This window comes from Salmo salar, chromosome ssa10 (genome assembly GCF_905237065.1).
Source record: "Salmo salar chromosome ssa10, Ssal_v3.1, whole genome shotgun sequence".
NCBI lineage: Eukaryota > Metazoa > Chordata > Actinopteri > Salmoniformes > Salmonidae > Salmo > Salmo salar.
In genome coordinates this window covers 116,030,859-116,318,785 of record NC_059451.1, presented here as the reverse complement: position 1 = coordinate 116,318,785, position 287,927 = coordinate 116,030,859, and the positions used below count along the sequence as shown (strand labels likewise).

The following is a 287,927-nucleotide window of genomic DNA, read 5'->3' as shown; positions in this document are numbered from 1 at the left end:
GAACTCATTCCATTCATGTAGCTAGAACTCATTCCTTTCATGTAGCTAGAACTCATTCATTTCATGTAGCTAGAACTCATTCCTTCCATGTAGCATTCCTTTCTTGTAGCTAGAACTCATTCCTTTCATGTAGCTAGACCTCATTCCTTTCATGCAGCTAGAACTCATTCCTTTCATGCAGCTAGAACTCATTCCTTTCATGTAGCTAGAACTCATTCCTTTCATGCAGCTAGAACTCATTCCATTCATGCACCTAGAACTCATTCCTTTCATGTAGCTAGAACTCATTCCTTTCATGTAGCTAGAACTCATTCCATTCATGTAGCTAGAACTCATTCCTTTCTTGTCGCTAGAACTCATTCCTTTCATGTAGCTAGAACTCATTCCATTCATGTAGCTAGAACTCATTCCTTTCTTGTCGCTAGAACTCATTCCTTTCATGCAGCTAGAACTCATTCCTTTCATGTAGCTAGAACTCATTCCTTTCATGTAGCTAGAACTCATTCCATTCATGTAGCTAGAACTCATTCCTTTCATGTAGCTAGAACTCATTCCTTTCATGTAGCTAGACCTCATTCCATTCATGTAGCTAGAACTCATTCCATTCATGTAGCATTCCTTTCATGTAGCTAGAACTCATTCCTTTCATGTAGCTAGAACTCATTCCATTCATGTAGCTAGAACTCATTCCATTCATGTAGCTAGAACTCATTCCATTCATGTAGCTAGAACTCATTCCATTCATGTATCTAGAACTCATTCCATTCATGTAGCTAGAACTCATTCCATTCATGTAGCTAGAACTCATTCCATTCATGTAGCTAGATCTCATTCCATTCATGTACCTAGAACTCATTCCATTCATGTAGCTAGAACTCATTCCATTCATGTAGCTAGATCTCATTCCATTCATGTACCTAGAACTCATTCCATTCATGTAGCTAGAACTCATTCCATTCATGTAGCTAGAACTCATTCCTTTCATGTAGCTAGAACTCATTCATTTCATGTAGCTAGAACTCATTCCTTCCATGTAGCATTCCTTTCTTGTAGCTAGAACTCATTCCTTTCATGCAGCTAGAACTCATTCCTTTCATGCAGCTAGAACTCATTCCTTCCATGTAGCTAGAACTCATTCCATTCATGTAGCTAGAACTCATTCCTTTCTTGTCGCTAGAACTCATTCCTTTCATGTAGCTAGAACTCATTCCTTTCTTGTCGCTAGAACTCATTCCTTTCATGCAGCTAGAACTCATTCCTTTCATGTAGCTAGAACTCATTCCTTTCATGTAGCTAGAACTCATTCCATTCATGTAGCTAGAACTCATTCCTTTCATGTAGCTAGAACTCATTCCTTTCATGTAGCTAGAACTCATTCCATTCATGTAGCTAGAACTCATTCCTTTCATGTAGCTAGAACTCATTCCTTTTATTCACTCAGTCTTCTTGGTGACGTTAGGTAAATGTAGAAACCTCATGTAGAAACCTGTTTCCCTCATGTGTATTTCAGGGTCCCCCTTGTGGTCAAAGGAGAGGAACGAGCCAATCAGAGTTCAGGAGGGCGAGGCTCTAGTGCTACATTGCCGGCCCCCTGCTGGCCTACCCCCTCCCATCATCTTCTGGATGGACGTCAGTAAGTCTGGTCTTTATAGTCCACTGTCTGTTGTGCTGTAGTTTACTGTAGATGCATAGATACCTGTAGATACCTCGTGTTGACTTCTCTCCTCGTGTTGACTTCTCTCCTCGTGTTGACTTCTCTCCTCGTGTTGACTTCTCTCCTCATGTTGACTTCTCTCCTCATGTTGACTTCTCTCCTCGTGTTGACTTCTCTCCTCGTGTTGACTTCTCTCCTCATGTTGACTTCTCTCCTCGTGTTGACTTCTCTCCTCGTGTTGACTTCTCTCCTCGTGTTGACTTCTTTCCTCGTGTTGACTTCTCTCCTCGTGTTGACTTCTCTCCTCGTGTTGACTTCTCTCCTCGTGTTGACTTCTCTCCTCGTGTTGACTTCTCTCCTCATGTTGACTTCTCTCCTCGTGTTGACTTCTCTCCTCCCCCAGACTTCCAGAGACTGCCTCAGAGCAGCCGTGTGTTCCAGGCGTTGAACGGAGACTTGTACTTCTCCAACGTTCTGAAGGAGGACTCGAGGAACGACTACATCTGTTACGCTCGTTTCCCTCACACTCAGACCATCCAGCAGAAACAACCCATCACCCTCTTAGTGCTCAACCGTAAGTGTATGTGTGTGTGTGTGTGTGTGTGTGTGTGTGTGTGTGTGTGGGAATGTGTGTGTGCGTGAATGTGTGCATGTGCACATTGTGTGTGTGTTCTTGCATGTGTGTGTGTGTGTGTGTGTGTGTGTGTGTGTGTGTGTGTGTGTGTGTGTGTGTGTGTGTGTGTGTGTGTGTGTGTGTGTGTGTGTGTGCGCGTGTGCTCAGTATTGAATGTGTGTGTCAGTTTGCATAGGAGTTTCCCATCAGTGATCCCAACGTCAGCGTCGCCAGTAGTAGTCTAGTAGTCATCATGAAAAGCCTCTCTCAACAACAAAAGGCTTTCTCATACAGTCCAGTTACCACTGACTGATCGTCATGACGATACAGGTTCACAGACACGATTTGACCATCTATTCTTTATCTACAGTATATCTATGATCATCATTCAGCATTTTGTTCAGTTCACACAGTTTGATTTTAGTATTCAGCCATTCATGTTTATTTGTCCAATCACTTTATTGACTTCAACATGTGGCATGTTTGATTATTTTCTGTTGTGTTACAGTGGATGCAGTCAATGAGACTGTTGCTGCTTTATTCAATGAAACTGATTTGTTTAGTGGTGAGTTTTGGCACCCCCTAGTGGCTCTGTCCTCCCATAGCCGTCAACCAATAGAAACCAACCACTAACATCGACCTCTAAACCTTAACCTTACCCTTGTGATTGTCCTCATCTTTAGTAGTAAACCAATACTAGAAATCAATCAGTAGCATTAACCTCCTAAACCTTAACCTAACCCCACTTCCCACCATAACTTGACCAATGAATACATTTTTGTGAAAGACATTATCTTTTCTACAGCAACTATTTATTAACATAATTTCAAATGACTAAAATGAACCACTGCATGATGGTTCCTCCTTTGCCTTGCTCATATTTTATAAATTCAAATGGACAAATTACATCTGTATTACATTCAGTAGGTCTGTATTACATCCAGTAGGTCTGTCTGTATTACATTCAGTAGGTCTGTCTGTATTACATTCAGTAGGTCTGTATTACATTCATTAGGTCTGTATTACATTCAGTAGGTCTGTCTGTATTACATTCATTAGGTCTGTATTACATTCAGTAGGTCTGTATTACATCCAGTAGGTCTGTCTGTATTACATTCAGTAGGTCTGTCTGTATTACATTCAGTAGGTCTGTATTACATTCATTAGGTCTGTATTACATTCAGTAGGTCTGTATTACATCCAGTTGGTCTGTCTGTATTACATTCAGTAGGTCTGTCTGTATTACATTCATTAGGTCTGTATTACATTCAGTAGGTCTGTATTACATTCAGTAGGTCTGTCTGTATTACAATCAGTACGTCTGTATTACATTCAGTAGGTCTGTATTACATTCAGTAGGTCTGTCTGTATTACATTCAGTACGTCTGTCTGTATTACATTCAGTACGTCTGTCTGTATTACATTCAGTAGGTCTGTCTGTATTACATTCAGTAGGTCTGTCTGTAATACATTCAGTAGGTCTGTCTGTATTACATTCAGTAGGTCTGTATTACATTCAGTAGGTCTGTCTGTATTACATTCAGTACGTCTGTCTGTATTACATTCAGTAGGTCTGTATTACATTCAGTAGGTCTGTATTACATTCAGTAGGTCTGTCTGTATTACATTCAGTAGGTCTTTATTACATTCAGTAGGTCTGTCTGTATTACATTCAGTAGGTCTGTCTGTATTACATTCAGTAGGTCTGTCTGTATTACATTCAGTAGGTCTGTCTGTATTACATTCAGTGCGTCTGTCTGTATTACATTCAGTAGGTCTGTATTACATTCAGTAGGTCTGTCTGTATTACATTCAGTAGGTCTGTATTACATTCAGTAGGTCTGTATTACATTCAGTAGGTCTGTCTGTATTACATTCAGTAGGTCTGTATTACATTCAGTAGGTCTGTATTACATTCAGTAGGTCTGTATTACATTCAGTAGGTCTGTATTACATTCAGTAGGCTACTTTTGGAAAGCTTTCTCTCTATTATAGTAATATATTTCATTAGAGCAAAGCAGATTGACAGCCTTACAAACTGTGAATGTTCCAACCACTACCACTCTAGTCTGTTCATCTATTCTCTTCACCCAGCCAACCGAATTCTTTCTTCCCAATCCACTTAAAACCTCTCCACTGTGTCTGACATCTTTCATTTCCTATCAGTTCATTTCTCATTGTTTGCAAAAGCGTCACTTCCTATGCGTCTGTCTGTCGAGTACCCTGAAGCTACATGTCACGCAGGCAAGCAGTCAGCCGTACAACAGATGAGGCTACAGACAGACTGATCTGACAGAAACGCTGTACCTCTCTTTCTGTATGATCATTGCCATCATCACAAGCACCATTTGTTGAACTCTTAATATCATAGAATCATATTCAAAGATGATTCTTTTGAGAAGATTATCCTAATCCTCACATTGGACTGGAAAGTAGTTTACTATCTGGTATCCTTACTATCTGGTACAGGAAAACAACATGTTGTAGATATGCACCACCTCTCAGTACAGTCCTACCGCTCGACCAAAGAACCCCTTCACAGGGATTCATTCCAACACATTTACGACCTGTACACTGCGATCGACTTTTAAAGGCAATTTCCCTTACTCTTCACTATAAACGCTGCTGATGTCAGCTCAAACACAAATCACCTTTTAAAAAGTCAACTGCTGTGTTTGAGTATGTGAGCCCTGACCTGTACCTTCACAGTGGTACAACACCGACCTTGGTAAAACCCCAGGAATAAAATGGACAGAACAGCAGTAGTCTTGTTGTGACTAGCTGTGTCTCTGACCCCTCCATTGTGACTGCAGACGGCTTGGCGGAGGAGAGGAAACCTACTTTCCTCATCCCTTCTGGCTCCAGCAGCTCCAAGATGGTGCTGAGAGGACAGGTCCTGGAGTTGGAGTGCATCACTGAAGGACTGTAAGTACTTGGTGCCAATGAGAAACTGCAAATGTGTTGTACCTGTATTATGTGTTGTGTACGGTATACCTCTATTATTAATAATTATTACCTCTATTATTAATGTGTGCTTATAGATCATAGTGACCTAAACAAGTTCACTGGAAACGTATGCCTCCACACTATTCTCTCTCTCTCTCTCTCTCTCTCTCTCTCTCTCTCTCTCTCTCTCTCTCTCTCTCTCTCTCTGTCTCTGTCTCTGTCTCTGTCTCTCTCTCTCTCTCTCTCTCTCCCTCTGTCTCTCTCTCTCTCTCTCTCTCTCTCTCTCTCTCTCTCTCTCTCTCTCTCTCCCTCCCTCTTCTCCCCCTATTCCCTATCCAGTCCCACTCCAGAGGTCTCGTGGAGTAAGCTGAGCGGGGAGTTCCCTGACAAGCGTACCTCCATCGTGACCTTCCAGAAGATACTGCGTATCGTGAACGTGTCCGACGCCGACGCCGGCGAGTACCGCTGCACTGCCCACAACCGCCTGGCCTCCGTACACCACACCATCCGTGTCACTGTCAAAGGTATGTCATGTGACCTAGCAGTTAGTTCCAATAACTCTAGCACACGTAGTCTATAGCAGGGTCTGCATGGGTCCTGCACCCGCCCTTCTGATGTGGACTCCTCCTGCCTTTCCTGTCTGCCTGTCACTGTCCTACCCATTCAATCAAATCAAATCAAATATTTTATTTGTCACATACACATGGTTAGAAGATGTTAATGCGGGTGTAGCGAAATGCTTGTGCTTATAGTTCCAACCATGCAGTAATATCCAACGAGTAATCTAACCTAACAATTTCACAACAATTACCTTATACACACAAGTGTAAAGGAATGAATAAGAATATGTACCTAAAAAAAATATATGAATGAGCGATGGCCGAACGGCATAGGCAAGATGCAGCGGATGGTATAGAGTACAGTATATACATATGAGATGAGTAATGTAGGATATGTAAACATATAAAAGTGGCATTGTTTAAAGTGGCTAGTGATACATTATATCAAGATGGCAAGATGCAGTAGATGGTATAGAGTACAGTATATATATGAGATGAGTAATGTAGGGTATGTAAACATTATATAAAGTGGCATTGTTTAAAGTGACTAGTGATACATTTATTACATACATTTTTCCATTATTAAAGTGGCTGGAGTAGAGTCAGTATGTTGGCAGCAGCCACTCAATGTTAGTGATGGCTGTTTAACAGTCTGATGGCCTTGAGATAGAAGCTGTTTTTCAGTCTCTCGGTCCCAGCTTTGATGCACCTGTACTGACCTCGCCTTCTGGATGATAGCGGGGTGAACAGGCAGTGGCTCGGGTGGTTGTTGTCCTTGATGATCTTTTTGGCCTTCCTGTGACATCGGGTGGTGTAGGTGTCCTGGAGGGCAGGTAGTTTGCCCCCGGTGATGCGTTCTGCAGACCTCACTACCCTCTGTAATGCCTTCCGGTTATGGGCGGAGCAGTTGCCGTACCAGGCGGTGATACAGCCCGACAGGATGCTCTCGATTGTGCATCTGTAAAAGTTTGTGAGTGTTTTTGGTTGCTGCTGCGCCTTCTTCACCACGCTGTCTGTGTGGTTGGACCATTTCAGTTTGTCCGTGATGTGTACGCCGAGGAACTTAAAACTTTCTACCCTCTCCACTACTGTCCCGTCGATGTGGATAAGGGGGATGCTCCCTCTACTGTTTCCTGAAGTCCACGATCACCTCCTTTGTTTTGTTTTGTTGATGTTGAGTGTGAGGTTATTTTCCTGACACCACACTCCGAGGGCCCTCACCACCTCCCTGTAGGCCGTCTCGTCATTGTTGGTAATTAAGCCTACCACTGTAGTGTCGTCTGCAAACTTGATGATTGAGTTGGAGGGAGTACAGGAGAGGGCTGAGAACACACCCTTGTGGGGCCCCAGTGTTGAGGATCAGCGGGGTGGAGATGTTGTTACCTACCCTCACCACCTGGGGGCGGCCTGTCAGGAAGTCCAGGACCCAGTTGCTCAGGGCGGGGTCGAGACCCAGGGTCCCGAGCTTGATGACGAGTTTGGAGGGTACTATGGTGTTAAATGCTGAGCTGTAGTCGATGAACAGCATTCTCACATAGATATTCCTGTTGTCCAGATGGGTTAGGGCAGTGTGCAGTGTGATTGCGATTGCGTCGTCTGTGGACCTATTGGGGCGGTAAGCAAATTGGAGTGGGTCTAGGGTGTCAGGTAGGGTGGAGGTGATATGGTCCTTGACTAGTCTCTCAAAGCACTTCATGATGACGGAAGTGAGTGCTACGGGGCGATAGTCATTTAGTTCAGTTACCTTAGCTTTCTTGGGAACAGGAACAATGGTGGCCCTCTTGAAGCATGTGGGGACAGCAGACTGGGATAAGGATTGATTGAATATGTCTGTAAACACACCAGCCAGCTGGTCTGCGCATGCTCTGAGGATGCGGCTGGGGATGCCGTCTGGGCCTGCAGCCTTGCGAGGGTTGACACGTTTAATGTTTTGCTCACGTCGGCTGCAGTGAAGGAGAGCCCGCAGGTTTTGGTAGCGGGCCGTGTCAGTAGCACTGTATTGTCCTCAAAGCGAGCAAAGAAGTTGTTTAGTCTGTCTGGGAACAAGACATCCTGGTACGCGTCGGGGCTGGTTTTCCTTTTATAGTCCGTGATTGACTGTAGACCCTGCCACATACCTTTCGTGACTGAGCCGTTGAATTGTGACTCCACTTTGTCTCTATACTGACCCTTAGCTTGTTTGATTGCCTTGCAGAGGGAATAGCTACACTGTTTGTATTCGGTCATGTTTCCAGTCACCTTGCCCTGATTAAAAGCAGTGGTTCGCACTTTCAGTTTTGCGAGGATGCTGCCATCAATCCACGGTTTCTGGTTTGGGAATGTTTTAAAAGACGCAGTGGGTACAACATCGCCGATGCACTTGCTAATAAACCCGCTCACCGAATCAGCGTATTCATCAATGTTGTTGTTCGCCGCAAAGCGCAACATATCCCAGTCCACATGATCGAAGCAATCTTGAAGCGTGGAATCCGATTGGTCGGACCAGCGTTGAACAGACCTCAGCGGGAGTTTCCTGTTTTAGGTTCTGTCTATAGGCTGGAAGCAACAAAATGGAGTCATGGTCAGCTTTTCCGAAAGGAGGGCGGGGAGGGCCTTATATGCGTCGCGGAAGTTAGAATAACAATTATCTAGAGTTTTGCCAGCCCTGGTAGCGCAATCGATATGCTGATAGAATTTAGGGAGCCTTGTTTTCAGATTAGCCTTGTTAAAATCCCCAGCTGCAAGAAATGCAGCCTCAGGATATGTGGTTTCCAGTTTACATAGAGTCAAATGAAGTTCGTTCAGGCCCGTCGATGTGTCTGCTTGGGGGGGAGATATATGTGGCTGTGATTATAATCAAAGAGAATTCTCTAGGTAGATAATGCGGTCGGCATTTGATTGTGAGGAACTCTAAGTCAGGTGAACAGAAGGACTTGAGTTCCTGTCACTGTCCCACCCATTCAATAACATCCCAAAACGGTCACTGTCCTACCCATTCAATAACATCCCAAAACTGTCACTGTCCTAGCCATTCAATAACATCACAAAACGGTCACTGTCCCACCCATTCAATAACATCCCAAAACGGTCACTGTCCTACCCATTCAATAACACCACAAAATGTTCACTGTCCTACCCATTCAATAACACCACAAAACTGTCACTGTCCCACCCATTCAATAGCACCACAAAATGTTCACTGTCCTACCCATTCAATAACACCACAAAACTGTCACTGTCCTACCCATTCAATAACAGCACAAAAAAAGGTCTGTGAAGAGCAGGGCTGAAAGGGGTCAGGAAGGTATGGCTGCCTCCAGGGCTTTTATCCTCTCTTTCAATCTCCCTTATTGATTTTTAAATGGTGGAATCCGGAGCAGAGGGTTCAGGCATTAACCGCTTTCCTGCCTTTCAGTATTGTGTAACCTTTCTGACCATTATTCTCTCCCATCACATTCCTTTTTAGTTTTCCTTGTTAAACCTTGTATTTTGATGCAAATTCTACAGCAACATTGCCTTGTTAAAAAAAAACAAATACAAAAAATGATCCAACCATACAGCCAGCATTCAAGTCCTAATGTGTGGTGACCATCAACTGAACTTCTATATTCTACCTTTAACCAACTGTCTGCTTGCCTTGTGTTCATCTGGCCCTCCCCTCCCAGCGGCACCGTACTGGCTCACTACCCCCAGGAACCTGGTGCTGGCCCCTAAAGAGAAGGGTCAATTGATCTGTAGGGCCAGTGGTACTCCCAAACCCACCATCAACTGGGCCATGAATGGCATCCCCATAGAGAGTGAGTACTCGGTATTGATTGATTGAGTGTATGTCTGTCTCTTAGTGTTCACACTGTGCACAGACACCACAGTCTATTTGGGATTAGGTCATTGCATCTGCCATTGTGAGGTTTAGACACACAGACAATGTTCAAGTTAAACATTTTCTATGTTCATGGTGAGTTTTTTCTATGTTTATGGTGAAACTTTTGACACGTGTTTTGACGCCTTGCTAGATTCACCTGAGGACCCCAATAGGAAGGTGGAAGGTGACACCATCATCTTCGAGGAAGTCCAGACTGGATCCAGTGCAGTCTACCAGTGCAACGCATCCAATGAATATGGATATCTGCTGTCCAATGCCTTCGTCAACGTTCTCTGTGAGTCCACTCCTTTCTCAAACTTACAACTCAGAAGTTTGAAGTTAAAGCTTGAAACTCAGCTTTTCTGTCACTGAAATGCATTGAACTTGCAAACACATTTTTGTGTCTGTTTATAGCTGAAACACCCAGAGTATTGACTCCAGCTAACCAGGTCTACCAGGTGATCAGAAACAACCACGCCTTGCTGGACTGTTCCTCCTTCGGCTCGCCCATCCCCAAAATCACATGGTAAATTCATGACCTTTGAACTTTTTTGTATACTCTACATGCAGTTATGGGTACTAAAAAGATAGGTCACGCCACAGTATTGGCAGCAATGGGTGTGCAACACAGTGCTGTAACACAGTGCTGCAACACAGTGCTGTAACACAGTGCTGTAACACAGTGCTGCAACACAGTGCTGTAACACAGTGCTGTAACACCGTGCTGTAACACAGTGCTGTAACACCGTGCTGCAACACAGTGCTGTAACACCGTGCTGCAACACAGTGCTGTAACACCGTGCTGCAACACAGTGCTGTAACACAGTGCTGTAACACAGTGCTGCAACACAGTGCTGTAACACAGTGCTGTAACACAGTGCTGCAACACAGTGCTGTAACACAGTGCTGCAACACAGTGCTGTAACACAGTGCTGTAACACCGTGCTGCAACACAGTGCTGTAACACAGTGCTGTAACACAGTGCTGTAACACAGTACTGCAACACAGTGCTGTAACACAGTGCTGCAACACCGTGCTGCAACACAGTGCTGTAACACAGTGCTGTAACACAGTGCTGTAACACAGTGCTGTAACACCGTGCTGTAACACAGTGCTGCAACACAGTGCTGTAACACAGTGCTGTAGCATTTTTAATAAGAAACAGGGTTTTAACTTTAGGAAACAAACAGAACTGCATGGTATGTGTGTGTTAAAAAATCTTACCCCAATCCCAGGTTAAAAGTTCAGAGCCTATGGTTCCACTATTCCCTGTCAGGTTTAAGGACAGCCAGTCCAGCACCCTGGAAGGGGACCCCTACTTGCTGCATGAAAATGGGACTCTGGAGATATATGTGGCTCAGGCCCTCAACAGTGGGAAGTATATCTGTGTGGCCAGGAATACTCTGGGCATCGCTGAGAACCACGTCTATCTGGAGGTCAAAGGTGAGATACCACACTATTCTCTCTCTCTCTCTCTCTCTCTCTCTCTCTCTCTCTCTCACACACACTTTCTCATTCTCTCTCTCTCTCTCTCTCTCTCTCTCTCTCTCTCTCTCTCTCTCTCTCACACACACACTTTCTCATTCTCTCTCTCACACACACACTTTCTCATTCTCTCTCTCTCTCTTTCTCTCTCTCTCTCTCTCTCTCACACACTTTCTCATTCTCTCTCTCTCTCTCTCTCTCTCTCTCTCTCTCTCTCTCTCTCACACACACTTTCTCATTCTCTCTCTCTCTCTCTCTCTCTCTCTCTCTCTCTCTCTCTCTCTCTCTCTCTCTCTCTCTCTCTCTCCCCCCTTATCTCTCTCAAATTCAAATTCAAGCTGCTTTACTGGCATGAAAAACATTGTGTTAATATTGCCAAAGCAACAATGTATACAATATACATTGTAATAAAATTATAAACAATAACAAATAATAATATATAATGGCAATAAATAATAATACAAAATTAAATACAAAAATAATAACAATAAAATGGTAACAGTCAATAGTAGAATGTAATGTAATAAATATAAAAATATAAATATGGAAAATGAATCTATAACTAACTTATAACTAAATAACGGTCATCTTCACCATTACATCAGTACTACAACTACTATCATCATTACCACTACTACTACCACCACCATCACTGAACTGTTATCATTACCATTACCACACATACCATTACTATTTGGAATGATAAACAACAATAATAATAGAAATAACAATAACAGTAATAACAATAATAGTAATAATAAGTAAGTTACTGTTTACTATGCAGATGTTATTATTCAGTGTCCCTCAGGCTATGGGAGGCAAATACATATTTGGCTGCAAGAGGAGCCATTGCTCCTTCGCCCATGAGTATTTTTAGTTTTTCCTCTGGGTTTAATAAGTTCAAATTTGGAATAAATGTAGTCATTTCTGTGAATAATGCATCTCTTTGTGAGGAATATTTATCATAGTAAAGGAGAAAGTGCATCTCTGTCTCTACCTCCCCTGTCGTGCAGTGACCACATACACACTCCTCTTTGGGTAGCCATGTCTTTCTATGTCTGCTGGTTTCTATTGCCAATCGGTGGTCACTCAGCCTGTACTTGGTAAGGATCTGTCTCTGCTTCGTATCTCTGACAGAGTAGAGATAATCAGACAATTCATATTCTCTGTTTAGGGTCAGATAGCAATTCTCTCTGTCTCTTTCTGTCTCTCTCTGTCTCTCTCTCTCTCTCTCTCTCTCGCTCTCTCTCTCGCTCTCTCTGTCTCTCTCTCTCGCTCTCTCTCTCTCTCTCTCTCTCTGTCTCTCTCTTTCTCTCTCTCTCTCTCTCTCTCTCTCTCTCTGTCTCTCTCTCGCTCTCTCTCTCTCTGTCTCTCTCTGTCTCTCTCTCTCTCTCTCTCGCTCTCTCTCTCTCTCTGTCTCTCTCTCTCTCTACTGGACATGTTTTTCTGAAGGTTTACCATATCGGAAACATAGGGTCAATACTTTTTCCTGACCATTTGATCTAACTAGGGAAAACTGATGGCCCTGAACACCACTTATTTATCCAACTTTAATTTCTCCAGATTATTGAGATAAACAACGAAGTAGGATATTGCGTTGTGTTGTTTCTGATGTAACTTTCCCCCCCAGAGCCAACTCGTATCCTGAAGCAGCCCAAATACAAGGTGGCCCAGAGAAACAGGAACGTGGTGTTTGAGTGTAAAGTAAAACACGACCCCACCCTCATCCCCATCATGATCTGGCTGAAAGACAACGGAGAGCTGCCCGACGACGAGAGGTACGTGCTGGTACTCAAACACTCATGTTTCAACATAGAGCACGTGTAACGGGTGTCGTAAGGATTGGACCAAGGTGCAGCGGGAACGTGTATACTCATCTTCTTTATTTAATAAAAGAAGGAAAAACAACAAATCACTATACAAAAACAACGAACGACACTAACAGTCCTGTCAGGTGCACAGACACTAAACAGGAAACAACTACCCACAAATCCCATAGACAAAACACCCCTCTTAAATAAGACCTTCAATTAGAAGCAACGAGGAGCAGCTGCTTCCAACTGAAGGTCAACCCCATTAACTAAACATAGACATAGAAAGACTAGAACTAACATAGAAATAAACTAACAAGAACATAGCCCAAAAACCCTGGAACACTCTAAACAAACACCCCTCTTACATAATAACATAACCCAACAAACCCGGAACCACATAAAACAAACACCCCCTGCCACGTCCTGACCAAACTACAATAACAAATAACCCCTTTACTGGTCAGAACGCGACAGCACGTGCCATTATATCCGCAGTAGTAAGTCCTGCTTTTGTATATTCTCCTCTTCTTTAATTCAATTTAGTTTATCCATTAGTCCATCAGGGCTTCCTGAGTGCATACATAAACACACAATTCAACACAAACAAAAGGGTTATACACTTACACAAGAGGACCCTTTAATAACCTCTTAAGGTTCGAACCCTTTTTAATTTAATTTTTTTTGCCTTTGTCTTCCCAGATTTCTGGTGGACTCTGACAGCTTGACCATAACAGATGTGACAGAGAACGACGCTGGAACTTACACCTGCATAATGAATACTACTCTGGACCATGACTCTGCCAGTGCTGAGCTCACTGTCGTCGGTATGTACAGATGTGGGATCTTAATTTGACCTGTATTGACGATTTGAACGTTTAATCCGTGATGTTGCTTGATCGGTGGTTAGCCTATTAGCTGGTCAAAATTAGGCTACATGAAAAGTGGAATACTGTTAATATAACTGTGTGTTAGGACAGGTTTTCAGTGAATTTATGTAAATCACAAGGCTGATCAAATTAAGGTCCTACATCTGTAACTCTCTCTCGTAAACTTACATACCAGAAACATGCTCATGATCCCTCAAATCACACGACAGTAACAATGTTATATCTGTTAGTTTTGTTGGGAAAAATGTACTTAGTCTATTCTATTATACTATATTCTATCCTATTATGTTAAATTACGCCAAGTAAGAGAGAGGGTGTCCTGTTGTCTCTAATCACTAATTAGCTACTTAACCCCTACCTCACTCCCACCTGTTCTCTTACCTGGCAGAGGCAGCTCCTACTCCAGCTACCATCTATGGTAAACCTGCATTAAACACAAATGCTCATCTCTGCTCCCAGTCCCATGGGCTTGTGTGTGTGTGTGTGTGTGTGTGTGTGTGTGTGTGTGTGTGTGTGTGTGTGTGTGTGTGTGTGTGTGTGTGTGTGTGTGTGTGTGTGTGTGTGTGTGTGTGTGTTCGTGTGTGTGTTTCTGTGTGTGTTTCTGTGTGTGGATTATGTGTCTGCATAGTCAAGCATGCTGCGCTGCTCGCAGATGTGATCATTCACAGTGTTTGTGTGTGACATCACCAGCATCCGGACTGACGGACGGACGGAGCAAAAGACAGTTGTTTAATTTAACCACCGTTTTTTAAAGGGCTTTTTGATTTCACCATTTTCTTATATCATTCATTCTTTATTTTAAAAGCAGTTTGACGATTTTTTTTATTCCCTAAATGTGCTTTTGTTATTTTGTTTAGCATGTGTTGTTGAATGAATACATCAGCAATACAGCTCATTAAAAAGGAGTCTGTGAGTGTGGAGTAATTGCTAGTGCCTTTAAAGGGATACTTGGGGATTTTGGCAATAATGCCATTTACCTACTTCCCCAGAGTCAGATGAACTCATGGATACCATTTTATGTCTCTGTGTGCAGTATGAAGAAAGTTAGAGATACTTTTGTGAGCCAACGCTAACTAGTCTTCCAGTGCAATGACTGGAAGACTATGGTATCTACTAGCATGCTAGCAGTTACCATAGACTTCCAGTCAATGTGCTAACGCTTGTTAGCAATTGCGCAAACACTAGTTCGCAAACTTCCTTCAAACTCCACACAAAGGCATAAAAAATGGTATCCACGTGTTCATCTGACTCTGGGGAAGTATAGTAGATAAAGGGCTTCATTGCCTAAATGCTGAAGTATCTATATAATCCACAGATATGTTTGTCACACTGCTTGGTGTCTCTGTCCCTGCTGCAGAGTGGGGTGAAGTGTTCCATTTCCATCCAGCTCATCTGTCTAAAGCTTTCTTGTGGCAATAAAAAGGATCTTCTCTTGCTGTGTTCCATACTTATTTTTTATCAGTCTGTGGTTCCATATGTGGCATGGCATGAAGGAATAATGTTGTTGTGCTGAGAGTTACAGTAAAGTAAGCTGTCTATTGCACTGAGCTAAATGTCCTGTGTTCTCCAGAACAACCAGACCCTCCAACTGACCTGGAGCTGACCGACATGAAACCCAGGAGTGTCCAGCTCACCTGGATACCTGGAGACGAACACAACAGCCCTATTCACAGTACGCACCTGCTGTACCTGTGTGTGTGCGTGTGTGTGTGTGTGCTTCTATGTTGATGTTTCTCTTTGTGTTAGTTTGATCCATGTTGTCCCTCGCGAGGCCTGTATACAGTACAGTCAGTAAACCTGGAGGCTCGTCTGTGTGTGTGTGTGTGTGTGTGTGTGTGTGTGTGTGTGTGTGTGTGTGTGTGTGTGTGTGTGTGTGTGTGTGTGTGTGTGTGTGTGTGTGTGTGTGTGTGTGTGTGTGTGTGTGTGTGTGTGTGTGTGTGTGTGTGTGTGTGTGTGTGTGTGTGTGTGTGTGTGTGTGTGCTGCTAATGACAGACTGCTATTCCCAGAGCCCTATCTAATGGCTGTATCATTATTATCTTGAGACTACAGCCTCAGTGCTATTAGGTTTAGTCAATCTCACTGTTTTTGAATGATGTTAGCACTACTCAGAGTACTTGCTAATTGTTTGTTCAGCACTACCCATATCATATGTATTTAATGGTGGATTTGATGTGTTTCTGATAGTGCCAGGATCTTCCAGGGTAATGTTGTTAGGTATACAGTATATGCCATTCTACATTCCCTGCAATCATTCACAATTTTTTCACCTCGTTCCCCCTCAGAATTTGTGATCCAGTACACAGACTCTCTCCACGATCATGGCCACTGGCACAACCTGACGCATGTCCCGGGCAGCAAGACCACGGCCCACCTCGAACTGTCCCCTTACGTTCACTACTCCTTCAGAGTCCTGGCCCTGAACGCTGTGGGTCTCTCCGATCCCTCCAACCCATCCCACATGTACAAGACCAACCCTGCAGGTACAGATTCTACGATTGACTTGTTAATAATGGAGTTGATTATAAAATTAGTTGACTTATACAGTGTATAGATTTGTGCATACTGTTGATTTGGCATTCTGTTGATTTGTGCTTACAGTTGATTTGTCATTCTGTTGATTTGTGCATTCTGTTGATTTGTGCATACTGTTGATTTGGCATTCTGTTGATTTGTGCATACTGTTGATTTGGCATTCTGTTGATTTGGCATTCTGTTGATTTGTACATTCTGTTGATTTGTGCATTCTGTTGATTTGGCATTCTGTTGATTTGGCATTCTGTTGATTTGTGCATTCTGTTGATTTGTACATTCTGTTGATTTGTGCATTCTGTTGATTTGGCATTCTGTTGATTTGTGCATACTGTTGATTTGTGCATTCTGTTGATTTGGAATTTTGTTGATTTGTGCATACTGCTGATTTGGCATTCTGTTGATTTGTGCATACTGTTGATTTGTGCATTCTGTTGATTTGGCATTCTGTTGATTTGTGCATACTGTTGATTTGGCATTCTGTTGATTTGGCATTCTGTTGATTTGTGCATTCTCTTGACTTGGCATTCTGTTGATTTGTGCGTACTGTTGATTTGGCATTCTGTTGATTTGTGCATTCTGTTGATTTGGCATTCTGTTGATTAGTGCATACTGTTGATTTGGCATTCTGTTGATTTGTGCATACTGTTGATTTGTGCATACTGTTGATTTGTGCATTCTGTTGATTTGTGCATTCTGTTGATTTGGCATTCTGTTGATTTGTGCATTCTGTTGATTTGGCATTCTGTTGATTTGTGCATTCTGTTGATTTGGCATTCTGTTGATTTGTGCATTCTGTTGATTTGTGCATTCTGTTGATTTGTGCATTCTGTTGATTTGGCATTCTGTTGATTTGTGCATTCTGTTGATTTGGCATTCTGTTGATTTGTGCATTCTGTTGATTTGGCATTCTGTTGATTTGTGCATACTGTTGATTTGGCATTCTGTTGATTTGTGCATTCTGTTGATTTGTGCATTCTGTTGATTTGGCATTCTGTTGATTTGTGCATTCTGTTGATTTGTGCATACTGTTGATTTGTGCATTCTGTTGATTTGGCATTCTGTTGATTTGTGCATTCTGTTGATTTGTGCATTCTGTTGATTTGTGCATTCTGTTTTGGCATTCTGTTGATTTGTGCATTCTGTTGATTTGGCATTCTGTTGATTTGTGCATTCTGTTGATTTGGCATTCTGTTGATTTGTGCATACTGTTGATTTGGCATTCTGTTGATTTGTGCATTCTGTTGATTTGGCATTCTGTTGATTTGTGCATACTGTTGATTTGGCATTCTGTGTAATTGACATTTCTTCACCTGCTTCAGCTCCAGATGAGAACCCCAGCGGAGTTAAAGGTTTTGGAACTGAACATGACAATCTTATGATATTGTGGAAGGTAAGCTACAGCTGTAGTATTTTATTTGTAATGAAGATGGTGTCAGCTGTTCATTAATGCAGTACTGTTAGTCAAAGTAATAACAATGTGATTATCTGTCTCTCATAGCCAATGTCAGGCCTCCAGGCTAACGGTCCAGGCCTGCAGTACAAGGTGATGTGGAGAAAGAAGGATGTGGACAAGAACTGGACGTCAGTGACCGTGGCCAACGTCTCCAAGTTCATGGTCTCTGGGACGCCCACCTTCACACCATACGAGGTCAAGGTTCAAGCCATTAACAACAACGGGATTGGCCCTGATCCAGTTGTGGTCACTGGACACTCGGGAGAGGACTGTGAGTCATGCACCGCCATTTTGTTTCTTTAAGGATACACCATGGGCCGGTTTCCTGGACTGTAAAGCATGATTATTGTTTTTAAACACTATTATTTATTTAGCAGGCACTCTTATCCAGAGCAATTAGAATTCAGTGCCTTGCTCAAGGGCACATCGGCAGATTGTTCACCTAGTCAGCTCAGGCATTCAAACCAGCGACCTTTCGGTTACTGTCCCAACACTCTTAACCACTAGGCTATCTGCCGCCCCTAATGGAGAATCTCCATTGAAGTGCTTTTAAGGTGTCAGGTATGAATCTGTGTCCTGAAAACTGACTGATGTGTTGTATGATGTGACAGATACAGAGCTGTTACATGTTCTAGCACTTCTTCATTTGATCTGTTCTTGGGAGTTAGGGTAAAGTAAAGTAAAAAAAAAAGGAAAGCAGGTAAAGCCCCGCCTTATCTCAGCTCACTGGTCACCACAGCTGCACCCACCCGTAGCACGCGCTCCAGCAGGTATATCTCACTGGTCACCACAGCAGCACCCACCCGTAGCACGCGCTCCAGCAGGTATATCTCACTGGTCACCCCCAAAGCCAATTCCTCCTTTGGCTGCCTCTCCTTCCAGTTCTCTGCTGCCAATGACTGGAACGAACTACAAAAATCTCTGAAACTGGAAACACTTGTCTCCCTCACTAGCTTTAAGCACCAGCTGTCAGAGCAGCTCACAGATCACTGCACCTGTACATAGCCCATCTATAAATCGCCCAAACAACTACCTCTTCCCCTACTGTATTTATTTATTTATTTATTTATCTTGCTCCTTTGCACCCCAGGATTTCTACTTTGCACACTCATCTACTGTCAAATCTACCATTCCAGTGTTTTAATTGCTATATTGTATTTACTTCGCCACCATGGCCTATTTAATGCCTTTACCTCCCTTATCTCACCTCATTTGCTCACATTGTATATAGACTTATTTTTCTACTGTATTATTGACTGTATGTTTGTTTTACTCCATGTGTACCTCTGTGTTGTTATATGTGTCGAACTGCTTTGCTTTATCTTGGCCAGGTCGCAGTTGTAAATGAGATCTTGTTCTCAACTTGCCTACCTGGTTAAATAAAGGTGAAATAAAAATAAAGAAATTAAAGGGAACAAAATGGCGCCGACAGAGAGGGCTGTCTTGCTGGCTGTCCTTACAAGCATTTCGCTACACTCGCAATAACATCTGCTAACCATGTGTATGTGGCCAATAAAAATGGATTTGATTTGAACTACAGCAGAAGTTGTAATTCTCTCAAATGAAGGGGTGTTGTTCTGTCCCTTAATGTGAATGATTTCTGTTCTAATTATGTTCCCTCTGACCGTGTTTCCCACAGTGCCGGTGCAGGCTCCAGACAATGTCCAGGTCCTAGTGTTGAACAGCACCCTGGCTGAGGTGCACTGGGAGCCTGTCCCCCCGAAGACAGTACGGGGACATCTCAAGGGATACAAGGTACTGTACAAAACGCTGTCTTCAAAGATGAGAGGATAATGTAATACTGTGATACAAAACAGTAGACGTATAGAAACAGACACACTGACAGTCACATGCACACACACATGCCACTTACCCCCCCCCCCACCATGACACACACACACACCAATTTCATAGCTCTATATTTGTATATCTCAGGTGAGCTACTGGCGTGAGCAAAGCCTCCACAACCTCCCCCCCCAACACCCAACACACACACATCTAACTCCTCTGTATCTGTGTCTCTACCAGGTGTATTACTGGCGTGAGCGGAGCCTCCACAAACACAACCCCCACCGTGTGGAGAAGCAGCTTCTGACCTTCAGTGGGAACAAGAGTCATGGCATGCTCCCAGGCCTGCAGCCCTACAGCCTCTACCTGTTCAACGTCATGGTCTACAACGGCAAGGGGGAGGGCCCCGCCAGCTCCAACCTGCAGTTTGAGACCCCCGAAGGAGGTAGGAGGAGCCAACATTCCTTCATTCTACCTCATAAAATATAGAAACTAGAAGAGACATTCTCAAGTCAACGCTCCGTGTTGGTGGGACGCCATCCATAGTTAGTGTACTGATTCAAGGAAGCTTTTGTGCTCAACTCAACTTACATTACAAAAAAATACAGAAGAAGACTCATTTGTGTGAATATTCCTTTTGTGTCTATCATGCAGTTCCTGGGCGGCCATCTTTCCTGAGGATCACCAACTCTAACCTGAACAATTTGACTCTGGAATGGGGTCCTCCCAACGACCTCAACGGACACCTCACCGGCTACATCCTCAAATACCAGCAAGGTGAGCCTTCACAGGGACGTTTCTACCTATGTTAAGGACAGGTTGCATCAGGGATAAGATAGTAGATCTTTAGAGCTAGAGGATCTGTCAGAGATTTGAGAGATTTGAGAGCCTTTTCTTGATGATTCCAAAACGTCTTTGCTGTCTGTAGTGTTGTCTAGTGTACAGGATGAGTTACTACAGGATGAGCTACTACAGTAGGAGTTATTACAGTAGAAGTTTCTACAGGAGGAGTTACTACAGGATGAGTTACTACAGGATGAGTTACTACAGGATGAGCTACTACAGGATGAGTTACTACAGGAGGAGTTATTACAGTAGAGGTTTCTACAGGATGAGTTACTACAGAAGGATTTTTTACAGGATGAGTTACTACAGGATGAGTTACTACAGGATGAGTTACTACAGAAGGATTTATTACAGTAGAGGTTTCTACAGGATGAGTTACTACAGAAGGATTTATTACAGGATGAGTTACTACAGGATGAGTTACTACAGAAGGATTTATTACAGGATGAGTTACTACAGGATGAGTTACTACAGGATGAGTTACTACAGGAGGAGTTACTACAGGAGGAGTTGCTACAGTAGGGGTTACTACAGGAGTATTTACTACAGTAGGAGTTACTACAGGATGAGTTACTACAGAATGAGTTACTACAGGATGATTTACTACAGGATGATTTACTACAGGATGATTTACTACAGGATGAGTTACTACAGGAGGAGTTACTACAGGAGGAGTTACTACAGGAGGAGTTACTACATGAGGATTTACTATAGGAGGAGTTATTACATTAGGAGTTATTACATTAGGAGTTACTACGGGAGGAGATACTACGGGAGGAGTTACTACAGTAAAAGCTACTACGGGAGCAGTTACTACAAGAATAATTACTACAGGAGTACTTACTACAGGAGGATTTACTACAGAAGGAGTTACTACAGGAGGAGTTACTACAGGAGGATTTACTACAGGAGGATTTACTACAGGAGGATTTACTACAGGAGTACTTACTACAGGAGGATTTACTACAGGAGTACTTACTACAGGAGGATTTACTACAGAAGGAGTTACTACAGGAGGAATTACTACAGGAGTACTTACTACAGGAGGAGTTACTACAGGAGGACTTACTACAGGAGGAGTTACTACAGGAGGAGTTACTACGGGAGGAGTTACTACAGGAGGAGTTACTACAGGAAGAGTTATTACAGGAAGTGTTATTACAGTAGGCGTTATTATAGTAGGCATTGTTACAGTAGGTGTTACTACAGGAGGAGTTACTACAGGAAGAGTTATTACAGGAAGTATTATTACAGTAGGCATTATTACATTAGGGGTTACTACAGGAGGAGTTACTCCTGGAGGAGTTACTACAGTAGGTCCTTCATGTCAGTGTAGTACTATCACCATAGTACTCATTATTATCTGGTGTCATTACAAGAGTTGAGCCTGTGTATGTACTGTGTGTTAGCCATGTATGTACAGTATGTTGTATTGACCAAACCAGAAACATCAACAAACAGCTCTCCACATCTCTCACCTCTACCTCCTCCTCCACCTCTCCCCTCCTCCACCTCTACCTCCTCCTCCACCTCTCCCCTCCTCTACCTCTACCTCCTCCTCCACCTCTCCCCTCCTCCACCTTTACCTTACCCCCTCCTCTACCTCCTCTCCTCTTCTCCACCTCTACCTTACCTTATCCTCCACCTCTCCAATCCTCCACCTCTACCTTACCCCCTCCTCCACCTCTCCAATCCTCCATCTCTACCTTACCCCCTCCTCCACCTCTACAATCCTCCACCTCTACCTTACCCCCTCCTCCACCTCTCCAATCCTCCATCTCTACCTTACCCCTTACCCCCTCCTCCACCTCTCCAATCCTCCATCTCTACCTTACCCCTTACCCCCTCCTCCACCTCTTCAGTCAATAACTCCAACGAGCTGGGTCCGATGGAAGAGCTGGCCCTGCCGGCCAACAAGACCTCCATCACGCTCCCCAACCTCAAGTACAGCACACGCTACAAGTTTTATTTCAATGCCAAAACAGGCCAGGGAGCAGGGCCCGTCATTACAGAGGAAGCCGTCACTATTATGGACGAAGGTAAGTGTGAAAGTACGCTACTGAAGGTCACAAGTAGAAAACAAACTTTGACTGTAGTCAAAGACGGTAGAGGACGTACCCTGTAAATTGATATGGTTATGGTATGGGAGTCCTCTTTAGTTTACATACCATTCCACACATGTACCATGTTGAATGGTTCAAGTCATCACCAAACATCTAGATGGTGTATTGTGTATCTTATAGTCGCTTATGAATCATGGTTGTCTGTTTTATGTTCATAATGTCAGTCTGTTGTCCTTGTAGATCTACTGTTGAATCGTCTTCAGTGTGTCAAACAGTGTACAGCTTTGTCCCAAAGCATGATATAACCTCAGTGTAGTAACGGTTGTAAGAACACTAACTGTGAGTGTGTTTCCCAGCACTTTGACATTAGTTGGTCCAGTTAGTTTTGTATTACAGCATGTTCATGCTTAGTCACTGGTACATTTAGTGAAAGGGACATGCAGGCGTCATATTGACCTTCATATCAACTTTTGTGTCCCCTCTTTTCCCTCAAAGTCCTAATGTATCAGCCTTCAGTAGACGAGGCTGGAGGAGGTACTTGTAGCTCTCAGAGTCTGCATGCTCCTCATACAAACACATCTGGGCCCATATTTACAAAGCATCTCAGAATAAGAGTACTGACCTAGAATCAGTTTTAATGAATAGATCAGCAACCATACTGTACTCTAAGATGTTTTACACATACTGCCTTGGCTTCAAAGACCGGTCCAAGCCTGCGTTCCCCTTTGAAAGACTCTCCTCCTGCTTCCAACAATCCCCTTGACCCCTCGACCCAGCAGGACCTGAATTCAAAGCTGAAACCTTGAAGATAGCTACATACAGATGTAGAATCTTAATTTGACCTATATTGTCACAGCAAGTGTTACAATAAAACATTTACAAAAATAATCCTGCAGCAACAGAATTTGAACGTTTAATCCATAATGTTGCTTAATCGGTGGTTAGGCTATTAGCTGGTCAAAATCAGGTTACAAGTGTTAATATTACCGTGTGCTAGTGCATTTGTTCAGGGAATTTATGTAAATCACAAAGCTCATCTGCGTTTCCTGTTGGCGCAGGGAAATTGTCAGCAACAATAGAGTGATCATATTAAATTCCTACAGCTGTACAGACATAATTATATGATGTGGTGCTTATTTGGCTGCTGTAACACCGTTAACCACATAGCACACTCAAAACTCTTCAGTGTTGCGTCTAACTTTCAAACGGCGTGATGGCGACTCTGTGACTGCTGATCTATGTCTGTATTTCTATGTCTAGCTGGTGCTGTGCTGTCTCATGCATGACATTGTGCGTGTTTGAACCCTGCTCCGACATGCTGACTGTTTACTTGCACTTCCACTGCATGCGTGGTAATGGACCTGTTTGTAGCCAGCTCAATGTCTTACCTATGCCTGTGGTTGAAGCTGCTGTGTCTGTTGAGTGTTGGGTATGGTGTTTCTTATTCTTCTCCGTGTTGTTCCAGGGAACACCCGAACCCAAACCTCACCTCCCATAGCAGGGTCTCCTCCACGCCACCCATTCCACAAGGGTACAGCCGCTCTAGTCAATGTCCACGCACATCTTACAGTCTTAGTGATTTTCTTAATGTATTACAAATGTTCAGGCTTTATTGTCTGAATCCATTTGTAAAGTACTTGTAGGAAAGGAGTAATTGTAGATTTAATAGAAGTAGGCCTAACTGAAAGTGGAATGGAAAATCAACGTGCATCTTGCTTTGATATTGACCTATAGATTCTATAATACAGACAGATGTTCAATATAATGTATGCCTACAAGCAAATGATGTATTATTTGTATGGTATAAACCAGTGGTTCCCAACCTTTTTTAGTTATTGTACCACCAACTAAATTTTGCTCTGCCCGGAGTACCCCTAAAGTACCCCCTGATGTGTATTTTACCAGTAGGCCTATGGTCTCATGAGTCTTCTCCAGTACCCCCTGTGGATAGGCCAAGTACCCCCAGGGGTCCTCGTACCCCTGGTTGGGAACCACTGGTATAAACTGTAGCAAAGTCATCTACGGGCTTTGTCAGTATCTAAGTAAGTTGAGTGTGAGTGCACAGACTTAAAGTCAGACTCAGATTGATATATTTTTACAGAGTATTTTAGGAGTATTTTAGGAGTATTTTCAGCAGGAACAGATTGATTAGAACTGTATTTTTTTTCAATTGACCTTTGACCTACAGTGTGAGCTTTATGGTTGTCTTCTTCTCTTGTTGTGCTCAGTGCATCCAGCGGCTCCGGCATTCAGGAACGTTAGCTCTTCCGTGGGAGAGAACGGAATGCTTATCAACTGGGAGTACTGGGGAGCGGAAAAACATGTTTATGTAGAATATATAGTTAAGAACGACAACAGTAAGACAAACTATTTTATCCACTGTACATCAGTTATACTTAAACATATAGGTACAAGAGACTCCTACTCAGTGATTTGCTAATGCGGGTTTATACAAACATTGGCAGTTACAGTACCAGTCAAAAGTTTGGACACACCTACTCATTCAAGGGCTTTTCTTTATTTTTGCTATTTTCTACATTGTAAAGAAAAACCCTTGAATGAGTAGGTGTGTCAAACTTTTGAGCTGTACTGTATGTCTAGCACAGATAGGATAAATTATCTAGTCTGATTAAAAAATAATCTTTGATATACTGCCTTCAAACTGCCCCGACACAAACCTAATAATACACAGGAAAAAGCAGCAGAAACAGTCTAAAACAAGGATGGACGACTCCAGTCCTCAGGGGCCGGAGTGCTGTCACACTTTGTCCCAATTCCTTGCAAACACAGCTGGTTGAACTAATTACGTACTAAACGGAATATAATGATTCTTAGATTATTGGAGTCAGGTGTGTTAGCTGGGGCAAAACTGTGACACTAATCAGACCCCTGAGGACTGGAGTTGTCCATCCGAGGTCTAAAAGGATATTTTTTATATCCCATATTGATTGAACTCTCAACATGTCTGTAGTTGTTTTGTTGACTTCTACACCGAGGGTGAAAACACACACATAAAGTAATTGTGTTTGTAGTATAAATATTTAGAAAAACTGAATTCAAATACTCAAATGCATTTGTACCATCCCCTTAAATGTAATCCCAATAATGTAGTAAAAGTGCCAGTTGAAATAGCATATTAGAGTCATCTGATTTAGTTGAATAACAATAATTCCTCACTGAGACATCCTCTGATGCGTTTTTATAATCATACTTCATTTGTAGAATTCCATGAAATAGCATATTATGCACGTGGGTCTTTCTATAAATAATGGGGCCAATGGGATCAAAATAAAAAAGATTTTTATGCAGTTCCACATGTGTATTTAGAGGAGTAAAAGTGAATATATGCAAATTGCCCTTAACTCCACCTATACAACAACATACATTGGCTACAATAATTACTTGGACTTTTCAAGCACCAAACTGAGTACATTTTCAAGGGAGGCCTATTCTAATACTTGTATTTCTGAGATCCAAATTCAAGTTGAAGTAGGCTACTTCAAGCCCCTTGTATTGTTTAAAATTGCAGGTGTAACATGGAAAATACTATTTATTTGTCATGTTATTTCATTACCAGATCATAGTGTCAATAAGTCTATAAGCCTATGTAATGTTTTGTCATTATATCCAGAATAATTAATAGGAAGAGCGTTGGGTGTTACGCAATAGTCTATCTTACACATTTGTGCACAGTAGACTTCGGTGTCCAATCCGAGGCACAAAAACATAGGAAAACATGAATACATTAACTTGATGGTTTCTCTGTTAAATCTAAGGAGACCCTGCTGTAAATCAAGCTGACAACAACAGATGATAAAAATCTATTCTCTAGGGTTGTTAGATCCAATGTGGTTCCAGCCACAACTGTCTTCACCAGCGTAACCAATGAGACACCAGAATATTCTGGACATTCCTTTTTTCCAGCACCGTTGTTGTGTCACATTCACTATCACAACAGTTGTTCTTCACTTGACTGTCATTCGGAAAATTCCTTCCTGGATCAGATGATGATGTGTGAAAATACCATGGTGTAATTAATCAGCTGGACATCCAACAAGTATTATGCATAATTACTGAAGAACCACGGTAATGACAGTATCGATGTAGGTTTTAAGTATCAAGGTAAGGTCACTCTTTTGGTTGAAGCATTTGATTTTGCAATCGCATTTATTATTTTGGATTTGTGTGCCCATGAAAACTGTTTTCACACCGTAACATAAGAAGAAACTAAATGTTACCAAGTTACACAGCATTTCTGAGATCTCTATACAAAAAATGGTCAGACAGCTAGATCCAGGATTCTAACAGAGTTCAAGTTCAATGTCTAATTTAACTGATTAATGCTTAATATATGATATAACGCAACTTACACTGCCATAAATGTAAGGACAGAAAAGTAATGTCACATGATTTTGAACAAATTGGTCAAGACACCATCCATGATAAAGGATTTAACAGGTTTTAAATAAACTCGTGAATTATATTGACTATATCTATGATCCCCCTTATATCTTAATGTAATGACATGAAAAAAATTGGCAGATTATTATCAATGACTTATCAATATCTGTAACAAGTTTCCCAGTGTAGAAAAAACTCACTGGTTCCCTAGTTTATAGAAAGACCCATATACACAATTAGTGATATCTAATATTGATATGATAGATGCCAGTTCATGACACAAGATAAAACCATCCCTGCATGAAACTCCATAGCCCATCCCAACGTTGTTACAATGTCAGGTGTACGGTGGACATATTAGGACATCAATAATGTTAGTCTAACTAAGTACAGTAGTCCTAATATGCGCACCGTACATTCTGACTATGATGGATGTCCTAAAATGTGCACCGGACAGACAAACATTTTTCAAAGCGCCTTTCTTCCTGCAGCTCTCGGTGAAGAGGAGTGGCAGAAAGAGTATGTCAATGGATCTCAGGCCTATGTGCTGAAGGGTTTAAAGGAGGGCCTGTCCTATAGGGTACGCATGGTTGCCAAGGGTCACGATGACCAAGCAGTGCTCCACCAATCAGAGGAGCTTTTGGTGACCGTTCCAGGTGAGGCAGCACACGATTGGCTGGTCGTCACCGGCGCCGCCCGGCCTCGCCTTGCCTTGCCCTGTGTTGTTGTAGAGATTGACAAACGTGTTTGGTATGCTAGCTGTGTTATTCTCTACTGCTTAGGCACCTATTCAGTAGGTAAACGATCCAGTTTATTAACAATTAATCTGTTGTTGTGGTCATTCTAATGGAAACGTACGTTAGGCATGTTCAGTAGAGATATAGACGGGGTCATTTTCTGACCTGCTTGATGTCAACCATGTCTGTGTGTTGTTTTCCTGGAGAGACGTCCTGTAAGACCATCTCCTTATAGATCATATCATTCACTTAATGTAGCAGACGGATATAATCCACCTGACTGTGCTTAACTTAACCTGTCTGTCTGTCTGTCTGTCTGTCTGTCTGTCTGTCTGTCTGTCTGTCTGTCTGTCTGTCTGTCTGTCTGTCTGTCTGTCTGTCTGTCTGTCTGTCTGTCTGTCTGTCTGTCTGTCTGTCTGTCTGTCTGTCTGTCTGTCTGTCTGTCTGTGTGTGTGTGTGTGTCTGAGATTGAGAGGAAGAAAGAGTGCTAGAAAACGTGAGAAAGTTGTTTGCCTCATGTACTGATGAAGTCGAGCTGTTAACCATCATAATCACTCTCTGTATTAATGTGCCTTCTTTAACTTCCACAGCTGAGATGTTTAACATAACATCACTATCATAACTACTATCAACAACAACAACAAAAACAACAACATAACATCACTAACATAACATCACAACTGTCTGTTACAGTAACACTATGTAACAATTTCCAAACAATATGTTAATAAATTGTATTGCTCACAAAGTGATCTTTGGAAACCTATGTTCATACTATCATGTACTTATTTCTGGTCCATATCTACTTTAGGAGCTGTGATTACAATAGTGGATGTGTGATAATAATGAGAATTCATTTACTGTCCATTACATTGTCATTATATTACAGTATAGGAACAAGGTTACCTTCCTCAATTAAAGCAAGCAGGTCTGTCATTAACAGTTTTCTAATGTTCTCTTCCTCCCCTCGGTGCCTGACCAGCTATGCCATCCAGACAGGTGGACATCGCTACTCAGGGCTGGTTCATCGGCCTGATGTGTGCCATCGCTCTCCTCATCCTCGTCCTCCTCATCATCTGCTTCATTAAGAGGAACAAGGGAGGCAAATACCCAGGTGGGTGACACACACACACACACACGTATACACAGACACACAAGTGCGCAGACGTTCACACACACACATGTCTACGCAGACACGCATGTGCACAGACACACACACACACAAACACACTCACTTCCGTCTCCACATCCATCACCTAGCTCAGGTCATAGTAACAGACCCATTTGCTCAATCTCTGTCCCTAGTGAAAGAAAAAGAGGATGCTCACACAGACCCAGAGTTCCAGCCTATGAAAGAGGATGACTGTACTTTTGGGGAATACAGGTGAGAAACGTGAATCTGTCCTCTGGAGCCCGTGGGCCAAGATCCTACACCTGCCCCAAGCCAACCACCCCACCAAGGCCCCACTCCCTCCCCTGACCTGGCATCCTCTCAGCTGGGCAGGAGCTCTGCCCCCCCTCCCCTCCTTACAGCTGACCTCCAGCTGCTGGGCCTCAGACCCCCCCTCCAGGACCAGCATCGTTCTTACAAGGATTCTGTCAGTGCAGCTCTTTGGCGCAACACAGTAAAGCACAAACCTGTTCTAAGGGAAGAAGTTGGGATGGGGTCAAAGATAGGGACGGGGTCAGAGATAGGGACAGGGTCAGAGATAGGGATGGGGTCAGAGATAGGGACGGGGTCAGAGATAGGGACGGGTCAGAGATAGGGACGGGGTCAAAGATAGGGACGGGGTCAGAGATAGGGACGGGGTCAGAGATAGGGATGGGGTCAGAGATAGGGATGGGGTCAGAGATAGGGACAGGGTCAGAGATAGTGATGTGGTCAGAGATAGGGATGGGGTCAGAGATAGGGACGGGGTCAGAGATAGGGACGGGTCAGAGATAGGGACGGGGTCAAAGATAGGGACGGGGTCAGAGATAGGGACGGGGTCAGAGATAGGGATGGGGTCAGAGATAGGGACGGGGTCAGAGATAGGGACGGGGTCAGAGATAGGGACGGGGTCAGAGATAGGGATGGGGTCAGAGATAGGGATGGGGTCAGAGATAGGGACGGGGTCAGAGATAGGGACGGGTCAAAGATAGGGACGGGGTCAGAGATAGGGACGGGGTCAGAGATAGGGACAGGGTCTGAGATAGGGACGGGGTCAGAGATAGGGATGGGGTCAGAGATAGGGACGGCGTCAGAGAAAGGGACGGGGTCAGAGATAGGGACAGGGTCTGAGATAGGGACGGGGTCAGAGATAGGGATGGGGTCAGAGATAGGGACAGGGTCTGAGATAGGGATGGGGTCAGAGATAGGGATGGGGTCAGAGATAGGGACGGGTCAGAGATAGGGACGGGGTCAAAGATAGGGACGGGGTCAGAGATAGGGACGGGGTCAGAGATAGGGATGGGGTCAGAGATAGGGACGGGGTCAGAGATAGGGACGGGGTCAGAGATAGGGACGGGGTCAGAGATAGGGACGGGGTCAGAGATAGGGACGGGGTCAGAGATAGGGACAGGGTCTGAGATAGGGACGGGGTCAGAGATAGGGACAGGGTCTGAGATAGGGACGGGGTCAGAGATAGGGACGGGGTCAGAGATAGGGACGGGGTCAGAGATAGGGACAGGGTCTGAGATAGGGACGGGGTCAGAGATAGGGACGGGTCAGAGCTAGGGGGGATGGGGTCAGGGACGGGGTCAGGGTCAGGAGTGGGGTCTGTGACGGGTTCAGGGACAGGGACGGGGACGAGGTCAAGGACAGGGGACGAGGTCAAGGGACGGGGATTGGATTCTCCTCTGCTTAGTGTGTTGGTGGCCTGTGTGCCTCCCACCAGATTGATATTGTAGTGTGTTTGAATGTGTTGCATCGTTCGAGAAGCAGGATATACAATATAATTCAGGTCTAAGTTTTAGGGGATTTTCAAGCTTTTAAAAACTTTCCCAAGGACTGTCAGGATAATTTGTAGTATTCAGTTACAGCATCCCAAACTGGCATGCATAAATACTGTACCTGCCCCACTCATTTCTCATTTCTAACCAAATGAATCCCTTGTAATGAATACATTATGCGTATAAATATAGCTATTGTGTTATATAATATACATGCTTTGTAAATGAATGTTTGCATACATAAGCATACAGTGAGGGTACACATCCCAGTCCCTATTAGCTCTAGCTATCTGCAGTGATCTACATATGCTTGCACTAGCATCCTCTAATCATTTCTCTAGACCGCTTGCTTTTCCAACCACGCATGCTAATATGAAGAACGTTGAAGCACTTTATTTATGTATAGCGTTTTGGAAACATTATTTTGTGCTGGTCCAGCTGTATCCCCAGTTTATATGATGGATTTTGTTTTTATATTTGATATTGTTACTTTTTGTATCATATATTTAAACATAAATATGTTATATAATATACATGATATGCTGTGATACGTACATCTATAGATTATGGATATATAATGTTGTCTGATGTGCGTGATGTAGTGAAGATCTTATATGAAACTCACTGTAGGCAATAATGTATTGGATGAAATCCTAGATATGTACAGTATATGTTATCCAGTATGGAGCTACTGTATCAGCATGTTGGAGGGACATGGCCAGCACTGAGAGTACTGTCAATTCCAGGGCTAAAAGGATGCTATTTAAAGTTTATACAAGGCAAAAAGCTATTGTTATTCTGTCCACATCATACCTCTATCTAGTTTGTGATCCTAACATGAGAGAAATGCTAATCTGTCCATTCAAATAAGACAATAATAGACAATATAACAGAGTTTACATTGTTAAAATAACAAGTATTAGACAGTATAACACAAGGCTAAATGTATGATATAGAGGGCCTTTGTGAAGAGATATCATACTTTCAATCGATGCCATTATTCCAACCAAGGTGGACTGGAGCTTTATGTCAATAAAGACATAACCACCTACCTCTACTGAACTGTTCTGGTGTGACTGCAGGGTTACATCACCACCTAACTCTACTGAACTGTTCTGGTGTGACTGCAGGGTTACATTACCACCTAACTCTACTGAACTGTTCTGGTGTGACTGCAGGGTTACATAACCACCTAACTCTACTGAACTGTTCTGGTGTGACTGCAGGGTTACATTACCACCTAACTCTACTGAACTGTTCTGGTGTGACTGCAGGGTTACATAACTCTACTGAACTGTTCTGGTGTGACTGCAGGGTTACATCACCACCTAACTCTACTGAACTGTTCTGGTGTGACTGCAGGGTTACATAACCACCTAACTCTACTGAACTGTTCTGGTGTGACTGCAAGGTTACATAACCACCTAACTCTACTGAACTGTTCTGGTGTGACTGCAGGGTTACATCACCACCTAACTCTACTGAACTGTTCTGGTGTGACTGCAGGGTTACATAACCACCTAACTCTACTGAACTGTTCTGGTGTGACTGCAGGGTTACATAACCACCTAACTCTACTGAACTGTTCTGGTGTGACTGCAGGGTTACATAACCACCTAACTCTACTGAACTGTTCTGGTGTGACTGCAGGGTTACATAACTCTACTGAACTGTTCTGGTGTGACTGCAGGGTTACATAACCACCTAACTCTACTGAACTGTTCTGGTGTGACTGCAGGGTTACATAACCACCTAACTCTACTGAACTGTTCTGGTGTGACTGCAGGGTTACATAACCACCTAACTCTACTGAACTGTTCTGGTGTGACTGCAGGGTTACATCACCACCTAACTCTACTGAACTGTTCTGGTGTGACTGCAGGGTTACATCACCACCTAACTCTACTGAACTGTTCTGGTGTGACTACAGGGTTACATCACCACCTAACTCTACTGAACTGTTCTGGTGTGACTGCAGGGTTACATAACCACCTAACTCTACTGAACTGTTCTGGTGTGACTGCAGGGTTACATCACCACCTAACTCTACTGAACTGTTCTGGTGTGACTGCAGGGTTACATCACCACCTAACTCTACTGAACTGTTCTGGTGTGACTGCAGGGTTACATAACTCTACTGAACTGTTCTGGTGTGACTGCAGGGTTACATAACCACCTAACTCTACTGAACTGTTCTGGTGTGACTGCAGGGTTACATAACCACCTAACTCTACTGAACTGTTCTGGTGTGACTGCAGTAAGTCCTGTACTATAACTGTGATGTAACTGTTCTGGTGTGAATGAGGTAAGGAAGGGTACTGCTAGGTGTCAGGCAAGGTAAGGAAGGATACTGCTAGGTGTCAGGAAAGGTAAGGAAGGGTACTGCTAGGTGTCAGGAAAGGTAAGGAAGGGTACTGCTAGGTGCCAGGCAAGGTAAGGAAGGGTACTGCTAGGTGCCAGGAAAGGTAAGGAAGGGTACTGCTAGGTGCCAGGAAAGGTAAGGAAGGGTACTGCTAGGTGCCAGGAAAGGTAAGGAAGGGTCCTGCTAGGTTGCAGGCAAGGTAAGGAAGGGTACTGCTAGGTGTCAGGAAAGGTAAGGAAGGGTACTGCTAGGTGCCAGGCAAGGTAAGGAAGGGTACTGCTAGGTGCCAGGAAAGGTAAGGAAGGGTACTGCTAGGTTGCAGGCAAGGTAAGGAAGGATACTGCTAGGTGCCAGGCAAGGTAAGGAAGGATACTGCTAGGTGCCAGGCAAGGTAAGGAAGGATACTGCTAGGTGCCAGGAAAGGTAAGGAAGGGTACTGCTAGGTTGCAGGCAAGGTAAGGAAGGATACTGCTAGGTGCCAGGAAAGGTAAGGAAGGATACTGCTAGGTGCCAGGAAAGGTAAGGAAGGATACTGCTAGGTGCCAGGCAAGGTAAGGAAGGGTACTGCTAGGTGCCAGGAAAGGTAAGGAAGGGTACTGCTAGGTGCCAGGAAAGGTAAGGAAGGGTACTGCTAGGTGTCAGGCAAGGTAAGGAAGGGTACTGCTAGGTGTCAGGCAAGGTAAGGAAGGATACTGCTAGGTGCCAGGCAAGGTAAGGAAGGGTACTGCTAGGTGTCAGGCAAGGTAAGGAAGGGTACTGCTAGGTGCCAGGCAAGGTAAGGAAGGGTACTGCTAGGTGCCAGGAAAGGTAAGGAAGGGTACTGCTAGGTGCCAGGAAAGGTAAGGAAGGGTACTGCTAGGTTGCAGGCAAGGTAAGGAAGGGTACTGCTAGGTGTCAGGAAAGGTAAGGAAGGGTCCTGCTAGGTGTCAGGCAAGGTAAGGAAGGGTACTGCTAGGTGTCAGGAAAGGTAAGGAAGGATACTGCTAGGTGTCAGGCAAGGTAAGGAAGGGTACTGCTAGGTGTCAGGAAAGGTAAGGAAGGATACTGCTAGGTGCCAGGAAAGGTAAGGAAGGGTACTGCTAGGTGCCAGGAAAGGTAAGGAAGGGTACTGCTAGGTGTCAGGCAAGGTAAGGAAGGGTACTGCTAGGTGTCAGGAAAGGTAAGGAAGGGTACTGCTAGGTGCCAGGCAAGGTAAGGAAGGATACTGCTAGGTGTCAGGAAAGGTAAGGAAGGGTACTGCTAGGTTGCAGGCAAGGTAAGGAAGGGTACTGCTAGGTGTCAGGAAAGGTAAGGAAGGATACTGCTAGGTGTCAGGAAAGGTAAGGAAGGGTACTGCTAGACTGGTGTGAGAGGAGGAACCAAAGAGCTGCTATACTGTGATATCTGTTAGATAAACAGTAACTAAAGCCACTTGGAGAAAAAGGCCTGTTGTAAAATCCATCCCAGGATTACACCACTGTCCTTATGTGTCTTCTAAACGGTTATGAGCTGTCATAAAGCCTACATAGTGATGTCATAACATATCATAGGATAATTTTTTTGTGCCATATGCAGTGATTTTGATCAGTTAACTGTAGATTGTATCCTCGTTCCGTTAGTCATTTTTATGCAATGTGATATAAGCTGACATAACCTGTTATGAATGGTAATTACACATGTAGTAAATTATTAATAATCATTATTAAAGCTTTATGAAGGAGCGTTCACCTGCTATTCACTGTCATGAATCATAACCTCAATTCGATTTCAATGTTGTCTAACTAATGCAAAAAAAAAAGAGTTATTTGCCGTTTCTTCATTTGTTTGTAAAATTGTGATAATTTGTATTTTATTTGCTTTGAGTCATTTGGCTGAAAATGTGCTTTTCATATTTGTTTATTTATATCATTGCCTTGGATTTTCTGTTTTTCATTGCAACCTTTGTTGCTGAGAAAAGTTTACGTCTAGCAACACAGCACGTATTAATATTTACCACCTTGTGTTGTGCTTTCATGAGGAATTCAGAACAGCTATGATTTTGCTTGAATTCCCCTGTTGTGTGATGGAACCAACTAATCGATCATGTCTCTCATTTTCTTTGGACTTGGGGCAAAGTCAATTCTGCTACAGAAAATGAATCTGCTGCAGTGGACAGAAATGTTAATGACTATCAGAAGTAGTGCTATTTGAGTAAATATTTCACTATTTATACAATATTATCATAAGTAACTAAAATTGTAGACTGATCGGATCGATCAATGGATCAGGCCTTAGGCTATCCTACTTTCCATATTAATCAGGAAATTACAAAACTACCAAAGGTCATTTGACCTGGGAAATCAAAGTAAAATGAATTTGCGGACTTTCAACGCTCCATCTAAAAAAAAAAAGGCCATGCACTAAACTCCTTGTTTACATTCTCATGTCATCATAACACCTGCATGTCCTTTTCTCCTAGTGACACTGAGGACCATAAGCCGTTAAAAGGGAGCCGCACACCTTCTAACGGGACGGTGCACAGGGACAGCAGTGACGACAGTTTAGTTGACTATGGAGGTGGAGACGGACAGTTCAACGAGGATGGGTCTTTTATTGGGCAGTACAGCGGAAAGAGCTCCATCAGGGAAACTGCTGAGGGCCCCTCCCCGGTTAATACAACCGCTATGAACTCCTTTGTGTAGCCAGTCAACTGGTCCGCCAGGCCACTAGGTGGCGCTACAGTATATTACACTTTTTTGTGTAGCCAGGCCACTAGGCAGCGTTGCAGATACTTATATATTCTTTGCGTAGCTAATTAGATGTTTTTCCTCCCAGCCAATAGGAGACACTGCGGTGACTGTTCCGTCCCCCATATCACAGGGCTGACCAATCACATCATTGTGTGGCTTATCATCATCATCACCATTACATGCCCCACCCATCTGCACCCAGAACCACCAATGAGAACCACCCTGCTGTCACAGACACATAAGATACACATTGGAGATACTAGATACTCCTGGAGGACTACGATTCTTATACAGTGCATGGAAATCCTGAAATGATGTACATCCATATATTAACATATTGAGATTAACACTAATTAGTATATTACACAGAAGATATTATCTATCTTGGACTACTATGTGGTTCACATTTGTATTATTTACCATATTGTTTTTCCAGTCAAAGCGTTACCTTGATATTATTGTGTATGTTAGAGGTACTTTTTGTCCCTCAGGGCCACCATAAAGAGGCATCAATGTCTTTGTGGACCTAGTGGTGAAATGAGTTACTAAATGTATGGCTATTATTCTATGTATTTGTGCAAGATGGGCAGTTTGTACAGTTTATACAGTTGTTGTTGCAGAAAGGTTGAATTTACAGTTACAAAAGTAAAGGTTGAATTTACAGTAACAGATGTAAAGGTTGAATTTATAGTTAGAAAGGTAAAGGTTGAATTTACAGTAACAAAGGTAAAGGTTGAATTTACAGTAACAAAGGTAAAGGTTGAATTTACAGTAACAAAGGTAAAGGTTGAATTTACAGTGCAGGATTTTGTACAGTATGTACTGTATATGCAGACAGAGAGCTCCTAAATGTATTATTATTTTGCTGCGAATGCAAATGCTGAAGCTATACACGCCCTCATGACATCATCCTCATGACCTTTGACCTGCATGTGACCTCATTTCCTGTGGTTGCACCTCACATGATCTCACCTGACGGTGAGCTTATGGCTCTTCTTGTCAGACCCCAAGGGCATGTACTGTCATCCCATGGCAGCTTTTCCTTTTCTTTTCAAAATGTCATGTTCATTTGTGGTGCATCATGGGTGGCCTTCAGCAGTAGTGTGCCTCAGAACTCTGATTCAGTTCAGTCTAGATTCATAAAAAAAAAGACTGTTTTACACAGAGTTCAGTGAGTGGAACGGGCACAAAGCCAGAGGACTGTGGAGTCACACTCTTGGGGGTGATGAGTTCAGTAGGGAGGGATGGAAGGATGGAGGACATCATAAAGGAAGGAATACTTCATATAGTCATATTTTAAAAAGCTTCCCAGTGCTTTTTCTCAGATAGGGCATTTATTTTCCTTCCATCAAGCGGCACAGGGCAGCCATATTGGACAGAGCAAATGCATTTTATGTTTAAAATTCCTTGTTGTTTTCAAAGGTTCTGGTCATCTATGAAGTGTTTGTCATTCTGTGGTGCGTGTGTGCGTGTGCACGTGTGTGTGTGTGCTGTTGTTGAGGGGACAATAGTCATGCTAGGAGAGAGGTGCTCACTCGTATGAAGTACATTTGAGGGCCTTTGAGGTGACATGGGTTCGCAAGCTATTTTCTTTTCTTAACTTGCATCAAGTTTTACGTTGTTGTTGTTTTTTTTGTTTTTTTTACAGAAATGTCTATTATTTGTTGAATTTGTAAATATAGAATTTTGAATGTACAGAGAAACACAGCTAGAAGAGCTTAAAGGGATGGTTCACCTAAATTACAAAATTCGATGACAACCTGAAAGGAAGAACTGTGCATGAAATAGTTTGACTTGTTGAGAGAGCTGTGTTCAATATAGGCTACTATATATATATATATATATATATATATATATATATATATATATATATATATATATAAAAGTGTATTTTTTTGTTTTTATTTCTTTTTTCTTAGCTGTGAACATTGTACATTATTGTAACTAACAGGACAAGATGTTGCCCATGAGTTCAAATTTGAGTTTTTTTCATTTGTCAGCAATAGAGTTGTGTGTTTCTGAAATGTCACTTCTCTGTATTAAATGAAACCATACAGTGCTCAGTAAACATTGAGATTTAATGTACTTTGGAGTGTTAGATAAGTACTATACTGTACTATAACATTGTGGGTTATTTAGCACAAAGTCTACCAAACTCATCCACTTTGTGACAGTATTGCAAATCGGTTGTATTCTTATTCAAAAACAGTTTCAAGGTTTTTACTAACTATGTATGTCTCTTTTCATTTATATTTAAGTTTCTCCACTTAGTGCAAGAATGAAGTGGAAATATAATGAATGAATAAAATATAATTATCTGCTTTGATGTCAGTTCTATCTTTTACTGTAAAGCTTCATTCTGACTGTTCTTATGTCCTGCAAGCAAACGGAGCATTGAGAATTCTCTAATAGGACCAAGGTAACGTATCTGATGAAGGCAATTATACAGCAAGAGCTACAAAATGGTCCCCTAAATATTATATTATACTGTACTAACCCAATGAGTCCCATTTTGGACGGTGAGTTACAGACTTCTGTGTTGTACCTTTGTATTAGTCTTCTGTTTCCACAGATACCAATCATTAGTCTGTGTGATTAACGGGGGCTGAGCTAGAACGGAGACAAGGGCAGATCCCGAAGGTGGCCAGGGCTGGGTCTTTTATACAGAAACGTCTGTAGAGTCGAAGGTGACCAGGGCTGGGTCTTTTATACAGAAACGTCTGTAGAGTCGAAGGTGACCAGGGCTGGGTCTTTTATACAGAAACGTCTGTAGAGTCGAAGGTGACCAGGGCTGGGTCTTTTATACAGAAACGTCTGTAGAGTCGAAGGTGACCAGGGCTGGGTCTTTTATACAGAAACGTCTGTAGAGTCGAAGGTGACCAGGGCTGGGTCTTTTATACAGAAACGTCTGTAGAGTCGAAGGTGGCCAGGGCTGGGTCTTTTATACAGAAACGTCTGTAGAGTCGAAGGTGACCAGGGCTGGGTCTTTTATACAGAAACGTCTGTAGAGTCGAAGGTGACCAGGGCTGGGTCTTTTATACAGAAACGTCTGTAGAGTCGAAGGTGACCAGGGCTGGGTCTTTTATACAGAAACGTCTGTAGAGTCGAAGGTGACCAGGGCTGGGTCTTTTATACAGAAACGTCTGTAGAGTCGAAGGTGACCAGGGCTGGGTCTTTTATACAGAAACGTCTGTAGAGTCGAAGGTGGCCAGGGCTGGGTCTTTTATACAGAAACGTCTGTAGAGTCGAAGGTGACCAGGGCTGGGTCTTTTATACAGAAACGTCTGTAGAGTCGAAGGTGGCCAGGGCTGGGTCTTTTATACAGAAACGTCTGTAGAGTCGAAGGTGACCAGGGCTGGGTCTTTTATACAGAAACGTCTGTAGAGTCGAATGGTTTGAGCTACAAACTATTAAAAGCTATGAAAAACTGAGTCTTTTTATCTATGATACTCACAGGCCACACTGCAGTCATTAGAAGGTACAGGGTTCTTCAACAGAACATCATAGGAAATCCCAGGACATAGTGTCTATAATACTGTAAGGGGTTCTTCAACAGAAAATCATAGGAAATCCCAGGACATAGTGTCTATAATACTGTAAGGGGTTCTTCTACATAGACCATAGTAAATCCCAGGACATAGTGTCTATAATACTGTAAGGGGTTCTTCTACATAGACCATAGTAAATCCCAGGACATAGTGTCTATAATACTGTAAGGGGTTCTTCAACAGAAAATCATAGGAAATCCCAGGACATAGTGTCTATAATACTGTAAGGGGTTCTTCTACATAGACCATAGTAAATCCCAGGACATAGTGTCTATAATACTGTAAGGGGTTCTTCTACATAGACCATAGTAAATCCCAGGACATAGTGTCTATAATACTGTAAGGGGTTCTTCAACAGAACAACATAGTAAATCCCAGGACATAGTATCTATAATACTGTAAGGGGTTCTTCTACATAGACCATAGTAAATCCCAGGACATAGTGTCTATAATACTGTAAGGGGTTCTTCTACAAGAACACCATAGTAAATCCCAGGACATAGTGTCTATAATACTGTAAGGGGTTCTTCTACATAGAAACCATAGTAAATCCCAGGACATAGTGTCTATAATACTGTAAGGGGTTCTTCTACATAGAAGACCATAGTAAATCCCAGGACATAGTGTCTATAATACTGTAAGGGGTTCTTCTACATAGAAGACCATAGTAAATCCCAGGACATAGTGTCTATAATACTGTAAGGGGTTCTTCTACATAGAAGACCATAGTAAATCCCAGGACATAGTGTCTATAATACTGTAAGGGGTTCTTCTACATAGACCATAGTAAATCCCAGGACATAGTGTCTATAATACTGTAAGGGGTTCTTCTACATAGACCATAGTAAATCCCAGGACATAGTGTCTATAATACTGTAAGGGGTTATTCTACATAGACCACAGTAAATCCCAGGACATAGTGTCTATAATACTGTAAGGGGTTCTTCTACATAGACCATAGTAAATCCCAGGACATAGTGTCTATAATACTGTAAGGGGTTATTCTACATAGACCATAGTAAATCCCAGGACATAGTGTCTATAATACTGTAAGGGTTTCTTCTACATAGACCATAGTAAATCCCAGGACATAGTGTCTATAATACTGTAAGGGGTTCTTCTACATAGACCATAGTAAATCCCAGGACATAGTGTCTATAATACTGTAAGGGGTTCTTCTACATAGACTATAGTAAATCCCAGGACATAGTGTCTATAATACTGTAAGGGGTTCTTCTACATAGACCATAGTAAATCCCAGGACATAGTGTCTATAATACTGTAAGGGGTTCTTCTACATAGTAAATCCCAGGACATAGTGTCTATAATACTGTAAGGGGTTCTTCTACATAGACTATAGGAAATCCCAGGACATAGTGTCTATAATACTGTAAGGGGTTCTTCTACATAGACCATAGGAAATCCCAGGACATAGTATCTATAATACTGTAATAAGCTCACATAGTTACTGTCACAAACTCCACACAGTTATCATTGACTAGTTGGATATTCATTTCCCACTGAGCAAACCATTTCTGTACGTACAGCATTCATATCCATTCATTTTGATCAGGTTTTTGCTGTGGTGGACCTTATTTTTTTTATTGACATTTGTCAAAACTCATGAAAAACTCATGTTTATGTCAAATTGTTTTGTGTTCTGCTTGTTTTGTGTTCTGCTTGTTTTGTGTTCTGCTTGTTTTGTGTTCTAATTGTTTTGTGTTCTAATTCTTTTGTGTTCTAATTGTTTTGTGTTGTAATTGTTTTGTGTTCTAATTGTTTTGTGTTCTAATTGTTTTGTGTTCTGCTTGTTTTGTGTTCTAATTGTTTTGTGTTCTAATTCTTTTGTGTTCTAATTCTTTTGTGTTCTAATTGTTTTGTGTTCTAATTGTTTTGTGTTCTAATTGTTTTGGGTTGTAATTGTTTTGTGTTCTAATTGTTTTGTGTTCTAATTGTTTTGTGTTCTAATTGTTTTGTGTTCTAATTGTTTTGTGTTCTAATTGTTTTGGGTTCTAATTGTTTTGTGTTGTAATTGTTTTGGGTTCTAATTGTTTTGTGTTCTAATTGTTTTGTGTTGTAATTGTTTTGTGTTCTAATTGTTTTGGGTTGTAATTGTTTTGTGTTCTAATTGTTTTGGGTTGTAATTGTTTTGTGTTCTAATTGTTTTGGGTTGTAATTGTTTTGTGTTCTAATTGTTTTGGGTTCTAATTGTTTTGGGTTGTAATTGTTTTGTGTTCTAATTGTTTTGGGTTGTAATTGTTTTGTGTTCTAATTGTTTTGGGTTCTAATTGTTTTGTGTTCTAATTGTTTTGGGTTGTAATTGTTTTGTGTTCTAATTGTTTTGGGTTGTAATTGTTTTGTCTTCTAATTGTTTTGGGTTCTAATTGTTTTGTGTTCTACTTGCAGCCATGGTTGGCCTGAATGGTAAACATTTTCATTGTGACTCTAAATATAAGGGCTGGACATGCCAGATAAATGAAAGTCAGATAACAGAAAGTCAGATAAATGGAAAGCCGATTTTTGCTGGCATCTCATGATTGATTTAACCATGATAATGTCTCATAGCAGCAGTGTGGTTTGCTCCACTACAGACCAAGTCATTGGCAATGGGAATAAGCATCAATGAAGAGGACGATGTTTTCACACATTCACAGAGCAGGGGGGTAAGGTGTGTGTGAGTGTGTTGGTGAGTGGCTATATTTTGTCATGAGAAGAATGCTAAACACATTGGGGTGCTTATACCTGGGATATTTTTAGCGATGAAGGACTTCCCGAGGGAACTTGGGTGAAATGAAAACACCCGTCAGTTTACAAGGCCCCCCAGGGCCCAGAACCAGACTCTCCCTGACAGGAAAAGGTAAGAGGAGGAGTCCCTCCTAAAACACACCAATAACATGCTGTGAGTCAGGCAAGGCAGTAAAAGTATTAAGTCGGCTGGCTGAGTCTTAAGAAGTCTGCTGCTTGCCTCACTGTAAACTGGAGGGAAATAGAGAGATGGATAGAGAGTCACACAGAGACAGAGAGAGATAGATAGATAGAGAGTCACACACAGAGAGAGAGAGAGAGATAGATAGAGAGTCACACAGAGACAGAGAGATAGATAGATAGAGAGTCACACAGAGAGAGAGAGAGATAGATAGAGAGTCACACAGAGAGAGAGAGAGAGAGAGATAGAGAGTCACACACAGAGAGAGAGAGAGAGAGATAGAGAGTCACACACAGAGAGAGAGAGATAGATAGATAGAGAGTCACACAGAGAGAGAGATAGATAGATAGAGAGTCACACAGAGAGAGAGAGAGATAGATAGAGAGTCACACACAGAGAGAGAGAGAGAGATAGAGAGTCACACACACAGAGAGAGAGAGAGAGATAGAGAGTCACACACAGAGAGAGAGAGATGGATAGAGAGTCACACAGAGAGCGAGAGAGATAGATAGAGAGTCACACACAGACAGGGAGTGAGAGAGATAGAGTCACACAGAGAGAGAGAGAGTCAAAGACAGACACACACAGAGAGAGAGAGAGAGAGTCACAGACAGACAGAGAGGGAGAGATAGAGTCACAGACAGACAGACAGACAGAGAGAGATAGAGTCACAGACAGACAGAGATAGATAGAGAGTCACAGACAGACGGAGAGGGAGATAGACAGTCACAGACAGACAGACAGACAGACAGACAGAGAGTGAGAGATAGAGAGTCACAGACAGAGAGGGAGAGACAGGGATAGAGTCACAGACAGACAGAAAGGGAGAGATAGATACATAGTTACAGAGAGAGAGAATGAGATAGAGTCACAGACAGAGAGAGATAGAGTCACAGACAAACAGAGAGAGATATAGAGAGTCACAAACAGACAAAGAGAGAGATAAAGAGTCACACACAGACAGAGAGATTTGGAGTCACACAGAGAGAGATATAGAGTCACACAGACAGAGATAGAGAGTCACACACAGAGACAGAGAGAGATAGAGAGTCACACACAGAGAGAGAGAGATAGAGTCACAGACAGACCGGGAGATACAGAGAGTCACAAACAGACAGAGAGGGAGAGATAGAGAGTCACAGACAGAGAGGGAGAGATAGAGAGTCACAAACAGACAGAGAGGGAGAGATAGAGAGTCACAGACAGAGAAAGAGAGAGAGATAGAGTGACACACAAACAGAGAGAGACAGAGTCACACACAGACAGACAGAGAGAGAGATAGAGAGTCACAGACAGAGAGGGATAGATAGAGAGTCACAGACAGAGAGGGAGAGATAGAGAGTCACAGACAGAGAGGGAGAGATAGAGAGTCACAAACAGACAGAGAGGGAGAGATAGAGAGTCACAGACAGAGAGGGAGAGATAGAGAGTCACAGACAGAGAGGGAGAGCTAGAGAGTCACAGACAGAGAGGGAGAGCTAGAGAGTGAAAGTCCTGATGAAACATGACAGTCCAGCTGTCTGTTGGCGATCCCTTGTTGACACGTCCGTCCCCATTATGGGCATGTATATGGATGTAATTGGGAGGGAACACACACACCGTCTGGTATATGCTGTCACACAAACACACTCACTCACGCAAGTACACACACAACACAGCACTATACACTGGAGTGTGGACGTCAGGTGGACGTCTGAAGGACGTCTGGTGGACGTCTGGTGGACGTCTGAAGGACGTCTGGTGGACGTCTGAAGGACGTCTGGTGGACGTCTGAAGGACGTCTGGTGGACGTCTGGTGGACGTCTGGTGGACGTCTGGTGGACGTCTGATGGACGTCTGGTGGACGTCTGGTGGACGTCTGAAGGACGTCTGGTGGACGTCTGGTGGACGTCTGGTGGACAGACGTCTGGTGGACGTCTGGTGGACGTCTGGTGGACGTCTGGTGGATGTCTGGTGGACGTCTGATGGGTGGCTCTTGGACCACTTCTCTGTTTGGCAGGGATACTTTACCTTCTGTTCACTTAAATCGATGGGTCTTCTCTTTCCACTGGGAAATGTATTGAGCATAATTATTTCACAGGTGTGTTCACAGTATTTATAGCAGTACATAGAACAGCAATTCAAATCTTCCTGAATTTACAGAGAACCAAATGAAAGGTCTAAAAAAATAAGGTTTTAAAATATGAATAAAAAAACAAGCTCTATAATGACTCATCAATACATACAAATGTCATTTCTGCTGTCCTCTCACAGGTACCAAGCTAGATGGTATTTGTCATTTGTAGACTGTGATATCATCTCCCAACATTACAGATTAGTTTTCTAGCCTTTACTGCCACCTAGTGATTAACAGGCAATCATACTAATGAGAAGAAAAATCAGTCTCATTATATTCACACTGGAAATGTACAAGCTTGCCAAGTAGAATGGTATACATTCCAAACTTGTATACTATTACCAAAACGCATAAAAATATTCATTTATGAGACAATATTTTCATAATAACAATTTATATTTACTTTGGATCCCATATAGTTCCTGCCTAGACAGCAGCTACTCTTCCTGGGGTCCAGCAACATTACAAGGACTTCCAGCCAACTTGACACAACTGTGGGAAGCATTGAAGTAAACATGGACCAGCATCCCTGTGGAACGCTATCGACAACTTGTAGAATCCATGCTTCGAAGGCTCTTCTCAATACTAGGAAGGTGTCCTTGATGTTTTGTACACTCAGTGTACAATTAAAAACATGACATTACATTTCAGCCCACATACTGCATCTACAACACAACGTCTATCTGTATGTGGGTGTATTGTGCGTATGTTATCATGTGTGTGTATATGCGTCTGTGTCTGTGTGTGTGTCTCTTCACAGTCCCTGCTGTTCCATAAGGTGTATTTGTATCTGTTTTTTACATCTGATTCTATTGCTTGAGTGAGTTACTTGATGTGGAATAGAGTTCCATGTAGTCATGGCTCTCTGTTCTGGACTTGGGGACTGTGAAGAGACCTCTGGTGGCATGTCTTGTGGGGTATGCATGGGTGTCCGAGTTGTGTGCTAGTCGTTTAAATAGACAGCTCGGTGCATTCAACATGTCAATACTTAAGTAGTGATGAAGTCAATCTCTCCTCTACTTTGAGCCAGGAGAGATTGACATGCATATTATTAATATTAGCTCTCTGTGTACATCCAAGGGCCAGCCGTGCTGCCCTGTTCTGGGCCAGTTGTAATTTTTCTAAGTTCCTCTTTGTGGCACCTGACCACACTACTGAACAGTAGTCCAGGTGTGACAAAACTAGGGCCTTGTTGATAGTGTTGTTAAAAAGGTAGAGCAGCGCTTTATTATGGACAGACTTCTCCCCATCTTAGCTACTGTTGTATCATTATGTTTTGACCATGACAGTTTACAATCCAGGGTTACTCCAAGCAATTTAGTCACCTCAACTTTCTTATTCATTACAATATTTAGTTGAGGTTTAGGTTTTAGTCAATGATTTGTCCCAAATACAGTGATTTTAGTTTTTGAAATGAAAATGTTCTGGGCCAACTGTCATTTTCCTAACAGTGCTACCAGTGAATGAACTATTGGGAGCACCAAAATCATTCATTTTCATGGCAACAGAATCATATTATGTTTGTGTTCATTTGTGATCATTACCACCGAAACAGCAGCTGCCCTCTTCAACCCTACAACCCCACCCCCATCCCTTCCCTCTATTTTCCTTCATCCCTTTCCCAAGCCACTAATATCGACTGTACAATCCCAACCCTCCCGTCCTACCTCTCACCATTCCCCTCTCCATCTCTTCCCTATCCTTCCCCTCTTCTACCCCCCCTATCTTCCCTCTCTTCCCCACCCTCTCGCCCACCCCCTCAACACCTTCCTACCCCATCTCCTCTCTCCTCCCCCATCTTCACTCTCTTCCCCATCCTCTCTCCCACTCCTCAACACCTTCCTACCCCATCTCCTCTCTCCTCCCCCCTATCTTCACTCTCTTCCCCATCCTCTCTCCCACCCCCTCAACACCTTCCTACCCCATCTCCTCTCTCCTCCCCCTATCTTCACTTTCTTCCCCATCCTCTCGCCCATCCCCTCAACACCTTCCTACCCCATCTCCTCTCTCCTCCCCTATCTTCACTCTCTTCCCCATCCTCTCTCCTCCCCCTATCTTCACTCTCTTCCCCATCCTCTCTCCCACCCCCTCAACACCTTCCTACCCCATCTCCTCTCTCCTCCCCCTATCCTCCCAATCCTCTGAGGACTGATCAGAGCCCGTGTGTCGACAGTAGGTCTGCCACTACACCCATTAGCCATTCATTCCCTGCTGTTGCCGCCTCCTCCCTGTCTATCCAGCAGATTTACATGGTTTCTGATCAACGGAGAACCTGTGATATATGTTTCATGACAGGCTGTGCATCCCCTGTTTTTAACAGGAAGAAAAAGAAGAAGACACGGCAACTTTCCACATGATTTTCTCTCTCTCTCTCTCCTTCTGTAGTGTGATTCAGAGGAGCGTCTGTTCCTGACGTGAAGAGTCTGGTCCTTTGTGTCCATATGTAAATGTGCCCTTTTCCACCACAGGTTTGAGAGATGGAGATGATAATTGATTATGATTGCTCTGTGACATTTCCATATGGCTGTTGAATGGTGACCCAAGACAGTCACATCTGTCCAGACCCAACCGTCTGAACCCTCAGAGTATACAGTACATTCGGAAAATATTCAGACCATTTGACTTTTTCCACATTTTGTTACGTTCCAGCCTTATTCTAAAATTGCTTAAATAGTTTTTTTTACACACAATACCCCATAATGACAAAGCGAAAACAGGTTTTTAGACATTTTTGCTACTGAAATACCTTATTTACATAAGTATTCAGACACTTTGCTATGAGACTCAAAATTGAGCTCAGGTGCATCCTGTTTCCATTGGTCATCCTTGAGATGTTTCTACAACTTGATTGGAGTCCACCTGTGGTAAATTCAATTGATTGGACATGATTTGGAAAGGCACACACCTGTCTATATAAGGTCCCACAGTTAACAGTGCATGTCAGAGCAAAACCAAGCCATGAGGTCGAAGGAATTGTTCATAGAGTTCCGAGACAGGATTGTGTTGAGGCACAGACCTGGGGAAGAGTACCAAAACATGTCTGCAGCATTGAAGGTCCCCAAGAACACAGTGGCCTCCATCATTCTTAAATGGAAGAAGTTTGGAACCACCAAGACTCTTCCTAGAGCTGGCCGCCCGGCCAAACTGAGCAATCGGAAGAGAAGGGCCTTGGTCAGGGAGGTGACCAAGAACCCAATTGTCACTATGACAGAGCTCCAGAGTTCCTCTGTGGAGATGGGAGAACCTTCCAGAAGGACAACCATCTCTGCATCACGCCACAAATCAGGCATTTATGGCAGAGTTGCCAGACGAAAGCCACTCATCAGTAAAATGCACAGGACAGCCCGCTTGGAGTTTGCCAAAAGGCACCTAAAGACTCTCAGACCATGAGAAACAGGATTCTCTGCTCTGATGAACAAGTCTCTGAATGTCCTTGTGTGGCCCAGCCAGAGCCCGGACTTGAACCCGATCAAACATCTCTAAGAGGATCTGCAGAGAAGAATGGGAGAAATTCCCCAAATACAGGTGTGGTAAGCTTGTAGCGTCATACCCAAGAAGACTATTGTCACATATACTCCCTCTCCAGCCTCTAGGTCATCAGGCTGCTGATTATCCTGCACACCTGTCAACATCGTCTCGCGCACCAGCGCCTCATGACACTCACCTGGACTCCATCACCTCCTTGATTATCTTCCCTATATCTGTCACTCCCCTTGGTTCTTTCCTCAGGTGTTATTGCCTCTGTTTTCAGTGCATTGTTTTCGATGCGTTGTTTGTGTTATGTGTTTATTGTTTCATTTCTTTATTAAAACACTCACTCCCTGAATTTGCTTCCTGACTCTTTACAACTAGAGGCTGTAATCGCTGCCAAAGGTGCTTCAACAAGTACTGAGTAAAGGCTCTGAATACTTATGTAAATGTGATATTTCAGTTTTTGAATTTTAATACATTTGCTAACATTTCTAAAAACCTGTTTTTGCTTTGTCATTCAAATCAAATGTATTTATATAGCCCTTCTTACATCAGCTGATATCTCAAAGTGCTGTACAGAAACCCAGCCTAAAACCCCAAACAGCAAGCAATGCAGGTGTAGAAGCATGGTGGCTAGGAAAAACTCCCTAGAAAGGCCAAAACCTAGGAAGAAACCTAGAGAGGAACCAGGCTATGAGGGGTGGCCAGTCCTCTTCTGGCTGTGCCGGGTGGAGATTATAACAGCCAAGATGTTCAAATGTTCATAAATGACCAGCATGGTCAAATAATAATATTCACAGTTGTCGAGGGTGTAACAAGTCAGAACCTCAAGAGTAAATGTCAGTTGGCTTTTCATAGCCGATCATTGAGAGTATCTCTACCGATCCTGCTGTCTCTAGAGAGTTGAAAACAGCAGGTCTGGGACAGGTAGCACGTCCGGTGAACAGGTCAGGGTTCCAGGGTGCTGTGGTAGCCATGTTGGTTAAGCGTACCTTGAATTCTAAATAAATCACAGACAATGTCACCAGCAAAACACCATCATACCTCCTCCATGCTTCACGATGGGAACCACACATGCAGAGATCATCCGTTCACCTACTCTGCAATTCATCAGACAAAAGGACAGATTTCCACCGGTCTAATGTCCGTTGCTCGTGTTTCTTGGCCCAAGCAAGTCTCTTCTTATTATTTGTGTCCTTCAGTAGTGGTTTCTTTGCAGCAATTCGACCATGAAGGCCTGATTCACGCAGCCTGCTCTGAACAGTTGATGTTGAGATGTGTCTGTTACTTGAACTCTGTGAAGCATTTATTTGGGCTGCAATCTGAGGTGTAGTTAACTCGAATGAGCTTATCCCCTGCAGCGGAGGTAACTCTTGGTCTTCCTTTCCTGTGGTGGTCCTCATTATGGGGTATTGTGTGTTGATTGATGCAGGCAATAAAAAATCTATTTTAGAATAAGTCTGTAAAGTAACAAAATGTGGAAAAAGTCAAGGGGTCTGAATACTTTCTGAATGCAGTATTTACAGTACGAGTCAAAAGTTTGGACACACCTACTCATTCAAGGGTTTTTCTTTATTTTTACTATTTCTACATTGTAGAATAATAGTGAAGACATCAATACTATGAAACAACACATGGAATCATGTAGTAACCAAAAAAGTGTCAAACAAATCTAAATATATTTTTGATTCTAGATTCTTCAAAGTAGCCACCGTTTGCCTTAATGACAGCTTATCACACCCTTGGCATTCTCTCAACCAGCTTCATGAGGTAGTCACCTGGAACGCATATCAATTAACATGTGTGCCTTGTTCAAAGTTAATTTGTGGAATTTATTTTCTTCTTAATGCGTTTGAGCCAATCAGTTGTGTCAACAACTACAGACCAGTATCCCTTCTTTCTTTTCTCTCCAAAACTCTTGAACGTGCCGTCCTTGGCCAGCTCTCCTGCTATCTCTCTCAGAATGACCTTCCTGATCCAAATCAGTCAGGTTTCAAGACTGGTCATTCAACTGAGACTGCTCTTCTCTGTGTCACGGAGGCTCTCCGCACTGCTAAAGCTAACTCTCTCTCCTCTGCTCTCATCCTTCTTGACCTATCTGCTGCCTTTGATACTGTGAACCATCAGATCCTCCTCTCCACCCTCTCTGAGTTGGGCATCTCCGGCGCGGCCCACGCTTGGATTGCGTCCTACCTGACAGGTCGCTCCTACCAGGTGGCGTGGCGAGAATCTGTCTCCGCACCACGTGCTCTCACCACTGGTGTCCCCCAGGGCTCTGTTCTAGGCCCTCTCCTATTCTCGCTATACACCAAGTCACTTGGCTCTGTCATATCCTCACATGGTCTCTCATATCATTGCTATGCAGATGACACACAATTAATCTTCTCCTTTCCCCCTTCTGACAACCAGGTGGCGAATCGCATCTCTGCATGTCTGGCAGACATATCAGTGTGGATGACGGATCACCACCTCAAGCTGAACCTCAGCAAGATGGAGCTGCTCTTCCTCCCAGGGAAGGACTGCCCGTTCCATGATCTCGCCATCACGGTTGACAACTCCATTGTGTCCTCCTCCCAGAGTGCTAAGAACCTTGGCGTGACCCTGGACAACACCCTGTTGTTCTCCACTAACATCAAGGCGGTGACCCGATCCTGTAGGTTCATGCTCTACAACATTCTCAGAGTACGACCCTGCCTCACACAGGAAGCGGCGCAGGTCCTAATCCAGGCACTTGTCATCTCCCGTCTGGATTACTGCAACTCGCTGTTGGCTGGGCTCCCTGCCTGTGCCATTAAACCCCTACAACTCATCCAGAACGCTGCAGCCCGTCTGGTGTTCAACCTTCCCAAGTTCTCTCACGTCACCCCGCTCCTCCGCTCTCTCCACTGGCTTCCAGTTGAAGCTCGCATCCGCTACAAGACCATGGTGCTTGCCTACGGAGCTGTGAGGGGAACGGCACCTCCGTACCTTCAGGCTCTGATCATGCCCTACACCCAAACAAGGGCACTGTGTTCATCCACCTCTGGCCTGCTCGCCTCCCTACCTCTGAGGAAGCACAGTTCCCGCTCAGCCCAGTCAAAACTGTTCGCTGCTCTGGCACCCCAATGGTGGAACAAGCTCCCTCACGACGCCAGGACAGCGGAGTCAATCACCACCTTCCGGAGACACCTGAAACCCCACCTCTTTAAGGAATACCTAGGATAGCATAAAGTAATCCTTCTAACCCCCTCCCCCCCTTAAAAGATTTAGATGCACTATTGTAAAGTGGTTGTTCCACTGGATATCATAAGGTGAATGCACCAATTTGTAAGTCGCTCTGGATAAGAGCGTCTGCTAAATGACTTAAATGTAAATGTAAATGTATACAGAAGATAGACCTATTTAGTAAAAGACCAAGTCCATATTATGGCAAGAACAGCTCAAATAAGAAAAGACAAATGACAGTCCATCATTATTTTAAGACATGAAGGTCAGTCAATGCGGACATGAAGGCAGTCAAAGTTTCTTCAAGTACAGTCGCAGAAACCATCAAGTGCTATGATGAAACTGGCTCTCATGAGGACCGCCACAGGAAAGGAAGACCAAGAGTTACCTCCGCTGCAGGGGATAAGCTCATTAGAGTTAACTACATCTCAGATTGCAGCCCAAATAAATGCTTCACAGAGTTCAAGTAACAGACACATCTCAGCATCAACTGTTCAGAGGAGACTGCATGAATCAGGCCTTCGTGGTCAAATTGCTGCAAAGAAACCACTACTGAAGGACACAAATAATAAGAAGAGACTTGCTTGGGCTAAGAAACACGAGCAACGGACATTAGACCGGTGGAAATCGGTCCTTTTGTCTGATGAATTGCAGAGTAGGTGAACGGATGATCTCTGCATGTGTGGTTCCCATCGTGAAGCATGGAGGAGGTATGATGGTGTTTTGCTGGTGACATTGTCTGTGATTTATTTAGAATTCAAGGCACACTTAACCAGCATGGCTACCACAGCATTCTGCAGTGATACGCCATCCCATCTGGTTTGAGCTTAGTGGGACTATCATTTGTTTTTCAACAGGACAATGACCCAAAACACACCACCAGTCTATGTGAGGGCTATTTGACCAAGGAGAGTGATGAATGTCGTGGGAATATTGTTTCAAATATTTCTCAGATACCGGAACTTGTGAATTCAAATAGACTTCATTACAAAAGTAACAAAGCCGAGCAATTCCATGGAAGAACTGATCTCTCCAGTCTCAGCACTCTCCATTTAAACAGTTTTACCCTTACATAACATAGTCACTCATGTCATGCCATGGCCCTTTCCGGGTATAGATCATGGCTTCCCACTCTCTCCTACACCCAGGTTCTGTTATCTCAGGTTGTAAATTCCTGGCGGAGACTCTCTCTCCCAGGCCATGCAGAAAGAGAGACACGTGGCGATTTCACATGGCGAACCGCCTAAATCCCCAAATTGGGAATTTGAAACAAAATGTCCACTTGTGAGAAGGTGGGAATGGTCCTTGGACACTTAAGGGATGGGTATGATAAGTGTGTTTCATTTGGTGACAGGAAACACACATAACTATATCTCTGAATGTGTACATTTCTCAATTATGAGGTTTGCATCTAATTATTGTATAAAATGAATTAGTAAAGATTAAACTATTTGTGAAATGATGTAATGTGAGAGAATTGTATTCCCATTAAAGTTTAACTAAGTCATTGGCCCGCCCCCGTGAGAACAGACATGATCTGGCATCATGGAACAGCCCTTTCCTATTGTTACAAATAAAACCCCCTCCTGAGGAAATCCTCTTCAGACCGCGCATACCTCGTTGTCAGCTGGGGTTGCACAGGTTTGAGTACCAAGACTAAGCAAACCCACAGCGTGAGCTGCGATTGCGAATAGTTATTGAATTCTTAACCATACCACGTGGCGTATTGGCTACACGGCTGGAAATGATTCAAGTTTGAGACTATCGATCCCTACAGAATAAGAGCAAATCTTGGATACTAATTACTAGTCCTCAGCTAGAAATTATGTAAACCTGGGATACGATTACCGACAACCGCTGAAACATCTTTTCTATGAGAACATTTCTGAATGGTACTCTGAAGTATTCATTCTAACCACGAAACACTTTGACCTTCAGGGAAACAGAAAGAGACTCGGATGAACTCTCCAGCAGACGGACTGGCGATTCGAACAGAGATGATGACGACACACGGGCGTAAATATATATTGATTGTGATTATTCCCGAATGAGTGAGAGTTCATGTGCAAAGGATTAGCATTTCAATTAATATAATTATCAACTGTGTAGTGATCCCTTTTGTCTTTCCCGCACACCCACTTCCCTTCGTCCACCAAGCCGTCATATCGGCTTAGCCCACTAGGGACTCTTCCCTATCCTTGTTAGTAAAATATATCTGTTTGTTTATGCATTTCTGTGATTATTTAGTTAGTTAGTAAATAAATGATTAAGACAATTGGTGTATGGATGATTCATAGTAAAGGCTGGATTTGTGCAATTGTCCAACAATTTCCCACATTTGGAATGAGACTAACGTGAAATAAAGAATAATTAATTAATTAGAAGGCTAATGATCAGATATTAAAATATCTGAAGAGTTATATTAGGAAAATTATAACTTTGTAATCTGAAGATTTTCCTTGGTGCCCCGACTTCCTAGTTAATTACATTTACATGATTAGTTTAATCACGTAATAATAATTACAGAGAATTGATTTGATAAAATAACAGTCTTCACTTGTAATGACGCCAAAGACACAACACTCCACTTTATGTAAATTATTAATACCCTTTGGCCTTGGCCACCCTTATCTTGTTGCCTTGCTTAGCTTCCTTTCTCTTATTGGCTCAGATATTAGGGCATAGATTATATTGGTGGCGTGACATTGCAATGACACAAAAATGAAAAGACATAAACACTCCTGCTGCAGGTGCATGTCTTAATGTCCTGAGTTAGTTGTTTCTCAGAGGTTTTTTTTGTGAAATATTTTGTAGCGGTCCTGTGGAGGTGTGTTTATGTCCAAAGGACTGTTTTGATTATTGAACTTGGTTGTACTTTTCTGTTTCATTTGTTCCCAGGGGGGAAGGGGAAGGCACCTAGGGAGTGCTTAGGCAAGAGGCCTGCGGGCATACATAACTCGTAGTATTTACTGTCTATACATACTAGGTAAGACCTGGGCGGACGACCCCCTGTATTTTGGTTGGTGGTGCTAAGTTAGGTAAGTAGTGGGTAGGCAGGTAAGGTAGGAGAGGGGGCTTTGATATTTACTTTCTTTGCTTTGGTTCTGTCCAGACTCTTTTCCCCAAAAATACCGTGTGACGGAATAAATTCCCAATAAACGGTAAATTCTCTGCCTTTTGTCATCCTTACTCGCACCTACACTCCCATACCTCTTTCACTCCACCTACACTCCCATACCTCTTTCACTCCACCTACAGTCCCATACCTCTTTCACTCCACGGGGAGTTGAGTTGTAGCAGGGTGTTGCGTTCCCTCTTTCTAGAGGCGTATGTAACACGGATTAACTAATGTTCCTGTCCAAAGGTCTTCACAAGTTCAGGCAGATGTTGTCTATGTATGATTAACCCATGTGCATGTTCGATAGTTTTCACAAGATCAGATATGGCCCAGAACAGTCAAGTCTGCGTTGGTCTAGCTTGCCACATCCACATGGATTCTGCTTACATTCTGTTTTTACATGTCTAATGGTTAACTCTATGTTGATCCAGCTTTGTACATTCATATGGGCTCAGACTTCATTCTGCCTACACGTCTATGTCACGGGTGTCGTAATGTAAAGACCAAGGCGCAGCGGGTTGCGTGCTCATCACAATTGATTTATATGAAAACACGGGAAAAAAACAAGAAAACAAAGAACGACAGGAACAGTTTTGCAGGCTAACTAAAAGCAGTGCAAAAACAACTACCAACAAACAGACAGGTGAAAACAAGCTCCCTAAGTATGACTCCCAATCAGGAACAACGATGTACAGCTGTTCCTGATTGAGAGCCACACCAGGCCAACAAAGAAATACAAAACCTAGAAAACCTAGAAACCCAAAACCAGAACATACACCAAAAACCCCGGAACACATAAATACAATTCCCCTCTACATACACATAACCCCCCGAACCATATAAAACAAATACCCTCTGCCACGTCCTGACCAAACTACCATAACCAATAACCCCTATACTGGTCAGGACGTGACAGTCTAATAATTCATCCCATATTGATTCTGTTTCACTACTTCTGGGAAAACAGTATTGATACTGGAAAATCACCAAATCACTGGAAGTTATCCTACATGGAGTGCTGCATCAGATGACCTGGCCTCCACAATCACCCGACCTCAACCCAATTGAGATGGTTTGGGATGACTTGGACCGCAGGGTGAAGGTAAAGCAGCCAACAAGCATATGTGGGAACTCCTTCAAGACTGTTGGTTAAGTATTCCTCATGAAGCTGGTTGAGAGAATGCCAAGAGTGTGCAAAGCTGTCATCAAGGCAAAGAGTGGCTACTTTGAAGAATCTAAAATCTATTTTGATTTTACACTTTTTTGGTTACTACGTGATTCCATATGTGTTATTTCATAGTTTTGATTTCTTCACTATAATTCTACAATGTAGAAAATAGTAAAAATAAAGAAAAACCCTTGAATGAGTAGGTGTGTGCAAACCTTTGACTGGTCCTTTATACACTGCTCAAAAAAATTAAGGGAAAACTTAAAACAACACAATGTAACTCCAAGTTAATCACACTTCTGTGAAATCAAACTGTCCACTTAGGAAGCAACACTGATTGACAATACATTTCACATGCTGTTGTGCAAATGGAATAGACAACAGGTGGAAATTATAGGCAATTAGCAAGACACCCCCAATAAAGGAGTGGTTCTGCAGGTGGGGACCACAGACCACTTCTCAGTTCCTATGCTTCCTGGCTGATGTTTTGGTCACTTTTGAATGCTGGCGGTGCTTTCACTCTAGTGGTAGCATGAGACGGAGTCTACAACCCACACAAGTGGCTCAGGTAGTGCAGCTCATCCAGGATGGCACATCAATGCGAGCTGTGTCAAGAAGGTTTGCTGTGTCTGTCAGCGTAGTGTCCAGAGCATGGAGGCGCTACCAGGAGACAGGCCAGTACATCAGGAGATGTGGAGGAGGCCATAGGAGGGCAACAACCCAGCAGCAGGACCGCTACCTCCGCCTTTGTGCAAGGAGGAGCAGGAGGAGCACTGCCAGAGCCCTGCAAAATGACCTCCAGCAGGCCACAAATGTGCATGTGTCTGCTCAAACGGTCAGAAACAGACTCCATGAGGGTGGTATGAGGACCCGACGTCCACAGGTGGGGGTTGTGCTTACAGCCCAACACCGTGCAGGACGTTTGGCATTTGCCAGAGAACACCAAGATTGGCAAATTTGCCACTGGCGCCCTGTGCTCTTCACAGATGAAAGCAGGTTCACACTGAGCACGTGATAGACGTGACAGAGTCTGGAGACGCCGTGGAGAACGTTCTGCTGCCTGCAACATCCTCCAGCATGACCGATTTGGCGGTGGGTCAGTCATGGTGTGGGGTGGCATTTCTTTGGGGGGCCTCCATGTGCTCGCCAGAGGTAGCCTGACTGCCATTAGGTACCGAGATGAGATCCTCAGACCCCTTGTGAGACCATATGCTGGTGCGGTTGGCCCTGGGTTCCTCCTAATGCAAGACAATGTTATACCTCATGTGGCTGGAGTGTGTCAGCAATTCCTGCAAGAGGAAGGCATTGATGCTATGGACTGGCCCGCCCGTTCCCCAGACCTGAATCCAATTGAGCACATCTGGGACATCATGTCTCGCTCCATCCACCAACGTCACGTTGCACCACAGACTGTCCAGGAGTTGGCGGATGCTTTAGTCCAGGTCTGGGAGGAGATCCCTCAGGAGACCATCCGCCACCTCATCAGGAGCATGCCCAGGCGTTGTAGGGAGGTCATACAGGCACGTGGAGGCCACACACACTACTGAGCCTCATTTTGACTTGTTTTAAGGACATTACATCAAAGTTGGATCAGCCTGTAGTGTGGTTTTCCACTTTAATTTTGAGTGTGACTCCAAATCCAGACCTCCATGGGTTGATAAATTGGATTTCCATTGATTATTTTTGTGTGATTTTGTTGTCAGCACATTCAACTATGTAAAGAAAAAGGTATTTAATAAGATTATTTATTTCATTCAGATCTAGGATGTGTTGTTTAAGTGTTCCCTTTATTTTTTTTAAACAAAATATGTTTAAAACCTATCAAATATGCTTCTTTAGAGCTTCCTACACAAGTACATATTTTTTATTGTCAAGTTATCTCTATTTAAAAAAATTATCTTACCCTTCACTCACAGCATGCGCTCAGGTCGCTCTGCTTCCTGAAAGATAATATGGGGTGGGGGAGTGAGGGGCAAAACATTTTCTGTTGCCTGGGGCAAGGGTTTGCAGTAGGTTAAAGGGTAATTTTCCTCAAAAAAATCATTTTTCACATCCACTGTTTATATGGCCTCAGAATATAATATTTTTCAAGTAATCCTCATAGCTATCCTGCTAGCAAGCCTCTGTTAACTTCCAGGTAAAATATCAACATAAAGGAACAAGATAATACAATCATGGTTTCTCTCATAATCACTGTTTGTGCGTGTGTGTTTCTCTCACATACGGAACACACATCCCATGTGGATTGGGATTTGGAAACGGGAGGGAGATACCTTCACAACATCCCCCCTCCCCTGGTCACACAATCCTTCTCTTCTCCTTCTTCGCTCTGTCTCTCTGTCACGTCCTGACCATAGAAAGCTTTTATTTTCTATGGTAGAGTAGGTCAGGGCGTGACGGGGGTTTTGTCTAGTTTATTTATGTCTATGTTAGTTCTAGTTTCTTTTTTCTATGTTGGGGTTTTTGTCTAGTTTATGTATTTCTATGTTTTGGGGTTCTAGTTTCTGTATTTCTATGTTTTTTGGGGGAGGGGATGATCTCCAATTAGAGGCAGCTGGTCATCGTTGTCTCTAATTGGGGATCATATTTAAGTTGTTGTTTTTCCCACTAGGTTTTGTGGGAGATTATTTTGAGTAAGTGTATGTTCCACGCTTCGTCACGGTTTGTTGTTTTGTTTATGAGTTTATTTGTATGTCTTGCATAGTTTCACAGTTTAAATAAAATGTGGAACGATACACATATGTATAATGTATCCTGTATTCTGTTCTATACTATCTATTGCATCTTAGCCTATGCTCTAAATTGCTCATCCACACACACACACACACACACACACACACACACACACACACACACACACACACACACACACACACACATACATATATATATATATATGTGTTTTTTTATTCCATTCCTTTACTTAGATTTGTGTGTATTAGGTATTTGTTGTAAAACTGTTAGACAGTACTTGTTAGATATTGCTGCACTGTCGGGAACTAGAAGGACAAGCATTTCGCTACACTTGCAATAACATCTGCTAAACACCTGTATGTGTTTAGCAGATGCTATTGCATCAAATATCATTTGATTAGCCTACATAACACTTTCTCATTGAAGTGTTGCTATCATCTAAACTAGACTACAGCTAATGCTGCTGAAACTAAGAGATACGATTATCACAGCGCAGAATAACTAAAACAACACTCAGCTATGAGTTCGCCACGTCGTTTGTTCTGAAACGAACACATTTTGGACTGGACGGCTTCTCCGGTCGCCCAATGAAATAGCGCCCCCCCCCATGTCCTAATGTCACAGCCCTCCATCCAATCGAAGAGGACGCGGCAGAGACTCGGCTGCCTGACCGTTTCTTCCCGGCTCTAAGCTCCTGAGCGCCCAGCGATGCTGTGCTGTTGATCCAGGTGTGAGTCTTGAAGGTTAATCGGACGGACCGATCGTCTGCTATTGCAGGTAAGAAGATGAACAGCTTCATTGATTCTATGTATTATTTTATTATTTCTAGAAAATCCGGGTCTATGCAGCAATGGGCAAAAGCGAGGGAATCAGTGTTGTTTACAATGATTGAGATGGGAATGTAGTGATGGAACCTACCGCAATGCAGAATCGTATACAATTTTGACAGGTTTGTGCAACATGCATTCTCGTTCTATTTTTCCCAACTGCAAAACTGAGATTTTAGAGATGATCTTGAAGGGGTGCTGTTTTCACGTTGATGGAAAACGTTATTCTGGGTGAAATTAGAGGCATGCATTTTTTCTTCAACAGACAGACAGAGCGCTGGCTGCATGGTCTTTGAGGGGAGGGATAGTGTGATTGTATTTGATCCACATTACGGATGATTAAACACCTGTGTGCTTAATTAATTATGTCATTCATAAAACCTTGAACATATAAAATTGCCTACCGGTGGCATAATATCGATACCGTTAGGTGTGGTTATAGGTGGTTATTCTAGGGGCTTGTCCTTTCCTGATCATTTATTAAGCTAAAAAAAACAGCCGGCTACTCACTTCCAACACTCCGATCCCTGCAAGATGAATATGCTTTTTCATTATTATTCATTGCGTACGGCAGGAGATATAGGTCGCTGGGTTCATTGTAATTTCACAACGTCAGGAAACCAGCTCATTCCGCTATAATGTCAGACAGGTTGTCAGCAAAGGGGCGCGTCCTGCCTGGCTTTTCTCCGTTTTCTAGCTACTGGAGGTGTACTGTATGCGCTATGAACGATACATTATCACTGGACACTCTGGACTATAACATAATTAGAATTCTGAATTCCTGCTTTAGTTAATTGCAGCTAGAATTTCTTTCTGCATGACGTGTACAGGTGCATCCAAGATCAAAGTCATTACTGCAACCCATAGCAACACTGTTACACAGTAGCTGTAGTGAAGCTTTCTCCAGTCAACAGTGGCAGTGCTTAGCTGTCTATTAGCTAACTTAGCGTTCGTACAGCATTTGTTACATCTGAGATAACTGAAAGACTGACATCTGAGATGACTGACAACTGAAGGACCTGTGCAGGGTGTCAATATTGAACCTGTAGCAGATACATTGGCTTGTTCTGTATGGGCTGAATTGTATAAACTGGACTACTAATGCATCTCCAGCTGTCATGTGACCTGCGAAGTAAGGCTCCTCCGGGCTCATGCTGCTGTTGTATACCATAGCAGACCTGGGTTGAAATAGTATTTGTTTTCTTTCAGATAATTCAGCTACTTGATTGAGCGTTCTTGGCACGATGAAACCAATGTAATAGTTCCACAAGTACAAACCAAGCCCATCCAGCGCTCCAGGCAGTCTCAATAAAATTCTCGAAGCGTTTGAAATAAATCACTTACTCCTTGAACCCAGCCCAGGTCTGCGTCTTGGGCTTTACATTTCCAGGCAGAGCTGGATGGAGATGAAGTTTGGATATTTCACATAAGTTCTTCCCTCAGTGCTTTGGAACAGGGTCAGCCCGAGCAGTCTGTCAGCCAGGCTAGATGAGGAACACTTTAACAGTCACTGGCCCTCCAAGACATGGCTGGCTTGGCCCAGGCAGCGCTGTGTGTCCTATCATGCATTTCAAATTGGCAACCTCAGTGGGATTGGAGCGGTCATTGGGTTTGAGGTGTCCTCTGTCAGTGTTACTGTGATTCAACTGAACCCAGAGAAAGGGTCAGATAGGACATCCCTTGAGAAAGGCTCAGCAACCCGAAATGCCAGGGCTGGCTAATTTTGAATTCAATAAATGAAAAAGTTGGCAAGGAAGAAAAAAAACAAATCCTGTGTGCATCAGCACCCTATCCGTTTTCACAGAGATAGGACTCAACAGAAACACCTCTCTCTTTCATTGGCAGAAGGGTCTGATTTTCATGATGAATTATAGGGATGAAACCCACGCAGAAGCAGAAGTGATTGGTGTTTGGTACGTGCAGAAGCAGAGGTGATTGGTGTTTGGTACGTGCAGAAGCAGAGGTGATTGGTGTTTGGTACGTGCAGAAGCAGAAGTGTTTGGTGTTTGGTACGTGCAGAAGCAGAGGTGTTTGGTGTTTGGTACGTGCAGAAGCAGAAGTGATTGGTGTTTGGTACGTGCAGAAGCAGAAGTGATTGGTGTTTGGTACGTGCAGAAGCAGAAGTGATTGGTGTTTGGTACGTGCAGAAGCAGAAGTGATTGGTGTTTGGTACGTGCAGAAGCAGAGGTGATTGGTGTTTGGTACGTGCAGAAGCAGAAGTGTTTGGTACGTGCAGAAGCAGAAGTGTTTGGTGTTTGGTACGTGCAGAAGCAGAGGTGATTGGTGTTTGGTACGTGCAGAAGCAGAAGTGTTTGGTACGTGCAGAAGCAGAAGTGATTGGTGTTTGGTACGTGCAGAAGCAGAGGTGATTGGTGTTTGGTACGTGCAGAAGCAGAAGTGTTTGGTACGTGCAGAAGCAGAAGTGTTTGGTGTTTGGTACGTGCAGAAGCAGAGGTGTTTGGTGTTTGGTACGTGCAGAAGCAGAAGTGATTGGTGTTTGGTACGTGCAGAAGCAGAGGTGATTGGTGTTTGGTACGTGCAGAAGCAGAAGTGTTTGGTACGTGCAGAAGCAGAAGTGTTTGGTGTTTGGTACGTGCAGAAGCAGAGGTGATTGGTGTTTGGTACGTGCAGAAGCAGAAGTGTTTGGTACGTGCAGAAGCAGAAGTGTTTGGTGTTTGGTACATGCAGAAGCAGAAGTGTTTGGTATGTGCAGAAGCAGAAGTGTTTGGTGTTTGGTACGTGCAGAAGCAGAAGTGTTTGGTACGTCACATCTATGCCTGTGACATGGTGTCTGTCAACCTGTTGAGTAGAAGAGACCACACTCATTGGCTACGAAGAGACCACACTCATTGGCTACACCATAGATCTTGGCCCTGCTACATGGTCCAGCCAACCACACAATGGCAAAGTCATCAAAACATGGACCGTATGTGTATTTTCAGACTGATATAGTTGGAGTGTTGCTGTTTTTTTGTTGGACTACTTCAGATACACAGCCCAGCACAGTTGACTTTATGTAATGATACTCACTAGAGACATGTTGTTGGTGTAATATTACTGAATTGGTACAGATTCCTAACTAACTGACTAACACTCTTAGTCCTTAATCAGGGATTTCCAAAGCAGGAAAGTTGAGGTCCTGGACGGCTGACATTTAAGATCAAGGTACTTTCTAAGGACTTTCTGTGAGATGAGATTTGTCCCAAGATGTTCCTTCCCAAATCCAAACTTTCTAAAAGCTCTTTGGCAGAGAGTCAATGCATTAGCTGAGAGAGAGCTAAGATAGCCAGTCTGAAGATTTGGGTTTGATAATGAAGGTACTCTGGGACTCCAAGTGGCTGGCAAGCCTGGCATTTGGCATCAGAGGAGGTAGATTGTTAGGCAATGTTTGTTTGGTCACATGAAAGGCAATAGAAGAAAGACACCTCCAGATTTGTTGTTATTGAAAATGAACACAGTTACTCAAGGGAGGTCTCTAAAACACAGCATGCTGAACCTTGCGGCAGACGAACGCTTTATCCACATTCAGTGCGATGTGTAAGAGCCTTAAGGCTACATCCATGGTGGTGGAGTGAACTCCCCTTTCCCCCGATCTAGCTGACAAACATGTGATGCTTTTGTCTTAATGGTCTCTTTTAGATTGATGCTCTTGTCTCAATGATCTCTTTAGATTGTCCAGCTATTGTCCAGCTATTTTACCAAAGTCTCGAATAGAGAGACGATCACTAATGGTACGGCTAGCTGTCTAGCTGTGAGACACACAGGGACATGACGTCTTCTTCTTCTTCTCTGTTTGCTCAGACACAGACCCCTTCTCTGTTCGATTCAGAGCAAGAGAAAGACCCTCAGTCTCTACTGCCATCTCTGTGCTCTGTGCTCTGGCTTATCTCTGAATGTGTATAGTCCCTCCCCCTGCCAATATCTGTCTGTGCTGCAGGCCTGTCGTTATCTCTGTTTGTGGGTTATTCTTCACTCTCCTGTCTCAGAAGGGTTGGTCCCACTGGGCCATTGGGCCTCTGTTCAACCCTAGAGGGGTTGAAAAGGGACCCTCAGTCAGTTCCCAGTGCCTTATCTGTATAGACCCTACTGCCAATATCTGTATCTATATACCCTACTGCCAATATCTGTATCTATATACCCTACTGCCAATATCTGTATCTATATACCCTACTGCCAATATCTGTATCTATATACCCTACTGCCAATATCTGTATCTATATACTCTACTGCCAATATCTGTATCTATATACCCTACTGCCAATATCTGTAACTATATACCCTACTGCCAATATCTGTATCTATATACTCTACTGCCAATATCTGTATCTATATACCCTACTGCCAATATCTGTATCTATATACCCTACTGCCAATATCTGTATCTATATACTCTACTGCCAATATCTGTATCTATATACCCTACTGCCAATATCTGTATCTATTTACCCTACTGCCAATATCTGTATCTATATACTATACTGCCAATATCTGTATCTATATACTCTACTGCCAATATCTGTATCTATATACCCTACTGCCAATATCTTTATCTATATACCCTACTGCCAATATCTGTATCTATATACCCTACTGCCAATATCTGTATTTATATAGTCTACTGCCAATATCTGTATCTATATACTATACTGCCAATATCTGTATCTATATACCCTACTGCCAATATCTGTATCTATATACCCTACTGCCAATATCTGTATCTATATACCCTACTGCCAATATCTGTATCTATATACCCTACTGCCAATATCTGTATCTATTTACCCTACTGCCAATATCTGTATCTATATACTATACTGCCAATATCTGTATCTATATACTCTACTGCCAATATCTGTATCTATATACCCTACTGCCAATATCTGTATCTATATACTATACTGCCAATATCTGTATCTATATACCCTACTGCCAATATATGTATGTGCCACAGGCTTGTCATTCTCTGTGTCTCAGGGTTCTCCTCAACCCTCTGTCTCTCCGGGTTCTCCTCCACCTTCTGTCTCTCACGGTTCTCCTCCACCCTCTCTCTGACGGTTCTCCTCCACCCTCTGTCTCCCCGGGTTCTCCTCCACCCTCTGTCTCCACGGGTTCTCCTCCACCTTCTGTCTCTCACGGTTCTCCTCCACCCTCGGTCTCTAAGCGTTCTCCTCCACCCTCTGACTCTCATGGTTCTCCTCCACCCTCTGTCTCTCACGGTTCTCCTCCACCCTCTGTCTCTCCGGGTTCTCCTCCACCCTCTGTCTCTCAGGGTTCTCCTCAACCCTCTCTCTCTCACGGTTCTCCTCAACCCTCTTGTCTCTCACGGTTCTCCTCCACCCTCTGTCTCTTAGGGTTCTCCTCCACCCTCTGTCTCTCAGGGTTCTCCTCCACCCTCTGTCTCTCACGGTTCTCCTCCACCCTCTGTCTCTCACGGTTCTCCTCCACCCTCTGTCTCTCCGGGTTCTCCTCCACCCTCTGTCTCTCCGGGTTCTCCTCCACCCTCTGTCTCTCAGGGTTCTCCTCAACCCTCTCTCTCTCACGGTTCTCCTCAACCCTCTTGTCTCTCACGGTTCTCCTCCACCCTCTGTCTCTTAGGGTTCTCCTCCACCCTCTGTCTCTCAGGGTTCTCCTCCACCCTCTGTCTCTTAGGGTTCTCCTCCACCCTCTGTCTCTCAGGGTTCTCCTCCACCCTCTGTCTCTCAGGGTTCTCCTCCACCCTCTGTCTCTCCGGGTTCTCCTCCACCCTCTGTCTCTCAGGGTTCTCCTCCACCCTCTGTCTCTCAGGGTTCTCCTCCACCCTCTGTCTCTCAGGGTTCTCCTCCACCCTCTGTCTCTCAGGATTCTCCTCCACCCTCTGTCTCTCAGGGTTCTCCTCCACCCTCCACCTGGTTTGCGGCTCGAATTCAGATTCTATTTCTGGTGCCATTGTTGTGTTGCCTAGTGCCTACCAGTTTCCAATGACTTCAAATGCATTAGTTTGTTGCTAGGGCTTAGAGGGGCTAGTTATTTTTGCACATCTTTAAAGGTCCAATGTAACTGTTTTTATCTCAATATCGAATCATTTCTGGGTAACAATTGAGTGCCATACTGTGATTGTTTTCAATTAAAATTGTTTTAAAAAAATTGCGTTTTAGCAAAGAGCAATTTCTCAAGCAAGAATTTAGCTAAATCAGTGGGGAGGGGAAAACTGAAAACTATCTGTTATTGGCAGAGAGGTTTGGAACTCTCTTTCTTATTGGTCTATTAACTAATTTACCGCCTGGTGATGTCACCAAGCAGTGCAAAACTTTCAGTTTCAGGAGGACTGTTCAAACAGCTCTTACACTAAAAGGGCATTATCATAATTGTCTCAATTTTACAGTATTATTGCAATCTCATAGTGTGAAAATATATATAAAATACAGGGAAATCTAGTTTTTGACTGCACTGGACCTTTAAGGACTGTTATCAAGGCACTCAACTTGAAGAGATGAACGGATGTATTTAGTGTGTTTTTCTGTAGTGTGTACTTCAGTATGATGTGTGTGCACGTGCGTACGTGCATGTGCATGTCAAGTGTTTGTGTGTGTGTGTGTAGTGCATGTGTGACTCATCGAGCCGTGAAGCCTTGCATTCCATAATTTGTGTCCACACCATCTGTATCTACACTATCATACAGGCTACCATACCCCTGCAGAGGCCTTTACACTATGATACAGGCTACCATACCCCTGCAGAGGCCTTTACACTATGATACAGGCTACCATACCCCTGCAGAGGCCTTTACACTATGATACAGGCTACCATACCCCTGCAGAGGCCTTTACACGATGATACAGGCTACCATACCCCTGCAGAGGCCTTTACACTGTGATACAGGCTACCATACCCCTGCAGAGGCCTTTACACTATGATACAGGCTACCATACCCCTGCAGAGGCCTTTACACTATGATACAGGCTACCATACCCCTGCAGAGGCCTTTACACTATCATACAGGCTACCATACCCCTGCAGAGGCCTTTACACTATGATACAGGCTACCATACCCCTGCAGAGGCCTTTACACTATGATACAGGCTACCATACCCCTGCAGAGGCCTTTACACTATCATACAGGCTACCATATCCCTGCAGAGGCCTTTACACTGTGATACAGGCTACCATACCCCTGCAGAGGCCTTTACACTATGATACAGGCTACCATACCCCTGCAGAGGCCTTTACACTATGATACAGGCTACCATACCCCTGCAGAGGCCTTTACACTATGATACAGGCTACCATACCCCTGCAGAGGCCTTTACACTGTGATACAGGCTACCATACCCCTGCAGAGGCCTTTACACTGTGATACAGGCTACCATACCCCTGCAGAGGCCTTTACACTGTGATACAGGCTACCATACCCCTGCAGAGGCCTTTACACTGTGATACAGGCTACCATACCCCTGCAGAGGCCTTTACACTATGATACAGGCTACCATACCCCTGCAGAGGCCTTTACACTGTGATACAGGCTACCATACCCCTGCAGAGGCCTTTACACTATGATACAGGCTACCATACCCCTGCAGAGGCCTTTACACTATGATACAGGCTACCATACCCCTGCAGAGGCCTTTACACTATGATACAGGCTACCATACCCCTGCAGAGGCCTTTACACTATGATACAGGCTACCATACCCCTGCAGAGGCCTTTACACGATGATACAGGCTACCATACCCCTGCAGAGGCCTTTACACTGTGATACAGGCTACCATACCCCTGCAGAGGCCTTTACACTATGATACAGGCTACCATACCCCTGCAGAGGCCTTTACACTATGATACAGGCTACCATACCCCTGCAGAGGCCTTTACACTATGATACAGGCTACCATACCCCTGCAGAGGCCTTTACACTGTGATACAGGCTACCATACCCCTGCAGAGGCCTTTACACTATGATACAGGCTACCATACCCCTGCAGAGGCCTTTACACTGTGATACAGGCTACCATACCCCTGCAGAGGCCTTTACACTATGATACAGGCTACCATACCCCTGCAGAGGCCTTTACACTGTGATACAGGCTACCATACCCCTGCAGAGGCCTTTACACTGTGCTACAGGCTACCATACCCCTGCAGAGGCCTTTACACTATGATACAGGCTACCATACCCCTGCAGAGGCCTTTACACTATGATACAGGCTACCATACCCCTGCAGAGGCCTTTACACTATGATACAGGCTACCATACCCCTGCAGAGGCCTTTACACTATGATACAGGCTACCATACCCCTGCAGAGGCCTTTACACTGTGATACAGGCTACCATACCCCTGCAGAGGCCTTTACACTATGATACAGGCTACCATACCCCTGCAGAGGCCTTTACACTATGATACAGGCTACCATACCCCTGCAGAGGCCTTTACACTATGATACAGGCTACCATACCCCTGCAGAGGCCTTTACACTATGATACAGGCTACCATACCCCTGCAGAGGCCTTTACACTATGATACAGGCTACCATACCCCTGCAGAGGCCTTTACACTATGATACAGGCTACCATACCCCTGCAGAGGCCTTTACACTATGATACAGGCTACCATACCCCTGCAGAGGCCTTTACACTAGTGATACAGGCTACCATACCCCTGCAGAGGCCTTTACACTATGATACAGGCTACCATACCCCCTGCAGAGGCCTTTACACTATGATACAGGCTACCATACCCCTGCAGAGGCCTTTACACTGTGATACAGGCTACCATACCCCTGCAGAGGCCTTTACACTGTGATACAGGCTACCATACCCCTGCAGAGGCCTTTACACTATGATACAGGCTACCATACCCCTGCAGAGGCCTTTACACTATGATACAGGCTACCATACCCCTGCAGAGGCCTTTACACTATGATACAGGCTACCATACCCCTGCAGAGGCCTTTACACTATGATACAGGCTACCATATCCCTGCAGAGGCCTTTACACTATGATACAGGCTACCATATCCCTGCAGAGGCCTTTACACTATCATACAGGCTACCATACCCCTGCAGAGGCCTTTACACTATGATACAGGCTACCATACCCCTGCAGAGGCCTTTACACTATGATACAGGCTACCATACCCCTGCAGAGGCCTTTACACTATGATACAGGCTACCATACCCCTGCAGAGGCCTTTACACGGTGATACAGGCTACCATACCCCTGCAGAGGCCTTTACACTATGATACAGGCTACCATACCCCTGCAGAGGCCTTTACACTATGATACAGGCTACCATACCCCTGCAGAGGTGTGGGACATAAAACACTGAATATCTTCCTCCAGTCGTGTAGATTTTTATTTAGATCAGCAATTTTTACGACATCAAAGTCCCATTGCAATTTAGATCCTTAGTTCTCAATATCACAACAAGGCTGTTTGAAAGTGATATTTGCAATTTACTGGTAAAAGACTGATGACTTAATGGATAACCATTTTGCTGTTGTTGATGAAACGGCTTAATAGAGGAATATGCAGCATAATCAGAATACCTAAGGAAGATTTGTTGCTAAGTCATGTAATGTTATTCATGTGTGTGTGCGTATGGTGCATTCCCCAATCTTATCAGTGTGATTCTGTTTTCTGTGACTTCCTCAGTCATATGGAGTTAGTCTTTCTGCCAACGAGACGTCTATTTCTAATAAAGTGATAATGCCAGAGAAGCCGGTGTTTGGAGGATATCGTAGAGGGCCGTCAAACCGTGCCAATACAGTATAACCTCCAAACACCGGCCTTGGGGCATTATCACTTTTATACAACGAGTTACCAACATATTCAAATAATGATTGACATATTTTCATTAAAAACGTTATTTTGCTTCATTTATTCATACTATTTCATCCTTCCACAAGATATAGTTCCGACACATAGGGTTGCTCCCCAACCTGGCTGGTCGTTCGTTCTATCGGTTCGGTTACCAGAGACGCGACCCAGTCATTCAGTCTTTATGTTCTGTACCCAGTCGTTCAGTCTTTATGTTCTGTACCCAGTCATTCAGTCTTTATGTTCTGTACCCAGTCATTCAGTCTTTGTGTTCTGTACCCAGTCGTTCAGTCTTTATGTTCTGTACCCAGTCATTCAGTCTTTCTGCTCTGTACCCAGTCATTCAGTCTTTATGTTCTGTACCCAGTCATTCAGTCTTTCTGCTCTGTACCCAGTCATTCAGTCTTTGTGTTCTGTACCCAGTCATTCAGTCTTTATGTTCTGTACCCAGTCGTTCAGTCTTTACTAAAATAGCCTTGCTTTCCATAACACTTGATGCAAACATCATCAGATTTGGACTGTTGGTTAGTACATTACTTTCTATGGGTTTGTTACTGGGTTAAATTTGACAGAGGCTTGAACCTTTCTATGGTTTGTCTCTTGACTTCCAATCTGCCTCTGAGATATTTTTAGTTTTTACAATACAAAGTACATCTTTGGGGAGATGTGCACCTAATTTAGAAGTAGATTACAAAGGGTGGTCCTTCCACTGTTAATTTAAGTTTTAGAGATTGCTCCCTCTCTCTCTCTCTCCCTCTCTCTCTCTCTCTCTCACTCTCTGTCTCTCTTTTTTTCTCTGTGTCCTCTCTCTCTCTCTCTCTCTCTCTCTCTCTCTCTCTCTCTCTCTCTCTCTCTCTCTCTCTCTCTCTCTCTCTCTCTCTCTCTCTCTCTCTCTCTCTCTCTCTCTCTCTTTTTTTCTCTGTGTCCCTCTCTCTCTCTCTCTCTCTCTCTCTCTCTCACTCTCTGTCTCTCTTTTTTTCTCTGTGTCCTCTCTCTCTCTCTCTCTCTCTCTCTCTCTCTCACTCTCTGTCTCTCTTTTTTTCTCTGTGTCCTCTCTCTCTCTCTCTCTCTCTCTCTCTCACTCTCTGTCTCTCTTTTTTCTCTGTGTCCTCTCTCTCTCTCTCTCTTCTTTGTCTCTCTTTTTCTCTGTGTCCTCTCTCTCTCTCTCTCTCTCTCTCTCTCGCTCTCTCTCACTCTGTCTCTCTTTTTTTCTCTGTGTCCTCTCTCTCTCTCTCTCTCGCTCTCTCTCACTCTGTCTCTCTTTTTTTCTCTGTGTCCTCTCTCTCTCTCTCTCTCTCTCGCTCTCTCTCACTCTCTCTCTCTCTAACCTGTTATATATTCTCTCTCTCTCTCTCTCTCTCTCTCTCTCTCTCTCTCTCTCTCTCTCTCTCTCCTAACATGTTATGTTCTGTACTCTTTCTCTCTCTCTTTCCCTTCTCTCTCTCTCTCTCATAATATTGGTCTGTGACCGCTAAATCCACGTCAATGACAGCGTGATTGCCAACTATTTTGGTGGCTCAGCATCTTACCCTTATCAGTCTTGGCTCCAATATTTTCAATTTCGTTCCCTGACAATATCAAAACCAATTTTGTTCCTTCTAATAGCTAATTCTATTTTGGTGGCTACATACTGGATGCTAAAGAGGTTACTCCATAACGATGATAAGAAGGAAACTCTGACCAAGTCAAAAAGGGAAAGGGGAGTTGTGACTAATTAGTAAGTCAATTTTAAGTCTCTTAATGTGGATGGTGTGGACATGTTAATTAACGTGGGTGCTTAAAGTGTCAAGTTTACCCATGTGTACCAGCTTAGTAGCAGAAAGATAATTTTACATTACTCATTGTGTGGGCTGTATTCTCACTGTGGAGGCCAGAACCATCTGTTTAGCTGGATATTATAGGCCTAGATTTTGTCCAATACATTGTCCAAACAGAATTTATTTGGAAAATGCACATATAGGTTATGTATATCAAGGTAGAGAAACTATATTCCTATGTCGTTTCCCCCCAAAACAAGTGTACCTTTATGGATAAAAACACATGAATTTCACATGCTAACATATAAAGTGTCCCAAAAAACATGTTTTCATGTGATCACATGTGATCTTATGTGAAGTTAATGTGATAGCATGTGATCTTATGTGAAGTTAATGTGATAGCATGTGATCTTATGTGAAGTTAATGTGATAGCATGTGATCTTATGTGAAGTTAATGTGATAGCATGTGATCTTATGTGAAGTTAATGTGATCACATGTGATCTTATGTGAAGTTAATGTGATAGCATGTGATCTTATGTGAAGTTAATGTGATAGCATGTGATCTTATGTGAAGTTAATGTGATAGCATGTGATCTTATGTGAAGTTAATGTGATAGCATGTGATCTTATGTGAAGTTAATGTGATAGCATGTGATCTTATGTGAAGTTAATGTGATAGCATGTGATCTTATGTGAAGTTAATGTGATAGCATGTGATCTTATGTGAAGTTAATGTGATAGCATGTGATCTTATGTGAAGTTAATGTGATAGCATGTGAACTTATGTGAAGTTAATGTGATAGCATGTGATCTTATGTGAAGTTAATGTGATAGCATGTGATCTTATGTGAAGTTAATGTGATAGCATGTGAACTTATGTGAAGTTAATGTGATAGCATGTGATCTTATGTGAAGTTAATGTGATAGCATGTGAACTTATGTGAAGTTAATGTGATAGCATGTGATCTTATGTGAAGTTAATGTGATAGCATGTGACAACATGAAACTACACGTTGAAGTGTTCCAAAAACACATTTTCACATGTGAACTTTCATGTGAAATAATGAGATTTTCCACATGTGAAAGGATAGGGGTAAGACACTGTAGAGAGCTTTTCTTACTCGAGAAAGAGCAAGCATGGATTGTTGACTGAGGTATAGTGCACAAAAAGCGAGATACAGTGAGCTCCAAAAGTATTGGGACAGTGACACATTTGTTGTTGTTTTGGCTCTGTACTCCAGCACTTTGGATGTGAAATGATTCAATGACTATGAGGTTAATGTTCAGACTGTCAGCTGTAATTGGAGGGTATTTTCATCCATATTGGGTGAACCGTTTAGAACATGCGTCAAACTCATTCCACAGAGGGCTGAGTGTCTGCTCCAACCTTGTACATGATGGATGAATTAAGGTCAGTAATTAGTAAGAAACTCCCCTCAACTAGTTGTCTTGCTTTTAATTGAAAGGAAAAACCAAAAACCAGCAGACACTCTGCCCTCCAGGCAGTGGCGGTTCTAGACCATTTCAACTGGGGGGGCCAAGCTGGGGCCAGTTGTACTGTTAGAGGGGCCAGTTACATTAGACGTTATTGTTGTCATATTGTTTTCTTCACTGGATTGCAGGCATTAGCAGGTAAAAGACCATGTTCATAATCATTAGTGTTCCGCGTTGCCACTGTCTAATAACGGATGTTAAAAAAGAACGATAGCAAAAATGAGTTATGTAAAAAAATGATTTCATACTCCACATTTAGGGGGGCCACAAGGGGGTCCAAAATTGTTGTCACAGGGGCACTGCCCCCCCCCCAGAACTGCTAGTGCCTCCAGGAGAATGAGTTTGACACCCCTGATTTAGAAATTACAGCACTTATTTTTACATAGTCCCTCCGTTTTAGGGCACCAAAAGACAAATTCACTTATATGTGTTTTAAAATAGTACAATTTTACTATTTGGTTCCATATTCCTAGCACACAATGATTACATCAAGCTTGTGACTCTACACACTTGTTGAATGCATTTGCTGTTTGTTTTGGTTATGCTTCAGATGAATTTGTGCCCAATAGAAATGAATGGTAAATCATGTATTTTCATTATGGAGTCACTTTTAATGTAAATAAGAATAAAATATGTTTCTAAACACTTCTACATTAATGTTGATGCTACCATGATTACAAATAGTCCTAAATGAATTGTGGATAATGATGAGTGAGAAAATTACAAAGGCATAAATATCATACCCACCAAAAATTGCTAACCTCCCCTGTTATCGCAATGGTGAGAGGTTAGCATGTCTTGGGGGCATGATATTTGTGCGTCTGTAACTTTTTTTTGGAGCTCACTGTAAATGCTAATGAGTCGTGGACCTCTTATCTAGTCAAACTGTTTATATTCTCACTTTGGCAGTCACAGCGTAACAAAACAACAAGCAGATAAACTGTTGAATGTTGATTCCTTGTCCAAATATTATGTGGCTAACCTAGAAGCCACACATTTGAAGGATTCCCTTTCTCACGCCCGAACAGAGAAGATTTTGTCTGATTAGTGGTTTGTGGGTTTCTGTTTGCTATTGCCTTCTCTATTCAAACAGCCACATCCCTCATCTCTGCTGTTGAGATATGATAAGGATTCAGACACCCTATACCATCAGAACCATGGTTTCTGAGCTCAGACTGGCTCCCTCTGAGAGGCTTTCTGAATACAGGCCCGGATGTGTTGCTGTGCATTTGATGAAGCTGTTAGTTAAATACTCATTCTTAGCAATGTTTAATCCTATTTAGATAAACCCTAATCCTTCTTTACTAATCTGTCCTCATTGTCATGATATCTGTACATGTATACGCACATGCTTATTCAGCTGTAGTTTATATTCCCTTATTCAGCGGTAGTTTATATTCCCTTATTCAGCGGTAGTTTATATTCCCTTATTCAGAGGTAGTTTATATTCCCTTATTCAGCGGTAGTTTATATTCCCTTATTCAGCGGTAGTTTATATTCCCTTATTCAGCGGTAGTTTATATTCCCTTATTCAGCGGTAGTTTATATTCCCTTATTCAGCTGTAGTTTATATTCCCTTATTCAGCGGTAGTTTATATTCCCTTATTCAGAGGTAGTTTATATTCCCTTATTCAGCGGTAGTTTATATTCCCTTATTCAGAGGTAGTTTATATTCCCTTATTCAGCGGTAGTTTATATTCCCTTATTCAGAGGTAGTTTATATTCCCTTATTCAGAGGTAGTTTATATTCCCTTATTCAGCGGTAGTTTATATTCTCTTATTCAGAGGTAGTTTATATTCCCTTATTCAGAGATGGAACAGCTGTAGAGATCCATTAAGAACACAAGTCATCATCATGATATCTGTACATATACGTTTAGTACATTTCCTGGAATCCTCTTGAATGCTCTAGAATCACTGTGATTCCAATTAAGAAAACAGCACTATTCCTACCTTGGTTCTGAGCTATTCCTGGGGCCTCTGCCTCTCTCTCTGTTGCCTGTTGCTATGGCGCCTGGAGGGAGCAGGACAGGGACATGACTAAGTCCCCCTCAACACCTCCACCACTTCGTCCATCATTTTCACATCTAGCCTACCTATGTGTTTTGAATCATTTCAGTCGTGTAAATCGTCTGAAACCAGTGTTAGAAACGTGCTGTGCCGTTAATGATAAGTGATGTTGCTCACAGGCGTGAGTGATCGGCTAGGTCGGGGGCAGATTGCAGAGCCGTGAGGCTGGAGTGCATTTGATTGAATGGTGAATGTGTGTTTGTTGAACGAGGCAGACATATGGGCTATATTGGATAACCCCAACCCCTCCTGCATGACAGATGACAGGCCCTGCTGCATTTTAACTAGATGGTAATAAAGTCTGTAGTAGTTGTCTTGGTGAGGAGTTGAATAACTGACGGACTGGAAGGCTGCTCTAACTGTAATCAGGAATGCCCTTGGTGTGAAGGAGAAGTTAGTTGCTTCTTAAAGCCACCCTTCCACCTATATACTGCATTACTTTTGACCAGCGTCCATAGTGCCCATAGGCTATAGAGTGGCATTTGGGATGTATCCGTTGACTAGCTGTATTGCTGTGTGGCCTCTAGCCTCTTGTGGGGGAGGGTCTGTGAGTTTGAAAGCTTCTGCAGATGAAAGGCTAATAGCAGTACCAGCCCTGCAGCCAACAGGCAAAGGTGTGTGTGTGTGTGTGTGTGTGTGTGTGTGTGTGGAACACAGAGATGGACAGAATACTGCTCTTGGAGGAAGCCTCATTATACATTTAAAACATCCTGTGTTCCCTTTCTTGTTTAAGGATCAATGGTTTACCTTCCTACTGGCTCCAGGCAGACTGAAGTGCATTTAAAACCCAGAAATCCCAATATCCCTGGCAAGGATGGGAAGCATAGCCCTAACACCACTCACTCTCAGACAGAGAGATGGGCCTCACTCAGAAACAGTCATGGGTTCAAATACTATTTAAAACCTCTAGGAGACTGAACGCGTCTCCTTCCTGAGCGGTATGACGGCTGCGTGGTCCCATGGTGTTTATACTTGCATACTATTGTTTGTACATATGAACGTGGTACCTTCAGGCGTTTGGATATTGCTCCCAAGGATGAACCAGACTTGTGGAGGTCTACAATTTTTTTCTGAGGTCTTGGCTGATTTCTTTTGATTTTCCCATGATGTCAAGCAAAGAGACACTGAGTTTGAAGGTAGGTCTTGAAACACATCAACAAGTACAACTCCAATTGACTCAAATGATGTCAATTAGCCTATCAGAAGCTTCTAAAGCCATGACATCATTTTCTGGAATTTTCCAAGCTGTTTAAAGGCACAGTCAACTTAGTGTATGTAAACTTCTGACCCACTGGAATTTTGATACAGTAAATTATAAGTGAAATAATCTGTCTGTAAACAATTGTTGGAAAAATGACTTGTGTCATGCACAAAGTAGATGTCCTAACCGAATTGCCAATACTATAGTTTGTTAACAAGACATTTGTGGAGTGGCTGAAAAAAGAGTTTTAATAAGTGTATGTAAACTTCCGACTTCATCTGTATATGAAATAATGTTGAAATAGTATTTGAACTCAGGTTCTGCCCTGCGAGTCCCTCTGCTATCCCCATTATTCATAAAAGCCTGTGTATTGTTCTACCATGGTAATTTGCTCTCTTCATCTGGAGCCAGCTGTGCATTATTAGATTCCCCATCTTAACAAGATTACCTCCATAAATATTCATATTACTCCTGTATTTCTATTGTTTATGAAAGGTTTGGATCATTTGGAGAGGTGTTTCTACACTGTGCTATTTGATCATTCTGAAAACGTTCAGCATTCAATCACATTGTTCTTCAGTGAGAGGTTGTTGTGGTGCTCAGTTGAATCGATGTGATGGAGGTTGTGATCACATTGTGTACTACAAAGGACCAGGCCAGGGCTAATGTTTATTACTGTCATTTTGAATTGCGAAAGTCACGACCAACATTGGGTCGTTATTGATTTAACACTTATTTAGAATTCACCTGTGTTCCTTTAAATGAGCTATGATGTTGTACAAATGCTTGGTTGAGAAGAATCAGACAGGGAGAGAAAGAACAGAGCAGCAGAGAGAGAGATTGAGTTGGCAAAAGATGATCAGGGCCAGAGAGAGAGAGGGAGGAGTAGGATAAGGGCCAGAGAGAAAGAGAGAGAGAGAGAGAGAGAAAAGGAGCGAGAAAGGAAGTGAGTGAGTAGAGAGAGAGAGAGGGGGGCTTGAGAAAGAGAGAGCGAGTGGGAGATTGAAAGAGGGAATGAGGAAAAGAGGGAGAGCAAGAGAATGAGAGAGAGAGAGAGGGGATGAGGGCCAGAAAGAGTGTTAATGACTAAGGTAGAAGAACACTTGAGTTCTCACTCTTCATTTCTTTACCTTCCAACAGCTTAACCATGAGTAAAACCACCGATCAACAGCTTAACCATGAGTAAGACCACCGATCAACAGCTTAACCATGAGTAAAACCACCGATCAACAGCTTAACCATGAGTAAAACCACCGATCAACAGCTTAACCGTGAGTAAAACCACCGATCAACAGCTTAACCATGAGTAAAACCACCGATCAACAGCTTAACCATGAGTAAAACCACCGATCAACAGCTTAACCATGAGTAAAACCACCGATCAACAGCTTAACCATGAGTAAAACCACCGATCAACAGCTTAACCATGAGTAAGACCACCGATCAACAGCTTAACCGTGAGTAAAACCACCGATCAACAGCTTAACCATGAGTAAGACCACCGATCAACAGCTTAACCATGAGTAAAACCACCGATCAACAGCTTAACCATGAGTAAAACCACCGATCAACAGCTTAACCATGAGTAAGACCACCGATCAACAGCTTAACCATGAATAAAACCACCGATCAACAGCTTAACCATGAGTAAAACCACCGATCAACAGCTTAACCGTGAGTAAGACCACCGATCAACAGCTTAACTGTGAATAAAACCACCGATCAACAGCTTAACCGTGAGTAAAACCACCGATCAACAGCTTAACCGTGAGTAAAACCACCGATCAACAGCTTAACCGTGAGTAAAACCACCGATCAACAGCTTAACCGGGAGTAAAACCACCGATCAACAGCTTAACCGTGAGTAAGACCACCGATCAACAGCTTAACCATGAGTAAAACCACCGATCAACAGCTTAACCATGAGTAAGACCACCGATCAACAGCTTAACCATGAGTAAAACCACCGATCAACAGCTTAACCATGAGTAAAACCACCGATCAACAGCTTAACCATGAGTAAGACCACCGATCAACAGCTTAACCATGAGTAAGACCACCGATCAACAGCTTAACCGTGAGTAAAACCACCGATCAACAGCTTAACCATGAGTAAAACCACCGATCAACAGCTTAACCATGAGTAAGATCACCGATCAACAGCTTAACCATGAGTAAAACCACCGATCAACAGCTTAACCATGAGTAAAACCACCGATCAACAGCTTAACCATGAGTAAAACTACCGATCAACAGCTTAACCACGAACCATGAGTAAAACCACCGATCAACTGCTTAACCACGAACCATGAGTAAAACCACCGATCAACAGCTTAACCGTGAGTAAATCCCCGATCAACAGCTTAACCACGAACCATGAGTAAAACCACCGATCAACAGCTTAACCGTGAGTAAAACCACCGATCAACAGCTTAACCATGAGTAAAACCACCGATCAACAGCTTAACCGTGAGTAAGACCACCGATCAACAGCTTAACCGTGAGTAAAACCACCGATCAACAGCTTAACCGTGAGTAAGACCACCGATCAACAGCTTAACCGTGAATAAAACCACCGATCAACAGCTTAACCGTGAGTAAAACCACCGATCAACAGCTTAACCGTGAGTAAGACCACCGATCAACAGCTTAACCGTGAGTAAAACCACCGATCAACAGCTTAACCGGGAGTAAAACCACCGATCAACAGCTTAACCGTGAGTAAGACCACCGATCAACAGCTTAACCATGAGAAAAACCACCGATCAACAGCTTAACAATGAGTAAAACCACCGATCAACAGCTTAACCATGAGTAAGACCACCGATCAACAGCTTAACCATGAGTAAAACCACCGATCAACAGCTTAACCGTGAGTAAAACCACCGATCAACAGCTTAACCGTGAGTAAGACCACCGATCAACAGCTTAACCGTGAGTAAAACCACCGATCAACAGCTTAACCGGGAGTAAAACCACCGATCAACAGCTTAACCGTGAGTAAGACCACCGATCAACAGCTTAACCGTGAGTAAAACCACCGATCAACAGCTTAACCATGAGTAAAACCACCGATCAACAGCTTAACCATGAGTAAAACCACCGATCAACAGCTTAACCATGAGTAAGACCACCGATCAACAGCTTAACCATGAGTAAAACCACCGATCAACAGCTTAACCGTGAGTAAAACCACCGATCAACAGCTTAACCGTGAGTAAGACCACCGATCAACAGCTTAACCATGAGTAAAACCACCGATCAACAGCTTAACCATGAGTAAAACCACCGATCAACAGCTTAACCATGAGTAAGACCACCGATCAACAGCTTAACCATGAGTAAGACCACCGATCAACAGCTTAACCATGAGTAAAACCACCGATCAACAGCTTAACCATGAGTAAAACCCCCGATCAACAGCTTAACCACGAACCATGAGTAAAACCACCGATCAACTGCTTAACCATGAACCATGAGTAAAACCACCGATCAACTGCTTAACCATGAGTAAGACCACCGATCAACAGCTTAACTGTGAATAAAACCACCGATCAACAGCTTAACCGTGAGTAAAACCACCGATCAACAGCTTAACCGTGAGTAAGACCACCGATCAACAGCTTAACTGTGAATAAAACCACCGATCAACAGCTTAACCGTGAGTAAAACCACCGATCAACAGCTTAACCGTGAGTAAAACCACCGATCAACAGCTTAACCGTGAGTAAGACCACCGATCAACAGCTTAACCGTGAGTAAAACCACCGATCAACAGCTTAACCGGGAGTAAAACCACCGATCAACAGCTTAACCGGGAGTAAAACCACCGATCAACAGCTTAACCGTGAGTAAGACCACCGATCAACAGCTTAACCGTGAGTAAAACCACCGATCAACAGCTTAACCATGAGTAAGACCACCGATCAACAGCTTAACCATGAGTAAAACCACCGATCAACAGCTTAACCATGAGTAAGATCACCGATCAACAGCTTAACCACGAACCATGAGTAAAACCACCGATCAACTGCTTAACCATGAACCATGAGTAAAACCACCGATCAACTGCTTAACCGTGAGTAAAACCACCGATCAACAGCTTAACCGTGAGTAAGACCACCGATCAACAGCTTAACTGTGAATAAAACCACCGATCAACAGCTTAACCATGAGTAAAACCACCGATCAACAGCTTAACCATGAGTAAAACCACCGATCAACTGCTTAACCGTGAGTAAAACCACCGATCAACAGCTTAACCGTGAGTAAAACCACCGATCAACAGCTTAACCGTGAGTAAAACCACCGATCAACAGCTTAACCGTGAGTAAAACCATCGATCCAGCTCCTGTCCTGTGGCTGCTGTCCCAGTGCTGAAGGGCTGTGCACTGTGTTGTGCTGCTGCTATGTGTTTGTGAAGTGCTTGTTGCTGGCTGCTACTTGGTATCTCGGACCCGGCCGTGGGCTGTGTGGACCTGCACTGTGTTGCTGCTGCTTTGTGTTTGTGTAGAGCTTGTCTCTCTGCTGGCTGCTTCTTGATGTCCCTGGCCCGCGGGGCCCCCTGGCAGAATTGGGCCTTAGAAGAGCCCATTGATGTGTGCCGCATTAGCATTCGATGTAGGCGAGCCTCCGCAAACAGTTTGGGTTCCAGTTTCACGCTACCTACCCTAAGAGTTTCCCACTGGATCCACTCTCAAGGGTCTGAAACGCCACCACCAGCCTCTCACTGCATACGCAATGAGAGTGGATAAAGGAAGGTAAAGAAATGTTTGTCCTTGACTCAATAGCAGAGCCATTTGGATTGATGTGGCCCCCTGGCTGCAGTCAGGCCGGGTCACAACAGAACAACAGGACATTAGCTAGAGTGATGGAGTCAGGCCGGGTCACAACAGAACAACAGGACATTAGCTAGAGTGATGGAGTCAGGCCGGGTCACAACAGAACAACAGGACATTAGCTAGAGTGATGGAGTCAGGCCGGGTCACAACAGAACAACAGGACATTAGCTACAATGATGGAGTCAGGCCGGGTCACAACAACAGGACATTAGCTAGAATGATGAGTCAGGACGGGTCACAACAGAACAACAGGACATTAGCTAGAATGATGAGTCAGGCCGGGTCACAACAACAGGACATTAGCTAGAATGATGAGTCAGGCCGGGTCACAACAACAGAACATTAGCTAGAGTGATGGAGTCAGGCCGGGTCACAAGAGAACAACAGGACATTAGCTAGAGTGATGGAGTCAGGCCGGGTCACAACAATAGGACATTAGCTAGAGTGATGGAGTCAGGCCGGGTCACAACAGAACAACAGGACATTAGCTAGAGTGATGGAGTCAGGCCGGGTCACAAAAACAGAACATTAGCTAGAGTGATGGAGTCAGGCCGGGTCACAACAGAACAACAGGACATTAGCTACAATGATGGAGTCAGGCCGGGTCACAACAACAGGACATTAGCTAGAATGATGAGTCAGGACGGGTCACAACAGAACAACAGGACATTAGCTAGAATGATGAGTCAGGCCGGGTCACAACAACAGGACATTAGCTAGAATGATGAATCAGGCCGGGTCACAACAACAGGACATTAGCTAGAATGATGAGTCAGGCCGGGTCACAACAGAACAACAGGACATTAGCTAGAATGATGAGTCAGGCCGGGTCACAACAGAACAACAGAACATTAGCTAGAATGATGAGTCAGGCCGGGTCGCAACAGAACAACAGGACATTAGCTAGAGTGATGGAGTCAGGCCGGGTCACAACAGAACAACAGGACATTAGCTAGAGTGATGGAGTCAGGCCGGGTCACAACAACAGAACATTAGCTAGAATGATGAGTCAGGACGGGTCACAACAGAACAACAGGACATTAGCTAGAGTGATGGAGTCAGGCCGGGTCACAACAACAGAACATTAGCTAGAATGATGAGTCAGGCCGGGTCACAACAGAACAACAGGACATTAGCTAGAATGATGGAGTCCGGCCGGGTCACAAGAGAACAACAGGACATTAGCTAGAGTGATGGAGTCAGGACGGGTCACAACAGAACAACAGGACATTAGCTAGAGTGATGGAGTCAGGCTGGGTCACAACAGAACAACAGGACATTAGCTAGAGTGATGGAGTCAGGCTGGGTCACAACAACAGAACATTAGCTAGAGTGATGAAGTCAGGCCGGGTCACAACAGAACAACAGGACATTAGCTAGAATGATGAGTCAGGCCGGGTCACAACAACAGAACATTAGCTAGAGTGATGGAGTCAGGACGGGTCACAACAGAACAACAGGACATTAGCTAGAATGATGAGTCAGGCCGGGTCACAACAGAACAACAGGACATTAGCTAGAGTGATGGAGTCAGGCCGGGTCACAACAACAGGACATTAGCTAGAATGATGAGTCAGGCCGGGTCACAACAGAACAACAGGACATTAGCTAGAGTGATGGAGTCACATCTGGGCCAGGATTGGTTGGCCGTCTGTGACGTAATCTTACTGTGTCATAATGCCATAGCACATCTTCACAAATCCCTACTGAAACACTACAGCACATGAATGCCCCTGCCACAGAGAGACATTTGATATTTTTCTCTCTCCATCTAACTATATCACCATACAGTTCATCTGTGCCGCCCACATCGTTCAAAGTGAGTTATTCTGACATTACTACAATGCAGTGCTCAAAAACCTATTCATTACTGCCTGAAGACATTTCCTTTCTTCCGTTTTGGAGTCGGAAAAATTGTCTTTTGAATTCTGCAAATGCATGCTGCTGTTCATATTAATTGCATATTTAGTTAGCAACGGCAAGTTGCCTGGAGATGAATTTCTAACATTACAGCCATGCAACATCAAACATCCTTGTCTGCTATGAGCCCCTTACAATAATGATGAGTCAGACTTATAGTTGAGTGAAACATCATACTCACATTCAGAGATGATTATGTTTGAGGAAGTGTGTGTGTTTGCACATATTAACGTGTGTGTGTGTGTGTGTGTTTGTGTGTGTGTCTGTGTGATGCAGTACTCTTTGCTGTGTCCGTCCAACTTGCTGTAAGGACCTGTGTGACTGTGTGTATGCTACAGTGTGACTGTGTGTATGCTACAGTGTGACTGTGTGTATGCTACAGTGTGACTGTGTGTATGCTACAGTGTGACTGTGTATATGCTACAGTGTGACTGTGTGTATGCTACAGTGTGACTGTGTGTATGCTACAGTGTGACTGTGTATATGCTACAGTGTGACTGTGTGTATGCTACAGTGTGACTGTGGAGATGTGTGTAGGAGTTAACAGCCAGCGTGGATTCACCCATCTCCTCCCCCCGTCTCTACCAATCTACCTCCCCGTCTCCTCCCCCGTCTCCTCCCCCCGTCTCTACCAATCTACCTCCCCGTCTCCTCCCCCATCTCCTCCCCCGTCTCTACCAATCTACCTCCCCGTCTCCTCCCCCATCTCCTCCCCCGTCTCTACCAATCTACCTCCCGTCCATCTCCTCCCCCGTCTCTACCAATCTACCTCCCTAGTCTCCTCCTCCGTCTCCTCCCCCATCTCCTCCCCCCGTCTCTACAAGTCTCCTCCTCCGACTCCTCCCCAGTCTCCTCCCCCCGTCTCTACAAGTCTCCTCCTCCGACTCCTCCCCATTCTCCTCCCCCCGTCTCTACAAGTCTCCTCCTCCGACTCCTCCCCAGTCTCCTCCCCCCGTCTCTACAAGTCTCCTCCTCCGTCTCCTCCCCCCGTCTCTACAAGTCTCCTCCTCCGACTCCTCCCCAGTCTCCTCCCCCCGTCTCTACAAGTCTCCTCCTCCGACTCCTCCCCAGTCTCCTCCTCCGACTCCTCCCCAGTCTCCTCCCCCCGTCTCTACCAATCTACCTCCCCAGTCTCCTCCTCCGTCTCCTCCCGTCTCCCTCCCCCGACTCTACCAATCTCCTTCACCGTATCCTCCACCCATCTCTACCTGTCTCTTCCCCCGTCTCCTCCTCCCGTCTCCCCCCGTCTCTACCCCACCTGCCTCACCTCTCTGTGCCCTCTCCTCCATTCACTGTCATTACTGGTCTTATAGTTAGAAATAACCAAGCCAGTCTGTCATACAGCCTGAACGCCTTCACTACAGATTCTGTGTGCTTCACCATCCTGTGGGGGGCATCCAACTCTCTGCCCACCCGTTTCACCTTCCCTCACAAATTGGAATCAAATATGTATCACTATGTAGACTACAGTATGTACTGACTCGATATGTATCACTATGTAGATTACAGTATGTACTGACTCAATATGTAGACTAACAGTATGTACTGACTCACTGTGTATCACTATGTAGACTACAGTATGTACTGACTCGATATGTATCATTATGTAGATTACAGTATGTACTGACTCAATATGTAGACTAACAGTATGTACTGACTCACTGTGTATCACTATGTAGACTACAGTATGTACTGACTCGATATGTATCACTATGTAGATTACAGTATGTACTGACTCAATATGTAGACTAACAGTATGTACTGACTCACTGTGTATCACTATGTAGACTACAGTATGTACTGACTCACTGTGTATCACTATGTAGACTACAGTATGTACTGACTCACTGTGTATCACTATGTAGACTACAGTATGTACTGACTCAATATGTAGACTACAGTATGTACTGACTCACTGTGTATCACTATGTAGACTACAGTGTGTACTGACTCACTGTGTATCACTATGTAGACTACAGTATGTACTGAGTCACTGTGTATCACTATGTAGACTACAGTATGTACTGAGTCACTGTGTATCACTATGTAGACTACAGTATGTACTGACTCTCTGTGTATCACTATGTAGACTACAGTATGTACTGAGTCACTGTGTATCACTATGTAGACTACAGTATGTACTGAGTCACTCTGTATTACTATGTAGACTACAGTATGTACTGAGTCACTGTGTGTCACTATGTAGACAACAGTATGTGCTGACTCACTGTGTATCACTATGTAGACTACAATATGTACTGACTCCTGGGGAATCACTATGTAGACTACAGTATGTACTGACTCACTGTGTGTCACTATGTAGACTACAGTATGTGCTGACTCACTGTGTATCACTATGTAGACTACAATATGTACCGAGTCACTGTGTGTCACTATGTAGACAACAGTATGTACTGACTCACTGTGTATCACTATGTAGACAACAGTATGTACTGACTCACTGTGTATCACTATGTAGACTACAATATGTACTTACTCACTATGTAGACTACGGTGTGTACTGACTCACTGTGTATCACTATTTAGACTACAATTTGTACTGACTCCTGGGGAATCACTATGTAGACTACAGTATGTACTGACTCACTGTACTGTAAGCGGTATAAGGATGTTGAATGATGGCGCCGGAGGGGATGGCTGCCGTCTTATCGGGGGTGCGTGCTCAGTCCCCTCCTGTACTCCCTGTTCACTCATGACTGCACTGCCAGGCACAACTCCAACACAATCATTAAGTTTGCTGATGACACAACAGTGGTATGACTGACAACGATGAGACAGCCTATAGTGGGAGGTCAGAGACCTGACCGTGTGGTGCAAGGACAACAACCTCTCCATCAACGTGATCAAGAGTAAGGAGATGATTGTGGACTACAGGAAAAGGAGGACCGAGCACGCCCCCATTCTCATCGACAGGGCTGTAGTGGAGCAGGTTGAGAGCTTCAAGTTCCTTGGTGTCCACATTACCAACAAACTAACATGGTCCAAGCACACCAAGACAGTTGTGAAGTGGGCACGACAAAACCTATTCCCCCTCAGGAGACTGAAAAGATTTGGCATGGATCCTCAGATCCTCAAAAGGTTTTACAGCGTCACCATCGAGAGCATCCTGACGGGTTGCATCACTACCTGGTACGGCAACTGCTCGGCCTCCGACTGCAAGGCACTACAGAGTAGAGGTCGACCGATTATGATTTTTCAACGCTGATACCGATACCGATTATTGGAGGACCAAAAAAGCCGATACCGATTAATCGGGCGATTATATATATATATATATTTGTAATAATCACAATTACAATAATAATGAATGAACACTTTTATTTTAACTTAATAAACCGTAAATTCCGGACTATAAGCCGCTACTTTTTTCCCACGCTTTGAACCCCGCGGCTTAAACAATGACGCAGCTAATATATGGATTTTTCCCGCTTTCAATTTTTTTTTTCCAAAAAAAAACACATTCTGTGACGTGCTCAGTTTTTTGGCGGCATGAAGCTTTCATTAGACCAATGAAATTGCCGAACGGGTTAAGGTCAAACAACTTTTTTGTTTACTGTTTAGATTAAATCGACCGCTCTCAAACTTCCCATCATACTGATTATGGTAGTCATTTTGTCACCCTCATCATGGCAAAGACATGGAGAAATGCATATGATGCAGCTTTCAAGTTGAAGGCGATTGATCTGGCTGTTGGAAAAGGAAATAGAGCTGCTGCACGGGAGCTTGGTCTTAATGAGTCGATGATAAGACGTTGGAAACAGCAGCGTGAGGAATTGACTCAGTGCAAAAAGACAACTAAAGCTTACTGCTAATTTTTTAATTTTTTGCTACAAGCCGTGTTTTGTTAAAGCCTATTTATTTTTGTTACAAGCCGTGTTTCGTTAAAGCCTGTGTAAAGTTCATTTGTTTCAATGTACCGGTAGGCACCTGCGGCTTATAGACATGTGCGGCTTATTTATGTTCAAAATAATATTTTTTTTGAAATTCAGTGGGTACGGCTTATATTCAGGCGCGCTTAATAGTCCGGAAATTACAGTAATACATGAATAAAATCAATTTAGTCTCAAATAAATAATGAAACATGTTCAATTTGGTTTAAATAATGCAAAAACACGGAAGAAAGAAAGTAAAAGTGCAATATGTTAAGTTCCTTGCTCAGAACATGGTTCCTTTTAACATGAGTCTTCAATATTCCCAGTGAAGAAGTTTTAGGTTGTAGTTATTATAGGAATTATGACACGCCGACTATTTCTCTCTATACCATTTGTATTTCATAGACTTTTGACTATTGGATGTTCTTATAGGCACTTTAGTATTGCCAGCCTAATCTCTGGAGTTGATAGGCTTGAAGTCATAAACAGCGCTGTGATTCAAACATTGCTAAGAGCTGCTGTCGAACGCAGTAAGTGCTGTTTGAATGAATGCTTACGAGCCTGCTGCTGCCTACCACCGCTCAGTCAGATCACTCTATCAAATATTAAATCATAGACTTAATTATAGTAAACACACAGAAATACGAGACTTTGGTCATTAATATGGTCAAATCCGGAAGCTATCATTTTGAAAACAAAACGTTTATTCTTTCAGTGAAATACGGACCCGTTCCGTATTTTATCGAATGGGTGCCAACCCTAAGTCTAAATATTGCTGTTACATTGCACAACCTTCAATGTTATGTCATAATTGTGTACAATTCTGGCAAATTAATTACGGTCTTTGCTAGGAAGAAATCCTGTCTTCATACAGTTCGCAACGAGCTAGGCGGCCCAAACTGTTGCATATACCCTGACTCTGCTTGCACTGAACACAAGAGAAGTGACACAATTTCCCTAGCTAATATTGCCTGCTAACATGCATTTCTTTTAACTAAATATGCAGGTTTAAAAATATATACTTCTGTGTATTGATTTTAAGAAAGGCATTGATGTTTATGGTTAGGTCAATTTGTGCAACGAATGTGCATTTTTCGCGAATGTGCTTTTGTTAAATCATCATTCGTTTTGCGAAGTTGAAGTAGGCTGTGATTCGATGATAAATTAACAGGCACCGCTTTGATTATATTATATATATTATATACAAGCTAGTTAACCTAGTAATATCATCAACCATGTGTAGTTAATTAGTTATTATGTGAAGATTGATTGTTTTTATAAGATAAGTTTAATGCTAGCTAGCAACTTACCTTGGCTCCTTGCAGCCACAAGGTCCTTTTTATGCTGCATTCGTGTAACAGGTGGTCAGCCTGCCACACAGTCTCCTCGTGGATTGCAATGTAATCGACCATAATTGGCATCCAAAAAGGCAGATTACCAATTGTTATGAAAACTTGAAATCGGTCCTAATTAATCAGCCATGCCGATTAATTGGTCGACCTCTACTACAGAGGGTAGTGCGTACGGCCCAGTACATCACAGAGGCTGAGCTTCCTGCCATCCAGGACCTCTATACCAGGCGGTGTCAGAGGAAGGCCCTAAAAATGTTCAGACTCCAGCCACCCTAGTCATAGACTGTTCTCTCTGCTACCTCCAAGTCTAGGTCCAAGAGGCTTCTAAACAGCTTCTACCCTCAAGCCATAAGACTCCTGAACAGCTAATCAAATAACTACCCAGTCTATTTGCATTGCCCCCCCCCCTTCTACGCTGCTGCGATGCTGCTACTCTCTGTTATTATCTATGCATAGTCACTTTAATAACTCTACCTACATGTACATATTACCTCAATTACCTCTACACCGGTGCCCCGCACATTGACTCTGTACCGGTACCCCTGTATATAGCCTCCACATTGACTCTGTACTGGTACCCCCTGTATATAACCTCCACATTGACTCTGTACTGGTACCCCCTGTATATAGCCTCCACATTGACTCTGTACCGGTACCCTCTGTATATAACCTCCACATTGACTCTGTACTGGTACCCCCTGTATATAGCCTCCACATTGACTCTGTACTGGTACCCCTGTATATAGCCTCCACATTGACTCTGTACCGGTACCCCTGTATATAGCCTCCACATTGACTCTGTACCGGTACCCCCTGTATATGGCCTCCACATTGACTCTGTACCGGTACCCCCTTCTACCCTCAAGCCATAAGACTCCTGAACAGCTAATCAAATAACTACCCAGTCTATTTGCATTGCCCCCCCCTTCTACGCTGCTGCGATGCTGCTACTCTCTGTTATTATCTATGCATAGTCACTTTAATAACTCTACCTACATGTACATATTACCTCAATTACCTCGACACCGGTGCCCCGCACATTGACTCTGTACCGGTACCCCTGTATATAGCCTCCACATTGACTCTGTACCGGTACCCCCTGTATATAACCTCCACATTGACTCTGTACCGGTACCCCCTGTATATAACCTCCACATTGACTCTGTACCGGTACCCCCTGTATATAGCCTCCACATTGACTCTGTACTGGTACCCCCTGTATATAGCCTCCACATTGACTCTGTACCGGTACCCCTGTATATAGCCTCCACATTGACTCTGTACCGGTACCCCTGTATATAGCCTCCACATTGACTCTGTACCGGTACCCCCTGTATATAGCCTCCACATTGACTCTGTACCGGTACCCCCTGTATATGGCCTCGCTATTGTTATTTACTGCTGCCGATGCTGGATTTTTCTGGTGGAGACGTGTGTGTGTGTGTGTGTGTGTGTGTGTGTGTGTGTGTGTGTGTGTGTGTGTGTGTGTGTGTGTGTGTGTGTGTGTGTGTGTGTGTGTGTGTGTGTGGTGGAGACTAGACTGTTGGTAGTGAGATGGGTATCTCCTCTGACATCATTATCTGTTCACTTCCTGATGATGCCTCTCTCTAATATCACAGAGCATGGGGACAGGAGGACAATCCTAGTGGCAATATGGGGATCTGCACTATTGGAGAGAGAGAGCGAGAGAGAGAACGAGAGAGAGAGCGAGAGAGTGAGAGATAGATAGATAGATAGATAGATAGATAGATAGATAGATAGATAGATAGATAGATAGATAGATAGATAGATAGATAGATAGATAGATAGATAGATAGATAGATAGATAGATAGATGTGAGAGTGTAGCAGTGTGTCTGATTGGAACCCATGCTGCAGCAGTATACAGTATGTGTCTCAGAGGAAATGTCCTAGACACTCAACAAAACCCCATCTGTCTCTAGTGAAGCAGAATAGTGTGTAAAACATCCCTTAACCTACTTTAGTTTGGTTCTATTTAAACTGCAAGAATCAGAAGGATGGTGATTTGACACAGTTTGTGCATCCCAAATGGCTCTTTATTCCCTATATAGTGCACTACCTTCGACCAGAGCCCTGTATAGTGCACTACCTTCGACCAGAGCCCTGTATAGTGCACTACCTTCGACCAGAGCCCTGTATAGTGCACTACCTTCGACCAGAGCCCTGTATAGGGTGCCATTTTGGACGCAGGCAGTGTACAGCATGGTTGGTGCAACTCAGGCTGCGTAGGTTTTATTTTAGAAATAGACCCATACTGTTTCCTGTTGGAAGATTACACTGTTATATAAAATAGTAATCTGCTAATCAGGATGTTCAACTCCCACATTTCTGTTTATCTTCAATATGGTGCAAGGGAGGTGTTTTTCATATTTTTCATGTGTTACAATACCTGCGCCCAAGATATATTTCATATCAGCTTTTCAGCTTTCCAAGTTTTCCATATGATGTAGGTGATTAAATTGATATTATATCACCATGCATACATACACACTGTGGTGTTGGATAACCCTGACAGGATGTCATCTATTTTCACGGTACTCTTTTAACATCTACCTTTGCACATACTGTATTCCTGTGTGAGTCAGACTAGTGCTGTAGTGGAAGGTGTTCTAACAATACACCTACACAGTATGGTGAGCTGTGGGTCCAACACACTCTGACTGTGACTGGGCCAGAAACAGCTAGTGGACGGATGTTGACTCAGGTCTCATAGGCCTGGGCCCAGCCAGAGCTAATTGCTCATTGCTATTCTGAACACACACTGTTTTTAAAGGGGGGGGGGGGCACTGAGGCCATGTGTCAGCAGTGAATAGAGACAGCCTAAGAACAGGGCTCTGTCTCTATTGCTTAAAAACCTGTCCTTTCCTCGTCTCCTTCCCTTAATCTGTCTTCTCCTCATTCCCTTAATCTGCCCTTTCCTCATCTCCTTCCCTTAATCTGCATTGATTAGGAAAGACATGACAGTTGAAAACAATCTGGTGGACACTCATGATGGAAACCAAGCCTAGCTATCAATGACTAGCCTAAAATTGGAATTCGACTTGGAATTTCAGTTGACTTCCTGTCTGAATTGCTTGAGTTGAAATTGAACTGACCTCGACCCTGGTGCTTAACTGAGGAGGATTTGTGGTTCAATATCTCAAAGAGACTGTACAGGATGAGAGGAAGGTCATCATGGGGATGGATCCACATGAATATACATGTTGCCACTTCAGAGGGTTTTGGTCAGGCACTCAGTAGTTAATACAAACACAAGGCAGTCTTTGTCTTGTTCACTTCAGAGGGTTTTGGTCAGGCACTCAGTAGTCAATACAAACACAAGGCAGTCTTTGTCTTGTTCACTTCAGAGGGTTTTGGTCAGGCACTCAGTAGTCAACACAGGCAGTCTTTGTCTTGTTCACTTCAGAGGGTTTTGGTCAGGCACTCAGTAGTCAATACAAACACAAGGCAGTCTTTGTTTTGTTCACTTCAGAGGGTTTTGGTCAGGCACTCAGTAGTCAATACAAACACAAGGCAGTCTTTGTTTTGTTCACTTCAGAGGGTTTTGGTCAGGCACTCAGTAGTTAATACAAACACAAGGCAGTCTTTGTCTTGTTCACTTCAGAGGGTTTTGGTCAGGCACTCAGTAGTCAATACAAACACAAGGCAGTCTTTGTCTTGTTCACTTCAGAGGGTTTTGGTCAGGTACTCAGTAGTCATACAAACACAAGGCAGTCTTTGTCTTGTTCACTTCAGAGCCTTGGGAAGGAAGACAGTTGCTCTTTTACCATTTTGTCACAAACTAAAATACTGTAATAACAATGTCAGACACAGGTCTTAAATGTAATAAAAACTAGGCCAGATAAGAACCTAAGTCCACAAAGTGGATCCTCTTAGGAGGTCTACTAATCTGATCTGAAGAGCTTGTTAGAACTTGTTTTTGTTATTATTTATTTATTGGTGTAATTTTTCTCCATATTTAACCCATTATGGGAGTAACACTGACTGTGATTTATTGAGTTGGAGTTGGTTTAATTAATAGTTAAAGAGGTTCAGATGTAAACTGAGATTTAATAGAGAGAAAACTCAGCTTGATGCCCGTTTTAGAGATGCCCATTATAATATCTATCACCATTTTAGAGATGTCCATTAGAATATCTATCACCGTTTTAGAGATGCCCATTATAATATCTATCACCGTTTTAGAGATGTCCATTATAATATCTATCACCATTTTAGAGATGTCCATTAGAATATCTATCACCGTTTTAGAGATGTCCATTAGAATATCTATCACCGTTTTAGAGATGCCCATTAGAATATCTATCACCGTTTTAGAGATGCCCATTATAATATCTATCACCGTTTTAGAGATGCCCATTATAATATCTATCACCGTTTTAGAGATGTCCATTATAATATCTGTCACGTAGAGTAGGCCAGAAGGCTAAACTGGAAAACCTAACCTCTATAAAAAATAAAAAGATGGCGGAGCCGCAAAAGTTCTTCTGTGCAACGGTGTTTATTTACATAGTGATTCCGGAACAAAACAACAGTACTGCCATCAAACGTATACCTTATGGGACAGCTTAAAAACAAAGCTGCCCCACCCACAGCTCAATCCAAAATGCCTCTCTATGAACTGAAAGAGAGGCTCCTTTTGTAGGGGTAGCCCCTCCCCTCAGAACAATTAACACTAATTAATTAAGCAATTACCTATTCAACATACAGTTTCCATTTATCTAAACATACCAAAATATATACATTGCAACACGTTTATGAAACAACATCACAATATAACATTTACATAATTACATCACTACTGACAGTGTCTTCCAATATGCCCGTTTACATTAATGAGCCATTCCGGACAGGCACTACAAAGTAAGCCCAATTCCCTTAGCTCGGGTCCTTATCCAGCATACCTGGAAGCTACAGAGATGGAGAGAGAGAGGAACAGAACAAACAACCGTGCTTATCCATAACATCGATAAGTATACTAAATATTGCTTATATTAAATATGAACACCTGTCTTTATTTCTTTATACCCTAACTGGTTACTGAAGTAAGTGTGAAATGTATGTACTAAGATAGAGACGTTAACTTGTGTGTCGACCCACATTGTTAACTTATCCGATAACGGAGCAGGTGAGGAGTGATGAATGTGTGCGTGCGTTAAAGTACCAAATGCTGCCCGCGGCCAGTGACGGACTTCTACGTCACAATATCTATCACCGTTTTAGAGATGTCCATTAGAATATCTATTACCCTCCCTGCCGGTGGTCCAGTGGTATTCTAGACAGACCCACCACCCCCTCCCATCGTACTGTCTGATCTAATTCTACTGATCAAAGAAGATCATGATTCCTCCCTTATGGTTAGAGATCAGTTTATTTCCCCTTAGACTTGTCAAAGAATAATCTGCAACACAGCTGATGTGGTGTCTGTTTGTTGTGTTGCTGCTGCTGTGTGGCTGGGTTGTGGAAAATCACCATATCACTTTAGCTATGCAGGCTTTGGGAGACCAGTCCCTGTTTGGTTCCTCCTATAGTTTCTAAGAATCATCTGAGATCCAGCTGCTTGAAAAATGTAGGATAAATACAACGTTAAAAGTGGTTCCAGTGGTTCCTTCAAAGCTGCTGTTCCTCAACCCTCCAGTGGTTCCTTCAAACTTGCTGTTCCTCAACTCTCCAGTGGTTCCTTCCATCCCGTGTTCCTCAAGCCTCCAGTGGTTCCTTCCATCCTGCTGTTCCTCAAATCTCCAGTGGTTCCTCCCATCCCGTGTTCCTCAAGCCTCCAGTGGGCCTTTCAACCCTGCTGTTCCTCAAGCCTCCAGTGGTTCCTTCCATCCCGTGTTCCTCAAGCCTCCAGTGGGCCTTTCAACCCTGCTGTTCCTCAAGCCTCCAGTAGTTCCTCAAGCCTCCAGTGGTTCCTTCCATCCCGTGTTTCTCAAGCCTCCAGTGGTTCCTTCATTCCTGCTGTTCCTCAAGCCTCCAGTGGTTCCGTCAACCCTGCTGTTCCTCAAGCCTCCAGTGGCTCCTTCATTCCTGCTGTTCCTCAAGCCTCCAGTGGTTCCTTCCATCCCGTGTTTCTCAAGCCTCCAGTGGTTCCTTCATTCCTGCTGTTCCTGAAGCCTCCAGTGGTTCCTTCAATCCTGCTGTTCCTCAAGTCTCCAGTGGTTCCTTCAACCCTGCTGTTCCTCAAGCCTCCAGTAGTTCCTCAAGCCTCCAGTGGTTCCTTCATCCTGCTGTTCCTCAAGCCTCCAGTGGTTCCTTCAAACCTGCTGTTCCTCAAGCCTCCAGTGGTTCCTTCAATTCTGCTAAAAGTGGCCTTGTCTGGCCTATCTGTGAGTGACTGTGTGTGCTGTGACAGGACAACCAGATGAGACCAACCCAATCGGAGCTAAAAGTGGTTCCAGTGGTTCCTTCATCCTGCTGTTCCTCAAACCTCCAGTGGTTCCTTCCATCCCATGTTCCTCAAGCCTCCAGTGGGCCCTCAACCCTGCTGTTCCTCATGCCTCCAGTAGTTCCTCAAGCCTCCAGTGGTTCCTTCAAACCTGCTGTTCCTCAAGCCTCCATTGGTTCCTTCATTCCTGCTGTTCCTCAAGCCTCCAGTGGTTCCTTCAACCCTGCTGTTCCTCAAGCCTCCAGTGGATCCTTCATTCCTGCTGTTCCTCAAGCCTCCATTGGTTCCTTCATTCCTGCTGTTCCTTTCTTTTTCTCCTCCTTTCCCATTATCCTGTTGCTGCCTTCTGTCTGCCTGCTCCTGGCCTAGCCGGGTCTGTGTGTGTGTGTGTGTGTGTGTGTGTGTGTGTGTGTGTGTGTGTGGTTGTGTTTGGTTCCGTGTGTCTCCCGGCCTTGTCTGGCCTATCTGTGAGTGACTGTGTGTGCTGTGACAGGACAACCAGATGAGACCAGCCCAATCGGAGCGTCAACAGGTTCACCCAGGGATGGCAAACTGGCACGGTATCTGTCACGGTATCTGTCACGGTGTCTGTCACGGTATCTGTCACGGTGTCTGTCACGGTATCTGTCACGGTGTCTGTCACGGTATCTGTCACGGTGTCTGTCACGGTGTCTGTCACGGTATCTGTCACGGTGTCTGTCACGTTATCTGTCACGGTGTCTGTCACGGTATCTGTCACGGTGTCTGTCACGGTGTCTGTCACGGTGTCTGTCGCGGTGTCTGTCACGGTATCTGTCACGGTGTCTGTCACGGTGTCTGTCACGGTATCTGTCACGGTGTCTGTCACGGTGTCTGTCACGGTGTCTGTCACGGTATCTGTCACGGTGTCTGTCACGGTCTTGAATTTCTAATAAATAGTGGTTTTGAGATGGCCATCGGTCATGTCACAAAGCCGTCTCTGTCCCCACCGACTGTATTGTTTTGCCTGGGCCGTGCCAGTCACAGAGTTAGGTCTTCTGGTTAGCCTGCTGGCTGCTGCAGTCATACAGCCATGTGCCTCTTCTCGTCACTATCTCACCTGCTGACATATTCAAGTAGCGTCCTTCTGGCAGATTACGAGTAAAAGTTTAAGGAGAGATGCCGCTTGTTTTAAGAGAGAATGGAAAGCATTTTGTAGGGAAGAAAGCCTCTTCCAGTTTTATAGTTCTGAACATAATGGTCAGTGTAGGTATCATTATTTTCTGTTTTCTCTCCCTGTGTGTGCGGCTGTGTGTTTGGCACACGTGTGTTCCTGTATGTGCGTGTGCGTGCGTCCACGCCTGCGTATGTCTCTCTCTCTCTCTCTCTCTCTCTCTCTCTCTCTCTCTCTCTCTCTCTCTCTCTCTCTCTCTCTCTCTCTCTCTCTCTCTCTCTCTCTCTCTCTCTCTCTCTCTCTCTCTCTCTCTCTCTCTCTCTCTCTCTCTCTCTCTCTCTCTCTCTCTCTCTCTCTCTCTCTCTCTTTCTCTTTCTCTCTCTCTCAGATCTGATGTTATTATGTGGAGCAGTAGAAGAGACACACAGGGTAACTGGGTCCAGGCCCTGTGTGTGTTAGGAGACGTGTCCAGACTCTGACCTTGTTTGCTAATTAAGTGTCAGACCTATTTTTCCACTTGAGAAAAAAAAACATATCTTAGAGATCGCCAGAAGGCTCTCGTTACTCAACCCTCTCAGCCTGACTGTGTGTGTGTGTGTGTGTGCGTGCACTCATATCATTAAGTAAATATGACCATATGAAGGTTATTCCACGTACACCATTCCTCTAAAACAACACATTGGCTATTTCATATCACAGTACAGTACATAGCTTCTCAAAGTTATTTCAATTCTTCTTTAGCCATATTTACAGTTGTTGCATTGCATTTAGCAGAAGGCTTTACATTGTAAGGGTGTTGTTCACCCAGCATGAACATTGCCCTATTTAACCACTAGCCTCCCATGCGGTTAACCATACACAACACGGCCCAGTGTTTTTCCAAAGACCTATTCTACTGTACACTCTATAAAAGGTATCACAGTAAATAAAGAAATGAACTGTCAATTCTTCAGCCATTGGCTCATTTCTGTGAGTTTCCCCCCCAGACGTGTTATGTGTAGGCTATGACATAGATCTGTCAGTCTAATGTCAACTGTGACCTATATATGGGGACCTCGGTCAGAGGAGAGGCAGACCCCACAACACACTGTAGATACCCTCAGTAATGACCTCAGAGTAGGACATACAGCACGTATACCACAGACAACAGAGAGTTCAGGGCCAGTGGGAACGAATGATGCCAGTGGGAACCAATGATGTAGTATAGTGTATTGCTAGACTCTATGGTGGAAACCATTGGGGATGGGATTTCTAGGTTAGTGGGATGCTGAGGAGAACCTCTGGGGTTAAATGTTGTCACTATAGTAGTGTAGTGACAGACTGGCAGCAGGACTCACTATAGTAGTGTAGTGACAGACTGGCAGCAGGACTCACTATAGTAGTGACAGACTGGCAGCAGGACTCACTATAGTAGTGTAGTGACAGACTGGCAGCAGGACTCACTATAGTAGTGTAGTGACAGACTGGCAGCAGGACTCACTATAGTAGTGTAGTGACAGACTGGCAGCAGGACTCACTATAGTAGTGTAGTGACAGACTGGCAGCAGGACTCACTATAGTAGTGTAGTGACAGACTGGCAGCAGGACTCACTATAGTAGTGTAGTGACAGACTGGCAGCAGGACTCACTATAGTAGTGTAGTGACAGACTGGCAGCAGGACTCACTATAGTAGTGTAGTGACAGACTGGCAGCAGGACTCACTATAGTAGTGTAGTGACAGACTGGCAGCAGGACTCACTATAGTAGTGTAGTGACAGACTGGCAGCAGGACTCACTATAGTAGTGTAGTGACAGACTGGCAGCAGGACTCACTATAGTAGTGTAGTGACAGACTGGCAGCAGGACTCACTATAGTAGTGTAGTGACAGACTGGCAGCAGGACTCACTATAGTAGTGTAGTGACAGACTGGCAGCAGGACTCACTATAGTAGTGTAGTGACAGACTGGCAGCAGGACTCACTATAGTAGTGTAGTGACAGACTGGCAGCAGGACTCACTATAGTAGTGTAGTGACAGACTGGCAGCAGGACTCACTATAGTAGTGTAGTGACAGACTGGCAGCAGGACTCACTATAGTAGTGTAGTGACAGACTGGCAGCAGGACTCACTATAGTAGTGTAGTGACAGACTGGCAGCAGGACTCACTATAGTAGTGTAGTGACAGACTGGCAGCAGGACTCACTATAGTAGTGTAGTGACAGACTGGCAGCAGGACTCACTATAGTAGTGTAGTGACAGACTGGCAGCAGGACTCACTATAGTAGTGTAGTGACAGACTGGCAGCAGGACTCACTATAGTAGTGTAGTGACAGACTGGCAGCAGGACTCACTATAGTAGTGTAGTGACAGACTGGCAGCAGGACTCACTATAGTAGTGTAGTGACAGACTGGCAGCAGGACTCACTATAGTAGTGTAGTGACAGACTGGCAGCAGGACTCACTATAGTAGTGTAGTGACAGACTGGCAGCAGGACTCACTATAGTAGTGTAGTGACAGACTGGCAGCAGGACTCACTATAGTAGTGTAGTGACAGACTGGCAGCAGGACTCACTATAGTAGTGTAGTGACAGACTGGCAGCAGGACTCACTATAGTAGTGTAGTGACAGACTGGCAGCAGGACTCACTATAGTAGTGTAGTGACAGACTGGCAGCAGGACTCACTATAGTAGTGTAGTGACAGACTGGCAGCAGGACTCACTATAGTAGTGTAGTGACAGTCTGGCAGCAGGACTCACTATAGTAGTGTAGTGACAGACTGGCAGCAGGACTCACTATAGTAGTGTAGTGACAGACTGGCAGCAGGACTCACTATAGTAGTGTAGTGACAGACTGGCAGCAGGACTCACTATAGTAGTGTAGTGACAGACTGGCAGCAGGACTCACTATAGTAGTGTAGTGACAGTCTGGCAGCAGGACTCACTATAGTAGTGTAGTGACAGACTGGCAGCAGGACTCACTATAGTAGTGTAGTGACAGACTGGCAGCAGGACTCACTATAGTAGTGTAGTGACAGTCTGGCAGCAGGACTCACTATAGTAGTGTAATGACAGACTGGCAGCAGGACTCACTATAGTAGTGTAGTGACAGTCTGGCAGCAGGACTCACTATAGTAGTGTAGTGACAGACTGGCAGCAGGACTCACTATAGTAGTGTAGTGACAGACTGGCAGCAGGACTCACTATAGTAGTGTAGTGACAGACTGGCAGCAGGACTCACTATAGTAGTGTAGTGACTGACTGGCAGCAGGACTCACTATAGTAGTGTAGTGACAGACTGGCAGCAGGACTCACTATAGTAGTGTAGTGACAGTCTGGCAGCAGGACTCACTATAGTAGTGTAATGACAGACTGGCAGCAGGACTCACTATAGTAGTGTAGTGACAGTCTGGCAGCAGGACTCACTATAGTAGTGTAGTGACAGACTGGCAGCAGGACTCACTATAGTAGTGTAGTGACAGACTGGCAGCAGGACTCACTATAGTAGTGTAGTGACAGACTGGCAGCAGGACTCACTATAGTAGTGTAGTGACTGACTGGCAGCAGGACTCACTATAGTAGTGTAGTGACAGTCTGGCAGCAGGACTCACTATAGTAGTGTAGTGACAGACTGGCAGCAGGACTCACTATAGTAGTGTAGTGACAGACTGGCAGCAGGACTCACTATAGTAGTGTAGTGACAGACTGGCAGCAGGACTCACTATAGTAGTGTAGTGACAGACTGGCAGCAGGACTCACTATAGTAGTGTAGTGACAGTCTGGCAGCAGGACTCACTATAGTAGTGTAGTGACAGACTGGCAGCAGGACTCACTATAGTAGTGTAGTGACAGACTGGCAGCAGGACTCACTATAGTAGTGTAGTGACAGACTGGCAGCAGGACTCACTATAGTAGTGTAGTGACAGACTGGCAGCAGGACTCACTATAGTAGTGTAGTGACAGACTGGCAGCAGGACTCACTATAGTAGTGTAGTGACTGACTGGCAGCAGGACTCACTATAGTAGTGTAGTGACAGACTGGCAGCAGGACTCACTATAGTAGTGTAGTGACAGACTGGCAGCAGGACTCACTATAGTAGTGTAGTGACAGACTGGCAGCTGCTCTGGCTGGTTATGCTGTTTTAACATCAGAGATGAAATGGAGCCTCCTCCATGAGACAGTCTTGTCGGTACAGTCTTGTCTATATCTCCATCACCTCTCACTCTCTTTATTGCTGTCTGTTTTCCTCCTCTGATCTCTCCATTCCTCTGATATCTCCATTCCTCTGATCTCTCAATTCCTCTCACTGCTTCCTTCTTGAGCTATCTCTCCCCACCTTTCTTGTCAACCCCCTACCCCCAGTTACCCCCTCTCTGACAGTGAACCGTCTCCCTCTTTCCCTCTCTCTCTCTCTCTCTCTCTCTCTCTCTCTCTCTCTCTCTCTCTCTCTCTCTCTCTCTCTCTCTCTCTCTCTCTCTCGCTCTCTCTCTGAGAGCTCTGTGATTTGTTGACTGCTGCTCTGTGTGTGTGTGTGTGTGTGTGTGTGTGTGTGTGTGTGTGTGTGTGTGTGTGGTGGTGATGGACTCCACATTGAGAGGGGGGAAATTGTTCCTGGCAGCTCTCCACCGGGTCTAGTAAGTAGAGGGATATTGTCCTGGCCACACAGACGGGACCGGCTCCCATTCTGAGAGACAGAGGAGCTGTCGGGGGTGTCGGTGTGAGGCCTCGGGGGGGGGGGGGAGATGGCTGGCTGTGTGTGTGTCTGGTGAGGTAGGATGATATGAAAGAGGGCTAGTGGAGGGTATGGTAGGTGAGATGGCTGGCTGGATGCCTCTCTCTCTGTTTGGGATTAAGGTTGGCTCTGTTGTGAAGATAAACCATAAATGATCGACACTATACCGATGACTTATCAAAGGCATTTTGCTGATATGGTTCATTAGGATAAGTAGCCTATACTAGAGAAATGTGAAGTTTTCATTGAAATAAGTTTGCTAATATAGGTGATTGTTAATGGGACAATTGATGGTAGTACAACCCTCAAACTAGTAGTAGTAGATTAAACGATAATAAAATAACTGTGGTGCACATTAATATTATAAAAGAATCGTTCTGTTTATCGTTATCGCATCAATTCCGGTCGTTTCTTGCAGTATGGATTTATATCCATATGGTCCAGTTCTTGTTTGTGTGCTTCAGCCTACTGGCTTCAGCCTACTGGCTCCAGCCTACTGGCTTCAGTCTACTGGCTTCAGTACAGCTCCAGCCTACTGGCTTCAGTCTACTGACTTCAGTCTACTGGCTTCAGTACAGCTCCAGCCTACTGGCTTCAGCCTATTGGCTCCAGCATACTGGCTTCAGTATACTGGCTTCAGTACAGCTCCAGCCTACTGGCTTCAGCCTACTGGCTTCAGTACAGCTCCAGCCTACTGGCTTCAGTCTACTGGCTTCAGTACAGCTCCAGCCTACTGGCTTCTGTCTACTGGCTTCTGTCTACTGGCTTAAATCTACTGGCTTCAGTACAGCTCCAGCCTACTGGCTTCAGCCTATTGGCTCCAGCCTACTGGCTTCAGTCTACTGGCTTCAGTACAGCTCCAGCCTACTGGCTTCAGTCTACTGACTTCAATCTACTGGCTTCAGTACAGCTCCAGCCTACTGGCTTCAGCCTATTGGCTCCAGCCTACTGGCTTCAGTCTACTGGCTTCAGTACAGCTCCAGCCTACTAGCTTCAGCCTACTGGCTTCAGTACAGCTCCAGCCTACTGACTTCAGCCTACTGGCTCCAGTCTACTGGCTTCAGCCTACTGGCTTCAGTCTACTGGCTTCAGTCTACTGGCTTCAGTACAGCTCCAGCCTACTGGCTTCAGTCTACTGGCTTCAGTCTACTGGCTTCAGTCTACTGGTTTCAGTACAGCTCCAGCCTACTGGCTTCAGTCTACTGGCTTCAGTACAGCTCCAGCCTACTGGCTTCAGTCTACTGGCTTCAGTCTACTGGCTTCAGTACAGCTCCAGCCTACTGGCTTCAGTCTACTGGCTTCAGTCTACTGGCTTCAGTCTACTGGCTTCAAGTACAGCTCCAGCCTACTGGCTTCAGTCTACTGGCTTCAGTCTACTGGCTTCAGTCTACTGGTTTCAGTACAGCTCCAGCCTACTGGCTTCAGTCTACTGGCTTCAGTACAGCTCCAGCCTACTGGCTTCAGTACCGCTCCAGCCTACTGGCTTCAGTCTACTGGCTTCAGTACAGCTCCAGCCTACTGGCTTCAGTCTACTGGTTTCAGTACAGCTCCAGCCTACTGGCTTCAGTCTACTGGCTTCAGTACAGCTCCAGCCTACTGGTTTCAGTCTACTGGCTTCAAGTACAGCTCCAGCCTACTGGCTTCAGTCTACTGGCTTCAGTCTACTGGTTTCAGTACAGCTCCAGCCTACTGGCTTCAGTCTACTGGCTTCAGTACAGCTCCAGCCTACTGGCTTCAGTACAGCTCCAGCCTACTGGCTTCAGTCTACTGGCTTCAGTACAGCTCCAGCCTACTGGCTTCAGTCTACTGGCTTCAGTACAGCTCCAGCCTACTGGTTTCAGTACAGCTCCAGCATACTGGCTTCAGTACAGCTCCAGCCTACTGGCTTCAGTCTACTGGCTTCAGTCTACTGGTTTCAGTACAGCTCCAGCCTACTGGCTTCAGTCTACTGGCTTCAGTACAGCTCCAGCCTACTGGCTTCAGTACAGCTCCAGCCTACTGGCTTCAGTCTACTGGCTTCAGTACAGCTCCAGCCTACTGGCTTCACTGCTTTTTGTACAGCCCTTGTAGGGATCCTGTTAGCCCATTACTCCTGTTTATTATGGCCTTATCTTTAGTCTACTGGCTTCGGTACAGCTCCAGCCTACTGGCTTCAGTCGACTGGCTTCAGTCTACTGGCTTCAGTCAACTGGCTTCAGTACAGCTCCAGACTACTGGCTTCAGTCTACTGGCTTCAGTACAGCTCCAGCCTACTGGCTCCAGCCTACTGGCTTCAGTCGACTGGCTTCAGTCTACTGGCTTCAGTCAACTGGCTTCAGTACAGCTCCAGCCTACTGGCTTCAGTCTACTAGCTTCAGTACAGCTCCAGCCTACTGGCTTCAGTCTACTGGCTTCAGTACAGCTCCAGCCTACTGGCTTCAGTCTACTGGTTTCAGTACAGCTCCAGCATGCTGGCTTCAGTACAGCTCCAGCCTACTGGTTTCAGTACAGCTTCAGTCTACTGGTTTCAGTACAGCTCCAGCATACTGGCTTCAGTACAGCTCCAGCCTACTGGCTTCAGTCTACTGGCTTCAGTACAGCTCCAGCCTACTGGCTTCACTGCTGTGTGTCTTTTCTTCTGCAAATGCGCTGTCTCATTACCAGACAGACAGATTGGACCGGCTTGCCTCTACTGTATACTGTAGGGATGAACCTGTTTTTTTTTTGTGTGTGTGTGTGTGTGTGTGTGTATTTATGTGAAGCCCATTACTCACCTGTTTACATTATATTTGCTCTTGAGGCATTGATTACATGTTTGACTTATTTAGGGGATACCTCAGTAACTATTCATATTCAGTGTTTTGTCTTCACATATTAGTCTGCCACATATAGCACTATGTATTATTAATGTAGAGTAAACCAATGAAGCCAGTGGGAACCAATGAAGCCAGTGGGAACCAATGAAGCCAGTGGGAACCAATGACGCCAGTGGGAACCAATGAAGCCAGTGGGAACCAATGACGCCAGTGGGAACCAATGACGCCAGTGGGAACCAATGAAGCCAGTGGGAACCAATGACGCCAGTGGGAACCAATGAAGCCAGTGGGAACCAATGAAGCCAGTGGGAACCAATGAAGCCAGTGGGAACCAATGAAGCCAGTGGGAACCAATGACGCCAGTGGGAACCAATGACGCCAGTGGGAACCAATGACGTAGTGTACCGCATTGCTAGACTCTATGGTGGAAACCAATGGGGATGGGATTTCTAGGTTAGTGGGATGCTGAGGAGAACCCCTGGGGTTAAATGTTGTTGTTTATGTTTTGTGTGCAGAGTAAACACATGGCCTGTGTCCTATATGCCTAATAGCCCAGTATAGACTAGTTTGCTTAAGGGGTGCATCCTTGTTCATTATCATATTTATTTATTTGATTTATTTTACCTTTATTTAACTAGGCAAGTCAGTTAAGAACAAATTCTTATTTTCAATGACGCCCTAGGAATAGGGTTAACTGCCTTGTTCAGGGGCAGAACGGCAGGGTCCAGGTTGTGTGTAAGTCTTCCCTATATGTACTCAATGTTCATCCATGTGCTGTAACTATTAACAGTTAGAGGGTTGAATGTATTTCCTGCTAAGGGTGATGTATTTTCAATCCAGGTTTAAAATGTCAACTGTAGAAAGGATTTTTCCACCTCAGAGTGTCCAGAGGCACTGCCACAGAAGCACCGTATCGGAAGCACTGTATGGGTTACGTCCCAAATGGCACCCTATTCCCTATTTAGTGCACTCCTTTGGACCACTGCCCATAGGGCTCTGGTACAATGTAGTGCACTATATATGGAATAGGGTGCCATTTGGGATGGAGACATGATGTGTTGTACTGTAGTGACATTTTATAATGAGTCTGTATGCATGAATCAAGCGCTGTTATTTGATTAGCCATGTATGAATAGCAGCTGGCAGGGAAATGCTTCTCCTTTGGGACCCTTGGGTTAGGCAGGTTCTTCTATTCCATTCTCTCTCTGCTGCTTGAGAAACCCATGAAAAAACAGCCACGTGTTACTAGGTCATATTAATGTTCCTATAGAAGGACATACCTCTATTCAAGTAAAGAACTGTGAATATTATTCATTGTTGATGAGAATAATAAACATTAATGTACGACCCTGAATGTTCTAGTCTGGATTTCACAGGTTGTCTTTTGTATACCAGCGTGGGTTTATTTTGGTTTTTAATATTATTCAGAATATTATGAATGGGTGTTTGTTCGGTCTCTCCGAGCAGCCACTAATCCAATTATAACATAATCTGTTACCTCTAGCATCAAAAGACACATTTAAATAATGCACACAGATGGCACTTCATTATCCCACCAGACAAACTGGTTATGGCAGCAAAAGATCCCAGTGGTCAAATCTTGGCAATCATGGACAACGTTCCTGCTTTTGGCTTAAGCTAAATTCAAGGCTCTTGTCTAAGAGCTGAGGCCCAATGTTTTATTATCCATAAACAGGTACTCAATTATCCAGGTTGAATTAGAGTACCTGCATGTAAGTACCTGCATGTATACACTGATTAATTGGCCTGATTGTCTTAATGGTTGGAGGGAAGTGTTTTGGTCAATGTGGTTTCTGACTTGATATAGATGTCGGATCTTAATTTGATCACCCTGTTGCAGGAGAACTTTCCTGCAATGCAGGCAATTTTAAACTTGTAGTGTATTTGAGGTTTAAAAAGGGTTCTGAAGTTCAGACTTGATTTTCCCTTACGAAAAATGTATCAACCCCTACAAAAATGTCAATGAAAACCTCTTAAATTGAACTACATGTAATCTAAAATGTAATCTACTTAATCCCTGAAAGTAATTATCTATCATGAGAGGACTGTAAACAAAAACTAGTAATACTCTAAGGAAGGTTAAAATCTAACCTTTTTGGTAAAACATTTTTATAAATTGCTTATGTGTAGCCACTTCTGAGGACACAAGGTCAGGTACACAGTGCAAATATTATGACAAAACTGTATGAATAAGGCTTATTAAAATGACTTATATGCTTTCTATATATTCTATAATCAATTTATAAGATTTCATCTTCCTTATAACTGTAAAATACATCTTTGTATGTTTTGTTAATATTTTCTAAAGGTTTGTCTTGATCAAACCATATGTCCCGACCGCTGTGAACATCACACAGAGTTCTAGCTTGGCTTCCTGAACTTGTTAGGAACTCGCCCTTTCATCTCATTTCAATATTGTCCATCTATGATAAACAGAAAGTGTTTTTGGTTTAACATCTATGAATTATTTATATTAATGGCTATAAATCTATCTGAATGTGCTATAGTGCTGAAACCACTCTCTCACGTTGCGCTACGATGTAAGGATTGCAGGCATGTGCTTTGTCATCGGCTGTGATTTATGGTTCAGCCAGGAGTTAATGGAGTCAGAAGAGCGAATGAAATGGTAGGAGGTACATCCCAGCTTCAAGTGGTTTCAGATTTCACTTCCTACGTCACACAGGCACAAGATAGTACTGTTTCTGTGGGAACCGGGGCTATTGCTCAATGCAAGCCATACAGATACATTTATCAGCGAAAATGTCAATCGGAACCGGTACCAGAACCACGCAGGTCCCGTTAAACAGGGGAATTTACATCTAAAGCTTTTCATTATAATCCACAAAATAATTCACATTTCCTGTTGCTGTAGGATTATTCCCCTGCTGTAGAAAACTGTCTCAAATGAACCTTTTACTGCAGTGGGCTAAATCAAGGCCACAGAGTGATTATTGGCAGTCTTATTGTCACGTCTACTCCCGCTCCTCTCTGGTGGTCGTTGTCACCAGTTGTCTCATCATTACGCACACCTGTCACCATCGTTACGCGCACCTGCGCCTCATGAGACTCACCTAGACTCCATCACCTTCCTGATTACTTCCCTTATATCTGTCCCTCCCTTTGGTTCTTTCCCCAGGCGTTATTGACTTTCTGTTCCTAGGTTTTGTCTGTAAACTATGTGTGTTTCTTGTCTTGTTTCATTTATTATTAAATTCGCTACCTGTACTTGCTTTCCGACTCCTAGTGTTACACTTAAACAGATCTACTTTGGAACAAAAGTCTACACCTCACACACATGGTTATGGGCTTAAAAACAGAAGACACCTGTACCATGGCAGATATAGAGTAGAAATGTATTACATTTTAAGTTCGCATCCCAATATTACACTTTATATACATCACAGAAGACGGAAATATAACAAAACTGTTTGAAACATCAGATTTTTATCTGTAATTTATTTTTTTGATCTTAATGAAATTATGAAAAATATTAATCACATTCCACCCATGAGTCCAATTTGTTTGGATTTGTTAAGTCTACTTTAGAAAGAGACATTCAAGGGAATATAATCAAGTGTACAGTAAGATGAAGAGACAGAAGATGCTGTGCACACTCTGTGTTGACATCCCCAGTGGAGAGCCTCCAGCCCCTCTGTAGTTCTGTGTTGACATCCCCAGTGGAGAATATCCAGCCCCTCTGTAGTTCTGTGTTGACATCCCCAGTGGAGAGCCTCCAGCCCCTCTGTAGTTCTGTGTTGACATCCCCAGTGGAGAGCCTCCAGCCCCTCTGTAGTTCTGTGTTGACATCCCCAGTGGAGAGCTCCAGCCCCTCTGTAGTTCTGTGTTGACATCCCCAGTGGAGAGCTCCAGCCCCTCTGTAGTTCTGTGTTGACATCCCCAGTGGAGAGTCTCCAGCCCCTCTGTAGTTCTGTGTTGACATCCCCAGTGGAGAGCCTCCAGCCCCTCTGTAGTTCTGTGTTGACATCCCCTGTGGAGAGCCTCCAGCCCCTCTGTAGTTCTGTGTTGACATCCCCAGTGGAGAGCCTCCAGCCCCTCTGTAGTTCTGTGTTGACATCCCCAGTGGAGAGCCTCCAGCCCCTCTGTAGTTCTGTGTTGACATCCCCAGTGGAGAGCCTCCAGCCCCTCTGTAGTTCTGTGTTGACATCCCCAGTGGAGAGCCTCCAGCCCCTCTGTAGTTCTGTGTTGACATCCCCAGTGGAGAGTCTCCAGCCCCTCTGTAGTTCTGTGTTGACATCCCCAGTGGAGAGCCTCCAGCCCCTCTGTAGTTCTGTGTTGACATCCCCAGTGGAGAGTCTCCAGCCCCTCTGTAGTTCTGTGTTGACATCCCCAGTGGAGAGCCTCCAGCCCCTCTCTAGTTCTGTGTTGACATCCCCAGTGGAGGGCCTCCAGCCCCTCTGTAGTTCTGTGTTGACATCCCCTGTGGAGAGCCTCCAGCCCCTCTCTAGTTCTGTGTTGACATCCCCAGTGGAGGGCCTCCAGCCCCTCTGTAGTTCTGTGTTGACCTTGTTGTTTAAAGCTCTTATCGTGTCCAATAGTGTTACTAAAGAGACACAAAAGGATGTGGAATGTTAACCTTAGCATATTTTGGCAATCTAAAATGCAGCCAGGTCACCTGTGATACAAGTCAGTATTCGACGACGTCGGGAGATGAAGTGGAAACCAGCCACTAGGGGCAACAGTGAGCACTGTTACCTTCAAGTTGGTTTCAGTTTTGCTTGGGTGTTGCATAGCATCTCCCTCTGATTCCAAAAGCTGCATGTTCGAATTCAGCGCTACATTTAAAAAATAAATAAAAAAATAGTTTCAAGCCTTTCCCAAACCTTAACCGTTACCTTAACTATTCGGAGATAATGCTTAAGCTTAAGAATTTGGAGATAATGCTTACACTTAACATTAACCTTAAAAATGTGGAGATAATGCCTAAACTTAACCTTAAACATTTAGAAATTTGACATTTGGAACAACTGCGAAAATTGACATTTTCAGAAACATGGATGAACGTCTAATTCTGACATAAGACTGAGAGATCTGGTTGCTAAAATGTACTGTAATTTTATTCACGTCTGTTTGATCAGCTGTGTGTCTGTGTGTGTGTGTGTGTGTGTGTGCCTCTGTGTGTGCGTGTGCATGTGTGCATGCATGTGTGTGTATGCACGTGCCTGCGTCCGTGCGTGTGTGTCTCTCTGTGTGTGTGTGTGTGTGTGTGTGTGTGTGTGTGTGTGTGTGTGTGTGTGTGTGTGTGTGTGTGTGTGTGTGTGTGTGGAGTACAGGGAAAGGATCCTCTTGTATTCCTGTCAGTGTAACGACTACATGGTACTGAGTCAGAAGACTGGAGTAAAGCACCTCCGAGCAGTGTGTGTGTGTGTGTGTGTGTGTGTGTGTAGAGTACAGGGAAAGGATCCTCTTGTATTCCTGTCAGTGTAACGACTACATGGTACTGAGTCAGAAGACTGGAGTAAAGCACCTCACAGCAGTGTGCAGCGTACTCAACACAAACACAAACCCTATGCTCAGCTATTATACATTACTACTACACTATGTGCTCTGCGTAGAGAGCGGATGTGTTGGAGGATTTCTAACTTTGATTAGCTGGCATGGCAGCCTTGGTTTGTCGATGGGGCACCGCAAAGTTAGAAACATAATGAGTCTCAGAATGTTTACATGGCCACTCGTTGGAACTCACTATGTAGTCTCAGAATGTTTACATGGCCACTCATTGGAAGTCACTATGTAGTCTCAGAATGTTTACATGGCCACTCATTGGAAGTCACTATGTAGTCTCAGAATGTTTACATGGCCACTCATTGGAACTCACTATGTAGTCTCAGAATGTTTACATGGCCACTCATTGGAAGTCACTATGTAGTCTCAGAATGTTTACATGGCCACTCATTGGAAGTCACTATGTAGTCTCAGAATGTTTACATGGCCACTCATTGGAACTCACTATGTAGTCTCAGGGAACATGTTAGATTCTGTTGACCATCATGCTCGTGAGGTTTTCAATTATGATATTTAGTGGACTAGGTGTAAGATGTTAGATATTACAGTTGGTGGCTTTGACTGATGCGCTTTTACTGAGGTGCATTTTCCTGTGAGAAAGAGACCGGTGACATAACTGGTGATGACTGGGGAGGATGATTGATGACAACCCTGTGGCAGATTGGCATACTTAGATAATACAACATGAATAATAACCAATGATTTCTTCCTGAGTCTGTTTTCAAAATAGTTACCATCCTGTTGTTAACAGACATAGATAACTAGAATAACAATGATTATATCTTCCTGCCCTGTAGGATAGTCTGTGTCAATGTAATTCCTTCCAGACATGTTTTAAGGATTCTGGAATGAGCTTAGACCAATTAAGGTCCATTTCCTCATCTCACAGCATAAATTGCCTTGTTAAGATGGATGGTTGTGTGTGTGTGTGTGTTCAGTTAAGATGGATGATGATGGGACACACAGTCAGAGAGAACAACAAGGCTGGGAGCTAAAGGAATTATGCATGATTACGCAGACCATGACCAATAAGTCCAATCATGTGTGTGTGTCGACTCAGAACACAAGGTGAGTTTTATCTTTAGACTGATTGCGTTATTTATCACCATGTCAGAGTAATCTGGCGAGGTCTTACGTCTGAAAAGACCAAATGAATTCCAAGGAATAATGCTTTCAATACTGTAGTGAGGGAATAGTCTACAGCCTGTACTGTAGTAATGGTAGTGAGGGAATAGCCCACAGCCTGTACTGTAGTAATGGTAGTGAGGGAATAGCCTACAGCCTGTACTGTAGTAATGGTAGTGAGGGAATAGTCTACAGCCTGTACTGTAGTAATGGTAGTGAGGGAATAGTCTACAGCCTGTACTGTAGTAATGGTAGTGAGGGAATAGCCTACAGCCTGTACTGTAGTAATGGTAGTGAGAGAATAGTCTACAGCCTGTACTGTAGTAATGGTAGTGAGGGAATAGTCTACAGCCTGTACTGTAGTAATGGTAGTGAGGGAATAGTCTACAGCCTGTACTGTAGTAATGGTAGTGAGGGAATAGCCTACAGCCTGTACTGTAGTAATGGTAGTGAGGGAATAGCCTACAGCCTGTACTGTAGTAATGGTAGTGAGGGAATAGTCTACAGCCTGTACTGTAGTAATGGTAGTGAGGGAATAGTCTACAGCCTGTACTGTAGTAATGGTAGTGAGGGAATAGCCTACAGCCTGTACTGTAGTAATGGTAGTGAGGGAATAGTCTACAGCCTGTACTGTAGTAATGTTAGTGAGGGAATAGTCTACAGCCTGTACTGTAGTAATGGTAGTGAGGGAATAGCCTACAGCCTGTACTGTAGTAATGGTAGTGCGGGAATAGTCTACAGCCTGTACTGTAGTAATGGTAGTGAGGGAATAGCGTACAGCCTGTACTATAGTAATGGTAGTGAGGGAATAGCCTACAGCCTGTACTATAGTAATGGTAGTGAGGGAATAGTCTACAGCCTGTACTGTAGTAATGGTAGTGAGGGAATAGTCTACAGCCTGTACTGTAGTAATGGTAGTGAGGGAATAGCCTACAGCCTGTACTGTAGTAATGGTAGTGAGGGAATAGCCTACAGCCTGTACTGTAGTAATGGTAGTGAGGGAATAGTCTACAGCCTGTACTGTAGTAATGGTAGTGAGGGAATAGCCTACAGCCTGTACTGTAGTAATGGTAGTGAGTTATCTCGTCATGGACAACTTGAATCTATAATACAGTTATTTTTGGATACAAATCTCCTTTGCTGAAACATGTTGTATCTCATAGGAGACAAGAGCACATGATTTTAAAGAAGAATACTGACAAACTGAATTTAGCGTTCAGTTTTAAGATTGATGGGTTTGATTATGTATTCTACGCTTCTACTGAATCAATGAAATGCTTTGGGTGTGGAAGAGAGGGGCATTTGGTGCGTAATTGACCAGAGAACGAGCGTGCAGAGCCGGGTAGCAGCTCTCTAGCGCTGGTGCAGCTAAAGCACCACTGAGAAGGAACAACAGGCTAAGGGTTCAGGAGAAGGGAGAAGGTGGGCAGATGTGGTGGGAAAAATAGGAAAGGAGAGCAATGTGGCTATGGGGGCAGTTGTGGTAGAGCAGGGCAAAGAGGGGGGGGGCAATTGGTGAGACTGCGATTGAAGTCGCTGAGGGGGTGCTGGAGAATGAAATGGGAGTGTAAGAGGAGAGTGAAACAATGGGAAATGAAGCAGCTGTTTTCAAAGTACAGAGGAGTAGGAGGAAGAATTTAAGGGGTGGTGAAGGTTCTAATTCTAAGAGGAAGGTAGAGATGATAAATCAGTTGAGGATAAACAGGAAGTTGAGATGATAAGTCAGTTGAGGATAAACAGGTTGTAGAGATGATAAATCAGTTGAGGATAAACAGGTTGTAGAGATGATAAATCAGTTGAGGATAAACAGGTTGTAGAGATGATAAATCAGTTGAGCATAAACAGGAAGTAGAGATGATAAATCAGTTGAGGATAAACAGGTTGTAGAGATGATAAATCAGTTGAGGATAAACAGGAAGTTGAGATGATAAATCAGTTGAGGATAAACAGGTTGTAGAGATGATAAATCAGTTGAGGATAAACAGGTTGTAGAGATGATAAATCAGTTGAGGATAAACAGGTTGTAGAGATGATAAATCAGTTGAGGATAAACAGGTTGTAGAGATGATAAATCAGTTGAGGATAAACAGGTTGTAGAGATGATAAATCAGTTGAGCATAAACAGGAAGTAGAGATGATAAGTCAGTTGAGGATAAACAGGTTGTAGAGATGATAAATCAGTTGAGGATAAACAGGTTGTAGAGATGATAAGTCAGTTGAGGATAAACAGGTTGTAGAGATGATAAATCAGTTGAGGATAAACAGGTTGTAGAGATGATAAATCAGTTGAGGATAAACAGGAAGTTGAGATGATAAATCAGTTGAGGATAAACAGGTTGTAGAGATGATAAATCAGTTGAGGATAAACAGGTTGTAGAGATGATAAATCAGTTGAGGATAAACAGGTTGTAGAGATGATAAATCAGTTGAGGATAAACAGGTTGTAGAGATGATAAATCAGTTGAGCATAAACAGGAAGTAGAGATGATAAATCAGTTGAGGATAAACAGGAAGTTGAGATGATAAATCAGTTGAGGATAAACAGGTTGTAGAGATGATAAATCAGTTGAGGATAAACAGGTTGTAGAGATGATAAATCAGTTGAGCATAAACAGGAAGTAGAGATGATAAATCAGTTGAGGATAAACAGGAAGTTGAGATGATAAATCAGTTGAGGATAAACAGGTTGTAGAGATGATAAATCAGTTGAGGATAAACAGGTTGTAGAGATGATAAATCAGTTGAGGATAAACAGGTTGTAGAGATGATAAATCAGTTGAGGATAAACAGGTTGTAGAGATGATAAATCAGTTGAGGATAAACAGGTTGTAGAGATGATAAATCAGTTGAGGATAAACAGGAAGTAGAGATGATAAATCAGTTGAGGATAAACAGGTTGTAGAGATGATAAATCAGTTGAGGATAAACAGGTTGTAGAGATGATAAATCAGTTGAGGATAAACAGGTTGTAGAGATGATAAATCAGTTGAGGATAAACAGGAAGTAGAGATGATAAATCAGTTGAGGATAAACAGGAAGTAGAGATGATAAATCAGTCGAGGATAAACAGGTTGTAGAGATGATAAATCAGTTGAGGATAAACAGGAAGTAGAGATGATAAATCAGTTGAGGATAAACAGGTTGTAGAGATGATAAATCAGTTGAGGATAAACAGGTTGTAGAGATGATAAATCAGTTGAGGATAAACAGGAAGTAGAGATGATAAATCAGTTGAGGATAAACAGGAAGTAGAGATGATAAATCAGTCGAGGATAAACAGGTAGTAGAGATGATAAATCAGTCGAGGATAAACAGGTTGTAGAGATGATAAATCAGTTGAGGATAAACATGTTGTAGAGATGATAAATCAGTTGAGGATAAACAGGTTGTAGAGAAGATAAATCAGTTGAGGATAAACAGGTTGTAGAGATGATAAATCAGTTGAGGATAAACATGTTGTAGAGATGATAAATCAGTTGAGGATAAACAGGTTGTAGAGATGATAAATCAGTTGAGGATAAACAGGAAGTAGAGATGATAAATCAGTTTAGGATAAACAGGAAGTAGAGATGATAAATCAGTTGAGGATAAACAGGTTGTAGAGATGATAAATCAGTTGAGGATAAACAGGTTGTAGAGATGATAAATCAGTTGAGGATAAACAGGTTGTAGAGATGGAGTGTTCTTCTGGGGATGATAGTGAGGCATCTGATGCATCACAACAAAATAGCGAGAGAAATGGGGTGGAAGGGAGGTATGGGATTGAAAAGGTACGTCATTTTCTGAATTTGACAAAAGGTAAGAAATATATGCAGGATTATAATATAACTGATTTTTTCCCTGAAAGTGAATTGTTTATTGAGTCAGCAAAGTTTCTGATGTCAAAAATAACGGATGGAGGTTTGACAAGCCCAGAAATTGCTAGACTAAAGAAAGTGGTCACGAGAGTGACAAGTGAGGTAAATTCTAAAGGAAATGAAAGAGTTCAGTCTCAGCCTTAACTCTGAAAAGAGATGTGTTTTCTGTTTCTTACTCTGTATTTTTTTCAGCCATGAGCAGTTAAGATTTCTTCTTTAAACGTAAATGGTGTAAGGGACTGGAAAAAAGAGCTGTAGTGTATGAGTTAATAAAGGGAAAGGGAAGTGACATAAATGTTGTACAAGAAACGCCTAGTAATATGGAAAATGAAGTTACGTGGCAACACGAGTGTCGGTGGGGTTGGGGGTGGGGTGGGGGTGGGGGGGACAGTGGTGTGTTGTCATAAAAACTCAAAAAGTGGGGGTGTGGCCATCCTGTTCTCTGACGGTTTTTTGCCTTTGTCATATGAGGTTGAAGAGGTAGTTGAGGGGCGGTTATTAAAGTTAGAGTGAGATACGAAAACATCACTATGTGTTTAATAAATGTCTATGCCCCAGTAGTGGCAGATGATAGGGTATGTTTTTTTTAGAGACATTATCAAATAACATTGAGAAATATAATACTGAGGATTATTTATTTATTGCTGGGGATTTTAACTGCACAGTCAGTGATTTAGGTATACATCACAAATAACCTCATATAGCCTCAAGGACTTTTTAAAAACGCATGAACTATGTGATATTTGGCGGAGTCAAAATGGAGGCACGAGACAGTACACATAGGCTAATGTGAGAGAGAACACCATCTCTCTGACCAGGTTAGATAGGTTTTATTGTAACACTGTGTGATGTTTGGAGCCAACATGGAGGTAGGAGACAGAACACATGGTCTAATGTGAGAGAGAACACCATCTCTCTGGTCAGGTTAGATAGGTTTTATTGTAACACTGTGTGATGTTTGGAGCCAACATGGAGGTAGGAGACAGAACACATGGTCTAATGTGAGAGAGAACACCATCTCTCTGGCCAGGTTAGATAGGTTTTATTGTAACACTGTGTGATGTTTGGAGCCAACATGGAGGTAGGAGACAGAACACATGGTCTAATGTGAGAGAGAACACCATCTCTCTGACCAGGTTAGATAGGTTTTATTGTAACACTGTGTGATGTTTGGAGCCAACATGGAGGTAGGAGACAGAACACATGGTCTAATGTGAGAGAGAACACCATCTCTCTGGTCAGGTTAGATAGGTTTTATTGTAACACTGTGTGATGTTTGGAGCCAACATGGAGGTAGGAGACAGTACACATGGTCTAATGTGAGAGAGAACACCATCTCTCTGGCCAGGTTAGATAGGTTTTATTGTAACACTGTGTGATGTTTGGAGCCAACATGGAGGTAGGAGACAGAACACATGGTCTAATGTGAGAGAGAACACCATCTCTCTGGCCAGGTTAGATAGGTTTTATTGTAACACTGTGTGATGTTTGGAGCCAACATGGAGGTAGGAGACAGAACACATGGTCTAATGTGAGAGAGAACACCATCTCTCTGGACAGGTTAGATAGGTTTTATTGTTTTGAGCATCATTCTCAGGGATGTAAATCAAGTGTGATAACTCCAGTGGGATTTTCTGATCATTGTTTAACAACAGAGGTGGTGTTCATTAACGCTGTAAAACCCACAAGTGCATACTGGCATTTTAATATAACTTTATTGAGTGATGCTAACTTCAGGAAATGTTTTTTTTCTTTTCTGGGAGAGGTGGAGGTCTGAAAAGGTCAGTTTTGTATCCCTTCAACAGTGGTGGGATATAGGGAAAATCTAGATTCAACAATTCAGTAATAAATACACAATGAATGTCACCAGAGATATCACCAGATCAATGAACGCCCTAGAGTCTGAAATAGTGGAATGCCTGACGTTACTTGAGACCACAGGAGATCGATGCCATACTCAGGCACTCGAAAGAAAAAAAGCCTAATTGGCAGACCTGCTGGGTATCAGAGCACAGGGGGCAATGGTGAGAAGTAAGTTTCAGGGAATCTCTGAAATGGATGCCTCATCCAAATGTTTCTTTGGTTTAGAGAAAAAGAATGGACAAAGAAGAATTATTCATTGCCTCAAATCAGCTGTTGGACAGGAGCTCACTAGCCATAGTGGAATTAGAAAGAGGACAGTAGAGTTCTATGCTGAGCTCTACAAGAGGAATTAGAAAGAGGACAGTAGAGTTCTATGCTGAGCTCTACAAGAGGAATTAGAAAGAGGACAGTAGAGTTCTATGCTGAGCTCTACAAGAGGAATTAGAAAGAGGACAGTAGAGTTCTATGCTGAGCTCTACAAGAGGAATTAGAAAGAGGACAGTAGAGTTCTATGCTGAGCTCTACAAGAGGAATTAGAAAGAGGACAGTAGAGTTCTATGCTGAGCTCTACAAGAGGAATTAGAAAGAGGACAGTAGAGTTCTATGCTGAGCTCTACAAGAGGAATTAGAAAGAGGACAGTAGAGTTCTATGCTGAGCTCTACAAGAGGAATTAGAAAGAGGACAGTAGAGTTCTATGCTGAGCTCTACAAGAGGAATTAGAAAGAGGACAGTAGAGTTCTATGCTGAGCTCTACAAGAGGAATTAGAAAGAGGACAGTAGAGTTCTATGCTGAGCTCTACAAGAGGAATTAGAAAGAGGACAGTAGAGTTCTATGCTGAGCTCTACAAGAGGAATTAGAAAGAGGACAGTAGAGTTCTATGCTGAGCTCTACAAGAGGAATTAGAAAGAGGACAGTAGAGTTCTATGCTGAGCTCTACAAGAGGAATTAGAAAGAGGACAGTAGAGTTCTATGCTGAGCTCTACAAGAGGGATTAGAAAGAGGACAGTAGAGTTCTATGCTGAGCTCTACAAGAGGAATTAGAAAGAGGACAGTAGAGTTCTATGCTGAGCTCTACAAGAGGAATTAGAAAGAGGACAGTAGAGTTCTATGCTGAGCTCTACAAGAGGGATTAGAAAGAGGACAGTAGAGTTCTATGCTGAGCTCTACAAGAGGAATTAGAAAGAGGACAGTAGAGTTCTATGCTGAGCTCTACAAGAGGAATTAGAAAGAGGACAGTAGAGTTCTATGCTGAGCTCTACAAGTGGAATTAGAAAGAGGACAGTAGAGTTCTATGCTGAGCTCTACAAGAGGAATTAGAAAGAGGACAGTAGAGTTCTATGCTGAGCTCTACAAATGTGAGTATAAAGAGGATATAACAGTGACACAACAGTTCCTTGGTGGGCTCCCACAGGTGGCTGCAGAAGCTCAGGTTGAGCTAGAGCAACCATTGTCTTTGCAGGAGCTATACACTGCATTAAAAGGCATGGAAAATGGAAAGGCACTGGGTATTGATGGGCTTCCCGTTGACTTTCTTAAGTCTTTTTGGGCTATGTTGGGAGAGGATTGGCTAGCAGTTGTTAACGATAGTTTGACCGGAGGGTAAATACCAATAAGCTGCAGAAGGGCTCTCCTCACTCTACTGCCAAAAAAGGGTGACCCTATGGAGGTGAAGAACTGGAGGCCGGTGGCCTTAATGTGCACTGATTATAAGATCCTGTCTAAGGCTTTGTCCAACAGGCTGAGGGAGGTGATGGGGCAAATCATACATACGGACCAGTCCTACTGTGTTCCCGGCAGGCAGATAGGGGATAACATTTCCCTGATTCTGGATGTTCTGGACGTCTCTAGGGCTATTGGGTTGGATGCTGGTCTAATTTCAATTGATCAGGAAAAGGCATTTGAACGAGTTGAACATCAATACCGATGGCACACTTTGGAGGCTTTTGGTTTCAGCTTTGGTTTTATTGCCATGATCACAGTGATATATGGTGACATTAAAAGTGTATTGAAAGTTAACGGTGGCTTGAGTGCTCCTTTTAAAGTGTGTAGAGGAATTAGACATGGGTGTTCGTTGTCTGTAATGTTGTATGCCATCGCTATAGAGCCACTACTAAATAACATTAGAAGTTGCATTGAAGGGGTGTACCTTTCAGAGGATATTCCTCCTATTGGTCTCTCAGCTTATGCAGATGATGTAGTGAAAAATCAAGTGGAGGTGGATAGTTTGAGTCTCATGGTTGATCTATTTAAGGGAATAACCTCTGCAACGGTAAATTGGGAAAATGTGCTTTACAGATTGAGAAATGGTCTGGAGGGATCATGGCTTGGCCAGGGGGGCTGGAATGGTGTAAGAGAGGTTTTAAGTATCTTCGAGTGTAGCTAGGGGATGAGGAGACAATGGAAAAACATTGGAATGGGGCGGTTGAAATGGTGGAAGGAGGATGAGGAGATGGTGGTGGTGGTTATCTAGAAGGTCAAATAGGGGCCACTATTATTGTTAACAATGTGGTTGATATGGTGGAAGGAGGATGAGGAGGTGGCGTTGGTGGTTATCTAGAATGTCATATAGGGGGCCACTATTATTGTTAACAATGTGGTTTCTTCTGCACTGTGGCATCGGTTGTTATGTTTAGAGCCACCGTCTGGCCTTCTGGCCAAGATACACGCAATTATTGTAGATTGTTTTTGAGATAAATATCATTGGGTTCCACAAAGTGTTTTGTATTTGTCAAAAGAGGAGGGGATACAAGGTCTTGTACGTCTGGCTAGTAGGGCTGCTGCTTTCCGGTTTCAGTTTATTCAAAGGTTTCTTTATGGACCGAAAAATGTGGTGTGGAGAGGGGTGGCAGGCCTGGTATTACAGAAGGTAGGGGGATTAGGTTTAAATAAGGCTTTATTTTTGGTTGATAGTAGCCAGATTTCTAGGGATGGAGTACCTCCGTTTTACAGAGGCCTTCTTAGAGTTTGGAGTATAATGAAGGTGTCCAGACACACTAAGGCGGAGTCAGTGCATTGGCTGCTGGAGGAACCACTGGTGTATGGGGCAAGACTGGACTGTACAACTGAAGCTGTTCCACATTTCTCCAAGATGTTGGAGAAGGACAAAATCATCACCCTAAGGGAGTTAATGGACATAGCTGGGCCCACATTAATGGATGGAGGACGGGTGGCTGAACATTTGAGGGTGAGGTCGGAAAGGATTGTCAGACAACTGCTGGGAAGTTTCTGGAAGGCTCTGTCAGCAGAAGAGTGGATTATGCTCAAGAGTTACAAGAAAAATGGACAAGATGAAGACGCCCCATTTCACAGACTAGGGATGACACCCATTATCCCAGTAAGACAGAAAGGCTTTATTACTGGATTTGAGAGGGTTGGAAGAGGTGGGTTTGGATGAGGTGAATGGGAAGGACTTATATAGGGGGTGTGTCAAGGTTTTAAATAAAGATACATAGAAAATATACTACTTGGAGGGTAAAACTGGACCTTGATGACAAGGTAAAGCCAGCATGGAGAGCACTATACAAGCCACCGGTACAAAAGGGTACTGGTGATATGCAGTGGAGGGTTTTGCATGGCATCATTGCAGTTAATGCTTTTGTATCTGTTATTAATTTAGATGTTGGAGATGGATGTCATTTTTGTAACATAAGATAAACTATTTTTCACTGTTTTATGAAGTGTGAGAGGATAAAGCCTCTTTTTGAAATATTCAAGTTTTTGTTTACAGCTGTAGGGGAGATTTTCAATAACACAGTTTTTATTTTTGGGGTTTCAATACATTTTATTTTAGGACAAGCTAGGATGTCAATTTTTCAATTTTTCTGAGTAGGAAAAATAATAGACAAGAGATATGGGCAGGATGTAAAATGTGTTTTTAAAGGATTAGTTAAAGCGAGAATAAAAGTGGATTTTGAGTTCTTGGCTGTAAAAAATCTCCCATTGTTTGATGAGAAGTGGACTTATGAAGGAGCGGTATGTTTTGTGGAGGAGGGGAAATCATTTTTTGTTGATGAAATTAGTTGAATGTAACTAATGTTTGATTTTATTGATTTGTTACTTTTATGTTTATTTAAGAATGACACATTTGTTGTGTAATTTCTGAAAAGGCAGTGTGCCAATATTTGTGTTAATACTTGAGTATAAAATAAAGGTCTCATAAAAACTCTATCTCTCTTTTTTCTTCCTCTTTTCCCTATACAGTCCCACTCCAGAGGTCTCGTGGAGTAAGCTGAGCGGGGAGTTCCCTAACAAGCATACCTCCATTGTGCACTTCCAGAAGATACTGTGTATCGTCAACCCTACCCATTATCTACTAAACTATTCTCTCGCAAATCTTTACAGCTCTTGCTCAGCATTTTTATCATAAATGGTGACTGGATTATATCCCCAATGGAGAGCAAAGCGTCTATTTAGTTTGGGATTCCGGGCTGCAACATCTTCTATTCTATTTCAATGAAGTATTTTTTCTCCATTTAATGCTTGCTTCTGCTTTTCCTTTCCCCTTAAGTATCATGTCACTGAGACTTGTTAGAGCAACTCAGAATATGACCTTCAAATCAGGGCAACACTCCCCAGACAGATAACTGATCTGGGATGAAGGGAATACTTTTCCACTGTGTGTGAGTGAGTGAAAATATGGCACCACTGAATGTGTTTGACAGACTAACTATCTAGAGGAGGTATCGAATTAGAACAACCCAGGGAGTAATGCTTAATGGCAGTGGTTTAGTGACATACCCATATTAATTACATTGTCTTTCACATCCTGTCCCCTCACATTTAATGCTTGAAGGATGTTTACAAGTTGCTGTGTCTTGTTCTCTTGCTCATGTTTTTCATTCTCCAGGCCTTTATACTCTTGGACTTATAGTCAAATATCATCTTCAGTCAAAACATGTCCTCATGGGCTTGTGTCACAGCGAGCATGATGATGGTGATGGTGACGATGACGATGATGGTGATGATGATGATGATTATTTGACCCTGCTGGTCATCTATGAACATCTTGGCCATGTTCTGTTATAATCTCCACCCAGCACAGCCAGAAGAGGACTGGCCACCCCTCATAGCCTGGTTCCTCTCTAGGTTTCTTCCTAGGTTCTGGCCTTTCTAGGGAGTTTTTCCTAGCCACTGTGCTTCTACACCTGCATTGCTTGCTGTTTGGGGTTTTAGGCTGGGTTTCTCTGCAGCACTTTGTGACATCAGCTGATGTAAGAAGGGCTTTAAAAATAAATTTGGTTGAATGAAATACATTTGATTGATGGTGATGATGATAATGATGGTGGTGATGATGGTGGTGATGATGATGGTGATGATGGTGGTGATGATGATAATGATGGTGGTGATGATGTGATGATGGTGGTGGTGATGATGGTGGTGGTGATGATGGTGGCGATGATGATGGTGATGGTGGTGGTGGTGATGGTGGTGGTGATGATGGTGGTGGTGATGATGGTGGTGGTGATGATGGTGGTGATGGTGGTGATGATGATGGTGGTGGTGATGATGGTGGTGATGATGGTGGTGGTGGTGATGATGGTGGTGATGATGGTGGTGGTGGTGATGGTGGTGGCGGTGATGATGGTGGTGATGGTGGTGGTGATGATGGTGGTGGTGATGGTGGTGGTGATGGTGGTGATGATGATGATGGTGGTGGTGATGATGGTGGTGATGATGGTGGTGGTGGTGATGGTGGTGGTGGTGATGATGGTGGCGGTGATGATGGTGGTGGTGATGATGGTGGTGGTGATGATGATAATGAGAAAGAGTAAGAGGAAACGGATTCATTCAGAAGGTGTTTCTGCACTTGAGGCATCAAGGTCTGGCCCTCAGCCAGGGGTATGACAATAGAGATAGAGTGTGTGTGTGTGCACTGTTGTTCATGTTTGAGTGTGTGTCTGTCTAAGAGTCTATGAGACAGGAGTGGGGGTTTAAGAGATTAGACCTTCCCCTGTCCGCTGTGTGTGTGTGTGTGTGGGTGTCGCCGATCTCTCGGCAATGCAACTCTGTACGGCGGGGAGGCGTCTTCAATGGCAGGGTATTGGCATCGCTCCTGTCCTGCTCCCCTCCTCCACCTCCCTGACTGAGCGCTCCTCTCCTCCGCCTCTCTGACTGAGTGCTCCTCTCCTCCACCTCTCTGACTGAGCGCTCCTCTCCTCTGCCTCTCTGACTGAGTGCTCCTCTCCTCCACCTCTCTGGCTGAGTGACCCTCTCCTCCACCTCTCTGACTGAGTGCTCCTCTCCACCTCTCTGACTGAGTGCTCCTCTCCTCCGCCTCTCTGACTGAGCGCTCCTCTCCTCCGCCTCTCTGACTGAGCGCTCCTCTCCTTCACCTCTCTGACTGAGCGCTCCTCTCCTCCACCTCTCTGACTGAGTGCTCCTCTCCTCCGTCTCTCTGACTGAGCGCTCCTCTCCTCCACCTCTCTGACTGAGTGCTCCTCCACCTCTCTGACTGAGCGCTCCTCTCCTCCACCTCTCTGACTGAGCGCTCCTCTCCTCCACCTCTCTGACTGAGTGCTCCTCTCCTCCGTCTCTCTGACTGAGCGCTCCTCTCCTCCGCCTCTCTGACTGAGCGCTCCTCTCCTCCACCTCTCTGACTGAGTGCTCCTCTCTTCCGCCTCTCTGACTGAGCGCTCCTCTCCTCCACCTCTCTGACTGAGTGCTCCTCCACCTCTCTGACTGAGCGCTCCTCTCCTCCACCTCTCTGACTGAGTGCTCCTCTCCTCCACCTTTCTGACTGAGCGCTCCTCTCCTCCACCTCTCTGACTGAGTGCTCCTCTCCTCCACCTCTCTGACTGAGCGCTCCTCTCCTCTGCCTCTCTGACTGAGCGCTCCTCCGCCTCTCTGACTGAGCGTTCCTCTCCTCCGCATCTCTGACTGAGCGCTCCTCTCCTCCGCCTCTCTGACTGAGTGCTCCTCTCCTCCACCTCTCTGACTGAGTGCTCCTCTCCTCCACCTCTCTGACTGAGCGCTCCTCTCCTCCACCTCTCTGACTGAGTGCTCCTCTCCTCCACCTCTCTGACTGAGCGCTCCTCCGCCTCTCTGACTGAGTGCTCCTCTCCTCCACCTCTCTGACTGAGCGCTCCTCTCCTCCACCTCTCTGACTGAGTGCTCCTCTCCTCCACCTCTCTGACTGAGCGCTCCTCCGCCTCTCTGACTGAGTGCTCCTCTCCTCCACCTCTCTGACTGAGTGCTCCTCTCCTCCGCCTCTCTGACTGAGCGCTCCTCTCCTCCGCCTCTCTGACTGAGCGCTCCTCTCCTCCGCCTCTCTGACTGAGCGCTCCTCCGCCTCTCTGACTGAGTGCTCCTCTCCTCCACCTCTCTGACTGAGTGCTCCTCTCCTCCACCTCTCTGACTGAGTGCTCCTCTCCTCCACCTCTCTGCTGAGTGCTCCTCTCCTCCACCTCTCTGACTGAGCGCTCCTCTCCTCCACCTCTCTGACTGAGCGCTCCTCTCCTCCACCTCTCTGACTGAGTGCTCCTCCGCCTCTCTGACTGAGCGCTCCTCTCCTCTACCTCTCTGACTGAGTGCTCCTCTCCTCCGTCTCTCTGACTGAGCGCTCCTCTCCTCCACCTCTCTGACTGAGCGCTCCTCTCCTCCACCTCTCTGACTGAGCGCTCCTCTCCTCCGTCTCTCTGACTGAGCTCTCCTCTCCTCCACCTCTCTGACTGAGCGCTCCTCTCCTCCACCTCTCTGACTGAGTGCTCCTCTCCTCCGCCTCTCTGACTGAGCGCTCCTCTCCTCCACCTCTCTGACTGAGCGCTCCTCTCCTCCACCTCTCTGACTGAGCGCTCCTCTCCTCCACCTCTCTGACTGAGTGCTCATCTCCTCCACCTTTCTGACTGAGCGCTCCTCTCCTCCACCTCTCTGACTGAGTGCTCCTCTCCTCCACCTCTAGGACTGAGCGCTCCTCTCCTCCGCCTCTCTGACTGAGCGCTCCTCCGCCTCTCTGACTGAGCGTTCCTCTCCTCCGCATCTCTGACTGAGCGCTCCTCTCCTCCGCCTCTCTGACTGAGTGCTCCTCTCCTCCACCTCTCTGACTGAGTGCTCCTCTCCTCCACCTCTCTGACTGAGTGCTCCTCTCCTCCACCTCTCTGACTGAGTGCTCTTCTCCTCCACCTCTCTGACTGAGCGCTCCTCCGCCTCTCTGACTGAGTGCTCCTCTCCTCCACCTCTCTGACTGAGTGCTCCTCTCCTCCGCCTCTCTGACTGAGCGCTCCTCTCCTCCGCCTCTCTGACTGAGCGCTCCTCTCCTCCGCCTCTCTGACTGAGCGCTCCTCCGCCTCTCTGACTGAGTGCTCCTCTCCTCCACCTCTCTGACTGAGTGCTCCTCTCCTCCACCTCTCTGACTGAGTGCTCCTCTCCTCCACCTCTCTGACTGAGTGCTCCTCTCCTCCACCTCTCTGACTGAGCGCTCCTCTCCTCCACCTCTCTGACTGAGCGCTCCTCTCCTCCACCTCTCTGACTGAGTGCTCCTCTCCTCCGCCTCTCTGACTGAGTGCTCCTCTCCTCCACCTCTCTGACTGAGCGCTCCTCTCCTCCGCCTCTCTGACTGAGCGCTCCTCTCCTCCACCTCTCTGACTGAGCGCTCCTCTCCTCTACCTCTCTGACTGAGTGCTCCTCTCCTCCACCTCTCTGACTGAGTGCTCCTCTCCTCCACCTCTCTGACTGAGCGCTCCTCCGCCTCTCTGACTGAGCGCTCCTCTCCTCTACCTCTCTGACTGAGTGCTCCTCTCCTCCGCCTCTCTGACTGAGTGCTCCTCTCCTCCACCTCTCTGACTGAGTGCTCCTCTCCTCCACCTCTCTGACTGAGTGTTCCTCTCCTCCACCTCTCTGACTGAGCGCTCCTCTCCTCCACCTCTCTGACTGAGCGCTCCTCGCCTCCACCTCTCTGACTGAGTGCTCCTCTCCTCCGCCTCTCTGACTGAGCGCTCCTCTCCTCCACCTCTCTGACTGAGCGCTCCTCTCCTCCACCTCTCTGACTGAGCGCTCCTCTCCTCCACCTCTCTGACTGAGCGCTCCTCTCCTCTGCCTCTCTGACTGAGCGCTCCTCTCCTCCACCTCTCTGACTGAGTGCTCCTCTCCTCCGCCTCTGCAGCAGCAGTAGCAGGCAGCAGCAGTAGCAGGCAGCAGCAGTAGCAGGCAGCAGCAGTAGCAGGCAGCAGCAGCAGTAGCAGGCAGCAGCAGTAGCAGGCAGCAGCAGTAGCAGGAGGCAGCAGTAGCAGGAGCAGGCAGCAGCAGGAGCAGGCAGCAGCAGTAGTAGCAGGCAGCAGCAGTAGCAGGCAGTAGCAGGCCGCAGCAGCAGTAGCAGGCCGCAGCAGGAGCAGGCCGCAGCAGGAGCAGGCAGCAGCAGTAGCAGGCAGTATCAGGCAGTAGCAGTATCAGGCAGCAGCAGTAGCAGGCAGTAGCAGGCAGAAGCAGGAGCAGGCAGCAGCAGGAGCAGGCAGCAGCAGTAGTAGCAGGCAGCAGCAGTAGCAGGCAGCAGCAGTAGTAGCAGGCAGCAGCAGTAGCAGGCAGCAGCAGTAGCAGGCAGCAGCAGTTGCAGGCAGTAGCAGACAGCAGCATTAGCAAGCAGCGGCAGCAGCAGTAGCAGGAGGCAGCAGTAGCAGTCAGCGGCAGCAGCAGTAGCAGTCGGCAGCAGTAGCAGGCAGCAGTAGCAGTCAGCGGCAGCAGCAGTAGCAGGCAGCAGCAGTAGTAGCAGGCAGCAGCAGTAGCAGGCAGCAGCAGTAGTAGCAGGCAGCAGCAGTAGTAGCAGGCAGCAGCAGTAGTAGCAGGCAGCAGCAGTTGCAGGCAGTAGCAGGCAGCAGCAGTAGCAAGCAGGAGCAGGAGCAGTAGCAGTCAGCGGCAGCAGCAGTAGCAGGAGGCAGCAGTAGCAGTCAGCGGCAGCAGCAGTAGCAGGAGGCAGCAGTAGCAGGCAGCAGCTGCAGTAGCAGGCAGTAGCAGGCAGCATGAGTAGCAGGCAGCAACAGTAGCAGGCAGCAGCAGGAGCAGGCAGCAGTAGTAGCAACACACAGTGTTCTGCTCTATTTTCTATCTTGTTATGTTCAATGTCAGCCAATGAATCATTAATAATATATGATATGGCAGGTTGTGGTTATGGATATTCATTGCACCAATGAATGTAAGCCCTCTGAAAGACAAAATACAATTCATCTCTATGGTTTGTGGCTCATTTTATCAAATCAAAATCAAATCAAATGTTATTGGTCACATACACATGGTTAGCAGATGTTATTGCGGGTGTAGCGAAATGCTTGTGCTTCTAGCTCTGATAGTGCAGTAATACCTAACAATTTCACAACAATACACACAATACACTCACATCTAAGTAAAGGAATGGAATTAAGAATATATAAATATTTGGACGAGCAATGTCAGAGCAGCATAGACAAAGATACAGTAGAATAGTATAGAATACATTATATACATATGAGATGAGTAATGCAAAATATTAAATATTATTAAAGTGACCAGTGATTTCAAGTCTATATATATAGGCAGCAGCCTCTAATGTGTTAGTGATGGCTGTTTAACAGTCTGATGGCCTTGAGATAGAAGCTGTTTTTCAGTCTCTCGGTCCCAGCTTTGATGCACCTGTACTGACCTCGCCTTCTGGATGATAGCGGACGAACAGGCAGAGGCTCGGGTGGTTGTTGTTCTTGATGATCTTTTGGGCCTTCCTGTGACATCAGGTGGTGTAGGTGTCCTGGAGGGCAGGTAGTTTGCCCCCGGTGATGCTTTGGGCAGACCGCACTACCCTCTGAAGAGCCGTGCGGTTGTGGGCGGTGCAGTTGCCGTACCAGGCGGTTATACAGTCCGACAGGATGCTCTCAGTTGTGCATTTGTAAAAGTTTGTGAGGGTTTCAGGTGCCAAGCCAAATTTCTTCAGCTTCCTGAGGAAGATTAATCTGTTTCTTCACCAAACTGTCTGTGTGGGTGAACCATTTCAGTCTGTGATGTGTACACCAAGGAACTTAAAACTTTCCACCTTCTTCACTGCTGTCCCGTCGATGTGGATAAGGGTGTACTCCCTCTGCTGTTTCCTGAAGTCCACGATCATCTCCTTTGTTTTGTTGACGTTGAGTTGGCTGTTTTCCTGACACCACATTCATGTGATGAATGAGTGCCGTCACCTCACCTCATGTCTCGTCGTTGTTGGTGATTAAGCCTACTACTGTTGTGTCGTCTGCAAACTTGATGATTGAGTTGGAGGCGTGCATGGCCATGCAGTCATGGGTGAACAGTGAGTACAGAGGGGGCTGAGTACACACCCTTCTGGGTTATGTTCAAGTGTTTTTTCTTTCTCTGTGGTTTAGGCTAAGGGAATCTGTGGCCTAATTTTGGATTCATTTCCTTTAATCCAATAATGTGATGAATGTGGCTAGGTACTTGGAAGCCTTGACTTAGATTCATCTGTTTTATTGTTTGTCTCATAGGGCTCACTGGCTAATGTAGAATAAATGGTATTGACGCCTCTGTAGGATTCATTACTCTGGTAATTTGCTTTGTTTTCACAGCACACTGATGTTCCCTCTTGGAAAATGATTTTCTATTGCATTCTATGCTATTCTATTCTATACATGCATTAGACTACATTTTTGTAACTTTTCTTTGCTTAGTCTTTAACATACTCTTCCTGATCTTGGTCGGGGAGTAAGCACTTACAGTTTAGCTGTCTTGAAGGACCAATCATGCTGTTGATGTGACTTGTGTTGCAGAAGCCTACAGATACTAGTTAGTGAGTGGGGGTTGAGATGTGTATTGTGTATATGGTCTGATGCTTGTCACTGTGCCTGTTATCCTATGGAGACGAGCTGCTGTCTTCTCAGACCAGATGTGTCATATTGTAATAGGACGGTGTGATTTTCTTGCTTTCAGGGGTTCAGTCCTTCTTTGACCTTTGACCAGAAGCCCATTGATCATGACAGTCTTTCCATACCTCGACTCCATGGCTAGATACACACGAGTGTCTGATGTGGCGTGTTTGGGTAGTAAACAGTACAGAGAGTAATGTGTGTGTGTGTGTGTGTGTGTGTGTGTGTGTGTGTGTGTGTGTGTGTGTGTGTGTGTGTGTGTGTGTGTGTGTGTGTGTGTGTGTGTGTGTGTGTGTGTGTGTGTGTGTGTGTGTGTGTGACTATTGGATTGAAAGGTTATCCCAGTTATCAGTGATTACTCCTTTCGAAAAATGTACCTCACGGCCATTTACCCCCTGCCATTTACCCACAGCCATTTACCCTCTGCCATTTACCCCCTGCCATTTACCCCCTGCCATTTACCCCCTGCCATTTACCCCCTGCCATTTACCCCCTGCCATGTACCCTCTGCCATTTACCCCCAGCCATTTAGCCCCTGCCATTTACCCCCTGCCATTTACCCTCTGCCATTTACCCCCTGCCATTTACCCCCTGCCATTTACCCCCAGCCATTTACCCCCCGCCATTTACCCCCAGTTATTTACTCCCTGTCGTTTATCCCCAGCCAGTTACACCCTGACCGACATTTCAACATTTCATAGTCATGGTTCTGAAGCTGTGTGTGAGAGGGGACAGTTAGAAACAATGGGAGCATTATGAAAAGAGAAAGGTCAAGTGAATAAAGAACTGTGTCTCCATGGTGATGTGACAGTTAGTACACTATAATGGAGATGGACTGTGAATTGACCGTACCAGTGAAAAAGCTTCACAGGCCTACAAAAAGAAACATGTTATCACATGCCAGTAGCTCAGATTCCTGTTTACTGGAAATACTTTCATGGAATATAAACTATTGTAAATACACTAACATGATATTATACACTTCAAGTATGACTCCCTGATAAAATAAAGGTTAAATAAAAAATAATTAAAAAATCATATTCTCACTGATAGATACAGTATCTGACCTTCTCAATCTATTTGTAAATAGCATAGCTTAGTGAGACAAGACTGTAGTGGAGTCCACGTAATAAACTGGCAGTCTTGATGCTTCCTAACAGAGCAGTCCACAGCCATGTGTCACTGGCAATCTTGATGCTTCCTAACAGAGCAGTCTACAGCCATGTGTCACTGGCAGTCTTGATGCTTCCTAACAGAGCAGTCTACAGCCATGTGTCACTGGCAGTCTTGATGCTTCCTAACAGAGCAGTCCACAGCCATGTGTCACTGGCAGTCTTGATGCTTCCTAACAGAGCAGTCTACAGCCATGTGTCACTGGCAGTCTTGATGCTTCCTAACAGAGCAGTCTACAGCCATGTGTCACTGGCAGTCTTGATGCTTCCTAACAGAGCAGTCTACAGCCATGTGTCACTGGCAGTCTTGATGCTTCCTAACAGAGCAGTCTACAGCCATGTGTCACTGGCAGTCTTGATGCTTCCTAACAGAGCAGTCCACAGCCATGTGTCACTGGCAGTCTTGATGCTTCCTAACAGAGCAGTCTACAGCCATGTATCAGGGCAGAGCTACTGTAAGTGATGACTACAGAGCATGAATAGGCCTATGTGATTAATGCATAGCCTAGACCAGCCTGAAGCTTAAATGCATGGCATGAATTGAATGAATGACTGCGCTGGCGTTATTGATATATTGGTCAGCTGGTGTGCGAAGCCTTTGTGACCCTAAAGGCATTATGTTGACTGGAAGAGCAGGATAAGCAGCTTACATTACATTAGTGTGACAAGTAGTGGAGACTAGAGAGAGTGAGCGGCACAGAGAAGGGAACATGACTGGGCCAGTCGACGATAGGATTACATCCCAACACTATGCCTGCTGTGTGGGGCATTCTTTGCAGTAGTCTAGTCACTAGTACGTGTACCGGGCCGTACCATAAGCTAGACCTACACAGAGGACAAAGCAAAACAGTTATTGCCATGAACGTCCCAATCAAATCAATAATCAATTCAGTTGATTGTCTTGACGGGTTGAAATGATAGGGTTATTACTCTAGCATTATGGGTCTTTGTCTTCTCTATCCGCTGACAGTCTTCTGCTTAATAGATTGGCTAGTCATTTTTATAAGTGGTAAGTAGGATTGCAGGTAGCTAGAATTGATCTGCTAAGTCTCGGTCGTCTTCATTGGGGCACAGCGTAGCAAAACGTTAGCAACAGAACCAGCTTTTACAGAGAACCAAATGGGCACGGCATCTATTTCCTCATCCAACAAATAGACCGTGTTGTCAGAGCAACAAGGGTTCTCAGCAGACCGTGTAGGCCAGGGTGTAGCTCTATCTGCAGGTACTGTGCTCTGTGCTGTTCTACCTCCCGTCTAATAGGGTTGGATGGGCTATGTCTGTACCTCCTCTACTCTTTTAATAGAATCCACCTGTCAGTGGGTCTATTGGGAGATGCTTCCCTGTGCTACAGGATGGTGTATGTAAAGAGATGGAAGCAGTGGAAACCAGAAAATAAATATAAAGCCTCTATCGAGGATTCATTGGGGAGACGTAGTGTAAGGAGGCCACATTTTCGTCTGTTGGCCATTCTATATTTACAAGTCAATTATCTTTGATAAATAATTCATAGGGGAAGGCTATGATAGGTAACACTGCTAGTGGGTTGAGGAATAACAGTGATTCAGCATTAAAACACTGTTGGCAGGTGCTGTACTGCAGTCTTGTAATACTCCAGTCCAGTCTCAAGCTTTTTTAATTGTCTGGGTCTCGCCATGGTCTTTCTCTACATATTTTTACACATGTTTTACACTGCTAGTGGATAGTTGAATAGCACTGACTCAGCATTTAAACACTGTTGGCAGGTGGTAAACGCAGTGGGGAAAGAGAGACAGCCCTATCAGATCAAAATCAGACTACTGGTTAATGAGACCCCCAAGTCAGCTACGTCACACGCGTCATCATCAGCATCGTGTCAATGGCAAGGTGACTGGGAACATGGATGGATATAAACAGACCATGGCAAGGTGACTGGGAACATGGATGTGTACAAACGGACCATGGCAAGGTGACTGGAAACATGGATGGATACAAACAGACCATGGCAAGGTGACTGGGAACATGGATGTGTACAAACAGACCATGGCAAGGTGACTGGGAACATGGATGGATATAAACAGACCATGGCAAGGTGACTGGGAACATGGATGTGTACAAACAGACCATGGCAAGGTGACTGGGAACATGGACGTGTACAAATAGACCATGCAAGATGACTGGGAACATGGATGTGTACAAACAGACCATGGCAAGGTGACTGGGAACATGGATGGATACAAACAGACCATGGCAAGGTGACTGGGAACATGGATGGATACAAACAGACCATGGCAAGGTGACTGGAAACATGGATGTGTACAAACAGACCATGGCAAGGTGACTGGGAACATGGATGTGTACAAACAGACCATGGCAAGGTGACTGGGAACATGCATGTGTACAAACCGACCATGCAAGGTGACTGGGAACATGGATGTGTACAAACAGACCATGGCAAGGTGACTGGGAACATGGATGTGTACAAACAGACCATGGCAAGGTGACTGGGAACATGGACGTGTACAAACAGACCATGGCAAGGTGACTGGGAACATGGATGTGTACAAACAGACCATGCAAGGTGACTGGGAACATGGATGTGTACAAACAGACCATGGTAAGGTGACTGGGAACATGGATGTGTACAAACAGACCGTGGCAAGGTGACTGGGAACATGGATGTGTACGAACAGACCATGGCAAGGTGACTGGAAACATGGATGGATACAAACAGACCATGGCAAGGTGACTGGGAACATGGATGTGTACAAACAGACCATGGCAAGGTGACTGGGAACATGGACGTGTACAAACAGACCATGCAAGGTGACTGGAAACATGGACGTGTACAAACAGACCATGGCAAGGTGACTCGGAACATGGACGTGTACAAACAGACCATGGCAAGGTGACTCGGAACATGGATGTGTACAAACAGACCATGGCAAGATGACTGGGAACATGGATGTGTACAAACAGACCATGCAAGATGACTGGGAACATGGATGTGTACAAACAGACCATGGCAAGGTGACTGGGAACATGGATGGATACAAACAGACCATGGCAAGGTGACTGGGAACATGGATGGATACAAACAGACCATGGCAAGGTGACTGGAAACATGGATGTGTACAAACAGACCATGGCAAGGTGACTGGGAACATGGATGTGTACAAACAGACCATGGCAAGGTGACTGGGAACATGGATGTGTACAAACAGACCATGCAAGGTGACTGGGAACATGGATGTGTACAAACAGACCATGGCAAGGTGACTGGGAACATGGATGTGTACAAACAGACCATGGCAAGGTGACTGGGAACATGGATGTGTACAAACAGACCATGCAAGGTGACTGGGAACATGGACGTGTACAAACAGACCATGCAAGGTGACTGGGAACATGGACGTGTACAAACAGACCATGGCAAGGTGACTGGAAACATGGACGTGTACAAACAGACCATAGCAAGGTGACTCGGAACATGGACGTGTACAAACAGACCATGGCAAGGTGACTCGGAACATGGATGTGTACAAACAGACCATGGCAAGGTGACTGGGAACATGGATGTGTACAAACAGACCATGGCAAGATGACTGGGAACATGGATGTGTACAAACAGACCATGCAAGATGACTGGGAACATGGATGTGTACAAACAGACCATGGCAAGGTGACTGGGAACATGGATGGATACAAACAGACCATGGCAAGGTGACTGGGAACATGGATGGATACAAACAGACCATGGCAAGGTGACTGGAAACATGGATGTGTACAAACAGACCATGGCAAGGTGACTGGGAACATGGATGTGTACAAACAGACCATGCAAGGTGACTGGGAACATGGATGTGTACAAACAGACCATGGCAAGGTGACTGGGAACATGGATGTGTACAAACAGACCATGGCAAGGTGACTGGGAACATGGATGTGTACAAACAGACCATGGCAAGGTGACTGGGAACATGGATGTGTACAAACAGACCATGGCAAGGTGACTGGGAACATGGACGTGTACAAACAGACCATGGCAAGGTGACTGGGAACATGGATGTGTACAAACAGACCATGGCAAGATGACTGGGAACATGGATGTGTACAAACAGACCATGCAAGATGACTGGGAACATGGATGTGTACAAACAGACCATGGCAAGGTGACTGGGAACATGGATGGATACAAACTGACCATGGCAAGGTGACTGGGAACATGGATGGATACAAACAGACCATGGCAAGGTGACTGGAAACATGGATGTGTACAAACAGACCATGGCAAGGTGACTGGGAACATGGATGTGTACAAACAGACCATGCAAGGTGACTGGGAACATGGATGTGTACAAACAGACCATGGCAAGGTGACTGGGAACATGGATGTGTACAAACAGACCATGGCAAGGTGACTGGGAACATGGATGGATACAAACAGACCATGGCAAGGTGACTGGGAACATGGATGTGTACAAACAGACCATGGCAAGGTGACTGGGAACATGGACGTGTACAAACAGACCATGGCAAGGTGACTGGGAACATGGACGTGTACAAACAGACCATGGCAAGGTGACTGGGAACATGGACGTGTACAAACAGACCATGGCAAGGTGACTGGGAACATGGATGTGTACAAACAGACCATGGCAAGGTGACTGGGAACATGGATGTGTACAAACAGACCATGGCAAGGTGACTGGGAACATGGATGTGTACAAACAGACCATGCAAGATGACTGGGAACATGGATGTGTACAAACAGACCATGGCAAGGTGACTGGGAACATGGATGGATACAAACAGACCATGGCAAGGTGACTGGGAACATGGATGGATACAAACAGACCATGGCAAGGTGACTGGAAACATGGATGTGTACAAACAGACCATGGCAAGGTGACTGGGAACATGGATGTGTACAAACAGACCATGCAAGGTGACTGGGAACATGGATGTGTACAAACAGACCATGGCAAGGTGACTGGGAACATGGATGTGTACAAACAGACCATGGTAAGATGACTGGGAACATGGATGTGTACAAACAGACCATGGCAAGGTGACTGGGAACATGGATGTGTACGAACAGACCATGGCAAGGTGACTGGGAACATGGATGGATACAAACAGACCATGGCAAGGTGACTGGGAACATGGATGTGTACAAACAGACCATGGCAAGGTGACTGGGAACATGGACGTGTACAAACAGACCATGCAAGGTGACTGGAAACATGGACGTGTACAAACAGACCATGGCAAGGTGACTGGGAACATGGATGTGTACAAACAGACCATGGCAAGGTGACTGGGAACATGGACGTGTACAAACAGACCATGGCAAGGTGACTGGGAACATGGATGTGTACAAACAGACCATGCAAGGTGACTGAGAACATGGACGTGTACAAACAGACCATGGTAAGGTGACTGGGAACATGGATGTGCACAAACAGACCATGGCAAGATGACTGGGAACATGGATGTGTACAAACAGACCATGCAAGATGACTGGGAACATGGATGTGTACAAACAGACCATGGCAAGGTGACTGGGAACATGGATGGATACAAACTGACCATGGCAAGGTGACTGGGAACATGGATGGATACAAACAGACCATGGCAAGGTGACTGGAAACATGGATGTGTACAAACAGACCATGGCAAGGTGACTGGGAACATGGATGTGTACAAACAGACCATGCAAGGTGACTGGGAACATGGATGTGTACAAACAGACCATGGCAAGGTGACTGGGAACATGGATGTGTACAAACAGACCATGGCAAGGTGACTGGGAACATGGATGTGTACAAACAGACCATGCAAGGTGACTGGGAACATGGATGTGTACAAACAGACCATGGCAAGGTGACTGGGAACATGGACGTGTACAAACAGACCATGCAAGGTGACTGGAAACATGGACGTGTACAAACAGACCATGGCAAGGTGACTCGGAACATGGACGTGTACAAACAGACCATGGCAAGGTGACTCGGAACATGGATGTGTACAAACAGACCATGGCAAGGTGACTGGGAACATGGATGTGTACAAACAGACCATGGCAAGGTGACTGGGAACATGGATGTGTACAAACAGACCATGCAAGATGACTGGGAACATGGATGTGTACAAACAGACCATGGCAAGGTGACTGGGAACATGGATGGATACAAACAGACCATGGCAAGGTGACTGGGAACATGGATGGATACAAACAGACCATGGCAAGGTGACTGGAAACATGGATGTGTACAAACAGACCATGGCAAGGTGACTGGGAACATGGATGTGTACAAACAGACCATGGCAAGGTGACTGGGAACATGGATGTGTACAAACAGACCATGCAAGGTGACTGAGAACATGGATGTGTACAAACAGACCATGGTAAGGTGACTGGGAACATGGATGTGTACAAACAGACCATGGCAAGGTGACTGGGAACATGGATGTGTACGAACAGACCATGGCAAGGTGACTGGAAACATGGATGGATACAAACAGACCATGGCAAGGTGACTGGGAACATGGATGTGTACAAACAGACCATGGCAAGGTGACTGGGAACATGGACGTGTACAAACAGACCATGCAAGGTGACTGGAAACATGGACGTGTACAAACAGACCATGGCAAGATGACTGGGAACATGGATGTGTACAAACAGACCATGGCAAGATGACTGGGAACATGGATGTGTACAAACAGACCATGGCAAGGTGACTGGGAACATGGATGTGTACAAACAGACCAGCTACGACCTGCGTAATGCAGAGGCAAAACAACAGTACAGAGACAAAGTGGAGTCGCAGTTCAACGGCTCAGACATGAGACGTATGTGGCAGGGACTCCAGACAATCACAGAGATTATAAAGGGAAAGCCAGCCACGTCACGGACACCGACGCCTCGCTCCCGGACAAGCTTAAGACCTTTTTTGCCTGCTTCGAGGAAAACAATGCTGGTCTTCTAGGCAGAGTTGCAAAGAAAAAGCCATATCTCAGACTGGCCAATAAAAAGGAAATATTAAGATGGGCAAAAGAACACAGACACTGGACAGGGGAACTCTGCCTAGAAGGCCAGCATCCTGGAGTCGCCTCTTCACTGTTGACGTTGAGACTGGTGTTTTGCGGGTACTATTTAATGGAGCTGCCAGTTGAGGACTTGTGAGGCATCTGTTTCTCAAACTAGACACTCTAATATACTTGTCCTCTTGCTCAATTGTGCACCAGGGCCTCTCACTTCTCTTCCTATTCTGGTTAGAGCCAATTTGCGCTGTTCTGTGAAGGGAGTAGTACACAACGTTGTACGAGATCTTCAGTTTCTTGGCAATTTCTCGCATGGAATAGCCTTCATTTCTCAGAACAAGAATAGACTGACGAGTTTCAGAAGAAAGTGCTTCGTGTCTGGCCATTTTGAGCCTGTAATTGAACCGACAAATGCTGATGCTCCAGATACTCAACTAGTCTAAAGAAGGCCAGTTTTACGATTTTCAGCTGTGCAAAAGGGTTTTCTAATGATCAGTTAGTCTTTTAAAATGATAAACTTGGATTAGCTAACACAACTTGCCATTGGAACACAGGAGTGATGGTTCTGATAATGGGCCTCTGTACGCCCATGTAGATATTCCATAAAGAATCTGCCGTTTCCAGCTACAATAGTCATTTACAACATTAACAATGTCTACACTGTATTTCTGATCAATTTGATGCTATTTTAGTGGACAGAAAATGTGCTTTTCTTTCAAAAACAAGGACATTTCTAAAGTGACCCCAAACTTTTGAACAGTAGTGTATATATTAAATGTATATAATATACACTGCTCAAAAAAATTAAGGGAAAACTTAAACAACACAATGTAACTCTAAGTCAATCACACTTCTGTGAAATCCATCTGTCCACTTAGGAAGCAACACTGATTGACAATAAATTTCACATGCTGTTGTGCAAATGGAATAGACAACAGGTGGAAATTATAGGCAATTAGCAAGACACCCCCAATAAAGGAGTGGCTCTGCAGGTGGGGACCACAGACCACTTCTCAGTTCCTATGCTTCCTGGCTGATGTTTTGGTCACTTTTGAATGCTGGCGGTGATTTCACTCTAGTGGTAGCATAAGACGGAGTCTACAACCCACACACGTGGCTCAGGTAGTGCAGCTCATCCAGGATGGCACATCAATGCAAGTTGTGGCAAGAAGGTTTGCTGTGTCTGTCAGCGTAGTGTCCAGAGCATGGAGGCGCTACCAGGAGACAGGCCAGTACATCAGGAGACGTGGAGGAGGCCGTAGGAGGGCAACAACCCAGCAGCAGGACCGCTACCTCCGCCTTTGTGCAAGGAGGAGCAAAATGCAAAATGCAAAATGACCTCCAGCAGGCCACAAATGTGCATGTGTCTGCTGAAACGGTCAGAAACAGACTCCATGAGGGTGGTATGAGGGCCCGACGTCCACAGGTGGGGGTTGTGCTTACAGCCCAACACCGTGCAGGACGTTTGGCATTTGCCAGAGGACACCAAGATTGGCAAATTCGCCACTGGCGCCCTGTGCTCTTCACAGATGAAAGCAGGTTCACACTGAGCACGTGACAGACGTGACAGAGTCTGGAGACGCCGTGGAGAACGTTCTGCTGCCTGCAACATCCTCCAGCATGAGCGGTTTGGCGGTGGGTCAGTCATGGTGTGGGGTGGCATTTCTTTGGGGGGCCACACAGCCCTCCATGTGCTCGCCAGAGGTAGCCTGACTGCCATTAGGTACCGAGATGAGATCCTCAGACCCCTTGTGAGACCATATGCTGGTGCGGTTGGCCCTGGGTTCCTCCTAATGCAAGACAATGCTAGACCTCATGTGGCTGGAGTGTGTCAGCAGTTCCTGCAAGAGAAGGCATTGATGCTATGGACTGGCCCGCCCGTTCCCCAGACCTGAATCCAATTGAGCACATCTGGGACATCATGTCTCGCTCCATCCACCAACGCCACGTTGCACCACAGACTGTCCAGGAGTTGGCGGATGCTTTAGTCCAGGTCTGGGAGGAGATCCCTCAGGAGACCATCCGCCACCTCATCAGCAGCATGCCCAGGCATTGTAGGGAGGTCATACAGGCACGTGGAGGCCACACACACTACTGAGCCTAATTTTGACTTGTTTTAAGGACATTACATCAAAGTTGGATCAGCCTGTAGTGTGGTTTTCCACTTTAATTTTGAGTGTGACTCCAAATCCAGACCTCCATGGGTTGATAAATTGGATTTCCATTGATTATTTTTGTGTGATTTTGTTGTTAGCACATTCAACTATGTAAAGAAAAAAATATTTAATAAGATTATTATCTCGGATGTGTTGTTTAAGTGTTCCCTTTATTTTTTTGAGCAGTATATATGTCTCTGACTGCTCGTTCTAATACTTCTTCATTTCAAATTATGACATTTTTTATTTATTTATATTGCTAGATATTACTGCACTGTTGGAGCTAGAAACACAAACATTTAGCTTGGTATTACTGCATTGTTGGAGCTAGAAACACAAGCATTTCACTGCACCTGTGATAACATCTGCAAATGTGTGTATTCGACCAATAAACTTTGATTTGATTTTGATTTGACGCAACACGGACAGTATAGCAGCTTTCATTGATTGCAAAGAAAGCGTTTCCTCAATGGCAGATGGCAATGTCGGACGCCCGATGGCTTTAGTGCAGCAGGGCCATTAGTATGCACAGCTTGACAGCGTTTGTCTCCTTTCTATTCAGTCCAATCAATATTTGTCTCCTTCAGCCTTTATTTACCACAGCATTTAGAGTTGGGAGATGATACGAAATGTTCTCAGAATGACCACGGTATAAGTCCTTGTCCCTGGTCACTAGTCCCTGGTCCCTGGTCGCTAGTCCCTGGTCACTAGTCCCTGGTCACTAGTCCCTGGTCCCTGGTCACTAGTCCCTGGTCGCTAGTCCCTGGTCGCTAGTCCCTGGTCGCTAGTCCCTGGTCACTGGTCCCTGGTCACTGGTTCCTGGTCCCTGTTCACTAGTCCCTGGTTCCTGGTCCCTGTTCACTGGTCCCTGGTCGCTAGTCCCTGGTCACTAGTCCCTGGTCACTAGTCCCTGGTCACTAGTCCCTGGTCACTAGTCCCTGGTTCCTAGTCCCTGGTCCCTGGTCCCTGGTCACTAGTCCCTGGTCACTGGTCCCTGGTTCCTGGTCCCTGGTCGCTAGTCCCTGGTCACTAGTCCCTGGTTCCTGGTCCCTGGTCGCTAGTCCCTGGTTCCTGGTCCCTGGTCGCTAGTCCCTGGTCCCTGGTCCCTGGCTGGTGATTTAGTGTGATAAGTGAGCTTCCCTCATCAGGTGCATTCAGAATGGTGCAATAGAGGAACCAGGAGCCTGAGGTGACCAGACCATATTAATAATGATTATTAGATTCACTACCCTGTCTGCTGTTATTCTGCTCTTCCTCTGCTGTCTCTCTGCTGTCTCTTTGATTCTACAGTACATTCCCCAGGACACCTTTCATAGAAAGAGAAAGGTAGAAGCCAGCCCATAGATGTCTGTTTAGATCTTGAAATGTATTTGAGGCTGTAATAGGTACAGGATACTGTATATGTGAAAGATATATTTGATCGATATACTGTATTCTACAAGATGCACTACATATCCTCTCCTACAGATGTGCTATCTTAATTTGACCAGTTTCTCACAGCAGGATATTAATCCTGCAGCAACAGGAAATGTGAATGATTATATTGATTATAACTAAGGGATATTTTTATAGGGGTTGACACATTTTTAGTTAGGATAAATCAAGTCTGAAATTTGAAAGCCTTTTTAAACCTCAAATACACTATAATTATCATTTCCTGCTGCGTAGGAAAATTCTCTGTGACAACAGAGTGATCAAATTAAGATAACTGTATGTGCACTTCTTAATATGCGTTCATGATTCATACCTTAATAATGTTGTAAAAATGAGGATCCCAGCTGTTTGCAGTGTATGAGAGTCTCTGGGTTGTTGTACTAGCTGTTGAGAGCCTTTTACTGTATCATCATGTTTTGTAGTGGGCCTGGAATTAATGACCTGGGGCTGTAGGATCAGTTTAGTCTTTCAGATCATAATACATCAGATGACATGGACATGGGGACCTGATCATAGATCAGCACTGCTACTCTGATATGCTTTATGAATACAGGCCCAGGTCTCCACCAATGGTGTTCCGGTCTTAAATTAGTGTTTGCATAGTTTTTATTCACAGTCACAAAAGGTCCCTGCAAACACACAACTGCTCCCTTTGAAATGTGTTGCTAGGATACGAGTGCAGTGAAGATGAAATCCCCTCTTTGTTTCATTTCTCCAGCTGTAAAGAAATTATGTCATCATCTCAATGGAGAGAGAGTGTGTGTGTGTGTGTGTGTGTGTGTGTGTGTGTGTGTGTGTGTGTGTGTGTGTGTGTGTGTGTGTGTGTGTGTGTGTGTGCAAAATATTCATTTAAATCATGGCTCCAATTCCCCCAAAAATAAAAATACGATTTGATTTGAAAAAATAATATACACTGCTCAAAAAAATAAAGGGAACACTAAAATAACACATCCTAGATCTGAATGAATGAAATAATCTTATTAAATACTTTTTTCTTTACATAGTTGAATGTGCTGACAACAAAATCATACAACAATAATCAATGGAAATCCAATTTATCAACCCATGGAGGTCTGGATTTGGAGTCACACTCAAAATTAAAGTGGAAAACCACACTACAGGCTGATCCAACTTTGATGTAATGTCCTTAAAACAAGTCAAAATGAGGCTCAGTAGTGTGTGTGGCCTCCAAGTGCCTGTATGACCTCCCTACAACGCCTGGGTATGCTCCTGATGAGGTGGCGGATGGTCTCCTGAGGGATCTCCTCCCAGACCTGGACTAAAGCATCCACCAACTCCTGGACAGTCTGTGGTGCAACGTGGCGTTGGTGGATGGAGCGAGACATGATGTCCCAGATGTGCTCAATTGGATTCAGGTCTGGGGAATGGGCGGGCCAGTCCATAGCATCAATGCCTTCCTCTTGCAGGAACTGCTGACACACTCCAGCCACATGAGGTCTAGAATTGTCTTGCATTAGGAGGAACCCAGGATCTCATCTCGGTACCTAATGGCAGTCAGGCTACCTCTGGCGAGCACATGGAGGGCTGTGCGGCCCCCCAAAGAAATGCCACCCCACACCATGACTGACCCACCGCCAAACTGGTCATGCTGGAGGATGTTGCAGGCAGCAGAACGTTCTCCACGGCGTCTCCAGACTCTGTCACGTCTGTCACATGTGCTCAGTGTGAACCTGCTTTCATCTGTGAAGAGCACAGGGCGCCAGTGCTGAATTTGCCAATCTTGGTGTCCTCTGGCAAATGCCAAACGTCCTGCATGGTGTTGGGCTGTAAGCACAACCCCCACCTGTGGACGTCGGGCCCTCATACCACCCTCATGGAGTCTGTTTCTGACCGTTTGAGCAGACACATGCACATTTGTGGCCTGCTGGAGGTCATTTTGCAGGGCTCTGGCAGTGCTCCTCCTGCTCCTCCTTGCACAAAGGCGGAGGTAGCGGTCCTGCTGCTGGGTTGTTGCCCTCCTACAGCCTCCTCCACATCTCCTGATGTACTGGCCTGTCTCCTGGTAGCGCCTCCATGCTCTGGACACTACGCTGACAGACACAGCAAACCTTCTTGCCACAGCTCGCATTCATGTGCCATCCTGGATGAGCTGCACTACCTGAGCCACTTGTGTGGGTTGTAGACTCCGTCTCATGCTACCACTAGAGTGAAATCACCGCCAGCATTCAAAAGTGACCAAAACATCAGCCAGGAAGCATAGGAACTGAGAAGTGGTCTGTGGTCACCACCTGCTGAACCACTCCTTTATTGGGGGTGTCTTGCTAATTGCCTATCATTTCCACCTGTTGTCTATTCCATTTGCACAACAGCATGTGAAATTTATTGTCAATCAGTGTTGCTTCCTAAGTGGACAGTTTGATTTCACAGAAGTGTGATTGACTTGGAGTTACATTGTGTTGTTTAAGTGTTCCCTTAATTTTTTGGAGCTGTGTATATAAAAAATATATATCTAAACTCAGCAAAAAAGGAAACGTCTTCTCACTATCAACTGCGTTTATTTTCAGGAAACTTAACATGTGTAAATATTTGTATGAACATAACAAGATTCAACAACTGAGACATAAACTGAACAAGTTCCACAGACATGTGACTAACAGAAATGGAATAATGTGTCACTGAACAAAGGGGGGGTCAAAATCAAAAGTAACAGTCAGTATCTGGTGTGGCCACCAGCTGCATTAAGTACTGCAGTGCGTCTCCTCCTCATGGACTGCACCAGATTTGCCTGTTCATGCTGTGAGATGTTACCCCACTCTTCCACCAAGGCACCTGCAAGTTCCCGGACATTTCTGGGGGGAATGTCCCTGGCCCTAGCCCTCACCCTCCGATCCAACAGGTCCCAGACGTGCTCAATGGGATTGAGATCCGAGCTCTTCGCTGGCCATGGCAGAACACTGACATTCCAGTCTTGCAGGAAATCACACACAGAACGAGCAGTATGGCTGGTGGCATTGTCATGCTGGAGGGTCATGTCAGGATGAGCTTGCAGGAAGGATACCACACGAGGGAGGAGGATGTCTTCCCTGTAATGCACAGCGTTGAGATTGCCTGCAATGACAACAAGCTCAGTCCGATGATGCTGTGACACACCGCCCCAGACCATGATGGACCCTCCACCTCCAAATCGATTCCGCTCCGGAGTACAGGCCTCGGTGTAACGCTCATTCCTTCGACGATAAACGCGAATCCGACCATCACCCCTGGTGAGACAAAACCGCGACTCGTCAATGAAGAGCACTTTTTGCCAGTCCTGTCTGGTCCAGCGACGGTGGGTTTGTTCCCATAGGCGACGTTGTTGCCGGTGATGTCTGGTGAGGACCTGCCTTACAACAGGCCTACAAGCCCTCAGTCCAGCCCCTCTCAGCCTATTGCAGACAGTGTGAGCACTGATGGAGGGTTTGTGCGTTCCTGGTGTAACTCACGCAGTTGTTGTTGCCATCCTGTACCTGTCCCGCAGGTGTGATGTTTGGATGTACCGATCCTGTGCAGGTGTTGTTACACGTGGTCTGCCACTGCGAGGACGATCAGCTGTCCGTCCTGTCTCCCCGTAGCGCTGTCTTAGGCGTCTCACAGTACAGACATTGCAATTTATTGCCCTGGCAACATCTACAGTCATCATGCCTCCTTGCAGCATGCCTAAGGCACGTTCACGCAGATGAGCAGGGACCCTGGGTATCTTTCTTTTGGTGTTTTTCAGAGTCAGTAGAAAGGCCTCTTTTTAGTGTCATAAGTTTTCATAACTGTGACCTTAATTGCCTACCGTCTGTAAGCTGTTAGTGTCTTAATGACCGTTCCACAGGTGCATGTTCATTAATTGTTTATGGTTCATTGAACAAGCATGGGAAACAGTGTTTCAACCCTTTACAATGAAGATCTGTGAAGTTATCTCTCCCCCTCTAACATTTATGATCACGCCCATTGACAATACCCCTCCCCCCACGCTGTCTCCTTGCCACCGCTGCTGAACGCAATCCTAGGGGTAACACTTTTATCCTCTGCATCTGTGTGATTCATAGCCTGTCATATCAGACCCGTTAATCCCATTTAGTCCTGGTCAGGGTTAGATGAGGGATAGAGAGAGTGTTTCAGGATTATTATGTTACCTCTCCATTCCTCCAACTCATGTCAGCAGGTTGACGGTTATTGTCATGAGTTTTGTCCTGAAGATAGAACTGAGTAATTTCCCTTTAGATAGGCCGGCTGCAAAGTCAAAATTGGCTATATTGTAAAATTTCATGAAAACAGAAATGTGTTTTTTGGTCTTAATTTAAGGTTAGGGTTAGGCATTAGGGTTAGCACTGTGGTTAATGTTAGGGTTGGGTTTGAAATCAGATTTTATGACTGAGCATATTAAATATTCTGGGAACCTATATCTTGTCATATCCCCAAAATGTTCCCACAACCTAAAGAAATGTTCTGGAAACCTTTTAAAGTACATACAACGTGTTCTGGGAACATTCTTGTAACATCAGGTGAATGTTTTTTGCACTGAAAAGAAACATTATAGAATCATCCACACAGCTGGACAGTTTTTGTGTTTTGGGAACATATCTTTTGTGACGTCCCCGCAATGTTCTCACCAGACTGTTCCCACAACCTAATGAAACATTCTGGGAACTTTTAAAGAACATATTAAATGTGTTCTAGGAACGTTCTTGTAACATCAGGCAAATGTTTTTTGCAAACATTCTATATTCAACAGTTTTTGTGTTATGAGATTTGCCGCAACCTTACAAATGTTCTGGGAACTTTCCCAGAACCAATTTTGGTTTGCTGGGTAGTTGTGAACATCATTACCTGGAGCCTATCTGTCGCTATGGCAGACGTCTCCAGGGATACGCAGCATCAGGAAGATGCCGTTCCGCTGTTCTATTCCTCTGTTCCGCTGCCTCCGAGGTCCACCATTCTAGAGTGTTGCTGAAACAGCTGTTGCTTGTCGTATTGTGTTTCCTTGACGATGGGTTGATACGAGTGCAGTGAAGATGAAATCCCCTCCAGTTCGTCTCTGTTGTTGGTCTGGGGGGCAGTGTCTTGAGTGCCCACTCAGCTAAAACAGCGCTCAGGGAGGGTTGTTGCTTGTGACAACGGTCGCCCTTTCAATCATGATGTTGTCAACCTGTTGGTGGAGCTGCCCCCCTGCTGGGGTGTGTAGGAGGCTGACATGGTCATTACCGTTGTTCAGGGCCAATGACGTGAATAATGGAAACGGTACTAGTACTGTACTGTGCCTGTGTTTTATTATATGGGCAATGCTGGAGTATGGAACGTAGTCAATGAATTCACTCATATCATCCCTAAATTGGAGGCTAGATATACCTCATGTGTTCGTACCTAACTTCATCTTCTTCGTCCCCATTGGGCTCTCTTCTTCTTTCTATCCTTGGCCTTCCAGTGTGACAAGGTAGCACCTAGCAGGTCTATTGAGCCAGCCAAGTGACATCTAGTGTTTTGTTCTCATACCCTGTTCAACTGTTTATTGTGTCACCTGAAATAGCTATTTCGACCTGATGCCAACAAGGCCAAGCGTATTCAGCTTGATGCACTGGAATATTCCTTTAAGCTTATCCTTCATGTCCATGCTCAGTAGTTTGGTTTTGGCGGACCAATGAGAATGTCATCACTCTGTCTGGTGGATTAAACTGCTAAATTAGAGAAATGTCACTGCTTTAAGTTTGTACTGCTCGGTCACTACACAATCACAGCACTACTAAAAAGGGGTCAAAATGTACTGCTCATTATGTTTAGACTTTAGAAGTTTATTATGAGGATGGCTGCCCAATGTTTTTTAATACCTTCTTGACCTTACTTACGGCAATTAAAATCAAGTTGATGACGTCTCTTTGAAGACTAATTATATTACATCACAGAACGCTCCCAGTAATAGAAACACATATGTACTGTTATGTCACATTATAGTGGTATTATGTGTTGTACCATGACTCACTATGCCTCTCCACTCTCTGTCTGCCTTGCAGGAAAAACATCCTGCTAATGTTCCATCACCAGCTTGGTTCTAATCATCACCTCCAGGGGGTTCTACACAGACCAACATGCTGCACTTCACTGTGCTCCTCCTCTGCCTCCTCTCCCTGACTCTCACTTCCTCTGGTGAGTATCATATGGTAATCACACTCAGGGCTTTTCCCACTACTGGACTGTACCCGAGCCGAGCCAAACCAAGCTGTACTGGGCGGGCCTGGTTATGCCTACACCGTGGTTGCTGGAACTTCACTGAAAATAAAATATCATGTCAGAGTTAGCACAGTTTGGTTTATGCCGGCACGATGATGTGAAAAAGGCTACTACGGGTGTAGTATCTTAAATTGACCAATTCTTACAGCTGGAAAATAAACCTGTCTGAAAAGATAGAAAAGAGGACTGAAAATGACCTGTCTGAAAAGATAGAAAAGAGGGATGACATTTACCTGTGTGCGTGTCTGTGTCTGTGTCTGTGTGTGTGTGTGTGTGTGTGCGTGCGTGAGTGCGTGAGTGCGTGCGTGCGTGTGTGTGTGTGCGTGTGTGTGTGTGGGCATCCTGCCTCTTCCAAAGCACAGCAACAGAGGATCAACAACGAGGAAGTTGTGACATCCAACTCGAGCCTGACGAAGACCTTCGGCTAGAAACGTTACACTATAAAACTGCAGGGTTGATCAACAGTGTGCAGATTTCTATCTTTTGTTCATCACATCAAAGCTAAGACGAGCGTGTTGAGGATGACAGAGATGCCTCTCATCTCATTGTGTCATTGTTCGAATGGCCCCAGTCTGTTGCCTTCAGTACAAGGCTGCGGTCAATGTCCAATCCCTATGACTACCACATACTCTATGTTGCAACAGGGACAGACATGAAGGGAGCGGCATCATCGAATGAACTCAACGCTCACTGAAGCTAATGTTTAGAAATGTCACCTTTAATTAACCCCTTGGTGTAACTTGATAGATTGATTAATTGATGCACGCAGAAAGAGAACGAGAGAAAGATTGAGAAATAGAGAGAAAGACAAAGTTAGCAACAGAAGTTGAACTCACTGCAGTATTAACCTTGCTGCTAGATTAATGAGGGATTGTGATCGTTGAATATGGGGAATCGAGGGGAAACTCCAGCACACTGATACTCCTGATGCTTCCAACAATGTAATGGATCTTCTAAATGAATATGGTCCCGTGTAGCTCAGTTGGTAGAGCATGGTGTTTGCAGCGCCAGGGTTGTGGGTTCGATTCCCACGGGGGACCAGTACGGAGATTTTTCTTTTAATGAAATGTATGCATTCACTACTGTAAGTCGCTCTGGATAAGAGTGTCTGCTAAATGACTAAAATGTAAATGTAATGTTGTAACAGCTCTTCTCCTCCTGTCTCTCCTCCCTCTCTAAATGAATATGTTGTTACAGCTCTTCTCCTCCTGTCACTCCTCCCTCTCTAAATGAATATGTTGTTACAGCTCTTCTTCTCCTGTTGCTCCTCCCTCTCTAAATGAATATGTTGTTACAGCTCTTCTTCTCCTGTTGCTCCTCCCTCTCTAAATGAATATGTTGTTACAGCTCTTCTTCTTCTCTTGCTCCTCCCTCTCGAAATGAATATGTTGTTACAGCTCTTCTTCTCCTGTTGCTCCTCCCTCTCTAAATGAATATGTTGTTACAGCTCTTCTTCTTCTCTTGCTCCTCCCTCTCGAAATGAATATGTTGACACAGCTCTTCTTCTTCTCTTGCTCCTCCCTCTCTAAATGAATATGTTGACACAGCTCTTCTTCTTCTCTTGCTCCTCCCTCTCTAAATGAATATGTTGACACAGCTCTTCTTCTCTTGCTCCTCCCTCTCTAAATGAATATGTTGACACAGCTCTTCTTCTTCTCTTGCTCCTCCCTCTCCTCCAGATGCATCAGTGTTCGGAGGGGAACCTGGCTTCTACTCAGGTAACGCTATGGATCATCTCAATGGAGTGTGTGTGTGTGTGTGATCAGTTTGGACTAATGAGGACATGTTGCAATGTCACCATAACCAGAATCCTGTAACATACAGCAATATGCAGATTGACTGTTCAAATGGGGTTCAGTATATACTTCAGAAGAGACTTGATATGTTTACAAGTGTATTTCCCCACCAGCTGGTTGGGAACAGCATGCGTGCCATGAACATTAGACTCCAGACCACAAGATGTTTTGTGAATCTGTGAGACATGAGTGAATGGACGAGTATTTAAGTCAGTATTTCATGTGAAAGACAGAACTGGAAGAGTAATTTAACACAACAGATGTTTTAGGTGGCAGACTGTTGCTCCTCACCATCCTGACTGCTTATCATACCACATCAGTTCATGACTGTTATGGCATCAATTCAAGGAGCCTTCTGAGATACACTGGGTCAGAACAAAACACAGCCCTTCCTTTGCCTGACAGCTGCATCCGGGTCCTGTTTAGTAAGGCGTGAAACGTTTTGAAACAGAAAAGGAAAATCTGTGTTCTTATTGGTCAAGTTCAGGTAGTAAAATATTCTGTCAAAGAGCATTTTGTTAGACACTTAGCCCAAAAAGACCAAGAAGTCAAGACCAGGAAGTCCAAGATCAGAGACGTTCCATTGGATTGATCTTTGCGGAATGGTATTTTGTAGTTGTAGTTGACTTGTAATTTAGTTGTCCTGCAATTGACATTACCCTCTGTTTTGGGATGTTTTTAGACAGCAATGGAAGACACACCATAGCCTGTGTGTCCCTCACTCCAGACCTTGTTAATAGATAGTTACTAGATTAGAACATAGCTGGGGACAGTTGTATTTTTAGAGAGATCTTGTGCTTGTTTTAGGAAACTTCGATCATTGCCAGTGTGGCCAAACGCCATCCATATCAGGAAGTCGTCAGTTTTCAGGCAAAACTCATTTCAGTTTGCCTGAAATCTGGTGACATCCTAATATGGATGCGGTCACATCTGCAGCCAATGAGACGTGAAAGTCCCATGTGGCTCAGTTGGTAGAGTGTGGTGTTTGCAATGCCAGGGTTGTGGGTTTGATTCCCACGGGGGACCAGTAGGGGAAAAAAAAAAGAAAAAGAAATGTATGCATTCACTACTTTAACTCGCTTTCCAGATAAGAGAGTCTGCTAAATGACTGTAAATGTAAAGTGTAGCTGGCAGATGTGAAGACAGGGAATGAACAAACAGTTGTAAGAGCTAACTAGGTTGTAAACATGGTATGGACTTCCTACTGCATCTATCTTCACTGACCTGGAAATATTCTTGTCCCTACTTCATTTTGAAATTCGTTTTTTGTGAGTCTCTGCTCTGACAAACAATGATAAAACTGATGTAGTACAAAATCAATCAGGCCCTCCAAAATATTGCAATGCTTTTTGTGATACTCTGCACTTGGGACAAAAAAATACAAATCTCTCTCATATAATGTAGCCCACAAACGATGTAGTGTGTACGGCGCAGTACATCACTGGTGCCAAGCTTCCTGCCATACAGGACATCCAGGACCTATATACTAGGCTGTGTGAGAGGAAGGCCCAAAAAATTGTCAAAGACTCCAGTCACCCAAGTCAAAGACTGTTCTCTCTGCTACCGCATGGCAAGCGGTACCGGAGTGCCAAGTCTAGGTCCAAAAGGCTCCTTAACAGCTTCTACCCCCAAGACATAAGTCTGCTGAACAATTAATCAAATGGCCACCGGACTATTTACATTGACACCCTCCTTTTGTTTTACACTGCTGCTACTCACTGTTTATTATCTATGCATAGTCACTTTAACCCTACCTACATGTACAAATTACCTCTAACCTGTACCCCAGCACATTGACTTGGTACCGGTACCCCCTGTATATAGCCTCATTACTAACCTGTACCCCAGCACATTGACTTGGTACCGGTACCCCCTGTATATAGCCTCATTACTATCCTGTACCCCCGCACATTGACTCGGTACCGGTACCCCCTGTATATAGCCTCATTACTAACCTGTACCCCAGCACATTGACTTGGTACCGGTACCCCCTGTATATAGCCTCATTACTAACCTGTACCCCAGCACATTGACTTGGTACCGGTACCCCCTGTATATAGCCTCATTACTAACCTGTACCCCAGCACATTGACTCGGTACCGGTACCCCCTGTATATAGCCTCATTACTAACCTGTACCCCAGCACATTGACTCGGTACCGGTACCCCCTGTATATAGCCTCATTACTAACCTGTACCCCAGCACATTGACTCGGTACCGGTACCCCCTGTATATAGCCTCATTACTAACCTGTACCCCAGCACATTGACTTGGTACCGGTACCCCCTGTATATAGCCTCATTACTAGCCTGTACCCCGCACATTGACTCGGTACCGGTACCCCCTGTATATAGCCTCATTACTAACCTGTACCCCAGCACATTGACTCGGTACCGGTACCCCCTGTATATAACCTCATTACTAACCTGTACCCCAGCACATTGACTTGGTACCGGTACCCCCTGTATATAGCCTCATTACTAACCTGTACCCCAGCACATTGACTTGGTACCGGTACCCCCTGTATATAGCCTCATTACTAGCCTGTACCCCCGCACATTGACTCGGTACCGGTACCCCCCTGTATATAGCCTCATTACTAACCTGTACCCCAGCACATTGACTCGGTACCGGTACCCCCTGTATATAGCCTCATTACTAGCCTGTACCCCAGCACATTGACTCGGTACCGGTACCCCCTGTATATAGCCTCATTACTAACCTGTACCCCAGCACATTGACTCGGTACCGGTACCCCCTGTATATAGCCTCATTACTAGCCTGTACCCCCGCACATTGACTCGGTACCGGTACCCCCTGTATATAGCCTCATTACTAGCCTGTACCCCAGCACATTGACTCGGTACCGGTACCCCCTGTATATAGCCTCATTACTAACCTGTACCCCAGCACATTGACTCGGTACCGGTACCCCCTGTATATAGCCTCATTACTAACCTGTACCCCAGCACATTGACTTGGTACCGGTACCCCCTGTATATAGCCTCATTACTAGCCTGTACCCCAGCACATTGACTCGGTACCGGTACCCCCTGTATATAGCCTCATTACTAGCCTGTACCCCAGCACATTGACTCGGTACCGGTACCCCCTGTATATAGCCTCATTACTATCCTGTACCCCAGCACATTGACTTGGTACCGGTACCCCCTGTATATAGCCTCATTACTAGCCTGTACCCCAGCACATTGACTTGGTACCGGTACCCCCTGTATATAGCCTCATTACTATCCTGTACCCCAGCACATTGACTTGGTACCGGTACCCCCTGTATATAGCCTCATTACTAGCCTGTACCCCAGCACATTGACTCGGTACCGGTACCCCCCTGTATATAGCCTCATTACTAACCTGTACCCCAGCACATTGACTTGGTACCGGTACCCCCTGTATATAGCCTCGTTATTGTTATTTTATTGTTACTTTTTATTAAATGTTTTACTTTAGTGAATATTTTATCGACTCTATTTCTTGAACTGCATGGTTAGTTAAGGGCTTGTAATAAACATTTCACCTGTTGTATTCGGCGCATGTGACAAATAACATTTGATTTGATTTTGAAATATGTCAAGACCATTGGGCCCCAATCAGTCCTCTTCAGTCCCAAGTGCTGCATGGCCCTAAGGGTGGTGGTTATTGAAACAGTAAGATGATATCTGCCTGTCAGGATGGGATAACAGACTGGCACTGACTGGGACCTGTGTCCCCCTATTCTCCAAAGGGCTTTGGTCAACAGAAGTGCACTACGTAGGGGATATGGGACTATTTAGGACTGAATGTTCTCTAGTCGTCATTGACTGGAAAGGACAAAGTGTATTGCAACGTCGTCAGGGGGTCATGTTAATGTTTAACCGTAGCGGTTTCTGTAGCCGCTGGTAATCCATGTGCATCTACAACAACACATGATGATCTGCTTCAAATACATTACGATAATGATGGGGACTTTAATTTAGGGTCAGGGTTCAGAAAGTATTTTACTGTCAGACATTATGTTGCCATTGTGTATGCAGGTCTACTCTGTAGCAAAGGGAATGGTAATAATGAAGCTTCCTGGATGCATTGGCTATGCTATTGTAGATGGAATGAGTGTATTATGTTTGGAAGTCCTGCAGTCCATCAAGTTGTAGTTGAGGAAATGAAAGTTGAGCAGAGCTTGGCCATGAAGAGAGAGTATCTTTCCTGATTAAGATTTTCTGCTAAAAAAGAGACGTTTGTCCATTGTACAGAGAAAAAAAAGGTGATTCACTGGACATTACCAGAATATGTTGTTTTCACAGCTTCTGGTTGAATAATAAGAACACAGAGAAATAACAGCCCTTGTTGAGCGTTATTAACATTCATTTATACTCCGGTCACCTTTGTTGTGCATTTGTAAAGTTTCACGCACACTAAGATTACTTCCTGTCACGGAAACACAAGACGCTTCCTAATTATCTATAGACGGGGTCAGAGACCTGCATTTCTTCATTTATTATGTGCTGTCAATGTACACTACAATAAATATAGTAGACGGCATGTGTCTGAAAGAGATTGATTGACCTATTTTATGTGTCACGTGGTTATGCCCATTTACGTACATCCTGTCCGGTCAGTTCTCACGCTATCGAGTGAGTGCTCATGTAACCTGATAGTACAGCTGTTTTGGGTAAAGCATGTGTTTACAATAAATACATGTTTTCTGTCGTTTTCTGTGGTTTATCTGTGTCAGATTTGTCATAGGACACTCACTAAACCCTAAACCTCAACTAAATCTTGTAATAAAGAATGTGGAAATTGAGTAAGTTGAGGTGACTAAACTGCTTGGAGTAACCCTGGATTGTAAACTGTCATGGTCAAAACATAATGATACAACAGTAGCTAAGATGGGGAGAAGTCTGTCTATAATAAAGCACTGCTCTACCTTTCTAACAACACTATCAACAAGGCAGGTCCTACAGGCCCTAGTTTTGTTGCACCTGGACTACTGTTCAGTCGTGTGGTGAGGTGCCACAAAAAAGGACTTAGGAAAATTGCAATTGGCTCAGAACAGGGCAGCACGGCTGGCCCTTGGATGTACACAGAGAGCTAATATTAATAATATGCATGTCAATCTCTCCTGGCTGAAGGTGGAGGAGAGATTGACTTCATCACTACTTTTATTTATGAGAGGTATTGACATGTTGAATGCACCGAGTTGTAGCTGTCTGTCTAAACTACTGTCACACAGCTCGGACACCCATGCATACCCCACAAGACATGCCACCGGAGGTCTCTTCACAGTCCGCAAGTCCAGAACAGACTATGGGAGGCAGACAGTACTACATAGAGCCATGACTACATGGAACTCTATTCCACACCAAGTAACTGGCGCAAGCCAAAAAACAGATAAAAAAACACCTTATGGAACAGCGGGGACTGTGAAGCAACACAAACATTGGCACACACACACACACACACACACACACACACACACACACACACACACACACACACACACACACACACCGATAACATTCGCACTATACATACACAGGGAATTAGTACTGTAGATATGTGGTAGTGGTGGAGTATGGGCCTGAGGGCACACAGTGTATTGTGAAATCTGTGAATGTATTGTAATGTTTTAAAATTGTATAAACTGCCTTAATTTTGCTGGACCCCAGGAAGAGTATGGGGATACAAATAGGACAAGTCTATCAGTTACTTAACTATACTCAGGCAGACCTACCTGGAAAATACTTTTTCATTTCACAAGCTCCCTAAACAGCAGCTCCATAAGTTCACTACATAAATTCCCAAATGTTTCAAATGTTCAAACTCAGGCCTTGTCACGTCCTGGCCAGTATAAGGTTAATTGTTTTTGTAGTTTGGTCAGGACGTGGCAGAGGGTATTTGTTTTATGTGGTTTGGGGTGGTGTGTTTGTGTAAAGGGTGTTTGATTTAGTATTTCCGGGTTTTTGGTTGATGGTCTATGTGTTTGTATTCTATGGTTAGTCTGGTGTGTGTGTTTCTATGTTTGGTTAATTGGGGTTGGGACTCTCAGTTGAAGGCAGGTGTTGTCTATCTGCCTTTGATTGAGAGTCCCATATATTAGGGTGTGTTTGTGTGTGTGATTTGTGGGTGATTGTTCTGTGTTGAGCCTATGCTTTGCAGACTGTCAGTTTATCGTTCGTTTTGTTGTTTTTGTATTCGTGTTGATTTCATTAAATGTTCAAAATGAACAACTGCACACCTGCTGCGTATTGGTCTACCTTTTCTGATGACGATTTCGCATTATCGTCAGAAGACGAAGATACTTGTGACAGGCCTCCCCAATTCACAACAGAAATTGCCAAATTTCGCAACTGTTTCACATCTTCTTTCAGTTCAACAAGGTCACTACACATCAATCACCAGGACAGCTTTATTGTAAACACATGCTTTACCCAAAACAGCTGCACTATCAGGTTACATAAGCACTCACTCGATAGCATGAGAACTGACCGGACAGGATGTACATAAATGGGCATAACCACGTGACACATAAAATAAGTCAATCAATCACTTTCAGACACATGCTGTCTACTATATTTCTACTTACACTGAATCCCTGGGTTCAAATAGTATTTGAAATCTTTCTTTAAAAATCTGAGCATTTGATTTTGTCTGCCTGGAATGCCAGATACAGGATTTGCACTTTTGGGATTGTTCCATTGGTTCCATTGTACCAGGCAAATATAGAAAATTCAGTTTGATCCCTGGTCTGATGGACACTATTTATATATTCCCCACCACATTCCCTCACTAACCAACCAGTGACAGTCAGTCAGAAGGGTGACTGGGAATAGATGTCATTTTGTTAAAGGAGAGGCTGTTGTGACACTGCATGGAAGGTGTTGTTTATTCTCTCCTCAATATAATCTCTCTACCTGTGTCTCTCTACCTCTCTCTGTCTGTTTTCACGAGCTCTCATGTTCTCTCTCTCCTGGATGAGAGGTGTCATTTCGACCATGGGTAATCAGTTTGGGTGGCAGCAGGCATCCATGTATACCCTAGGACATGGATCATCAACTTCTTCTTAAGCGGATGGTCGGGGGGCCAGAACATAACTACAACTCATTTCTATAAAAAATACAAAAGAGGGATGACATTTACCTGTCTGAAAATATACAAAAGGGGGATGACGTGGTGTTTTTACAGTTTTATGTCCAACAATGAAGAATAATAAAATAAAATACAATAATACTAATTTGTAGACTGCAAATTGACCGCAAGAAGCCCAAACAGATATAATATTTGATTAAAACAATCATTTCAAACTTTGCTTTTTATTTGTATACCATCTGCCCAAGGACACCTTTTTTTTTTTTTACCCCGATGTCGTGATATCCAATTGGTAGTTAGTCTTGTCCCATCACTGCAACTGATTGCACCCGGCATTGCATCCGGCCCACCACAGGAGTCACTAGTGCGTGATGGGACAAGGACATCCCTGCCGGCCAAACCCTCCCCTAACCCGGACGACACTGGGCCAATTGTGCGGCGCCCCATGGGTCTCCCGGTTGCGGCCGGCTGCGACAGAACCAGGATCTCTAGTGGCACAGCTAACGCTGCTCTAGTGCCTTAGACCACTGCACCACTCTAGTGCCTTAGACCACTGCACCACTCTAGTGCCTTAGACCACTGCACCACTCTAGTACCTTAGACCACTGCACCACTCTAGTGCCTTAGACCACTGCACCACTCTAGTACCTTAGACCACTGCACCACTCTAGTGCCTTAGACCACTGCACCACTCTAGTGCCTTAGACCACTGCACCACTCTAGTACCTTAGACCACTGCACCACTCTAGTGCCTTAGACCACTGCACCACTCTAGTGCCTTAGACCACTGCACCACTCTAGTACCTTAGACCACTGCACCACTCTAGTACCTTAGACCACTGCACCACTCTAGTGCCTTAGACCACTGCACCACTCTAGTGCCTTAGACCACTGCACCACTCTAGTACCTTAGACCACTGCACCACTCTAGTGCCTTAGACCACTGCACCACTCTAGTGCCTTAGACCACTGCACCACTCTAGTATCTTAGACCACTGCACCACTCTAGTGCCTTAGACCACTGCACCACTCTAGTGCCTTAGACCACTGCACCACTCTAGTGCCTTAGACCACTGCACCACTCTAGTGCCTTAGCCCACTGCACCACTCTAGTGCCTTAGACCACTGCACCACTCTAGTGCCTTAGACCACTGCACCACTCTAGTGCCTTAGCCCACTGCACCACTCTAGTATCTTAGACCACTGCACCACTCTAGTGCCTTAGACCACTGCACCACTCTAGTACCTTAGACCACTGCACCACTCTAGTGCCTTAGACCACTGCACCACTCTAGTGCCTTAGACCACTGCACCACTCTAGTGCCTTAGACCACTGCACCACTCTAGTGCCTTAGACCACTGCACCACTCTAGTGTCTTAGACCACTGCACCACTCTAGTGCCTTAGACCACTGCACCACTCTAGTGCCTTAGACCACTGCACCACTCTAGTGCCTTAGACCACTGCACCACTCTAGTGCCTTAGACCACTGCACCACTCTAGTGCCTTAGACCACTGCACCACTCTAGTACCTTAGACCACTGCACCACTCTAGTGCCTTAGACCACTGCACCACTCTAGTGCCTTAGACCACTGCACCACTCGGGAGGCCCTAGGACATCTTCATGTTATTTACACCCCTACCTCTTTTGTGTTGTGCTGTGTGAGTGTTGTATTGTGTTAAGTGAGTGTTGTGTTAAGTCAGTGTTGTGTTGTGTGAGTGTTGTGTAGTCTACAGCCACAGCCATTACAATGACCCTGTCCTTACCGTTCCTCTAGTCTACAGCCACAGCCATTACAATGACCCTGTCCTTACCGTTCCTCTAGTCTACAGCCACAGCCATTACGATGACCCTGTCCTTACCGTTCCTCTAGCCTACAGCCACAGCCATTATAATGAGCCTGTCCTTACCGTTCCTCTAGCCTACAGCCACAGCAATTACAATGAGCCTGTCCTTACCGTTCCTCTAGCCTACAGCCACAGCAATTACAATTACCCTGTCCTTACCGTTCCTCTAGCCTACAGCCACAGCCATTATAATGACCCTGTCCTTACCGTTCCTCTAGTCTACAGCCACAGCCATTATAATGAGCCTGTCCTTACCGTTCCTCTAGCCTACAGCCACAGCCATTACAATGACCCTGTCCTTACCGTTCCTCTAGCCTACAGCCACAGCCATTACAATTACCCTGTCCTTACCGTTCCTCTAGTCTACAGCCACAGCAATTACAATGAGCCTGTCCTTACCGTTCCTCTAGCCTACAGCCACAGCCATTACAATTACCCTGTCCTTACCGTTCCTCTAGCCTACAGCCACAGCCATTATAATGAGCCTGTCCTTACCGTTCCTCTAGCCTACAGCCACAGCCATTACAATTACCCTGTCCTTACCGTTCCTCTAGCCTACAGCCACAGCAATTACAATGACCCTGTCCTTACCGTGCCTCTAGCCTACAGCCACAGCAATTACAATTACCCTGTCCTTACCGTTCCTCTAGCCTACAGCCACAGCCATTATAATGACCCTGTCCTTACCGTTCCTCTAGTCTACAGCCACAGCCATTATAATGAGCCTGTCCTTACCGTTCCTCTAGTCTACAGCCACAGCCATTACAATGACCCTGTCCTTACCATTCCTCTAGTCTACAGCCACAGCCATTATAATAAGCCTGTCCTTACCGTTCCTCTAGTCTACAGCCACAGCCATTACAATGACCCTGTCCTTACCATTCCTCTAGTCTACAGCCACAGCAATTACAATGAGCCTGTCCTTACCGTTCCTCTAGCCTACAGCCACAGCAATTACAATGAGCCTGTCCTTACCGTTCCTCTAGCCTACAGCCACAGCCATTATAATGAGCCTGTCCTTACCGTTCCTCTAGCCTACAGCCACAGCCATTACAATGACCCTGTCCTTACCATTCCTCTAGTCTACAGCCACAGCCATTACAATGACCCTGTCCTTACCATTCCTCTAGTCTACAGCCACAGCCATTACAATGACCCTGTCCTTACCATTCCTCTAGTCTACAGCCACAGCCATTACAATGAGATTACATCCAGAACCACCTGAATGACACTTCATTGGTGTGTGATGGTGACTGATCTCTCTCTCTCTCTCTCTCTCTCTCTCACTCTCTCTCTCCATCTCTCCCTCTCTCTCTCTCCATCTCGCCATCTCTCTCTCCATCTCTTTCTCTCCATCTCTCTCTCTCCATCTCTCTCTCTCTCTCTCTCTCTCTCTCTCTCTCTCTCTCTCTCTCTCCAAATTCAAATTCAAATTCAAGCTGCTTTATTGGCATGAAAAACATGTGTCAATATTGCCGAAGAAACAATGTATATAATATACATTGTAATACAATTATAAACAATAACAAATAATAATATAAAATGGCAGTAAATAATAATACAAAATTAAATATAAAAATAATAACAATAAAATAGTAGTAAAATAATAGTAAAATAGTAGAATGTAATAAATATAAAAATCTAAATATGGAATATGAATCTATAACTAACTTATAACTAAATAACGGTCATCTTCACATTTACATCTTCACCATTACATCAGTACTACAACTACTATCATCATTACCACTACAACTACTATCATCATTACCACTACTACTACCACCACCATCACTGAACTGTTATCATTACCATTACCACCCATACCACTACTATTTGGAATGATAAACAACAATAATAATAGAAATAACAATAACAGTAATAACAATAATAGTAATAATAAGTAAGTTACTGTTTACTATGCAGATGTTATTATTCAGTGTCCCTCAGGCTATGGGAGGCAAATACATATTTGGCTGCAAGAGGAGCCATTGCTCCTTCGCCCATGAGTATTTTTAGTTTTTCCTCTGGGTTTAATAAGTTCAAATTTGGAATAAATGTAGTCATTTCTGTGAATAATCTATCTCTTTGTGAGGAATATTTATCACAGTAAAGGAGAAAGTGCATCTCTGTCTCTACCTCCCCTGTCATGCAGTGACCACATACACACTCCTCTTTGGGTAGCCATGTCTTTCTATGTCTGCTGGTTTCTATTGCCAATCGGTGGTCACTCAGCCTCACTCTCCATCTCTCTCTCTCTCTCTCAAGAGAGAGAAATGAAATGAGCCCCAACAGCTTTGTGCTGGTATTGTTCCAGCAGGACAGACAGACAGACAGACAGTGTTGTTGAATACTGTAGGTCCTGTTGTTTGGTAATGAAGTGGATCTTCTCTTCATAGCTGGACCCGAGAGAGAAGAGTCTCTCTCTGTGTGTGTGCGTGTGTGTGTCCATCGACTGCTCTGATTGCCTACCCCATAAAGCTTCACCCTCCTTTAACAGAGCCAAGTCGTGCCAGAAGATGAGACAAAAAGAGGGATTGAGATACAGAGGGAGTGACTTCACCAGATAGGCTTACAGAATAATGTGGAGAGAGGAAAACAGAGAACGATTGATGTCTTTGGAGAGGGAGGTAGAGATATACAGGAGTGAGAGAGATGGAGACAGAGAGAAACAATCTGTGTGCATTAGCAAGAGAAAGAGAGAGACAGAAAGACATAAAGCTAGAGAGAGAGAGAAAGAGAGAGAGAAAGATGGTGCATCAAGACAGCAGAGAGATAGAGAGGAGGAGGAGAGAGAGAGAGAAAGGAGAGAAAGAGAAAGAGAGCAATCAACACAGAGGAGGGAGAGAGAGAGATAGATAGAGACAGACTTCAACTATTTGCACATTGTTACAACACTCTACATAGCCATAATATAACATTTGAAATGTCTCTATTCTTTTGAAACTTTTGTTTCAAAAAGTGTAACATTTACTGTTCATTTCGTATTGTTTTTTCCACTTTTTTATACTATCTATTTCACTTGCTTTGGCAATGTAAACATACACTATATGACTAAAAGTATGTGGACACCTGCTTGTCAAACATCTCATTCCAAAATCATTGGCCTTAATATGGAGTTGGTCCCCCCTTTGCTGCTATAACAGCCTCCACTCTTCTGGGAAGGCTTTCCACTAGATGTTAGAACATTGCCATGGGGACTTCCTTCCATTCAGCCACAATAGCATTAGTGAGGTCGTGCACTGATTTTGGGGGATTAGGCCAGTCAAGCTTTCACACCAATTTCGACAAACCATTTCTGTATGGACCTCGCTTTGTGCATGGGGGCATTGTCATGCTGAAACAGGAAAGGGCCTTCCCCAAACTGTTACCACAAAGTTGGAAGCACAGAATCATCTAGAATGTCATTGTATGCTGTAGCGTTAATATTTCCCTCCACTGGAACTAAGGGGCCCAAACCATGATAAACAGCCCCAGACCATTATTCCTTCACTATGTAGCGATCTCCTGGCATCCGCCAAACCCAGATGAATTTGTCTGACTGCCAGATGGTGAAGCGTGAGTCATCACTCCACAGAACGTGTTTCCACTGCTCCAGAGTCCAATGGTGGTGAGCTTTACGCCACTCCAGCCGATGCTTGGCATTGTGGATTGGGACCTTAGGCTTGTGTGCGGCTGCTCGGGCCATGGAAACACATTTCTTGAAGCTCCTGATGAACAGTTCTTGTGCTGATGCTGCTTCGAGGCAGTTTGGAACTCGATAGTGAGTGTCTGTATTTGTATTTATTATGGAGCTGCTGTTTAGGGAGCTTGTGAAATGAAAAAGTATTTTCCGGGTAGGTCTGCCTGAGTATAAGTAACTGTTAGACTTGTCCTATTTGTATTTGTATTTATTGTGGATCCCCATTAGCTGCTGCCAAAGCAGAAGCTACTCTTCCTGGGGTCCAGCAAAATTAAGGCAGTTTATACAATTTTAAAACATTACAATACATTCACAGATTTCACAACACACTGTGTGCCCTCAGGCCCCTACTCCACCACTACCACATATCTACAGTACTAATTCTCTGTGTATGTATAGTGTGTGTGTGTGTGTGTGTGTGTGTGTGTGTGTGTGTGTGTGTGTGTGTGTGTGTGTGTGCATGTGTCTGTGCCAATGTTTGTGTTGCTTCACAGTCCCCGCTGTTCCATGAGGTGTTTTTTTATCGTTTTTTTAAATCTAATTTTACTGCTTGCGTCATTTACTTAATGTGAAATAGAGTTCCATGTAGTCATGGCTCTATGTAGTACTGTGTGCCTCCCATAGTCTGTTCTGGACTTGGGGACTATGAAGAGACCTCCGGTGGCATGTCTTGTGGGGTATGCATGGGTATCCGAGCTGTGTGACAGTAGTTTAGACAGACAGCTTGGTGCATTCAACATGTCAATACCTCTCATAAATAAAAGTAGTGATGAAGTCAATCTCTCCTCCACCTTCAGCCAGGAGAGATTGACATGCATATTATTAATATTAGCTCTCTGTGTACATCCAAGGGCCAGCCGTGCTGCCCTGTTCTGAGCCAATTGCAATTTTCCTAAGTCCTTTTTTGTGGCACCTCACCACACGACTGAACAGTAGTCCAGGTGCAACAAAACTAGGGTCTGTAGTACCTGCCTTGTTGATAGTGTTGTTAAGAAAGCAGGGCATCACTTTATTATAGACAGACTTCTCCCCATCTTAGCTACTGTTGCATCAATATGTTTTGACCATGACAGTTTACAATTTATTACAAGATTTAGTTGAGGTTTAGGGTTTAATGAGTGTTTTGTTCCAAATACAATGCTTTTAGTTTTAGAAATATTTAGGGCTAACTTATTCCTTGCCACCCACTCTGCAGCTCTTTGTTGAGTGTTGCAGTCATTTCAGTCGCTGTAGTAGCTGTCGTGTATAGCATACATAGAAACTCTGGCTTTACTCAAAGTCAGTGGCATGTCGTTAGTAAAAATTGAAAAAGCAAGGGGCCTAAACAGCAACCCTGGGGAATTCCTGATTCTAACTGGATTATATTTGAGAGGCTTCCATTAAAGAACACCCTCTGTGTTATGTTAGACAAGTAACTCTTTATTCACATAATAGCAGGGGGTATAAAGCCATAACACATATGTTTTTCCAGCAGCAGACTATGATCGATAATGTCAAAAGCTGCACTGAAGTCTAACAAGACAGCCCCCACAATCATTTTATCATCAATTTCTCTCAGCCAATCACCACTCATTTGTGTAAGTGCTGTGCTTGTTGATTGTCCTTCCCTATAAGCATGCTGAAATTATGTTGTCAGTTTGTTTACTGTGAAATAGCATTTTATCTGGTCAAACACCATTTTTCCCAGAAGTTTACTATGGGTTGGTAACAGGCTGATTGGTCAGCTATTTGAGCCAGTAAAAGGGGGCTTTACTATTCTTAGGTAGCGGAATGACTTTAGCTTCCCTCCAGGCCTGAGGGCACACGCTCTCTAGTAGGGAAAAATTGAAGATGTGGCAATATCGTCTGCTATTATCCTCAGTAATTTTCCATCCAGATTGTCAGACCCCGGTGGCTTGTCATTATTGATAGACAACAATCATTTTATCTCCTCTTCCGCACTCACTTTTCGGAATTCAAAAGTACAGTTCTTGTCTCCATAATTTGGGCCGATATACTTGGATGTGTAGTGTCAGCGTTTGTTGCTGGCATGTCATCCCTGAGTTTGCTTATCTTGCCAATGAAAAAGTAACCGAGGACAGACAAATTTTACGCGCTACGCGCTTCAGCGCTCGGATGTCCCGCTCTCCTAGACATTTCCACTTCACGATAACAGCACTTACAGTTAACCGGGGCAGCTATAGCAGGGCAGACATTTGATGTACTGACTTGTTGGACAGGTGGCATCATATGACGGTGCCACGTTGAAAGTCACTGAGCTCTTCTGTAAGACCAGTGTTTGTCTATGGAGATTGCATGGCGGTGTACTTGATTTTATACACCTGTTAGCAATGGGTCTGGATGAAATAGCCAAATCCACAAATTTGAAGGGGGGGTCCAGATACTTTTGTATATATAGTGTATGTTTCCCATGCCAATAAAGCCCATTGATGAGAGAGAGAGAGAGAGAGAGAGAGAGAGAGAGAGAGAGAGAGAGAGAGAGAGAGAGAGAGAGAGAGAGAGAGAGAGAGAGAGAGAGAGAGAGAGAGAGAGAGAGAGAGAGAGAGAGAGAGAGAGAGAGAGAGAGAGAGAGAGAGAGAGAGAGAGAGAGAGAGAGAGAGAGAGAGAGAGAGAGAGAGAGAGAGAGAGAGAGAGTAATGTTACACAGAGGAGGGAGCATCAATGTCCCTGGTTCCTGCAGGCTGTGGGCCTTATGTGGTCTGTTTAACACTCCTCCTCACCATCTGTCACTTCACAGTCAGGGAACACTTTAATACTAAACCAATAGCATTCATTTCACCAGACAGATACTGTTACTGCTCTTTTATCCTGCCTCTTCTCTCCCAGAACATGGTTTCTCACTTAACGTGCCTCCATTGCCCCATGTATAGCAGAGCATGTGTAATTCTCTCTGTCCAGCAGCAGTAATGTCTAGTGGTTGGGGTTTTGCAACCAGGCCAACAGGCTACGACAGTGTTAGGCACTCACACGTTCTTGTGTTGGAGTGTGTGTGAGGTTCCTTTCGTCTCTCAACCTCGCCATTGTTGTCTTTCGGTTTTATGAAGTGTCCGATAAAATCATATTTTTTACAGTCCAAGGCTTTATCTCGGTCTCTCAATGTGGAGTATTTTTTACAGTCCAAGGCTTTATCTCGGTCTCTCAATGTGGAGTATTTTTTACAGTTAAGTCCCTCCCTCCCTCCCTCCCTCCCTCCCTCCCTCCCTCCCTCCCTCCCTCCCTCCCTCCCTCCCTCCCTCCCTCCCTCCCTCCCTCCCTCCCTCCCTCCCTCTCTCTCTGTCTCTCTCTCTGTCTCTCTCCCTCTCTCTCCGTCTCTCTCTCTGTCTCTCTCTCTGTCTCTCAATGTGAATGAAGTCTTAGGACATAACAGCTATTTTCCAGGCAGGATATTGAGAGACTATGAATCCTTTGTCCTGGGTTTTAAAGGTGGCAGCTAGTGTGTCAATCTGACATCTTTTGGGAATCTTTCAGAGGCATCGCTCGCCTATTTAGACAGACATGAGAAGAGCAGGATATCACCGTCTGAGAGAGTAGCAATCCTTGGTATTGAGGTGACAGCTGTGGTTCCTGAGAGATCACACAAACGCACATGTGCTCACGCACGCGCACACACACACACACACACACACACACACACACACACACACACACACACACACACACACACACACACACACACACACACACACACACACACACACACACACAGGCAGGATCAGGGTAAATAATCAGCGTCTCAGGAACATTTTGCCTGATTGGTTATTCATGACCTCGTCTTGCATTGTTTTTCTGACTCATGGAGCTCTGTGATGCCTGTCTTTTTAATGACTAATTGAGGCTAATAATCTGTGTGTGTGTGTGTGTGTGTGTGTGTGTGTGTGTGTGTGTGTGTGTGTGTGTGTGTGTGTGTGTGTGTGTGTGTGTGTGTGTGTGTGTGTGTGTGTGTGTGTGTGTGTGTGTGTGTGTGCAAGGCATTTCCATCAAAGACATCTCTCTGGGTTTAGCTCGCTAACTGCTTGTCTTGTTCTCTGGCTGATAATGATGACATCTGAAAGGGTTTTGGGTAAAATGTTCATTTCCAATTTAATATTTAGCTTCTGAAAATAATGCAACCAATGGGAGATGCTGCTGCATATACAGTGCCTTCGGAAGTATTCAGACCCCTTGACTTTTTCCACATTTTGTTACGTTACAACCTTATTGTAATATTCATTGAATTGTTTTTTCCCCCTCATCAATCTACACACGATACCCCATAATGGCAGAGCAAAAACAGGTTTTTACCATTTTTTTTAAATAAAAAATCTGAAAAATCATATTTGCGTAAGTATTCAGACCCTTTACTCAGTACTTTGTTGAAGAACCTTTTGGCAGCGATTACAGCCTCGAGTCTTCTTGGGTATGACGCTACAAGCTTGGCACACCTGTATTTGGGGAATTTCTCCCATTCTTCTCTGCAGATCCTCTCAAACTCTGTCAGGTTGGATGGGGAGCATTGCTGCACAGCTATTTTCAGTTCTCCCTCGGGTTCAAGTCTGGGCTCTAGCTGGGCCACTCAAGGACATTCAAAGACTTGTCCCCGAGGCATCCCCAAGCCATTCCTGTGCTGTCTTTGTTTAGGGTCATTGTCCTGTTGAAAGGTGAACCTTCAACCCAGTCTGAGGTCATGAGCGCTCTGGAGCAGGTTTTCATCAAGGATCTCTCTGTACTTTGCTCCGTTCATCTTTCCCTTGATCCTGACTAGTCTCCCAGTCCCTGCCACTGAAAAACATCCCAACAGCATGATGCTGCCAGCATCATGCTTCACCGTAGGGATGGTGCCAGTTTTCCTCCAGATGTAACGCTTGGCATTCAGGCCAAAGAGTTCAATCTTGGTTTCATCAGACCAGATAATCTTGTTTCTCATGGTCTGAGAGTCCTTTAGGTGCCTTTTGACAAACTCCAAGCGGGCTGTCATGTGCCTTTTACTGAGGAGTGGCTTCTGTCTGGCCACTCTACCATAACGGCCTGATTGGTGGAATGCTGCAGAGATGGTTGTCCTTCTGGAAGGTTCTCCCATCTCCACAGAGGAACTCTAGAGCTCTGTCAGAGTGACCATTGGGTTCTTGGTTGCTCAGTTTGGCCTGGCGGCCAGCTCTAGGAAGAGACTTGGTGGTTCAAACTTCTTCCATTTAAGAATGGTTGAGGCCACTGTGTTCTTGGGGACCTTCAATGCTGCAGACATTTCTGGTACCCTTCCCCAGATCTGTGCCTCAACACAATCCTGTCTCTGAACTCTACGTACAATTCCTTCAACCTCATGGCTTAGTTTTTGCTCTGACATGCACTGTTAACTGTGGGACCTTATATAGACAGGTGTGTGACTTTCCAAATCATGTCCAATCAATTGAATTTACTACATGTGGAAACCAATCAAGTTGTACAAACATTTCAAGGATGATCAATGGAAACAGGATGCACCTGAGCTCAATTTCGAGTCTCATAGCAAACGGTCTGCATACTTTTTATATATTTTTTTATACATTTGCTAAAATTTCTACAAATCTGTTTTCACTTTGTCATTATGGGGTATTGGCTGTAGATTGCTGAGGCTTTAAAAAAAAAGTAACCCATTTTAGAATAATGCTGTAACGTAGGGGTCTGACTACTTTCCTAAGGCACCGTCTACTAGGTTATTTATGCACCTGAGACTCTAACTCTCTGTCAGAAGACATTACAGTACTAAGAAACACCAAGGGGTTCTGGGAAAATACTGACATTTCATCATGTTGTTCTTCTACTGCCAGAATATAATTTGTCCATAACAAATGTTTTTCTTCGTGAAAGAAAATAATCTCAACTTTATATCGCTTTCTCACGTCTTATCCCGAGACCTGTGTCTTATTCATTAGGTACAAAGTGAAAGACAACAGACTGAAACAGGGTGGGACTATCCTGTCTGTCTGTCTGTCTGTCTGTCTGTCTGTCTGTCTGTCTGTCTGTCTGTCTGTCTGTCTGTCTGTCTGTCTGTCTGTCTGTCTGTCTGACCTAGTAGGTCCTGATTCATTCACCCTGTCTGTCTGTCTGTCTGTCTGTCTGTCTGTCTGTCTGTCTGTCTGTCTGTCTGTCTGTCTGTCTGTCTGTCTGTCTGTCTGTCTGTCTGTCTGTCTGTCTGTCTGTCTGTCTGTCTGTCTGACCTAGTAGGTCCTGAGTCATTCACCCTGTCTGTCTGTCTCCTCAGACGATGCTACAGGAAATGTGCCAGTGTGTGTGTTACGATGATGTCATATACTGTTTGTCTAAACCGTTAGGTGCTAAGTCGTTAACAATGTCTTTGTCTGTCTGTGTGTCTCTCTCCTCTCAGACGATGCTACAGGTTACGGGCCGGTGTTTGAGGATCAGCCGGTCGACACCATCTACCCCGAGGAGTCACCTGAGGCCAAAATCACCCTGAGTTGTCGAGCACGAGCCAACCCACCTGCCACATACACGTAACAGTCCTCCTCTCACCCCTAAACCCCACCTGCTGTGCTGTGTTGTACTGTATGTCCCTCGTCTCTCACCGTCTCTCACCCCCCCAACACTCCCTAAACCCCACCTGCTGTGCTGTGTTGTACTGTATGTCCCTCGTCTCTCACCGTCTCTCACCCCCCCCAACACTCCCTAAACCCCACCTGCTGTTCTGTGTTGTACTGTATGTCCCTCGTCTCTCACCGTCTCTCACCCCCCCAACACTCCCTAAACCCCACCTGCTGTTCTGTGTTGTACTGTATGCCCCTCGTCTCTCACCGTCTCTCACCCCCCCAACACTCCCTAAACCCCACCTGCTGTGCTGTGTTGTACTGTATGTCCCTCGTCTCTCACCGTCTCTCACCCCCCCAACACTCCCTAAACCCCACCTGCTGTGCTGTGTTGTACTGTATGTCCCTCGTCTCTCACCCCCCAACACTCCCTAAACCCCACCTGCTGTGCTGTGTTGTACTGTATGTCCCTCATCTCTCACCGTCTCTCACCCCCCAACACTCCCTAAACCCCACCTGCTGTGCTGTGTTGTACTGTATGTCCCTCGTCTCTCACCGTCTCTCACCCCCCCCCAACACTCCCTAAACCCCACCTGCTGTGCTGTGTGTACTGTATGTCAATCTGTACTCAGCATGCAGCGGTAGGAAAAGTACCCAATTGTCATACTTGAGTAGAAGTACAAATACCTTAATAATAGAAAATTATTAAAGTAAAAGTGAAAGTCACCCTGTAAATTACTACTTGAATAAAAGTCCCAAAGTATTTGGTTTAAAATATACTTAAGTATGAAACGTAAAAATATGAATAATTTCAAATTCCTTATATTAAGCAAACCGGACGACACCATTATTTACAGATAGCCAGGGGCACACTCCCACACTCAGACATCATTTACAAACAAAGCATGTGTGTTTAGAGGCAGTAGGGATGACCAGGGATGTTCTCTTGATAAGTGTGTGAATTGAGCCTTTTTCCAGTCCTGATAAGCATTCAAAATGCAACGAGTAGTTTTGGGTGTCAGGGAAAATGTATGGAGTAAATAGTACATTATTTTCTTTAGGAATGTAGTAAAGTAAAAGTAAAAGTTGTTTTGAACTGTAATCTGGCCATTTAGGGAACCTCTTTTGGCTCAAGAGCACATGTTCGTGTCCCCTCCTCTCTCCTCAGGTGGAGATTAAACAGCAGGAATATAGACCAGGATGAAGACAACCACTACACTTTGGTGGGAGGCAACCTGGTCATCTCTAACCCCATCAAGAACAAACACGTTGGGAAGTACACCTGTAAGGCCACCAACGACTATGGCGCTGTGGTCAGCAGAGAGGCCGCTGTCCAGTTTGGATGTGAGTGGAGTGGATTGGACGTTATTGGATGGGATCCCCGTCCCCATTGTTATGTAACACATTATCATTGGCAGGATGGATGAAATGACTTTTTTCGAGCTGGCCCTTAGGCTAGGCTAAGCTTAGGCTAGGCTAAGCTGTCATGCCTATGTGAGTGGAGCTGTGATTGAGAGGCAGCAGTGGCACGTCATAACAGCTGTGGAAGTGGAATTTGAATGGTCAAACTTTGTAGAGCGTAGCAGGACACGGAATCACTTCTGCTGAATCGATAGTAAGTTCACTTTGAAAGATGACAGTTGCAAATTACAAGCCTGCCAACTAGTTAAACACAGGTCCTGGTTTTGAAGTGGTTTTGAGAGAGAGGTTACAGGGTTTAAGAGTATTTGGAGGATCAGTGTTCTTACATAAATGAGGCGAGGGAGAGTGTGACAGTGGATTATCCAGGCTTGTTAATGAATCTGAACTTTCTCTGTCTTCCTCTCCCCACTCTCCCCCATCACTCTCTCCCTCGCCTTCTCTCTGTCCCCCCCTCTCTTTCTCCAAGACCTGGACTTCTTCTCCTCTGAGGAGAGAGAGGCGGTGCATGTGAAGGAGGGCCAAGGGGCAGTGCTGCTCTGCGCTCCTCCCCCACACTACCCAGGTAAGTGCTAGGCTAAGCTAACGGCTAATTATATGATGCTACGTCATTGTTATGGCTAATGCTAATGCTAGACACAGATGGTGTCAAATGTATCTTAAGATGTCTTGAATAGTGTGTATGTCATGTCTCAAAGTGTCTCAACACATCTCAACTGAAGTCTGAAGATGTGTGTGACATGGCTGGGTATAGTGTAGGATAGGATGAACTTTAATGTCCCAAACGATACATTACACATTCAACATAATACACACATTGCACGTTACCCATCATACACATTGCGCACTTTTCATATAGCCACATAGATAATACATATTGCAGGTTTCCCTTACATTCAGTGAGTGGCCTGCTAACCCAGCTCAGCATTACTGTTGAGATATTTGATGGACATGGGAATGAAGGAGTGCTTAAACCTGTTTAGGGGACCCTATAGTGTCTGAGGGGAGGAGGGACTCTATAGTGTCTGTCTGAGGGGAGGAGGGACTCTATAGTGTCTGTCTGAGGGGAGGAGGGACTCTATAGTGTCTGAGGGGAGGAGGGACCCTATAGTGTCTGTCTGAGGGGAGGAGGGACCCTATAGTGTCTGAGGGGAGGAGGGACCCTATAGTGTCTGAGGGGAGAAGGGACCCTATAGTGTCTGAGGGGAGGAGGGACTCTATAGTGTCTGAGGAGAGGAGGGACCCTATAGTGTCTGAGGGGAGGAGGGACCCTATAGTGTCTGTCTGAGGGGAGGAGGGACTCTATAGTGTCTGAGGGGAGGAGGGACTCTATAGTGTCTGAGGGGAGGAGGGACCCTATAGTGTCTGAGGAGAGGAGGGACCCTATAGTGTCTGAGGGGAGGAGGGACTCTATAGTGTCTGAGGGGAGGAGGGAATCTATAGTGTCTGTCTGAGGGGAGGAGGGACCCTATAGTGTCTGAGCCTATAGTGGCTGAGGGGAGGAGGGACCCTATAGTGTCTGAGGGGAGGAGGGACCCTATAGTGTCTGAGGGGAGGAGGGACTCTATAGTGTCTGAGGGGAGGAGGGACTCTATAGTGTCTGAGGGGAGGAGGGACCCTATAGTGTCTGAGGGGAGGAGGGACTCTATAGTGTCTGAGGAGAGGAGGGACCCTATAGTGTCTGTCTGAGGGGAGGAGGGACCCTATAGTGTCTGAGCCTATAGTGTCTGAGGGGAGGAGGGACCCTATAGTGTCTGAGGGGAGGAGGGACCCTATAGTGTCTGAGGGGAGGAGGGACCCTATAGTGTCTGAGGGGAGGAGGGACTCTATAGTGTCTGAGGGGAGGAGGGACCCTATAGTGTCTGAGGGGAGGAGGGACCCTATAGTGTCTGTCTGAGGGGAGGAGGGACCCTATAGTGTCTGTCTGAGGGGAGGAGGGACTCTATAGTGTCTGAGGGGAGGAGGGACTCTATAGTGTCTGAGGGGAGGAGGGACTCTATAGTGTCTGAGGGGAGGAGGGACCCTATAGTGTCTGAGGGGAGGAGGGACCCTATAGTGTCTGTCTGAGGGGAGGAGGGACCCTATAGTGTCTTTCTGAGGGGAGGAGGGACCCTATAGTGTCTGAGGGGAGGAGGGACTCTATAGTGTCTGAGGGGAGGAGGGACCCTATAGTGTCTGTCTGAGGGGAGGAGGGACCCTATAGTGTCTGAGGGGAGGAGGGACCCTATAGTGTCTGAGGGGAGGAGGGACTCTATAGTGTCTGGGGAGAGGAGGGACCCTATAGTGTCTGAGGGGAGGAGGGACCCTATAGTGTCTGAGGGGAGGAGGGACTCTATAGTGTCTGCGGGGAGGAGGGACTCTATAGTGTCTGAGGGGAGGAGGGACCCTATAGTGTCTGTCTGAGGGTAGGAGGGACCCTATAGTGTCTGAGGAGAGGAGGGACCCTATAGTGTCTGAGGGGAGGAGGGACCCTATAGTGTCTGAGGGGAGGAGGGAACCTATAGTGTCTGTCTGAGGGGAGGAGGGACCCTATAGTGTCTGTCTGAGGGGAGGAGGGACTCTATAGTGTCTGAGGGGAGGAGGGACCCTATAGTGTCTGAGGGGAGGAGGGAACCTATAGTGTCTGTCTGAGGAGAGGAGGGACCCTATAGTGTCTGTCTGAGGGGAGGAGGGACTCTATAGTGTCTGAGGGGAGGAGGGACCCTATAGTGTCTGAGGGGAGGAGGGAACCTATAGTGTCTGTCTGAGGGGAGGAGGGACCCTATAGTGTCTGTCTGAGGGGAGGAGGGACCCTATAGTGTCTGAGGGGAGGAGGGACTCTATAGTGTCTGAGGGGAGGAGGGACTCTATTGTGTCTGAGGGGAGAAGGGACTCTATAGTGTCTGAGGGGAGGAGGGACCCTATAGTGTCTGTCTGAGGGGAGGAGGGACCCTATAGTGTCTGTCTGGAGGGAGGAGGGACCCTATAGTGTCTGTCTGAGGGGAGGAGGGACCCTATAGTGTCTGAGGGGAGGAGGGACTCTATTGTGTCTGAGGGGAGGAGGGACTCTATAGTGTCTGAGGGGAGGAGGGACCCTATAGTGTCTGTCTGAGGGGAGGAGGGACCCTATAGTGTCTGTCTGGAGGGAGGAGGGACCCTATAGTGTCTGAGGGGAGGAGGGACTCTATAGTGTCTGAGGAGAGGAGGGACCCTATAGTGTCTGAGGAGAGGAGGGACCCTATAGTGTCTGAGGAGAGGAGGGACCCTATAGTGTCTGAGGGGAGGCGAGACTCTATAGTGTCTGAGGGGAGGAGGGACCCTATAGTGTCTGAGGGGAGGAGGGACCCTATAGTGTCTGAGGGGAGGAGGGACTCTATAGTGTCTGAGGGGAGGAGGGACCCTATAGTGTCTGAGGAGAGGAGGGACCCTATAGCGTCTGAGGGGAGGAGGGACCCTATACTGTCTGAGGGGAGGAGGGACTCTATAGTGTCTGAGGGGAGGAGGGACCCTATAGTGTCTGAGGAGAGGAGGGACCCTATAGTGTCTGAGGAGAGGAGGGACCCTATAGTGTCTGAGGGGAGGAGGGACTCTATAGTGTCTGTCTGAGGGGAGGAGGGACCCTATAGTGTCTGTCTGAGGGGAGGAGGGACCCTATAGTGTCTGAGGGGAGGAGGGACCCTATAGTGTCTGAGGGGAGGAGGGACCCTATAGTGTCTGTCTGAGGGGAGGAGGGACCCTATAGTGTCTGTCTGAGGGGAGGAAGGACCCTATAGTGTCTGAGGGGAGGAGGGACCCTATAGTGTCTGTCTGAGGGGAGGAGGGACCCTATAGTGTCTGTCTGAGGGGAGGAGGGACCCTATAGTGTCTGTCTGAGGGGAGGAGGGACCCTATAGTGTCTGAGGGGAGGAGGGACCCTATAGTGTCTGAGGGGAGGAGGGACCCTATAGTGTCTGAGGGGAGGAGGGACCCTATAGTGTCTGAGGGGTGGAGGGACTCTATAGTGTCTGAGGGGAGGAGGGACCCTATAGTGTCTGAGGGGAGGAGGGACCCTATAGTGTCTGAGGGGAGGAGGGACCCTATAGTGTCTGAGGGGAGGAGGGACTCTATAGTGTATGAGGGGAGGAGGGACCCTATAGTGTCTGAGGAGAGGAGGGACCCTATAGTGTCTGTCTGAGGGGAGGAGGGACCCTATAGTGTCTGAGGGGAGGAGGGACCCTATAGTGTCTGTCTGAGGGGAGGAGGGACCCTATAGTGTCTGTCTGAGGGGAGGAGGGACTCTATAGTGTCTGAGGGGAGGAGGGACTCTATAGTGTCTGAGGGGAGGAGGGACCCTATAGTGTCTGAGGGGAGGAGGGACCCTATAGTGTCTGAGGGGAGGAGGGACCCTATAGTGTCTGAGGGGAGGAGGGACCCTATAGTGTCTGAGCTGAGGAGGGACTCTATAGTGTCTGAGGGGAGGAGGGACCCTATAGTGTCTGTCTGAGGGGAGGAGGGACCCTATAGTGTCTGAGGGGAGGAGGGACCCTATAGTGTCTGAGGGGAGGAGGGACCCTATAGTGTCTGAGGGAGGAGGGACCCTATAGTGTCTGAGGGGAGGAGGGACCCTATAGTGTCTGAGGGGAGGAGGGACCCTATAGTGTCTGAGGGGAGGAGGGACCCTATAGTGTCTGAGGAGAGGAGGGACCCTATAGTGTCTGAGGGGAGGAGGGACCCTATAGTGTCTGAGGAGAGGAGGGACCCTATAGTGTCTGTCTGAGGGGAGGAGGGACCCTATAGTGTCTGTCTGAGGGGAGGAGGGACCCTATAGTGTCTGAGGGGAGGAGGGACCCTATAGTGTTTGAGGGGAAGAGGGACCCTATAGTGTCTGAGGGGAGGAGGGACTCTATAGTGTCTGAGGGGAGGAGGGACCCTATAGTGTCTGAGCCTATAGTGTCTGAGGGGAGGAGGGTCCCTATAGTGTCTGAGGGGAGGAGGGACCCGATAGTGTCTGTCTAAGGGGAGGAGGGACTCTATAGTGTCTGAGGGGAGGAGGGACCCTATAGTGTCTGAGGGGAGGAGGGACCCTATAGTGTCTTTCTGAGGGGAGGAGGGACCCTATAGTGTCTGAGGGGAGGAGGGACTCTATAGTGTCTGAGGGGAGGAGGGACCCTGTAGTGTCTGTCTGAGGGGAGGTGGGACCCTATAGTGTCTGAGGGGAGGAGGGACCCTATAGTGTCTGAGGGGAGGAGGGACTCTATAGTGTCTGAGGGGAGGAGGGACCCTATAGTTTCTGTCTGAGGGGAGGAGGGACCCTATAGTGTCTGAGGGGAGGAGGGACTCTATAGTGTCTGAGGGGAGGAGGGACCCTATAGTGTCTGAGGAGAGGAGGGACCCTATAGTGTCTGTTTGAGGGGAGGAGGGACCCTATAGTGTCTGTTTGAGGGGAGGAGGGACCCTATAGTGTCTGAGGGGAGGAGGGACCCTATAGTGTCTGTCTGAGGGGAGGAGGGACCCTATAGTGTCTGTCTGAGGGGAGGAGGGACCCTATAGTGTCTGAGGGGAGGAGGGACCCTATAGTGTCTGAGGGGAGGAGGGACCCTATAGTGTCTGAGGAGAGGAGGGACTCTATAGTGTCTGAGGGGAGGAGGGACTCTATAGTGTCTGAGGGGAGGAGGGACTCTATAGTGTCTGAGGGGAGGAGGGACCCTATAGTGTCTAAGGGAGGGACCCTATAGTGTCTGTCTGAGGGGAGGAGGGACCCTATAGTGTCTGAGGGGAGGAGGGACCCTATAGTGTCTGAGGGGAGGAGGGACTCTATAGTGTCTGAGGGGAGGAGGGACCCTATAGTGTCTGAGGGGAGGAGGGACCCTATAGTGTCTGTCTGAGGGGAGGAGGGACCCTATAGTGTCTGAGGGGAGGAGGGACCCTATAGTGTCTGTCTGAGGGGAGGAGGGACTCTATAGTGTCTGAGGGGAGGAGGGACCCTATAGTGTCTGAGGGGAGGAGGGACCCTATAGTGTCTGAGGGGAGGAGGGACCCTATAGTGTCTGAGGGGAGGAGGGACCCTATAGTGTCTGAGGAGAGGAGGGACCCTATAGTGTCTGAGGGGAGGAGGGACCCTATAGTGTCTGTCTGAGGGGAGGAGGGACCCTATAGTGTCTGTTTGAGGGGAGGAGGGACCCTATAGTGTCTGAGGGGAGGAGGGACCCTATAGTGTCTGAGGGGAGGAGGGACCCTATAGTGTCTGTCTGAGGGGAGGAGGGACCCTATAGTGTCTGAGGGGAGGAGGGACCCTATAGTGTCTGAGGGGAGGAGGGACCCTATAGTGTCTGTCTGAGGAGAGGAGGGACTCTATAGTGTCTGAGGGGAGGAGGGACCCTATAGTGTCTGTCTGAGGGGAGGAGGGACCCTATAGTGTCTGTCTGAGGGGAGGAGGGACCCTATAGTGTCTGAGGGGAGGAGGGACCCTATAGTGTCTGAGGGGAGGAGGGACCCTATAGTGTCTGAGGGGAGGAGGGACCCTATAGTGTCTGAGGGGAGGAGGGACTCTATAGTGTCTGTCTGAGGGGAGGAGGGATCCTATAGTGTCTGAGGGGAGGAGGGACCCTATAGTGTCTGTCTGAGGGGAGGAGGGACCCTATAGTGTCTGAGGGGAGGAGGGACCCTATAGTGTCTGAGGGGAGGAGGGACCCTATAGTGTCTGAGGGGAGGAGGGACCCTATAGTGTCTGAGGGGAGGAGGGACCCTATAGTGTCTGTCTGAGTGGAGGAGGGACCCTATAGTGTCTGTCTGAGGGGAGGAGGGACTCTATAGTGTCTGAGGGAAGGAGGGACTCTATAGTGTCTGAGGGGAGGAGGAGCCCTATAGTGTCTGAGGTTAGGAGTTAATCCTCAGAGTGGAGTACATGGGTGGGGTCTGAAATAATTTTCTGTGCTTATCTGTTCCACGGTCTGTTTTAAAAATAATCAGTGAGTCTTGTGTCTGTAGGAATGCATCTATTACATGTGTTTCTATGGTAGTATCATATCCAAACCTAACAGTATGTTAACACTCAGGCCATCGTCCCAGATAGTCATAGCTGTGAAAATCAGTGAACGTCTGCCCCCTGCTGGTACATGGCTGTACTACTCCTCGGTGCTATAGCCTCTGAGGCTGCCTCTGACACATCGTGTTGCATACTATTTTCTCACACCGTCAGCCCAGAGCTGAGTTTGGAACCTCTAGTCTCAGTGTAGGGCTGTATAAGACAAAATAAGCTGTTTATAGTGCTGTTTTATGTATTTTTATAGTGTCGCTCTGTATTTTTTGTCAATGGTACTTTACACTGATCCGTTCAGGTTTTCCTCTCTGAGTCGTGTCTTAGCCATATTTGGGTCTCCTTTGGAACTGTCTATTTCTTCCTCTTTGATCATTGTTAAACAAACCTATTTGGTATCAAACGGGAGCTCCACCAGAATACTCTACAGCAGAAATTCATATTCATGTTATGCAAATTCATCCAGCCAAACCAATCTGTGAAACCATGGTAACGTCTTTCAGCTGCCTCCGTGGGTACAGAATTACAGTTCCTGAGTGAGATTTGTCCTTTTCAGCTCCTTTCACAGCATCATGACGACAGTTAGATATTAGAGCATCGAGAGAGAGAGCATAGAGAGAGAGAGAGAGAGAGAGACAGAGAGAGAGAGAGAGAGAGAGAGAGAGAGAGAGAGAGAGAGAGAGAGAGAGAGAGAGAGAGAGAGAGAGAGAGCTTTACATACTACTGTTCTGAGTCAACCCCAGCCAAACACAGCTGTACTGATGGCCTGGTTATATATATAAAATATATATGCTATGGTTAGAATTTAAAGATGTGTACTGTAGGCTAATATCCTTGGTCAGGATGATAGTGTGAAACCAGTGTAAGAGCCAGCTCCTCAGCCTTCCTCCTGGCTCCACCTCATATTGACTCACTACCCGCTTCCTCCATGACTGATCGTTTGAGGGTTGTATATCTTCTCTCTGTAGACGAGCTGTCATTCCGCTGGATTCTGAATGAGTTCCCCGTCTTCATCCCTCTGGATAAACGTCGCTTCATCTCTCAGACTACGGGGAACCTCTTCATCTCGAAGGTAGACTTCTAACATTGTCTTTGGCTGTGTCCCAAATCACATCCTATCCCCTATCTGCAATGTCATGGGGCATTTTCAAAAAGTACATTTCTATTTTCCAACCGGGTTATACATTATACAAATCAAACCATCTAGTGTTCAGCGAAATAACAACACAATGTCAAATACAGGTAGCCTAGTCAAATAATTAACATCCAATCACATTAACCGTTACTCTCTCGCAGGAAATCTTCACTCTTGCGCAGACATTTAGAAACGAAACATGACAATTTGAAAAATAACCCACAGCAGTTTTTGAGCGAGATTAAAGACAACTTTCGAGTAGTAAGACATGTATAAAAGCAACAGATACCATTAATAAGAAGGAGCTAGAAACGTCTTATATGGTGAGCTACCAAGTGGCTAGGACAGGCAAGCCCATACTATTGTGGAGGACTTAATTCCTCCTGCTGCCGCGGATATGGCCAAAAAAACTATACAGTCAATTTCTTCATCAAACAACACTGTTTCATGAAGCATCGGTGACATGGCAGGAGATGTTTTGAGACAATTACTGCTTCGCACACAAGGCAGTGAATTCTATGTGTTACAACTGGATGAGACATCAGATGGGACGGGCCTGGCACAGCTCCTGGTATATGTCCGTTACGTTAATGGGGGGTCAACTAAGGAAGACATCCTCTTCTGCAAACCACTGGAAACCAGGACAACATTAGAGGATATTTTTTAAGTACTGGACAGCTTTGTGACATCAAATGGATTTTGGTGGTCAAGATGTGTTTGTATCTGTACTGATGGCGCAAAAGCCATGACAGGGAGACATAGTGGAGTGGTAACGCGTGTGCAAGCAGTTGCTCCCGGCACAACTTTGGTACACTGCATCATCCACCGAGAGGCTCTTGCTGCCAAGGGAATGCCTGACAGCTTGAAAAATGTTTTGAACACAACTGTGAAAATGGTTAACCTTGTGAAGGTAAGGCCCCTGAACTCTCGTGTATTTTCTGCCTTATGCAATGATATGGTCAGCGACCATGTAACGCTTTTACAACATACAGAAGTGCGCTGGTTATCAAGGGGCAAAGTATTGACACATTTTTTTAATTGAGAGACGAGCTTCAAGTTTTCTTTACTGACCATAATTTTCACTTGTCTGACCGCTTGCATGATGACGAGTTTCTCACACGACTGGCCTATCTGGGTGATGTTTTTTCTCGCCTGAATGATCTGAATCTAGGATTACAGGGACTCTCCGCAACTATGTTCAATGTGCGGGACAAAACTGAGGCTATGATTAAAAAGTTGGAGCTCTTCTCTGTCTGCATTAACAAGGACAACATACAGGTTTTTCCATCCATTGTATGATTTTTTGTGTGCAAATGAACTCAAGCTTACAGACAATGTCAAATGTGATATAGCGAAGCACCTGAGTGAGCTGGGTGCGCAATTACACAGGTACTTTCCCGAAATGGACGACACAAACAACTGGATTCGTTATCTCTTTCATGCCTTGCCTCCAGTCCACTTACTGATATCTGAACAAGAGAGCCTCATCGAAGTTGCAACAAGCAGTTCTGTGAAAATTGAATTTAATCAGAAGCCTCTGCCAGATTTCTGGATAGGGCTGCGCTCAGAATTTCTTGCCTTGGAAAATCGCGCTGTTAAGACACTGATGCCCTTTGCAACCACGTACCTATGTGAGAGTGGATTCTCGGCTCTCATTAGTATGAAAACTAAATACAGGCACAGACTGTGTGTGGAAAATGATTTAAGACTGAGACTCTCTCCAACACAACCCAACACCGCAGAGTTATATGCATCCTTTCAAGCACACCCTTCTCATTAACCTGTGGTGAGTTATTCACATTTTCTATGGACAAATAAGGTTTTATATGTAAGATGGCTAAATAAAGAGCAAAATTATTGATTATTATTATATTATTATTTCTGTCCTGGTCCTATAAGAGCTCTTTGTCACTTCCCACGAGCCGGGTTGTGACAAAAACAAAAATCAATAAATGTATTGTATAATGTGTGTGTGGCAGGCTTACAATGATGGCAAAAAACAACATTTGAGAGTGTGCTGACCCTGGTGCTAGAGGGGGTACTCAGCTGGAGGTTGAATGTTTGAAGGGGTACGGGACTATAAAACGTTTGGGAACCACTGCCCTATATAGTGCACTACTTGTGTTTTCATGAATTGTTGATGTCTGTCACCAGGTGGACTCGTCTGACAGCGGCAACTACTCCTGCTTTGTCTCCAGTGCCTCCATCTCCAAAAGCGTCTTCAGCAAGTTCATCCCCCTCGTCCCCCTGGCAGAACGTTAGTTTCTGGTTTCCTCTACGTTGAGATAGAAACCTGTTGCGTAATGGCTACCATAACATCCACCAGTCTGCACATACCTTTTGTCCCCCTGGCTGAACGTTAGTTTCTGGTTTCCTCTACGTTGAGATAGAAACCTGTTGCGTAATGGCTACCATAACATCCACCAGTCTGCACATACCTTTTGTCCCCCTGGCTGAACGTTAGTTTCTGGTTTCCTCTACGTTGAGATAGAAACCTGTTGCGTAATGGCTACCACAACATCCACCAGTCTGCACATACCTTTTGTCCCCCTGGCAGAACGTTAGTTTCTGGTTTCCTCTACGTTGAGATAGAAACCTGTTGCGTAATGGCTACCACAACATCCACCAGTCTGCACATACCTTTTGTCCCCCTGGCTGAACGTTAGTTGCTGGTTTTGTTACCTATTAAAAAATAGGAATCAGTAAAGATAGTCCTCCCATTATTCAGCATCATGCATATACCCTACAACTTATAAGATCACCTTGATCACTATCTAAGTTTTAGTCGTCACACAATTACCTGTCTGTAGTTTGCTTTGTTTTGCTAGGACAGAGTTGGTCCAAAGAGTTGGTCCATCTTAAGACCAGAGAACCACACATGAACCTAAGAGAGGATGAATCTCAGGAACAAGAGAGATAGGGTTAGTCGGGCGGACTCCATCTCTGGAGTCAGAGACCACAGCTGAAGTGTGGAGAGAGAGAGCCTTTTGTTGTATGTTTTTCTGAATATGGAAAAAGCTTGAAAAGAGAAAAAGATTAAGAGAAACCTAGAGTTCACCTAGAGTTCACCTAGAGTTCACCTGGAGCTCACCTGGAGTTTCCCTTAGAGTTCACCTAGAGCTCACCTGGAGCTCACCTGGAGTTTCCCTTAGAGTTCACCTAGAGCTCACCTGGAGCTCACCTGGAGTTTCCCTTAGAGTTCACCTAGAGCTCACCTGGAGCTCACCTGGAGCTCACCTGGAGTTTCCCTTAGAGTTCACCTAGAGCTCACCTGGAGCTCACCTGGAGTTTCCCTTAGAGTTCACCTAGAGTTCACCTAGAGTTAAGTTTTGGTTCATTTTTTATGTATATTTTTTACTCAATCTGTGTGACACAAACTAGCATGTTCTTAGACTGGTCCCAGATCTCTTTGTGCTGTCTTGCCAACTCCTATGGTCATGTGATTTTAGGTATGGGAATTACCCAAGGAGTTGGCTAGAGCACAAACAGTATAGGGATAAGTCTAGCATGTTGTGTTGTAGTTGAGAAGGTTGTAGGGGAGAACAGTAGTTTACTCAACCACACTTCAGGAGCTCTATGCTCTGTCATGCATATGTTTTACTATGACTACATCACCACACTATAACAGGGGCCTCTGGCTGTGTCGTGGCCCATATCTAGCACTGCACTGTTACAACTCATCATGAAGGGCAAACTGAGCTGGAAGCAGTGTGTGTGTGTGTGTGTGTGTGTGTGTGTGTGTGTGTGTGTGTGTGTGTGTGTGTGTGTGTGTGTGTGTGTGTGTGTGTGTGTGTGTGTGTGTGTGTGTGTGTGTGTGTGTGTGTGTGTGTGTGTGTGTGTGTGTGTGTGTGATGCAGCGCAGCTAACCTATCCTACCGGAGACAACCATTTACAATGAAGTGCCTCCAACCAAATGCATCACCTTGTCACCACACAGAATGAACTAACGTATTGTTGCTGATCTAAGTTGTGTTATGAATAAACAGGTGACTCAGGTCCATTTGTTTCTATTTCCTGTTTCTCCACCAACCAGGCCCAATAAGGAAGTACCCTGCTGATATCAAAGTCAAGTTCCCAGACACCTTTGCACTGGTGGGCCAGAACATCACACTGGAATGCTTCGCCCTGGGAAAGTAAGTCTCGATATAACCAGTGCATTGTTACAAGTACATTTTGAAGTAGACAGAGATTCAGTGATATTATGTATGCAAACTATTACGGACTACAAAGGGAAACCCAGCCGCGAGCTGCCCAGTGACGTGAGTCTACCAGACAAGCTAAATGCCTTTTATGCTCGCTTCGAGGCAAGCAACACTGAAGCATGCATGAGAGCACCAGCTGTTCCGGATGACTGTGTAATCATGCTCTCCGTAGCCAATGTGAGCAAGACCTATAAACAGGTCAACATTCACAAGGCCGCGGGGCCAGAGGGATTACCATGACGTGTAGTCAGAGTATACGCAGACCAACTGGCAAGTGTCTTCACTAACATTTTCAAACTTTCCTTGACCGAGTCTGTAATACCCACATGTTTCAAGCAGACCACCATAGTCCCTGTGCCCAAGAAAGCGAAGGTAACCTGGCTAAATGACTACCGCTCCGTAGCACTCACGTTGGTAGTCATGAAGTGCTTTGAAAGGCTGATCATGGCTGACATCAACACCATCATCCCGGAAACCCTAGACCCACTCCAATTCGCATACCGCCCCAACAGATCCACAGATGACGCAATCTCAATTGCACTTCAAACTGCCTTTCCCACCTGGACAAAAGGAACACCTATGTGAGAATGTTGTTCATTGACTACAGCTCAGCGTTCAACACCATAGTGCCCACGAAGCTCATCACTAAACTAAGGACTCTGGGACTAAACACCTCCCTCTGCAACTGGATCCTGGACTTCCTGACGGGCCACCTCCAGGTGGTAAGGGTAGGTAACAACACATCTGCCACGCTGATCCTCAACACAGGGGCCCCTCAGGGGTGCGTGCTTAGTCCCCTCCTGTACTCCCTGTTCACCCACGACTGCATGGCCAAGCACAACTCCAACACCATCATTACATTTGCTGATGACACAACAGTGGTCGGCCTGATCCCCGACAATGATGAGACAGCCTATAAGGAGGAGGTTAGAGACCTGGCTGTGTGCGGCAGGACAACAACCTTTCCCTCAATGTGAGCAAGACAAAGAAGATTATTGTGGATTACAGGAAAAGGAGGGCCGAACATTCCCCCATCCACATCGAGGCTGGAGCTGGAGTGGAGCGGGTTGAGAATTTCAAGTTCCTTGGTGTCCACATCACCAACAAACTATCATGGTCCAAACACACCAAGACAGTCGTGAAGAGATTATGACAACATATTTTCCCCCTCAGGAGACTGAAAAGATTTGGCATGGGTCCTCAGAGCCTCAAAAGGTTCTACATCTGCACCATCGACAGCATCCTCACTGGTTGCATCACCGCCTGGTATGGCAACTGCTCGGCATCCAACCATAAGGCGCTACAATTTACTGGGGCCAAGCTTCCTGCCATCCAGGACCTACAGTACCAGTCAAAAGTTTGGACACACCTACTCATACAAAGGTTTTTCTTTATTTGTACTATTTTCTACATTGTAGAATAATAGTGAAGACATCAAAACTATGAAATAACACATAGTGAATCATGTAGTAACCAAAAAAGTGTTAAACAAATAAAAAAATATTTTTGATTTTTCAAAATAGCTACCCTTTGTCTTGATGACAGTTTAGCACACTCTTGGCATTCTCTCAACCAGCTTCATGAGGAATTATTTTCCAACAGTCTTTAAAACATTTTTTTTCCTTTATTTAACTAGGCAAGTCAGTTAAGAACAAATTCTTATTTACAATGACGGCTTACACCGGCCAAACCCAGATGGCGCTGGGCCAATTGTGCACCACCCTGTGGGACTCCCAATCACAGCCAGTTGTGATACTGCCTGGATTTGAACCAGGGGTTTCTGTAGTGATGCCTCTAGCACTAGAGACACAGTGCCTTAGACCGCTGCGCCCCTCGGGAGCCCCAGTTTTGAAGGAGTCTTGAAGGAGTTCTCACATATGCTGAGCATTTGTTGGCTGCTTTTCCTTCACTCTGCGGTCCAACTCATTCCAAACCATCTCAATTGGGTTGAGGTCTGGTGATTGGGGAGGCCAGATCATCTGATGCAGCACTCCATCACTCTCCTTCTTGGTCAAATAGCCCTTACACAGCCTGGAGGTGTGTTGGGTCATTGTCCTGTTGAAAAACAAATGATAGTCCCACTAAGCGCAAAGCAGATGGGATGGCGTATTGCTGCAGAATGCAGTGGTAGCCATGCTGGTTAAATGTGCCTTGAATACTAAATAAATCACAGACAGTGTCACCAGCAAAGCACCCCCACACCATCACACCTCCTCCTCCATGCTTCACGGTGGGAACCACACCTGGTGAGATCATCTGTTCACCTACTCTGCATCTCACAAAGACATGGCAGTTGGAAACAAAAATCTCACATTTTGACTCATCAGACCAAAGGACAGATTTCCACCGGTCTAATGTCCATTGATCGTGTTTCTTGGCCTAAGCAAGTCTCTTCTTATTATTTGTGTCCATTAGTTGTGGTTTCTTTGCAGCAATTCAACCATGAAGGCCTGATTCACGCAGTCTCCTCTGAACAGTTGATGTTGAGATGGGTCTGTTACTTGAACTATGTAAAGCATTTAATTGGGCTACAATTTCTTAGGCAGTTAACTCTAATGAACTTATCTTCTGCAGCGGAGGTAACTCTGGGTCTTCATTTCCTGTGGTGGTCCTCATGAGAGCCAGTTTTATCATAGCGCTGGATGGTTTTGCAACTGCACTGCTCTTTGCTTATTTGAGCTGTTCTTGTCATAATATGGACTTGGTCTTTTACCAAATAGAGCTATCTTCTGTATACCACCCCTACCTTGTCACAACACAACTGATTGGTTCAAATGCATTAAGAAGGAAAGAAATTCAAAAATTAACACACAACTGTTAACTGAAATGCATTCCAGGTGACTACCTCATGAAGCTGGTTGAGAGAATGGGAAGAGTGTGCAAAGCTGTCATCAATGCAAAGTGTGGCTACTTTGTTTAACACTTTTTTTGGTTACTATGTGATTCCATATGTGTTATTTAATGTAGAAAATAGTAAAAAATAAAGAAAAACCCTGGAATGAGTAGGTGTGTCCAAACTTTTGACTGATACTATATACTAAGCGGTGTCAGAGGAAAGCCCAAAAAATGGTCAAACACTCCAGTCCCCCAAGTCATAGACTGTTCCCTCTGCTACTGCACAGCAAGTGGTACCGGAGCACCAAGTCTAGGTTCAAAAGGCTCCTTAACAGCTTCTAGCCCCAAGCCATAAGACTGCTGAACAATTCATAAAATGGCCACCCGGACTATTTACATTGACACCCCCGCCCTCCCTTTGATTTTGCACTGCTGCTACTCGCTGGTTATATCTATGCATAGTGACTTTACCACTTACTACATGCACTTTAGTTTATTTAGTAAATATTTTCTTAACTCGATTTCTTAAACTGCATCTTTGGTTAAGGGCTTGTAATAAGCATTTTCGGCGCATGTGACAAATAACATTTGATTTGATTTTGATTTGATCCTTGCTCAGACCTAGAGTATGACGTGGTTTATTGTAATACACTGTGTGTAAATATTCATATGACAAAGCTATGTGTTTACAGTGGCTTGCGAAAGTATTCACCCCCTTGGCATTTTTCCTATTTTGTTGCCTTACAACTTGGAATTAAAATAGATTTTTTGGGGGGGGGTTTGTATCATTTCATTAACACACTATGCCTACCACTTTGAATATGCTAAATATTTTTTTATTGGGAAACAAACAAGAAATAAGACAAAAAAAATGAAAACTTGAGCGTGCATAACTATTCACCCCCCCCAAAGTCAATACTTTGTAGAGACACCTTTTGCAGCAGTTACAGCTGCAAGTCTTTTGGGGTATGTCTCTATAAGCTTGGCACATCAAGCCACTGGGATTTTTGCCCATTTTTCAAGGCAAAACTGCTCCAGCTCCTTCAAGTTGGATGGGTTCCGCTGGTGTACAGCAATCTATACGTCATACCACAGATTCTCAATTGGATTGAGGTCTGGGCTTTGACTAGGCCATTCCAAGACATTTAGATGTTTTCCCTTAAACCACTCGAGTGTTGTTTCAGCAGTATGCTTAGGGTCATTGTCCTGCTGGTAGGTGAACCTCCGTCCCAGTCTCAAATCTCTGGAAGACTGAAATAGGTTTCCCTCAAGAATTTCCCTGTATTTAGCTCCATCCATCATTCCTTCAGTTCTAACCAGTTTCCCAGTCCCTGCAGATGAAATACATCCCCACAGCATGATGCTGCCACCACCATGCTTCACTGTGGGGATGGTGTTCTCGGGGTGATTAGAGATGTTGGGTTTGCGCCAGACATAGCGTTTCATTGATGGCCAAAAAGCTACATTTTAGTCTCATCTGACCAGAGTACCTTCTTCCATATGTTTGGGGAGTCTCCCACATGCCTTTTGGCGAACAACAAACGTGTTTGCTTATTTTCTTCTTTAAGCAATGGCTTTTTTCTGGCCACTCTTCCATAAATCCTAGCTCTGTGGAGTGTACGGCTTAAAGTGGTCCTATGGACAGATGCTCCAATCTCTGCTGTGGAGCTTTGATGCTTCTTCAGGGTTAACGTTGGTCTCTTTGTTGCCTCTGATTAATGCCCTCCTTGCCCGGTCCGTGAGTTTTGGTGGGTTGCCCTGTCTTGGCAGGTTTGTTGTGGTGCCATATTCTTTCCAGTTTAAAAAAATATATATTTAATGGTGCTCCGTGGGATGTTCAAAGTTTCTGATATTGTTTTATAACCCAACCCTGATCTGTACTTCTCCACAACTTTGTCCCTGACCTGTTTGGAGAGCTTCTTGGTCTTCATGGTGCCACTTGCTTGGTGGTGCCCCTTGCTTAGTGGTGTTGCAGACTCTGGGGCCTTTCAGAACAGGTGTATATATACTGAGATCATGTGACAGATCATGTGACACTTAGATTGCACACAGGTAGACTTTATTTAACTAATTATGTTACTTCTGAAGGTAATTGATTGCACCAGATCTTATTTAGGGGCTTCATAGCAAAGAGGGTGAATACATACAGTTGAAGTCGGAAGTTTAAATACACCTTAGCCAAATACATTTAAACTCAGTTTTTCACAATTCCTAACATTTAATCCTAGTAAAAATCCCCTGTTTTAGGTCAGTTAGGATCACCACTTTATTTTAAGAATGTGAAATGTCAGAATAATAGTAGAGAGAGTGATTTATTTTATTTCTTTCATCACATTCCCAGTGGGTCAGAAGTTTACATACACTCAATTAGTATTTGGTAGCATTGCCTTTAAATTGTTTAACTTGGGTCAAACATTTCGGGTAGCCTTCCACAAGCTTCCCACAATAAGTTGGGTGAGTCAGGTTTGTAGGCCTCCTTGCTTGCACACGCTTTTTCAGTTCTGCCCACAAAGTTTCTATAGGATTGAGGTCAGGGCTTTGTGATGGCCACTCCAATACCTTGCCTTTGTTGTCCTTAAGCCATTTTGCCACAACTTTGGAAGTATGCTTGGGGTCATTGTCCATTTGGAAGACCCATTTGCGACCAAGCTTTAACTTCCTGACTGATGTCTTGAGATGTTGCTTCAATATATCCACATCATTTTCCTTTCCTCACGATGCCATCTATTTTGTGAACTGCACCAGTCCCTCCTGCAGCGAGCACCCCCACAACATGATGCTGCCACCCCGCTGCTTCACGGTTGGGATGGTGTTCTTCGGCTTACAAGCCTCCCCCTTTTTCCTCCAAACATAATGATGATCATTATGGCCAAACAGTTCTATTTTTGTTTCATCAGACCAGAGGACATTTCTCTGAAAGTATGATCTTTGTCCCCATGTGCAGTTGCAAACCGTAGTCTGGCTTTTTTATGGCGGTTTTGGAGCAGTGTCTTCCTTGCTGAGCGGCCTTTCAGGTTATGTCGATATAGGAATTGTTTTACTGTGGATATAGATACTTTTGTACCTGTTTCCTCCAGCATCTTCAAAAGGTCCTTTGCTGTTGTTCTGGGATTGATTTTCACTTTTCGCACCAAAGTACGTTGATCTCTAGGAGACAGAATGCATCTCCTTCCTGAGCGGTATGACGGTTGCGTGGTCCAATGGTGTTTATACTTGCATACTATTGTTTGTACAGATGAATGTGGCACCTTCAGGCGTTTGGAAATTGCTCCCAAGGATGAACCAGACTTGTGGAGGTCTACCATTTTTTCTCTGAGGTCTTGGCTGATTTCGTTTGATTTTCGTTGTGAATTAGCCTATCAGAAGCTTCTAAAGCCATGACATCATTTTCTGGAATTTTCCAAGCTGTTTAAAGGCACAGTCAACTTGGTGTATGTAAACTTCTGACGCACTGGAATTGTGATACATTGAATTATAAGTGAAGTGATCTGTCTGTAAACAATTGTTGGAAAGATTACTTGTGTCATGCACAAAGTAGATACCCTAACCGACTTGCCAAAACTATAGTTTGTTGACAAGAAATTTGTGGAGTGGTTGAAAAACGAGTTTTAATGACTCCAACCTTAGTGTATGTAAACTTCCCACTACAACTGTATGCACGCACCACTTTTCCGTTTTACTTTTTTAATTTTTTTTTAAACAAGTTATTTTTTACATTTCACTTCACCAATTTTGACTATTTTGTGTATGTCCATTACATGGAATCCAAATAAAAATCAATTTAAATTACAGGTTGTAATGCAACAAAATAGGAAAAAAGCTAAAGTGAATGAATACTTCTGCAAGGCACAGTATACTGTATGTCTTAACTCCTCCCCTCTCCACAGCCCCATCCCTCAGATCCGCTGGAGGAAGATGGACGGAGAGCTGCCGGCCAATCATGAAGTCAGCATGGCAGGGGCCCACCTCCAACTGTACCACGTGCAGTATGAGGACGAGGGGACGTACGAGTGTGAGGCCCTCAACTCCAAAGGGAAGGACTGGCACCGGGCTCGGGTCTCTGTAGAAGGTAGGGCCCTGTCTCTAGTTTACTAATTAAGCAATAAGGCCAGAGGGGGTGTGGTCTATGGACAAAATACCACGGCTAAGGGCTGTTCTTATGCACAACGCAACGCGGAGTGCCTGGATACAGCCCTTAGCCGTGATATATTGGCAACCCCCCGAGGTGCCTTATTGCTATTATAAACTGGTTACCAATGTAATTAGAGCAGTAAAAATAAGTGTTTTGTTATACCTGTGGTATACAGTTTGATATACAATGGCTTTCAGCCAATCAGCATTCAGGGCTCGAATTTATAATTAAGCAATAAGGCCCGAGGAGGTGTGGTATATGGCCAATATACCACGGCTAAAGGCTGTTCTTAAGCACAACAAAACAAACCACCCAGTTTATAATCCAGTATATACTCTCCAGCTTTGAAGTTGCAAGTCATTGACTTGCAAATTGTTGTTTTTCAACACCTCTTCTCTCAAGGCCTAGTCCTAATTTGAGTCATTCACTCTTAACAAAGATTTTTACATGAATCATGTATTGATTACATTTTTACATTTTAGTCATTTAGCAGATGCTCTTATCCAGAGCGACTTACATTAGTGAATGCATACATTTCATTTCATGCATTTAAAAAAAAAAAAAATTAATTATTATTTTTTGTTGTATTGATGTTGTGCGCTGATCTCAAGTTAGGACTCAGGCCTCGTACACATGATCTCAAGTTAGGACTCAGGCCTCGTACACGTGATCTCAAGTTAGGACTCAGGCCTCGTACACATGATCTCAAGTTAGTACTCAGGCCTCGTACACGTGATCTCAAGTTAGGACTCAGGCCTCGTACACATGATCTCAAGTTAGGACTCAGGCCTCGTACACATGATCTCAAGTTAGGACTCAGGCCTCGTACACGTACTGTACAGTCTCCTTTCCTCATCTCCATTCCAGCCTTCCCAGAGTGGACAGAGTCCATCAGCAGTACAGAGCGGGACATCAGCAGTGACTTCACCATGTCCTGTGAGGCCAGCGGCAAGCCCAAGCCCCACGTCCACTGGCTCAAGAACGGCTACTCGGTAAGTCCTTTCACATACCCTTTTAACACTGCTAGGCTGAGCTGAACAGAGCCGAGCCGAGCAGAGCTGTGCTGAGCAGAACAGAGCAGAACAGAGCCGAGCAGAGCTGTGCTGAGCAGAAAAGAGCTGAGCAGAGCTGGGTGGAGCTGAACAGAGCCAACCAGAGCAGAGTTGGGCTGAGCTGAACAGAGACAAGCAGAGCTGTGCTGAGCTGAACAGAGACAAGCAGAGCTGTGCTGAGCTGAACAGAGACAAGCAGAGCTGTGCTGAGCTGAACAGAGCCAACCAGAGCAGAGTTGGGCTGAGCTGAACAGAGACAAGCAGAGTTGGGCTGAGCTGAACAGAGACAAGCAGAGCTGTGCTGAGCTGAACAGAGCCGAACAGAGCAGTGCTGAGCTGAACAGCGCCTAGCAGAGCTGTGCTGAGATGAACAGAGCCGAACAGAGCAGTGCTGAGCTGAACAGGGCCGAGCAGAGCTGGGCTGAACTGAGACAAGCAGAGCTTCACTGAGCTGGCCTGGTTAAGCACCCACCATAGCTTTTGGAACCGTACTGGAAAATACTATATGAAAGCAAAATACTATATGTTGACAAAATACTATATGTTGACAAAATACTGTATGTTGACAAAATACTATATGAAGACAAAATACTGTATGTTGACAAAATACAATATGTTGACAAAATACTATATGTTGACAAATATGTATGTTGACAAGATACTGATACTATATGTTCACAAAATACTATATGAAGACAAAATACTATATGAAGACAAAATACTATATGAAGTGTGGTTTGGGTTAGCAGGCAATAGTGTTCCAGCAACTATGATAGATGTGTCACGCTTGTCGTCGGTTAAAGAGGACCAAAACGCAGCAGGTATGTGAATGCTCATCTCGACGTTTTAATAAGAACCAAATGAACACCAAAATAACAAACAGGAATACGATCGACAAAAACAGTCTGACAAAGCATAAGGCTAAACGCAGAACAATCTCCCACAAATGATAAAACAAACACACCCTAATATATGGGACTCTCAATCAAAGGCAAATAGACAACACCTGCCTTCAACTGAGAGTCCCAACCCCAATTAACCAAACATAGAAACAGACACACTAGACTAAACATAGAATACATGAAAACCAAACAGTGCCCAAAAACCCTGGAATACTTAAATCAAATGCCCCTTCAACAAACACACCACCCCGAACCACATAAAACGAATACCCTCTGCCACGTCCTGACCAAACTACAATACCAATTAACCTTATACTGGCCAGGACGTGACAAGATGGGTAACCAGGCCAGCTTGGTTTGGCTTGGCTCGGTTCGGCTCAGTAGTGTGAAAAGCCAGGTCCCTTAGATAGAAAAGCACGACCCTCTCTACCAAGGTCAGCAGCCAGCATCAGGGTGGCACAGTTGTGACAGGCTGCTGGCAGGGGTACTCCTCAGAGTCTGAATTGTCTGAACACAGGGCACCGTTTTAAGACTCAGGAGAAGGTAGCTCTGGTTGTTTCTCAGAGAATGCCAGAGAGGAAAGGAAAGGAGTGGAGAGGAGGAGAGGAGGAGAAGAAGAGGATAGGAGGAGAAGAAGAGGAGAGGAGGAGAAGAAGAGGAGAGGAGAGGAGAGGAGAAGAAGAGGAGAAGAGGAGAAGAGGAGAGGAGAGGAGAGGAGAGGAGAGGAGAGGAGAGGAGAGGAGAGGAGAGGAGAGGAGAGGAGAGGAGAGGAGAGGAAAAAGTACCTCTTGTATTTTCTGAGTGTGCCAGCCCAGAGGTTGCATAACTCACTGCCATAGTAACTGTCACACCAACCCTCCTCCTGAAAGAGTCCCAGGAGAGAAGGCAAGCAGGCAGGCAGGCAGTGGCAGCACAGAGTGGGAGGGAGGACTTTGATGTCAATGTAACTTGATACTTCATTATGTATTAATTATGTTTTCATCAAGTCAGATAAACCCAATGAAATGCTGAGGGATGCTAGTTAATTAAATGTTGCATGCATTTAGTATTCCTACATTTCAAAAGCATTTTGATGTTTCAATTTCAACATTGTCAACATTACACTTACTGTCATTGAGACATCAACATGCCCTATTATAAAATCTACTAATACCAATGAAAAAAATATGTTATTGTAATTTTGAAATGCGTATTATAATTGTTTCATATTTATTTATTCCGTTTCCACAGTACGATAAGCATGATCTGAAGTTCAGGGGGCTGACGTTTGAGGACTCTGGGATGTACCAGTGTAGAGCGGAGAATCGGCATGGAGTCGTCTATGCTGACGCAGAGCTGCGTGTGATTGGTGAGTCAAATAGTCTGTCTGATTGTGCGTGGCTGCGTCCAATGCAGCGGTGCATGTGTTAAAGCCTCAGACGGATTGTGTTATACATGTTGAAGAACAATCAAACAAACAACATATTCCAGTAAACTGACAGCTTGCCCTTTTCAGCGGTGACTTGATCCCAAACTGTTTCTAATTATGGTAATGAAGCATAAACCGAAGTAAACACACACTCACACACATACCGTACACTATGTATACAAAAGTATGTGGACCCCCCTTCAAATTAGTGGATTCGGCTATTTCTGCCACACCCGTTGCTGAAAGGTGTATAAAATCGAGCACACAGCCATGCAATCTCCATAGACAAACATTGGCAATAGAATGGCCTTACTGAAGAGCTCAGTGACTTTCAATGTGGCACCGTCATAGGATGCCACCTTTCCAACAAGTCAGTTCATCAAGTTTCTGCCCTGCTAGAGCTGGTCAACTGTAAGTGCTGTTATTATGAAGTGGAAACATCAAGGAGCAACAATGGCTCAGTCGCGAAGTGGTAGGCCACACAAGCTCACAGAACGGGACCACCGAGTGCTGAAGTGCGTAGCGCGTAAAAATCGTCTGTCCTCGGTGCAACACTCACTACCGAGTTCCAAACTGCCTCTGGAAGCAACATCAGCACAAGAACTGTTTGTTGGGAGCTTCATGAAATGGGTTTCCATGGCCGAGCAGCCGCATACGAACCTAAGATCACCATGCGCAATGCCAAGCGGAGTGGTGTTAAGCTCACCGCCATTGGACTCTGGAGCAGTGGAAACGCTTTTTCTCGAGTGATGAATCTGGGTTTGGTGGATGCCAGGAGAACCTGCCCCAATGCATAGTGCCAACTGAAAAGTTTGGTGGAGGATGGATAATGGTCTGGGGCTGTTTATCATGGCTCGGGCTAGGCCTCTTAGTTCCATTGAAGGGAATTCTTAACACTACAGCATACAATGACATTCTAGACAATTCTGTGCTTCCAACTTTGTGGCAACAGTTTGGAGAAGGACCATACCTGTTTCAGCATGACAATGTCCCCATGCACAAAGCGAGGTCCATACAGAAATGGTTGGTTGAGATCGGTGTGGAAGAACTTGACTGGCCTGCACAAAGCCCTGACCTCAACCCCATCGAAAATGTTTGGGATGAATTGGAACGCCGACTGCAAGCCAGGCCTAATCGCCCAACATCAGTGCTCGACCTCACTAATGCTCTTGTGGCTGAATGGAAGCAAGTTCCCACAGCAATGTTCCAACATGTAGTGGAAAGCCTTCCCAGAAGAGTGGAGGCTGTTATAGCAGCAAAAGGGGAATCAACTTTATATTAATGCCCATGATTTTGGAATGAGATGTTCGACGAGCAGGTGTCCACATACTTTTGGTCATGTAGTGTACCAACATGCTTCTGTCTGATATCTTTTTCAAGACGTGAATAAACAGATGAATAAATGATATTTTTTATATATATATATATAATATATTTTTTTAAATTGTGCCTGCATTATTGTTTGCCACATGGCCTTAAATGTGTTTTTCTCAGTCGCCCATGTTTTTTCAATGTTAAAATTCTCTTTCTGACTCTCCCCAGCGTGCGCCCCTACGTTTGAGCATAACCCAGTAAAGAGGAGGATCCTGGGGGCTAAGAACGGCCGGGTGGTCCTAGAGTGTAGACCTAAAGCTGCTCCCAAAGCCTCCTTGTCCTGGACCAAGGGCTCTGAACTACTCTTCAACTCCAGCAGGTCAGCACTGGGTTGGGATAGATCTGGGTTTATTTACTGAGGCCCGTTCACTATTCATGGCCAATAGGCCATTGACAACTCCCCTCTGTTGACAACTCCCCTCTGTTGACAACTCCCCTCTGTGCTCATAAGGTTTTGTATTTGTTTTTAAGATAATGTGTTGACATTTTGTCTTGATTAGACTCTAGTAGGAAGTTTTCTATTTTTTTATGAGACACATTTAGGTCATTATAGTGTAGCGTATATTACGTGTGTCTGTGTGTGTGTGTGTGTGTGTGTGTGTGTGTGTGTGTCTGTCTGTCTGTCTGTCTGTCTGTCTGTCTGTCTGTCTGTCTGTCTGTCTGTCTGTCTGTCTGTCTTGTCTTGTCTTGTCTTGTCTTGTCTTGTCTGTCTGTCTGTCTGTCTGTCTGTCTGTCTGTCTGTCTGTCTGTCTGTCTGTCTGTCTGTCTGTCTGTCTGTCTGTCTGTCTGTCTGTCTGTCTGTCTGTCTGTCTGTCTGTCTGTCTGTCTGTCTGTCTGTCTGTCTGTCTGTCTGTCTGTCTGTCTGTCTGTCTGTCTGTCTGTCTGTCTGTCTGTCTGTCTGTCTGTCTGTCTGTCTGTCTGTCTGTCTGTCTGTCTGTCCCTTTAGCTTGGTAATGGAGATGATTGTTTTTGTCAGTGAGGGCTGTTCTCTGCTCTGCTTCCCACTTCCCTCCGTCAGCAGCTGACATTAAGCCTGGCCTGAAGCTCATCAGACAGGACAGAGAGAGTCTGGCTGTGTCAGCCCCTCCACTCCTCCGCTCCTCAACCACTAAACACGGATAATCTGCCTTCACTAAGAACCACCTCTCAGCCATCTCCCCTTCTCCAACTACCCACATCGCTCTCAGCCATCTCCCCTTCTCCAACTACCCACACCGCTCTCAGCCATCTCCCCTTCTCCAACTACCCACATCGCTCTCAGCCATCTCCTCTTCTCCAACTACCCACATCACTCTCAGCCACCTCCCCTTCTCCAACGACCCACGTCGCTCTCAGCCATCTCCTCTTCTCCAACTACCCACATCACTCTCAGCCACCTCCCCTTCTCCAACTACCCACATCGCTCTCAGCCATCTCCCCTTCTCCAACTACCCACATCGCTCTCAGCCATCTCCTCTTCTCCAACTACCCACATCACTCTCAGCCACCTCCCCTTCTCCAACGACCCACGTCGCTCTCAGCCATCTCCTCTTCTCCAACTACCCACATCACTCTCAGCCACCTCCCCTTCTCCAACTACCCACGTCACTCTCAGCCACCTCCTCTTCTCCAACTACCCACATCACTCTCAGCCATCTCCCCTTCTCCAACTACCCACATCACACTCAGCCATCTCCCCTCTCCAACTACCCACATCACTCTCAGCCATCTCCCTTCTCCAACTACCTACATCACTCTCAGCCATCTCTCCTCTCCAACTACCCACATTACTCTCAGCCATCTCCCCTTCTCCAACTACCCACATCACACTCAGCCATCTCCCCTCTCCAACTACCCACATCACTCTCAGCCATCTCTCCTTCTCCAACTACCCACATCACACTCAGCCATGTCCCCTCTCCAACTACCCACATCACTCTCAGCCATCTCCCTTCTCCAACTACCTACATCACTCTCAGCCATCTCTCCTCTCCAACTACCCACATCACCCTCAGCCATCTCCCCTCCTCCAACTACCCACATCACTCTCAGCCATCTCCCTTCTCCAACTACCCACATCACACTCAGCCATCTCCCACCATAGCTAAAATAACTTTCTGAGAAATGAGAATAGAGAAGAGGAATAAATAATTGCCTCATTCTGTGAGAGATGTCCACATACAGGAGCTGTTCATTCAGGCTGTTGTGAATAAGTGTGTTGCCATTCAATCATGTCTAACGGGATTTGCTCTCTGTGTGTATTTTGGACACTGACATTATGTTTTGTTACCTTCATCAGGATGTTAATCTGGGAGGATGGTAGTCTGGAGATCCTGAATGTGACCAGGGCAGACGAGGGGCGCTATACCTGCTTTGCTGAGAACGACCGGGGCAAGGCCAACAGCACAGGCTTCCTCTCTATCACAGGCAAGCTGCATGCACACACACACACACACACACACACACACACACACACACACACACACACACACACACACACACACACACACACACTCACTCACTCACTCACTCACTCACTCACTCACTCACTCACTCACTCACTCACTCACTCACTCACTCACTCACTCACTCACTCACTCACTCACTCACTCACTCACTCACTCACTCACTCACTCACTCACTCACTCACTCACTCACTCACTCACTCACTCACTCACTCACTCACTCACTCACTCACTCACTCACTCACTCACTCACTCACTCACTCACTCACCACTCACTCACTCACTCACTCACTCACTCACTCACTCACTCACTCACTCACTCACTCACTCACTCACTCACTCACCACTCACTCACTCACTCACTCACTCACTCACCACTCACTCACTCACTCACTCACTCACTCACTCACTCACCACTCACTCACTCACTCACTCACTCACCACCACTCACTCACTCACTCACCACTCACTCACTCACTCACTCACTCACTCACTCACTCACTCACTCACTCACTCACTCACTCACACACACACCACAGGGTAGCTGCCCTCCCCTTCTCTGAACCAGACTCAGAAACGTATTATTCACACATAGAAACACCCATCTGACCTCCAGCCCATCAGCCTCCTCTGACTGAGTTATGGACCTCAGGGGACTGAGCCGCCTTGAGGCTACCGCCACTCCACCATCATCACACACAGAACGCCTATCTGGCCTTCATCAGTCTTATGAGTTATGGAGTCTCAGAGGGCTGGGTCTCAGAGAGCTGGGTCTCAGAGGGCTGGGTCTCAGAGAGCTGGGTCTCAGAGGGCTGGGTCTCAGAGAGCTGGGTCTCAGAGGGCTGGGTCTCAGAGGGCTGGGTCTCAGAGGGCTGGGTCTCAGAGGGCTGGGTCTCAGAGAGCTGGGTCTCAGAGGGCTGGGTCTCAGAGGGCTGGGTCTCAGAGGGCTGGGTCTCAGAGGGCTGGGTCTCAGAGGGCTGGGTCTCAGAGGGCTGGGTCTCAGAGGGCTGGGTCTCAGAGACCTGGGTCTCAGAGAGCTGGGTCTCAGAGGGCTGGGTCTCAGAGGGCGGGGTCTCAGAGGGCTGGGTCTCAGAGGGCTGGGTCTCAGAGTGCTGGGCCTCAGAGGGCGGGGTCTCAGAGGGCTGGGTCTCAGGGGCGGGGTCTCAGGGGCGGGGTCTCAGGGGCGGGGTCTCAGGGGCGGGGTCTCAGAGGGCTGGGTCTCAGGGGGCTGGGTTTCAGGGGCGGGGTCTCAGGGGGCGGGGTTTCAGAGGGCTGGGTCTCAGGGGGCGGAGTTTCAGGGGGCGGGGTTTCAGAGGGCTGGGTCTCAGAGGGCTGGGTCTCAGGGGGCGGGGTTTCAGGAAGCGGGGTCTCAGGGGGCGGGGTCTCAGGAGGCGGGGTCTCAGGGGCGGGGTTTCAGGGGCGGGATCTCAGGGGCGGGGTCTCAGGGGCGGGGTCTCAGGGGCTGGGTCTCAGGGGGCGGGGTTTCAGGAAGCGGGGTCTCAGGGGGCGGGGTCTCAGGAAGCGGGGTCTCAGGGGCGGGGTCTCAGGAGGCGGGGTCTCAGGGGGCGGGGTTTCAGGGGCGGGGTCTCAGGGGGCGGGGTCTCAGAGGGCTGGGTCTCAGAGGGCGGAGTTTCAGAGGGCTGGGTCTCAGAGGGCTGGGTCTCAGAGGGCTGGGTCTCAGGGGGCGGGGTTTCAGGAAGCGGGGTCTCAGGGGGGCGGGGTTTCAGGAAGCGGGGTCTCAGGGGGCGGGGTCTCAGGGGCGGGGTCTCAGGGGGCGGGGTCTCAGGGGGCCAGTAGTGATACATGCTATCACTCTATTACTCACCCCTCATAGCCAACACCTCAGATGACATCTGACATGTTTTTTTATAGGATGTACAATTTTGAACTAAATGCACTGTAGACAGAGCCCCTGTTGTGATAAATACCTTACCCTTCACCCCCCTCTACTGGTCAGATATGATCACTGCCACCGCTCACTGCTCCACCCCTGATTCACATCAATACATTCTTACACAGACTCTCTCACTCATAGGAGGTTGGTGGCACCTTAATGACTGGAGCATTAGTGGAATGGTATCAAATACATCAAACACATGGTCTCCAGGTGTTTGATGCCATTCCAGGTGCTCCGTTCCGGCCATTATTATGAGCCGTTCAACCCAAGCCTCCACTGTTCTCACGCTATACAAACTACATATATTTCCCTACGTTTTAGGCCTGAAAGACCTGGCTGGTATTAGTGGAGAACTCTTTATCACGGTACATTAAATGCTGATTTTTGCACATTGTTCTTCTTATCGGCAAGAACACACATATTGCTGTTAAGGCTGACCACCCTTTTTTCTCACCAGAGGCCACTAAGATCACCTTGGCTCCGTCCAATGTGGACGTGACGGCGGGCGAGAGCGCCAGCATGCAGTGTGCTGCATCACATGACTCAACGCTGGACATCACGTTCGTCTGGACCATGGACGGCCGCTCCATCGACTTCGACCGGGACGGATCCCACTATGAACGTAACCCAGTAAGAGATAAAAAATGCAGGCCAGAAATCTTAGTGTTGACGGTTCAAATCCCGGGCATGGCTGAAATATTACTTTGGTGTAGTGCTGTACTACTTATAATGCCACTATAACTCACTGATACCCATTTAGCATCAGTTACTAAAAGACCCATGGACTGCTGACTGCTGGTGCCCTGTATACTATATCAGTTTAACTGCAGTTTCCTTTCTCATACATTATGAATGACGTGACCCACTCTCTGCCAGAACTGTCTCAGCACTAAGCAGCAGCTAGCATTCATCATCTGTCATTCCACAGACTGGAGGCGTCCACAGCTCTCTATAATGGTTCTGATTGATGACCTTGCATAGCTGTGTACAAGGCTTATTTTTCCCTCTCATAAAATGACCTCCTTCTTCAGTTGATGTTATTTATGTAGCATCATAATAGTAGAACTCATTAGACTAAGTGAGTTAATATGATGCTTCTATTATATTCTCAATGGGAGGATTTCATACATGGGAAATAATGGCTGTTATTGTAAATAAGAATTTGTTCCTTACTTAAAGCTGGAATCCGTAGTGGTGAGACTGCCACGTCTGTTTGGGATATTACAAGTTACCGCAAACATCCAACACAGTTTTCTCCCTTAGACCTAGCGCTAGTCATGCTCCAAAACGCAGGCTCCAAAACGCAGGTATTTTTCAATCTGTAGCTTGTTCTCCATCTTCTTTTTAAATAGGGAGCCAACATGTTTTCAGCACTTTTATTTCCATGACTGATCAGAACTCTCTCTTCTCTCTCTGCAGCAGACATACAGTATAGTGAAACAATATGTTTGGAACATCAAATCTGAATAAAATCGTAGTATTGAACATATTTCATCACGAGAATCGCAATACATATTGGCACCTAAGTGACAGTGATAATATTGTATCGTGAGGACCATGGCAATTCCCTAGCCCTAACAAACAGTGAAAGGCTACTGCAGATATTCTGCATTCCACTGTGGTCAAATATTCTGTCTATGAAATCTTCCCATTGAGAATACTACAGATCCTCTATGTTATATTCTTCAAACGAAGGGCAGGAGGGTTGACGGCCCCACGGTAAAGCTCTCTGTAGTTCTCCTGATCTGGATGTTCAGATCGCTGTATCCCTCCTATATGTAGTACCATGAGTCTGGCAAACAAGACTATATCCCTCAGGACTCAGGAAGTTGCAGTCTTGGTACAGTAGCTCCCATGCTAGCCCTCAGGACTCAGGAAGTTGCAGTCTTGGTACAGTAGCTCCCATGCTAGCCCTCAGGACTCAGGAAGTTGCAGTCTTGGTACAGTAGCTCCCATGCTAGCCCTCAGGACTCAGGAAGTTGCAGTCTTGGTACAGTAGCTCCCATGCTAGCCCTCAGGACTCAGGAAGTTGCAGTCTTGGTACAGTAGCTCCCATGCTAGCCCTCAGGACTCCGGAAGTTGCAGTCTTGGTACAGTAGCTCCCATGCTAGCCCTCAGGACTCCGGAAGTTGCAGTCTTGATACAGTAGCTCCCATACTAGTGGGCTAATTAAAAGTGCAGGGGGGCACAGCTGTCATAGCTGGAGTTCATGCTACTGTTTCCAATGGCCATAGTGTTACTATTATCAAAAACCTATAGATTGTACCAATAGACCATGTGACACCGTGCTACACTTGCAATAACATCTGCTAACCATGTGTATGTGACCTATAAAATGTGATTTGATTTGACATAAAGAGTGTTGTAGAAGAGTAGGTGTCTGCAACAATTCATTTAAATTCAGTCAATTCAGGAAGTAAAATGAAATACAAACCTTGGCTTGCACTAACTGAAATGGTTGTACTAATTGAAGATGGTGCTGTCCCTGTTCAGAATGGTGGTTCAAGTGGAGAGCTGATCATCAAGAACACCCAGCTGAAGCACTCTGGACGTTACACCTGCACCGCCCAGACCCCTGTGGACAACGTCTCCGCATCCGCTGACCTGGTCGTCAGAGGTATGTCTCACACACACACACACACACACACACACACACACACACACACACACACACACACACACACACACACACACACACACACACACACACACACACACACACAGAGAACTAGAGTTGACAAGGTGGGAGGTAGGTGAGTGCTAGACAGAGAGTAGGAGATGATTGATGCACATTTTCTCACTCTCTCATTCCACCCTGTGTTTTGTCTCATTTGTGCTCCGTATATTGGTTTATTAAACAGACATCTCATTTATGCTTCCTATATTAAGGTAAGATGAGCTGCCCTCTGAAGGACACAGTAGCACCTTTAAACTAAACTCTTAGCACAGAGGGGGTGTCATAAAATAGCCTGGAAAAATTGTATTTTTACTACTTTATTGGGCACGAATAATTTTATGAAGTGTGTGTGTGCATGCGTGTGTGTGTAAGGGGTTATAAGTCTATCCAGAGTAACCAGACCATGGCTGCTTTACTGGCTGATCTGTTAGCTCCGTGGCTCCATCACAGTGGTGGAAATACCACTGTAGGAGTAAATGTCTTCTGTCCTGGAGCCTGGTCAGCCACTGGGGAGGAGGCACATGTTAGAGGCTCACGCCATGGCATTTTTAAACACACTGCTGTAGATATCTGAAAAAGGTCTCCCGGAAGGTTAGGTTTTTTTATGTCGCCTCCTCAAAGAGCTTGAGAATGAATTCTCCGGTGTTTGTGTTCTTTGGTAGCCAGAGAACTGTCTCTCCTTAGTCATTTCTGCTTGGCATTCTATTTCCCTTGAAGCTAACATGTGTGAACTAAACTCCTACAGTACGTTTCCAAGGTGATGTCTGTCATACTGTACTCCGTAATGCTGCCATGATGATTCATGTTTTCACCTCCACTATACCTGCTGAGTGAAGCCTTGTCTTACAGCCCCTATACTACTCCTATAGGCCCCTAAATATAACATTTCTCTCAGTGGAAAAAGTCTCTTTAGAATGAGGCTAAGAGCTCTAGCAGAGAAAGCAGTGATCCGGTTTGTGTCCCAAATGGCACCCTATTCCCTATATAGTGCACTACTTTTGACCAGAGTCCTGGTTAAAAGTAGTGCACTATAAAGGGAATAGGGTGCTATTTGGAACGTAGAGTCTGTGTGCGTTGATCCTCATCGTGCCCTCGTGGTTGTTCTTTTGAAGCAGGGGCTGACAAATGGGCAGGTAAATGGGCTCAGGCTACGACGACGATCCCAGAGTGCAGTCGAATCAAAAAAAGGCAGAGACCCTGGCTTGCAGGCATGCTTAAATGGAGTGTCAACACACAGACAGGATGGAGATGAAAGATGACCATTTATCAATTCTGACAACCAGGAAGTAGATTTAGGTTACACCAGAGAAACAGCGCACAGCACCTGTATTTTACTATCACCATCTCATTATTATTATTATCTTATTATATCTCTATGATAATAATATGAGCTGTATCTGAATATGTCTGTGTATTACAACAACGCATTGTTGTCTTTCAATGGGGGAAAAACAGGAAAACGCAGTGGCTTAGAATTTTGTATTTGACTGTTAAATTATGCTTTTCTCCCATATGCCATTCATAATAAACTAGTCTGTCTCTGGAGCTTGTCCCATTGCACAGACCCTGGCCTGCACCGAGACATGGATTCAGAGCTTGCTCTATTCACCCGTCCGCTTCCACACAACAATACAACAAGCCTGAAAATTGACTCATTTGTGTAAAAGATGTCACTAATATGTTCCAGTAAAACGACTCTGGGCTTCTTCACACACACACACACACACACACACACACACACACACACACACACACACACACACACACACACACACACACACACACACACACACACACACACACACACACACACACATCCCTCTCTCTCTCTCTGGCAGTCTATAGTCTAATCACCTTAGTTCTCTGGGTGGATTCTGTGGCAAACATGAAAGAGCAAATCCTGCTTGATTTCTGGGGCCGTCTGAGGCTAAGGCTGTGGGTTGAGAGAGAGGGAGACAGGCAGAGAGGGAGTGACTCACCCCAATAGTCTGGATTTTCTATTAGACAGTCTTTCTAGTCCTCTCTCTCTCCTCCAGGAAGGGCAGAACTACCAAGAAAAACAGTAGATTAAAAATGTCTCTCTCTCTGGCTTTTAGGCTTGGTTGATATGTCAATTGCCCTAAGTAATGTGTTAATCCACCAATCTAAGACTGAACGATCTGGTAAAAGTGTAACTTCAGTGGAAATGCCTGGTTTTGACCTCCTGTTTTACATACCTGGTTTTGATGTGCTGTTTTACAGCCTGGTTTTGATGTGCTGTTTTTGATGTGCTGTTTTACAGCCTGGTTTTAACATGCTGTTTTTGACGTGCTGTTTTACATGCCTGGTATTGATGTGCTGTTTTTGACGTGCTGTTTTACAGCCTAGTTTTGATGTGCTGTTTTTGATGTACTGTTTTACAGCCTAGTTTTGATGTGCTGTTTTACATGCCTGGTATTAATGTGCTGTTTTTATGCATCAAACAGATTCCATTATTGTAGTCTTAACAGGCAAGACATCTTGCCAAGTCTTCTTCCATTAGCAGGATATTGAAACATTGGTTAATCTTGTTGGTTTTGTTTTGGATTATGCGACGTGTGTATGCCTATTTGCTGTGTATTTTTGTAACAATTATCACCCATCAAACCTCTCAACCCTCTCCTCCCCCCTCCGTTCCCCCTCCTCCCCCCTCCGTTCCCCCTCTTCCCCCCTCCAGGTCCCCCTGGGCCTCCAGGTGGGGTACGTGTAGAGGAGATCAGGAACAAGAGTGTCCGTCTGATCTGGAGCAGGGGAGCAGACAACCACAGCCCCATCTCTAAATACACCGTCCAATGCCGGGACTCGTTCTCTCAGGAAGACTGGAGAGATGCCACCACATGTGAGTTAAATAAATAGCACCATCCATATTGTAGACTGGTCAAATAAATACCCTAAATGTGTAGGTCTGATCTTGCAGTTTGTGCCGCCACTTTTAGAAACCATACTAGTGTCTCCTCTCCAAGCTTTTCTGTCTCTAATCCTACTGTCTATCTATCCAACAAAATACATCAAATAAACCCCATGAACAAAAACGACTGGCCAAATAAACCGGAGCGTCGAACAGAGCCGGGGCTGGTGCCAGCTCTGGCTAAGAGCTAGGTACATAGATAGACACATGGTGGATCTCCTAAAGAAGCAAACAGAGACTGAAACCACACATCAGTTCCTCACAGGCACAAGTCCTAGGTCAGCATTTACACAGAATGCAAAACAAAGTTCTGTGCGTTAGTCTTTAGGTGCTGTACTGTAGCACCGAAGTAATCCAACTTGTATGAAAAAGACGTCCACGTGCTGGTAGCATTTTAACACACGTTATGCTGATTTCTCTGATACTTCTCTGAGGTGATACTATGGGTTTCTGTGTACAGTGCATTTGGAAATTATTCTATTCTAAACTTGATAAAATGTTGTTGTTTTTTTATCCTCACAATCTACACACAATACCCCATAATTCAAAACAATTCAACGTTTTTTTTACATTTTTGCTAATTTATTCAAAATAAAAAACTGTATTCAGTATTCAGACCCTTTACTCAGTACTTTGTTGAAGCACCTTTGGCAGCGATTACAGCCTCGATTCTTCTTGGGTATGACGCTACAAGTTTGATACACCTATATTTGGGGAGTTTCTCCCATTCTTCTCTGCAGATCCTCTTAAGCTCTGTCAGGTTGGATGGGGAGTGTCGATACACAGCTTTTTTCAGGTCTCTTAAGAGATGTTCGATGGGGTTCAAGTGCGGGCTCTGGCTGGGCTACTCAAGGACATTCAGAGGCTTGTCCCGAAGCCATTCCTGTGTTGTCTTGGCTGTGTGCTAGGGTTGTAGTCCTGTTGGAATGTGAATCTTTGCCCCAGTCTGAGGTCCTGAGTGATCTGGAGCTGGTTTTCATCAAGGATCTCTCTGTACTTTAATCCGTTAATCTTTCCCTCAGTCCTGACTAGTCTCCCAGTCCCTGCCACTGAAAAACATCCCCACAGCATGTTGCTGCCACCACCATGCTTTACCGTAGGTATGGTGCCAGGTTTCCTCCAGACGTGACGCTTGACATTCAGGCCAAAGAGTTTCATCTGACCAGAGAATCTTGTTTCCGTTAGGTGCTTTTTGGCAAACTCCAAGTGGGCTGTCATGTGCCTTTTACTGAGGAGTGGCTTCCATCTGGCCGCTCTACCATACAGGCCTGATTGGTGGAGTGCTGCATAGATGGTTGTCCTTCTGGAAGGTTCTTCCATCTCCACAGAGGAACTCTGGAGCTCTGTCAGAGTGACCATCAGGTTCTTGGTCACCTCCCTAACCAAGGCCCTTCTCCCCCGATTGCTCAGTTTGGCCGGGCAGCCAGCTCTAGGAAGAGTCTTGGTGGTTGCAAACTTATTCTATTTAAGAATGATGGAGGTCACTGTGTTCTTGGGGACCTTCAATGCTGCAGAAATATTTTGGTACCCTTCCCCAGATCTGTGCCTAGACACAATCCTGTCTCAGAGCTCTACAGACAACTCCTTTGATCTCATGGCTTGGTTTTTGCTCTGACATGCATTGCCAACTGTGGGACCTTATATAGACAGGTGTGTGCCTTTCCAAATAATGTCCAATCAATTGAATTTACCACAGGTGGACTCCAATGAAGTTGTAGAAACAAGGTTGATCAATGGAAACAGGATGTACCTGAGCTCAATTTCGAGTCTCAAATCAAATCAAACTTTATTTGCCACATGCGCCGAATACAACAAGTGTAGACTTTACCGTGAAATGCTTACTTACAAGCCCTTAACCAACAGTGCAGTTCAAGAAGAATGCAAATTGTCAATGTGAATTGTCCGGTGGCGATTTTTATGAGTTGTTCAGCAGTCTAATGGCTTGGGGGTAGAAGCTGTTGAGGAGCATTTTGGTCCTAGACTTGACGCTCCGGTACTGCTTGCCATGCGGTAGCAGAGAAAACAGTCCATAACTTGGGTGACTGGAGTCTCTGAAAATGTTATGGGCTTTCGTCTTACACAGCCTATTATATAGGTCCTGGATGGCAGGAAGCTTGGCCCAGTGATGTACTGCGCCGTTCGCACTACCCTCTGTAGCGTCTTACGGTCAGATGCCGAGCAGTTGCCATACCAGGTGGGGATGCAACTGGCCAGGATGCTCTCGATGGTGCAGCTGTAGAACCTTTTGAAATTCTGGGGGCCCATGCCAAATCTTTTCAGTCTCCTGAGGTGGAAAAGATTTTGTCGTGCCCTCTTCACGACTGTCTTGGTATGTTTGGACCATGATAGTTCGTTGGTGATGTGGACACCAAGGAACTTGAAACTCTCGACCCGCTCCACTACAGCCCTGTCGATGTTAATGGGGGCTTGTTCGGCCCGCCTTTTCCTGTAGTCCACGATCAGCTCCTTTGTCTTGCTCACATTAAGGGAAAGGTTGTTGTCCTGGCACCAAACTGACAGTTCTCTAACCTCCCCCTATAGGCCGTCTTATCGTTGTCGGTGATCAGGCCTACCACTGTTGTGTCGTCAGCAAACTTAATAATGGTGTTTGAGTTGTGTTTTGCCACACAGTCGTGGGTGAACAGGGCCCCAGTGTTAAGGATCAGCGTGGCAGACGTGTTGTTGTCTACTCTTACCACCTGGGGGCGGCCCGTCAGGAAGCAGGATCCAGTTGAAGAGGGAGGTGTTTAGTCCCAGAGTCCTTAGCTTAGTGATGAGCTTCGTGGGCACTATGGTGTTGAACGCTGAGCTGTAGTCGATGAACAGCATTCACATATAGGTGTTCCTTTTGTCCAGGTGAGAAAGGGTGGTGTGGAGTGCAATTGAGATTGCGTCGTCTGTGGATCTGTTGGGGCGGTATGCGAATTGGAGTGGGTCTAGGTTGTCCGGGAGGATGCTGTTGATGTGAGCCATGACCAGCCTTTCAAGCACTTCATGGCTTCCGACGTGAGTGCCACGGGGCAGTAATCATTTAGGCAGGTTACCTTCGCTTCCTTGGGCACAGGGACTATGGTGGTCTGCTTGAAACATGTAGGTATTACAGACTCGGTCAGGGTGAGGTTGAAAATGTCAGTGAAGACACTTGCCAGTTGGTCTGCGCATGCTTTGAGTACACGTCCTGGTAATCTGTCTGGCCCAGCGGCTTTGTGAATGTTGACCTGTTTAAAGGTTTTGTTCACATCGGCTACCGAGAGCATTATCACACAGTCATCCAGAACAGCTGGTGCTCTCGTGCATGCTCTAGTGTTGCTTGCCTCGAAGCGAGCATAAAAGGCATTTAGCTCGTCTGTAGGCTCACGTCATTGGGCAGCTCACGTCTGGGTATCCCTTTGTAGTCCGTAACATCCGACGAGCGTCAGAGCCGGTATAGTATGATTCAATCTTAATCCTGTATTAACACTTTGCTTGTTTGATGGTTTGTCTGAGGGCATAGCGGGATTTCTTATAAGCGTCCGGATTAATCTCCCGCTCTTTGAAAGCGGCAGCTCTAGCCTTTAGCTCGATGTGGATGTTGCCTGTAATCCATGGCTTCTGGTTGGGATATATACGTACAGTCACTGTTGGGATGACGTCATTGATGCACTTATTGATGAGGCCGATGACTGAGGTGGTATATTCCTCAACGCCATTGGATGAATCCCGGAACATATTCCAGTCTGTGCTAGCAAAACAGTCCTGTAGTGTAGCATCCGTGTCATCTGACCACTTCCGTATTGAGCTAGTTACTGGTACTTCCTGCTTTAGTTTTTGCTTGTAAGCAGGAATCAGGAGGACAGAATTGGGGTCAGAGTTGCTGAATGGACAGCGGGGGAGAGCTTTGTATGCATCTCTGTGTGTGAAGTAAAGGTGTTCTAGGATTTTCTTTTCCCTTGTTGCACAAGTCCCCGGCCACTAGGAGCGCCGCTTCTGGGTGGGCATTTTCTTCTTTGCTTATGGCCTTTTAGAGTTGGTTGAGAGCAGTCTTAGTGCCAGCTTCGCTGTGTGGTGGTAAATAGACGGCTGCGAATAATACAGATGAGATCTCTCTTGGTAGATAGTGTGGTCGACAGCTTATCATGAGGTATTCTACCTCAGGTGAGCTATACCTCGAGACTTCTTTAATATTAGACATTGCGCACCAGCTGTTATTGACAAAAAGACACTCCCCCACCCCTCGTCTTACCAGAGGTAGCGTCTCTGTTCTGCCGGTGCATGGAAAATCCCGCCAGCTCTTTTTTTGTCAGTTTCTTTGTTCAGCCACGTCTCGGTGAAACATTAGATGTTACAGTTTTGGTAGGATAATCTAAATAGTAGGTCATCAATTTTATTTTCTAACGATTGCACAATTGCAAGGAGAATGGAAGGCATTGGGAGTTTACTCACTCGCCTCCGGCTTCTCAGAAGGATCCCCGATCTGCGTCCCCTTTTCCGGCTGTCACGCCCTGACCTTAGAGAGCCGTGTTTTTTCTCTATTTGGTTAGGTCGGGGTGTGGGGTGGGCATTCTATGCATTCTATTTCTTTGTTTTGGCCGAGTATGGTTTCCAATCAGAGGCAGCTGTCTCTCGTTGTCTCTGATTGTGAATCATACTTAGGCAGCCTTTTCCCACCTGTGTTTGTGGGTAGTTGTTTTCTGTTTTGTATTTTGTACCTGACGGAACTGTTGGCTTTTCGTTTTGTTATTTTTGTTAGAGTGTTGCTTTGTTTAATAAATCATGAGCACTTACCACGCTGCGCTTTGGTCCCCTTCTTCCGACGAACGCCGTTACGCCGACGTCTTTTCTTCACGCAAAATGCGTGGATCTGGGCCTGTTCCAGTGAAAGCAGGATATCCTTCTCGTCGGACTCGTTAAAGGAAAAAGTTTCTTCCAGTCCGCGGTGATTAATCGCTTTTCCAGAAGTTATTTTCGGTCATAGGAGACGGTAGCAGCAACATTATGTACACAATAAGTAAAAAAAGAAGTTTACACAAAATGCTAAAAAAATTACAAAATTGCACAATCGGTTGGGAGAATGTAAAACATCAGCCATGTTCTTCGGCGCCATCTTTAAGTCTCATAGCAAAGGGTATGAATACTTATGTAAATACGGTATTTCAGTTTTTTATTTTCAATACATTTGCAAAAATTACTTAACCTGTTTTTGCTTTGTCATTATGGGGTATTATATGTAGATTGATGAGGATTTTTTTTAATCCATTTCAGAAGAAGGCTGTAACTTAACAAAATGTGGAAAAATGCAAGAGGTCTGAATTTTTTCCGAATGCACTGTATCTCTGTCTTTGTAGCTCCTCCGGATGTGGAAGGCAATGCAGAGACAGCCATGGTGGTGGACCTGTTTCCCTGGACAGAGTATGAGTTTAGGGTGATAGCTACCAACACCCTGGGGACAGGAGACCCCAGCAGCCCCTCTCCCAAAGTCACCACGTTGGAGGCAGGTAAGGGTAATGGACCTGGTGCTGAACCATCATGGCATCCTGAGTCACCTTGCCTTAGTTCTGAAGTCTTCGCTACCCCAGCTAATGCCTAGGCTTTAGCTCAGCAGACGAACACAGGGAATCTGGTTTTAAGTTTAACATTGAAAATGTAGGCCTAAAGTAACAATTCTAAAAACAATAATATTTGCTAGAACACGTCTTACTAAACCAGTGGTGGAAAAAGTACCCAATTGTCATACTTGAGTAAAAGTAAAGATACCTTAATAGAAAATGACTAAAGTAAAAGTGAAAGTCACCCAGTAAAATCCTACTTGAGTAAAAGTCTAAAATATACTTAAGTATCAAAAGTATAAATAATTTCAAATTCCTTATAATAAGCAAACCAGACAAAAAACTGCTTAAGTAGTACGTTCAAGTATTTTTACTTAAGTACTATACACCGCTGTACTAAAACCATGACAGATGAGATAACAGAACATATCTTACTAAACCATGACAGATGAGATAACAGAACATATCTTACTAAACCATGACAGATGAGATAACAGAACATATCTTACTAAACCATGACAGATGAGATTAGAAGATCGAAAGCCAGTGTGACATCGGTCCCATAGGAACGTTTAAGGTGTTGAAATTGGCAGCACTAGTGATATTGATGTGATATTTATAAAGCCGATGCTGCATCAGTGCTAGTGCCAACTGAAGGGTACAGTCTATGTTTTTTGGCATTGTGCTGTGTGGACAATGGCCAGTGTTCACAAAGAGTCTCAGAATAGGACTAGGATCAGTTTGACCTTTTTTGATCGTAATGAATAGGATTATATCGACAGGCAGGACCTGATCCTAGATCAGCACTCTGTGATCAACTATCCTAGCTCAACACTCAGATGTGCTTTGTGAATACTGGCCTGTGAATGTGAACTCAGAGCTTGGCATCTCCTGTCTCGTTGTAGTTCCCGTGGTGGCGCCCTCAGACATTGGCGGCGGTGGCGGGACCAGCAAGGAGCTGACCATCACTTGGACGGTAGGTCTAGCCAATGCGCCATCTTTATTTCTGTCTCTGCCAGTGGACTGTGGCCACAAACTCAGCTTTTCTCCTAAATCTGATCTGACAGCAGCCAGGAGCAAGCCAATATAGACAAGCAAGAGCAGAAGTTTGATTTCAATTCAAATTAAACTGCAGCGTGTGCAAAATACATGTCGTTTTTGCTATGTCCTTCTTGCAAGGCAGTGCAGAATAGCTATGTTAGCTATTTTTACATTTTAGCAGATGCTCTTATCCAGAGCGATTAGGGTTGAGTACCTTGCTTAAGGGCCCATTGGCCGATTTTTCACCTAGGGATTTGAACCAGCGATCTTGCGGTTATTGGCCCAATGCTCTTAACCGCTAGGCTACCTGCCACCTGTTCCTAGAGGAAGCTATGTTCCTGTAAGAAGAGGCGAGAATAGACGTCAGACCACAGCACATCCATAACAGTACGGTTTGAAGGAATGACTGTCAACCAGAAGTGCTTTTGTATCTGCCTTTACTCTCTCACTTGTTCAGACTCACAACACAATCACCAGCAAAACAATAAATGATTGATATCAACCATTAGCTAGCCTCCATTTCTGTGTTTCCCTCTGACAAATTCCTATAGGTGTCTTGGGCAGATTGCCTGGCAGCATCAATCTTACAGCAGTTGGTTGATGTGATGAAGCTTGTGTTTAAAGGTCAGGTGTGTGTGTGTGTGTGTGTGTGTGTGTGTGTGTGTGTGTGTGTGTGTGTGTGTGTGTGTGTGTGTGTGTGTGTGTGTGTGTGTAATGTGTAGTGCCTGATGCATGTACATCATGCAGGACATTTGGTTTGATGGGGCCTGAGCCAAACTAGGAGATGAGGGTGGACAGGCTGGTCTAATAAATCAAGGAAGTGAGGCACGGGAGAGGCTGGACAGGCTGGTCTAATAAATTAAGGAAGTGAGGCACGGGAGAGGCTGGACAGGCTGGTCTAATAAATCAAGGAAGTGAGGCAAGGGAGAGGCTGGACAGGCTGGTCTAATAATAAGGGTGTCATAACTTTGGAATAAACAGTCTCTTAGAGACACAGTCGTCATGATAACTAGAATAATATTATATATTATATAAACCCATTTTAGAGAGATTATAACTCCTTATTTTGATCCTGGACATTTTCTTTTCACTTGGCATAACTCTGTCAGCAAGGATGGACCATGAAGAGGTGACACCGCCTGTCGATAGACAACAAGGTCCTGTGTGGATCGTTCTCTTATTGTTAACTGTTCAACTCTATTTCCCGTTCCCTCTACCTCCAGCCGGTGCAGCCGCAGTACTACTACGGCCGTAACTTTGGCTACATCATCGCCTTCAAGCCTCACGATGTCTACGACTGGATGAAGGTGACTGTGGTAGACCCCGAGGCTAAACACTACGTCCACAAAGACTCATCCATCCCCGCCTCCACAGAGTTCCAGGTCAAAGTCAAGGCTTTCAACATTAAAGGAGAAGGACCCTATAGTCTCACGGCTGTCATCTACTCTGCACAGGACGGTAAGCACAGATCTAAGATCAGCTTACTCCTCATGGAAAGCCCAACCTTAATTCTACGTGGGAAAACAGAAAAACGGACCACAGATCATTGTATTCTGTCCGCAACGTAAAGAGACGGGGGTCTCTTCAGAAACCCACACCTTCCTATCGCTCAGCTGTTTCAATCTGTCAGTGTCAATTACTTATCAGCACAGTGAATTTTTAATTGAGTGGGAAATACTTAATAACTAATGATGAATGTGGAGAATTGTAATAGCTTTAGAATGCAAACCTTTCCTACCCAAACCTCCCTCCCACCCTCAACTCCCTCCCACCCTCACCTCCCTCCCTCCCCCTCACCTCCCACCCTCATCTCCCTCCCTCCTACCCTCCCTCACCTCCCTCCCACCCTCACCTCCCACCCTCATCTCCCTCCTACCCTCCCTCACTCCTTCCAAACCTCCCTCCCTCCCTCCCTCCCTCACCTCCCTCCCACCCTCCCACCCCTATCTCCCTCCCACCCTCACCTCCCTTCCTCCCACCCTCACCTCCCTCTCACCCTTACCCCCCTCCCTCACCTCCCACCTTCAGCTCCCTCCTACCCTCTATCACCTCCCTCCAAACCTCCCTCCCTCCCACCCTCAACTCCCTTCCACCCCTGTCTCCCTCCCACCCTCACCTCCCTCCCACCCTCACCTCCCTCCTACCCTCACCTCCCTCCAACCCTCACCTCCCACCCTCACCTCCCTCCAACCCTCCCTCTCTCCATCTCAACCCTCCCTCCCTCCCTCACCTCACATCCCTCCCTCCCTCCCTACCCTCCCTCCTACCTTCACCTCCATCCTACCCTCATCTCCCTTCTACCCTCACCTCCCTCCTACCCTACCCTCACATCCCTCCCTCCAATTCTCCCTCATCTCCCTCCTACTCTCCCTCCCTCACCTCCCTCCCTCCTCCATCCCTCATCAGAGTGGGATTATCATGATCTCTGTAGCAGCATGAACCAGAAAGCTGATAATTCGCCCCCAGGGATGTCAAGCATTCAGCCTACTTATTAACTTCAGCTGACAGACAATCAAGATAACCATGGGCAACCCGGGGTTACGGAGAGATGCTCAGTTGCCGTGGTAACGCTGTTTGGGAGTGTAAAAGAGGGTAGAAGTGTTAGGTATGAGCCGAGCCTGATGACGTGTGGACCTCTCTCTCTCTCTCTCCTGGAGCGGATACACTGGGAGTGTGTCATGGGTCGTAACTCAGAGGAAAGTGTTGGACAACAGAAAGAATATGAGGAAAGATATTTCTGTCGCTGAGCTTGTTCTAGGCAATGATTAATGCCTCTTAACAGATGCCTCCTTACCAAGACTGAGAGAGGACTGAATGGGCAGGGTCAGACTGGGTACCAACATGAAATAAAGGGCAGATTACATTCATAAAAAATCAACAGTTACTGTAGGTGGGTATATGGAGGGAATACTTTGACAGGGTCTCACTCTCTCTCAATTCAATTTCAATTTAAGGGGCTTTACTCTGCATGGGAAACATATGTTTACATTGCCAAAGCAAGTCAAATAGATAATAAACAGTCTCTCTCTGTCTCTCTCTCTGTCTCATACTGTCTTAAATAATATCTCTGTGTGTGCCACCAGTGCCATCCGAAGCCCCTACCAGTGTGGAGGCCAGGGCGCTGTCTGCCACTGAGGCCATTGTGTGGTGGCTCCCTGTCACCCAGCACACTGTTGAAGGATACCAGGTCAGTAGTACTGTGTCTAGGAGGAGTAACATGACTGTATATTAGATAGGAGAAGAAGAAGCAACCTGTATGCATCAACCCAGAGACCTCAAAACACTGAACTAACTCTTAGTTATGTCGATGGAGTACTCCGTTGTATTTGCACCTGCACGGTGAGGTGCATCATAGGGCCAGGACATTTTCTTGACCCTTTTTATCTTACCAGGACATTTCCTTGACCCTTTTTATCTTACCGGGACATTTTCTTGACCCTTTTTATCTTACCAGGACATTTTCTTGAACATTGTTATGTTACCGGGACATTTTCTTGACCCTTTTTATCTTACCAGGACATTTTCTTGAACATTGTTATGTTACCAGGACATTTTCTTGAACATTGTTATGTTACCAGGACATTTTCTTGACCCTTTTTATCTTACCAGGACATTTCCTTGACCCTTTTTATCTTACCAGGACATTTTCTTGAACATTGTTATCTTACCCGGACATTTTCTTGAACATTGTTATCTTACCAGGACAAATTTTAGGCTCTGTAATTGTGTACACAGTATATTGACTTTCTGTGACCCTCTTCCCCCTCTCTGCTGCTCTCCTCCCTCTCGCCCCTCTCTCCTCTTCTCCCCCGCTCCTCCTCTCTTCCTCTCTCCTCCCCCCTCTCACCCTCCCCTCCTCTCTCCTCTTCTCACCTTCTCCCCTTCACCCCCTCTCCCCCCTCCTGCCAAGGTGCGGTACTGGAGGAAAGTGGAGGACAGAGAGGCATCCAGTCAGAGGGTAGTGGTGTCCAGCAGAGAGAACCAGACAAGGTTGGAGAACATGAGGCCAAACTCCCCCTACCTCATAGAGGTCAGGGCCTACAATGCAGCCGGATATGGACCTCCCAGCCATCACTTCCAGATCTACACCAAAAAAGCCCGTATGTACATCGCTCTCAGGGCCGGTTCACTGGACACAGATGAAGCCTAGTCTAAAAACATTATCAATGGAGTTTCTCTATTGCAAAGGGTGTCTTAGTGGAAGACTAGGCTTTATCTATGTCTGGGAAACTGTCCCTCAGCTCAGTAATCTTCAGCATATTCTGAGAGGGATTTGGTGATATACCATATACCGGGGTGTTTCAAAATACTGACGTAGGATTTTCAATACTGTTTAAACAAAACACATTATTATTTGTATTTCAGTTTTTGAGGTTTGGGGCACGCCTGCCCCCCGCAGCAGGGGCTGTGGGGGTGCGAGTTACGCCTTATAACTAGAAGAATAATAATATATTTATTTATTTATTTTTTGGGGGGGGGGAGAGTGCCCTGTGTGTGCACTTCTGGTACCCCAATATGGTACAGAAACGGTATGACGGTCTGAAACCCTAATTCTGAGTTTCTGATTTTCACATGATCTTTACACTGTAGAACTATTTGGCTTCTGTTTTTCTCCAGCGCCAAGCCGGCCTCCTAAAATAATCAGTAAAAAGCTGAAAGGAACGTCAGTAAACATCGCCTGGGAACATGTCGAACCTTTGGCCAACGAGTCAACAATAGATGGATACAAGGTGTGTGCATTTTACCAAATGCATGGGAGCTTGTAGTGCATTTCAAGCTGAAAGTCTGTACTTAACTGATGTGTTTCTCTGGAGCATTCGTCACATACTGTACGTACATTTGACGTAACAGGTTTCTTAAAGCCGCAGCATTCAATACACAACTGAGCTAAAAAGTACATCTTACTGAACACAACATACAGTTTACTCAAGTACCTGCCTTGAGGTCACAACTCCTTAGAATGACCATATGAACAGATATCTAATGCTGTCTGTCTCTGTCTGTATATCTGTCTGTCTCTCTCTGTCTGTTGGTCTCCATACAGGTCTTGTACAGGAAGGCTGGCCTCTCCACAGGTATACTGTATACCACAGGGAAGCGGTCCATAGACTTGCCCATGCCCAGGGACGGGGACTGCGTAGTGGAGGTCAGGGCGCATAGCGAGGGAGGAGATGGGGCTGTGGCCCAAGTACGCATCTCAGGTAAACATCAATCAAAACCCCTCCACCCATTTTATATGACTGTAGACTCCACTAAAACCCCTCCACCCATTTTATATGACTGTAGACTTCAGTAAAGACCCTCCACCCATCTTATATGACTGTAGACTTCACTAAAACCCCTCCACCCATCTTATATGACTGTAGACTTCAGTAAAGACCCCCCACCCATCTTATATGACTGTAGACTCCACTAAAACCCCTCCACCCATCTTATATCAAATCAAATCAAATCAAATTTATTTTTATATAGCCCTTCGTACATCAGCTGATATTCTCAAAGTGCTGTACAGAAACCCAGCCTAAAACCCCAAACAGCAAGCAAAGCATGTGAAAGAAGCACGGTGGCTAGGAAAAACTCCCTAGGAAAAACTCCCTAGAAAGGCCAAAAACCTAGGAAGAAACCTAGAGAGGAACCAGGCTATGAGGGGTGGCCAGTCCTCTTCTGGCTGTGCAGGGTGGATATTATAACAGAACATGGTCAAGATGTTAAAATGTTCATAAATGACCAGCATGGTCAAATAATAATAATCATAGTAGTTGTCGAGGGTGCAACAAGCACGTCCGGTGAACAGGTCAGGGTTCCATAGCCGCAGGCAGAACAGTTGAAACTGGAGCAGCAGCACGGCCAGGTGGACTGGGGACAGCAAGGAGTCATCATACCAGGTAGTCCTGAGGCATGGTCCTAGGGCTCAGGTCCTCCGAGAGAAAGAGAGAATTAGAGAGAGCATATTTAAATACACACAGGACACCGGATAAGACAAGAGAAATACTCCAGATGTAACAGACTGACCCTAGCCCCCGACACATAAACTACTGCAGCATAAATACTGGAGGCTGAGACAGGAGGGATCAGAAGACACTGTGGCCCCATCCGATGATACCCCGGACAGGGCCAAACAGGCAGGATATAACCCCACCCACTTTGCCAAAGCACAGCCCCCACACCACTAGAGGGATGTCTCCAACCACCAACTTACCGTCCTAAGACAAGGCCGAGTATAGCCCACAACGATCTCCGCCATGGCACAACCCAAGGGGGGCGCCAACCCAGACAGGAAGACCACGTCAGTGACTCAACCCACTCAAGTGACGCACCCCTCCCATGGACGGCATGGAAGAACACCAGTAGGCCAGTGACTCAGCCCCTGTAAAAGGGTTAGAGGCAGAGAATCCCAGTGGAAAGAGGGGAACCGGCAAGGCAGAGACAGCAAGGGCGGTTCGTTGCTCCAGCCTTTCCGTTCACCTTCACACTCCTGGGCCAGACTATACTTAATCATAGGACCTACTGAAGAGATAAGTCTTCAGTAAAGACTTAAAGGTTGAGACTGAGTCTGCGTCTCTCACATTGGTAGGCAGACCATTCCATAAAAATGGAGCTCTATAGGAGAAAGCCCTACCTCCAGCCGTTTGCTTAGAAATTCTAGGGACAATTAGGAGGCCTGCGTCTTGTGACCGTAGCGTACGTGTAGGTATGTACGGCAGGACCAAATCGGAAAGATAGGTAGGAGCAAGCCCATGTAATGCTTTGTAGGTTAGCAGTAAAACCTTGAAATCAGCCCTTGCCTTAACAGGAAGCCAGTGTAGGGAGGCTAGCACTGGAGTAATATGATCACATTTTTTGGTTCTAGTCTAGATTCTAGCAGCCGTATTTAGCACTAACTGAAGTTTATTTAGTGCTTTATCCGGGTAGCCGGAAAGTAGAGCATTGCAGTAGTCCAGCCTAGAAGTAACAAAAGCATGGATTAATTGTTCTGCATCATTTTTGGACAGAAAATTTCTGATTTTTGCAATGTTACGTAGATGGAAAAAAGCTGTCCTTGAAACAGTCTTGATATGTTCTTCAAAAGAGAGATCAGGGTCCAGAGTAACGCCAAGGTCCTTCACAGTTTTATTTGAGACGACTGTACAACCATCCAGATGAATTGTCAGATTCAACAGAAGATCTCTTTGTTTCTTGGGACCTAGAACAAGCATCTCTGTTTTGTCCGAGTTTAAAAGTAGAAAGTTTGCAGCCATCCACTTCTTTATGTCTGAAACACAGGCCTCTAGCGAGGGCAATTTTGGGGCTTCACCATGTTTCATTGAAATGTACAGCTGTGTGTCGTCCGCATAGCAGTGAAATTAACATTATGTTTTCGAATGACATCCCCAAGAGGTAAAATATATAGTGAAAACAATAGTGGTCCTAAAACGGAACCTTGAGGAACACCGAAATTTACAATTGATTTGTCAGAGGACAAACCATTCACAGAGACAAACTGATATCTTTCCGACAGATAAGATCTAAACCAGGCCAGAACTTGTCCATGTAGACCAATTTGGGTTTCCAATCTCTCCAAAAGAATGTGGTGATCGATGGTATCAAAAGCGGCACTAAGATCTAGGAGCACGAGGACAGATGCAGAGCCTCGGTCTGACGTCATTAAAAGGTCATTTACCACCTTCACAAGTGCAGTCTCAGTGCTATGATGGGGTCTAAAACCAGACTGAAGCGTTTCGTATACATTGTTTGTCTTCAGGAAGGCAGTGAGTTGCTGTGCAACAGCTTTTTCTAAAATTTTTGAGAGGAATGGAAGATTCGATATAGGCCGATAGTTTTTTATAATTTCTGGATCAAGATTCGGCTTTTTCAAGAGAGGCTTTATTACTGCCACTTTTAGTGAGCTTGGTACACATCCGGTGGATAGAGAGCCGTTTATTATGTTCAACATAGGAGGGCCAAGCACAGGAAGCAGCTCTTTCAGTAGTTTAGTTGGAATAGGGTCCAGTATGCAGCTTGAGGGTTTGGAGGCCATGATTATTTTCATCATTGCGTCAAGAGATATAGTACTAAAACACTTTAGTATCTCCCTTGATCCTAGGTCCTGGCAGAGTTGTGTAGACTCAGGACAATGGAGCTTTGGAGGAATACCCAGATTTAAAGAGGAGTCTGTAATTTGCTTTCTAATGATCATGATCTTTTCCTCAAAGAAGTTCATAAATTTATTACTGCTGAAGTGAAAGCCATCCTCCATTTGCGAAGGCTGCTTTTTAGTTAGCTTTGCGACAGTATCAAAAAGAAATTTGGGATTGTTCTTATTTTCCTCAATTAAGTTGGAAAAATAGGATGATCGAGCAGCAGTGAGGGCTCTTCGATACTGCACGGTACTGTCTTTCCAAGCTAGTCGGAAGACTTCCAGTTTGGTGTGGCGCCATTTCCGTTCCAATTTTCTGGAAGCTTGCTTCAGAGCTCGTGTATTTTCTGTATACCAGGGAGCTAGTTTCTTATGACAGATGTTTTTAGTTTTTAGGGGTGCAACTGCATCTAGGGTATTGCGCAAGGTTAAATTGAGTTCCTCGGTTAGGTGGTTAACTGATTTTTGTCCTCTGACGTCCTTGGGTAGGCAGAGGCAGTCTGGAAGGGCATCAAGGAATCTTTGGGTTGTCTGAGAATTTATAGCACGACTTTTAATGCTCCTTGGTTGGGGTCTGAGCAGATTATTTGTTGCAATTGCAAACGTAATAAAATGGTGGTCCGATAGTCCAGGATTATGAGGAAAAACATTTAGATCCACAACATTTATTCCATGGGACAAAACTAGGTCCAGAGTATGACTGTGGCAGTGAGTAGGTCCAGAGACATGTTGGACAAAACCCACTGAGTCGATGATGGCTCCGAAAGCCTTTTGGAGTGGGTCTGTGGACTTTTCCATGTGAATGTTAAAGTCACCAAAAATTAGAATATTATCTGCTATGACTACAAGATCCGATAGGAATTCAGGGAACTCGGTGAGGAACACTGCATATGGCCCAGGAGGCCTGTAAACAGTAGCTATAAAAAGTGAGTGAGTAGGCTGCATAGATTTCATGACTAGAAGCTCAAAAGACGAAAACGTCATTGTTTTTTTTTTGTAAATTGAAATTTGCTATCGTAAATGTTAGCAACACCTCCGCCTTTGCCGGATGAACGGGGGGGTATGGTCACTAGTGTAACCAGGGGGTGAGGCCTCATTTAACACAGTAAATTCATCAGGCTTAAGCCATGTTTCAGTCAGGCCAATCACATCAAGATTATTATCAGTGATTAGTTCATTGACTATAACTGCCTTGGAAGTGAGGGATCTAACATTAAGTAACCCAATTTTGAGATGTGAGGTATCACAATCTCTTTCAATAATGGCAGGAATGGAGGAGGTCTTTATACTAGTGAGATTGCTAAAGCGAACACCGCCATTTTTAATTTTGCCCAACCTAGATCGAGGCACAGACACGGTCTCAATGGGGAAAGCTGAGCTGACTACGCTGACTGTGCTAGTGGCAGACTCCACTAAGCTGGCAGGCTGGCTAACAGCCTGCTGCCTGGCCTGCACCCTATTTCATTGTGGAGCTAGAGGAGTTAGAGCCCTGTCTATGTTCGTAGATAAGATGAGAGCACCCCTCCAGCTAGGATGGAGTCCGTCACTCCTCAACAGGCCAGGCTTGGTCCTGTTTGTGGGTGAGTCCCAGAAAGAGGGCCAATTATCTACAAATTCTATCTTTTGGGAGGGGCAGAAAACAGTTTTCAACCAGCGATTGAGTTGTGAGACTCTGCTGTAGAGCTCATCACTCCCCCTAACTGGGAGGGGGCCAGAGACAATTAATCGATGCCGACACATCTTTCTAGCTGATTTACACGCTGAAGCTATGTTGCGCTTGGTGACCTCTGACTGTTTCATCCTAACATCGTTGGTGCCGACGTGGATAACAATATCTCTATACTCTCTACACTCGCCAGTTTTAGCTTTAGCCAGCACCGTCTTTAGATTAGCCTTAACGTCGGTAGCCCTGCCCCCTGGTAAACAGTGTATGATCGCTGGATGATTAGTTTTAAGTCTAATACTGCGGGTAATGGAGTCGCCAATGTCTAGGGTTTTCAATTTGTCAGAGCTAATGGTGGGAGCCGTCGGCGTCTCAGACCCCACAACGGGAGGAGTAGAGACCAGAGAAGTCTCGGCCTCCGACTCCGACTCGCTTAATGGGGAGAACCGGTTGAAAGTTTCTGTCGGCTGAATAAGCGACACCGGTTGAGCATTCCTACAGCGTTTCCCTCCAGAAGCCATGAGAAAGATGTCCGGCTGCGGGGACCGTGCGAGGGGGTTTATACTAACGTTACTATCTGTACTTACTGGTGGCACAGACGCTGTTTCATCCTTTCCTACACTGAAATTACCCTTGCCTAACGATCGCGTCTGAAGCTGGGCTTGCAGCACAGCTATCCTTGCCGTAAGGCGATCGTTCTCCTGTATATTATAAGTACAACGACTGCAATTAGAAGGCATCATGTTAATGTTACTTAGCTTCGGCTGTTTGAAGTCCTGACGAACCATGTCCAGATAAAACCTCCGGGGTGAAAAAGTTGAATGAAAAAAGTTGAGTGAGGGAAAAAGTAAAAATATACGGTAATGAAAAAATAAAAACCCATCAGGTAGCAAAGTAAGATCGGCAACAAAACGCACAGCAGCGTAAACAAGTCTGCAAGTTATATGACTGTAGACTTCAGTAAAGACCCTCCACCCATCTTATATGACTGTAGACTCCACTAAAACCCCTCCATCCATCTTATATGACTGTAGACTTCAGTAAAGACCCTCCACCCATCTTATATGACTGTAGACTTCACTAAAACCCCTCCACCCATCTTATATGACTGTAGACTTCACTAAAACCCCTCCACCCATCTTATATGACTGTAGACTTCAGTAAAGACCCTCCACCCATCTTATGACTGTAGACTTCAGTAAAGACCCTCCACCCATCTTATATGACTGTAGACTTCAGTAAAGACCCTCCACCCATCTTATATGACTGTAGACTCCACTAAAACCCCTCCACCCATCTTATATGACTGTAGACTTCAGTAAAGACCCTCCACCCATCTTATATGACTGTAGACTCCACTAAAACCCCTCCACCCATCTTATATGACTGTAGACTTCACTAAAACCCCTCCACCCATCTTATATGACTGTAGACTCCACTAAAACCCCTCCACCCATCTTATATGACTGTAGACTTCAGTAAAGACCCTCCACCCATCTTATATGACTGTAGACTTCAGTAAAGACCATCCACCCATCTTATATGACTGTAGACTTCAGTAAAGACCCTCCACCCATCTTATATGACTGTAGACTTCACTAAAACCCCTCCACCCATCTTATATGACTGTAGACTTTAGTAAAGACCCTCCACCCATCTTATATGACTGTAGACTTCAGTAAAGACCCTCCACCCATCTTATATGACTGTAGACTCCACTAAAACCCCTCCACCCATCTTATATGACTGTAGACTTCAGTAAAGACCCTCCACCCATCTTATTATGACTGTAGACTTCAGTAAAGACCCTCCACCCATCTTATATGACTGTAGACTTCAGTAAAGACCCTCCACCCATGTTATTCGTCTACTACAGTAATATAAACTATGACAACATTAGTGACAGCCCCTGTCTATAGGCCCCCTGGTTTACAGTGACAAATGACTTTTATGACAAATGATATTTTATGACTGACAGGACAGGGAAATAATCCTGCTATTTTATGACTGACAGGACAGCCAAGGAATGAATAATAGGCTACACAACGCACCTCTCTGACCAGGCAGCTCACAAATGCCTTTTCAATGGAGTGGTATTGATATAAAAACAAGCCTTTATGAATGTAGTATTTGTGAATTGAGCAGAGACAAAATTCCCTTAAAAAATAAAGGCAGTGTCAGCCACAAGCATCAGCCAGTAATTTACATGTCATCGAAACGGTCCATTGTCAGACAACTTCCAAATCCAATCTTTGGTTTATTGAGAACATGTCACACCATATCACACCATATCACACCATATCACACCATATCACACCATATCACACCATATCACACACACACACACACACACACACACACACACACACACACACACACACACACACACACACACACACACACACACACACACACACACACACACACACACACACACACACACACACACACACACACACAGAGAGAGCTCTCAGAGTGGTACATAGGATGATATGAAGACCTACACAAAGTGGTTGAAACATTGTCTCCACTAAACCACATAGGAGCATAGATTGCAGTATGTTCTCTTTTTACCATTTGCTGTAAAGTTACTGTAAAGCACTTTGTGACAAATGTCTCCCCACAATATCTCTAAAACGTCTCCAACATGCTTTGTGTCTCTGTACAAATGTACACATCATTGAAACATCACAATATTGGCTCTGTGTCTGTAAAACTGTAATTAAATGAAATTAAATCCTAATCGAAACGTGTGTCTTTGTGTCTCTGTCTATCTTCATCCAGGAGGAGCCGTCATGGTCACCCAGTCCCTCAGCCTGGCCTCTCTGCTCCTGGTGGCTATGTTTTGCCTGCTGGCCCTCTGAATGTAGTGCATCTTTCTCTGTCTACACTGCCCAGTCCAGTGAAGGAGACTCTGTGAGGTTGACGCCTATGATGACTTTGGTTCCCACAATCTTTGGTTTCACCCTGAAGGCCAAAGGCTCATATTCCCACCTCGAGGAATAGGGCTTTGTTTGTGGAAGAAAAAAAACACAATAAGAAATTTGTATAAAGGACAAAGAATGACATCTGGAATATCTCTTAAATCATACCTACAATATCTTTGAAGGAGGAGCGTCAAAAGGAAGTCTTTCAACTTTTTCAATATGCCTTATATGTAAACAGTTACACTTATCTTTCACAATGCCATGACTTGCTCCTAACTGGGTGAGGTGTGAGTGCTGAAGTACTGCACAACGTTTGTAAGTAACTGTTTTCAAATATATTGTGATAAGGGCCTTTCTTGTTCATTCATGAAGGTGCAGTAGCTTGGAAGTGTGTGTTTCATTTGATGTAGGACATTATGGATCATTAATACAATGTTTACGTTCCTTATATAAAGCATGAGCTAAGCAGGTGATATAGTTGTGAAGGATAAGTCTACAAGTTTACCAAATTGTCTTTATATTTCAATTGCATTTCATTGGCTTTTTCTTAGTACTTTTTAATCATTTTTTCCAAGGTAAATCACACCCTCCACTTACAGAGATACAGTCAAATCAAATCTCTACTCAAGGTCCTTGGCATACATCAGAGTTTTATTATCAAACATCATCAGACAAAAGAGGAATTTATGTCATGCTAATATAATATATGCAATAATGTTTATGGTTTTGCCATCTCACAAGTACATATAGCCTACTATTAACGCTGTAACGTCGTTGTTCTGAGAAACATCAAGTACATATAGCCTACTATTAACGCTGTAACGTCGTTGTTCTGAGAAACATAGATTTTATCTCCCAAAAAAACATGCTTCTTTCCAACTCATAACTTTCTCTAAATTAATGGGAGACCAGTTTGGAAGTGTTTGCATGTATCTGAAAGAGTTTACTGACAAAACAAGATAAACTTCTTAGCCAGAGTGATGCCTGCATTTTTAGCACATGTACATCTGTGTTTGTAAAGTTGAATGTATTGAATAACTGTGGAAATGAGCTTTAAAACATATCAGACCTGCAGTTTCTAACATGATATAAACAATATGTGACAGTGGTGCATTTGGTTTGGTTGTCAGGACACTCAACTGTCCTGTGACCGTCGTGTGTCCAATGTTGTTAAAGTGTCCAATTGGAGGAACCATAATTAAACTGAGTTTGCAATCATAAATAGAATTCTAGAATGGGTATTTGCCATTCTTTTTGTCCTGTTCTTAGGATTCTATTGCTATGGTTGGAGTATCCCATGAAAGAGTACATTGAGCACAAAAAGTTGTTTGTTTTGACTGTATCGTTAAGACTTCAGTGGTAGACTATAAATGCTGGTGTTTTGTAAAGAATGTTGCCATCTTTTTTATGTCTTAACTCTTTTATATGTTTTCATATCTTTATTAGTCAATGTCTCAGTGTGAATCGCAGTGCTAACAGTTCTGCAGTAATACACACTCGGTCCAGTAACATTACAATGTCTGTCTGAATCTTCAATCGTCCTTTCTATTTTATTAACTATAACACAACCTGCCTAGCGCCTAAAACAGTTATGCTATTATCGTGTATCATTGTCCATAAACTGGTGCAAAGCACAAGAGAAACAAAATAAACGATCAAAATCAATATCTGAGAATAACCATCTGAAGCTCATACATTTGTCCTACTATTTTTGCAACATTGTTTTGTATTTTTATCAATAACATGAGTGTGATCAGAGTTATACTGTATACAGGATGCATTATCAATTGGTGTTGTTGTTTTTGTTTATGTTTGTGATTAATATATTTCATCCTGATGACCCACCACTGGTTCAACAGTAGAGGTTTATTATGATCATGTACCACTGAAAATTATGTGTTTTTGATTGCTCTGCGAATACATGTTCAGTGTGACTGAGTGATGCTAGCCATTCTTCTACCAGCTCTGGTCCACGGAGATACGTGTGGCTTGGTAACGCAAGGTTAAGGTAGCTCCCTGGACCAGAAGCCATGCTTCTTCTATATACATTGTGACTATATCAACAAAACATCCACCACAAAGTGCTTTTCCCAGTTTCCACTCATGCAACAAATCATCGAAAGAGTTGCCAAATGCATGAATGCCTTGAACTTATTTGTTATTTCGAAGGAAACGGTTGCTAAGAAAATGAACGCTATGGAAACGGTTGCTATTACTACATCCTCTAACATGCATGACATTGGAAACGAGAGGTATAGGCCTGTACGGTAAAAAAAAACTCCATCCATACATTGCAATGAGTCAACGTACAGTCATACATTCAGGCAACTTCCTATCAGCTTCATATGAACTCAACTGCCTTTGTGGTAAACAATAATAAACATTAATTCCGTCATGAGTGAAATCCCTTTATGTCAGAGACTGTATAATGTATGCATACTGTACTTTCTCTAGATAAGCCTAACATGTGCATTAGTTGCCTCAAGCCAGTCATCTCAAGGGGAAGTCTATGTAGGGCAGTTTGTTGTAGTTGTAAAATTAGGAAACCTTTCAATAAATTCCCTGATTTTTCCAGAAATCCTCAAACCAGAATTTCTGGGAATTTGGGGAAAGTTTCTGGAATTTTTCCATCGTAATGGGGGTTAAGGTTTTCGAGAGAAAAACCTTAACTGGCTAAAGGAATCTCACTCATTCAGTAGGTTCAGTACGGGTCAGTCCTGCAGTCTCATTCCTTACTGTAAGATTGGTTGGGGTTTGATGACATTACCACTGTGGTTGATGATGCAGGGTTTGGCTGTACAATGTTCAGTGCTTTGCTCATACTGTAATGAATAGGAATCACACATGTTGAGAAGGAGGGGTGAAACTGGACTCTCTCGTTGTCTGGACTTAAAAAGAACAATAAAATAATAGTTACTGTAACTATTCATTTAGGTGAATTGTTTCTTTTTTATATATTGAATGTATGTAGCTACTGAAACTGTTCATGATTTATGAGAAAACTAAGATTATGACCTCAAGCTACAAGACTTTAAGTTATCAGTATTGAAAGATTTTGTAGCTTGAAGTCTCAAGTCCAATACATAACGAACTTGTAAAGAGGTTTGGAACTCTTGGTGTAACAGTTAAGGTGGACCTGGGTTTGAGTCCCAGTTGGGTCTACCCACTGAATTTGCTACATTGGTGTTAGAATTGGGATGGTGCCTGTTAGGCCATAGGAGATGGGTGTAGTTTACACTTAAACATATTTTTTTTAATTGAACCTTTATTTAACTAGGCAAGTCAGTTAAGAACAAATTCTTATTTACAATGACGGCCTACCCAGGCCAAACCCAGACGACGCTGGACCAATTGTGCGCCGCCTAATGGGACTCCCAATCACGGCCGGTTGTGATACAGCCTGGATTCGAACCAGGGTGTCTGTAGTGATGGCTCAAGCACTGAGATGCAGTGCCTTAGACCGCTGCACCCTCAGGAGCTCCACTTGAGGGACTAAGTATAGAGAAGCGTGAGGACACACTCTCCTGACGGAAGTGGGTAGAAGCAACCTTAACACAACACCTAGCAAGCTTGTCAAGAGGTTTAGAGCTCTTGGCTTAACATTTAAGGTCTTGGCTGGACCCAGGTTTGAGTCCTGATCAGGGCTACCCCCTGAATTCTTCTTCACATCCCACAAAACATTGTTTCCTGGATATCCCCATCTGGTCCAATATTAGGTCAAATTGACTTTCCCAATAGTGTCACAGCAAACAATAACTGTGCGCACCTCTGGCCAAGGACGCCTTTTGGGAGAGCGCAGGAAAACAGCTGATCAGAACCAGGAAGTAAAAATGAGTTTAACATGATTGTTAGACTGAGTCAAACAAACTTGTAAATTACAATCGTATTTCCCAATAAATGTAGATGTCTCTGTTTCCTACTGAGTTGCAGAATGTGTTAGAAAAAGCTATTTAGAAAAAGCTATTTAGAAAAGCTATTTAGAAAAGCAATTGAATTCCTGGATCTTAACCGCTGAGGGCGCGGGGTTGTCGGCTCTAGAACTGCTGATGTGCAGGCCTTGTACAGCCCTCTTGGTATGCATTAGGTTTTACTCAATTGGAAAGCTCCATTGAGAAAGCAGTTTTTCCCCAGTAATACATTTACATTGTGGCAGACCTCTTACTTTTGTAATCAGGCTTTTATCCCCCATTGCAGGTTTGGGATTCAGGACATTTTCATGGAACAAATCAAATTTAATAAAATTGTATTTGTCACATGCTTGGTAAACAACAGGTGTAGATTGAGTGAAATGCTTACTTACGAGTCCTTCCCAACAATACAGAGAAAAACAAAGAGAAAAAGTAGAAAAAATAATAACACAAGGAATAAATACACAATGACTAACGATAACTTGGCTATATACACATGTACCAGTACTGAGTTGATGTGCAGGTGTAGGAGGTAATTGAGGTAGATATGTACATACAGGTAGGGATAAAGTGACTATGTGATGAGTCAAAAGAGAGAGTGCAAAAAGGGTCAATGCAGAGAGTCTGGGTAGCTATTGGTTAACTATTTAGCAGTCTTAAGTCTTAAGATTTTTAGGGCCTTCCTTTGACACCGCCTGGTATAGAGGTCCTGGATGGCAGAAAGCTTGGCCCCAGTGATGTACTGGGACGTACGCCCTACCCCCTGTAACGCCTTGCGGTCGGATGCCAAGCAGTTGCCATACCAAGCGGTGATGCAGCCAGTGAAGATGCTATTAATGGTGCATCTGTATAACTTGTTGAGGATCTGAGGGCTCCCGCTGAATCTTTTCAGCCTCCTGAGGGGTAACAGGCATTGCCGTGCCCTCTTCATGACTGTGTTGGTGTGTTTGGACTATGATAATTCCTTAGTGAAGCTGTCAACTTGCTCCACTACAGCCCATGGTCGATGTGGATGGGTCATCGTCATCGGTGATCAGGCCTACCACTGTCGTGTCATCTGCAAACTTAATGATGGTGTTGGAGTCGTGCGTGGCCGCCCAGTCGTGGGTGAACAGGGAGTACAGGAGGGGACTGAGCACGCACCCCTGAGGGGCCCCTGTGTTGATGGTCAGTGTGGAAGATGTGTTGTTGCCTATCCTCATCACCTGGGGACAGCCCGTCAGGAAGTCCAGGATCCAGTTGCAGAGAGAGCCATTTAATCCCAGGGTCCTTAGTTTACTGATGAGCTTGAAGGACACTATGGTGTTGAACGCTGAGCTGTAGTCAATGAACAGCATTCTCATGTAGGTGTTCATTTTGTCCAGGTGGGAGAGGGCAGTGTGGAGTGCAATAGAGATTGCCTCATCTGTGGATCTGTTAGGGCGGTATGCGAATTGGAGTGGGTCCTGGGTGTCTGGGATAATGGTGTTGATATGAGCCCTGACCAGCCTTTTAAAGCATTTCATGGCTACAGATGTGAGTGCAATGAGGCGATAGTCATTTAGACAAGTTAGCTTGGCGTTCTTGGTAACACGGACTATGGTTGTCTGCTTGAAACATGTTGGTATTACAGCCCGGGTCAGGGAGAGGTTGAAAATGTCAGTGTAGTCACTTGCCAGCTGGTCAGCACATGCTCTGAGTACGCGTCCTGGTAATACGAATTTGTTCTAGACTTGCCTAGTTAAATAAAGGTTAAATAAAAAATGTATTTCAAAAATTGCGTCTGGCACTGCGGCCATGTGAATGTTAACCTCTTACATCGGCTATGGAGAGCATGATCACACATTCCTACGGAACGGCTGGTGCTCTCATGCATGGTTCAGTTCTGCTAGCCTCAAATCGAGCATAGAAGGTATTTAGCTCGTCTGGAAGGCTTGCGTCACTGGACAGCTCGCGGCTGGGTTTTCATTTGTAATCCATGATAGTTTGCAAGCCCTACCACATCCGACAAGAGTCAGAGCCGGTGTAGTAGGATTCGATCTTGGTCCTGTCTTGACGCTTTGCCTGTTTGATGGTTCGTCAAAGGACTTAGCAGGATTTCTTATAATCGTCTGGATTAGTGTCCCGCACCTTGAAGCGGCAGCTCCAGCATTTAGCTCAGTGTGGATGTTGCCTGTAATCGATGGCTTTTGGTTGGGATATATACCTACCGTCACTGTGGGGACGATGTCGTCGATACACTTATTAATGAATCCGGTGACTGATGTGGTAAACTCCTCAATGCTATCCGATGAATCACAAAACATATTCCAGTCTGTGCTAGCGAAACAGTCCTGCAGCTTAGCATCCGTTTCATTGAACTACTTCCGTATTGAGCGTGTCACTAGTACTTCCTGTTTGAGTTTTTGCTTGTAGGCCGGAATCAGGAGGATAGAGTTATGGTCAGATTTGCCAAATGGAGGGCGAAGGAGAGATTTGTATGAGTCTCTGTGTGTGGAGTAAAGATGATCTAGAGGTTTTTTTCCGCTTCTCGTTGTACAGGTGACATGCTGGTAGAAATGAGGTAAAATGGATTTCAGTTTTCCTGCAATAAAGTCACCAGCCACTAGCTTATCAAGAGGTATTCTAAGTCAGGCGAGCAGAACTTCGAGATTTCCTTAATATTAGATATCGCACCCCGCATGCTATAAACAAAGAGGGCTAACATGTGATTGTGAAAACATACTCAATATTTTCACTAAAATATTCTGCTAAAAAAAATAAAGGGAACACTTAAACAACACATCCTAGATCTGAATGAAATAAATAATCTTATTAAAATACTTTTTTCCTTACATAGTTGAATGTGCTGACATCAAAATCACACAAAAATAATCAATGGAAATCCAATTTATCAACCCATGGAGGTCTGGATTTGGAGTCACACTCAAAATTAAAGTGGAAAACCACACTACAGGCTGATCCAACTTTGATGTAATGTCCTTAAAACAAGTCAAAATGAGGCTCAGTAGTGTGTGTGGCCTCCACATGCCTGTATGACCTCCCTACAATGCCTGGGCATGCTCCTGATGAGGTGGCAGATGGTCTCCTGAGGGATCTCCTCCCAGACCTGGACTAAAGCATCCGCCAACTCCTGGACAGTCTGTGGTGCAACGTGGCGTTGGTGGATGGAGCGAGACATGATGTCCCAGATGTGCTCAATTGGATTCAGGTCTGGGGAACGGGCGGGCCAGTCCATAGCATCAATGCATTCCTCTTGCAGGAACTGCTGACACACTCCAGCCACATGAGGTCTAGCATTGTCTTGCATTAGGAGGAACCCAGGGCCAACCGCACCAGCATATGGTCTCACAAGGGGTCTGAGGATCTCATCTCTGTACCTAATGGCAGTCAGGCTACCTCTGGCGAGCACATGGAGGGCTGTGCAGGCCCCCAAAGAAATGCCACCCCACACCATGACTGACCCACCGCCAAACCGGTCATGCTGGAGGATGTTGCAGGCAGCAGAACGTTCTCCACGGCGTCTCCAGACTCTGTCACGTCTGTCACATGTGCTCAGTGTGAACCTGCTTTCATCTGTGAAGAGCACAGGGCGCCAGTGGCGAATTTGCCAATCTTGGTGTTCTCTGGCAAATGCCAAACGTCCTGCACGGTGTTGGGCTGTAAGCACAACCCCCACCTGTGGACGTCGGGCCCTCATACCACCCTCATGGAGTCTGTTTCTGACCGTTTGAGCAGACACATGCACATTTGTGGCCTGCTGGAGGTCATTTTGCAGGGCTCTGGCAGTGCTTCTCCTGCTCCTCCTTGCACAAAGGCGGAGGTAGCGGTCCTGCTGCTGGGTTGTTGCCCTCCTACGGCCTCCTCCACGTCTCCTGATGTACTGGCCTGTCTCCTGGCAGCGCCTCCATGCTCTGGACACTACGCTGACAGACACAGCAAACCTTCTTGCAACAGCTCGCATTGATGTGCCATCCTGGATGAGCTGCACTACCTGAGCCACTTGTGTGGGTTGTAGTCTCCGTCTCATGCTACCACTAGAGTGAAAGCACCGCCAGCATTCAAAAGTGACCAAAACATCAGCCAGGAAGCATAGGAACTGAGAAGTGGTCTGTGGTCCCCACCTGCAGAACCACTCCTTTATTGGGGGTGTCTTGCTAATTGCCTATAATTTCCACCTGTTGTCTATTCCATTTGCACAACAGCATGTGAAATGTATTGTCAATCAGTGTTGCTTCCTAAGTGGACAGTTTGATTTCACAGAAGTGTGATTGACTTGGAGTTACATTGTGTTGTTTAAGTGTTCCCTTTATTTTTTTGAGCAGTGTATTAATTTAAAATGTTTTAATTCTGAACTCTTGCTTCTATATACATACTTTTTTAATGGTACTGTATCTAATGATGGACTGTTTTTGTGGTAATTTCTCTATTTGAAATAACACTTTCTTCAACATCTCTAAAGAAAGCTGCCACTTTTTACTACCAGAGGGTAGAGCTGATGAGAGATCAGAGATATTGTTGCAACTCTGTGTTCCATTATAGATAACACAAGTTATCTCAAGATAGTAGCCTATTTATGTTATGCCAGAACCTGAAACAGCAGTCAACATTTTTTTGCTTCCCAACTTGTATCCAATAATGATTTCAGATCAAAATGATTGATGTCATTTCCCTTTTGTTAAATAGCCTATCTATTGGTTAGATTTAGATTCATATTAAGACAAGGAAAATTCCTGCAAGTCAAAAGGGCTTCAATATTTCTTAGTTCTGCACACACATGAACATACACAGGAGGATTATGGGAAAAGGAAGGAGATGAACAGCCTTTCCTTGAATGTGTATCACATCAATTGGCTTATCACCTTGAACATATGGCCTCTCTGTGATATGTCAAATCCCAGGTGGTTTTCTGGCAATTGCACTGTTTTGTTGTTGTTGTTGTTGACATCATAAGGGAAATCAGATTGTCAGATTTACAGATACATCCTACTGAGTTTAATCTGAAAGAATCTGCAAGAACCAGAGTTCAAGTAGTACACTTCAATTGTGATGTACAACAAACTTTGATTGTCTTACAAGGAAGTTAATCTGACTGCCTTGGTTAGATTTATTGACAAGGAGGATTTGTATCATTGTTTTACTTTTTCCTCAAATGTATGAGGAGGACCATGGGCAGCGTGGTGTGGAATCACTAGCAGTGTTTGACTTGGACTGAAATAGGTGGCAGTACTAAATTTGGTTGCCGGTAGTGTGTTTATATTTAGATGCAGGAGCTCCGACGTACTTTAAGTTTCTATAAGAGGTGCAGGAACTCAAGCAGTAGAAAATGTGAGGTGCCGGTATTCAGTTCCGGTGAGCTCCTGCCCAAGTCAAGCACCAGGCAGACAGGGACACTCAGACCAGTGGCAGCAGTAAACACTATGGTATATCAGAGACATACGGCCTAGATTAGGATATGTATTTCTTCAGACAGTTGGAAACATCCCAGGTCTGAGAATATTGTCTTTGGAAATCTATACCTGCCAGAGTCTCTCTCTCTCTCTCTCTCTCTCTCTCGACAACACAACACAACAGACACCCAGAGTGATGTCACCAGGTGTATATTTACTCCAGACTCAGATTGAGGTGCCTGTACTCTGTCATGCTGAGTTTGACAGTTAGACGGTGGGTAGACAGAAGGCTATAGGCTAGTAAGTCATGGGTTCAGGCTCACTGTTCAGATATTATATTACAGAGATTTGGTGTAAAGTAGGGGGTCCCAAAATACCATCTGTGATGATTAGTCATCATAGTGTCACATGCTACAGTACAACCTATTTTGTAGTTGTGGTAATTCATGAATCCAATAGTCTGCAAACCATGGTATCTGAAGGCTTGGGCGACCTCTGGTGGTTCTATTGAAAATAATAAATGACTGGAAATCACTGTATTGTAGCTCACGATGTCTAAAATGTATTCAGTGCTAGGCATATACTAGCGTACCACCAATTATTTTCGTTATTATGGATATGGAAATGCATCCATGACGCAGTTTTTCGTGCTCTCTTCATATTGAAAATAGACAAGGACAAGCAAGGATGAGTAGACTAGCCTACAACTCCAGCAACAAGTGGGAGGTGAAAAGTGATCCAGTCCATGTATAGTTAGCAAGTGACGTCGACTTGAAGCGCATTTATTTCTATTGCCTGCGTTAATATAGGCTGCTTTCAGATTTTGATTTTACGCACGTTCAGTATAGCAACGGTCTGCATCTTCATCAGTTTGTTCATCTACACGTGACCAAACTTCTGACAACTTTTTTTTTTACGTTGCAACTGCAGAGGCTGTTTCCAACACCCTTCAACGCGACTCCAGACCCCCGACGAGAATTTATCATGTGCGCCGACTGCGCAAATCCATGCAAGGACAGAGAAAGTTGCAGAAAGGTTTTGAACTCAGGCGAGATGGACAATGAGCCGCGTATGATGAAAGAAGAAGAATCCGACTTTGACCACAGAGATGTTGGTATCTGTCAGAAAGGATGCGGGCTTCTCTTGTCCCATACAGACATTGTCCAGGGAGACCATTGCTGTTTGGATGCGCTTCGTATGCTGAATGATGGGCTCCAGGAGAGAAGCGCCACCTTGGAGCACGAAGGCCGAATGCAGAGGCTCAGGTCGGGTAGGAGAGAGCAATCCCTCCTCGCCCAGGTGTCCTCCATTCAGAGCGAAGCACAGCTGACTGCTTTGAAGTACAAGCGAAAGTTACACCAATACATGTTGAATATCAACAACATAACCGAACAGGTTATTGGACATTACATGCAGGTGAGGAATGTTAAACAGTTGCAAGTATTGATGTTGATGTTGATGTAACATGTTTCATAATGCTTAGGTAAGCTACTGTACTGTATTTGAGATGGTGACATAAATACTTGATATTTCATTCATTATCGAGCAAAATGATTAGCTATTTTTAATAAGAAATAGAAGCCATTAATTGAAGAGTATACTGTTTTGACACCAAGCCTCCATCACTTTTCCCTTATGATAATGTAGCCTACACAGAGTAACTCAGGAGCCCATGGACTCCGTGTGTCCCAGCTGTCTGATCAGGGTCTAACTGATGCCGTGTTTGGGCTCCAGGACCTGGAGGAGCATGGCGTGGTACCAGAGGTAAACCATCACAACACTGTAACTCAGGTCATTTCACAGCTGTACTGTGGCTTTACCCGCTCAGCATATTACTCTTCTGTCAGGTTTAGGCTTTTCAGAGCACATCGTTGACTCCTTGTGAATGAGGGGATTCCTCAGTAGCTATCATCAGACCTATTCAATTCAGCCTATTGCCAATACTTTGACTTTCCCCCAGTCAGACAAACCTTTGTTCAAACATTGACTTTAGGGATCCCATCCACCGTGTATGCTATTGAGTGGTAGTGCTCTGAAGCTTAGTTAGAGTTTATACACAGTAAGCTCAGTTCACACCCTTTCCTTCATTGTTTTGTGTGGTAAATGTCATGCTGAGAGTGTTTTGAATTCCTCTTTTGTCTCTTCAGGAAGTAGGCTAGTTCCATTTCATAGATGATAATAAAATAGTGGCTTGGGGAATTATTATGTCACAATTTTCCAACCCAAAGCAGACAACTTCAGGTTGTTAAAAATTACGAATGGAAACAAAAACAAAATGTGGTGGCTTGTGCTTCCTGAGGAGCGATGGACCTTCGTACGTATGGATATCTTACTGTGCTTCCAATTAATGGAAAAAAATCTAAGTGTTTCCCACTAACAGTAAGCTTGTCATTTAAAAATGGTCTGTGGGAAATTCCATAGCTTTTACTGTGACCCTGTGATTCAAGCCCAGCCCTGTTTCTGACCTTTAACCTGTAACTTTTACACAGAAGTGGACAGAGTGACAGACAAACAGTACATTACAAACTACTTCTCTTGCTGAGTTTTGTTCCAACTTCAAATGAGAAACATTGCCCCAAAGAATGGTCTTGGATGGGTCACAGAGGATCAGGTGTACTTCCTGGTCACGTTCATACAGGTCATTGTGGCTGTTTTCAGGGTGTTGGTGTCAACTAAACACCCGATCAGATTTCATCCCAAATCATTACAATGATTGATTGTTCAGATGGAGAGGAATGTGAGGGGAAGTTCTAATCGTGTTTGCTTTGTTTATGGACTAATACATTAATGCCTGTTACTTTGCATTTAGACTAAGTCATTCATGGAATATTTCCTTATTCCAATTTGCTAAATTCCTCAAGTTGTTTTCAATCCTTAAACTATGTCTACACTTATAATAGTTTGAACAAACTGCTATTGAATGAGTGTGGTCTAGGGGTTTCAGCCCATATTAAACCACCTCTCTCTTGGCTCCTGCTGGTTGCTATCCTAACAATAGACTTTCTGTCAGAGAACACTCTGAGGTAGATTCTGTTGTGCATCCCAAATGGTTCCCTATTCCCTACATAGTGCACTACTTTTCCCCTTTGCCCTATGGGTCCTGGTCAAAAGCTGTGCACTAGGGAATAGGGTGCCATTTGGGGACGCAGCCTGTGTTATTGGCTTTCTCTGACCAGGGAGACAGTGTTTTGTTTGGGGGAGAGGGGAGGGTGTGGGTAGTTTTAATTGTGGTAATGGTCACATAAAGTATGTTTAATAGCCTCTAGCATGCTGTGAGAGTGCAGCTAGACTCACTTTTGATTAATAGAGAAAATTGTTTACTCTGTGCTGGCAGCTCTGGAGAGGGACACTCTCTCTCTCACACACACACACACACACACACACACACACACACACACACACACACACACACACACACACACACACACACACACACACACACACACACACACACAGCTACTTCCAGACTTTTATCATGGCTAAACACTTACACTAGCTAAGCCAGATAAGAGTGGATCTGTAATTGTCTCTGCTGTTGTTTTCATGTATGTGTTTGCCAATACCTGAGTTTCCTCCATTTTGTCAAAATCCCAAAGGAATTGACTTTAGGTCTTGCTCTGTAATGATGAGGAACTGTAGAGATACAATATCATACTATTTAATTCTGTGACAGGAACTGGTAAACATCTTCACAAGCTGTTAGGATTTACCTTTAAATCTGGTGTTGCTTTGTCTTTTATCAGACACTCTCTTCATAATCTCCATAGTTGTAGTGTTGGTTGGCTCAGTCAAATTGGCTGGGAAGTTGTTGTTACTCCTCACTAATGGTAAGAGCACACTTCATTTGGAATGTTTGCCAACTGCCAGTTTTTGAAATGAGAGAAAAGTGCAGGGTTTCTGTGATGGTGAAGTACCCTGAATACTGCTGGAGTGAGTCCTTGTCTACAACCAACAGCACTGGTCCACGAGGAAGTCCACGAGGAAGAGAGGCTGTGCTGTGATAGGGGGACTTCAAGTATAAGCCTGCCAAAGTCGTGTGTGTGTGTGTGTGTGTGAGACAGGTTGTTGTGAGCAGTGATACTGTAAGTTTATAAACAATGAGCCAGACTGTGCTGTGATGTGTGTGTGTGTGTGTGTGTGTGTGTGTGTGTGTGTGTTGACAGGTTGTTGTGAGCAGTGATACTGTACGTTTATATACAATGAGCCAGACTGTGCTGTGATAGGGGTATTTCAAGTATAAGCCTGCCAAAGTCGTGTGTGTGTGTGTGTGTGTGTGTGTGTGACAGTTTGTTGTGAGCAGTGATACTGTAAGTTTATATACAATGAGGCAGACTGTGCTGTTTTCATGCAGCTTGAGAACATTCGATGCAGATGCTACAGCTGATAGTCTTCACACTGGCCTCGCCCACAGCATGAAGTCAATGAGGACAGTGAGTCAGTCAGTTCTTTTGTTATTGAAGTGGACTAACTGAAGTAAGACGAGTATGATTTGGAAAGGCTGAGTCATCCCCTACTAGAGAAGCAGACTAAAACTGGGTGAGTTTAAATATACTCTGTAGGTTCATGCCTTCATTGTTATTCATAAGGATATGAGTCTAGTACGGCATCGTTTGGATATGCTTCCTTGAACAGTCATCTTCCAATAGCATACTTTCAGTATACTGGTTAGGACACATGTAATGCCATTTTTGTAATGATGATATATGAAGTATTTCATGCATCCATCCACTTCAGTTTCATTAGCTCAGATTGTAGCCCAACTGCTCTTGTCAAGTGGCAAAGGACCATAGTTTAGAGTGTTGCTGATACAGTAATGGTATTCTGGAGAGGTGCTATTGACTAAAACAAAATGAAAGCTAAAGTACTATCAGGCCTTTTCACTTGGTGGAGAGTAATTCTATAGGAGTTGTAGCTGGTCTCATTGATACCGTAGCCTGGAGGAAGGGAAGGGTGGGGGGGTGGGTAGCCTGGAGGAAAGGAAGGCTGGGGGGGCGTAGCCTGGAGGAAGGGAAGGCTGGGGAGGTGCTAGCCTGGAGGAAAGGAAGGGTGGTGGGGGCGTAGCCTGGAGGAAGGGAAGGCTGGGGGGGCGTAGCCTAGAGGAAGGGAAGGGTGGGGAGGTGTAGCCTGGAGGAAGGGAAGGGTGGGGGGGCGTAGCCTGGAGGAAGGGAGGCTGGGGAGGTGTAGCCTGGAGGAAGGGAAGGGTGGGGGTGTAGCCTGGAGGAAGGGAAGGGTGGGGGGGCGTAGCCTGGAGGAAGGGAAGGCTGGGGGGCGTAGCCTGGAGGAAGGGAAGGGTGGGGAGGTGTAGCCCGGAGGAAGGGAAGGGTGGGGGGGGCGTAGCCTGGAGGAAGGGAAGGGTGGGGAGGCGTAGCCTGGAGGAAGGGAAGGCTGGGGGGGCGTAGCCTGGAGGAAGAGAAGGTTGGGGGGGCGTAGCCTGGAGGAAGGGAAGGCTGGGGGTGTAGCCCGGAGGAAGGGAAGGGTGGGGGGGGCGTAGCCTGGAGGAAGGGAAGGGTGGGGAGGGGCGTAGCCTGGAGGAAGGGAAGGCTGGGGAGGTGTAGCCTGGAGGAAGGGAAGGCTGGGGAGGTGTAGCCTGGAGGAAGGGAAGGGTGGGGAGGTGTAGCCTGGAGGAAGAGAAGGCTGGGGGAAGGGTGGGGGGGACTGCAGCCCGGAGGAAGGGTGGGGGGGGGACTGTAGCCTGGAGCAAGGGTGGGGGGGGACTGTAGCCCGGAGGAAGGGTGGGGGGGGGACTGTAGCCCGGAGGAAGGGTGGGGGGGACTGCAGCCCGGAGGAAGGGTGGGGGGGACTGTAGCCCGGAGGAAGGGTGGGGGGGACTGCAGCCCGGAGGAAGGGTGGGGGGTGGGACTGCAGCCCGGAGGAATGGGGGGTGGGACTGCAGCCCGGAGGAAGGGTGGGGGGGGGACTGTAGCCCGGAGGAAGGGTGGGGGGGGGACTGTAGCCCGGAGGAAGGGTGGGGGGGGAAGACTGTAGCCCGGAGGAAGGGTGGGGGGACTGTAGCCCGGAGGAAGGGTGGGGGGGACTGTAGCCCGGAGGAAGGGGTGGGGGGGGACTGCAGCCTGGAGGAAGGGAAGGGTGGGGAGGGGCGTAGCCTGGAGGAAGGGAAGGCTGGGGAGGTGTAGCCTGGAGGAAGGGAAGGCTGGGGAGGTGTAGCCTGGAGGAAGGGAAGGGTGGGGAGGTGTAGCCTGGAGGAAGAGAAGGCTGGGGGAAGGGTGGGGGGACTGCAGCCCGGAGGAAGGGTGGGGGGGGACTGTAGCCTGGAGCAAGGGTGGGGGGGGACTGTAGCCCGGAGCAAGGGTGGGGGGGGACTGTAGCCCGGAGGAAGGGTGGGGGGGGGACTGCAGCCCGGAGGAAGGGTGGGGGGGGACTGTAGCCCGGAGGAAGGGTGGGGGGGGACTGCAGCCCGGAGGAAGGGTGGGGGGGTGGGACTGCAGCCCGGAGGAATGGGGGGTGGGACTGCAGCCCGGAGGAAGGGTGGGGGGGGACTGTAGCCCGGAGGAAGGGTGGGGGGGGACTGTAGCCCGGAGGAAGGGTGGGGGGGAAGACTGTAGCCCGGAGGAAGGGTGGGGGACTGTAGCCCGGAGGAAGGGTGGGGGGGGACTGTAGCCCGGAGGAAGGGTGGGGGGGGACTGCAGCCCGGAGGAAGGGTGGGGGGTGGGACTGCAGCCCGGAGGAATGGGGGTGGGACTGCAGCCCGGAGGAAGGGTGGGGGGGGACTGTAGCCCGGAGGAAGGGTGGGGGGGGGACTGTAGCCCGGAGGAAGGGTGGGGGGGGAAGACTGTAGCCCGGAGGAAGGGTGGGGGGACTGTAGCCCGGAGGAAGGGTGGGGGGGGGGGACTGAGCCCGAAGGAAGGGTGGGGGGGGACTGTAGCCTGGAGGAAGGGTGGGGGGGAGAGAGGAGATGGAAAAGGTCATTATGTTCAGGGCCAGAACACAAAGATGACAGGAACAGATAACTCTGTGACCAGAGAAAAAATTGATTTATCACCTTTACTTTCTAGTCTGCTCATATGATAATTTTTTTTTCTCCCTTTCTTATGCTGAAACGAGTCTGAGCTGAGACCCCAAACAACAGATGATTGCTGATGGGGAAAAATAGAATTTTCAATAGGATTTGTTCCCCCTCACTAAAAACAATGTTTTACTGATTTTGGCTGTGCTTCTGTAGAAACAATGTTATGCTGCTTTGCTGAGAGACATTATCAGAGAATCATCACCTCTGTGTGTTGTAGCAGGCAGACAGGCAGACAGACAGACAGACAGAGGTCACATCCATTGTGGAGGGAGGCTGCTACTGGATGTCAAAGGCACATACTTACCCAGCTAATCGAGACCGCTTAACTGTGTTCTCTGTCAGTACCTACGGTCCCTTGTCTACTTCTAACAGACCAAAGGTCAGCATTTAGATAACTCAGCTGGAGGGTGTTTTTTACATTTCCTCCTTTCAAAATTGGTAAATGAAGAAAACTTGAATATACTTCATAGAAATCCCTTGTCAACAAGTGCATGGTTGCATTGGGGTGCAAATGTGGGGTGCATAGTATTACTGTTGTAAGTTACAGATGCTTGGGCTGTTTTCTGTACCTGCTATGCTCTGTGAGCAGGGTAACTGTTTACTCTAGCTCCTGCTCATAGAAGGGACCGCCCTTTATGGTATTTCCTATTTCCTGTATCGTTTGACTAATATGCACAACTGCCTTCTAGTTGGTCAGCTAGCAGCTCAAACAAACTTCCTCATGGCTTTATTTAGATGGCAGTGAAGGGTAACTTTATTTAGATGGTAGTGAAGGGTAACTTTATTTAGATGGTAGTGAAGGGTAACTTTATTTAGGTGGTAGTGAAGGGTAACTTTATTTAGATGGCAGTGAAGGGTACCTTTATTTAGATGGTAGTGAAGGGTAACTTTATTTAGATGGCAGTGAAGGGTAACTTTATTTAGATGGTAGTGAAGGGTACCTTTATTTAGATGGCAGTGAAGGGTAACTTTTTATTTAGATGGTAGTGAAGGGTAACTTTATTTAGATGGCAGTGAAGGATACCTTTATTTAGATGGTAGTGAAGGGTAACTTTTTATTTAGATGGTAGTGAAGGGTAACTTTTTATTTAGATGGTAGTGAAGGGTAACTTTTTATTTAGATGGTAGTGAAGGGTAACTTTATTTAGATGGCAGTGAAGGGTCACTTTTTATTTAGATGGTAGTGAAGGGTCACTTTTTATTTAGGTGGTAGTGAAAGGGTCACTTTTTATTTAGATGGTAGTGAAGGGTAACTTTATTTAGATGGTAGTGAAGGGTAACTTTATTTAGGTGGTAGTGAAAGGGTAACTTTATTTAGGTGGTAGTGAAAGGGTACGAGAAGGCAGTATATTGATACATCAGGTGTGTTACATAGTCGTGGAAAAGAAGATCCTGAACACTGGGCTTATCACTATAACTAGTTGATTTCATGTTATGTTTCGGACTCACTGCCTTCGTCAGAGAACTCGTGATTCTTCAGTTCTCTGTGTCCTTTAATGTGCTCCTGATGAAGGGTTAACTCAAATCTTAGATTTGATATTGAGCTAAGGAATTCTCAGTGTTTATTTCCTTGTCAGATTGGCTAACCTTCTGTTGTTCTTAAGCTTTGAGGCGTGTGGCCTTAAAAGAGGCAGAGGTTGAGATGTCATCTGGACCACAGAGAGTGTTGCTATGGAGCTGGACCACAGAGAGTGTTGCTATGGAGCTGGACCACAGAGAGTGTTGCTATGGAGCTGGACCACACCACCAAGGTCGTTCCATGTCAACGAAGGCATGACTGTTGTGTTTGGTGGTGTGTGTGTGTGTGTGTTGACTCTGTCTCTTTTCCCTGCTTGGTGCGCGTTATAGTGTGTGTTGAGGGCTGTTGTTTTAGGCAGTCGGTGTGAAACAGGAAGCAGTTCCACTAAAGGCCACCGTGGTCATACAGAGACAGGGTTTTTTCTGCATAGAAAAGTCTTGGGCGGGGTGTTTTTTCGGTCTGACTATATCCAAATAGTATTTTCTTTTTATATGTACACTGAACAAAAATATAAATGCAACGTAAAGTGTTGGTCCCATGTTTCATGAGCTGAAATAAAATCCCAGTTTACATCCCTGTTAGTGAGCATTTCTCCTTTGCCAAGACAATCCATTCACCTGACAGGTGTGGTATACCATGGCATTACACAGGTGCACCTTGTGCTAGGGACAATAAAGGGCTACTCTAAAATGTACAGTTTTGTCACACAACACAATGCCACAGATGTCTCAAGTTTTGAGGGAGAGTACACCAGAGCTGCTGCCAGAGAATTGAATGTTAATTTCTCTACCATAAGCCGCCTCCAAAGTTGTTTTAGTGAATTTGGCAGTACCTCCAACTGCAGACCACGTGTGGGTGAGTGGTTTGCTGATGAACAGAGTGCTCCATGGTGGTGGTGGGGTTATGGTATGGGCAGGCATTAGCTACGGACAACGAACACAATTGCATTTTATCAATGGAAATTTGAATGCACAGAGATACCATGACGAGATCCAGAGGCCCATTATTATTATTTTTTTAAGTTATCTGTGACTAACAGATGCATATCTGTATTCCCAGTCATGTGAAATCCATGGATTAGGGCCTAATGAATTATTTTATATTGACTGATTTCCTGATATGAAGTGTAACTCAGTGAAATCTTTACAGTTGTTGCATGTTGCGTTCATATTTTTGTTCATTATAAGATCATCTTTCAGTACCAACAATCACCAAAATAAAAGCTAGACAGTCAGGGAGAATCTAAAATTCCCCAAATGATGCATTCAGGCCCAGAACCCCCATTGATTTTGTTAGAACGTTTGAGTCACTCAGATAGCATAAGCAATGGCAAAATGTGTAGAATTGCAGGAAATTATCTTTAAAACTGCTACATTTTGTCACTGCGGCTAAAAGGAGGGCCTCTAAAATTGCAGTCGGTGAACGCACCAGTGACGCTTGTTCATCATCATTTCTCGTGTGTGTGTGAATTTCTGTATGTGTGCACATCTGCGTTTATTGTGTGTGATGGTGAACCTCAGCACAGTAAATTCCCTCTGACCTCAGCCCAGAAGATTGGCCCAGCTTTCAGGTGCTCTGAGCTGAGGGAGTCCCATTTGACTGGAGCAATTGATGAACAGCAGAGGGCTCTGTTCACACCTTAATGAATGCAGGCTGGAGACTCACATAACCACTCCCCTGAACCTGGGTGGCATATATCAGATCAGAGCTCAACACCCATGGCTGCAGCAGCTGGTAAAGACGTCTAATGTCATAATTACACAGTTTAAGCCATTACGTACTGTGAGAAATGAGCCCAAACTAACCAGGCAGTTGATTTAACAGATTGAGGGACTGTATTTTGAGGGACTTTGTTTTAGTGCCCGGGGAAAAAAATAAAAAATACAACACAGCTGTGTCTGATGAAATTCTTTCATCCCTCTGTAAACTGATCGCAGTTCCACCCTACCACATAGATGTTCCCTCGTGAGACCAGCTCTCTGTATCTCTGTGATGACGTGATTCACAGACCAAATAGCTGCTGTGGTTGACTGTTAACCCCTTAAGTCTCACTGCTGGGGGGTCCGTTAGTCATTGACCCGGTGGTTCTCTTACCGTCACAGAAAACGACACACTCTTACGGTATCTCAGACAGATGTGGCGTAATGTCCAGCTGTTACAGGATGATTAGGAAAGTCCTGATTCAGCACACAAACACACAGCTTGCTGCTTATCATAAAAGCTCTCTCAGCAGTGTGAAAGGAATGTGTAATCAGTGCAAGAAGGGGCCAGGCCTGCCTGGTGGGGAGTGTTACCAATGGGACGATTCTCTAAAGCCTCATGGCCAGTGTCATCACCATTTGAATGACATTAATTAGGGCGAAATACCATCAAAATAAATGTCTTCTCTGTACAGTGTATAAACCTTTTTATTTAAGCTCCAATCAGCAGCATTTCCAGTCTTATACAGTCTCTCTCTTCAGAAGGAGGAAGGAGTCCTAATTAGGTGAGGGTGAAGGAAGCCTTTCGATGCAGAGAGACTGGGAGAAAACAGGAAATTACAGCACATTGGAAGGGGCTGAAGGAGGGATAAGCCAAGGTAACATGCCAGGTGCACTGGGGGGTATTCGTCCATTAAGCTCTGCACTGTACTCCTGCCAAGGGGGAAAGCCAATCGGATCCAATCCTTGCTTTGAAAAACCTCTTTACTTTCACTACATGTTGAAGGGTGGTTAACCCTTCAACATGTCGCTGAATGAAAAGAGGTGAAAACATCACACTTTGTTTTGATAGTCTTTTCAGTTACCCTGGCACCTCAGTGGAAAGACTTCGAGAGAAGCCAGCTGTCTGACTTCATCCATGTCTGAGTGAGAGGGTTTTGTCGGAACCTGTCGTAACCTCTTGTAAGGCACACAGGTTAGGTTACTCTGTGTTTACGTCCAAGTAAAATATACTCCTCCTTAACTGTCTGATAAAGTGCTTCCTCATCAGCTTCTTCAGTAGCCTTCATCAGGAAGTTTCATTCGACCCCCGTAGAGGAAGACATGTAGCTTCAAACAGCAACAAATGTAGCTCCATTAACAGCAACAAATCAATACTAATGAATATTGATAATACTAATGAATATTGATGAATACTAATGAATAAGCATAGGCCTATTATTTCTCCTTTCAAAGAATCTTTCTAGTCCCACAAGTTGAGTAGAAAGACATGAGTTTGAACAATAACAGTGTGGAAGCTTATACGGGAAGTTTGACAGATCTTCATTCATCAGTGGTGAAGTGTGTGTGTGTGTGTGTGTGTGTGTGTGTGTGTGTGTGTGTGTGTGTGTGTGTGTGTGTGTGGGGGGGGGGGATTCCTCAATCAGAACCCACCACTGATAGCTCTGTATTATGGCCTCGTAAGAGGAAATGAATAGAGACAAGCTTTGTGTGTGTTCTTATTTAAAAGTTATTAAAGCCAGATAGAGCTACCTGATTTTAACGTGTTTAGTTTGGCTGCTGTGGGAAGGGAACAGGAGCTGTGATGGATTTGATTTCAATTAGAGAAATTAGGTGAATGGAGTCTGAGGGGATGAGTGAAATGATGAATATTCATCATGTAGAAACACTCCTATTGTTTCCTAGATCGGCCCTCTTGTCTTTTGATCGTCATTCTTCTAAAACTCAGAATACCGTTTACTGGTTATCAACCAGTTCCAAGTAGCTGATTAGGTTGTCTGAGATTGGAAGTGACTGCATTCAGCAAAACATTTGAGTTGTCTTTTCAAATGTAACCTGGGGGCGGGGTCTCTCTCGTCCATCAGAGGAAGTATTATGTTTGGTCCATCAAGTGTGTGTGTGTGTGTGTGTGTGTGTCTTTATTTATGTAGTTTTTCTGCATGCGCGTCTGTTCTTGAGAGTGTTTTCTCTCTGGGCGGTACAGGTACATCAGTACTGGGCGGTACAGGTACATCAGTACTGGGCGGTACAGGTACATCAGTACTGGGCGGTACAGGTACATCAGTACTGGGCGGTACAGGTACATCAGTACTGGGCGGTACAGGTACATCAGTACTGGGCGGTACAGGTACATCAGTACTGGGCGGTACAGGTACATCAGTACTGGGCGGTACAGGTACATCAGTACTGGGCGGTACAGGTACATCAGTACTGGGCGGTACAGGTACATCAGTACTGGGCGGTACAGGTACATCAGTACTTGGCGGTACAGGTACATCAGTACTGGGCGGTACAGGTACATCAGTGTTTCTTTGCTCCATTTCTCCCTAATTGACCTCCACTGTGCAGGGTGGGATGCAGATAGATATCTCTGTGTGTGTACTGAGTGACCACAGTGAGGTCACAGCCGTACAGTTGGTACCAGGCCTCCCCACCAGCAGACAACCAGGCCAAACTATGATTGGATCAGATTGGATTATAGCCAATCAGATCCAATCCATTTTATTGCATCAGTTCTGCCAACGTTAAGATCGTATTGTTCATTATTATACGTCATTTGCTTAGTAAATTGTTATACCCTGAAGCAAGCCATCCTGTATGAGTTTTGAACGAGGTAGGTAGTGTGACTGCAGTCTTCCTCCAGCAGATGGCAGAATAAACATTATGTGCAGGTGAAAACCCCTCAGTCCTCACTAGACTGTACAGGGGGAGGACGCATTGCAAAACTAGGAAATGAATTTACAGTTAGGGGCTGGGATTGTTCTGGGACTGTCTGAACATCTGACAACTGTTAGTATCCTTTCTGTTTAGATGTATATGTTTATTACTGGTTTAGTACAAGTAACTGTATGTTAGACTAGTCTGTGGTAGCACATGGAATGCTCTCTATTCTTTGCCAAACAACTTCGGGACAGGTAATCTGCCTGCTATGTGTTGTCTATCTAGGTACGCTGTCTGTGGTAGGCTATAAGTGGAGGGTCTCTTCAAGATGTCAAGAAACATTTGTAGAGTATAGTCTATTGCTGTGCTTTCCCCTCCTCGCTCATCTTAACTCATCTCCCTTCCTGACTCATCTCCCTTCCTGACTCATCTCCCTTCCTGACTCATCTCCCCTCCTCGCTCATCTTAACTCATCTCCCTTCCTGACTCATCTCCCTTCCTCTCTCATCTCCCTTCCTCGCTCATCTCCCTTCCTCGCTCATCTCCCTTCCTCTCTCATCTCCCTTCCTGACTCATCTCCCCTCCTCACTCATCTTAACTCATCTCCCTTCCTCTCTCATCTCCCTTCCTCTCTCATCTCCCTTCCTGACTCATCTGTTCTGAGATTTTGTGCATTTCCAAGAGAGACCCATCCTTACATAACACTCACCACCACGTTAAGCCTTCATATACTGTAACCTTCACAGAAAGAGATGCTTCAATGAGATCAGATGCGCTTTCTAGCAGAGAACTAGTTATGTTTCCCCCAAATTACACTGTTCCAATCTTACTTAGTGAAGAGTCCTAAACAATTTCCCACCAAAAAACTGTAATGAACAACTTGATTTTCTCTGGTGTTATCCAGGAGTTGTCGTAATCCACTATAGCGCTTGAAAAGGGCTGACATTTCTTATGCAGCTCCCTCAACACTTTTCTTTTGTGGGTGGGTGGGTGGGGGCTCTTCCAGTCATAAACATAGCAGACCGTGGTGTAACCTAACATAAGCTACCCCCACACACATTGAACCATTGGGAAAACTTCATGAGTCATTCAAGCCTCCTATTTGCTAGATAGCCAGTTGTTGATTTTGAGTTCCAGTTGACCAGCAGTAGTGAGTTTCCTCTGGGTTAGACCTGATGAATCAATTGACCAGCAGTAGTGAGTTTCCTCTGGGTTGGACCTGATGAATCAATTGACCAGCAGTAGTTAGTTTCCTCTGGGTTGGACCTGATGAATCAATTGACCAGCAGTAGTTAGTTTCCTCTGGGTTAGACCTGATGAATCAATTGACCAGCAGTAGTGAGTTTCCTCTGGGTTAGACCTGATGAATCAATTGACCAGCAGTAGTGAGTTTCCTCTGGGTTAGACCTGATGAATCAATTGACCAGCAGTAGTGAGTTTCCTCTGGGTTAGACCTGATGAATCAATTGACCAGCAGTAGTGAGTTTCCTCTGGGTTAGACCTGATGAATCAATTGACCAGCAGTAGTGAGTTTCCTCTGGGTTAGACCTGATGAATCAATTGACCAGCAGTAGTGAGTTTCCTCTGGGTTAGACCTGATGAATCAATTGACCAGCAGTAGTGAGTTTCCTCTGGGTTAGACCTGATGAATCAATTGACCAGCAGTAGTTAGTTTCCTCTGGGTTAGACCTGATGAATCAATTGACCAGCAGTAGTGAGTTTCCTCTGGGTTAGACCTGATGAATCAATTGACCAGCAGTAGTGAGTTTCCTCTGGGTTAGACCTGATGAATCAATTGACCAGCAGTAGTGAGTTTCCTCTGGGTTAGACCTGATGAATCAATTGACCAGCAGTAGTGAGTTTCCTCTGGGTTGGACCTGATGAATCAATTGACCAGCAGTAGTTAGTTTCCTCTGGGTTAGACCTGATGAATCAATTGACCAGCAGTAGTGAGTTTCCTCTGGGTTAGACCTGATGAATCAATTGACCAGCAGTAGTGAGTTTCCTCTGGGTTAGACCTGATGAATCAATTGACCAGCAGTAGTGAGTTTCCTCTGGGTTAGACCTGATGAATCAATTGACCAGCAGTAGTGAGTTTCCTCTGGGTTAGACCTGATGAATCAATTGACCAGCAATAGTGAGTTTCCTCTGGGTTAGACCTGATGAATCAATTGACCAGCAGTAGTGAGTTTCCTCTGGGTTAGACCTGATGAATCAATTGACCAGCAGTAGTGAGTTTCCTCTGGGTTAGACCTGATGAATCAATTGACCAGCAGTAGTGAGTTTCCTCTGGGTTAGACCTGATGAATCAATTGACCAGCAGTAGTTAGTTTCCTCTGGGTTAGACCTGATGAATCAATTGACCAGCAGTAGTGAGTTTCCTCTGGGTTAGACCTGATGAATCAATTGACCAGCAGTAGTGAGTTTCCTCTGGGTTAGACCTGATGAATCAATTGACCAGCAGTAGTGAGTTTCCTCTGGGTTAGACCTGATGAATCAATTGACCAGCAGTAGTTAGTTTCCTCTGGGTTAGACCTGATGAATCAATTGACCAGCAGTAGTTAGTTTCCTCTGGGTTAGACCTGATGAATCAATTGACCAGCAGTAGTGAGTTTCCTCTGGGTTAGACCTGATGAATCAATTGACCAGCAGTAGTTAGATCCTCTGGGTTAGACCTGATGAATCAATTGACCAGCAGTAGTTAGTTTCCTCTGGGTTAGACCTGATGAATCAATTGACCAGCAGTAGTTAGTTTCCTCTGGGTTAGACCTGATGAATCAATTGACCAGCAGTAGTGAGTTTCCTCTGGGTTAGACCTGATGAAACCCAGTGATGATTAGTCTGTGATTGTCTTCTCTCAACGCTGTAAATGGCTGCTGAGTGCTGTTGTGCTGCTGAATCAATAACCTCTACCAGAGGTTGAACACTCAAAGATTACTGATGAGAGGGATTTGCTGTGTGTGTGTGTGTGTGTGTGTGTGTGTGTGTGTGTGTGTGTGTGTGTGTGTGTGTGCGCACACATACGTTTGTGTGTGTTAGGAATGGGGGGTTTTGTTCTGAGATAATGGAGTTGGATTTCCTCTGAAAGTTTTCCTCTTAACAAATTGTAGAAATTACAGCAGCCGGGAGGAGAAAGGCCTAAAATCTATGTTTCTTACAGATTTGTAGCCAAACACGTTGAAGAGGCTCCTGTTGCCATGCGAAGCTTTAGCCCTCATTGTTTGGCTCAGCTTATACAGTTGAAGTTGTAAGTTTACATACGCCTTAGCCAAATACATTTAAACTCAGTTTTTCACAATTCCTCACATTTAATCCTTGTAAAAGTCCCTGTCTTAGGTCAGTTAGGATCACCAATTTATTTTAAGAATGTGAAATGTCAGAATAATAGTAGAGAGAATGATTTATTTCTGCTTTTATTTCTTTCATCACATTCCCAGTGGGTCAGAAGTTTACATACACTCAATTAGTATTTGGTAACATTGCCTTTAAATTGTTTGACTTGGGTCAAACGTTTCGGGTAGCCTTCCACAAGCTTCCCACAATAAGTTGGGTGAATTTTGGCCCATTCCTCCTGACAGAGCTGGTGTAACTGAGTCAGGTTTGTAGGCCTCCTTACTCGCACACACTTTTTCAATTCTGCCCACACATTTTCAATAGGATTGAGGTCATGGCTTTGTGATGGCCACTCAAATACCTTGACTTTGTTGTCCTTAAGCCATTTTGCCACAACTTTGGAAGTATGCTTGGAGTCATTGCCCATTTGGAAGACCCAAACAGTTCCATTTTAGTTTCATCAGACCAGAGGACATTTCTCCAATAAGTACAATCTTTGTCCCCATGTGCAGTTGAAAACTGTAGTCTGGCTTTTTTATGGCTGTTTTGGAGCAGTGTCTTCCTTGCTGAGCGGCCTTTCAGGTTATGTCGATATAGGACTCGTTTTACTGTGGATATAGATACCTTTGTACCTGTTTCCTCCAGCGTCTTCACAAGGTGTTGTTCTGGGATTGATTTGCACTTTTCGCACCAAAGTACGTTCATCTCTAGGAGACAGAACGCGTCTCCTTCCTGAGCGTTATGACGGCTGCGTGGTCCCATGGTGTTTATACTTGCGTACTATTGTTTGTACAGATGAACGGGGTACCTTCAGGCGTTTGAAAATGTCTCCCAAGGATGAACCAGACCTGGGGAGGTCTACAATTTTTTTGCTGATATCTTTTGATTTTCCCATGATGTCAAGCAAAAAGGCACTGAGTTTGAAGGTAGGACTTGAAATACATCCACAGGTACGCCTCAAATTGACTCAAATGATGTCAATTAGCCTATCAGAAGCTTCTAAAGCCATGACATCATTTTCTGAAATTTTCCAAGCTTTTTAAAGGCACAGTCAACTTAGTGTATGTAAACTTCTGACCCACTGGAATTGTGATACAGTGAATTATAAGTGAAATAATCTGTCTGTAAACAATTGTTGGAAAAATACTTGTCATGCACAAGGTAGATGTCCTAACCGACTTGCCAAAACTATGGTTTGTTAACAAGAAATTTGTGGAGTGTTCTATTCAACCAATAGATTAACCACTCCCACATCTTTGGCGCCATTTATATTAAGCGAAGAGACCAACTGTAGATGGATGCACTCCAGAGTAAAAAAAACATTTCTTAATTTTTTTTGTCCATTTATATTTCTCTTCTTTGATTACTCCATCTATTTCCATGTTGTCTGCAGCACTACTTGACCTTCAAATGGAATCCCCCTTAGACAAGTAGCGATGAGTGTCAGTTGGGAGAATTGGTCCTCCAGTCTGGTTGACATTCACCATCCTGCAGAGGAAACCTATAATCTGCTATTCCCTTCAACTGTTAATAAGGAGGGAGTAGAATTCATCTTGTTAACTAGACTGTTCAAGTAGAATCGGATTTCTCTCTCGCTCTCTCTCTCCTTCTTTCTCTTCTTTCTGTCTCCTGCTCTTTTTTTCTCTCTCTCTCTCTCCTACTCGCTTTTTCTCACCTACTCGCTTTTTCTCACCTACTCGCTTTTTCTCTCCTACTCGCTTTTTCTCTCCTACTCGCTTTTTCTCACCTACTCGCTTTTTCTCTCCTACTCGCTTTTTCTCTCCTACTCGCTTTTTCTCTCCTGCTCTTTTTCTCTCCTGCTCTTTTTCTCTCCTGCTCTTTTTCTCTCCTGCTCTTTTTCTCTCTCGCTCTCTACTGCTCTCTCGCTCTCTCTCTACTGCTCTCTCGCTCTCTACTGCTCTCTCTCTCTCTACTGTTCTCTCGCTCTCTCTCTCTACTGTTCTCTCGCTCTCTCTCTCTCTACTGCTCTCTCGCTCTCTCTCTACTGCTCTCTCGCTCTCTCTACTGCTCTCTCGCTCTCTCTACTGCTCTCTCGCTCTCTACTGCTCTCTCTCTACTGCTCTCTCTCTCTACTGTTCTCTCGCTCTCTCTCTCTACTGTTCTCTCGCTCTGTTTCTCTCTCTCCTGCTCTGTTTCTCTCTCCTGCTCTGTTTCTCTCTCTCCTGCTCTGTTTCTCTCTCTCCTGCTCTGTTTCTCTCTCTCCTGCTCTGTTTCTCTCTCTCCTGCTCTGTTTCTCTCTCTCCTGCTCTGTTTCTCTCTCTCCTGCTCTGTTTCTCTCTCTCCTGCTCTGTTTCTCTCTCCTGCTCTGTTTCTCTCTCTCCTGCTCTGTTTCTCTCTCCTGCTCTGTTTCTCTCTCTCCTGCTCTGTTTCTCTCTCTCCTGCTCTGTTTCTCTCTCTCCTGCTGTTTCTCTCTCTCCTGCTCTGTTTCTCTCTCTCCTGCTCTGTCTCTCTCTCCTGCTCTGTTTCTCTCTCTCCTGCTCTGTTTCTCTCTCCTGCTCTGTCTCTCTCTCCTGCTCTGTTTCTCTCTCCTGCTCTGTTTCTCTCTCTCCTGCTCTGTTTCTCTCTCTCCTGCTCTGTTTCTCTCTCTCCTGCTCTGTTTCTCTCTCTCCTGCTCTGTTTCTCTCTCTCCTGCTCTGTATCTCTCTCCTGCTCTCTCTCTCTCCTGCTCTCTCTCTCTCCTGCTCTGTTTCTCTCTCCTGCTCTGTTTCTCTCTCTCCTGCTCTGTTTCTCTCTCTCCTGCTCTGTTTCTCTCTCTCCTGCTCTGTTTCTCTCTCCTGCTCTGTTTCTCTCTCTCCTGCTCTGTTTCTCTCTCTCCTGCTCTGTTTCTCTCTCTCCTGCTCTGTTTCTCTCTCTCCTGCTCTGTTTCTCTCTCTCCTGCTCTGTTTCTCTCTCTCCTGCTCTGTTTCTCTCTCTCCTGCTCTGTTTCTCTCTCTCCTGCTCTGTTTCTCTCTCTCCTGCTCTGTCTCTCTCTCCTGCTCTGTTTCTCTCTCTCCTGCTCTGTTTCTCTCTCTCCTGCTCTGTTTCTCTCTCTCCTGCTCTGTTTCTCTCTCTCCTGCTCTGTTTCTCTCTCTCCTGCTCTGTTTCTCTCTCTCCTGCTCTGTTTCTCTCTCTCCTGCTCTGTTTCTCTCTCTCCTGCTCTGTATCTCTCTCCTGCTCTGTTTCTCTCTCCTGCTCTCTCTCTCTCCTGCTCTGTTTCTCTCTCCTGCTCTGTTTCTCTCACTCCTGCTCTGTTTCTCTCTCTCCTGCTCTGTTTCTCTCTCTCCTGCTCTGTCTCTCTCTCCTGCTCTGTTTCTCTCTCTCCTGCTCTGTTTCTCTCTCTCCTGCTCTGTTTCTCTCTCTCCTGCTCTGTTTCTCTCTCTCCTGCTCTGTTTCTCTCTCCTGCTCTGTTTCTCTCTCCTGCTCTGTTTCTCTCTCTCCTGCTCTGTTTCTCTCTCTCCTGCTCTGTTTCTCTCTCTCCTGCTCTGTTTCTCTCTCTCCTGCTCTGTTTCTCTCTCTCCTGCTCTGTTTCTCTCTCCTGCTCTGTTTCTCTCTCTCCTGCTCTGTTTCTCTCTCTCCTGCTCTGTTTCTCTCTCTCCTGCTCTGTTTCTCTCTCTCCTGCTCTGTTTCTCTCTCTCCTGCTCTGTTTCTCTCTCTCCTGCTCTGTTTCTCTCTCTCCTGCTCTGTTTCTCTCTCTCCTGCTCTGTTTCTCTCTCTCCTGCTCTGTTTCTCTCTCTCCTGCTCTGTTTCTCTCTCTCCTGCTCTGTTTCTCTCTCTCCTGCTCTGTTTCTCTCTCTCCTGCTCTGTTTCTCTCTCTCCTGCTCTGTTTCTCTCTCTCCTGCTCTGTTTCTCTCTCTCCTGCTCTGTTTCTCTCTCTCCTGCTCTGTTTCTCTCTCTCCTGCTCTGTTTCTCTCTCTCCTGCTCTGTTTCTCTCTCCTGCTCTGTTTCTCTCTCTCCTGCTCTGTTTCTCTCTCTCCTGCTCTGTTTCTCTCTCTCCTGCTCTGTTTCTCTCTCTCCTGCTCTGTTTCTCTCTCTCCTGCTCTGTTTCTCTCTCTCCTGCTCTGTTTCTCTCTCTCCTGCTCTGTTTCTCTCTCTCCTGCTCTGTTTCTCTCTCTCCTGCTCTGTTTCTCTCTCTCCTGCTCTGTTTCTCTCTCCTGCTCTGTTTCTCTCTCTCCTGCTCTGTTTCTCTCTCTCCTGCTCTGTTTCTCTCTCTCCTGCTCTGTTTCTCTCTCTCCTGCTCTGTTTCTCTCTCTCCTGCTCTGTTTCTCTCTCTCCTGCTCTGTTTCTCTCTCTCCTGCTCTGTTTCTCTCTCTCCTGCTCTGTTTCTCTCTCTCCTGCTCTGTTTCTCTCTCTCCTGCTCTGTTTCTCTCTCTCCTGCTCTGTTTCTCTCTCTCCTGCTCTGTTTCTCTCTCTCCTGCTCTGTTTCTCTCTCTCCTGCTCTGTTTCTCTCTCTCCTGCTCTGTTTCTCTCTCTCCTGCTCTGTTTCTCTCTCTCCTGCTCTGTTTCTCTCTCTCCTGCTCTGTTTCTCTCTCTCCTGCTCTGTTTCTCTCTCTCCTGCTCTGTTTCTCTCTCTCCTGCTCTGTTTCTCTCTCTCCTGCTCTGTTTCTCTCTCTCCTGCTCTGTTTCTCTCTCTCCTGCTCTGTTTCTCTCTCTCCTGCTCTGTTTCTCTCTCTCCTGCTCTGTTTCTCTCTCTCCTGCTCTGTTTCTCTCTCTCCTGCTCTGTTTCTCTCTCTCCTGCTCTGTTTCTCTCTCTCCTGCTCTGTTTCTCTCTCCTGCTCTGTTTCTCTCTCTCCTGCTCTGTTTCTCTCTCTCCTGCTCTGTTTCTCTCTCTCCTGCTCTGTTTCTCTCTCTACTGCTCTGTTTCTCTCTCTCCTGCTCTGTTTCTCTCTCCCTGCTCTGTTTCTCTCTCTCCTGCTCTGTTTCTCTCTCCTGCTCTGTTTCTCTCTCTCCTGCTCTGTTTCTCTCTCTCCTGCTCTGTTTCTCTCTCCCTGCTCTGTTTCTCTCTCCTGCTCTGTTTCTCTCTCTCCTGCTCTGTTTCTCTCTCTCCTGCTCTGTTTCTCTCTCCTGCTCTGTTTCTCTCTCTCCTGCTCTGTTTCTCTCTCTCCTGCTCTGTTTCTCTCTCTCCTGCTCTGTTTCTCTCTCCTGCTCTGTTTCTCTCTCTCCTGCTCTGTTTCTCTCTCTCCTGCTCTGTTTCTCTCTCTCCTGCTCTGTTTCTCTCTCTCCTGCTCTGTTTCTCTCTCTCCTGCTCTGTTTCTCTCTCTCCTGCTCTGTTTCTCTCTCTCCTGCTCTGTTTCTCTCTCTCCTGCTCTGTTTCTCTCTCTCCTGCTCTGTTTCTCTCTCTCCTGCTCTGTTTCTCTCTCTCCTGCTCTGTTTCTCTCTCTCCTGCTCTGTTTCTCTCTCTCCTGCTCTGTTTCTCTCTCTCCTGCTCTGTTTCTCTCTCTCCTGCTCTGTTTCTCTCTCTCCTGCTCTGTTTCTCTCTCTCCTGCTCTGTTTCTCTCTCTCCTGCTCTGTTTCTCTCTCTCCTGCTCTGTTTCTCTCTCTCCTGCTCTGTTTCTCTCTCTCCTGCTCTGTTTCTCTCTCTCCTGCTCTGTTTCTCTCTCTCCTGCTCTGTTTCTCTCTCTCCTGCTCTGTTTCTCTCTCTCCTGCTCTGTTTCTCTCTCTCCTGCTCTGTTTCTCTCTCTCCTGCTCTGTTTCTCTCTCTCCTGCTCTGTTTCTCTCTCTCCTGCTCTGTTTCTCTCTCCTGCTCTGTTTCTCTCTCTCCTGCTCTGTTTCTCTCTCTCCTGCTCTGTTTCTCTCTCTCCTGCTCTGTTTCTCTCTCTCTCCTGCTCTGTTTCTCTCTCTCCTGCTCTGTTTCTCTCTCTCCTGCTCTGTTTCTCTCTCTCCTGCTCTGTTTCTCTCTCTCCTGCTCTGTTTCTCTCTCTCCTGCTCTGTTTCTCTCTCCTGCTCTGTTTCTCTCTCTCCTGCTCTGTTTCTCTCTCTCCCTGCTCTGTCTCTCTCTCCTGCTCTGTTCTCTCTCTCTCCTGCTCTGTCTCTCTCTCTCCTGCTCTGTCTCTCTCTCTCCTGCTCTGTTTCTCTCTCTCCTGCTCTGTTTCTCTCTCTCCTGCTCTGTTTCTCTCTCTCCTGCTCTGTTTCTCTCTCTCCTGCTCTGTTTCTCTCTCTCCTGCTCTGTTTCTCTCTCTCCTGCTCTGTTTCTCTCTCTCCTGCTCTGTTTCTCTCTCTCCTGCTCTGTTTCTCTCTCTCCTGCTCTGTTTCTCTCTCTCCTGCTCTGTTTCTCTCTCTCCTGCTCTGTTTCTCTCTCTCCTGCTCTGTTTCTCTCTCTCCTGCTCTGTTTCTCTCTCTCCTGCTCTGTTTCTCTCTCTCCTGCTCTGTTTCTCTCTCTCCTGCTCTGTTTCTCTCTCTCCTGCTCTGTTTCTCTCTCTCCTGCTCTTTCTCTCTCTCCTGCTCTGTTTCTCTCTCTCCTGCTCTTTCTCTCTCTCTCCTGCTCTGTTTCTCTCTCTCCTGCTCTGTTTCTCTCTCTCCTGCTCTGTTTCTCTCTCTCCTGCTCTGTTTCTCTCTCTCCTGCTCTGTTTCTCTCTGTCTTGCGCATTAACACCCTTTAATTGCCTATCTTTCCTTCTGCATCTCCTTCTTACTACCATCCTCATCATCTGTAGCATGTGTGTACACAGGGAAACATTATAAATCCCAACTGCACTGATGTGTATGTTTGCACTCTCCATAATTAAGCCAAGTTAGCTATTCCCCCATTCTATCTAATGATTAATACAGGGCTGTGTGTGTGTGTTCTCAATGTATGTACAGTAGATACAAACATGGATAATAAAGCCTCCTCTCTCTATTGTTGAGTGAGGCCCACAAGGAGAACCAGAGAGCCCGGTGGATTAGCCCTGGTGGCCAGGTGATAAATCACTTGTCTCCGGCATTAGGGCTTGGCGCTACGGCTCCCCCGGAGGTCTCCCGGCACTGTGCCATATGGCAGAGGGGCAGAGCACATAGAGTGCACCCCTGAACAACGCCTACTCTCCTGGGTTCCTTTTAAATCGCCATAAATGGGCACAGATAACAAGTGGCAGTATTTCTCTCTGGCGGGCCGGCTCTATGCAGGGGCTTCCTGTTGTTTTTTTTACGATGCGGAGATGTCAGGATTCCAAACGTAATTGGACTTTCTATTGGGATTTTATGACTGTCTACTCTATTGTATAGTAAGGCCGGGAAATATCTTCATATTGGTGTGTGTGTGTGTGTGTGTGTGTGTGTGTCTGTGTGTGTGTGTGTTATTCTCATATGGAGCCTGCCACAGCCATACAGGCCGGGTGGTTGATATAGCAGTGAGGGGGTCTAACTATCAGATAATGTACCACCAGCCAGGCTGTTTACACTTGATTCATGTGTAGAGGGCCGAAGCCTGGGGCTAAGGTGTTATCTTAGCCCATCTTCACACACTCCAGATGGGGGATAATAGAGTGGAGACTCACCCCTGCCACTGATGTGATGGATGGAAACTGTCATAAGTTTCCATACATTGACCCCAGAGCCTAATGGCGTGGAGGGCTGGTTTGGCCTCGAGGAGTGGAGGATAGGGGGGATGCTTGGAAAAGGAGTGAAACAATGGATGGAGGAACACCTCTCTCAACCTGTACCTCTGTCTTATCTTCACATAGACTGCCTTGCCATCTTTCTCTCCCCTGCACCGCGTGCTTCTTTCTTATCCATTTTACAGACCTTTTACAGACCACTATCAGATCCAATAGAACGCTTCGGCCTTTAAATCAATCATTCAGTTTGTATATTCGTCCACCCGTAGTATGGATTAACCAGTAAGTTAAAAAAAAATCTAAGTACCTGTTGATAATTTCTGCTGTTTCTGTAACTAAATGACCTCAGTTGAACTGTCTTCTCGTCACCATAAGAAGCTGTGTAGTTAGTTAGCTAGCTACTTGTACGGAACTCTAACGTCATCTGTCTGAGTCCTACGAAGCACAGACGATGTGTATGGCCAGACACCGTGACGACAACCTGCTGCTCCCGCCTCTCCCGCCTCTCCCTTTGACCACATCCTTCCCACGCTGACCTCACTCAAGCCATGAACTTTGTCAACTTTCAGTCTCTTGACCGTCGATCAACTCATGATGATTAATGATGTTGTTTTTGAATTGAATGTTACTTGTTGTTGTTGCTTCATAGTGAGATTTCTTTATGTAATGAATAGCGCTGTAAAAGTTGAATAAGTTTTAATATGTATTGTTATAAATGGCTGATATCCTTTCCATAATGTGGTGCTGTTTAATCACTGGCCTATAGCCTTCAATGTATTATCTGTAATAAGTGCAGCATTCTGATGTACGCTTAGTGTTTAATATTCCAAGTTCAAGAGACTGCTGGGTGGAACTGCTTCACATGGAGGGAAACGTGCCTCACGTACTGAGAATTACACACACACACACACACACACACACACACACACACACGTCCACACGTCCACACACACTCACTTAAAGTGAGCAACAGTCTCGTTATCTCTCATTTCTGTTTGGAGCCCCTCCTGTCGATACGAGTGTTCTAGCGCCGTGGTAACGGGAGGAGAGGACAGACCATACATCGGCCGCGGAGCAACGAGATGCGAATAGTTTTTACCGTTCACGCTCTGAATGCTCCTGATATGCCATTGGAGGAGACAACGACCGGAAATCAGCTCGGGTCTCTCCAGCCTACCATCCTCAGCCCTGACTGTGTAGGAGGAGAGAGGAGAGGATGCTTCTCTCAGATTCCCTCACTTTTTGTCTTTTGTTTTTCCCTCTCTTTGGTCTGTTTTCTCTCTGTGATCCTTCACCAAAACATTCCCACCAACTGCCGGCCCACTCTCCTCTCCCCCATCCTCCTCTCCTCTCCCCCATCCTCCTCTCCTCTCCCCCATCCTCCTCTCCTCTCCCCCATCCTACTCTCCCCCCATCCTCCTCTCCCCCCATCCTCCTCTCCTCTCCCCATCCTCCTCTCCTCTCCCCCATCCTCCTCTCCTCTCCCCATCCTCCTCTCCTCTCCCCCATCCTCCTCTCCTCTCCCCCATCCTCCCTCTCTCCCCATCCTCCTCTCCTCTCCCCCATCCTCCTCTCCTCTCCCCCCATCCTCCTCTCCTCTCCCCCCATCCTCCTCTCCCCCATCCTCCTCTCCCCCATCCTCCTCTCCTCTCCCCATCCTCCTCTCCTCTCCCCCATCCTCCTCTCCTCTCCCCCATCCTCCTCTCCCCTCCCCATCCTCCTCTCCCCTCCCCATCCTCCTCTCCCCCATCCTCCTCTCCTCTCCCCATCCTCCTCTCCTCTCCCCCATCCTCCTCTCCTCTCCCCATCCTACTCTCCCCCATCCTCCTCTCCCCCATCCTCCTCTCCTCTCTCCCCATCCTCCTCTCCTCTCCCCCATCCTCCTCTCCTCTCCCCCATCCTCCTCTCCCCTCCCCATCCTCCTCTCCCCCCCATCCTCCTCTCCTCTCCCCATCCTCCTCTCCTCTCCCCATCCTCCTCTCCTCTCCCCATCCTCCTCTCCTCTCCCCCATCCTCCTCTCCTCTCCCCCATCCTCCTCTCCTCTCCCCCATCCTCCTCTCCCCCTCCCCCATCCTCCTCTCCTCTCCCCATCCTCCTCTCCTCTCCCCCATCCTCCTCTCCTCTCCCCCATCCTCCTCTCCTCTCCCCTATCCTCCTCTCCTCTCCCCTATCCTCCTCTCCCCTCCCCCATCCTCCTCTCCCCTCCCCATCCTCCTCTCCTCTCCCCTATCCTCCTCTCCTCTCCCCCATCCTCCTCTCCCTCCCCCATCCTCCTCTCCCCATCCTCCTCTCCTCTCCCCCATCCTCCTCTCCTCTCCCCCCATCCTCCTCTCCTCTCCCCCCCATCCTCCTCTCCTCTCCCCCATCCTCCTCTCCTCTCCCCATCCTCCTCTCCTCTCCCCCCATCCTCCTCTCCTCTCCCCCATCCTCCTCTCCTCTCCCCCATCCTCCTCTCCTCTCCCCCCATCCTCCTCTCCTCTCCCCATCCTCCTCTCCTCTCCCCCATCCTCCTCTCCTCTCCCCTCCCCATCCTCCTCTCCTCTCCCTCCCCTCCCCATCCTCCTCTCCTCTCCCCCTCCCCCATCCTCCTCTCCTCTCCCCATCCTCCTCTCCTCTCCCCCATCCTCCTCTCCCCTCCCCATCCTCCTCTGCTCTCCCCATCCTCCTCTCCTCTCCCCCATCCTCCTCTCCCCTCCCCATCCTCCTCTCCCCTCCCCATCCTCCTCTCCCTCTCCCCATCCTCCTCTCCTCTCCCCCATCCTCCTCTCCTCTCCCCCCCATCCTCCTCTCCTCTCCCCCATCCTCCTCTCCTCTCCCCCCATCCTCCTCTCCTCTCCCCCATCCTCCTCTCCTCTCCCCATCCTCCTCTCCTCTCCCCCATCCTCCTCTCCTCTCCCCATCCTCCTCTCCCCATCCTCCTCTCCTCTCCCCCATCCTCCTCTCCTCTCCCCCATCCTCCTCTCCTCTCCCCCATCCTCCTCTCCTCTCCCCAACCTTCTCTCCTCTCCCCATCCTCCTCTCCTCTCCCCAACCTCCTCTCCTCTCCCCAACCTCCTCTCCCCTCCCCCCATCCTCCTCTCCCCTCCCCATCCTCCTCTCCTCTCCCCCATCCTCCTCTCTTCTCCCCTCTCCTCTCCCCCATCCTCCTCTCCTCTCCCCCCTCCTCTTCCCCATCCTCCTCTCCTCTCCCCCATCCTCCTCTCCCCTCTCCTCTCCCCCATCCTCCTCTCCTCTCCCCATCCTCCTCTCCTCTCCCCAATCCTCCTCTCCCCTCCCCAATCCTCCTCTCCCCATCCTCCTCTCCTCTCCCCATCCTCCTCTCCTCTCCCCCATCCTCCTCTCCTCTCCCCATCCTCCTCTCCTCTCCCCATCCTCCTCTCCTCTCCCCCCATCCTCCTCTCCTCTCCCCCATCCTCCTCTCCTCTCCCCCATCCTCCTCTCCCCCATCCTCCTCTCCTCTCCCCATCCTCCTCTCCCCCATCCTCCTCTCCCCCACCCTCCTCTCCCCTCCCCCATCCTCCTCTCCCCTCTCCCCTCCCCCATCCTCCTCTCCTCTCCCCCATCCTAATCTCCTCTCCTCTCCCCATCCTCCTCACCTCTCCCCCATCCTCCTCTCCTCTCCCCATCCTCCTCTCTCTCTCCCCATCCTCCTCTCCTCTCCCCCCATCCTCCTCTCCTCTCCCCATCCTCCTCTCCTCTCCCCCATCCTCCTCTCCTCTCCCCCATCCTCCTCTCCTCTCCAACCTCCTCTCCTCTCCCCATCCTCCTCTCCCCAACCTCCTCTCCTCTCCCCATCCTCCTCTCCCCATCCTCCTCTCCCCAACCTCCTCTCCCCTCCCCATCCTCCTCTCCTCTCCCCTCCCCATCCTCCTCTCCTCTCCCCTCCCCATCCTCCTCTCCTCTCCCCTCCCCATCCTCCTCTCCTCTCCCCATCCTCCTCTCCTCTCCTCTCCCCATCCTCCTCTCCTCTCCCCTCCCCATCCTCCTCTCCTCTCCTCTCCCCTCCCCATCCTCCTCTCCTCTCCCCTCCCCATCCTCCTCTCCTCTCCCCTCCCCATCCTCCTCTCCTCTCCCCTCCCCATCCTCCTCTCCTCTCCCCTCCCCATCCTCCTCTCCTCTCCCCTCCCCATCCTCCTCTCCTCTCCCCTCCCCATCCTCCTCTCCTCTCCCCTCCCCCATCCTCCTCTCCTCTCCCCATCCTCCTCTCCTCTCCCCATCCTCCTCTCCTCTCCCCATCCTCTTCTCCTCTCCCCTCCCCATCCTCTTCTCTCCCCATCCTCCTCCCCATCCTCCTCTTCTCTCCCCCATCCTCCTCCCCCCAAACTCCTCCCCCAAACTCCTCCCCCATCCTCCTCCCCCATCCTCCTCTCCTCTCCTCCTCTCCTCCTCCCCCATCCTCCTCTCTCCCCATCCTCCTCTCCCCATCCTCCTCTCCCCCACCCTCCTCTCCTCTCCCCCACCCTCCTCTCCTCTCCCCCATTCCTCCTCTCCTCTCCCCCATCCTCCTCTCCTCTCCAACCTCCTCTCCTCTCCCCCATCCTCCTCTCTCCAACCTCCTCTCCCCATCCTCCTCTCCCCAACCTCCTCTCCCCTCCCCATCCTCCTCTCCTCTCCCCTCCCCATCCTCCTCTCCTCTCCCCCTCCCCATCCTCCTCTCCTCTCCCCTCCCCATCCTCCTCTCCTCTCCCCTCCCCATCCTCCTCTCCTCTCCCCATCCTCCTCTCCTCTCCCCATCCTCCTCTCCTCTCCCCTCCCCCATCCTCCTCTCCTCTCCTCTCCCCTCCCCATCCTCCTCTCCTCTCCCCTCCCCATCCTCCTCTCCTCTCCCTCCCCATCCTCCTCTCCTCTCCCCTCCCCATCCTCCTCTCCTCTCCCCATCCTCCTCTCCTCTCCCCATCCTCCTCTCCTCTCCCCATCCTCCTCTCCTCTCCCCTCCCCATCCTCTCTCTCTCCCCATCCTCCTCCCCCATCCTCCTCTTCTCTCCCCCCATCCTCCTCCCCCATCCTTCTCTTCTCTCCCCCATCCTCCTCTTCTCTCCCCCATCCTCCTCTTCTCTCCCCATCCTCTTCTCCCCCATCCTCCTCTTCTCCCCCATCCTCCTCTTCTCTCCCCCATCCTCCTCTTCTCTCCCCATCCTCCTCTTCTCCCCCCATCCTCCTCTTCTCTCCCCCATCCTCCTCTTCTCTCCCCCATCCTCCTCCCCTCTCCCCCATCCTCCTCCCCATCCTCCTCTCCTCTCCCCCCATCCTCCTCCCCCCATCCTCCTCTCCCCATCCTCCTCTCCTCTCCCCCATCCTCCTCTCCTCTCCCCCATCCTCCTCTCTCCTCTCCCCCATCCTCCTCACCTCTCCCCATCCTCCTCTCCTCTCCCCATCCTCCTCCTCCTCTCCCCATCCTCCTCCTCTCCCCCATCCTCCTCTCCTCTCCCCATCCTCCTCTCCTCTCCCCATCCTCCTCTCCTCTCCCCCATCCTCCTCTCCTCTCTCCCCATCCTCCTCTCCTCTCCCCCCATCCTCCTCTCCTCTCCCCCCCATCCTCCTCTCCCCCAGCCTCCTCTCCTCTCCCCCATCCTCCTCTCCTCTCCCCCCCATCCTCCTCTCCTCTCCCCCATCCTCCTCTCCTCTCCTCTCCAACCTCCTCTCCCCAACCTCCTCTCCCCAACCTCCTCTCCTCTCCCCATCCTCCTCTCCCCATCCTCCTCTCTCCCCATCCTCCTCTCCCCAACCTCCTCTCCCCTCCCCATCCTCCTCTCCTCTCCCCTCCCCATCCTCCTCTCCTCTCCCCTCCCCATCCTCCTCTCCCTCCCCCATCCTCCTCTTCTCTCCCCAGCCTCCTCTCCTCTCCCCTCCCCCATCCTCCTCTCCTCTCCCCTCCCCATCCTCCTCTCCCCATCCTCCTCTCCCCAACCTCCTCTCCCCAACCTCCTCTCCCCTCCCCCCATCCTCCTCTCCTCTCCCCTCCCCATCCTCCTCTCCTCTCCCCTCCCCCATCCTCCTCTCCTCTCCTCTCCCCCATCCTCCTCTCCTCTCCTCTCCCTCCCCCCATCCTCCTCTCCTCTCCTCTCCCCTCCCCATCCTCCTCTCCTCTCCCCATCCTCCTCTCCTCTCCCCCCATCCTCCTCTCCTCTCCCTCCCCCATCCTCCTCTCCTCTCCCCTCCCCATCCTCCTCTCCTCTCCCCTCCCCATCCTCCTCTCCTCTCCCCTCCCCATCCTCCTCTCCTCTCCCCATCCTCCTCTCCTCTCCCCTCCCCATCCTCCTCTCCCCTCCCCATCCTCCTCTCCTCTCCCCTCCCCATCCTCTTCTCTCCCCATCCTCCTCCCCCCATCCTCCTCTTCTCTCCCCATCCTCCTCCCCCATCCTTCTCTTCTCTCCCCCCGTCCTCCTCTTCTCTCCCCCATCCTCCTCCCCATCCTCTCCTCTCCCCATCCTCCTCCCCCATCCTCCCCCCCATCCTCCTCTCCCATCCTCCTCTTCTCTCCCCCATCCTCTTCTCCCCATCCTCCTCTTCTCCCCCATCCTCCTCTTCTCTCCACCATCCTCCTCCCCATCCTCCTCCCCTCTCCCCCATCCTCCTCCCCCATCCTCCTCTTCTCCCCCATCCTCCTCTTCTCTCCACCATCCTCCTCCCCATCCTCCTCCCCTCTCCCCATCCTCCTCCCCCATCCTCCTCTCCTCTCCCCCATCCTCCTCCCCCATCCTCCTCTTCTCCCCCCATCCTCCTCTTCTCTCCACCATCCTCCTCCCCATCCTCCTCCCCCATCCTCCTCTCCTCTCTCCCCATCCTCCTCCCCATCCTCCTCTCCTCTCCCCCATCCTCCTCTCCTCTCCCCCCATCCTCCTCTCCTCTCCCCCCATCCTCCTCTCCTCTCCCCCATCCTCCTCTCCTCTCCCCCATCCTCCTCTCCTCTCCCCCCCATCCTCCTCCCCTCTCCCCCATCCTCCTCTCCTCTCCCCCCATCCTCCTCCCCTCTCCCCCATCCTCCTCTCCTCTCCCCCCCATCCTCCTCCCCTCTCCCCATCCTCCTCCCCATCCTCCTCCACCATCCTCCTCTCCTCTCCCCATCCTCCTCTCTCCTCTCCCCCCATCCTCCTCCTCTCCCCTCCCCCATCCCCCGTCTCCCCATCCTCCTCTCCTCTCCCCAACCTCCTCTCCTCTCCCCCATCCTCCTCTCCTCTCCCCCCATCCTCCTCTCCTCTCCCCCCATCCTCCTCTCCTCTCCCCCCCATCCTCCTCTCCTCTCCCCCCATCCTCCTCTCCTCTCCCCCATCCTCCTCTCCTCTCCCCCCCATCCTCCTCTCCTCTCCAACCTCCTCTCCTCTCCCCAACCTCCTCTCCTCTCCCCATCCTCCTCTCCCCATCCTCCTCTCCCCATCCTCCTCTCCCCATCCTCCTCTCCCCCATCCTCCTCTCCCCAACCTCCTCTCCCCCATCCTCCTCTCCCCTCCCCCATCCTCCTCTCCCCTCCCCATCCTCCTCTCCTCTCCCCTCCCCCATCCTCCTCTCCTCTCCCCTCCCCCATCCTCCTCTCCTCTCCCCATCCTCCTCTCCTCTCCCCATCCTCCTCTCCTCTCCTCTCCCCATCCTCCTCTCCTCTCCCTCTCCCCATCCTCCTCTCCCCTCCCCCATCCTCCTCTCCTCTCCCCTCCCCCATCCTCCTCTCCCCTCCCCATCCTCCTCTCCTCTCCCCCCATCCTCCTCTCCTCTCCCCCCATCCTCCTCTCCTCTCCCCCATCCTCCTCTCCTCTCCCCCCATCCTCCTCTCCTCTCCAACCTCCTCTCCTCTCCCCAACCTCCTCTCCTCTCCCCATCCTCCTCTCCCCATCCTCCTCTCCCCATCCTCCTCTCCCCCATCCTCCTCTCCCCATCCTCCTCTCCCCAACCTCCTCTCCCCTCCCCCATCCTCCTCTCCCCTCCCCATCCTCCTCTCCTCTCCCCTCCCCATCCTCCTCTCCTCTCCCCATCCTCCTCTCCTCTCCCCATCCTCCTCTCCTCTCCTCTCCCCATCCTCCTCTCCTCTCCCTCCCCCATCCTCCTCTCCTCTCCCCTCCCCAACCTCCTCTCCCTCCCCCATCCTCCTCTCCTCTCCCCATCCTCCTCTCCTCTCCCCTCCCCCATCCTCCTCTCCCCTCCCCCCATTCTCTTCTCTCCCCCATCCTCCTCCCCCATCCTCCTCTTCTCTCCCCCCATCCTCCTCCCCCAAACTCCTCCCCCATCCTCCTCCCCCATCCTCTTCTTCTCTCCCCATCCTCCTCCCCCATCCTCTTCTTCTCTCCCCATCCTCCTCCCCCATCCTTCTCTTCTCTCCCCCATCCTCCTCTTCTCTCCCCCATCCTCCTCCCCATCCTCCTCTCCTCTCCCCATCCTCCTCCCCCCATCCTCCTCCCCCATCCTCCTCCCCCATCCTCCTCTCCCATCCTCCTCTTCTCTCCCCCATCCTCTTCTCCCCATCCTCCTCTTCTCTCCACCATCCTCCTCCCCATCCTCCTCCCCTCTCCCCATCCTCCTCCCCCATCCTCCTCTTCTCCCCCATCCTCCTCTTCTCCCCCATCCTCCTCTTCTCTCCACCATCCTCCTCCCCATCCTCCTCTCCTCTCCCCCATCCTCCTCTTCTCCCCCATCCTCCTCTTCTCTCCACCATCCTCCTCCCCATCCTCCTCTCCCTCTCCCCCATCCTCCTCCCCATCCTCCTCTCCTCTCCCCCATCCTCCTCCTCCCCCATCCTCCTCTCCTCTCCCCCATCCTCCTCCCCCCATCCTCCTCTCCTCTTCCCCCATCCTCCTCCCCCATCCTCCTCTCTCCTCTCCCCCATCCTCCTCTCCTCAACCCCATCCTCCTCTCCTCTCCCCCATCCTCCTCTCCTCTTCCTCCTCTCCTCTCCCCCCATCCTCCTCTCCTCTCCCCCCATCCTCCTCCCCTCCCCATCCTCCTCCCCTCTCCCCCCATCCTCCTCCCCTCTCCCCATCCTCCTCCCCATCCTCCTCTCCTCTCCACCATCCTCCTCTCCTCTCCCCCATCCTCCTCTCCTCTCCCCCATCCTCCTCCTCTCCCCCATCCCCCATCCTCCTCTCCCCTCCCCCATCCCCCGTCTCCCCATCCTCCTCTTAAGGTCACAGTTATAAAAACTTAGGAGACTAAAGAGGCCCAGGGTCCCTGCTCACCTGCATGAACGTGCCTTAGGCATGCTGCAAGGAGGCATGGGGACTGCAGATGTGGCCAGGGCAATAAATTGCAATGTCCGTACTGTGAGACGCCTAAGACAGCGCTACAGGGAGAACAGATGGACAGCTGATCGTCCTTGCAGTGACAGACCACGTGTAACAACACCTGCACAGGATCAGTACATCCGAACATCACACCTACGGGACAGGTACAGGATGGCAACAACAACTGCCCGAGTTACACCAGGAACGCACAATCCCTCCATCAGTGCTCAGACTGTCCGCAATGGGCTGAGAGAGGCTGGACTGAGGGCTTGTAGGCCTGTTGTAAGGCAGGTCCTCACCAGACATCACCGGCAACAACGTCGCCTATGGGCACAAACCCACCGTTGCTGGACCAGACAGGACTGGCAAAAAGTATTCACTGACCCGTCACAGTTTTGTCTTATTAGGGGTGATGGTTGGATTCGTGTTTATCGTCGAAGGAATGAGCGTTACACCGAGGCCTGTACTCTGGAGCATGATCGAGGTGGAGGGTCCATCATGGTCTGGGGTGGTGTGTCACAGCGTCATTGGACTGAGCTTGTTGTCATTGCAGACAATCTCAACGCTGTGCGTTACAGGGAAGACATCCTCCTCCCTCATGTGGTATCCTTCCTGCAGGCTCATCCTGACATGACCCTCCAGCATGACAATGATACCAGCCATACTGCTCGTTCTGTGCGTGATTTCCTGCAAGACAGGAATGTCAGTGTTCTGCCATGGCCAGCGAAGAGCCCGGATCTCCATCCCATTGAGCACGTCTGGGACCTGTTGGATCGGAGGGTGAGGGCTAGGGCCATTCCCCCCAGAAATGTCCGGGAACTTGCAGGTGCCTTGGTGGAAGTGTGGGGTAACATCTCACAGCAAGAACTGGCAAATCTGGGGCAGTTCATAAGGAGGAGATGCACTGCAGTAGTTAATGCAGTTGGTGGCTACACCAGATTCTGACTGTTACTTTTGATTTTGACCCCCCCCTTTGTTCAGTGACACATTATTCCATTTCTGTTAGTCACATGTCTGTGGAACTTGTTCAGTTTATGTCTCAGTTGTTGAATCTTATGTTCATACAAATATTTACACATGTTAAGTTTGCTGAAAATAAAAACAGTTGACAGTGAGAGGACGTTTCTTTTTTTGCTGACTTTATTTTAGGGATACTTCAAAGGGTCTTTAAAATTCAAGATCAAATCGCAAAATGATCCTTGGCGTAACCTTCTTAGAACAATTCTATTTAGCTTAGTAGAACCCCCCCTCGGCTTAGACTCTTATGGGTTAAGAATTAAATGAAAGGATTCCATTTATTTTTATCGTCAATTGCACACAAGGTCCAACTGAAACTTGCCTTCTGCTTTTAACCCAACCCCACTGAATTGGAGAGGTGTGGGGAACTGACACATTGGGCGCCCGTGCCCGGGAGCTGTTATTGTGTGGTGTTAACTGCCTTGATCAAGGGCAAAAAGACAGATTTTTCACCTTGTCGGGCTTGGGGATTGAAACTGGGAACCTTACAATTACTGGTGCAACTCTAACCGCTAGGCCACCTGCCACCCCTGTCCCTGTTGTGCAACACAGTTACCACTCTTAATGAATAATTAAAGACATTGATAAGAGATCCACAGTACAATACAACACAATACCAGAAGGAGAATCTCATTTCAAGCACTTCACTCTTGTCTGCCTGCCACGTTTGGTATAAACAGCCGTTGTTACTTCAATGGTACATTTGTCTCTGTGTCTCTCTGCCAGACATAGAAACCACAAAGTAAGTGCGACAGTTGCATATTCCCTTTCATCTTGTCTGTCTTTCATATGTACTGACTGCTGTTAACTTTGTCTACCACTGACTGTCAGCCCCGTAGTGGATCACTGACTGTCAGCCCCGTAGTGGATCACTGACTGTCAGCCCCGTAGTGGATCACTGACTGTCAGCCCCGTAGTGGATCACTGACTGTCAGCCCCGTAGTGGATCACTGTCTGTCAGCCCCGTAGTGGATCACTGACTGTCAGCCCCGTAGTGGATCACTGACTGTCAGCCCCGTAGTGGATCACTGACTGTCAGCCCCGTAGTGGATCACTGACTGTCAGCCCCGTAGTGGATCACTGTCTGTCAGCCCCGTAGTGGATCACTGCTTGAAACTCTGGGACCATGAATGTAAATGTATGTGTTGTTGTTAAATGGCAGAAAGCACATCATATAGCATACCGGCACATTCTCTATTGGATCAATTCATGTGGCGCACGTCTTACTAGTTTTTCTCAATTTTCTCAATTTCCTCCAAGAACAGAAGGTTGTTTTTCCAATCTGAAGCCTTGGGATGGATTGTTTCAACACGTTGGTAATATGACTTCATTTTTCTTCACTGGGCCTTCCCCGTGGTTTTACTAAATTGGTAATATAATGTTATGTTTCCATCATCCAGTTGTATGATGCAGTCATCATGGCAGTAATTGAAGAAGTGTTATCATCAATGCAGTCAATGTGTTCTGAACCATTGGCAGGCCACCTTTTATGACATCACGCTGCATTGTAAATGTCTTGTGTGTGCAGTTCCATCATGGGGCCATAAACACAGGCCCAGTCAGCTAAACTTCCATCATTAAGACCCATTTAAATGGAATGATTTATTGATAGCTGTTTATGATTGATGTGCATGGTTGCACTCATCATGGTTCTATTTCACAGCCTAAGTCTGGTGTGTGAGATTGGAGGGCCCGTTCAGGTTAACAGGCATTTAAAGAGCTATGTTGAAGATAGAGTTGGTTGGTATCCAGATTTCCATATCTTTATACCGTGCCTGTGACACCCCGGGATTTACTCTATTACCGGTTACACAGGCACGGTATATATATATATATATATATATATATATATATATCACCCCAAAAAATAAGCCCAAAAAGGTCACCTACTCAAATGCTAACAAGTAATAAGGAATCCACTTAGCGGATGCAAGGTAACTACTAAGACGGATAACCCATCTCATAAAGTTATGCAAGGAGCTCAAAATGCAGTTTGCAGCTCGTACAAAACATAAATATTAGACCAGGGGGGGTTGTCTCTGCTGCTGTTACCAAGAAGCTTGCCACTTAGCTAACGTTAGCAAAACCCATCTGGACAGAATTTATTTGGCACATCTTAGATAATTAACTTAATAGTTATAAGATATATAGAAAACATTTAGTAGTGAATTTCATACAAGTGTAACTTGATTAGTCACTTCTGCAGTGCAACTTAAGTGAGGTAAACTCACAAAGCATCCATTTTGCTTATTTGTTAACAAACACACACGGCTGGCTCTAACAGCTGTTTTGGGAAACTAGTATTGAGAAGCTTTTATAATAAAATATCTAACAAGTGAAATAATGAACGTGATCTGCTATATCTATTACCTAGTGCAGGTACAAGTTGACTGCAGGTACTTATTTTAAAAAAAAAGTAGAAATATTAAAATGTATTTTAAAAAAACGGTATGATTTTGCCAATACCGTCAATACAGAGGGTATTTTTTTTTTTTTTTTAATACCCTGTAATACGGTAAATATGGTTTACCGCTAAACCCTAGTTGAAGAGACTGTAGGAAATGAGCATCTCCTCGTGGCTGTAATGGAGTAGGCTGGAAGGGTGAGGTTCATTCAGAGGGAGAGAGGGCGGCAGGTAGCCTAGCCTGAACGTTAATACTCTATACCTTTTTAGCAGAAGCGTACATACATCTTACATATGGGTGGTCCCGGGAATCCAACCTGTTATTCTGGCGTTGCAAGCGTCATGCTATACCAACTGAGCTACAGAAGACCACATTGCAAAATGAATACTATGCATATCAAGCCAATACCAAATAAATCAGTCGGTAAAAAATGTAAACAAACACATCAATTCCAATAAACATCTTGTTGTTCAAATGCTATTAATTAAGCCGATTTTAATATGCATCTTTCTAATCATTTCATGAAAGATTTGCTTGTAAATCTTAGGATCTGAGGATAACCCACATTTGGTCAGAGTAACTGCACTCACAATTAAGGGATGATTTCATGGGCAGAGTAGTATTCTATTGACCGTTTTTATTGAGGGTGATTTGATAACGCTCCAATGAATATCTCTTGCTTGACATTTGCTGCGGACCCACGATGATAAAGCTGTTGAACCAGTACGTTTTATGGAAGACATTTTTGTCCACTTAAGGTTTTTTTAGACTACACAAAGCAAAGCCACTGAGCAAGCTGCTTGCATGGCGTTCCAACGGACCGACCGACCAAAGGCCATGCCTCCATCCCAAATGGCCCCCTATTCTCTAAATAGTGCACTACCATATTGGGCCCTGGTCGAAAGTAGTGCACTATATAGAGAATAGGGGGCCATTTGGGATGTAGCCCATCACTGTAAATGTCATTAAGGAATGAAGAGCTATCTGGGGGATAAATTAGACTGTTTTCAGGCTGAGGGATACTTCATTTCTCCTGGAATAATCATCTTCTCTGACATGTCAAAGCTTCCCCTGACATTTTAAAGTGGAAATGTGAGAAAGACACACTGGCTAAAACTGATATATCTAATGCTCAACTAAGGAGACGGATTCCTCTGGAAATACCTGATGATGTGCTTTTGTTGAGGGAGGATTCCCTACAGAGAAAGATATTCTTTGTGTCTGTGTGTGACTGACAGGGCTGGGCCTGGGTCTCCTGTGCAGCAAAAGTATTTTACACTTAGCCTAAAAAGCCAAAGTCTATATGCCAATGCAACTCTTCAATCACTAATCTGTCAGCTTGCTCCCAACAAAACAGGTGCCAATGATTTTACTTGACATTGGACCAATGCTCAGTGTTTTTGTAGAGAGCTTTGAGAAGTCGTTATTGACTTTAGTGAGAGTGCAGTAATACAACTGAAGACCACCAATACCACGGTCTCCACACAGAGCAATGGATTTTCAAGGAATCAGTGAAGAGCGAGAAACTACTTCCGACAAAGGCTTTTCACAAGAAGTCAGATTTTTTTTCGTCAAAATAAATTGCATTTCAAAAAGAAGCACCTTTTCAAATAATTTGCTAAACTGTTGTACTGTGTTTAATTATTTTGTCTACATTTTCTTTTAAAGGAAAATCATCCTTGGTGTACATTTAGTATGGAGAGAAATGAATCAGACAAGCCAGATTTTAGTTCACTTCTTCACGGGTGTCTTCTCAATCTTGGCTCCAGCAGTGGATGTTACTCTACAGCCAGGGGGAGGAGGTTGTCTGACATTGGAAGCCTCCCACTTGGACATGGAGGTGGGAGATGATTCTGGTGCCTGGGAGAGAGGATGGGAGGGGTGGAGACATGCTGTATCTGAGATGAGTTTGGGGAGAGGGATAGCCTACGGACCTAGTCCATTCCCTCTTCTCTCCAGCCACGGTTTTGTCCTGGCTGTTATCATTTTTAACAGGTGTTCATGTACCTTGATACTAATCAAATAAAAATGTATTTGTCACGTGCCGAATACAACAGCGGGAGACTTTACCGTGAAATGCTTACTTACAAGCCCTTCCCCAAAAATGCAGAGTTAAAGTAAGAAACATTTGCTACAAAAATCTAAAAAGGAACTAGTAAGACAATAAAATAACAACAATGAGGCTTTATACAAGGAGTACTGGTACCTAGTCAATGTGCAGGGGTACGAGGTAGTTGAGGTAATATGTACATGTAGGTAGTGGTAAAAATGACCAGTGTTCATAGCAGTCTGTAGCAAATGGAGGAGATTCAATCAGAAATACACAACAGGGATGTTGTCTTTTTCTTCAGGGAGATATAAACATTTTCATAAAGGTGCAATATTTTAGGCAAAAGGCAGACAGCCTTGCTGTAATTCCTGCAAGGCAGAAAATGTGTTTACTACTTACTAAGCTGCAGTTAAGTTTGGATTTGGCTACTAAAATATCATTTAATATGGTCGTTTCTTAGAAAACACTTTTATCCAAAGTGACTTACAGAACTGTCAGCATTAACGGTGACGTATTCAGTATGGGTACATGAGGCCCATGCAGGAAGCATACTCTGACTAACAATGACAACAATGATGTTGACAGCATCATGCTCTAACCCACTGAGTCACTGAAACCATATAGGTCTCACAATAAACAACAGAGAAAAGACACACACATACAAACTCTGGCCCACATAGACTAGCCCTTGCTCTTCCTCTCCTCCTCTCTCCTCCTCCTCAGTGAGTCATTGCAGTCATCAATAGTAGCGAGGAGAATAACAATATTTTGTTACTTCTGGCCTGCTGTCGGTTAAATGAGCAATCAAATCATTCAAACCCCATCTATCAGGCAGGAGGTGGAAACAAACGTATTATCCTTATTGCAGACCTGTCATTTTTCACCTGTTCGGGTCCAACATACAGTAGTTATAACTTAACGCAAACAATTTCTTATCTCACATTAAGAATACATGTATCTAACGGAAAGCTGCTGGGGATCAGGGAGGTCTGAGATGATGATGATAGGTGGATACAGGAGGATTGGCCTGCCTAGGCAGATAAAGGAGGAGAGGTGTTGGTTAGACACAAGGCATCTGTCAGACACAGAGGTGGCAAAAAGAGAGACACACACATACTCGCGCACTAAAACGTCTGGCCCTTTCACTCAAGCCTTCAGGGTGACTGATGGCTCTGTCATGGACATGAAGACGTTGAGGTGCTGTCAACGCCAGCGGCCCCCAGACAGGGGACAGTAACTGATCACAATCAATGGGTTAAGGTTGAATTGGAAGGACAGGAAGTGACACATGGTATTCAGTCATAAGTCTGAGCTGAAGTTTCTTTCTTGAACTGTTTGCACTATGATCCATTGTCTTCATGGTTTGGGCTAGTTTGGAATTTTACTCATTTTTTTTCCTTTATTTAACTAGGCAAGTCAGTTAAGAACAAATTCTTATTTACAATGACAGCCTAGGAACAGTGGTTTGACGGCCTTGGAACAGTGGGTTAACTGCCTTGTTCAGGGGCAGAACGACAGATTTCAACCTCTGGGATTCGATCTAGTAACATTTCGGTTACTGGCCGAACACTCTAACCACTAGGCTGCCGCCCCATATGGACCTTTTAGTCACTGATGGTGTGTGTTTTGTCATAGAATTGGTCAGTTATGACAAACTATTGGCTTTATAATGGAATAGTAGTAGTTAGTGAAATTGGTTTGTGGCATTCAAAGAGCACAGAAGAAAGCTAGCTACATCAAATTGTATTTGTCACATACATGGTTAGCAGATGTTAATGCGACTGTAGCGATAATGCTTGTGCTTCTAGTTCCGGCGGTGTAGTAATATCTAACAGTAAAATCTAACAATTCCCCAACAACTACCTAATACACACAAATCTAAAGGGGTGAATGAGAAGATGTACATCTAAGTATATTGCGCAGTATCTGTCCTGCACAGGGGTAAATATCCTGTTGTAACTTGTATTTATATTTCAGGAAAATTTACCATTGACTTTATTTATGTTATTCTTACTATTCTAACTATGTCGCATTGTTGACAGGTGAACCTGCAAGTAAGAGTCTGATAATACTGTGTACCATGTGTATCCTGTGCATATGACACAAAAACTTGACTTGTTTATACGTTGTCCTACCAACATACTGTTACAGATGTGGATTCTTCATTTGAGCCAGTTTGCTCCAGCAGGAACATAATCCTACAGCAACAGGAAATGTTAATTATTATTCAGATTTTAATTATTTGACATTTTTCATTAGGGCAAATTAAGTCTGAAATGACAAACTTTAAAAGCCTTTTTAAAACTTAAATACACAAGTTTGCATTTCCTTTCTATAGTCAGACTATTTTCCTCTCTCTGTTAATGGGAGAAGGGAGGTACAGTAATTGTGAGCTTTAATGGATGTTCAATCTCCTGCTAGCTAGTTAGTGGTCCAGCGCGCTTAAATGCGTTGCATGGTCAATCCAATGTCTGCATTGGCCGTGCAGCATTTATGGTGATAGGCCCTCTGCAGACGTCAGGGCATTCATACACTGCAGATCTGTTGTGAAAGAGGTTGTCAAGAAGTGAGTTTGTTTATACAGGAACTCCCGCCCTCACCTACCGTCAACCAATCATGTCGATGTGAAGCTATACGGAGCCCTCCGCATTATTACAACATTTGAGTGGCGCAGGTCGATGCGGTACGAGCTCCTCTGCATGCCTCTGGAAGCGCCGCAATTGCGTCACACCCACCATACGGCATCTCAGACTACATTTTCGGATTAAGCGTAAATTGGCTCTTAGTGGGCCAGAAGCAAAGGACATGAGGGTGTCTTTAGCGGTTCCCACAAAATAGGCATGAAGCAAATTCTAAATCGTCTATCGTAAAAGTGTATCAAAACAAAATGTTGCTTTTTTTTTTTATTCAAGGTTAGGGTTAGTCGAGGCTAGCAGTGTGGTTAAGGTTAGGGTTAGGATTAAAACCACATTTTAAGAAGAGAAATTGTAGTAATAGGCAGGTTTATGACTTTGTCACTTCCCCAGACAGTGACGACAGTCCTTAGCTGAAAAGCTGTATTGCCTCAGTAGAGCCACTGTTACATGGCCATTCCTTGAAATCATTGGCTTTAAAGCCACAATCTGTAATTTCTTTGTTAGCCAAAACAGTACTTTTTTGCTATTGAGAGATGGGGCTGTACGTTTTGCAGATTGTTCCTAAGAGTTGCGTTTATAACCCACAGCCTAACTTATGTTATATATAACAAAACCGTCAATACTGCTGCTGTTGAGAATAATGATGAGCATGAAACATGCCAATATTATTCCAGTCATGCAGCCCGTCACGGAGTCCTTACACTCTGAACACGGTCACGGAGTCCTTAGACTCTGAGCACGGTCACGGAGTCCTTAGACTCTGAGCACGGTCACGGAGTCCTTAGACTCTGAGCACGGTCACGGAGTCCTTAGACTCTGAGCACGGTCACGGAGTCCTTAGACTCTGAGCACGGTCACGGAGTCCTTAGACTCTGAGCACGGTCACGGAGTCCTTAGACTCTGAGCACGGTCACGGAGTCCTTAGACTCTGAGCACGGTCACGGAGTCCTTAGACTCTGAGCACGGTCACGGAGTCCTTAGACTCTGAGCACGGTCACGGAGTCCTTAGACTCTGAGCACGGTCACGGAGTCCTTAGACTCTGAGCACGGTCACGGAGTCCTTAGACTCTGAACACGGAGTCCTTAGACTCTGAACACGGAGTCCTTAGACTCTGAACACGGTCACGGAGTCCTTAGACTCTGAGCACGGTCACGGAGTCCTTAGACTCTGAACACGGAGTCCTTAGACTCTGAACACGGAGTCCTTAGACTCTGAACACGGAGTCCTTAGACTCTGAACACGGAGTCCTTACACTCTCAACACGGTCACGGAGTTCTTATTGTCAACACCATCGTGGTTTTTACAGATTAATTTTTAAAAATCCCCTTAAGTGAATTGGCCTATTCTTGTTGATGTTATCTTTCTCCCCAATACCCCGCTAGTTAACAATGCACTATCATTAGGTACGTTCTGCAGACTCCATTTCTCTCTCCATCTTTCTATTTGCTCTCTCTCTCTCTCGCTCTCTGGAATGCTAACTGGTCAGTATCTTAACAGGTGCTGCTCTACTCACAGGTACCCTATGAAATAGGATTAATTTAAATAAGACAACTTTACAACCAACTGCAGAAAAATGGCAATACCTGGCTGTACTGCATGTGCTCTGACAGATTGTCTAGAAATGTATGTCATTTGTCCTCATGTAGCACAAGAGATAGGAGTGTGTCACAGCTCCCGATCGTTAAGATCCCTCGGTTCAGGAAATAGCCTTCAGTCAGGCATTTATCTCAGGCTGTACACCCTCCCGAGTTCTGCTGATGGAAGCCAAGCCGTTGTTCCTTTTCCTTCCATGTCCTCTGAAATCAATAAAGAGAAGGGATGGAATGGTTCTGCCATCCCTCTCCATTCTCCAACCTCATTCCACTTCATCTTGGAATAACCATCAAAAGAGAGGCTGCATGGGCCCAAAATCACACCCTATTCACTCTATAGTGTTCTACAGAACCTTAGTGCAATAGAGAATTCCACACAGAAGAACACTCTATAGTGTTCTACAGAACCTTAGTGCAATAGGGAATTCCATACAGAAGAACACTCTATAGTGTTCTACAGAACCTTAGTGCAATAGAGAATTCCACACAGAAGAACACTCTATAGTGTTCTACAGAACCTTAGTGCAATAGGGAATTCCATACAGAAGAACACTCTATAGTGTTCTACAGAACCTTAGTGCAATAGAGAATTCCACACAGAAGAACACTCTATAGTGTTCTACAGAACCTTAGTGCAATAGGGAATTCCACACAGAAGACAGGGGAAGCACCAAGTCTAACGCTGCCATTTTCATTTTAGAGCGCACATTATCTTCCAAAATAGGTCCTCTTCCAATTCAACATTAGATGGGGATTTGAGCAACAGGTCACAAATCTTGCTGCTGTGATGGCACACTGGTATATCACCCAGTAGATATGGGAGATTATCAAAATGGGGTTTGTTTTCAAATCCTTAGCGGATCTGTGTAATCTGGGGGAAATATGTGTCTCTAATATGGTCATACATTTGGCAGGAGGTTAGAAAGTGCAGCTCAGTTTCCACCTCATTTTGTGGGCAGTGTGCTCATAGCCTGTCTTCTCTTGAGAGTCAGGTCTGCCTACGGCGGCCTTTCTCAATAGCAAGGCAATGCTCACTAAGTCTGTACATAGTCAAAGCTTTCCTTAATTTTTCCAAGTAATTATATTTTTGTTTTGGTTGGGTCTAATTGTGTTGCTGTCCTTGTGCTCTGTGGAGTCTGTTTGTGAACAAAGCACCAGGACCAGCTTGCTTAAGGGGACTTTTCCAGGTTCATCTCTCTGTAGGTGATGGCTTTGTTATGGAAGGTTTGGGAATCGCTTCCTTTTAGGTGGTTGTAGAATTTAACGTCTCTTTTTCTGGATTTTGATCATTAACGTAAACTCACTCACTTTTGTACATCACCTTGGTCCGTACAATTGACCTTATTTTAGCGCCCCAAAAACGTAAAACTTCCAGATCAACTGTAATGTCAATACCATTGTAAAGCACAATTTCTCCCCTTTCCAACAAAATGACATGACCTCCACGCTGCCTGATTCTGCATAATTCAAGAAGGCAATGAGCTCCGTCGGGTCTTTTTCAAAATGGCGGGTGGGGAAGCGAAACTAATGCGTGATAGTGAGAAGGAGAGATGTCGTGTCGGAAAACTGCTTTTTTTTCACTCGATATGTCCAACTTATCACCTTATCGCCTCTAAAATGTAAATAAAACACTATATAGAGTTTATATAATGTGTATTTACATACCTATTTGAAGGTTTGTGTCGAATTTGAATCGGGTTTTTAGGACGGTGCTAAAGTGATCTTCAGAAGTTAACATTGTCTTTTGAGAGTCATGATCGCTTGCAGTGACGACGCAACAAATGACAAGGTATCCCCCCCTTACCCCCGTCACTGTCCATTTCTTGTTTTTAAACGATGAGAGAAGTGCTACACCTGGTGGAGAGAGATTGTAAGACAGAAATAGTTGCTTTACGCGCGCTGTACGTTACGGCATGACACGTCACGATGTAACGGAGGGTCATTTAAAAAAAAACTTTTCTCCAATACTAGAGAGCCGTTACCATGTCGATCAACGCTTGAATAGAAACCTAGTTCACACCCCAGATTTTGAAGTCAACACAGTCGCTACAGTCCCATTAGTTTTCTTTGCAGCCTCGTTTGAATGTCGTGGTTGCGCATATTTGGACGGAATGGGGTGAGTTTACTTTAGTGGGTATTGGCCTAATTCTTCTCTGCATTCATTATTTGGTGTTTTACGTTGTACACAGGGTATTTTTGCAGTCTTAATTTGATGTTGGTCCCATTTTATGAATTCTTGGTTTGTGAGCGGACCTCACAACCATTTAGGGCAATGGGTTCTATAACTGATTCAAGTATTTTTAGCCATATCCTATATTGGAATGTTGAATTTTATGTTCCTTTTGATGGCATAAAAGGCCCTTCTTGCCTTGTCTCTCAGATTGTTCACAGCTTTGTGGAAGTTACTTGTGGCACTGATGTTTAGGCTGAGGTATATATTGTTTTTTTCTGTGGTCTAGAGCGACGGTGTCTAGATGGAATTAGTATTTGTAAGTCAAAAGCTTTTTTGTAATCAACAAAGCATGAAGACTTTGCCTTTGTTTTGGTTTGTTTGTTTGTCAATTAGAGTGTGCAGGCTGAATGCGTGGTCTGTCGTACGGTAATTTGGTAAAAAGCCAATTTGGCATTTGCTCAGAACATTGTTTTCACTGAGGAAATGTACGAGTCTGCTGTTAATGATGATGCGGAGGATTTTCCCATGGTGGCTGTTGACACATCTCTCCCTCTCTCTATTTAACTGTGGAGCAGTTTTTTTCTCTGATTGTGTCCCTCCTGTTTGATAAGTGTGTTGATTACCCTGCCGTATCCCCTGGGGAATGGTTAGGAGGGCCTGCCGTATCCCCTGGGGAATGGTTAGGAGGGCCTGCCGTATCCTCTGGCTGCCTCTGGGGAAAGGGATCTGAAGGATTGGCCTCTCCTGCTGCCTCCTGGGCAGAAGGTCAGGAGGTTTGGCACTGAGACGTCCCCTCTCCGTGTGTCACTGTGACCCTAAATCAGTCATCAGCAGGATCACATCACACTGGAGAAGGAGAGGGAAAGAGAGAGAGTAAAGTGGGTCAGGAGGGTTGGCACTGAGCTGTCCTCTCTCTGTGTCACGGTGGTCCTCAAGCAGTCATCAGCAGGATCACACTGGCCTGGGTCTCTCCCTCCTTGTCTAGGATAGCTAACCCCTCTTACCCCACTCTGTCATTACTGCGGAACCACCCAGGAGAGGAATCAAACGGGTTAGTGCAGGGAGAAGAGTAGAGGGAGAGAAACTGAGCTGCAATTTCCAGCCTCCTGCCAAATGTATGACCATATTAGAGAGACACATTTCCCTCAGATTACACAGACCCACAAAGAATTAGTAAAACAAAACCAGTTTGATAAACTCCCATATCTACTGGGTGATATACCAGTGTGCCATCACAGCAGCAGGATTTGTGACCTGTTGCCAAAAAAGAAGGGCAACCAGTGAAGAACAAACACCATTGTAAATACAACCTAGATTTGTTTTTTATTTTCCCTTTTGTACTTTAACTATTTGCACATCATTACAACACTGTATATAAAAATAATATGACATTTGAAATGTCTTTATTCTTTTGGAAACTTTGAATGTAATGTTTATTACATTTTTGTTTGTTTGTTTGAGAGAGAGAGAGAATTAAGTGATATTGCTGAGGCTTCATTTTCCCCATACAGTATGCATGAGGTGGAGGAAAACATCAGTACTGTCCATTTTATTTCCTCTCGCTCTCTCTCTCTTTCTGATTTCCTCCCTCTGACTGAATGACTGATATATAACCCTATCACAGAGAATAGAGATAAAGCTCTTTTATTAGCCAGTGATCGGAGTAGCAGATAGCATTAGCATAAAAACAGGGCCTCTTCATATTCCTCTTGGCAGTTAATTGATGTTAATCAGAGGTGGTGTTGCAGCTAGACATGGGCACATAATGAAATAGATTAATTAATTAATCTATATATATGTATCTCTATGGACGGGAGAGGGTTCTTAATTAACCAGACTGGCGTGTGAATCCTGTTAATTACAGACTCAGAGAGGGACTGGAAGTGCTAAGCCTGTAGTGGTAACACACTTGGTAACTATTGGGGCGGCAGGTAGCCTATTGGTTAGAGCGTTGGGCCAGTAACAGAAAGGTTGCTAGATTGAATCCCCGAGCTGAGAAGGTAAAAATCTGTCATTCTGCCCCTGAACAAGGCATTTAACCCACTGTTCACCAGTAGGCTGTCATTGTAAATAAGAATTTGTTCTTAACTGATTTGCCTAGTTAAATAAAGGTTAAATAACTAAATAAATAAAATAAAAACAAGCATATACATTTTTCCCTCAGCACAGCCTCAATTCATTGGGTCATGGACTCTACAAAGTGTCAAGCGTTCCACAGGGGTGCTGGCCCCTGTTGACTCCAATGCTTCCCACAGTTGTCAAGTTGGCTGGGTGTCCTTTGGGTGGTGGACCATTCTTGATACACACGGAAACTGCGTGAAAAACGTGAAAACCCTAGCTGTGTTGCAGTTCTTGACACAAACCGGTGCGCCTGGCACATAGTACTATACCCTATTCAAAGGCACTTATATCTTGTGTCTTGCCCATTCACCCTCTGAATGGCACACATACACAATCCATGTCTCAGGGCTTAACAATCCTTCTTTAACCTGTTTCCTCCCCTTCATGTACACTGATTGAAGTGGATTTAACAGTGACATCAATAAAGGATCATAACTTTCACCTGGATTCACCTGGTCAGTCTATGTCAAGGAAACAGCAGGTGTCCTTAATGTTTTGTACCCTCAGTGTGGACCCCAGAGAGAGGACTTCCATCCCAGTGTCCACGTTTCTAGTTAGTATTTTCTTCTACCAGTGGCTATGTATGAGCATCTAATAATATATATACTGCTCAAAAAAATAAGGAACACTTAAACAACACATCCTAGATCTGAATGAAAGAAATAATACTTTTTTAAATACTTTTTTCTTTACATAGTTGAATGTGCTGACAACAAAATCACACAAAAATAATAAATGGAAATCCAATTTATCAACCCATGGAGGTCTGGATTTGCAGTCACACTCAAAATGAAAGTGGAAAACCACACTACAGGCTGATCCAACTTTGATGTAATGTACTTAAAACAAGTCAAAATGAGGCTCAGTAGTGTGTGTGGCCTCCACATGCCTGTATGACCTCCCTACAACGCCTGGGCATGCTCCTGATGAGGTGGCGGATGGTCTCCTGAGGGATCTCCTCCCAGACCTGGACTAAAGCGTCCGCCAACTCCTGGACAGTCTGTGGTGCAACGTGGCGTTGGTGGATGGAGCGAGACATGATGTCCCAGATGTGCTCAATTGGATTCAGGTCTGGGGAACGGGCGGGCCAGTCCATAGCATCAATGCTTTCCTCTTGCAGGAACTGCTGACACACTCCAGCCACATGAGGTCTAGCATTGTCTTGCATTAGGAGGAACCCAGGGCCAACCACACCAGCATATGGTCTCACAAGGGGTCTGAGGATCTCATCTCGGTACCTAATGGCAGTCAGGCTACCTCTGGCGAGCACATGGAGGGCTGTGCGGCCCCCCAAAGAAATGGGCCACCGCCCACCGCCAAACCGGTCATGCTGGAGGATGTTGCAGGCAGCAGAACGTTCTCCACGGCATCTCCAGACTCTGTCACGTCTGTCACATGTGCTCAGTGTGAACCTGCTTTCATCTGTGAAGAGCACAGGGCGCCAGTGGCGAATTTGCCAATCTTGGTGTTCTCTGGCAAATGCCAAACGTCCTGCACGGTGTTGGGCTGTAAGCACAACCCCCACCTGTGGACGTCGGGCCCTCATACCACCCTCATGGAGTCTGTTTCTGACCGTTTGAGCAGGCACGCACATTTGTGGCCTGCTGGAGGTCATTTTGCAGGGCTCTGGCAGTGCTTCTCCTGCTCCTCCTTGCACTAAGGCGGAGGTAGCGGTCCTGCTGCTGGGTTGTTGCCCTCCTACGGCCTCCTCCACGTCTCCTGATGTACTGGCCTGTCTCCTGGTAGCGCCTCCATGCTCTGGACACTACGCTGACAGACACAGCAAACCTTCTTGCCACAGCTCGCATTGATGTGCCATCCTGGATGAGCTGCACTACCTGAGCCACTTGTGTGGGTTGTAGACTCCGTCTCATGCTACCACTAGAGTGAAAGCACCGCCTGCATTCAAAAGTGACCAAAACATCAGCCGGGAAGCATAGGAACTGAGAAGTGGTCTGTGGTCCCCACCTGCAGAACCACTCCTTTATTGGGGGTGTCTTGCTAATTGCCTATAATTTCCACCTGTTGTCTATTCCATTTGCACATCAGCATGTGAAATGTATTGTCAATCAGTGTTGCTTCCTAAGTGGACAGTTTGATTTCACAGAAGTGTGATTGACTTGGAGTTACATTGTGTTGTTTAAGTGTTCCCTTTATTTTTTTGAGCAGTGTATAATAATAATAATAATAATCGTATACAGTTGAAATCGGAAGTTTACATACACCTTATCCAAATACATTTAAACTCAGTTTTTCACAATTCCTGACATTGAATCCTTATAAAAATTCCCTGTCTTAGGTCAGTTAGGATCACCACTTTATTTTAAGAATGTGAAATGTCATAATAGTACAGAGAATGATTTCTTTAAGCTTTTATTTCTTTCATCACATTCCCAGTGGGTCAGAAGTTTACATACACTCAATTAGTATTTGGTAACATTGCCTTTAAATTGTTTAACTTGGGTCAAATGTTTCAGGTAGCCTTCCACAAGCTTCCCACAATAAGTTGGGTGAATTTTGGCCCATTCCTCCTGACAGAGCTGGTATAACTGAGTCAGGTTTGTAGGCCTCCTTGCTCGCACACGCTCTTTCAGTTCTGCCCACAAATTTTCAATGGAATTGAGGTCAGGGCTTTGTGATGGCCACTCCAATACCTTGACTTTGTTGTCCTTAAGCCATTTTGCCACAACTTTGGAAGTATGCTTGGAGTCATTGTCCATTTGGAAGACCCATTTGCGACCAAGCTTTAACTTCCTGACAGATGTCTTGAGATGTTGCTTCAATATATCCACACAATTTTCCTTCCTCATGAAGCCATCTATTTTTTGAAGTGCACCAGTCCCTCCTGCAGCAAAGCACCCCCACCACATGATGCTGCCACCCCCGTGCTTCACGGTTGGGACGGTGTTCTTCGGTTTGCAAGCCTCCCTTTTTCATCCAAACATAACGATAGTCATTTTGGCCAATCAGTTCTATTTTTGTTTCATCAGACCAGAGCACATTTCTCCAAAAAGTACAATCTTTGTCCCCATGTGCAGTTGCAAACCGTAGACTGGCTTTTTTATGGCGGTTTTGGAGCAGTGCCTTCTTCCTTGCTGAGTGGCCTTTCAGGTTATGGTGATATCTGACTCGTTTTACTGTGGATATAGATACTGAAGGAAACAGGTACAAAAGTATCTTTACAAGGTCCTTTGCTGTTGTTCTGGGATTGATTTGCACTTTTCGCACCAAAGTACATTAATCTCTAGGAGACAGAACGTGTGTCCTTCCTGAGCGGTATGATGGCTGTGTGGTCCCATGGTGTTTATACTTGCGTACTATTGTTTGTACAGATGAACGGGGTACCTTCAGGCGTTTAGAAATTGCTCCCAAGGATGAACCAGACTTCTTTTGATTTTCCCATGATGTCACACAAAGAGGCACTGAGTTTGAAGGTAGGCCTTCAAAAACATCCACAGGTACACCTACAATTGACTCAAATTATGTAATTTAGCCTATCAGATGCTTCTAAAGCCATGACATAATTGTCTGTAATTTTCCAAGCTGTTTAAAGGCAATGTCAACTTAGTGTATGTAAACTTCTGACCCACTGGAATTGGGAAACTAAGTGAAATAATCTGTAAACAATTGTTGGAAAATTACTTGTGTCATGCATAAAGTAGATGTCCTAACCAACTTGCCAAAACTATAGTTTGTTGACAAGAAATGTGTGGAGTGGTTGAAAAACGAGTTTTAATGACTCCAACATAAGTGTGTGTAAACTTCTGACTTTAACTGTATGTATGTATTTACATTTTAGTCATTTAGCAGACACTCTTATCCAGAGCGACTTACAGTAATGAATGCATACATTTCAACAATTCATACATTTTTTTTTTCTTCATACTGGCCCCCGTAGGAATCGAACCCACAACCCTGGCGTTGCAAACACCATGCTCTACCAACTGAGCCACAGGGAGGCTCGCTCTGTCTGTCTGTCTGTCTGTCTGTCTGTCTGTCTGTCTGTCTGTCTGTCTGTCTGTCTGTCTGTCTGTCTGTCTGTCTGTCTGTCTGTCTGTCTGTCTGTCTGTCTGTCTGTCTGTCTGTCTGTCTGTCTGTCTGTCTGTCTGTCTGTCTGTCTGTCTGTCTGTCTGTCTGTCTGTCTGTCTGTCTGTCTGTCTGTCTGTCTGTCTGTCTGTCTGTCTGTCTGTCTGTCTGTCTGTCTGTCTGTCTGTCTGTCTGTCTGTCTGTCTGTCTGTCTGTCTGTCTGTCTGTCTGTCTGTCTGTTGCCGAAGGACTCTCATTCAAGTGTACTGTATACTCTAATCCTAACAGCAGCTCATTCAGGGTTGTTGTGATTTGTGCTTTAATGTCCGCTTGATTAACCCCAGGAGGCTTGTTTTATCACACAGGGGAGATCTGCAGGTCAGCAGAGGCTTATAGAAGGAAATTGGCCTAATGGTGCGGAAAATCTCCTTAAAACAGGGACCATCTGAGGCAGATGGAGCAGTCCATGCGTCCTATAGGGGGATGTTTATAGTTCATTGTGGATGAATAAATCAGGTGTTTTAATCAGGGCCGTTTTCCCCATATCACCCCAGCTGTGTCACACACACAGACACACACACAGACAGACAGACAGACAGAGACACACACACACACACACACACACACACACACACACACAGCAGGTAGCCTAGTGGTTAGAGCGGTTAACCTAGTGGTTAGAGCATTGGGCCAGTAACTGAAAGGTTGCTAGATCAAATCCCTGAGCTGAGAAGGTAAATAGCTGTCATTCTGCCCCTGAACAAGGCAGTTAACCCACTCTTCCTTAGCCGTCATTGTAAATATGAATTTGTTCTTAACTGACTTGCCTGGTTAAATAAAGATTAAATAAAGAACTATGCACCCACACACACAGACACACCGGGCCAGGCGATCTGTGTCGACCTTGCCACAACCTTGATCTCAGCTTCAGGTGGGAGTGATAAATACTCTCTCAACAGACGAGACCTTTCTGTAAAAAAAAACCCCAAAAAAGCCATATTGATTCATGAACCAATAAATACAAACACAAGTGGTTTCTCGTCTCTTCTGCCTGCCTCAACCTCTGCCTTCCCCCGTCCTCTTCTCTCTCCATCCTTATCCATGGCGGTTGTACTGTGGTATATTTTTGTTCCTCCCTTCCAGCAGTGCCAGCGAAGTCAATGTCCTTATCAGTGCTGTGCCGGGTTTACTGTCCTTATCAGTGCTGTGCCGGGTTTACTGTCCTTATCAGTGCTGTGCCGGGTTTACTGTCCTTATCAGTGCTGTGCCGGGTTTACTGTCCTTATCAGTGCTGTGTCGGGTTTACTGTCCTTATCAGTGCTGTGCCGGGTTTACTGTCCTTATCAGTGCTGTGCCGGGTTTACTGTCCTTATCAGTGCTGTGCCGGGTTTACTGTCCTTATCAGTGCTGTGCCGGGTTTACTGTCCTTATCAGTGCTGTGCCGGGTTTACTGTCCTTATCAGTGCTGTGCCGGGTTTACTGTCCTTATCAGTGCTGTGCCGGGTTTAATGAGAGAAACAAGAGGCAGCAGGAAGGGGGGAGGGAGGAAAGAGGTAAAAAGTGAGTGAGAGAGAAAGGAGAGGGGGAGGACAGGGAGGAGGGAGGACAGGGAGGGGAGAGAGGAGGGAGGACAGGGAGGGGAGAGAGGAGGGATGACAGGGAGGGGAGAGAGGGGATGACAGGGAGGGGGGAGAGGGGTGAGGACAGGGAGGGGGAGGACAGGGAGGAGAGAGAGGTGATAGGACAGAGAGAGGAGAAAGAGGGGATAGGGGAGAAAGAGGGGATAGGACAGGGAGGACAGGGAGGGGGACAGGAGAGAGGACAGGGAGGGAGAGGACAGGGAGGACAGGGAGACAGAGGGGAGGGAGGACAGAGGGGAGGGAGGACAGAGGGGAGGGAGGACAGGGAGTACAGAGAGGAGGGAGGACAGGGAGGACAGGGAGTACAGAGAGGAGGGAGGACAGGGAGTACAGAGAGGAGGGAGGAGGGAGGAGGAGGGAGGGAGGACAGGGAGGGGAGGGAGGGGGAGGACAGGGAGGGGAGAGGAGGGATGACGAGGGATGACAGGAAGGGGGTCGGGGAGAGAGGGGGAGGACGGGGAGGGGAGAGAGGGGAGAGAGGGGAGATGACGGGGGGGAAGAGAGAAGGGGATATGACAGGGATGGGAAGCGAGAAGGGGATATGACAAAGAGGGGGGATGACAGGGAGGGGAGAAAGGGGGATGACAGGGAGGGGGGATGACAGGGAGGGGAGAAAGGGGGGATGACAGGGAGGGGAGAGGGGGATGACAGGGAGGGAAGAAAGAGGGGATGACAGGGAGGGAGGAGGGAGAGAGGGGATGACAGGGAGGGGGGAGAGAGAGAGGGGATGACAGGGAGGGGAGAGAGAGAGGATGACAGGGAGGGGAGAGAGGGGATGACAGGGAGGGGGAGAGAGGGGATGACAGGGAGGGGAGAGAGAAGGGGATGACAGGGAGGGGAGAGAGAGGGGATGACAGGGAGGAGAGAGAGGGGATGACAGGGAGGGGAGAGAGAGGGGATGACAGGGATGGGGAGGAGGGAGGGGGGGATGACAGGGATGGGAAATGACAAAGAGGGGGAGAGAGGGGGAGGACAGGGAGGGGGAGGACAGGGAGGAGAGAGGACAGGGAGGAGAGAGGACAGGGAGGACAGAGAGGAGGGAGGACAGGGAGTACAGAGAGGAGGGAGGACAGGGAGTACAGAGAGGAGGGAGGACAGGGAGGGACAGGGAGGGGAGAGGACAGGGAGGGGAGAGAGGGGGAGGACAGGGAGGGGAGAGGGACAGGGAGGGGAGAGAGGGGGAGGACAGGGAGGGGAGGAGAGAGGGGGAGGACAGGGAGGGGAGAGGAGGGATGACGAGGGATGACAGGAAGGGGGTCGGGAGAGAGGGGGATGACAGGGAGGGGAGAGAGAAGGGGATGACAGGGAGGGGAGAGAGAGGGGATGACAGGGATGGGGAGGAGGGAGGGGGATGACAGGGATGGGAAATGACAAAGAGGGGGAGAGAGGGGGAGGACAGGGAGGGGAGAGGACAGGGAGGAGAGAGAGGACAGGGAGGAGAGAGAGGACAGGGAGGAGAGAGAGGACAGGGAGGGGAGAGGACAGAGAGGAGGGAGGACAGAGAGGAGGGAGGACAGGGAGTACAGAGAGGGGAGGACAGGGAGTACAGAGAGGAGGGAGGACAGGGAGTACAGAGAGGAGGGAGGACAGGGAGGAGAGGGAGGACAGGGAGGGGAGAGGACAGGAGGGGAGAGGACAGGGAGGGAGAGAGGGGGAGGACAGGGAGGGGAGAGGGGATGACAGGGAGGGAGGAGAGAGGGGGAGGACAGGAGGGAGAGACAGAGGGGAGAGGACGGGGATGACAGGAAGGGGGTCGGGGAGAGAGGGGGAGGACGGGGAGGGGAGAGAGGGGGAGGACAGGGAGGGGAGAGGGGAGATGACAGGGGGGAAGAGAGAAGGGATATGACAAAGAGGGGGGATGACAGGGAGGGGAGAGAGGGGGGATGACAGGGAGGGGAGAGAGGGGGGATGACAGGGAGGGGAGAAAGGGGGATGACAGGGAGGGGAGAAAGGGGGATGACAGGGAGGGGAGAAAGAGGGGATGACAGGGAGGGAGGGGGATGACAGGGAGGGAGGAGGGAGGGAGGGGGATGACAGGGAGGGGGAGAGAGAAGGGGATGACAGGGAGGGGAGAGAGAAGGGGATGACAGGGAGGGGGAGAGAGAAGGGGATGACAGGGAGGGGAGAGAGAGGGGATGACAGGGAGGGTGAGAGAGAAGGGGATGACAGGGAGGGGAGAGAGGGGGATGACAGGGATGGGGAGGAGGGAGGGGGATGACAGGGATGGGGAGGAGGGAGGGGATGACAGTGATGGGGAGGAGGGAGGGGGATGACAGTGATGGGGAGGAGGGAGGGGGATGACAGGGATGGGAAATGACAAAGAGGGGGAGAGAGGGGGATGACAGGGAGGGGAGAGAGGGGGATGACAGGGAGGGGAGAGAGGGGGATGACAGGGAGGGGAGAGAGGGGGATGACAGGGAGGGGAGAGAGGGGGATGACAAGGGATATGACAGAGGGGGAGAGAGGGGATGACAGAGAAGGGGATGACAGGGAGGGGGAGAGAGGGAGGGGCGAGAGAGGGGATGACGGAGGGGGAGAGAGAGGGATGGGGAGAGAGAGGGGGATGACAGGGAGGGGGAGAGAGAGGGGGATGACAGGAGGGGAGAGAGAGGGGGATGACAGGGAGGGGAGAGAGAGGGGGATGACAGGGAGGGGAGAGAGAGGGGGATGACAGGGATGGGGAGGAGGGAGGGAGGGGGATGACAGGGATGGGAAGAGAGGGGGGATGACAGGGATGGGAAGAGAGAGGGGGATGACAGGGAGGAGAGAAAGGGGGGATGACAGGGAGGGGAGAAAGGGGGGGATGACGGGGAGGGGAGAAAGGGGGGATGACGGGGAGGGGAGAAAGGGGGGATGACGGAGGGGAGAGAGAGAAGGGGGATGACGGAGGGGAGAGAGAGAGAGGGGGATGACGGAGGGGAGAGAGAGGGGGATGACGGGAGGGGAGAGAGGGGGATGACAGGGAGGGGAGAGAGGGGGGATGACGGGAGGGGAGAGAGGGGGATGACAGGGAGGGAGAGAGGGGGGATGACGGAGGGGAGAGAGAAGGGGGATGACGGATGGGAAGACAGAAGGGGGATGACAGGGATGGGAAGACAGAAGGGGGATGACAGGGATGGGAAGACAGAAGGGGGATGACAGGGATGGGAAGACAGAAGGGGGATGACAGGGATGGGAAGACAGAAGGGGGATGACAGGGATGGCAAGACAGAAGGGGGGTGACAGGGATGGGAAGAGAGGGGGATGACGGAGGGAGAGAGGGGGATGACGGAGGGAGAGAGGGGGATGACAGGGAGGGAAGAGAGGGGGATGACAGGGAGGGGAGGAGGGGGACGACAGGGAGGGGAGAGAGAGGGGATGACAGGGAGGGGAGAGAGAAGGGGGATGACAGGGAGGGGGAGAGAGAAGGGGGATGACAGGGAGGGAAGAGAGCGGGAGAGGGGGATGACAGGGAGGGGAGAGAGAAGGGGGATGACAGGGAGGGGAGAGAGAAGGGGATGACAGGGAGGGAAGAGAGCGGAGAGAGGGGGATGACAAGGAGGGGAGAGAGAGAGGGGATGACAGGGAGGGGAGAGAGAGAGGGGGATGACAGGGAGGGGGAGAGAGAGGGATGGGGAGAGAGAGGGGGATGGGGAGAGAGAGGGGGATGACAGGAGGGGGAGAGAGAGGGGGGATGACAGGGATGGGGAGAGAGGGGGATGACAGGGATGGCAAGACAGAAGGGGGGTGACAGGGATGGGAAGAGAGAAGGGATATGACAGAGGGGGAGAAAGGGGGGATGACAGGGAGGGAGAGAGGGGGATGACAGGGAGGGGAGAAAGGGGGATGACGGAGGGGGAGAGAGGGGGGATGACGGAGGAGAGAGGGGGATGACGGAGGGAGAGAGAGGGGGATGACAGGGAGGGAAGAGAGAGGGGGATGACAGGGAGGGAAGAGAGGGGATGACAGGGAGGGAAGAGAGGGGATGACAGGGAGGGAAGAGAGGGGGATGACAGGGAGGGAGAGAGAGGGGGATGACAGGGATGGGAAGAGAGAGGGGGATGACAGGGAGGGGAGAAAGGGGGGATGACGGAGGGGAGAGAGGGGGGATGACAGAGAGGGGATGACAGGGAGGGGAGGAGGGAGGGAGGGGGATGACAGGGATGAGGAGGAGGAGGGAGGGGGATGACAGGGATGGGAAAACAGAAGGGGATGACAGGGATGGGAAGAGAGAAGGGGATGACAGGGTAGGGAAGAGAGAAGGGGATATGACAAAGAGGGGGAGAAAGGGGGGATGACGGAGGGGAGAGAGGGGGATGACAGGGATGGAAGAGAGGGGGATGACAGGGATGGAAGAGAGGGGGATGACAGGGATGGAAGAGAGGGGGGATGACAGGGAGGGAAGAGAGGGGGATGACAGGGAGGGAAGAGAGGGGGATGACAGAGAGGGAAGAGAGGGGGATGACAGAGAGGGAAGAGAGGGGGGATGACAGGGAGGGAAGAGAGGGGGATGACAGGGAGGGAAGAGAGGGGGATGACAGGGAGGGAAGAGAGAGGGGGATGACAGGGAGGGAAGAGAGGGGGGATGACAGGAGGGAGAGAGGGGATGACAGGGAGGGGGAGAGAGAGGGGATGACGGAGGAGAGAGAGAGGGGATGACGGGGAGGGGGAGAGAGAGGGATGACAGGGAGGGGGAGAAGGGGATATGACAAAGAGGGGGAGAGAGAGGGGATGACAGGGAGTGGAGAGAGCGAGAGGGGATGACAGGGAGGGGGAGAGAGAGGGGATGACAGGGAGTGGAGAGAGCGAGAGGGGATGACAGGGAGGGGGAGAGAGAGGGGATGACATGGAGAGGGGAGAGAGAAGGGATATGACAGGGAGGGGGAGAGAGAAGGGGATGACAGGGAGGGAGAGAGAGAGGGGATGACAGGGAGGGAGAGAGAGAAGGGGATGACAGGGATGGGGAGGAGGGAGGAGGGGGGATGCCAGGGAGGGAGAGAGAGGGGGATGACAAGGAGGGGAGAGAGAGGGAGGGGAGAGGGGATGACAGGGAGGAGAGAGGGGATGACAGGAGGGGAGAGAGAGGGGATGACAGGGATGGGGAGGAGGGATGACAGGGATGGGGAGGAGGGATGACAGGGATGGGGAGGAGGGAGGGAGGATGACAGGGATGGGGAGGAGGATGACAGGGAGGGGGAGAGAGAGAAGGGGATGACAGGGAGGGAGAGAGAGGGATGGGGAGAGAGAGGGGGATGACAGGGAGGGAGAGAGAGGGATGGGGAGAGAGAGGGGGATGACAGGGAGGGGGGATGACAGGGATGGGAAGAGAGAGGGGGGATGACAGGGATGGGAAGAGAGAAGGGATATGACAAAGAGGGGGAGAGAGAGAAGGGGGATGACAAAGAGGGGGATAGAGAGAAGGGGGATGACGGAGGGGAGAGAGAGAAGGGGGATGACGGAGGGAGAGAGAGAGAAGGGGGATGACGGAGGGGGAGAGAGAGAAGGGGGATGACGGAGGGGGAGAGAGAGAAGGGGGATGACGGAGGGGAGAGAGAGAAGGGGGATGACGGAGGGGGAGAGAGAGAAGGGGATGACGGAGGGGGAGAGAGAGAAGGATGACGGAGGGGGAGAGAGAGAAGGGGGATGACGGAGGGGAGAGAGAGAAGGGGGATGACGGAGGGGGAGAGAGAGAAGGGGATGACGGAGGGAGAGAGAGAGAAGGGGGATGACGGAGGGGGAGAGAGAGAAGGGGGATGACGGAGGGGAGAGAGAGAAGGGGGATGACGGAGGGGAGAGAGAGAAGGGGGATGACAGGGAGGAGAGAGAGAAGGGGGATGACAGGAGGGAGAGAGAGAAGGGGGATGACAGGGATGGGGAGGAGGGAGGGAGGGGGATGACAGGGATGGGAAGACAGAAGGGGATGACAGGGATGGGAAGACAGAAGGGGGATGACAGGGATGGGAAGACAGAAG

The 287,927-nt window shown here is 45.9% G+C and overlaps 4 protein-coding genes across 25 annotated transcripts in view; 3 read left to right on the top strand and 1 right to left on the bottom strand.

The window, feature by feature from the left end:
• The window catches only part of LOC106561640 (neuronal cell adhesion molecule), a 154,702-nt gene extending 117,579 nt beyond the window's left edge, over nt 1–37,123 (top strand). For 7 of the 18 annotated variants that reach the window (XM_014125766.2, XM_014125771.2, XM_014125769.2 and 4 more), the window contains 27 exons: nt 1,511–1,633; nt 2,058–2,228; nt 2,776–2,832; nt 5,081–5,192; nt 5,553–5,737; nt 9,418–9,549; nt 9,766–9,909; nt 10,029–10,140; nt 10,891–11,057; nt 12,730–12,877; nt 13,613–13,737; nt 14,189–14,218; nt 15,371–15,472; nt 16,084–16,281; nt 17,653–17,723; nt 17,832–18,057; nt 19,426–19,541; nt 19,815–20,019; nt 20,229–20,351; nt 22,283–22,459; nt 22,979–23,017; nt 23,949–24,014; nt 24,712–24,840; nt 27,376–27,540; nt 28,604–28,735; nt 28,927–29,005; nt 35,352–37,123. In XM_014125766.2, coding sequence (XP_013981241.2) covers nt 1,511–1,633; nt 2,058–2,228; nt 2,776–2,832; nt 5,081–5,192; nt 5,553–5,737; nt 9,418–9,549; nt 9,766–9,909; nt 10,029–10,140; nt 10,891–11,057; nt 12,730–12,877; nt 13,613–13,737; nt 14,189–14,218; nt 15,371–15,472; nt 16,084–16,281; nt 17,653–17,723; nt 17,832–18,057; nt 19,426–19,541; nt 19,815–20,019; nt 20,229–20,351; nt 22,283–22,459; nt 22,979–23,017; nt 23,949–24,014; nt 24,712–24,840; nt 27,376–27,540; nt 28,604–28,735; nt 28,927–29,005; nt 35,352–35,574 — 3,557 coding nt within the window. In that variant the 3' untranslated portion in view covers nt 35,575–37,123. The remainder of the gene's footprint in view (nt 1–1,510; nt 1,634–2,057; nt 2,229–2,775; nt 2,833–5,080; nt 5,193–5,552; nt 5,738–9,417; nt 9,550–9,765; nt 9,910–10,028; nt 10,141–10,890; nt 11,058–12,729; nt 12,878–13,612; nt 13,738–14,188; nt 14,219–15,370; nt 15,473–16,083; nt 16,282–17,652; nt 17,724–17,831; nt 18,058–19,425; nt 19,542–19,814; nt 20,020–20,228; nt 20,352–22,282; nt 22,460–22,978; nt 23,018–23,948; nt 24,015–24,711; nt 24,841–27,375; nt 27,541–28,603; nt 28,736–28,926; nt 29,006–35,351) is intronic. The other 11 variants (XM_014125778.2, XM_014125777.2, XM_014125776.2 and 8 more) reach the window with 7 other exon arrangements.
• Nucleotides 37,124–58,403: 21,280 nt separating this feature from the next.
• Nucleotides 58,404–222,767, top strand: LOC106561641 (contactin-1a). Of its 5 annotated transcripts, XM_014125784.2 has the most exons (26): nt 58,496–58,644; nt 118,651–118,736; nt 144,048–144,180; nt 145,944–145,982; nt 165,015–165,141; nt 166,340–166,515; nt 167,060–167,155; nt 174,553–174,656; nt 176,874–176,976; nt 178,753–178,852; nt 185,644–185,825; nt 186,756–186,880; nt 189,073–189,190; nt 190,793–190,943; nt 192,903–193,030; nt 195,423–195,595; nt 197,459–197,582; nt 200,338–200,499; nt 205,893–206,042; nt 206,999–207,069; nt 208,358–208,592; nt 210,218–210,321; nt 211,045–211,234; nt 211,752–211,864; nt 212,179–212,335; nt 219,698–222,767. In XM_014125784.2, exons 3-26 carry the CDS (start codon nt 144,123–144,125, stop codon nt 219,775–219,777), a joined length of 3,066 nt encoding a protein of 1,021 aa, XP_013981259.1. In that variant the 5' UTR covers nt 58,496–58,644; nt 118,651–118,736; nt 144,048–144,122; the 3' UTR covers nt 219,778–222,767. The 5 variants fall into 5 exon arrangements, with proteins under 5 accessions (XP_013981258.1, XP_013981259.1, XP_045544425.1 ...); XM_014125783.2 differs by lacking the exon at nt 118,651–118,736 and having other exon boundaries at nt 58,404–58,644; XM_045688469.1 differs by lacking the exons at nt 58,496–58,644; nt 118,651–118,736 and adding an exon at nt 79,160–79,212.
• A 7,063-nt stretch (nt 222,768–229,830) lies between these two features.
• On the top strand, nt 229,831–231,047 carry LOC106561649 (E3 ubiquitin-protein ligase PDZRN3-B). Its single transcript, XM_014125808.2, has 2 exons — nt 229,831–230,533; nt 230,765–231,047. The coding sequence occupies exons 1-2, from the start codon at nt 230,102–230,104 to the stop codon at nt 230,990–230,992; spliced, it is 660 nt and encodes a 219-aa protein (XP_013981283.1). The 5' UTR covers nt 229,831–230,101; the 3' UTR covers nt 230,993–231,047.
• A 2,988-nt stretch (nt 231,048–234,035) lies between these two features.
• On the bottom strand, nt 234,036–241,860 carry LOC123724589 (extensin-2-like). Its single transcript, XM_045688758.1, has 2 exons — nt 241,579–241,860; nt 234,036–235,283 (listed from the first exon to the last, which is right to left on the bottom strand). Exons 1-2 carry the CDS (start codon nt 241,858–241,860, stop codon nt 234,036–234,038), a joined length of 1,530 nt encoding a protein of 509 aa, XP_045544714.1.
• Nucleotides 241,861–287,927: the final 46,067 nt, after the last annotated feature.

Coding starts and splice junctions, on each gene's coding strand:
- LOC123724589 (XM_045688758.1), bottom strand. CDS start 241,860: ATGTACCTGTACCGCCAAGTACTGATGTACCTGTACCGCCCAGTACTG. Junction 235,284..241,578: donor TGATGTACCTGTACCGCCCA/GTACTGATGTAC, acceptor CCCTTCCTCCAG/GCTACACCTCCCCAGCCTTC.
- LOC106561641 (XM_014125783.2), top strand. CDS start 144,123: ATGCTGCACTTCACTGTGCTCCTCCTCTGCCTCCTCTCCCTGACTCTC. Junction 178,853..185,643: donor GAATGCTTCGCCCTGGGAAA/GTAAGTCTCGAT, acceptor CCCTCTCCACAG/CCCCATCCCTCAGATCCGCT. Junction 211,865..212,178: donor CAACAATAGATGGATACAAG/GTGTGTGCATTT, acceptor GTCTCCATACAG/GTCTTGTACAGGAAGGCTGG.
- LOC106561649 (XM_014125808.2), top strand. CDS start 230,102: ATGTGCGCCGACTGCGCAAATCCATGCAAGGACAGAGAAAGTTGCAGA. Junction 230,534..230,764: donor TTATTGGACATTACATGCAG/GTGAGGAATGTT, acceptor ATGATAATGTAG/CCTACACAGAGTAACTCAGG.